The sequence below is a fragment of the Netta rufina genome, assembly GCF_964035555.1.
Source record: "Netta rufina genome assembly, chromosome: 1".
In the NCBI taxonomy this organism is placed as follows: domain Eukaryota; kingdom Metazoa; phylum Chordata; class Aves; order Anseriformes; family Anatidae; genus Netta; species Netta rufina.
The window spans coordinates 31,196,759-31,472,173 of record NC_140123.1 but is presented as its reverse complement, the minus strand read 5'-3'; the positions used below and the strand labels follow the sequence as shown (position 1 = coordinate 31,472,173).

Here is a 275,415-nt window from a genome sequence, read left to right as displayed (position 1 = left end):
TGCAATCTTTGAATAGACTGATAAGCAAGCGGAGGTCTGGCTGAAAGCCATATTTCTGACAATTTTTTACCCCAGCACTTCAAATTTCCCAATGAGGGAGGGGAACGATGCTGTTCATTATCATTATCAATCATTATTATTATTTATTATTGGTTTAAATTTTTGCAGGAGTGTACATAGAAAGATAAAAGTGAAACTAATAGCTAACTAATAATAGTCAGCTAATCCTAATAATAGCTAATCCTAAAGTGATGGTCATACAAAATTCCAGCTCTACCTTTCAGTTCTGCTCAGTCAGATTATTATTTTTTTTTAATCTTCCTAATTCTAGCTTGTGAAAAGAGAACAAATACATGATCCTTTTAAGCAAAAACACAGATCCTCTCAGTGAACACACCTGACCAGCAGTACTGTATCAATCAGATGAGGCACCGTGAAATCTGGAGGGCTGGTGAAAACTAGGAACCAACTTAATATCCATAGTACAATAAAGATGTTGGGCAGCTCCTAACCCAAGGAAAGCATACTAATAATGCAACTTTATGGAACAGAGCTAAGGAAATCCAGCTCCACTCTGGGAAAGAGTGTCTGCTCTGCCGCATGTCTTCAGGAACTGCTAAAAGAGCAAGGGGCCCCACAAAGGGTCTTGGAGTAGTTGTGTGGGCTTACTCTTTTCTGGTCTCTCCAGAGAACACAGATATTTTGGCCTGGATAGTGATCAGTCTCGCATCAGAAACTTGATGTCAGGCAGTTGAAAATCTGAGTCATCCCCTAGTAGTCTAGTAAGGGGTTCAGGTAGGTCAGGAGGCTTGAGCCTTGCTGTCCTGATTCATATGGGCTGCCAGTTACAGCTGGGAAAATCTCAGTTTCCCCTTCATCTTCGCAATTTCTTTATGTACAAGGTGCTAGCAAATGAAAGCAAGCATCAGGTTTAGACCCTTATGTAGGACTGTGGAGTCCTACGTGAAGTGCAGAGCAAGTGTTTGGAAAGTCGTGTCTGAGGACAGCAAAGATTTGTGGCCCAGCTGCGCCTACAGACATTCAACTTGGTAAAAACCCAGCTACAACATCTGTATTCTTCTTAACCCATGCAGATTTATGTCTTAACAACCCAAATTTAATTACAGAAATTGATTATAATGAATGCGCCTACTGCTGCTGTATCTTCTATCCCACATTGTTATGTAAAATTCAGATCTAATAACTGCTTCCTGCTGAAACTTGTAAAGTTCTGGCTCCAAACAGTAACTGTAGAACCTATAGAGGTTACATCTATTTGAGCATCTATATTGCTCAAAAAGAGAGGGATGTAAAATGAAACCAAGCACTATAAACTCAATCACTCATGTTGCTTCAATGGTAGTTTATTTCTTAGTCCTGTTTTGGAAAAAGATACATTAAGATGAAATATCCCCTCAAATAATAATGTTTTGGGGTCACAGCAGTATCACCTGGGGCTTTCAGGACACTTGTATCTAAGTAGTGTATAGTATGGATGTGTACTGGTGCCACTAGGCTCCTTTTAATTCCTTCTCACCTAGTGGAGGTTAGTCTTAGGTAGCCTAGATATGATCAAGTCTGTGATATTTGGATTTAAGATGAGGTATCAGTTTCTGGCCCTATTTTATTCAGCATTATAGATGCTAAATAAATGCTAATAGAGTCTGTGCTTCCTAAATTTCAGAATAGCAATGCGTGCAGCCTCCTAAAACATAATCTCCTGCCAAATCTCAACCCTTCTCAAATACTCCAAAAGAATTTTAGCACAGTACTTAAATTTTTCCAGACTCATCAAATATTGGCTACTGTTTGTATTTATAGTTGTCTTACATCCCTAATTGGGTCAGATGCTGTGGTGTATTGTCCCTTTCTAGCAGACAAGCACCCACACAGCTGGCTCCACTTCCTCCCTGACAGTCGAACAGGGGAGAAAACAGGAAAAAGGGTGAGAAAACTCGTCTGTCAAAATAAAGACAGGGAAACCACTTGCCAGCTATTGTTGCAGGCAAAACAGACTTGACTTGGGGAATTTAACCTAATTTGTTGCCAATTAGCATCAATATTCCATTACTGATTTGAGTACTGGGAAATCAAAAAAAGACAAACATTTAAGGACTTTGGGAAAACAGTTTTCCTCCAACTTGTCCAGGCTCAATCTCACTTCATAGTCCTCTCATTCCCCACCACTTTAGCCAGTCTCATAATGCTTGACAGCATATGGCTTATACCACAGCCAAGCACAATTGGCCTGATTACACTTAATTAACAAAGAAGGGCAAAAAGCGCATTTTTTTTTTCTTGTTTTTCCTTTTAGCTTTAACATGAACTGCTAAACATATAACATAGATGTGTCTTGCTGGTAAATAGGAGTAAACCATGCTATTAGACTTCCCAGAGATTTGACTCTTTGCTTCCAAAAAAATAAGAAAAAAGTAAAAAAATAAAATTAAATTTAAAAAGGATTACCAAAATGAGAAACTGGTAGGGAGAAGGAGAGAAGAGAATAACTCTAAGTTTCCTAACAGTTACCATGCTTAAAAAACATCTTCTGTGATTTTGTTGCTGTTGTTGCTGTTCTTTTTATGTCTGTAAATGTAAAGCTCTGTTTCCTCCAGCTATTAACATTTTTTTCCTCTATTTTGCAGGAGAAAAGTTCTCAATGATCTTTCATTTTAAATTGAGAAATTCCTTCAGTGGAGATGTAAAACATTAAGAATCACCACATTCCTTCCCTCAGCTGTTTTTACCATGAAATTGCAATAATATAACTAAATAATTTCTGGATAGGAACATTTTATATTGAACTTTTATTTCCATCTCAGAAGCACCATGAACTCTTCTAAAAGTGAAAGATATCAGAGATCCTTTCTCTCTATAAAGGGTACTTTCAATCCTCATCAGCCACTTCATCCTTTTCTGGGGAATGTCAGATGGGATAGAACTCTTTCCTATAAAGAAATAGTACTAAAAAGGAAAAACAAAATAAGTATTTAAAACAATGTCAGAGCCCCTACCTCTCCTTCCCTGAAAACACTTACTCATTCTTCATTATTTCATTGTTGGTTTCTGGATTTAAAGTTTTCACACTTTTAATTTTTTTCTACAACCATAGACACTTTTCATTAAAAGCTAGGATCTACATTTAATCCGAAGAGACTACAAGCCTGAAGCCTGAAGAAAAGCATAAAATTGCAGATGACTTTTGAGAAAGACAGACAGGACAGGCTAGATTTCCTACAGCCCCACTCTCATTTTTTTCTCAGGAGTCAGCATATCAGGAGGCCTCAACTGCTGGAGAGCTGCTTTTCTGTTGCTGTCAGCTAAAATATTTAGCCCTACATCTGAGTGCAATACTCAAAGGTTCACATACATAGTTTTTTCCTTGGATGTTTTGTCTAATTAGGTAAGACACACACTGCACTACACTACTACTACATGTAATTGATCATTGGGAACATCTCTCTATATTTTAGGGGAATGCCAAATATACACAGAAATATACCTATAATTAGCATTGCATATAGAGTCTTTATATACTGTGATGGCAAATTGGAAATTGAATTTTTAAAGATGCATTTGTTTTACTTTACCAAGGTTTCTTCTGGCTGATTACTCTAGCTTGTTGTCCAATTAGTCATGAATGGAAAACCTTAAAACCAGAAAACATGGTAACATTCAGCTCTGCTTTTAAAATACTTGATCTGAAACATGCTTACGGCAAGCAAAATATCTGAGCTCACTCATAGACCAAAACCACAAAACATTAATATGAATGAATGCTGTAGTAAGACTTTGGTTTTGGGATGCAGTCAGCTTTGTGCACTCCACTTAACACGTTCTGTTAGGAGCAAGATTGCTCTGTGGTGCCGACAGTGTGTTCCGCAAGGTTTATAGCACTAATTGCTACAGCTCAGGATGCTGAACAAGAGAAATTTCACTGATCCCTGGAGAGGTAGCCCCAGAAGGTGGGCAAAATGTTACATTTGGCCAAGATTTATTCTTGTTTGGATTTAGGACTGGAATTTGTCAGGCTCAGCAGAAAGAATGTCATTAGCTTTGACAAGTGTGTGTGTGTGTGTGTGTCCGTGCTGGGTAATCTATTTAGGAGATGTAAAATGCTGCACACACTTCCCATTTTATTGCAAAAAGCTGAAATTGACAGTACCTGTCAAAAACTATCATCTTCCACTCTCTGAAAGAAAATTGACCCCTGCTTTCTCTGCACTATCCTCCAGCACTAGAGCAGGTCCACCTCTCCTTTATCTAATACCACTTTAGTTAAAGGAAGAGGAGATTGAAAATATAATTGAGCTGATGTCCAGAACTTGCTATATTGAGGTCCTGAAGTAGTGCCTGAAAATTATTGGTACACATTAGATATAGGGTATTCTTATGCCCAGAGAGTGCTATACATATCTATATGACTATATAAACAATAGCAAATAATAAAGCAAGGTTATTTAAAAGGTCTGATGTTATAAAAGGCATCAGGACTACAAATGAGTGCTTTATGCCATTAAAAATACACGTCTGTAACAAATCTGTTGGGAAAGACAATTACAAAATCAACTGGTAAACTACACAAATGTTATTAGAAACAAAGGTCTCTTACAGCCAGTGCTCCACCATTTTGTCCAGAAGGAAAAGTCCTTGGGAGGTCTGGCAACATTAACATAACATTTTTAAAATTAATGAATATATTTTTTCCTTAACAGTTTTTTAAAGTGGAGACTGACTTCTGCATAAATTATTTTAACACGCTTACTCGCAAAAGGTACCTGAGCCTCTTGCTGTATATACATACCATCCTCTCCACCATGTCTTCAAGGAATAATTGTACTCTTGTAATTCCTGAAGGCCATGATTAGTTCCAGCTTAGGATTTCATATAATATATTTCCCTGCGGTACCTAGTCAACCAAAGGCATCATGCAATTATTATGGTACCTAGAAAGAACATTACATTCTTTATTGTTTAATGTTTCAGAATATGTTACTTAAAGAAATTAGGAGAAGCCCACAGCCCATGCCTCATTTTGCTTTTATCGTGTATTGAGGTAATTAAAGAAACATACAAATGCTTTTAGGAGCAAGGAACCCTTCCAACCTCTAATCCTGGTGCAGTGCCTGGAAAGATTCTTTCCTTATTCATTTGTATGCACATGACAACTCAGCAAGGCTCAAGTACTGATTCTACCAATTTTATATGATACGCCTTATGATTTTCTTGATAACTCGTAATTATACTCCCTTCTCTGCATGACCTCAGAAACTTTAATCTTCAGCGTGAAGCTTCAGTCCCTGCCATTCTCATGTCACTGGTCAGCTGCTACATTTGCAGGCACTTCGGCAACGCTCAGTAGTAAAGAGTAAATCCAAAGTCCTTGTTATCAATTTCACAAGCTTTAATCTGGTTTCTGTTTCTCCTTCCTTCCCGACAGAGATTCTTGCCAGCATTGATCCTGACTGCAGCGCGGAATGCTGTAACACAGACTGTTTAGGCAAGTCATTTACAAGAAAAATATGCAGACAATTAACTTAAATGGCATAACAAATATGGACAACGCTGCTACACATTAATAGTGAAAAAATGCTGGAGCGTATCAGTGTTTAGGATTACATTAAAATAGTAATGGACAGATTGTTTCTACCAGTACCATCCTGTGCACAGCGCAGCACGCAGCTGTGCCATGCTGTGAGGAGCGCAGGGAGACAACCATAACCAAAGAGCCAGCAGCGTTCATTCCTCCCCTCTTTGCTTCCAAGGGAAATGACCTAGTGTCTTTCACTCCCAGGAAAGGATTGATTTTCCTTGTGTTGATTGACTGGCTGGCTCTGCTTAATCTACATTCTTCTGCAGTCTCACTGTTCAGAATGTGATCATCGTAGCATAGCTGGTGATATGAGGAAGACATTCAGAGCAATGTTTTCCATCTCAGAGCTTGACCAGACATATTTGGATGGACTATAATGTGTCACCGTGTCCTTAAAGGCCAAGTTCTGCTACCCTTTCAATGCTGTAAAATGCTACTGGAGTTCACTGATAATAATGTCCTTGCAGAGGTGATCAAGGAGCTGACAAGGGGAGATGCTCTGCTGGACCCAACACTGAAAAAAAAGGGAAGAACTTGCCAGGGGTATGGAGGTTGAGGGCAGCCTTGGCCATATGATACTGAGATGTTAGGGCAAACAGCAGGATCTGGACTTGAAGAAAGCAGACTTTAGCCTGTTCAGGGATCTTAGAGATCTGTTTGGAAAGATCCCATGGGAGATAGTACTGAAGAGGAGTCCAAGAGAGCTGTTTGATTCTTAAGGATCACCTGCTATGAGCTTAAGAGCAGTCCATGCCAACATGCAGAAGTTAGGCCAGAGCAGCAGGAGGCATGCATGGATGAACAACCTGCTCCTAACTAAACTCAAATATAAAAAAGTGTGCAAGAGGTGGAAGCAGTGGCAGGCAACCCATGAGAAATACAGAACCCATGCCCAAACAGACATGAGGTCCTTTGCAGTTCTAAATTGCAATTCTGTGACAAGGCCTTGGGTCACCACATCTGTAGGGCTGTTCCAAGAATTTTCCACTTGCCATTTACACTAAATATTTGATGTAGCGTGTTTTACATGGTAAATATCTTAATTGCTCTGCTATCTTCAGCTAAAGATTTACACCACTGTAACTAGCAGTAGTAGACTCTTCCCTAAGTTATTATAGATACGCTGAAATACTAAGAGAAAAACAAAATAAAACAACCCAGCAGAAATACATATGCTGTGCCACTGAGGTATATCGCTTCAAGTATAATGTTAAATTTTCACAAGTAGTTGCCAATTTTCAATAGGCAACTCAGATTAGTACATATTAAGTACAACATCCTTGCATTGTGGTCAGCTGTTGACCAAATGTCCTTGTGGACAGCTATTTCCCAGAGCTGCTTGTCCTTGATGTGCTACCAGCAATCAGAAAACTAGTCGCATATTTTTGAAGTTACAGGTAAGGTATTTTGTTGTTTGGCTTCCCTTTCCAAACCTACTCGCTTGCTTTTGATTTTTGATGTTATTAACTTTTGCTGGTAATACATTCATCATTTTTCTCTACAAAAAGTTGGAGAGGACAAAAAGTAAAGTAGGTAGTTTCATTACTTTCTTAGGTGCTATTACCAAAAAAGAAAACTATACATAGCAGAATGAGGAAAAAATATTTTCTGCAGTCTTTCACTTCACAGATTTGCCTCTTACTTTCCCCTGCTCTTATTTGTTTGGCTTGTTTTTATTTCCTACCATTTCAGATTTCTCTCCCAAACAAATACAATGTTTCTTCTCGTATAGCAGATTATCTTTTGTCAAAGAGTACTTTCTCATCAGGAGAGACACAGATTTTCTAAACACATTGCAATAAAACGCAGGAGAGGAGAATTAAGGGGAGAAAAAGCCTACTCAGTTCCACTATTTTAAATTTATTACTTTTAAACGGAGTTTGCTAATCAAAAAGGTAGCAAGTGACATGCTACTCTGCATTACTTCTATGCAAATCAATGAACAAAAAATGATCAGTTGGGGACATCTTTATTGATTTTGAAATAGGTTTCAAGATTACAAGAAATTCAATTCCACTGAAAATTTAAATATTAATCATATATGATCATATGTTATGTATTGAATGAAGAAGTAAAAAGGTATATATTTCTTCCCAAATGAATCATCAGACAACTTCCAACGACTTCTGTGCTGCAGCAAGTTAAATTTATATATCCGTCCGAGATTAATGAAATGCTATTCTCACCTTTACAGCTAATAGCAGCTGTACTTTATGAAGATACTTAAAGATGAATTAAAGTAGTTGCCTGTCAGTGTTAGAGAAGATTGATAAGTATCAATCAGATATACAAAATCACAACACAGGCTCAGAATGATGTGTCTGAAGAAAAATTACTTCGAAACAGGAGATAATTTTTTATTATTATTTTTTATTGTTGAGTTCCAGGGTGTCCAGACAATTCAATTCCAGTACCAGTACTACAAAGGTTAAGGCAAGGTTAAGGTAAGACCAAGGATGAAGTAAGGGCAAAAGAGGTTGAGTTATGCTGCATTTTTGAGAAGAGATGGCATATTTTAGTGGGTGATACAGGACTAATGGTGACCAGCAACCGCTGCATTTGAAGTATCTCTTGAAGGTTTTCAGCAGGGTGAACTATGACCCCCAGCTGCCAGGATTTTCAGGACATCAAAATATATTGATAGATACAGACATCAGCCAAGGTGCAAAAATATAAATATTAAAGAAGAATTTATTTATTCATTCATTTATTTATTTTTCCTCCAGATCTAACTTCCTTTATCCTTTCCTTTGTAGGCATCTTCCCCCTTCTAATATCCTCTACTCTCTGAAGGCCGACACAAATAATTTCTGCCTGGACTTCCTTCCTTTCAAGTGTTTTCCTTCTCGCGCTTCTTACCCTAATTTTTAACGCATAAATTGTCCCTCATCCCTTTCTCATCTCCACCCTTTCCCCGTTCTTTCTCTGGGTTTAGAGCAAAGAGCCACCCGTCTGGTAGCCCCCCAGCTCCTCAGGACGGCTGGAGGACAACAGAAAGGGACAGGGACAGGGACAGGGACAGGGACAGGGACAGGGACAGGGACAGGGACAGGGAAGCCCCCTCCCTCAGGGCCCCCTCAGGGGGCAAAGCACAGCGCCGCGCCCAACCGCCCCTCCTCAGCGCGGCGCGTACCACCAGCGGTGAGGCGGGGGGAGCTCCACTTCCACTTCAGGTATGAGCATCCTCACGGTAATCTCAGCTATAAAGCCGAGCCCTCAGCCTCTTTTAGCAGGATCTGCAGTCTACGCGAGGCCGGCCACGAAGCGGGACGAGGAGGTGAAGGGCGAGACTCCATCTCACCGCCCCCCCCCCCCAAGCCGCTGTGGTACCGCCCGCCCCGCTCCCCGCCAAGGGGGCCCCTCCCCCTGTCAGGGCAGAGTGACGCGCGGCGGAGCTTCGCCTTCCAACTAGTTTGTCCCTCCGGGCGGCCCGTAGCGTGCCGCCACGGCCGCCATTATGGAGGGAGCCGGGGCCTCCTCCGAGGCCCTGCGCTATGCCGAGTACACCGGGGCCGCTACGGGTGCCGGCAAGGGCCAAGCCGAGCCAGAGCGGGGGCTGGTGAGCGCGCTGCAGGGCAGGCAAGGGGGGGGGCACGACAAGGACAAGGCTCTGCCCGCACCGGGGGGCTTGGGCTTCACTTTTATTAAATGCCTGTAAATACACGCTGGTGTCCGTGCGTCTGCTTCTGCGAGTTTACTTTTTAATGCCAGTTTTACACCATATTTCTCTCTATATGATGTATAGGTTCTGTAACCTGTCTATCCCTTGTCACAGCAGTATAGGGTCCAGTCACAGGGTCTGCAGCGGGGCTTGCTTTGTCGTGGTCTCAGTGTTGTGTGGAAGGGTTTTACATTACCAGGCTCTGGGCTGTCACAACTTTCTCCTTGGAGTTTGTTCTTCAGACAGGCCTTTTGGTGGAGAAAGCGGTATTTTCGTTATTTTCAGTTTTGAAGTGTTTCTTCTGGGGCTGCAGTCTTTGTGCTGCTGTCACGGGGATTTGTGGGATTAACGCTTGGGTTTTAGTGGGAGCTGGAGAGGGATCCTCTAACTGCTTGGAAGGTAAGGATCTTAAGCTGACGTTACAGGAGATGAAGTGGGAAGTATTTCCGAGTGGGCTTTGGTGTAGCCTAAAACATGTCCCAGCATTCAGCCAGCTTGGTAGGAACCAAAGGGACCAGCTGTGGTGTTCGCACATTCAGGTTCAGAGGCTACAAACAATAGTAACTGTAAATGAAAATCCATGCAGTGCTGTGGTCAGAGCCTTGAAGAAAAAAAAAGGAAGAAAGCTTGCCCTTGAGTTTGCAGGAGCTAAGATATGTTTTTACATTTAACTATAATTAATAACCCATACTTTTTGAGGAATAGCATAGGTAAAGACACGTCATTTCTGTGATAGTTAGAGGCTACTGTTCATTAAAAGATGGGAATATCACAGAATCACAGAATTGCGTAGGTTGGAAGAGACCTCAAGATCGAGTCCAACCTCTGACCAATATAAATTAATTAAAATGGCTTCATCTCTAACTAATGTTCGCTCAGTCACGACTAGATTCACCCTAAAACGCTTCTTCATGAAGCTCATTTTTAACTTGTCAATGTCTTATAAAACACATTTCCAACCATATTTGTTGTGAACTGTTAACAAATGGTTGGCAATGGAGGCTAATTTGTAGTTTGACCAGAACCTATGTCATGGCCTCATGCAAGCAGTGGAAGAGACAGGGTACGTGCTTGTTGGATTCCTAACTAAGGAATTCAGGAGGTCAAGTTGTATATAATTAAATGCAAAGGTGTTGAAAGACAAAAAAATTATATATATATTTTCTTTACTCAATTCAAAGTTGTATCAAGATCAACTATAGCATTGTACGTCTATTCCTTACAACATCCAGGGTTAACAATGTCTTGTGGCAGTTTCACACTGATGGCTACATAAACTCCATCACACTGCGCTGTTACTTCCCCCTCCTCAAATGAACAGGGGGAGAAAATATGATGAAAAAGAGCTTAAGGCTTGAGATAAGGGCAAGCAGATCGCTCGCCAATTCCCATCACAGGCAAAACAGATTCAACATAGGGAGATTAATATAATTTATTCCCTATTACTGACAGATTAGAACAGTGAGAAACTAAAAGCAAACTAAAAACACCTTCCCCTTCCCTCCTTCCTGTGCACCCTCTCCGACCTCGTTGTTAATTAAAATACTAAACAGGACCATTCCCAGGACAGACCCCTGAGGGACACTGCTTGTCACTGGTCTCCACCTGGACATGGAGCCGTTGGCCACCACTCTCTGGGTGCAACCTTCAAGGCAATTCCTTCTGCACTGAATAGTCCACCCATCAAATCCATCTCTCTCCAATTTAGAGATCAGGATGTCACGTGGGACAGTGTCAAAAGGCCTTACAGAAGTCCAGGTAGATGACATTGATGAACACTCCATCACAGAAGCCACCAGGTTGGTCAGGCACAATTTGCTCTTGGTGAGGCCGTGCTGGCTGTCTCGGATCCCCTCTTTGTCCTCTTATGGGTGCCTTGACATTGCTTCCAGGAGTATCTGTTCTGTGATCTTTCCAGGCATGGAGATGAGGTTCACAGGTCTGTAGTTCCCCAGGTCTTCCTTTCTACCCTTTTTAAAAATGGGAGTGACGTTTCCCTTTTTCCAGTCACCAGGGACTTCACCTGACTGCGAGGATTTTTCAAATATGATGGAGAAAGGCTTGGCAACTCCATCAGCCCATTCCCTCAGGCCCCTGGGATGCACGGCATTGAGCCCCAGAGACTTGTACCGGTTCAGTTCCACCAGGTGGTCTTCAACCTGCTCTTTGCTTGTAGTGGCAGGCACTTTGCACTTTGCTCCCCCAGCCACACCTTGCCCAGAGGTTCAGGGACTTGAGAGATGTGGGAAGCCTGACTGGCAGCAAAGACTGAGGCCAACAAGTTGCTGAGTACCTCAGCCTTCTCCATGTCTGTCATTACCAGTTCTCATTTATCAGAGGGGGCACACTCTCTTTGGCCTTTCTTTTCTGGTCAATGTACTGAGAGAATCTCTCATTATTTTTTTGCATTCCTCATCAAGCTCAGTTCCATCCGTGCCTTGGCTTTCCTGCCCCCATTCCTGCACACCCAGACAGCATCCCTGTGCTCTTCCCAGGCCACATGTCCCTGCTTCCCCTGCCTGTGCATTTCTTTCCTGTGCCTCAGTCTGACCAGCAGGTCCTGCCTCACCCATCCTGGTGTCTGCCCTCCCTGCCCACTTTCTTACACAGGAGACGGAAAGTTCTTGTCCTGTAAGGAAAACATCCTTGAAGAGCTGCCAGCTCTGCTCAGCTCCTTTGTCCCTTAGGACAGTATTTATCCACTAGGTCTTTAAACAGCTGGAAGTTTGCTCTTTGGAAGTTCAGTCCTGCTTTTGCTCTTCACCAGGCTTGTATTCCCCAAGACCACAAAAAGACCATGCAGGACATGGTCACTGCAGCCCAGACTGCCTCCAGTCTAAACCTCTTTAATAAGCTCACCCCCACTGGTGAGCACCAGGCCCAGTGACTCTTCTCCTCGGCTTGGGTTGTCTCATACCTGGGCCACGAAGTTATCCTCAACACAATCTGGGAGTCTCCTGGGTTGTTCACAGCCTGCTGTGGGGCTTCCCCGGCTCACAGCCAGGTGGTTGAAGTCCCCCATTCAAGCATCTTCTTTTTAAACAGAAAAGAGAAAAAATGTAGTAAAATAGATGATAAAAAAATGACATGAAAATTGGGTGAGTATGGAGAGGAGTATCCAGCTGAAATTACTTTTAATTTACTATAGGAAAAGAAATTAAATTTCATAGGAAGGTAAGAGTGGATGCAAGGCATTAGGTTATGAAATCAAGTCTGTTGCAGATAGTTTATGATACAATCCCAACGTATCCGGCTCCATATAGAGCTGATTAGGTGCTTTGCGCTGAAACAGGCTTCTAATAAGCTGTAGCTACTCTTCTGAGGCGTAGAAGAAACCTTCTACCTTCCATGCCAAATACAATCATTTATTTCAGGCATTTTTATTTATTCTGAATATTAAACAATATTCAGAAATATTTTTGTATGCTTGGTTAGTATACTTGTGAATCCTATTTCTTAGCAGCATGCAGCTGTTTAAAGAGAAAAAAGGACTAATAAACTGCTGCCCAGCCCATCAGAAAAAATTATTATTTTTCTCTGTGCTTTTTATTCCATTAGACTGTAGCTTTCTGTGGCCCAAAAAAGAATACAGCTCTTGCTGTGTATTTGAAAGCTGATTGTGGGAAAAGCAAAATATTTTTCATTTAACCAAGAAAGGTGTTTTCACTGATGGCAGTAGAAGAACCAGAGAATAAAATCCAAACCCTGTTTAAGCAGGTATGTTTTGACATTTGTGAAGTCGGTTCTGGTAGCCTGTAGTCAGATGTAATAGTATAATCCTGAAATTTTAAAAGCATACATTTGCAATTCTCTTTATGTTTGTTAGTTTAACTTTTTTTTCTACTATTTTTCTTTCTATGGAAGGAAAAGCTGTAATGGTAGGAGTCACAGAAGTTACCCTTTTTGAGCACAGTTAAGTTAGCAGGGCACTGTGGATTAGGAATTTGCAGAATGGTAACTTACTCTTCCCAGTTTCTTCTAAAAATTAAGGTTTCTGGAAAATTACAAATTAAAAAATTAGGCCATATCTCTATGCTAACAGCATATAATGTATACCTCCACATATATACTGTATGTTAGTTAATATGCCTTATCCTTTTTTGTTTGCCAAATGCTCTGGTAAGTCAGGCATTGCAGTTGCCTTTCTAATGTGTGTATTTCCTAATACATAATTCTCAAAAAATAATAAACAGGTTTTGCAGATTTAGCAAAACTTTGTTTTATTGTCTGTATCGAAGAGGGTTTGTTACAGAAAACTGAACTACATAGTAAAATTAAAATACTGAGATCAGCAGAATAGCACAGAGTTGATGACTAACCTTTGGGAGCTGATTCATTGAATCAAGAAAGGGACAGATTTTACTTTTTAATCTTTTAGTTCTTTATTTTTCCCTCTTGGATCTTAAAAGAATGCTTTCGTATAAAACCCCACATATTCTAAATTTCTTAAACTTGTTTATTTTTTTGGGAAAAAAAAACGCCAATTCTGTCATAGTTAAAAGTCCTGTTTTGTTTTGTTTTTCAGCCTTTGCATCTGAAATAGCAGGCATTTTCAAGCGGTGTGATCTGAAGTGGTCATGGTGCTAGTTGTCTTAGCATGCCATAAATAAGCTGATCCCTTCCGCAGTGAGAATGAATTGTTTCCTTTAATATTGACAAGAAAAGAATGCATTTAATTAAAGCTTTGCACTCATTATAAGAATAAAATTTTGTGCTCTGTGTTTCAAAGCACCAGAGTAGCCTTGATTTATTCTTCTAAATAATCATCTGAGTTAAGTGGGCGTGGAAAAGGAATCTGAAGCAGACTGGACTTAAAGGATTTACTGGTTAGTACTTGAAGTTACCTCTGATTTTATGAGAGAGGCTGTGACAGTAAAAGATGAACCGTGCAATCTTTCTTCCATTGATTTAAATTCAGTTTTTAAACCAATGTTTCTCAACTTTTTGGGTAGCTGTACCTCACCTGTAAAAGTGGGCAATCTTTCATGCCTCTCTGGCTTGATCTTCCCATACCTTTTAGCTACTTTTCTGGCTGGTCTTCAGATTCCTGCCGATCTTCCTTACAGTTTTTAACCTAGAGCTGCTGGCACACTTATTTATTTTTTTCACTTTTTTATTTTAAATCTGCTTTCCACTAGCTTTCCAGTAACTGCGATTGCTTTCTACTGAGATTGCAATAATATACACCAGTGGATGTGACTGACTCTATCAAAGGCCCTCAGGGATCTCTGCCCTGTGTTCCCAAACCACTCTGCAAAAACACTTAAGCAACGTCTGTGCTGAGCTGACATGGTCCAGGGTTTATTTATTAGCCTGGTTTCTGCTCTGCCTTAACCTGCGAGGAGGTGTCCTTACCAGTGTACCTTGCTGTAAATTGCTGACATAAGCCACCTTGTTGGTGGCAAAGCAAGTATAACTTAATTTTGACAAGCACAGGCTAATAAATATATATATTTTTTTCCAATATGATCTATTTCACACATTGTTGGGCTCTTAATTGGCTGTAACCACTTAGTGAAAGATTCTCGCTGTCACTCTGAATGAGTTCAGGAAAGTATGTACTGCATATAAATCCATGATCACAGAGCACAGAATAATATAGGATTTCTATAGGGTTTTGATATTTCCAGAAACGTGGCAGCTGCTGTTTGGTCTCTAAACAGAGATCACAAGAATTTAGTGGAAGTTTTTTGTGTATTGAGAGCCTGGGAAAACCGATTTGTGAGAAGAAATGAAACGAATTTGAGTTTAGCGAGGAGATGAACTGTGTGCTTCACCGTTTTATTTCATCTACCATTTAAGGCAGCATACTTAGATTTTTTTCATGGTCTGAAGATGAAGGGAAATTTTGTGCAACTGAAAGGAACAACAGACATTAAACTACTACGTTATTTTTACATGCTTATCGTTCAGAAATGATTGGTAATATGAAGACTTGAGGCTACACTGAAATGGAGAGTTAGACAAATAAAATGGGATAGACAGGTGGATTTTAAGCACTTCTGTTCAAAACTCCCCCAGCCTTAACTTTGGAGCTCCAGCTGGGTTCTAGCCGCTGATAATCCAATTCTAGAAGGCTTTAAAAGCTGTATTTCCTAACTCTTCTCCTTCTCTGTCTAGAAATAAGATTTACTACAAAGAATTTTAGCCCCGGGGGTCTTAGCAGTGAAGGCTACATGGTTCCAGATCCTGTTACTGGGACACTAATGTTGAAAATTGGGCTTCCAGTCCTGCTCTCAGCTTTGTTGGTAGAAATCTTATAAACCAGTTTTTGGATAAATGCAGAAGTAATAGGAGCAGAAAGGCATACACAGAAGAGTCAATCTGGTGATAAAAGCATTTTCATTGTACTTATGTTTTGAATTCCAACTAAACAGGCTTAATCTGATTTCTCATGATTTCTGGCATAAACTTCGAGGCATTATTAAACTATCATAAAACAGGTAATGCCACAGATAACATCATTTCATTTTTTTCAAAGGTTAAACATAGGCTTTTCAGATGTGGATAGATACCCTGACACACCAGACGTGTGCTTGTGATGCTCATTACCCTTCCTGGGTTCTGGAAAAGGTTGAGGAGTCAGTCCCTTCTTCAAGGTTTACCAAGTATTGTGTAGCAGCTTCTTGTTCAATATCCTTTATAGGATGCTTGACTTTCTTCAAACACTGTGTAGAAAAGCATACACACCTTATTTGAGGTCTTTGAGTTAGGAAAATGTAGGAGTTGCTAGTGAATCAGATGGTCAAGTCTTGTGGTGAGTTTGGTTCCAAGAGTCCAGTTGGACTTGAAGCAAAGTTAAGCTGAAAATGAAAACTGTCGTAAGTCTCTTTACAAATATTTTTACTTTAAGTTCAGACAGTGGTCGACAGTAAATAATGAGATGTCCAGGCTCTATGTGTTGACTGTGGGGCTTCCATGAGTCACAGAGTGAGAGATGTTAGACATTAATATTTGTGGCTACAGCTGTGGGATGCAACTTTTTTTTTTTTTTTGGTAATAAACTAATACCTTCTGTTATGGCAAACATGATTTCAGACTGTGTAGAACTAGTCTGCACAAGAAAAAATCAGGTAATCCTGTGCAGCATCTGCCTTATGTTTTTATTATTGCATATAGAAGCTGTTAGTGTTTATTCACTGATATGCTAATGGATAGTTGCAAGTTAAACCTGAAGCATTGGGTTTGTGGGGCTGAAGTATAAAACCTGATGTAGCCTGTGGAATACAGAACCTTATTTTATATTTCATATAAATTATATATAGCAGGCATAAGAAATACTTGCTGTTAAAGATGCCTGTATTTCAAATTGAATTTGCAGTTTATTTTGTTTCCTGTTTTTTCTGCTTTAGGCTAGATCTATGATAGCAGTCGGACTTGGCATTGCAACCGTTGCATTTGCAGGTAAGCTGAATTTCTAGCAGGCTGTGGAACTGCTACCTGTCTGCTACTGTTTCCAAACAGGTTAATGGAGTTTTTATGAATATTTATTTTGGGAAGTGGAGGTTGCCTGAGAGTGATATGGAGAATCGTGTCCAGTTGTAGCTCCTGTCCCTTCAAAATTCCCTGATACTTTTTCCAAAATTCTCTTTGAAAAAGTCGCTGCTAGAAAAACATATTTTATGGGCAGCAGTGAAAAGGTTCTGCATATTCTCTGTCTGCAAATGTAATGTAAAATGATGACATTATACATGCGCACACACAGGAGGATATTGCAAGGAAGAGGTTCTTTAGTACAAAAGTGCGCAGCAGGACCTTGTGGTGTGAAGGTGATGCTACACAAATTCAAATAGAGGAAAATAAAAGGCTTTAGTGGCTACAATGGTTTATCAGATTAAACTGTTTCTATAATAGCGTGTTTGTTACCTGAACTATTTGTATTTAGACTATGTATTTCTGAAAAATATATTCTAGTGTGAATATGGGCCGTGGGCTTAGCGTGATTTGCATGCTGGTTTATTCATGTAGGATGACTGGTCTGTTCTGGTGTTGAAATACACAGGTTAATATCCATTACTTCCAGGATGTAAAATCAGCCATGCTCAGACATGTGCAAATGCGTACACCAAGAATAGATGCACATAGATGAACAAGTTACACTAAAATTCAGCTGGTGTTTTGTGGGTACAGCTGTTTTATTTTAATTAGGGGAAGGAAAGTCAGGATCTTTGGTGATGTACAGCTGTTAAGTTGGTTGTTATATGTGCTTCTGTAGAAGCAGAAGAGGGGTACTTTTAGAATTTCTTTTGCTGGTTGAACAGAAGTAGTAGTGACAGCTAGCAATGAAGTGGTAACAGTAAGCTTTAAGAAGAAGGTGAGGTAGTATGTTATTTGTACATGACAGCATTTCAGCAATGATACTCCAACAGTGGTTTTAACTTCGATGTTAGTGCAGCTACAGACTTTAAATTGTTAAAATAACCTATGGAGACTTCCTGTATTTTAAGAATGAAAGCAAGATGTTATGAGAGTAAAGCAGAGACACGTCTGATACAATGCTTTTCCATTGTGTATAATAGTATGTTATGTTGCTAATGAATAATTAATCAAAACACAAATTGAGGGAAGGGGACCTACAGGGAAAACCTGCCAGTAATGCAATACAAATTTTGATTCTTTAGTTGGTAGACCCTCTTCGTGCTTCAGAGAATACAGCCTGATTTAGTGCCTTTCTTCGCTCTAGATGCTCACTGCCATTTGGGAGTTGAACGGCTATGAATCCTAAAAGGCCTTCTCTTTTTAACAAAATAAAAAATGCAGTGCTTACAATATGTGATTAAGCATACAACATCAGATCAAGAAACACGTAGTATATAGATCTGTTTGGAAAACATAACCTTTGAGCAGTATTTAATAAATAATGTTTATTGAAAGCTAATGTTTCATATTTTGCTTTTTCTTACAGTTCACAAGGTAGATAACTTCATTTGTTATATTGAAATGCATTTAAATCTATTTATTTTGTGTGCAAGCACAAAGGATCTTTGCCACCTGCAACTGGGTTTCTATATTCAGTGTATTAAAATTCTCCTGCCCCCACTCCCAGTATAAAGACCGAAAAATGTAAACCACTGCATGGGACATCATGGGACTTCTGCTGGGCAGGATCTAGAACCAGCTGGTGAGGAAATATCTTGAAAAACAGCAAAATGCAACAGTGCTGTACAGCAAGTAAAAGAAATGAAAAGACTAACAATGAAGAATGACTTTGATTTATTTATTTTTTCCAATTAAAATTCTTCTGTAAGCTGTGGAGCAGATGTCAGAGGCTATTTATTTGTGTACATGTGGATGTTGATTATAAGTTCATCTAACTTCAATCTTTTCCAGGCCGTTATGCATTTCACCTTTGGAAGCCATTGGAGCAAACAATTACAGAGACAGCAAGGAAGATTTCAACTTCTGTAAGTTTAGAGGTTACTTCATACTAGCTAAATCATTTTTTAAATTCTAAGTATTTAGAAAGGAGCCATTTTATGTTTGAAAATGGTAAGTGCCAGCTAGATTATTTTTTTCTCCCCCGGGTAAGGGTGCTCCTTACTCTGTATGTTCTAGCATTTTATTTAGTATATTTTAAGTCTCTGTAAATAGAACTGTATCAAAAAATGTTTGTGAGATTTCATAAGCATTTCTAATTTTCCTGGTGACATTCTGTTTTTCAGAAGTTTTTACTTATAAGTCTTAAAAGAAATTGTTGAATTGGGCTGTAGGAAGATAGCTAAATCCTAGCAATTACAAAGCAATGACCTGCAGTTTCATTTTAAGAAGCTAAAAAGGAACAAATTCAGTCATTTTTCTTACAGATAAACTTCCAGGAAAGGTTGCCAAAAAGATGGAGGAGCTTGTTTTCTTTCTTTGCAACTCACGTGTGAACAAGAAAACAAGGTCCTCTATCTCTTTGCACATGAATTGTCTTTTTTGTTGTTGTTGTTCCCCAGCTATAACATTTGAGCTCTTAACTAAGATCCTGTTTTCTTTATTCCTCCACTTGTTTTAAAATAAAATAATCAAGAAGACAAATCAAAAGGTAGGCTGTTGTGAGAGCAGCAAATACAAGAAATATTCCAGAGCACTTTCTTTTTGGCTTTGATGACTACACTGTCCTCTGGTAAATAAATAAATATGTTCCATTCCAGTTTGTTTAAAGTAATTCCTACCGAGGTAGGTGACTGCTTATAGCAAATGATTCTTTCAAAGTTCAGTCTGTGAACACTTGTTCACAGATGGAAGTGGATAATTCCACCATTCGCCTTTTGGTGTGTGAGTGAATATTTATTGCAGATGGTTATTTTCTGAAAACAAAAACAAAAACAAAAAACAGGCAGGATTTTTGAAAAGTGTTCCTTAACGTTGCATGTATTTGTGAGGCCAGTTGCAACATGGAGCTTATCTTCTGTATACTGCATGCCAAGAATGGGCAGAAGCTAGGGGCCAGATCTGTTTGCCTTCTCTACTTTGTGTTGATGTGCTGAAGGTGCAGGGATGATCAGTGCAAGCTTCCAGGGGAAGGAAAGACTCAAAACATGGGCTGTCCTCTTAGGGCAGTTCCACACTTGTTCCTAATTGTGATGTGTATCGGCCAGAAATGGTGTGCCAGGATCAATTTTTGCTCTCTGTCCCTCTATTGCATTGCTGTTGTGAGACCAACACCAATTTCATTTTTCCTTTCTAAAGTCATTTTTGGAGAGATTCCCATGTTGCCTGCCAAAATGGCAGAGGGGACTCTGAATTAAATTGCTTTCATGTGAAGCAGATAGAGTGTGACTAGAACTAGCAAGCAGTAAGGACGTGGATTCAGAGTAAGGAGTGTTTCTGTCTTCATCCTCCTTCTCCAGAAGTTTTAGTCCAGCACTTCATCTATCCACTTGTAGCTACGGACTAGGGAATCTAAATTCAGACATTTGCATGCAAGAATGCAGGTGGTGACTTTTTAATACATTGAAATATGACATGCTACTGCACAGAGAGGTGTCTGTTCCTAGGAAACTGTACCCCTCAGAACCAGTAAGTTGGCTGAGCCTGGCTCACCAGAGGTCTATTTCATTTTTACCTTAATGACTTCCACAGTCCTGCAGAATTCACCAAAAACCCAGAGTGCCTTCTGAATTCCCAGTGTTCCTGGAGTTGAGTCCTGTTTCTGCCTTCATATCCTGCCTTAAAGCCCAGAGTTATACGTTGGTCTCTAGTAGGGTGCTTCTCTTCTATTGCTAATAATAAAAATAGAGGTTTTCAGTATAACATGAGATCTGCTGGATACACTAAAACTCTTCTGGTTTGCCATTAACTGCATGTGTTTTTTAACTGTATACTTGTGAGGGTAATGGCATTTTTTTTCTACAATCATAGTCCAAATTTAAGTCCCTTGTCTAATTCCAAAGCAAAGGTTATCTGTTCTCCATTACTCTGCAGGTACAACTTTATTGGATTGTTTATTTTCTGAGTTTTTTTTTTTTTTTCCTTAACAATCATTTCCTATTTGTAATTTGTCTGTAAAACAATAGAAAGAGAAAATACTACATACAAAGATTCTAGGTAAGTGTTTGTTGCCCAAACTTCTTATTTTAGTTGCTTCAGAAGATGTCATTTGGGGGAATTTGAAGCTGCTGAATATAATCTATGGGTTAGGACTTTCATCATGTCTCTTTACAGCGTATTGCTCTCTAAACTGTGCTGACAATGGAAATCAAGCAGTTAGTACTTCTGCCTGTGTTTGCTGGAAAAAGCACCTGGAATTCATTTTGTGTCTAGGCTTAGTGCTACTTGCTGGTTTCCTGTGGTGTTTAGAGGCACCTAACTTGGTCACTGTATTTTTCAGTGGTTACTCTAGCTTTCTAGAATCAGACCCTGTCCCTCATAGCCTTTGTTTTTGGGGGAAGAGTGTGAAGCAGCCGCCTGTTGAAATGCTAGCTGGTTCTTTCTGTAAGCACCTACTCTTCTCCCCACGTTTGCAGTTACTTTTTTTTCTCCTGTTCACAACAGAAATTGCAGCTCTTGTTAGCTGTAGTTGCAGTGTTATCCTTTCTTCCTGCTCGCTAATAAATTACTTACGTGAGGTCAAGTTGAGCAGTTACGAAGTGATCATTTAAAATGCCTGCTTGTTGGATCTTGAGTGTCTGACACTATTTACTTACCTAAATAACTAACGTGTGGAATCAACAATTCCACTCATCTTCTAGCCAGAAGGAGCAAGTAAAAGCAAGTAAAAAGTGTTACATTTTATTCTGAATTCCTACCTCTTGTTTAGCTTTAACTTATCACAATTAAGCATATAGACTTTTTAAGTATAAAGAGTAAATGCTGTTATAATTTATCACTGAAATTTTCTACTGTCTTTTTTCAGGGGAAGACGACGTAAGAGGGAACATTTTTATTTCTTCTCTGTAACAAGTCCCTCACAATGGTTTCCAGAGAAATACTTTTTTTATAAATTTATTTATTTTTAGCTTGAACCTTACTTTGCTACTGTTATCACCAGTGCCAGTGACACTGTTTTGTTTCTCTGGATAGTGTCTTGGATCTATTGCAAATACAAGGTTCTTGGTGCTATGTAGTCATTTCTTTTTTCTTCCTCAGAAAGACCTTAGTGCTATTAATCATAATATTAATATTTTCTTATTAAATAAAAAATATTTCAAGAGCACTACTTTTCCTTTTTTAATCAATGATATTTAATATTCAACTATAGGAACGGTAATTCTAGGCAAATCTGTTAAAATCCTCAAATTCCTGAATCCTGAAAATTGTGTTCCAGAAAACACTGGTCCCTTCTACAACACCTCATAGGCAATTTTGCACTCAGTTTCCCTTATTTGATCAATTTCTGCTCAGATGTATTGAGTTCTGAATTCAGAATTAAGAGCAGCAACCATTCATCTTGTCTTTCACTGAAAATAAAGCTTCCAGAGACTAATAAAATTTGCAGCCCATTTTATATTAATCTCTATGATGATCTCAGCAAATTTTAGGTTACTTTATAAACACAGCTTCTAAATAGCACATGCACACAGTGTTTATTACCTTTTTCTGTGGGGGACTGTGTTGGTGGTGGACCAACACAAAGTTATCAGAAAAAAACACTGCCTCATATAATTCGATGTGATGTCTGGTTTCAGTTATGGAGTTTTGAATATCATTTATCTTACATGGAAATAGTCATTATGCTTTCTCTGTGCTATTCCAGGAAAAGTGTCTTGAAGATGTCACAGTCCAAATGAATTGGATTTTGTGAAAAATTACAAGAGTGAATGCATGTTTGCAGAACAAGTCCAGCCATCTTCTATTTCACCCTCAACCATTAATAGCATTTGTTTAGTAAGCGGAATTTGCTTATATAAGTTGCTAAACAGTAATAATATGCAAGGAAGTAAAGTAAATTAAATGGAAGTTCGCCAGCCCCTCTCCAATAGGATGAAGAAACTGAGAGCTCATTTTAGTGATTCTTCCAGTACAAAATTTTTCTGCAATAGCCAGAGTTAATAAATAATAAAGTGTCTGGAGCTGTCTACACATCAGAAAGTTCTCATAACAGAAAAATATCTGAGAATTTTTTCATTCGCTGCAGTCATTACTTAGAAAAGAAAGATTTTTTTCTTAGTTTTAATTTGAATAGCATGGAAAAGTTGTTTAATTTGGGAACGAGAAGTTTGCCAAGATATTTCCAAAAATGAATACTTCATGTTTTTTCCCCATATTCTAACCAAGAGGAACAGTGGCTTCAATGCCTAATTTCCTTTTGCTTTACATTCTGTTTAGGTTCAATATTTTAATTTAAGAAAATGATTATTCTTGCCCTGTGCTTCATTTCTGAGAAGAAAATGCTTTTTCTTGATGCCCACTTGCACGCGCTGTTTTTGAAGGTTCCTATTTGTTTATGTGCCAAAGGACATAGACAACAGAATTTCTTTTTTGATTTTTCTTGGAAGTGAACCAAATCAAGGCTTCCTGAGGTTAGAACAGTGTCAAGGAAAAGTGCTTTAAAAACATGAAAAAGTATTTCTGAATTTGAGCCTATAGCCATCTTTCTCCTTATTCCCTGATTTCAAATGAGCTATTTTAGATGAAATCTACCAAGAACAGAGAGGAGCTTTATTAGAGAGAATTCAAATATTGCTTTTCTGTACATGAATCAGTGTCCAATTGTATTTGAGCTGTATGCTAGGGTTGAAGAATTAACCTTTTCAGAAATCCATCTGTATTTAAGTTTCTTTGGAAGAAGTTCTGGAAAATATTTCACAGGGCATTAAAGCGTGCTTTTTTCTTTTCTCTTGGCTGTAGTAATTCCTCGATGTCTTTGCAATTTTCTGGGCAGTTTTACCTCTTCAAGGATGTTACCTGGTGGCCATTAAATCATTAGAATAATTTCCTCTTGGACTGGAGAAGCCATTTGTGTTCTCTGTGTATTATGTAGTGTAACCTCTAATGTTGCTGTGCACCATGACAGACCTGCTTTGTGTTACCCTATAGCTGTAGCAGTGGTTCCTCAACAGATTTTTGTTGTAGGCATGACATGTCTGCAATTGCTTTGGTTTTGGTAACTGTTACGGTGGTGCTAATTTCATGTATGTTTTGAGTGGGGTGGGAAGAAGAAAACTAAGATTTGCTACAGATCATAGCAGCACAAAAAAAGTTGACCAAAAAAAACCAAACAAAACCACATATATCTTTTCTGTGGCTGTGTGAAACTTCCTGGCTACACGAGGGAATTGCTGCCTTCAGAGACATTCTGTACCGGTAGCAATAGGTGATTATTTCTGAACCATGCTTTTGGGTGAATGTTGTTCCTAACCTTAATTAAAGGCTTTATTTAGATATCATAGACAGAGCCTTACAAATGCTTTAATGCATTTGAAATTACTTGAGAGAGAGTATGTATAAATGTAAGGCATAATTCTCGACGGATATGAATGGATATATTTAGTGTAGCTAGTGAGGAAAGTGTTTTATTAAGGGCCAGGCACACGTTTACTTGGGGGTAAAAGGAACATTTAAAAATAATCTCAGCTCTCAGGCCAGTCTTCCCTTTGATAGCAGCAAAAGAAGCTTATTTTTCCCTAGTTGATAGGTTTTTGCACTGAGGAAAAAAAAACTTCAGTCTTGTTGAGTACAGATTCAATTGGCACTGTGTGCCAATTCCCAAAGGCAGGCTGTCTTGGAGCTATGTCTGTTGCCTCTGGGACTGTTATTTGTATAGCAGTGGGCTATCCCTAATTCTTCTGTAAGAACCATTTGCATTGAGGAAATCATTGCTAACCATCCTTGCGGTTCAGTTACTGTTTAAAAATTTATTTTAAAATGTATTTACAGTTGACAAGTATACTTTCAACCTATTCCCTATGACAATTAATTGTTGCAATGATTTACTCACATCTCTCTCTCTTATTGTTTTTTTCTTTATTTTTTTCTTATTTTTGTCTTAAAACAGTGGCTAAAGTTGCACATACCAGTGAGTTTTTAATGAAAAACTAACCCCAAATCCTGTTTCTAATCTTCATCAGTCATCAATGTCTAGGGAAGGATATAAAGACAAAACCTGTCTAGGGTTTCCCCATGTACTCTGCCTTTCCAGTGTTCTCCAGCACAGTGATTTCCTGAAATAGAACTTGAAGTTTTATGCTAAACCTGTTCTCTTTTTTTGTTGTTGTTGTTATCATTTTTGTTTCCAGGGTTCCTTCAAAGAATTCTTTGGTATTTTTTTTTAAGTAACATTGGTTCATATAGAAAAAAAAATGACACTTCATCAGTTTATTATATTTATCATTCCCATCATTTTATTATAGCTTATACCTACTTTCTTTGTAGAAATATGTGGAATTCAGAGTGATCGTCCATAATTCTTTGGATACCAGAATGTCATCACTCTTGCCATTTTCCATTTCAGTGCAACCAGTGCTATTCTAAACAACTTTCCTCCTTTCCCTTCCCTGCTTCCCCAAACGCAGGCAGTGTACCACTTTATACTAGCATGTACTTTGATTCTGGGCTGTTTTGCCTGAAGGCAGGATTTTAATGGTTGTAGCTATTAATATCTTCTATTAGTAGTAGAAGATTGTAAAAACACAGATAGCTATTTTTAAGTTGGCTTTTGTATGTGTTAACACCCAGGAGAAGTCCTTTCATATTATCTGGTTTCTACTCGTTCCATGCCTTCAAAATAAATTATAGATGAATGTTAAGCTGTGACTGGGGTCAAATAAATAGGATTTAGGTCCTGGCACCTTGTATATGAAACTAATTATTGCTTGTTTTGCCTTTTTTCTTCTTAGAGTCTTTCATCCTACTATAAAGGAGGATTTGAACAGAAAATGAGTAGGCGAGAAGCAAGTCTTATTTTAGGTGTAAGGTAGGTGTGTTGCATTAATGTGTTTTTGTTTGGTGAGTATTGAATAAAGAAAATGCATATTGCAAGAATGTGGAATACTCTGGCCAAGTTCCTTTTTTTTTTTTTTTAAAGACATCTAATAGCTTAAACCATTCTAATATTCTGCTTAAGCTGGAAAGCAAGCAACAAAATAGTAATGGAACATGCCACTTATGTTTGGCTTGAAGGTATGGCAACATACTGCATTGGAGAATTACTGCTCTTAAAATATCAGAATAGCACATACTGCGCTAATTAGTGTGATCACATGGCTTGGTTTCCAATAAAAACCCTGATATGAGCAATATTGTAGATTATATTGATAAACAAGGAAAACAAATCAATTTTGCTCATTTTTTTGTCATTATTTTTTTTTCTTCTCCCTACTCTTCAATTTGTATGGATTAAGACTTACAGCATACTCCAAACAAAAAATACATTGAGAGACTTGTCATTTAAAGTGGGTATAGCAAGTCATTTCCAGGCTGAGGAATCAATGGATTTTCAAGTGGATTTTTTTTTTTTTTCAGAAACATGGATGGCCAATGATAGCACGTGCTTTAGCATTTTCTATAAAGCAAATGGTGGGTTTAAAGGCCCTCCAGATGAGAGGCACAGATCTGACCTTTAGGTAGTAGATATCCTATTTCTGGTTTAGATAGTTCTGAATTTTAAGATCAGGAAAAATAAAGAAGATGGTATTAATTATCTCCAGAAGAAATTATTTCAGGTGGTGAAAATTGAGACTTAAAATCTTGTTGGTGTGCTATTTGTGTTTACTTGTGACATAATGGAAATTATGGAGATGTAGCATTCATTTCAAGAATTTGTAAAATAAAAAATTACATTTGAAATATTTTGTGCTTGAACACTGAACAGGAGATTTATATGAATGCTATTCAGAAATAGTTCCTTTGACCTTTATGTTTGATAATGTATTTACATTTTCACTTATTTTATAAGGGCAGATTCGGTCATGTTGCAGAGTAGCACACTGCAGCTCATTAAAGTCTGTTTACAGTGGTAATGCTTAGTCTGAACACTGCTCATGTACATGCCTGAAGTTTCTTCACGTCTGAAGTCAGTCCCTTGTTAATTTTTTATTTTAATAGCGTGAGTCTGCACAGGGAACAGTGACACTGCTTGATGTGTTTGGGCTCAGGTTTGCAAATACCATTCTTAATCAGATATAAGGAATGTTCTTAATGTTTAAAGAACTGACCCTTTAATTGTGTAGCTGCATGGCTAATGCCATTATAGGAAGCTTTCACATTGTTTGAAAACACCTTCATAGACCAGTTTTAACTCAGTTTACTATATTACATGTATAAAGGTGCCATTTAAAAAAAAAAAAAAAAAAGTGTGTTTTAATGTATTATGGAAACTGCCAACCTATGCATAAACTAGATTTTGTCTGGGCATTGATCTTATTTTTGTAGTTTTTGTTTTCTGTGTCTTCACTTCCAACTCACGTTAAATTTGGAAGCAGAGACTTAGTTCATTATTTTAAGTGCTCAGCATGTATGTGGGCACACTGTAAATAAAGAGGCATGATAAAGGTGAACATACAATGGCAGCTTTTACATTTCAAATACATACTCTTTACACATTCCAGATATTATACTTCAATAGCCATTTTCTAAGATTGCAAGGTTTTTGACAGAAACATGTATGTGCATTGTATATATTTAAACTATGTAAAACGTATCCAAAGCTACAGAGTACTGTACTAAAAATACCAACTATTTTCAAGTTTTATTGTTATGAAGCAGCACCGATTACTGAAATTCAGTACAACATGGCAATAATTTTTAACAGCTATATACTCTCTAGGAGGAACTGCTGGTGGGAGAGATGGGGAAATGTCTGAGATGAGATAGAAAGTGAAAATGTTAGGAGTGTTATCCAAACATTAGATTTGCCAGTATAAAATAATTTTGCCTATGGATGTCTTAAGTATAATGGCTTACTGCTATCACATCCCTGCTGCTGATTTTCTGAAGTCAGAAAATGTCTTATGAAAACTGTAAGTTAAAATTCTAGATAAAAATGAACAAAATTATCTATATTATACCATTTCTTCCACAGAATGAGATGCAAAATATTTCTTTCCAAAGAAAGTGTTTGTTAATGTACAAATTGAATTATAATAATTATGCATTAGTTGAAGATATTTGTTGTGATTTTTAAAACATGAATGGTTTAACCTTTAAAAAAAAAAAAAGCTGTTACATAAATGAGCATACTCTACACAAACAATTTAGTGTATTTAAGGTTTGGTTGTTACGATTCCTGTTTTTTTTCTCTTGTGTTTTATTTTCCATTAAAAACACAGGTATATTGTATGACTGTAAGGTCATTCAAGTTGGGAGAGACCTCAGGAGGTCTCTAGTCCTCTCTGTTGCTCAAAACAAGGTTGCTCAGCTCTTTACCCAGAGGATCTTCAAAGATGCTCTGGACAACCTGTGTCACTGTTGGGCTTCCCTGGTTGAGCAGAAAGTATTGTGTCCAGTCCAAACCTCTCATCTCGCTTTTTGCCCATTTTCTCTCACCCTCCCACCATGAGTCCCTGTGGGGGGCCTGGACCCGTACTCTTCCCTATCTCTGTGTAGACACTGAGGGGCTGCTTCTTCCAGGCTGAACAAGCCCTGTTCCCTCAGCCCCTTCTCACAAGGCAAATGCTCCAGCCCCTGAGCAAGGTGGGGCCTTTCCTGAACCTGCTGTGGTTGCTCCACGTCTGCTCTGTGCAGGGGTGCAGCATCTGGATGTGACGGAATCATAGAAACACGTGTTGGAAACGACCTACAAGATCATCTAGTCCAACTGTCCTCCTCTGACCAATGCTACCCACTAAGCTACTAAAATGTATCTCGTAGCACCTCATCCAAACGCTTCTTGAATGCCACAGGGGATGGTGACTCCACCACCTCCCTGGGCAACCCGTCCCAGTGCCTGACTGCTCTTTCTGAGCAGAAATGTCTCCTCATATCCAACCTAAACCTCCTCTGGCACAACTTGAGGCCATTCCCTCTAGTCCTGTCACTGGTTATCTGTGGGAAGAGGCTGACCGCCAGCTCCCCACCCCTTCCTTTCAGGTAGCTGCGGAGAGCAATGAGGTCTCCCCTGAGCCTCCTCTTCTCCAGACTAAACAACCCCAGCTCCCTCAGCCACTCCTCATACAACTTGTGCTCCAGGCTCTTCACCAGCTTTGTAGCCCTTCTCTGGACATGGTCCAGGGCCTTGATGACCTTCTTGTACTGAGGGGCCCAAAACCAGAGCTGAGTACAGGGTGACGATCACCTCCCTACTCCTGCTGGCTACACTATTTCCGAAGCCTTCTTGAATGCTTCATGTGCTTGGCTGAGTAGGTGGGAACAGCTGCTTCTGGCAACCAAGTGACCACGCTACTGTCCACACAGCCAGGAGGCTGCTGTCCTCCTTTGCTTCTGGCTCATGACCTTGTTGTCCTCCAGGTGTTGTCCTTTCAGCATAGCTTCTTCCCAGCCCGGCTGTGTGCTGCCCGTAGTGCTGTGAGGAGCTCATCCTCCCCAGGTGCCAGGCTCTGCATCTGTGTCCTTGCTGAATTGCATGAGGGGTTCCTGGTAGCCCCTTCCTGCAGCCTATCTATGGCCCCTGAAGGTCAGCCCTGCCCTTAAAAGTGTTCCCAGTGTTCCTGGGGTTAGACTTTCCAGCCGGAGAAAGTCAGTGAGGTTAGGAGGTGGTGTTTGGTCGACTCAGGTGGTGAGGTTGTACCAGTTCAACGAAAATGAGATTTGTGACATTTTTTTTTCTCTCTGATGGCAATTAGTCCTTTACGTATAAGTCTTCATAGCCAGATAAGGCGATGTCAAATTTCATTAGTTTATGAGATACAAACACCATATTTCCAGTTGCTTGTTAGAACAAAACTGTATGATTTTCCATAATATGCAGCAGCAACTTTTCCAGTTAGCCATGTGAATTTCTAAATGTGCTATATCAACTTCCCTTTATATTATTATGATATAAAACTATTATTACAATATTAAGCAACAGATGCACAAATAAAAATATGGGCATCTTATTTTTAGCTATCTGATAATAAATCATTTTTGTAGTTCCAAGCGCTTCACCCTCTGGTTAATTCTTACTTTCTGGATTACTTTGTTCCACTGAAATGTTCTTTTCTTACACAGTTCTGTGAACTATTTTTGTAATGTATACTAATTTCCCTGTGACAGAGTAATAATTTGAGGTTGTTTACCTCAGGAGCGTAGTTAGGCTGATACCTTGCGTTCAGACTGTATCTACAAAAAGATTAATTGAATCATCACTGATTAAGAAGCTACCTGAAGTGGAAAATATTGCTTCGTTTCTGCATGCTAACAAATTACGAAAAACTAAACCATTTAAACTGTCCTTTTGCATACCAGAGTCTACGGTGCCGGCATACTGCATCCGTAAGTGGTTATTTGTCTGGCAAGGTACATATTTAATTTAGTTGAAGTACATATTTTATGTATCTGTCATTGAAGGAAACAACATTATGTAGCTCTTGTAAATCAACATGTCCCTAAATGCAACGAATTGAACAGCTTTGCAAAAATAACAAATACTTTTTTTTACCAGGCTCCAACAGAGAGTATTTATAGCAACTATAAAAATATTTACAGTAGAAAAAATATGATAATATTTAATATTTGTTGTTTTGTCATTGGTCATATAAATGCCTCTTTTCTAGGAGGAAAAAATATTTTTTTTCTGCAACTGATGATAAGAATACCAACTAGATACACCTGAAGCTGCTTTTTTTTCCCCCCTGAATTATGTATTTTAAATCACTGTGGGTATATTGGATTAAAAAGAAAAAAAAAAAAAAAAAAAAGGATGAAGGATGTTTGTATGTGTCAAATACACAGGCTTTTTTTTTAAAATGTCCTTCTCTTGCATGTCCTAACTTGCATGTCTTTTGTTAATATTGCTTCCTCAAAGATGCAATTTTATGTTTCGTCCACAAGATGGTGAAAATCTCAAGTTTTAATTATTTTTGAAGCCAGTATAAACTGTTAATTTATAGCCTGGATGCAGTGGCATTTATAGTAAGCACTTCAATTTATTTTTGCAGTCCATCTGCTGGCAAGGCCAAAATCAGAACAGCCCATAGGAGAATCATGATTTTGAATCATCCTGATAAAGGTAAGTAATTCTTCTTTCTTTTTCTTTTTCCTTTTTTAATCAAAGCTGGAAAGGAAGAGGCTTAAATGAGATCTCTTCAGTTTACTGATTGTATTAACAACCACACTGTATGAAGTTTATTTATAGACTTAAGCTTCTGTGCATTTTATCTCAGATAAACTAGACTGATTTCCAGACTTTATGAACTACATCTTTAGTAAGTTGCTCAGCTTTCTTTAAGGTTTTCTAGTCTTGTGCTGTTTCAGATAAAATTATGAGCTTGTGTACCAGTGCTCCACACTGGTTTACAAGAAGAAAAAAAAAAAAAAAAAAACGACCCTTCTGCAAAATAAGAAAAAATGAGCTACAACATTTTTATATTAAACTCCTGTTCCTGTTTTGAAATGGAATGGACCAGTCACGTGTACAAAAGTAACTTGCTGTGGGGAAATGTTCTGCAGGCACTAAGTATATCATTTTTGAATTTCAGACTTCCTTGAATTCACTTGGAAAATACGTAAAGCTGGGCACTGTTGCTTTACTGGCCAGGTTTTTAATGTAAATTTATCTTACAGAAAGGCTATTATTATAACTTTAACTACACTACAGCTGGTTGAGAAAGAAAGCCCATATGTTCATTGCTGTTTCGACTTTAAAATAACAGATGGTGAAGAGTTGCACTGTATTTCAGAAGTCAAAAGGGGAAATCAGAGTTGTTTTTTTTTTATGTATCTTTTTGACAGAATTACAGGGATCCCTGCCTGTACCCCATTTTAAGAAAATGGGAAAAATAACTGACCACTGACGATGTGAAGCATTTAGTCAATGCTTTTCTTTAATGTCTTCATCCCTCAATTTAATTCTGAAGTTGTCCTGCTTATTCGATGTCACGCTTTCATTTTTTACACTTTTTTTTTGTAATGTACAAGCTGCATAAATATAATTTCTTTTCTAGTTAATCTTTTGCGTTTTTAATACATCATGATGGTCAAAGGCCTCTTAACCGCTAGAGTACCCAGGAGGTCAAAAAAATTTAATAATAAGTTTCAAAGTTTTATTGTAGCAGTATTCAGAGACTTGAGCCAGAACCATGAATCTCCATGCGGGTGATGAGTAGCCCTAAGGAGGCAGTTCCCGTTACGAAGATCATACATTTTAACCGATGGCTCTTAGAGCTGTAATGCACCTGCAGCTGGGCACAATGCAGGTTTCGATGGATGTAGTGAGGCCTCCTGTGCGCTATTAGGATGGAGCATTTTCACAGTAGGAGCACCAGTTGAAGGGATTTGTGCCTCCTTGCTGCCCCTGCAGCTCTTCTGGCATGGCCAAAAAGAAAAACGTTGTCTAATGTCTTCAGCTGCAGAGCTAAGGCCTGGAGTGATTTTGAACGTATGGCATCACAAAGAGATTTGTTTGTGCATGTATGTATCTTGATTTCTTCTGGCTCTGGTAGCACAGATGTGCTTTTAAAAATAATATCCAGCATTAGAGTGTTATTCCAAAATAATGTTTTACCAGCTGGAGTTGTTTGAAGAAAGGGCAGTAAATACAGATTTTAAAAGTTGCATGTTATCTGAGACTCAAAACGTTGAAGAGAACATGATTAGAAATAAGTAAGAAATATATAGAAGTTTGCATAATAACATCCCCAGTGAGCAGTACTGAAATGGTTGCTTATTAACCTTTACTTAGTTCAGTTTAAAAGTGTTTTTATGTTTATATATTGTATGTTATTTTTTATAAGTTAATAATTTTATGAAAGAATACTTGCTGAAAGAAACAGAGGAAGAGATAAGTCTTTTGGACTTGCCTTAATTATAAACAAACACTTAGGCAATCATGAGATTGAATTTTCTCTCATTGGAGGGCTACAAAATTAATATGGCACTCAAGGATGTAAATGTAGTGAAAACACTTCTAGCAGATTGGAATTTAAGATCCTGCACTGTAGATATGTAGTAAACCAAAGACAAAGATAAAAGGCAAAGTTAAAAATTATTTTGGATACCTTGTTTATTGCAGTTTATAGCCTTTACTATTTTATCTTCTTGTCTACTCTTTGAAAGAAGCAATACTCAACCAATGTAGCAAATCCTGGGTAGAAAGACAATTCTTTTATTATTATTATTTTTAGTTTTAGTTTTTATATTTCAATTCTCTACCCTTCCCTGCCTCACTTTGCTCAAATGTGTTTTAGCTATTTGGACTACATTCAAACAAAACCAAAATGTGAACAAGAGACTTGAACTCCATTATTTTTTCCACTTGTTTTATTAGGCCATGAACTGACTTTATAATGATCTGGATTGCTGCAGGAATGGCTTTTTTTGTTGTTTTGTTTACACATGTTTACTGCTACTTCTTCTCTGTTTCTTCTGTCGCTGTCTTTTATGATGAATGAAAAATTATGATTGAACAGATGCCTGGGAAAAGGCTGTTCAATGTGCTGAATAGTACTGCTGGAATCATATTTTTACATTAAAAAAAAATAATATAGGTGTATTCTAGTAAATCGTAAGTTACTGATACAGACCTTGTAATGCTGTTTTCAGTGACTGTAGGCAGATGGTTGGCACTCAGGGGGAGAGTAAAAAAACAAACACAAAAAGACTGCTGAACTGTAATCAAATTGTTAGATGGAGCGTAAAGCAATGACAGTGTTCAGGACTAGAAGTTAGAAGGCGTACCATGTTTAAATAGCTTTAATGTGACAGTTTCTGCCTGGTAATTCTGGGCATCTAGAATAGCAGAGGCTTGGTGTGTGTGTGTATGTGCACATGCTTAATGATTTTGTCAAAATTATTTATAAAATTTTGCCTCTTAGTTTTTGGGGTGGGTTGGCATAATAGCTATTAGCTTTAGATGAATGTTTGAGACAGCTGACCTTGCATACATTTGCAGCAAAACTGTACTGCAAGTCTAAATCACACCAGTGTGAAATGATTTTAGATTTCAGACTTCTTTCCGAGACAAATTGTTTAGCTTTATTCTTCAGTGACTTCAGTTTTGATTACATTCTTCATGTTCCCTTATCAATTAGTTTTCTTCATATCAGTGTCATTTTTTTAATCAGTTTTATGAGAAGGATCTACTTAGGAAGGGGAGCTAATAGAAGCAAGTAATAAGGGGATTCTGTAAGTGAAGCAGCTGATACTGATGTGTAAATGGTAACCCTTTACCTTTTTTCTTCTCAGGTGGATCACCTTACTTAGCAACAAAAATAAATGAAGCAAAAGACTTGCTGGAATCCAGTGCCAAAAATTGAAATCCTAAGCCTTGCATCAAAGGAGATCCAAAAAAAAAAAAAAAAAAAGAAAAAGAAAAAGAAAATCAACTTTTACATGTCTTTCTGTGGAAGATTCAATAGATTCATTGTGCGCAGCTACAAGTACATTTACTTGTTCTGCATGGTTTCTTAACACTGTACTGAATGTTTATATTTATTGTCAGAATTAAAGGTATAAGACTATTTAAAAGCAAACAATTCTATTGCAGTTATGTTTAAGATTTAGTGTATTTTTTACTGAATTATGATACATTACAAGCTTTGAAAATTCTCTTAATGTGTTTTTCTTCTGAAGCAGTTACTTATACGAAACTCTTGGACCTTCGTAAAATTGAAAAAGGTCTTAAATATAGACTTTTCCTTCATTGTTGAAGACAACTGTTGTGAGAAAATCCATGACAGTGTGTTTGGTCAGTGGAAGCGTGGCAGACTCCATATGGCAAGTTTTCATAATTACCTGACAACTGAATCCATTCCTCTGTGAAATGGTAGGGTATATTGATGAGGGCAGTTTCAGAGGTGCAACTCAGAGGGAGGGGATGAGTAATGGAGCTGGGGTGGTTTAGTCTGGGGAAGAGGAGGCTCAGGGGAGATCTTATTGCTCTCTACAGCTACCTGAAAGGAAGGTGTAGGGATCTGGGGGTCGGCCTTTTCTTGCAGGTAACTAGTGACAGGACTAGAGGGAATGGCATCCAGTTGTGGCAGGGGAGGCTCAGGTTGGAAATGAGGAGACATTTCTGCTCAGAAAGCGCAGTCAGGCATTGGAATGGGTTGCCCAGGGAGGTGGTGGAGTTACCATCCCTGGGGGTGTTCAAGGAAAGGTTGGACATGGTGCTTATGGACATGGTTTAGTGGGTGACGTGATTCAATGGGAGTACAGACTGTACTTTCCATTAGCTTTATATATGGGGCTTAGATAAGAAGGAAGACTATGTTTTGGTTAGTTCTTTTGCATATTAAGAAAAAAATCCTTGAAAATGTCAAATAATTATTGGAACATAGTTTTATTTGAATTTGCAGGGGGCATTCAGTCTGTAGGGGCTGGCGTACTATGGGTGTTTACATGGCAGTGGAAATGAAGGAGGTAGGTCTGCATGGTGTGGAGTTGGATGGATTTTTACTCTTTGTTGTGTAGGTCAGTCCAGTCATATCAGCCTGGAGCAGGATTGATACAGCAGGGAACAAACAGGGCTGGATGCCTGATGGCAGTTGCTTTGCTTATTGCTTTGTGTAGACTTTCTGGGTTAGGTCTCCAGTAATTTTCACATCTCTCCACTATGCTCCATTTCTCGAAGTATCATTATCATCATCCTTCCTTATCATCATCCTTCCTTATGCAGCAACTTAGTGCTGGTTTCTGGGAATACTGAATCCAAAGAATCTCTGACTAAAGAGAACAATTTTTAATTGACAGCTGTGAGAAGATGCTATTTGAGACACTATCGGCTGCTGCAAATTCCTACCAGTAAGTTGGCTGCAGATGAATTAGCTCTCTTAAGAGGACAAAAATGAGATGAGACAGCAGTCTAGTGGATTCAGTGTAAAACTGAGAAACTTCCTAGTATCCATTCATACTTGTTATTTTAAGTACAACAAACAACTCATTGAAGTGCTACAGATATAAAATTTAGATACTCCCATTCCCTCTGATATTTAGCCAGAGGAAAGTGGATAAGAGCAGTTAAATAATTAAAGCATACAGCTACATATAATACACCAGAACATAAAAATGCCTGCCCACCCAGTGGTGGATGGCCATATTATTTGGATGTTTCCTTGAAAGGATGAAAGAAAGATTATTTTCTTTTGTTGTTTTGTTTTGTTTTTAGTATATCAGGTTCCTCCCATTTTATCACAATTCCCTTTCCTTTTATTAAGGGGAGATGAAAAAGTTTAAGTTGACTCAGACAGCGAATGCTAAATAGAGGTGATTTAGAGACTTTTTGACGATTGGAGTGGACATGCATATTGTGTCTTGAATGGATAAAGCAAAAAAAGGCTGCAGGGAGAATCCAGCCTGTTAATGGACATAAGCTGTGTACTACATTTGTGTCATTTAACTAATGCTCTAATACAAGAAACTGTTTTACTCCCATGCAGTATCCCTAACTGATTTTTTCTTGAAGGAGTAGCCACTCATTGCTTATTTAAGATTAATTGCTCCTTTCATTGGTATATTGGGGGGGTGGGTGAGAGGCAGAGGGTTCTTGCAGGTTTTGGGAAAGAAAGAGGTGGGATTATCCGTAATTTTCTGAATGAGTTTAGGCGATCTTAGTCATTGCCCCAAACCAAAGTTGCTGAGTATGGTAGGTAGCAAAAATGTTCCTTCTAATGATTTTGAACTGACTAGCTGCTGTTTTCATATGATTGCCTTTTCTTGTTGCTGAGTAAAATGAGGTATAAATAGCTAAAGTATCAATTTAAACAAACGCACTGAAGATGGATAATCTAGTTCTGTTCTTAAAAATTAACATCCCATATCTTTGTAGGAAGTACAGTGTTTATTTTTGTCAGATGGTGGTGTTGATTCTTTTCTTCCTGATCTCATTATTCATATCTGATTATTTTGGAAGCAGCAGCTTTTTTTTTTTTTTTTTTTTTTTTTTTTCTGGTATTCGGTTATGAGAGAGATTGTCTTCCTTGATTTAAAAAGAAAAGATCCAAGTTCTAGTTCTGCTTTCTCCCTCTTTTCAGGGCAGACTAATGACAAATTAACAAATTTGACATATTAACTTTGGCCAGTAGTGTCTCTGGAAGATGCCATAAAATGAGTGAAGCTAATGAACAGTAGTGGTAAAAGCATAATAGTTGTATGTCCAGTACTGTAACATCACACATGCAATAGCATAAATATCCATGAACTAATGGATACTAATGGCAACTAATTTTTTCCTTGTCGGGTCACTGCCAAAGCTTATGTTTTACCTACCAAATGGTGTTTGGGAGGATGAAGATAGGACAGTGAAAGGAAAGATGTAGTCAAGCAAATCATGTAAATACTGTTCAATTTCTTGTCACTGACTGTAAATTGTGCAGGCTAAGGAATGTCCTCGGAGGATGCTAACACAGACTGCCATGCAGAACAGCACCTGCGCTTGGTATTTTCATCCTCAGCTGGACTAGGCAGAACACTACCTCTTTAGTAGCATAGCCTTACATGAATTTAACCTTAAAAATATTCAGCCTCTTGAGACTACTTTATTTGTCAGAACCAGAAGTTATCTGTGTAACAAAACTGCATAGAATTTGACTTATTCTGATGCAATGTGTCTCCATCTGTAACTCCAGCAATAAGTAAAATAATTTTAGCGTGTGTTTTAATGCTCAGAAGGTATGTATCAATTCTTAGCTTGGGAATTCCCAGCAAGTTTTCTTCTCACGTGATAATCACTTCAGAAGCCAGACAGGGCCGAGTGAGTTCATTTGTCATTGTTGCAGGTTATTCCCATTTTACTTAATGAACAGATTGCTCATCTGCCTGGTTTTTGCTCTTAATCCATGTGAGTTTAATCTGAAATATCATTCTTTCCTTTGCCCTTGCCACAGCAGATGTAAGTTTACAGAAAGACTTGGTGAAATCTGGTCATTTGACTGCAAGAGTGCAAATTGCAAACCTTTACTGGCCTAAAATGGGGCTTGGGTAGAATCGAGGCATACAAACACAAGGGAACAATTCACAAAACCTTTGCATGATCTCTTTGGAATTTTAGAAGTAAAAACTTGTGTTCTTGTATGCTTAAATTTTTGCTTCTGCACAAATGTAAGACTGCTTCCATCTAGCCAGGTCTTTGCTCATCTTAATGCTCTTCTCACACTTTAATCCACAGATGTGTCCGTTGTCTAAATTCCCTGAAAATCCTGGTCATAGCTGTGGTTAGGGCATTACAGAGGATAATGTGCCTTCAGCCTTGGTGTGAAAATCGTCGCGTCTGTCCTGGTACTCAGATGAGGCTGGTGATTAGGCTGGACAGAGGAGGTAACGGTGCTTGTCCCACTTACTGATGAAGTTGTGTCTCCCTGCAGAACCAAAAAAAAGCATAAAGCCTGCAAGATCCAAGGAACAGAGTAGTGAATTCCAGTCCTCACTTCTTACCAAAGATGTTCATGACCAAAAGTATTGTTAATTTCTTCAGGAGCATCACTTTCTACATAATGGGCTTTAGGATCTTTCCTTTAATTCACACTCACATGAGATTGTCTGTCTTTCCATCCTTGAAAAGTGGTAGAGTAGACTGGCAGTAAATTTCCATCTGTAGCTTCCAGAACTTTTTAGTTGAATGGTGATAAAATTAACATTTTCCTTGGGTCATCAACACAGCTTTTGGCATGTAGGTTGCCAAGACATACTTATTCGTGAATCAGTGATGCCAGCACAATCTTGGGACTTTGAACTTTGTCATTTCAACAACTGCTGTCAAGCAACTCAATGTATATAAACATGTGTGTATATGCACATACTGCTTCTCAAGATCCTCTAAGGAATTGTGCACCAATAGTGCAGTTCACTTTAAAATATATATATATATATATATTTATTTTTTTTTTACTATAGAATCATAGAATCATAGAATATCCTGAGTTGGAAGGGACCCTTAAGGATCATCAAGTCCAACTCTTGACACCGCACAGGTCTACCCAAAAGTTCAGACCATGTGACTAAGTGCACAGTCCAATCTCTTTTTAAATTCAGACAGGCTCGGTGCAGTGACCACTTCCCTGGGGAGCCTGTTCCAGTGTGCAACCACCCTCTCTGTGAAGAACCCCCTCCTGATGTCAAGCCTAAATTTCCCCTGCCTCAGCTTAACCCCGTTCCCGCGGGTCCTGTCACTGATACTCATTTTCCAAATCAGGTTAATGTTATTTGAGAGTGAGAACTTTCATCTTCCTGGGTACATGCAATTCCTCGCACATGTCTCACAGAAAATAATGCCATAGTAAGTTGCAAATCAATTTATTTCAAAAATTTAATTGTTACATAAAGAGGAAAATTTAATTATTGTTACATAAAGAGGAAGCGAATCTAAAAAAAAATACTGATGCTACCCAAAACATATCCAATTTATATTCTTTCATTCAGTTTCTTTCTACCTGATTTTGTTCTGATATTAGCACATACTTAAAGCGATTAAGTGAAATTGTGGCACTGTTTCTGCCTCCCTCCCCCTCCAATATTTTACTTCTGTAAGCTTTTTTTTTTTTTTTCTCCTTTTCAGATGCATGTTCCCAACCCCTTTTAAATAAAGAGAATAACAAAGTTTCCAGACCCCCCCCCCCCAAAAAACAAAACAAAACAAAACAAAAAGGAAAAAAACTCTAGAGCTTTGTTGCCCAAATAAAAATTTCAATTTGCAAATAATTAAAACTTCATGTAAATATATTATTTGTACTTCTCATTTTATAGGTTTGTTCACTTGCTCAGGGCACTGAATACTACTATGGAGGGAATTTTAGATCAGTTTTACTGACTGTTGGTGATCCAGGGACCATGAGGTGAAAAACTCCTCTCTAATTAGCAACTTGAATTATTAGCCAAGATAGCAATAAGCATACTTCATTTAATACTAAGAAGTAACCAAACTTTATTTAGAATAAGGAATATCACTTTGACAATAGTAACCCCATCACATTAATATTCTTAAGATTCTTCAGGAGGTAGTCATAGTACACAGAATAATTGCTGTACAGCTTGATATGACATTAAAAACCACCTACTGTGCCATTACGGTTTCCTTATTTGTATACTAACTTATACAAGGAGAGGTTAATTAGTTTTTTAAATATAGCAGATATTACATGTAATAAACTCCAGTTTTAAATAGTTGAGAAGTTCCTCTCCAGAATGATTCCTCTCTGAAATGGATGTATTCCAACCTAGAAATTCTGTGACCTTCAAGTATGATTTAAACGTCACATAAAGCCTGGTTCTGGATGTAGTGGTTTCTCCTGCCCTTTGGAATTGATGTGGGCACCTTGAGTGTTCATTACATGCTGGTAGGTGAGTGAGAAGTTTGTTTGGCAAAGAATGGTGGAGTTCCTAAACACTGTGGTGAATAATACATGATGCAAGAAACCTCAACAAAAATCCACTGAGCAATTCCATGGGTAAAAAGCTGGTAAGCATCGAGTTTGCAGATGACACCAAACTGCAGGAACCAGTCAGTACTCAAGGACGGGGCTGACCTTCAAGGGCCATGGATAGGCTGCAGGAAGGGGCTACCAGGAACACCTCATGCAGTTTAGCAAGGACGCAGATGCAGGGCCCGGCACCTGGTGAGGATGAGCCCCTCACAGCGCTATGGGCAGTGCATGGCCAGGCTGGGGAGAAGCTCTGCTGAAAGGACAACACCTGGAGGACAACAAGGTCATGAGCCAGAAGCAAAGGAGGACAGCAGCCTCCTGGCTGCATGGACAGTAGCGTGGTCACTTGGTTGCCAGAAGCAGCTGTTGCCACCTACTCAGCCAAGCACATCCAGATGCTGCACCCCTGTTTTGGACCCTGTTTTGAGCAACAGACAGACTAGAGATCTTCTTAGGTCCCTCTCAACCTCTGTTGCCTTATTCTATGGCAGAGGTATAATTGCACAACTATCTTATCTGGGAAATACCCTGCAACAATGTCTGCGGATAGGTTTTGTCCGCTTGCTTTTTGTGAAGTCCAAAATACAGCATTTGTGACCTAGTGTGAGCTTAGAACAGTAGTTAAAAGCCTTGAATGTTTGGAGAGCTGCAGAGGAGCTGAAGCTTGGTACTGTGATTCAGGTCCTTGGTGGTGCTGGTGAAGGCAGACTCCAGTGTTGGTGTGGCTGGTCAGGTCAGTCCTTTGTTCTTAATACCAGGAGGGGAAAACCTTCCAGTCTCCACTGGGCTGAGAGCAACACATTCGGCCTTGTAAAACTGCCAGTAGCCTAAACAGACAGAAATCTCTCCTCAAATCATGAGTACCTTGTTAGTGGGTTCAGCAACCGGCCAGCCCGTAATTGTTCAGTGCTTCTCTGGCTGGTGTCAGTGGGAATTACTGCGGTATGCATTGCTGTAGGGGACAAATTGATCAGCTAAGAGAGGCTTAAAGATCTGAGTGCTGAGGTTACTGACAGCAGCACAGGTTGCCTGAATTAAGTAGAGGGATACAAGATTCCCAGTTAGGCTTCCTTTAGCCGCAACCAGGGAAGAAGCAGCAGGATTCCCATTTGAGAATTTATGTTTCTGCTGATCTGAGTACGTGATTTAACCACCAGCCAACATCGCTCTGAACAGAACAAAGATACCATGGGGCCTGAAATACCTGAGAGAGAGCCAGGTGCTGTGCTACAGAGCAACATCTGCAACGTGCTTACGTGTGTAGTTGGCATCTCCATATGCTGATGCTGCACAACAAAGGATTTCAACCTTTGGTGAGTCAGCTTAGGTTTTTTTCCACCACCCCCTTCATTAAGCATACAATCCTGCGGATGTTTCCGGGACTCCTGTGGTCCCTTCAAGCGATTGTAGTAATGGTGCAAATGCACTTGCTATCAGTCTTTTTCTTGGTGCAGCCACTTTACCCTCTGTCTTCAAAAATTCATAAGCTTGCAGGAGGTGCACCAAAGTGATTTTAGCTACCTCCAACTTTTTTGGACAGAAGGATAATAAAAATGATTTCACGGTAACTAAAGTAAGTCAGTTCGTTGGTGAAAGCACTTAAATATAACTTATTAGCTATTCAAGAGGAAGGTTTCACTAAAGTTACAATGCATTTATGTATTAAAGTGCAGCTCAACTCCCGAAAAAATGCCTACATAAATAAGCACTTGTCACATCCTATTTTTGTTGATCTTTTTTTCTCCTTCTAAATTTGTTTTTTGCTGTTAGCTGTATTGCTGTCATGGTTTTAACCCTGAATTGGGCAGGTCCTGGTCCTTGTGGGATTAATTGCCAGTGAGTTACAGTTGTGTGAGTTGCCACTGATGAGGCAGACGGTGCTACAGGCATTTGCTCAAGACAGAAAGTGCAAGTCAGTGTTACCCATGGCGCAGTCTGACTGCAGAAGCATTATTCAGTGAGGGTGATGGAAGGAGCAGGTCCAGATTTGTAAGTCTGGGGAAAAAACTGTTAACAGAGAATCCAGAGATAAATCCACTAAATGTTTTCTATTCTTAATTTCCACAGGACTTAACTGTAGAGATGCCAGTATGTCCAGTTGTGGGTCCAGAATCACTTTAGCTCCAACAAAACTCATAGCTCATCTAATTTTCTAGTTTTATTTGCATCTGTTGGGCATCGGGGTGTTTAGCACTAATGTGCTTGTTTCTTTTAACGTGCAAAGGCAAAACACTTTTGGGAAAACAGAGGTTAAAACAAGCAAATAAATGGCTGCAGTGCATTTCAAAGCTGAGGTGAGGAAGCAGCTGTGGAAGGGTTTCTAGAGTACAAATTTGACCACAGACATTGGAATTCAAGTTACTCAAAAGTTTGGCTCTTTTTACCTGTTTTGGATCTGGCTGTTAGCACCTTGGTATTTGTATAGAAAGAATACTTGATAGCACAATCACAAAAGCAATAAACAGCCTTACAGAGGCATAGATCTTAAGGTGACTTCAGGTAGAATCTTACTTTAAGCACAATTTCAATGTCACGTATCATAATTGCATCTAATATTAGAGACTGACTTAATGCAACACAATGTCAATGACAATATAAAGGCAATCAGGAACAGAGAAGATTGCTTAAAAATGTTTTGGGGGATGGAAGGATTACACTATAATGAAGTCTTCTGTAGACTTTATAAGACTTTTTTTTTTAGCAGCACTTAGAGGGATTTTTTTTTCTCCTAAGTTTCTGGACACTTTATCCATGCTTCCATTTTGGTATAGGAATCTGCCTGGAATTTATAAATGTGATCTATTTTTGGTATTTTTTTTCCTTTCCTTACACGTGTGAATCTGTCTACTGCTAAGCACTGAAGTTGCATATGTAAAGCTGGTTAGCAAGTTGATTAGAGTACCAACTGCTGAGAATTAAATGGGAAAGGGCTCTCTTTCCCACTCCACTTTCTCTGCCTAGTGATAAGGCTTAGAAGATGTGATTCTTCTAAGATAAGAATCTTAGAAGATTCTTATGTCTCTATCAGAAGCTGAAGTCGAAATGAAAATGGCATACCTCTTCCTGAGTGTCTAGGAATCTCTATCAGATTTTCTGTGGACAGAGGGTGCAGCAGCATGACCTGCTTATACCAAGTTGAAATATCATTGCAGCTCCTGAAAGCACCCTTGGTTTACTCATGGTTCCCCCTTGCATTAGAGCTTGTGATGGGGCTGTAATTTCAACAAATCTTATGACTGCATGGTCTCTGGCTTGCACTGACATTAATGAATAGAGGCACACATGCACAGGTGCTGGAGAGGAGTAGCCTTTGACTGTGGCATGTCTTAGATCCATTTATCACAGAATCATAGAACAGCTTAGGTTGGAAGGGACCTTAAAGATCACCTAATTTTGGGGGATGACCTGCTGGAGAGGAGCTCTGAGGAGAAGGACCTGGGGGTCCTGGTGGATGACAGGTTGACCATGAGCCAGCAGTGTGCCCAGTGTCCAGTGGAGGGCCACAAAGATGATATGGGGCCTGGAGTATCTTCCTTGTGAGGAAAGGCTGAGAGACCTGGGTCTGTTCAGCCTGGAGAAGAGAAGACTGAGAGGCGATCTCATCAATGCGTATAAATACCTGAGGTGTGGGAGATGGAGGAATTTGGCCAACCTTTTTTCAGTGGTTTGCAGGGACAGGACAAGGGGCAATGGCCACAAGATGGAGCCCAGGAAGTTCCGCACCAACATGCAAAAAAACTTTTTCACGGTGAAGGTGACTGAGCACTGGGACAGGCTGCCCAGGGAGGTTGTGGAGTCTCCTTCTCTGGAGCTATTCAAGGCCCATCTGGATGCTTCCCTGGGCAGCCTGCTCTAAGGAACCTGCTTTGGCAGGAGGGTTGGACCCGATGATCTTTCGAGGTCCCTTCCACCCCATTCAATTCTGTGGTTCTGTGATTAATTCCACCCCCCTGCCATGGGCAGGGAGGTTGCCCACTAGATCAAGTTGCCCCATTGAACACCACAGCATCTACAGCTTCTCTGGGCAATCTGTTCCAGTGCCTGACCTGGCAGTGAGTACTGAAAGGCCAAAATGAGGTCTCCCTGGAGCTGTCTCTTCCCCAGGCTGCACACCCCCAGCCCCCTCAGCCCTCCCAGGAGAGGTGCTCCAGCCCCTGCCCACCCTCACAGCCCTCCTCTGGCCCCGCTCTCCCAGCCCCACACCCTCCCTGGACGCAGCACTCCAGGTGGGGCCTCAGGAGGGCAGAGCAGAGGGGCACAATCCCCTCCCTGCCCTGCTGCCCACCCCTCTGGGGGTGCAGCCCAGGACGCAGTTGGCCTGCTGGGCTGCAGGCACACAGTGCTGGCTGCTGTCCAGCTTTTTGGCCACCACAACCCCAAGTTCTTCTCTTCAGGGCTGCTCTCAGTGAGCTCTTCTCCCAGTCTGTGCTTGTGTCTGAGATTGCCCCAACCCAGGTGCAGCACTTGGCCTTGTTGAGCCTCACAAGGTTCATGTGGGCCCACTTCTCAAGCTTGCTTCTTCAAGTCAGTGATTTACCACTATTTGGCTGTACAATCTCTCCTCGGCTTTCGTTCCCCCCACCAAAGCAATGGATGCTTGCCTCTTTATGCTCAGCTGAAATTTGGAAGTGGCAAAACCCAGAGACAGCACCTTACAAAAGTTATTTAGCCAAAGCTAATGAATAGCCTCTGCAGAGGTCAATGTGATAGCAAAAATGAGCACAAGAAGGAGGTGTCAGACTTCAAAACAGAGGAGTTTGTCTGGGCTCCTTTTACTCTTTTGAACAGCTTCCTCCGAAATCTGGACAAAGAAAGGCCAAGCCAGAGGTTCAGGCAGCAGCTGCTGTACTCTTGTCTTCTTGGTTTGTAATAAAAGCCAGGTTGCTGGAGCTGAAGCTGAGGAAAGCTTTAAAGTGACCCTCCTGCAGTCTAACAATGACTGCATTTTCAGGAGTTCATAGAAAAGACACAAATTCCCTGCTTGTTTCAGTGGGCTTCAGTTCTATTAACACTTTAAACATCACAGTAATAACTATTCCTAATTACTCCTTCCAGTAAAGGAAGGAAGGAAAGATGCAAAATTAATTTGGATGAGGGATGAAACTGCCCTCCTAATAAGTGCTCTAAGAGCTGCAGAGACTTGCTCCACTGGGACCTGGCTGACACTTTAGCTTAACACTTGAGAGTTTAAATGACCCTACAGAATTTAAATTAGCTTATGCTACTTCAATACTAGCTGCCAAGCAGACGGTGCTTTGGAAGTGTAACCTGTTTATTCAGGTTGACTTGAAGCTTAGCTGCAAACACACATTTTTTGTTGGACTGGGAGTAGAGGCAGGGATTTTGTTCTATATCACTGAAGTCTTATTTCAAAAGCCTGTCCATGGATAACAAGGAAACAGAAGAAGCAAAGTTTATTGAGGTGTTCTTGCTCCCTGATGGACTTCAGGTTTCAGGATGCCCCCAAGGTGAGGATGCCGAACTCATAAGCAAATGACTTTACAGCCCTGAAAATGAATCTTCTGATACAAGCTGGTGTTAGCAGTAGCCCCTAATAACCATGCGAGCCTAGTCTTTTAAAGCCCAATTTATAAGCTGAAACACAATGACTCAAAAGTAATGATGCAACTGCTGGCCCACATGATTCCAGACCAAAGAAGAAAAGAAACAGTAAGTGAACACTTCAAGTGCACTGGAACAAGCTCTCCAAGGCAGTGGTCATGGCACCAAGTCTGATGGAGTTCAAGAAGCATTTGGAGAATGCTTTCAGATATGTTGGTCTGATGTTTGGGTTGTACAATGTAGAACCGGGAATTGAACTTACGGATCCTTGTGGGTCCTTTCCAACTTGGAATATTCTGTGATTCACATACAGAAAGGGGAAAAATGCAATATCATTAATTTACAATGTTATCTGAAATTCAGCAAAAAGTGTAAAGATAAATACTTTCAATTTTTTTTATTTTTTTTTTTTGAATGACTCAATGTTTCATAAAAATACGGAGGTGAAATGACTTCACAAAGGACAAAAAGTACCTTTTCAACTAAATAACTCATCCATGCCTGGAAAAGCTACCCTTCGATTCACATGTTCCTCTACTGCATCAAACTAGCAAAGGATGATAGTGATTCTGATTGCAAATATCTAGTTTCACTTCAGTAAATACAAGTAAATGGAAGAATGCAGCTGTTCTGTCAACCTCTGAGTCTTCCTTTTGTATCCCTGCTTGCATTTGTGAAAAAGCATCAAACAGCTCTAAATGCTCTTCATCTCCAATGCCTGGTAGCCTACAGCTATACTGATAGAGCCCACTAGAAAGCAAGATGCCTTACTTTTGTTGCTTTATGAAATACTTGGCTTTTATTTTTATTTTTTATTTTTTCTGCAACCAGCAAAAAGCTAATGCCTCTGACTGACAGGAAAGATTGCCTGATCCTCATTGCCGTGCTTCTGCCACCAATGCCCAGGGCTGAAGAGAATTTTTAAGAGCATGAAAGGCAAACTGAACATGACTAGGCACAGGGTTTGTGTTTGGATTTCTTTTTCCTGAGGACTTTGTTTCACTTCCTTTCATCTCACATATTATTTCTGGGCTTGAGAGAGAGGGAAAAATAAGTGTTTGTTGTTCTTTTGATTTTTTTTTTTTTTTTGAGAAATTCTCTCCTCCCTTCAAAAGGGATTGACATGGTGGACCATGCTTCTGAGGGGGATGTCTCTTCATTTTTCTTTTCTTCACCACAGTGCTAGGCACCTTTGTCAAGATGCAGAAAATCTGTTTCTAGTTAAGTACTGTGGCAACAGCTGCATATACCTGGAAATCCAAAGAACCCATTTCAAGTTACAGAAGGTGAAACTCACAAAAATTAGGTGAGATTTAAAGCCAGGGCATCTCTCATATTTTATGTCATTTGAATGTGAATAATGAAACCCAGCAACCATCATTCTTGACTGTATAAAAAGTGTGCATGAGCAGGTAAGCACTTTAAATAGGAAATATAATGCCAAAGTCATCTCTGTTATATAATATCCTCAAATTCACCAGAGTTATAGTAGGGATTAATTTGCTTCATAATGTTTGAAGACTGGAGGAAAAATGAGTTAAAGCTTCCTGCCAGAAATTCCAATCAGCTCTGAAGAGAAGAGGCGAATGGATACTATTAAACATAAATTAACAACAACGACAACAACAACACAAAACTTCCTTTTAAGTGCTCAAAGGCTTAATATTTTTTATCCGTTTTTCCTCTGTGTACAGTTGTTCCGTGTGAAAGTTTTACTAGCACAAACAGTCTGTATAAATGAACTTTATAGCCAGGCACAAGTGTTAAAAGAAACATTTTTTTTTATTATTATTCAAAACAGCATTTGCAAGAATTGTGCGAATATATATCCACAGAGATACTGGCAACAGAAGAACTATTGTGATTAAACTCAGCTCAAATATTCTGCTATAACTACTTGTACAACTACAGAGTAAAAAGAAACAGTAGTGAAATAAATAGAAGAAAGGAAATTGCAGTCTGCTTGTAGATATATTTTGAGAGCAGAAATAGGAACTAATTTGAACACTTGAATTATTCACCATGAATTATTCTTTTATTTCTGCTGGGGATTTGGCCCACAGTAATGGTCTAAGATGAAGAACTGATGCACTGTTAGAAAACGTGCTGTCATTTGAAACCTATTCCAATCAACATGCAAGTATTTTAAATTTTTCTAAACATGTCAATTATGAATTCTGTGGCCAGTTGCCCGCTGCCAAGAGAGAAACAGAAAACCTTGATGATTAAGCTATTTCTGAGTACAGTACAATAAATTATTCAGCAAAACAGTTGCAGCGTCTATAAAGGCACCAAGCCTTAGTCTCTGGCCTGATGCTGTAATGAAGAAAATGCAATCTTCTGCATTGTCCATCTCTGACAGATTCCTTTTTCATGACCATAATTAAAAAAATTACTGAAATTGCTTCAGTATTATCTTTCAGGGATTGGGCTTTACCAATCTGCTGAATAATTTACACTGAAGTGAGTGGTTTCACTAACTACTTTTGACCTTTAAGGTGAAATAGCCTCACACATAGTCTTCAATGCAAATGTTTTATGGCTGCTAAACAATTTTCTAATGCAGCTGGCCATTTTTATATCTTGAAAAACTAGTAATGATACAAACAGTTGATTATGGTTTACAATGGCAATAAACCTCTCAGTATTGGTTGTTACCAAAATAAACTGCCATTCTGTTAAATGTTAAATAACAAGTCATAAACTGCTGAAAACAACCAATTTCTTGTGGATTATTGCCTGAATAAATTTCAGCAGGAAGTGCAGATCATGAAGTTTTGAGCAGCAGATCAGGCCTAGTGAAATGTTATATATTTCAGAAAGCTGAAGGATCTCCACGAGATGATGCAAACAGCAATGTACTTTAGACAAAGAAAAATTAAATTCTCTACTACTTTATTTGTTGTGAGAATGTTATCTTCAGAGGCAAGCTCTTGCTGTTATCCATTGTTTCTTCAGGTGTCAAAAACTGCTATCACTACCGGTATGTGGAGCCCACCGAGAAGGCAGAGAGAAGCCTATTTTGATACACAGCATCTGTATGGGAATCTGCAATGAAATAATTACTATTGCTAATCTTGAAAGCAAAAATATTGTCAAGTGTTCACAACACAGGCGCCATCTTCCCAACAGTGAATGACAGAAGATGTCTTCACCATGGCAACGAGCCTTATCTCCCAAGAATAACATTAACCTCCCCTGTTACCAGTTTTAAATCCTCAAGTACAAACAGCAGTGGCAAGGCGTGTGTGCCTTGATTGTGCGTTTTCATCACTTAATACGCACAGAGCACTTATTAGCTGAAGAAAGACTAAAAAAGACATTACTAGAAGGGGAAGCAATTAAGGGGATGAAACTACAACCATTAATAATCCTGGCCTGGAAGCATGATCAGGGAGAGGCCTCCCATTTGCACTCATGAAAGTCAGACCTCTCTGCAGTGAAGCCTGCTAGCCAGTGCTCTTGAATAGGAGCATCCTCTATTTCCATCCCTGGGATGATTTTGAATGTAAGAGAGTAGTTGGGATTTTTTTTTTTCCCCAAAAATGAGCCAAAAGAGAAGAAAGAAGGTTATTTCTAATTTCTTCCTTTCTCTTTTGCATCCTGCCACCAGTTTTTCTCAGACAGAGCTGAAATCCAGGAAATCTGAACCAAATATTTAAGCTATTTTAAATTGCTGCATTAGACATTTTTTTTCAGAATGTCACCAAAGCTCTTTTTTTGAGTAAAGCTGATGAAATTCCCATTGTAATAGCCCTGTAGGATATGGAGATATCCTGGGAGTGCCATAAAGATGCCATTAAGAGACATTTCATTTTGGCTTCCAGAGACTCTACACTTATCTATTTTGACTTAAACTCTTTCTTACATCTCTGCAAGAGAAGAACATGACACGGGAGTTGCACAAAATGAACTCAGATCAGGGAAGACAGACTGTAAATTGAGATGTGCTAAAGCTAAATCACGTTCTCTCTCTTGATCTCTTATCTGATAACTTTTATCCAAAAGGGTATTGAGGAAGCTAATTGCAACTGCTAAAATGAATCCTTAGGAAATATCACCCTTCAGAGCCTTCCCTCTCCCACTCCCCAAATCCTATCCTGTAGTTCTTTCAAGGCTTCAGATATGAAATGGTCAATTTATGTATTTTAATCTCATTATCCTTTTGTACAGAGCTGTTTGCATGCAGGATAAATCTGTAGCTTTTCATTTGCAGGATTTAGAGAAGCAGAACACTAGGGGGAAAGGAAGAGGCTTTCCAAATTCAAAAACACAATGTAGCTGGAAAGCTAAAGACAAAGGGAAAAAAAAAAAAGCTTCATGGTTAGTGACTGAAGTACTACAGACTGTCTCTAATTAGAAACAGGCTGAAATATGAGTGGTAAGCTTCTAATTACCTTGTGTGGCGTGACTTCTAGATATGTTATCTTGCAAAGATAATTGTATGTTTTGGGAAAAAAAAAAAACAACAAAACAAAACAAAACAAAAAAAAAACAAAAACAAAAACAAAACAAAAAAAAAACATGATATACACCTTCTTTGACTTTGAGACAGTCCCTCATGTTCTGCATCATCATCATCTCCTAAGAGGGGAGTTGTGAGTATGTGTTAGCACAGCTTTAGGTGTGTAAAGAACAGGTATGATTGTATTGATAAAGACTGTGGGAGACCTAGTTACTCTCTGGAAATATATATCATAAAACTCTTGGTGGCAAAATATTGCAACCTACCCTTTGCCAGTATGTATTTTAAAATTCTCAGGTCACCAGTCATTACAACAGAGCCTGTTGTTACTTAATTAAAAGACCACAGGCATCAGCTGACCTGTGAATGTTTGATGGAAGACAAAAATGTAATCAATACCTGTTGGGAAAGATCAGGTTATATCACATTCAAAGGGAGAGCTCTTCCTTCCCAGATAAGGTAGATGGTTCATAGAATCATAGAATGATTTAGAAGGACATTATAGTCCATGTAACTGTTGAGGATCCCAGAAGGTTACTGCTGCTGGTTTAAATGTGAATGAAGGTCTGTCCCTACAATAGATGTGTTGAATGGTGTGGAGACAATCCAAAGTAGAGATCCTAGAAACTTCTGGTCTGCTACTACCCTGCTCTACAACAGGCACAAGAAGGCTGCACACGGTGGGTTTCCATCACTGAAGGTCTCCAGTCCTGGGATGCTGCACCCAGGTGCAACCAGAATCATCTGCAACCTCACGGGCCAGCATCAACTTGACATCAAAAAGAACAAGGGATCCTTGAGCAAAGCCTCCAACCTTGCACCTGCTGTCAGCCTGCCCCCTCTACAAGTGATCTGAGACCTCCTCAGTGCTCTGTCACCTGTGAGGAAAGGGGGAATCCTCTAAAAAATCCAGACATGGTGCTGAAAGTTCCTGGCCAAACCCTAAATACACATTAGGCATTCAGTAATACCAAGGGTCTCCACTGCTAGCTGTTCTCTGAGGAAGTCTAGTGCCTAATGGACTGGATGCTACACAAAACATTTTGGCATGTGTAGGTGTCTTTCAAAACAAAATGGGAAGCGTGCCCTTGATCTTGTAGTGTGTAGCTCCTGTATGGCTTTGAAGAACCCAAAGAACATGTCCCATGAGAGGGAAAGAGATGGAAGATCCTGGGATTTGATGTTTGCTTAAAACACAACAACCCTTGAAACAAGAACATGGAACTCAGATTCCACCACTCTAGGAAAGATTGGCCTCTCTTTTTTGTGTTTGTTATCTGCACAACATACTGGTGTCTCTGTACTGTTTGACCCACCATGTGTGATGGATGTTCTCCACGTAGGTTGTGGTTCTGCTATACATACTGCACATCTGTGAGGTGCTTGATTGTGGCAGTGCACAAATAATTTTGTGGAATTGGCTTTGGTTAACTAGCAATAGCAAACCCTAGCAATTTGCAGTGCAGAACTTGGTGTGCATGCAACGAGGTTGGCTACATACAGTTCACAAGAAACAAGAGACCCCATCTGCTTTGACACCAATGCAAGCACAAACAGCTTCTAACATGCTGCACACTCAAAATTAAGTAAATTACCATCTTGCTGACATCTGCAACAGAGGCATCAAAGCTCACTGGAAATAGCATCTGACTTTGTGAGTTATTTGCTTCAAGACCCAAGTGATTTTGTATTTCAATCTGCTGAAGAAAAGGATAAGAGTCTGGATACTGAGCCAGAAGGTGTGTAAGGATCTTGATTGCTCAGGAACAGCTTGCTGTTATGGACGTGTTTGGAGGAAAAGGCATTCCTGAATCTTTTCTATTATGTGCCACCCAGAGGAGGTGAAAAAGGATTAAAAAGTACCATGGGATTCAGCGACCTGCCTTTTCCCACTCCTCATCTTCACTCCGTGCAGTTGTAGGGGCAGCAGTTGTGCAGGCAAGCACCAGAACTGGTGGAAGGCACAAGAGCTATGTAAGTGTCTGTACGAATTTGTCACACCCACAAAAGAAGTGGTAATTGTGTACGGGGGGAAGCACACCCATTGCATCCAAAGATCCCAAGCTCATCTCTCCCAAAGTCATAATTTTTTCCTTTGTGACACTGTGGTTTGTGTATTCATTTCCACTAACCATTTAATTTTGAACTCAATTTGTATCTGGCACAGTTACTGATGAGGCTTTAAGCTGACTATTATTTTCACAGCCCTACTGGCATCTGCAGTGTTTTTGGACAAGAACAAGTAATTGTTTGTATTCTAAGTAAGACGGGTAGTCCACAAAACCAGCAACAGGTAGGGAGAGTGTGTGGGAAGCAGAGGAGAATGTGTAAAAAGTAAGCAGTACCAAGTGATATATATATATATATCTATGTGTGTGTGTATCTATATAAATATAATTTTTATTTATTTATTTATTTATTTTTATGCAGAGATTTCTTCCAAAGGCAGAAGATTATCCAACCTCCATTAAACAGAGTTTTCCTTTTGGTTGTTTTCCTTCTCACTGAGCATGCCAGAATAGAGATTCTTGGTGAAAATGAGAAGAAATGAGCTTTGATGAGAGACACATGCAATGTTTTGTTTGCTCAGTGTCTCAAGAGATGTTCTAAGACTAAGGGGAGAGGTCAGTAAAAAAAAATTCATGCTTTCATTTTGAAAGCACTTAGTGGCACATTTATTTATTTATTTACTGCCAGTTTCTTCTATATTTCACACTGACAGTTTATACATACAAAACAATCAGTATCTTGGGTGTGTTTTTTTGTTGTTGTAGTTTTTTTTTTTTTTAATGTAAGTTCAATCAAGATTAAAAAAAAATATCTTACAGTTACATTGTTCTGCAACACTGGCAGTAGCAAGCAGGAGGAAAGCACCGGGATAGGTGTTAACACCATACCATTTTGTGACTCCTATTTTCTTCATACTCCTTGAAGCAGACAAATACAGGGAGTCCTTGAGCCAGCTACATTTTCCTCTGTATCTGCAAGTCGACAATAAAAAGCATCGGCTGGGGCATGTGTGTTTCCCACCACATGTTAGCATTTTTACTGTCCAGTTTGCTTTCCTCCTTTAGAGCTCTCTGCCCTCAATATATGCAAGGATGCTCCGTGCTGTGGCAGTGCCATTCCACACAGCTCATCCAGATGTTATTTCATCTTTCTATGCCCATCTGAGGTAGGTGGGTACCCTGGGAAACTCGTGCATCCATGCAGGGCTCCTGAATGTAGAAACACAGTATGATCAGAAGGTGGGTGTCCCACCAAACTGAGCCAGTGATCTGCCTACCTGGCCTGCAGGATACTGCTGTGGGACACATATGTACTGATAAAAACACAACTACATGCTGGGCAAGGAGGCACCAGGCAATGGGCTTCCAGTGGGAGAGCAGTCGGCAAAGGGTTTTGCTTTGGAAGCCAAACCTTACTTCCCTTTCCCTTTTTCATTTGTTTGCTCTAACTATGGCTGTTCTCATTATCTTTATGAATGCCCCATTCCTGCGCTCTGCTGGATTTCAGAGCGTGGCTGTGGAAAAGGTCTGATGTGTGCCACAGGACAGGAGCAGAGATGTATCCTTACGACCGTTCCCAAATTATCCTCATTTTGTAAAGCTGTCAGAAAGCACAGTAATGGCCTTGCTGTGGAAGGGGAGCTTTGAATGGCAGTTTGTTTTATGACTCTTAATTTATTTCTCCTTCAGTTGTTGGTCTCATGACTGACTCCTCCTTCCCTCTCCCACACACACTGTGCAGTGCTGCTCTGCAACAGCTTTCCTTACATTTCACTGTATGCAGCCTCATAATTTTTACTGCTGTGCAATGCTTTGGCGTATAGGCAGTGAGGAAAAATCTGTGTAACAAGCTCAATGCCTTAGAAATATTGTGTGTGTTGCTCTGCAAAGGAAAGAAAGTGTTTTTAAGGGGAAAATATTCAGCAGAAAAAAAAATATGTATTGTTGTATGTCACATTAATGCTGTTGCAGAGTTACAGATTCCTGTGCAAAACATAGTAGAATATAAAAAACAACTTTGCTGCTAGCAGCCTAATGGGAAGCCACAGTTCAGCTGCCATGAGGGTTGGTAGGAAAGGGACAGGGATGAGAGAAGCCCTCAGACTCTTCCAAGCAGAGGGCGTCCTGCCTCCTTTCTTCATGTGCTTGGACACTGGGTGACTTGGATATCCTTGCAGACCCTGAACCCACGCTGAATGAAGCAGCAAGCTGTGACGGAGATTCCCCAGTCTCCCCAGGCTTTGCTTGGAAGTGCTGTCCTGCAGGCACAGATGATGCTGAGCTAAGGTGGGATGCTCTTTTTCCTCCGTTCCCTCCTCCCATCGCATAGATTCCATGATGGAGGTGGGGAAGGAGGCCTATCTCCTACATCCTATCTTGCTGTGAGAAAATAGCCACCCAACTCTGCCCTGTAGTTGCCCCAAAAGCACTTTTCTTGGGAGAAAAAGGCAGTGTGGGCAATGCAAGTAGCTGTGGGCTGCCCTTGAAGCTTCCCAGAGCTCTTAGCTGGTGTGTGTGAAGATCTTGCTCTCCCATCAAATGGGGAAGGGAGGTCAAAAGAGCTCAGTTGGAAACAATTACCAAGGATAGCAGTCGTACAGATCGATGTGCCTTTTGGGAGGGAGGAAGGGAGTGCAATTTTGATGAGAAAGGTTACTCTCACTTTGGGTTTAATCATGCAAGGTGCTGAGTGCCTTCAGTCCTCATTCATGTGGATGGGAACAGACAATCCTCTGGCTATCTGGCAGGCATGGATGCTAGGTCAGTTCTCATTCCCTTCTCCCCTGCAGGCTGTCGCTTCTCTTCCTAAAGCACGTCTTTTTTGATGTCATCTATAGCACAGGAAATTCATGAGGTTTTCTTTCAGAGTCTTTTTGTTTGTCCCCAGAAAATCAGAGTGATAAATATTTCCCTCTGTTAGAAAATAAACATCTAGGAAGAAGAAGAAAGCGAGCTGGTTTTATGCTTGCACCACCCCCTTCCCAGAATGCTGGGAAGAGCCATACAGAAAAGAACAGGCAACTTCTTAGTGCCTGGCTGCCTTCACAGGCTGAGGTTCCTCTTTCCCATTTCAAAGCACTGCTAACCCTCAGGGAGCATCTCCGAGCAGCAACCAGGCCATTTCTCAAAAAAACGGATGCAAAGCACGCTTAAAGTCAATGACATCTTAGTCACATGTTCTTTGAAGAGCAGAGGCCAAGACAAGTGCTTCTGTTAGCATGAGAATGATAGTGTTTGATAAACAGGGACTGCATGCACCTAGTTAAGATGCTCATATGCTGAGCTGTGCAATTCACAAAATGTAAATGGAGCGCATATCAGATGGATTATTTTCCAAAAGCACAGGCAAAATTACGGTAATTACTTTTCCTCCTGCTACATTATCTGTATTCCCAAGAAACTTTATAACTTCATACAGAAAATAAATAAATATTTACTTAAAAGATCAGAACAGCTGAATGAAGGTTTCCTTCACTTCACACAAAATCAGCATTTCTCATGAACAGAAAGCTGTTCTTGGAACCTGACCTTTTCACTTGGGCTATGGAGAAATAGGTATTGTCAGTGGAAACATTTCAAGGATATCTCTAGATACTAATCTAGATATTCAAGGGCTACAGTTTACCTAAACTCCTGCTTCTTTGACATGCCTTTAGGTGAAAAATGAATTATCACTGCTCTTTGTCCTTCAGCCACTGAATGCTTAGGCTCAGCTTCTTAGACATAATCACCAGTGGTATTGACAGGGAATTATCAATATGAAAGAGCCACCATTTTGATGTGAAATAAAGATTAATCTATTTCCTCAATCCACAGCACTTTTTCTCCTTTAAATACACCTGTATAGAATTATCAAATGGTTTTGGTTACCATTTGATGGTAACCCATGGCAGGGACCAACACCTGCCATGGGCAGGGACACCTCCTACCTGACCAGGTTTCCCAAAGCCCCATCCAGCTTGGCCTTGAACACCTCCAGGGATGGGGCATCCACAGCTTCTGTGGGCACGTTGTGCCCTGCCTCACCACCCTCTGAATGAAGAAATTCTTCCTTATATTTAAACCAAACCTACCCTCTTTTAGTTTAAAGCCATTCCCCTTGTCCTATCAATATACCCATTGACAAAGAGTCCCTCCCCAGCTTTCCTGTAGGCCCCCTTCAGGCACTTGAAAGTCTCCCTGGAGCCTTCTCTTCTCCAGGCTGAACAACCCCAACTCCCTCAGCCTGTCTTCATAAGAGAGGTTCTGCAGCCTTCAAATGTAAATATACATTTTTAGTGATTCACAAAGAATAAATGTAAAGCAATGGCTTTAAAGTAATAAATAAATAAATAAATAAATAAAAATCATATTCCAGGGCTGGTTCAGCTTATCAGACTCTGTAGATCACAGTGTAGTTCTTACATCAACTGGTTCTATAGTGTCTCAGAGCTTCAGAGATAAGTAATAAGTAAAACTTACAGCACTCTTGCCTCCATCCCAAATGTAAGCATTTTAACTTGTTTTACTCTCACATATGAAAAACAAATGAACAAAATTCTTGGGCACTTATATGTCCTTTGATTCTCTAGTGTGATAGCGCCCACAGTCTTTAATGTGTTTTCCTCAACATTTCTCCATGTTGTAAAATGCTGTCGTTATAACTGAGAAACTGAAGTGCAGAAAAGTTAGAAGACTCTTCTAGTGGCCTGAGAAAGTCAATAAGTGGTAAAGTATTTGAGCCATGCCTTCAGCTGGGACCTCTTCTTTTCAAGCTTACTTTTAAGGAAAATGGGTAACAGCAACTTCCATATCTCTGACCTGGGAATATTGCAGTGTCTTTATGGGATATATCCAGAATTAAGACAGCCCTCAGAGTGTTCACCTCATTTATCACATTGTTCACCATGAACTGTGAGGATGGGAAGAAGCAGCTGGGTGATGTTACAGACTTTAGCAAAAAGCCCAGAAGGACATCTGTTCTCTTTGTGACAGCACCAGGATCTGAGATTACCTCCAGTTCTTAGGACACCGCTTCAGCCTCTGAACGAACCTTCTCCCTATAAAATGCAAGTGTGCACCATGCATGACTTGAGAAGTGCTTGGAAGCTTCCAAGCTTAGTGCTTAAAGGTAGTGGAAAGCTTATAATGGGATCAGTCTAGTTCCCAAAACATCCATTTGTGCCCAATCAACACAAAAGTGCAACCTCATTCACCCAGCCCATGCCCTAAGTACACGGAACTCACGAGAAACAATGCTGTCCTGTAACACATGGGTGCAAATAGTTGGAAAAAATCTTAAAAGATATCAAGTAGATAATTGAATATCATGACTGCATCACTGCATAATCTCCTTGAAAGAGCAGCAAAGGGTGAAAAAAGCTGATGGCAATTTCTACAGTAGAGTAATTTAGCTCAGTGGCAAAGAGAGTGGTGAAGAAGAGCGAGAATATATATGTCAGTGTGGGAGAGGGTGGATTTGTACAAGAGGGAGTGCATTAGAGTATGTGTGAGTGTGGAGGAGGGTTAGAAGTGAGCTTCTCGGAATTAGGGCAAATTTGCATTGATGGTAGACCTTGCAGAGAAGCTGTGTGTGCACAACTGTATGCATTTGCACACGTTTGGGCTAGGTCTCCCAGGGTCTCAGGGTCCTTGGTGTTTTTTGAGACCTTTCAATTAAACAAATTTCCAGTTCTTGTAAGTGCAGGGGAAAAAAAAAAAACAAACTTGAAGATTGAATTGAAGGCTAGCTGAAGAATCAAAACCCAGAAGGTGTAGCAGGGATTTTAAGCAAGATGTAGCAATATTTTTCACTTCTTCTTCTCCTTCTCTTCTCCTTATTTTTTTTTCTTCTTCTTCTTTTGAGAGTGGAAAGATGGAGAGGGAGAGATGGCAAGGTGACTCTGTTCCTATAATTGCCTGCTGGAAGGAGGCTGTCGCATTGCCAATATTTTCAAAAGAGGAAATATTTAGGGTGGGTGGGTGTTCCAGCTCCATCACTGGGCAAAAGACATATAGAGGGTCCTGTATCGCAGCGAATACAGAGTAGGAGTTAAATTGGCACAGAAGCTTCCTTCCTCTCTCCTTCACCATACTAGAGCATTCAGGTAGGCAAAAATAAGATGCTGTTTGCTATAACTCAGGGTCACTGGATTTACACAGGAGCACACTACTTCTAAGAAACCAAAGGTTCAAACAGAGAGAAATGATGTCCTACAGCAATTTAGTAGAAAATATCTCTTTATTGAGATGTGCAGTGAAGTAAATCCGAGCTCTTTATGCACACTGAATCTCTCTCCAAAATATACGCCTGGCAAAAACTGTCAGATGTTTAGGCTCTGGTTCTTGCACATTTCTGGTTTCCCTGGTAATCCACTGTAGCAGTATTCCAGCTTTGAGACTCCTAAACACAAATTTTTGGGCTCATTTCCAGTCACTTATCTTTCCAGTGGGAACAGTCTATTTCTTACCTCTCCCACTTAGGCGCAGCAATTTATACTTCTGATTCATGCTGGGGACAACTGAGGGGAAGCTTTTATAGTGGTAATACCAATTGTCCCCTATCCCACAATAACTTTACAGTGCTTAGCAAAAACCTCGGGAGGTATGGGAACGTATGACAAGAAAATAAAGCGTTCATGTATCAGAATTGCCCTTTACATTTCCTTTTACCCCCAAAATCATCGTTAGAAAATAGAAGGTTTCTTCTAATCAAAAAAACCCTGCACAAGGCAAGGATTTTAAAGATTTATTTATTTATTTATCTATTTATCCCCGTTTCTAAAAGCATCTTAGAGTGAGGCAAATATATTCTGTGGTCATTGATTGTAGCATGTCATCGATCTCTTTGGTCAGTAACTAAAAGACATTATGCTGACCACATTAACCTGTGGATGAATCTAACTGTACATTAAGTTGTCTGTACTTTCTTTTTCCTTGCAGTCCTTTAGTGCAGCATTGGCTGAGGAAGAACAGTTTTTATTTGTGGAGTTTGTGTGGAATAGCTATATTCCCTATTTTTTTCCACAGTTAGAAACTTCTAGCACTAGCAGTTCTAACAGCCATGTTAGGATAACGTAAAGAATTAAGAAAGCCCAATAGTCCCTGATTTTAACCTTTTATATTACTTCTATTAGGGAAATGTAATACACTGCTGATATTTGGGCTGGCTGCATGCTGACTTTACAGGGCACTGCCAAATTATTGGAGATTAATATTTCTTTCAAGATTCTGCTTTCTCTTAGGATCTTCTTTAGGAGTGAAAAACATGGGTTTGATTGTTCAGATGGCACCTGATTTCTGGAAGCTTTACAACTTTACTATGCACATGAGGCAAGACAATAAACTGAAGGGTTCAGCCTTCAATAATTACTTGCAAAATAAAGACTATGTGGTTTGCGTTTCACCACATGATTTTAGTATTTGCGATAGATTTTCAGCTGTTCATGTTTTGACTGCCAATTCACTTTATCCAGAAAATATATAGAACAAGGATCAACATTGTACATCTAAGGTAATCACCTCTTGATCTCCCAAAGACTGCTTAATTGCTTCCCACTGCTGAAATGTCCTCTTGACTGTGGACTATCACAAACTCTACATATGAATTTTTAAATTGGTTCAAAGCATTAGGCCTCAAGCTGCCAACATCTCTTTGGAATAATTTAACGGTAATGAAGTTAAAGATAGAACTCAAAATAACCCCCTTAAAGATGCCAAGTCATTAACACACACTTGCATAAATTCAACTTTCAAATGAAAGCTTTTACAAGATTCCTAAAAGTTTTGCATGTTAGAGCCCAAGTATGTGCACAACTCGTAGTGATACTCTTTAAGACACAGAAGTGATTGAAAAATCAAGGCTCATTGGCCAAAAGCTAGAAGAACCTCAAAGCACTTTTTGGCTATGGATTAAAAGTAGTATTTTTATAGACTGCAGAACTAAATGGGAATTCTGTGTCTTGAACTGGCTGGATACAGGAGTGCACACCTGACCTTAAAGCAGGCACCTACTTCTGGCTAACTGAGGAGCCCCATAGACTATCTCAGCTTGGGCTATTAGCTCACTTTTCCACAGACTGTAAAGACTTCTCTGTTGAGGCCAGTGGGGATGGGTACTGGACTCACTGAAGATCTGGCCCTCTTATTTGGATATATTGAATCCTTACAGAGCTGTTTGTTTCACAGTAGATTGATTACTGGTATTTTGAGAGAGGAAACAAGCGATTGTGTACTTGGGGACTAGTTCAAACAAGTGTATTAGTAATGGTTAGCTTGTAATCAACCTCCTTAGGAGGCAGTAACTTGGCACTGAAGTTAGTGCAATCAGCCCCAAAACAATTTTTTATACTGATCCATGTCTAGCTACATCCAGACTTGTCATTACAATCACAGTCATCGATCTGGCTGTCATTTGCTGGGATGACACCACTGATGTTGGGTGGAAGGCCTCCTTATCCTCACAAGTATGGGACATCTCTGGTGCACATGTGCTGATGGGAAAAGCCTACAGCCTTTCACCATGATGGAACAGAAACTGTTTCTCAAAGTAACTGAAGCCTCTCTGCAGCTGATGAGCTTGTGGCAAAATTCACTTCCAGGACATGTCTCTTAATTTATCTTCAGCCTACCTAATGAAGGTGTGATTACTTCCAGCAGCACATCATCAGCAAGCTTCTCTTCAATGGATGCAACAGGATCCTAGAGACATGTATGTATGTGCAGATCCTAGTCCTATACTCTTCCCTAGGAACACTCAGGAGTAGAAAAATTCAACAACTGGATTAAATAAAGTAAAAATAAATAAATAAATTAATTAATTAAAAAACTTCCCTAGATCTAAGTTTGAGTTCATATTTGTTTAGTAAATGATATTATTCTCTTTGTTTCTTTGTATTTCTTGACCTTCCCGCTGGCAGAACAACCAACTGCTGGCTGGGAATGTATTTTAATTTGTAAGTTTATTTATTTTTTATATGGTCAAGATAATCCTTGTATTTCTGTGACATTTTGTCATGGAGCATAGAAGCTCCCTGTGCCCCTTCCACAGCAGTGCAGGTTTCAGCCTGTTTGTGCCACTTAACAGCTTTCTTTGCTTATGTTATAGAAATCCTCTCTTTATATCAATACTTGGGACAGGTCAATCACTTTGAAAAAAAAAAAAAGTTTTAGATTAAATCTAAGGAATGGGAGGGAGTTTACATGGTTTGAGCTAGCACAGCACTGTATAGGGTCATTAAAGCACTATTTTTAGAAACTATTTTCTTTTAAGATGCATTTACGATGTATATCTATATAGCTTTTCCCCTAAGTGTCTGGGACTGGAAGCAGTATGAAAAGTCATTTCATGTTTAAAATACCATCACATTCTCCTGGCTGGTGATAAATATTGAATTTGACGCTAGGGAAATACTCCTGTATTAATCTGATCAGCTTTTTTGTTTGCTTGCTTTTATAATTTGTCCTTTCAGATTTTTTTTTTTGTAACCTCTTGGACATAATTTTTTCTTTTCCTCCTCAGATATTCTGAGATGATATTGAGTTACTTGGGAAATTAGATTTGTCAGCTTTCTTTCTGGTTGCTGTCTACATTAATTTTATAATTAAAACCCAAAGATGTGTGTCTAATATGTATGAAACTACAAAAAGCACAAAGAGAAAGTATGCTTAAGCCCATACAAAACAAGCAGTTTGACATGTGTCAATGTTATGTTTCAGTGCAATAATGGAATTTCTTTTTGGCACAGAGCTCAGAAAACCTGTAGGTAAATCAAGCAAAAACTCATGTATCTGAAAATTAGTCTGTAATATTTGTAGTCACAGTCAGTTTTTGCTAAAACATTCAAATACAAATTAATGGATTGCTGGATTGGTATGCACTACTACATCCATTACATATGGTGCACTTTGCATTTTAGGCAGGGATAGGGAAAGAGAAAAAAAAAAGTTATTTTTTATTAGCTTGTTCCTTACTTCTTTGGCAAATTGGATGGTTGCCATTTACATGTGAATTTGCCCTATGTATGAGATTGTCACATAAAGTGGATTGATAGACATATTTCCTTTGCGAGAGAGATCTCCTATCCACATCTTTCAACTGCACTTCCCCAGGTTCTGGTTATTCAATAAATTTAAAGCAATGGGAAATGTGCATTTTCTTTTCCTCTCCTTTATTCTATAATTATTATTCACTACATATGTTAGAGCAAGCTATTTGCTTTGTCTGCAGCACCACAACCTTTGTGTGACCTGCCTCCTCTGGAAGTGTCAGGAATAAATCACTGTGTACGTGTGTTGGTTGTGGCAGCGTTCTGTGCTGACAGACACCTTCAGTGAGTGGTGTTGGTTTGGGGGAGAAGCAACAGCAAGGGGGTTCTCTGCAGATTTAGGAGCACCTGGGCAATAGCAATCATGGTCCCTACCACTGAAAACCTTGCTAAAAGTGTCAACACTTACCAGCTGTTCCTTTGTTTCACTAAAATTGGAAGGCCTGGGGAGGCTGAGCAGTGATCTAGCATTTCCACTGAGGCATATCTGAAGAAGGTTCCCCAAACTCAGCATCTGCTGAACAGGGTGCTAGTGCAGGATCTGGGACTGGACTGAGCACTAGATCTATCTGCTCAAGAGCCTAAACTGAGATGAGACAAAGTCACTGTCATAGACACATTCCTGCCCTCTGTGTTTTGAATAAAGTCATCTCTATGGACATTGTAAACCTTAATCTCCTTGCATCTACCTGTGATGAAGACCAAGTGCTCTTTCCCCACACTTGCTTCCCCTCAGCTAACTGCAGTATCACACACCTTGTCATGATGCCTGAAAAACAATGTCCTTAGCGAAAGATGGAAAGAGGGAAAGATGGAAAGATTGCCCCTCTTTGAGCATGGTTGGACTGTGAAGGGAAGGTCCATTCCTTTTTTACAGAAGCTGCTGAGGGGAGGATGGATTCTGCCCTTACCTGCCTGAATGCCAGCTTTGTAGCCACTTCCCATGACCAGCCATAAGGCAGGAGCCTTGAGTCCTACCTTGCTGTCTTGAATTTAGATGTTGTGGTAAGGTCAGTGCCTGAAGTTAGGTATTGGTAATCCATGGTTTTAGTAAGGCACAATAGTTCAGGTTTCCTCTTTCTCATAGCTGAACTAAAATTTAAGTAGCTGGTAGCTTTTTGTCTGTTAGGACAAAATGACTCTGAAAAGGCAGCCTTTCTTCTTTCAAGATTAATTCATATTACAAATTTATTTAAACCTTTATGGGTTGTCAGTTGCAATTTCTCATTCCTTACTTCTTCGTAAATTGTATGGGTTGCTATTTACATGTAAATTTGCCCTGTGTATGAGACTGTCATTATTATATTACATGGATTGATAGATATTTTTTACTTTGCAATTCCCCTCTACCCATATGACTTCTAGTAAAATAAACAGAAATTATGTAATGAACAAACAGAGGTGTGATTTGCTGAGGAGATGAGAAGCTTTAGGTGAATGGTCTTGAGCTCACACAGACACACACCAACCTGTAGAGGAGATAGTTTTAGAAACATGTAACATCCTACTCATCTACATGTATGTGCTATACTTCAAGGTCTGGATTAAAGCTGGACAAAACCTTACACAAAGTGATGGAAATGGAGCACTGTGACATCTTGCTTATCCAAGAGTTCAGGAGATAAAGTAATCATCTGCACAAGTGAAATCAGGCTCTGTTCTCCGGGCTATAGCATGAAGTGATGAGTACCTCCAATCACAGGATATTCTGTGAACTTAGTCTAATGGCTAAAGTCTTTTACATCTTTAGCTCTCTCTGTCCCCATTCCAGTTAAAATCCTGGTATTAGTGGTTTAGACTTTAAAAGTGAATTCTTGTTAGGAACGCGCACCATCTGTCTGGGTTTAGGAGTGTTTCTGAGTAGTGTTAATATCAGGCTCAGTTACAGATTCTCTTGTTCTCCTCTTTTTTTTTTTTTTTTTTTTTTTTTTTTTTTTTTTTGGTGACAGCTCTCATATGCTCAGTGGTTCGGAAAGCTGGAGGGCTATGACCTAGCCCAAGTCTGTATGTTGTCATGTAATACATCAATGATTAACAGGAACTTTTTAGTAGTAAGTTATACTTCTATGACATGGCCCAAAGTGGTAATTTCCTGACATCTGTAAAGGGAAAAAAAAGCCCTGGTACTCATGTATAGCCTTAAATTCTGTGATTCCATGAAACTTGTCAATCTTATGCTGAGATGCAAAACTGAGACTTCACATATCAAGAGTTATTTTCTCTGTTACTCAGATCTTGATGTGTGTTGTTTAGCTGGGCTCTTGTGGGATTTTGTGTAGCTTTTTTTGCCAGCCCAAACATTCTCATTCAGTTTGTTTCACAATGCATCAAATAAAGAGAGTTAATGAAAACCTTATTTTAGATTAGTTACACAGAAGAACAGTAGCATTGATCTTGGGATTGCCCGCAAGGGACCTTTTTGTAACCTTCACAAAGCTTTGAATTACTCACATGACTTAAGCTCTGGAATAGTTTTTGCTTTCCTCTGAGCGTTGGTGTATGCTTGGATTGGGGAACTTGGGACAGGTATGAGTCAAATAGTTCTGGACCATCAGCTGAAACCTTGTTTCTGGAAAACTTTTTGCTGCTCTATCTCCTTTAGAAATCAGCAGTTGAAGCTATCTCAAGGCTTTTAGTGAATTTAGGAAAAAGAATTACAGAATAACAGAATCACAGAATCATCTAGGCTGGAAGAGAGCTCCATGATCACCGAGTCCAACTTCTGACCTAACACTAACCAGTCCTCCACTAAACCATATAAACTAAGCTCTACATCTAAACATCTTTTAAAGACCTCCAGGGATGGTAATTCAACCACTTCCCTGGGCAGCCCATTCCAACGCCTAACAACCCTTTCGGTAAAGAAATTTTTCCTAATATCCAACCTAAAAGGTGAAAAGGTGTCCAGGTTTTCTCCTTCCTTCCTTCCTTCCTTCCTTCCTTCCTTCCTTCCTTCCTTCCTTCCTTCCTTCCTTCCTTCCTTCCTTCCTTCCTTCCTTCCTTCCTTCCTTCCTTCCTTCGAGGAAGGCCACTCGGGGGAGCCGCCGGGACCCGGCTGTGCTCGCGAGGGAGGCTGACGAGGCGAGGGCGGAGCCAGCAGCGCCCCCTCCCCGGCTGTTTAAAAGTTGCCCCTAGGGAGCGCGAGCGACCAGGAGCGCGGCGAACAGGACGGGCAAACAGGGCGTGGCACGTCGAAGGGCGTGGCAGTTTGCGCGGCAGTTCGCGCGGGCAGGGCGAGCGGGGGGCCCATCGTCGCTCTTTTGCAGCTGCCTCTCCCTTCGGTGCTTGCAACCTGCTTGCGTAGAACCTGACCATGGTATCGACCAGGCAGAAAACCGTGGCCTCCGCATCTCGTGCGGCATCTCCAGCCACGGTCACCAGCGTGGCTACTCAGACGGAGGGCTCGGGGAAACACGCAGCCGTCCAGGTCCTGGGCTGCAGAGTGTGCCCCAGCCTTCTGTCGGTCTCCGACAGCAGTGGTGGGTATGCCTGTGGGAGGTGTGCCCAGGTTGAAGAACTGCTCAGCCAGGTAGCGGAGCTCCGGGAGGAGGTGAACAGGCTCAGGAGCATCAGGGAATCAGAGAGGGAAATTGACTGGTGGAGGTGCGCTCTACCCTCTCTGAGGCAGGCTCACGAGCCTGCCACAGCACAGGCGTCTCCTGTTACGCAGAAGACGGAGGTTCCCTCCTCCTGCCAGGCAGCGGGAGGAGACCTAGATCAAGGGGGGGAATGGAGGCAGGTGCCTATTCGGGGTGGTAGGCGAGCCCTCTCTCTGCCCACCTCACCTTCTCATCTACCCTTAAATAATCGATATGAAGGACTAGAGCAAGACAATCTAAATGACAAAGTAGACAAACACCCGTCCCAGTTGGAGGGGGCGCCTAAGACAATGCGACCTACACGTCGCATTGCCACATCATCCTTCAAAAAAGAAAGAAGGGCTATTGTTATGGGGGGCTCCCTCCTGAAAGGGACAGAGGGACCGATATGCCGACCGGACCCAACCCGCAGAGAAGTCTGTTGCCTCCCTGGGGCTCGGGTGAGAGACTTTGCCAAGAAAGTCAAGCGCCTGGTACGGCCCACTGACTACTACCCGCTACTGGTCTTTCAGGCTGGTAGCGATGAAGTTGCAACAAGAAGTCCAAAGGCGATCAAAAGAGACTTTAGGGATTTGGGGCGACTACTTAGAGGATCAGGGGCGCAGGTGGTGTTTGCCTCTGTCCTTCCGATAGGGGGGATCGAAGCTGGAAGACGTACTGTTCACATAAACTCGTGGCTTCGTGACTGGTGTGACCGGCAGAATTTCGGTTTCTTTGATCATGGGAAGGTCTACGCTACACCGGGCCTGATGGCACCAGATGGGATGCGCCTCTCTCGGAGAGGGGTAAGGATCTTTGGTCAGGAGTTGGCAGGGCTGATAGATAGGGCTTTAAACTAGAGTCGAAGGGGGAAGGGGCTAAAACTAGGTGCGCCGGTGAAGACCTAAGGGATGGTACGCTAGAATCAGAGGGGCTGTGTGCCAGTGAGGTCCTTCGGTCAGCTCCACAAGGTGCTGAGTGTAAGGAGACGCACTTGAAATGCTTTTACACGAACGCACGCAGTATGAGGAATAAAATAGATGAGCTAGAAGTCCTGGCCCAGTCCCGCAACTACGACATCATCGGCATAAGCGAAACCTGGTGGGACGAGTCCTGTGACTGGGGTGTTGCGATAGATGGTTACAGGCTCTTCAGGAGGGACAGGCAGGGAAGGCGAGGTGGTGGGGTGGCGATGTATGTGAAGCAGGGGCTGGACTGTGTGGAACTTCAGGTCGGCGATGGCAAAGTTGAGAGCCTCTGGGTAAGGATCAAGGGACGAACGAATAAAGGGGATGTCGTTGTGGGAGTCTATTACAGACCGCCTGGCCAGGACGATAGCGCCGATAAATTATTCTTTACAGAACTAAGAGAGGCCTCGAGATTAACTCCCCTTGTCCTTATGGGGGACTTCAACTTGCCGGACGTTAACTGGGAGTGCCACACAGCTGACACGAGCAAGTCCAGGAGGTTCATGAAGCACCTAGATGATAACTTCTTGGTGCAGGTGCTAACGGAGCCAACTAGGAAAGGTGCCCTCCTAGACCTGTTGCTAGTAAACAGAGAGGGTCTGGTGGGAGATGTGGTGATTGGTGGCCGCCTCGGCCATAGCGACCATGAAGTGGTTGAGTTCAATATTTATGGTGACAGAAGGAAAAGTGCCACCAAAACCTCATCCCTAGATATGGGGAAAGCGGACTTCAGGCTGCTCAGGGAACTAGTCAGCAAGGTCCCCTGGGAAACTGCTCTTGAAGGCCTCGATGTCCACCAGTGCTGGTCACTCTTTAAGCGATGCCTCCTAGAAGCACAAGATCAGGCAATTCCAAAATATCGCAAGTCAGGCAGGCGGGGAAGGAGGCCGGCGTGGCTGACCAGGAATGTTCTAATGGAGATTAGGCGGAAACAGAGAGTGTTTTGCTACTGGAAGGAGGGCCAGGCGTCATGGAAAGAATACAGGGATGCTGTTCGTGTTTGTAGGGAGAAAGTTCGAGTGGCCAAAGCACAGCTAGAGTTGAAGCTGGCTGTGTCTGGTGAGAGAAAATAAAAAGGGTTTTTTTAGATATGTAAATGGAAAAAGGAGAACTAAAGAATACTTAGGGCCGCTCCTTGATAGGGAAGGTCTCCTCACAGACGATGACATAGGCAAAGCAGAGACGCTTAACGCCTTCTTTGCCTCTGTCTTCAATGCCGATGATGGGCTTCGGGACCGAGGGTGCCCTGAGCTGGAGGACCGGGACGGTGTGGATGACAAACTCCCAACTGACCTGAACGTGTGCGGGATTTGCTACTCCACCTGGATCCCTACAAGTCCATGGGTCCGGATGGGATTCATCCCCGGGTGCTGAAAGAGCTGGCGGATGTCATCAGCGGAACCTCTTTCAATTATTTTTCAAACGATCCTGGGGAATTTGGAGAGGGTCCCGGTAGACTGGAAGCTGGCAAATGTTGTGCCAATTTTCAAGAAGGGTCAGAAAGAAGACCCTAGCAATTAACAGGCCTGTCAGTCTCACGTCAGTGCCTGGTAAAATCATGGAGAAGTTGGTTCTCGGACTTATTGAGGCGCACCTGGGGGGACAGAGCAGTCATTGGTCCCCAGCCAGCATGGGTTTGTGAAGGGTAGGTCCTGCCTAACTAACCTGATTTCCTTTTATGATAAGATCACCCCGTATGGTGGACCAAGGGAAACCAGCTGATGTGATTTTTTTGGACTTCAGCAAGGCTTTTGACACGGTTTCCCCATAGGATCCTACTGGACAAAATGTCCACCATACAGCTAAATAAAAACATCATACGATGGGTGAGCAATTGGCTAACGGGCAGGGCCCAAAGGGTTATGGTAAATGGGGCTGCGTCAGGCTGGCGGGCGGTCACCAGTGGGGTCCCTCAAGGCTCCATTTTAGGGCCGGTACTTTTCCAATATTTTTATAAACGATCTGGATGTAGGAATAGAGGGTATTTTGAGCAAGTTTGCTGATGACACCAAACTTGGAGGAGTTGTGGACTCAAATGAGGGCGTAAAGGCCTTACAGAGGGATCTGGACAGGTTGGAGAGCTGGGCGATCACCAACCGCATGAAGTTCAATAAGAGCAAGTGCCGGGTCCTGCACCTGGGACGGGGAAACCCTGGGCTGCACGTACAGACTGGGCGATGAGACGCTGGAGAGCAGCCTGGAAGAGAGGGATCTGGGGGTCGTGGTAGACAGCAAGTTGAATATGAGCCAGCAATGTGCCCTGGCAGCCAGGAGGGCCAACCGTGTCCTGGGGTGCATCAAGCACGGCATCGCTAGTAGGTCAAGGGAGGTGATTGTCCCCGCTCTACTCTGCGCTGGTGCGGCCTCACCTCGAGTACTGTGTGCAGTTCTGGGCACCACAGTATAAAAAGGACATGAAACTGTTGGAAAGTGTCCAGAGGAGGGCTACGAAGATGGTGAAAGGCCTGGAGGGGAAGACGTACGAGGAACGGCTGAGGTCACTGGGCCTGTTCAGCCTGGAGAAGAGGAGACTGAGGGGAGACCTCATCACAGTCTACAACTTCCTTGTAAGGGGGTGTCGAGAGGCAGGAGACCTTTCTCTCCATTAACACTAGTGACAGGACCCCGCGGGAACGGGGTTAAGCTGAGGCAAGGGGAAATTTAGGCTGGACGTCAGGAGGGGGTTCTTCACAGAGAGGGTGGTTGCACACTGGAACAGGCTCCCCAGGGAAGTGGTCACTGCACCGAGCCTGGCTGAATTTAAGAAGAGATTGGACTGTGCACTTAGTCACATGGTCTGAACTTTTGGGTAGACCTGTGCCGGTGTCAAGAGTTGGACTTGATGATCCTTAAGGGTCCTTCCAACTCAGGATATTCTATGATTCTATGATTCTATGATTCCTTCCTTCCTTCCTTCCTTCCTTCCTTCCTTCCTTCCTTCCTTCCTTCCTTCCTTCCTTCCTTCCTTCCTTCCTTCCTTCCTTCCTTCCTTCCTTCCTTCCTTTCTTTCTTTCTTTCTTTCTTTCTTCTTTCTTTCTTTCTTTCTTTCTTTCTTTCTTTCTTTCTTTCTTTCTTTCTTTCTTTCTTTCTTTCTTTCTTTCTTTCTTCCTTCCTTCCTTCCTTCCTTCCTTCCTTCCTTCCTTCCTTCCTTCCTTCCTTCCTTCCTTCCTTCCTTCCTTCCTTCCTTCCTTCCTTCCTTCCTTCCTTTCTTCCTTTCTTCCTTTTATTTTTAGTTAGGATCCACCCACTATTGCTGCAGGTAATTCATAATTCTCTGTTGATACTACACCTTCCTGGCTGACTGGAACAATGCATGAACTATTTCAAATAAACTTCTCAGGAGAAGACACCCAGTGGCACCATATTATGTGACCTGGAAGTAGTAAGAGGAGGGGTACTGAGCTGCAGAGAGGCTCTACAAATACAGCTATCATGTTTTCTGTGTCCAAACTGGCCTGTTCTCTGTTAGCATGGTTATCTCTGCATGATACTGTGTGGCATCGCTAGTTAGCCTATGACAAGAAATCTTTGACCAGATCCACCCAGTTTACCCTCCACCATCTTTATCGTGGCTATGTATAACGGAAAATTTGTTCTTACCACTCTTGAAAGACGAAGGGAAAGTTGAATCCTGAATCCTGAACATGTCTAAACTCCTCGCTGGTTGCATGACTGATATACACCAGTGAACTTTTGACCATCAACCTGTGTCTTATTGCTGTAAGTAAAAGCTCTGCACTGCAGAAAAGCAGCTGTTTTGTGCTGCATGAACCATCGCCCACTTCCATTTCACCCAGATACACACCTCCATGTTTTTCTTTGGAGTTTCAACTGCACAGCCCAGAAAAAAAAAAATCAAAGAAAGGTTCTAAATCCCATGTTATTCCAGCTCTTGACTGTAAATCTTTAAAACAAAAGGGATTTCAGCCTCCACTCTGAAATCCCTTCAGAGAAAGAATAGTGAAGTTCTCATAAATGGTAAGTCTTTTTATTTCATTGCTGTTCCAGTTCTCCATACTAACCTCTGTTTTAAGATTAAGTCACAGCTACCAACTAAAGGGTCTGGTTTAGACTTAAAAATCATCTCAGAGCACTATGCGTGAACTGAACTATGTGAGATCTTTTTCCTTCTCTCTAACAAGATGAACCACTTTGCAAGCTATGCAATTCCAACCCTTTCTGTGCTTATAGTCAGTGTTAAGGGGGAAGAACGGGGTCACCAGGGCATGCTTCTTCACTGTGCCTCAAGGAAGTCTGGCTTCCCCTCCTCAGTCACTGGATAACTTTGTACTTGGACAGTAGGAGATCCATTTTGTAGATCAGAGGTTCCAATCCAGCCTGAAACTAAACTTTTAATGAGCAAAAGTTCTGTGGCCTCAAATCAGGGTCAAATGTGCATTCTGCAGATGTCTCATTCATCTGCAGTTTGCATGTATGAGGCAAGGATTTCATAAGGATGGAAATGAAACAGCAAGCGATTTCTGTACATCTCTGCTGGGACAATATTAGACATTTTTCCTGTCCTGCCCTGTGGACAAACAGAAAGTCTGTTTCCAGAGCTGCCATCAAGAACTTCTCAGGGTAGGAAATTAATTTCAGAAATCTTCTGCTGTTGAGCCACCATCTGGCTTGCTTCTCTGTTGATATGTTTCATTGTGCAAAACAGGCTCCTACTATCCTCCCATAAAGCAGTTCCTGCCTGGTAATTCTGTATCAACTCAGTTAGTTTTGGATCGATGGCATGATGTCACCCATGGTGGTTCATCTTCTGAAGATAAAAGTGTAGGTTCAGCTCTGATGAGATTTTAGCTTTGTCGTCTCCATCTAACCAAGTGACAAATCCCAGCAAGGGTGACAGTCAGTCGGAGGAGGGGTATAGGGCAGAAATGGCATTCTGAAATCAGTTCTGACTGCCTGGTAAATGTTTGCTTTCCACAAGCAAATGTCCTTGCTGGCCTTCAAGGACAAAGAAAGTTTTCTCTTAATGTCACCATGCTTTTTCAACCCGTGAACTGCAGAGCTGGAGCTGCAGGTTTTTTTTGCATGAGGGCTCCTCTGCTATTGGAAATTTGTATGATTTGAGTAGCTCATTTATGGGATAGAGCTGGCTGCAGGGAGATTTTGGATGGTTCCTCTTTAGAGAGAGACTCAGACATAACACTCACCTGACCTGACCCCATGGACAGAACCAACTAAGAAAACTCAAGAAACCACAATTCATTCAATGCCATCATACTTATAAATCATAAATCATAAAATGATTTGTACTATCAAATCGTTTTTTTTTTTTTTTTTCCCTGCTCCTCCTTCTGGTTTATAAGAGGATTCTGAGATGTCCTGGGATTTTTTATTTTATTTTTATTTTTTGATGGAATGCCATGTTCAAATAAAATTCCTCCAGTCTCCTCTACTTTTAATCCAATTTTATGGTGTTCTGTTCCTCCACTCCCGTTCCTCTCACAAGCATACCATGTCTCCCCCCCCCTGTGAAATGCAAGTCAGCTTTTAACGTCAGCACACAGATCTGCAGAGTGTAGTAAAGTTTTCCACCCTTCTCCCCTGATAAAGTACAGACTAATCAGCTGTATTCAGTGAGGAGCAGTGATGAAAGCAAAAATGCATTGGAGGGTTAATTTATAAATACCGCACCTCTCATATGGGAATTGTTTTTTGGGGGGGAAGGTTTTAAAGAAGAGAAAACTTACCTAGATAAGTGTATAATGCTACTATACAGAGCTATTTCACAGTAACTACTTGAGAATGAATCCCTTTCTGGTCTTAGAGACCTGGAGTATTAGAAGTCCTTTAAATTCATAGCCTACCTTCTTCCAAATTAACTGGTCTTTGCAGACAAGCCCTTGGCTAACTTATTCTAAAACTCTGAAATAGACAAACCCCATGTAGATGCCAATGCCCAAGGGCCTAACTCAGCCAGTTTTTCACATTAAAGGCATTATGCCTTGTCTGCCTCAGACTTTTTAAAATGTATCAGCTAATATGTGCTAATGACACGCATTTAAACCCTAGTCTAGACAAAGCCTGTGCGATTGCCCTCTGAATGCTTGATGCGATCAGCTAACATCCTGACAGCAGATCTGATTACCCCATTTTAATCACATAAGGTTATAAACATCATGGAATTATCCAGCCTTTCCTCCTGGTAAAGAACAAATCCCGAAGGCCGTGCATGGGAGCTAAAACCCCAAAATGCCCTCCAGGGGCGGGACCTTTGCCCTTACACAAACAAGCCTATCAGTAGGGTTTGAAAAACCAAGCTTGGCTTACAGAAATACACCAACGCAGGGGAATCTGTTACACCAGGAGGATGAATAAGATGACCTAACAGTGATTTACTTGTACTGCCGCTCTTGACATTTGTGATTAGCTAACAGCCTGATCGGAACAGGAGGTGGAGAGGTGAGCAGGAGCAGAGACATGACTTCACGTCCTGTGTACAGCATTGATCAGGCTAACACTCCTAACTGCTTTGCTGGGCACATTTTAAAACAGGTGCTGAAAAATTGGAAAGGATATTAAAAAAAAAAAAAAAAAAAACTTTGCAGAAGGGAAGAAAAAATACTTTATAGCAAAACACTTAAAAGCTCAATCTGTTTAGTTTATGAGAAAGAATACTGAGAAGTAAGTAGACTACAATATATAAATATCTTCACAGGGGAGAAAATATGCAAGTACTAAAGGATTATTAAATCTTGCAGAGAAAAGCAAAAACTGTCTAGATGAAGCCAGAAAAAAATCAAGTTAGGAAGCAGGGACAGAATTTGGACAATATTGACCTCTTCTAACAATCTACCAGTCAAAAAAGTATCTTTCATATCACTCGATAACTTTGATTACAGCTAGGTGTTTATATGGGAGATGTATTTTAATTCACTGTATGCTTTTGGAATCACTACAGAATTAACTGTAACATGGTTATGATACAAACAGTCCAAGCGGATGATTTCTTTTGGCCTTCAATAGAACGTCTTTAGCTGCACATGAATTGGTGAGAAGTACTCACCAGCCATAAGTCTGAGAATTGATTATAATACTGCATTGCTAGAGTTGCATGAATGCTATCTAACTAGGTTTAAAGGAATACATACTATTTTTCCTCTTTCTGCCCCCTCAAAATATCCCTGTTGAGAGGGAGTATGACATTGGGCCAGCCCATTAAGTCTGAACAGACACAATATTTATTACCCAGTGTGAGTCACAACTCTTAAATCTGTTGTTCCTAAGCACACGTTTTGATTTTGTTTACAAATGAGGATTTCCATGTATTCAATGAGTTTCTGTGTTCAGAATATCTGTACCTTCTAAACATAATTTCTTGATTTGGCTGCTTTTTCAGTAGACTTGTTTTAGAGAAACACTCAATTTTAATTTATTAAGTAAGACCAAGCAGCCACATTGACTGTGCTCTCAGAGAGTCTGGGAGAAGCAGCAGATTCCTGCAGATCTTGTCCTGCTTTATTGGCACTTAATGCCAATAAATGTAGGAAGATGGCAGATTCAGCAAAATGGGTAGTCTATGGTGCAAAAGTGAACATCAGTCCTATTACCAGATCTGGGTACTCCTGGAGGCACAGAGACAATGTATCTCCCAAACCAACCAATTCCTTTCCCCCTTCCTCTACTCAAACCTTTCCCTTCTCAAGTCAACTCATATTAGATCAAATCATTCGTGTTATACTGATGTTGACTTGTCAAAACCATTCTGATTTTAAATTAAACCATACTTGCAAGGACAAGAATTTTAACTTGAACAAACCACCCAGAAATGCTTTCAATAAGTTTTTTTTTTTGGGTTTTTTTTTTTTTTTTTTTTTTTTTTGGTCTCCAGAAACCCACAGTCTTTTCTGTACATGTTGTGTAACAAAATGTAGTTACATACTTCTTGATACAGGATTTTCTGTTAACCTCAATATTGCTATTCCATAACTGCATGTGATGGTCTGGCAGTTGTGAACATGCAAACTTTGCCTGAAACATGCACACTTCAAAATAAATAAATAAATAAAAATTAATCTTCACTATCTGCAGTAGCACAAGCTAGTATTAGAAGTTTCTTTTTTTACTAATTTGGATAATGCAGTCTTCATCAAACAGTGTGAATAAAGTGCTGTTTATGAGAGAGGGTGCACTCATGTCCCTTGAATGCGCAGAGTGAAATGCACATTAGCCCAGGAGGTTTTGAACGTTGTTTCTTAATCCTTCAGGTGGGAAACAAACACAGTCCAGCACAAGGCTGTCCCTCTAAACTGATAAAAAATCAACTCTGCTACTACTCTAAGACAATTTAAGCCAAGGGTGTTCTAAAAAGCTCTCACAGAATAACTGGAGTTCAGGACAATCTGGCTCACAGCTCTCAGCAAAATACCCTAAGCATGTTTGCTCAACAGGAAAACCAAATCTTCTCCTGCATCATTAGTCCCTACTTGAGAAGAGGGGACACTGCTACAACCTTCTGCCATAACTTGCAGTTTCATGCCAGGCCATTGCACAGTCTTACCTAATGAGCTCGTGTTTAGCCTGATGGTGTGGTGTCTTTGGCCTCTCCTTCCCTTGTTTTCCTTCCAACTACTGTTGTGAGGCTCCCGGTTAACTGTAAATTACATTGAGTCTTTGTCAAATAAGTGGCCCCCCCTTCAACCTTACTCAACTGGGGAAACCCGCTATGGTCTTGCACTGCCTCATCTCACTGGGTACAATTTAGCCACTCTCTGGGCTATTTAGAGCAATTCTCTGGGCTGTGATGGCATCAGATTGACTGACACTACTGCTCAGATTAGCCAGCTAAAGAGTGCATCACTAGAATTTAACACTGGCTTCCAGAACATCACTGTCTTCTCCATATATCAATAACATATCTGCAAGAGATGTTGTTCAAAGGTGGCTTGCTTGACATTCATCCCATGGTACTGTTTTCAGGACTCTCAGGTAGAACCCCCTAAGAATCAGCACCAGAATATTTCAGCAGCTAAGCAATGGAGCTGAGCATTTTCATCCATTTTCTCCCAAAGTCATTAAGCACATGACTTTAAAGCCAATTTGGGGGCCCCAACCTGATGACAACAAGTGATCCATTGGTTTCCGAGGTCTCAGCTGATACATTACAATATGGCAAGACGTCGCATTCTATCTCGACCTAAAGTTTAGGTCTTTCATGATGATATCTAAAGGCCAGTCAATGAGGTTCTATTTTAGCTGGTACAAAATAATGACTAAAAATCTACTCTTAAAGCACTTACAGTCTAGGAAAAACAGAACAAAAAGAAAGAAGGAAAGAAAGGAAAGAAAGGAAAGAAAGAAAGGAAAGAAAGGAAAGAAAGAAAGAAAGAAAGGAAAGAAAGAAAGAAGAAAGAAAGAAAGAAAGAAAGAAAGAAAGAAAGAAAGAAAGAAAGAAAGAAAGAAAGAAAGAAAGAAAGAAAGAAAGAAAGAAAGAAAGAAAGAAAGAAGAAAGAAAGAAGAAAGAAAGAAAGAAAGAAAGGAAAGAAAAGGAAAGGAAAGGAAAGGAAAGGAAAGGAAAGGAAAGGAAAGGAAAGGAAAGGAAGGAAGGAAGGAAGGAAGGAAGGAAGGAAGGAAGGAAGGAAGGAAGGAAGGAAGGAAGGAAGGAAGGAAGGAAGGAAGAAAAAGAAAGAAAGAAAGAAAGAAAGAAAGAAAGAAAGAAAGAAAGAAAGAAAGAAAGAGAGAGAGAAAGAAAGAGAGAGAGAAAGAGAGAAAAAGAAAGAAAGAAAGAAAGAAAGAAAGAAAGAAAGAAGAAAGAAAGAAAGAAAGAAAGAAAGAAAGAAAGAAAGAAAGAAAAAGAAAGAAAGAAAGAAAGAAAGAAAGAAAGAAAGGAAGAAAGAAAGAAAGAAAGAAAGAAAAAGAAAGAAAGAAAGAAAGAAAAGAAAGAAAGAAAGAAAGAAAGAAAGAAAGAAAGAAAGAAAGAAAGAAAGAAAGAAAGAAAGAAAGAAAGAAAGAAAGAAAGAAAGAAAGAACGAAAGAAAGAAAGAAAGAAAGAAAGAAGAAGGAAAGAAAGGAAAGGAAAGGAAAGGAAAGGAAAGGAAAGGAAAGGAAAGGAAAGGAAAGGAAGGAAGGAAGGAAGAAGGAAGGAAGGAAGGAAGGAAGGAAGGAAGGAAGGAAGGAGAAGGAAGGAAGGAAGGAAGGCAGGAAGGAAGAAAAAGAAAGAAAGAAAGAAAGAAAGAAAGAAGAAGAAAGAAAGAAAGAAAGAAAGAGAGAGAGAAAGAAAGAGAGAGAGAAAGAGAGAAAGAGAAGAGAGAAAGAGAGAAAGAGAAAGAAAGAAAGAAAGAAAGAAGAAGAAAGAAAGAAAGAAAGAAAGAAAGAAAGAAAGAAGAAAGAAAGAAAAAGAAAGAAAGAAAGAAAGAAAGAAAGAAAGAAAGGCAAGAAAGAAAGAAAGAAAGAAAGAAAAAGAAAGAAAGAAAAGAAAGAAAGAAAGAAAGAAAGAAAGAAAGAAAGAAAGAAAGAAAGAAAGAAAGAAAGAAAGAAAGAAAGAAAGAAAGAAAGGAAGGAAGGAAGAAAGAAAGGAGAGAGAAAGCATGAGGGTTACAAGGATTACAAGGGTTACAACAGTCCTATCAGCTTTAATATTTTGGGTCATCTGGGATCAAGAATTTTGTGGGAGGGGAGATGAGCTAAAAGGACAAAAAGGAGAGCACGAGACCAGGGAAGACGACATGATATAATGAATAAATATGGCATGAAAAAAAGGTGAGGTGAACGTTTTCTCACATCTCTTTTCCCCAGTCTAAGTGCCATCCATACACATTTATGTTACAGTACTTAAATAAGAGCTGTCAGACCTAACACATTTTTTCTTGAATTATTCATAGGTCTGTATGATCACAAGAGAAGAAAGAGTAGCTATTTGGATTAAACTAGTTAATTTTCATTAACATAACTGGCATATAATTAGTAGTTTCACCTAAGTAACTTACCTTAATACAGCTCCTGCAGCAGCCATAATAGAGGTGTATGTTCTTTAAAACATTTTTGGTGTGTAAAGGCTGAAAGCATAATTTTCTTCCATAATAGACCCGCTAAGCCTCTTTCTTTTTCCCTTTTGTACACAACTAACATTTCATATAATATTTCCATATTTCAGGTAGATGCCAGAAGAGAAATAGGACCTAAAGCAGTAATCACTAACAGCCATGTAAGAGAGTTCCTTCATGACTAATTACATTTGACACTAATTGCTGTTTATTGAAGAACCTGAGTGAAACATCACTCTGACATGTGTTTGGATACTCTCTGCATCTGTTGCAATTTGCCACATTTCCTGCTGTTGGTGCCCCAGTTTATAGGGTTGACTCTCTTGTGGCCAGCTCCTCTGCCTACACAGAGGTGTGATTTGGAGAGGGTTGCTGTTTCTTATTTAGCACCGTGCTAAATGCTGTACTGATGCAGTTCTTCAAAGTAGGGCTCTGGGAGGAGCCACTCCTTCCATACTCACCTGGCTTGTTTTATGCACACACTTCAGCTTTTACTGGCTGTTATAGGAGTGCTGGAGTACTGTGTGTTTGACAGTAAATAGTAAATAATGATTCAGGTCAATGTCCCTACTTAGGAACACCACCAGAAGTTATTCCATTCCTTGCCTGGCCAAAGGCCAGAAGCTTTAGCTGGGAGTTAGAAGGAGCAACTAATTGGATGCATTGCCACTACCCAACACCACACTGAAAATGAGGTTTGTTTTTAACCTGGCTGCCCTTCTGAAAAACAAATGAAATCTGTTCAGATAAACAAAACTCCATGCTGGGTGTTTCTTCTAGCAATAACTTTAGCTATTTTAATTATAGCTAATCTTGCAAGCTCTTTTTTTTATTCCAAGTTAATTTATCCAAGTTATCTATGGCTAATAGTTTAGAACAAGGACAAATGCCAGCAGACTCTTACTGGGTTGATAATTATTCAAAAAACATCAAAAGAAAAACTTGTACAAACAGTAAGGTAGAAGTCATATTTATTGATAAAAATTAATATATCTGCTATAAAATTTGTAACAGTAATGCAACTGAATATTTATTTTGATGCATAAACCTGAATGTTACATACCAAATACAATACAGTAACACTGGTTTCCTCCTTATTTACATGTTTATGAAAATTGATATGCAATCCATGTTAAAAGAACTTGTAATGGAGAATAGTTACATTAGAAAAATAATATTCTTGATAAAGCATTCTCGAGGACTCCAATCACATTTTCAGGCCTCTTTCAATAAGGCAAAAATCCCTGGTACAGCATATAACTTAATTTACAAAATACAATAACTTCAGACACATCTTCAAGTTTTCTTTTGGTATGCTTTCCCTCACTGTAAAATTACTCAGTTTTCTTACTAAACAGAAATAACTTTCAATAACAAAACTTAATGAGTTCTACTACATATTACATACACATCGCTGAGGCTTAGCGACCACAACCGGGCAATCTTTCTCTTTAACTGTTTGCTCAATGAGCTTTTCTTAGATGTAGGACATGTAGTATTTTGAAATCATTATGACTGTGGTATCTTTCTTCAGTTTTCATAGGAAACAGATCTGTCACATTTTGAAAGTCTTTTTTTTTTTTTTAATTTTTTAATTTTATTTTAGGAACTGGTGCACAACTACAATTTCCACTCACAAGAGAACGTCACAAATGTAACTAAAATTAGGCTTGGATAACTTTGAAAACATACTACTATGTGCCAAAAACCAAATTTCTTACTTTAATACTTTATAACCCTGCCATGCTCTAGGAATTCTTCTTCTGCATAGCTTCATTACTAGTCACAGTCAGATAGTTTTAATTCCTTCAAAGGCACAAAACTTCCACCTCTTTTCCAGTGTTGCTCCTACACCAGTGAATTCTTGTTTAAACATGCGTGGCAGTCTCATTAAAAGCATTTCTATCTCATTTGCAGAGATCTGGGAAAGACAGAAAGGTAAAATTAAAGTGAGAAAACTGCCCTTTGGACTGGAAAGAGGAAATAAGCAAAAAATAAAATAAAATAAAATAAAATAAAATAAAATAAAATAAAATAAAATAAAATAAAATAAAATAAAATAAAATAAAATAAAATAAAATAAAATAAAATAAAATAAAATAAAAATCCAAGGCATGTGAAAACTCTTCCTTCTTCACTCAGCTCCATCAGTTTTCTCTTGCAACAAAAAACTAACACAGAGACATTATTTTTAATCTGCTCACTTTTGTTTGTTTGTTTGTTTTGTTTTGTTTTTACTTAGAGTTGACCATCTCTGGATCTCTGGAGCCATTCTCTCCCAGTCTGGCCCAGTTCAGCAGTCCCAGATAAATGAGTAGTGAAGTTCCTGACTCAGCATGGCTCAGGATATTTCTACGGTCTTGAAACCCTAATAACTGATCACAATCCTAATGGGAAAAATGTTCCCACTGCAGAAAATACTTCCACAAAAGCAACCTTTCTCATACATTCAGTAGAGAAGTCAAGAAATGAGTGGCCATGGAAAATGAAACTTTCTATTTTGTAGCTACTTTTTTTTTTGGAAAGTGATGGTCATGCAAGGAAAAGTGAAGAAATGTATTGGTTCTGCCTGTTGTCTACAGGTATCTCCATGGTTTAATAGACTTCTCTAGCAATGATGATATTTCTGCTTATTCACATTTGTAGGACATTCCCATGATGGAAAGTTTCATTTTCAAAGCAGTGTATAAACACAGAACACACTAATTACACCTTATTACACCCAAAGGAAGTGAGAAAATATCTATCACCTTTTATTTTTCCTGAAGAGCTTAGCGAGACAGAAAGATTAAATGATTTGTTAAGGTGGTGCTGAAAAATCTGTGTTGGAGGCAGTCAGTCTACGGCCCCAAAGTAATCAGGTCCATCTTTTACGTACTCTTATGGCAGTAATGGATAGCTGGTTACCTTTGGGTAATGTGTCTGAGCTCTATACTGAGCCCTCAGCCCGCATGGGTATGCTGACCTTATCATTCCTGTTCAGGTGAGGAATGACAGGCTAACCATGGAAAGTAATTGAAATTAATCTCTGAGATTACATCTCAGGATTGTGCTATTAAAAAGTAATTTGTTGCTACAAGCAGTTACTTCCAAAATAAACCAGTGAGGTCAAATTCTGAAGCTTGTGTTCATTATGCAGCAGGGAGGTCGAGTGGTAGCTGCAGGGGCTGGCACTTTGGTGCCTTGGAGGGACCAAGACAATGCCTCATCCATTGCAAGTTAAAGGCTACCTGATCCTGGCAGCCTTGCAGAAGCCAACAGGCTACTCACATGACTAGAAATTCACAAAAAAAAAGAGCCCACAAACACACAGAAGGAGGGGCTGCAGCAGCAAAGGGGGAGGCAGCTGGAGGGCTCTGCAGGCAGAAGCAATGAGCAGTGGTGCTGGAGCCCAGGGAACTGGTGTTCCAGTTCATTGTTGTTAGTTGAGACAGAGGGAGCTGGAGTGGTCAGCGAGGGGGAAAAGCTATTAAAACTTAGCCAAATACAATGTGCTAAGGAGTGATTTGAATGACTGAAGAACTTGGGCAGACTGGGTGCTGCAGGAACTGTGGCAGAAGAGGAAGGGCTGCAAATACAGCTGTGAAGCTCTGGTTATATCAGGGCTTGGTAAAATCAGATTTTTTTAAATTTGAAATGCAGTAAGTCCTCACCTTTTACTACCATCCTTTTCCACTACTCCTTTGTTTTTATGGCTAACAATGGATTTCAAAGCACTACCAGATCTGAGCTGTCATGGCCTGAAGGTAATGCAGACAAACTTCATCATCCTTCCTCACTTCTCTAGGCAAACTCACTTATTTCCAGTGGGCTTCTAGCTCAGAATCTCTTCTGCTTATAGAGGATCTCCTCTGCTTCATAGAAACAGAAGGATCCTCCAGAGGCGTGAAGCAGCCCATCAGAGCAGTTGGAAGGTGATACTGGTTGTGGGTCACATTGCTGGAGGAAGTGGTCAGGAACAAAACATTACCAGGATCAATGGGGTCATCTCTAACAAGCACCACACAAGGAGTGCTGCTCATATTCTGAGCCCAGGTGCACCTCATGGCAGCCTCCTGACTCCATGTTGCAAGAAGGTCTGGGCAAGCAGCATAACCCCCATGTTCAGAAGAGATATTGGCAGATCTGGATCAGAGCTGCGGCTAATCTGGGGATGACCCCTGCATCTACCAAGTATCTCATGCAGTCTAGTGTCTTGCAGAGCCCTTGTTTGGATCTGAGAGTAGCATTAACCTGATCAAAGCTGGCTATTTTAAAGCTGAGCTTCTCACCCTTGACTTGCTTACCATTCAGCAGAAAGAAATAAACACGTACAGGGCTTGATTCATCTCATCCTACAGTATTTGCTTAAAAGTCAGTGTCTTATTTTATGGGTGTGTATTGGCTATGGACTGTAGAAACTGATGCGTTAAGAAACACTTTTTCATGCTATAGTATGGTGCCATCACATTTGTGTTGGCCACAGCTTTCTGAATTTAGCAACAGGGCCAGAAAATTCCTTTTTGAGGCTCTTTTGCTTCTATGTTGAGTCAAAGGATATGTATGTTTCACAGTCCACTTACGTGTTCATAAAAGTTTATGTTCAATGTGACCCTAGACTAACAACTTTTAGAAGAATAGGGAATTATCTCCTAAAATTCTGTACGGTTTAATGGCCACAGCTACATCTGCCTCTTGTTCTGTTTTCTTTCTCTTCAGCTGTATTTCAGGATCAGTATCATGAAATCAGCTGCTAGTCTTTGTCATTTAAAGCTCTGCTCTTCTTTTCCACAAAGAATAGCTAACCAGAGCAAGGCATAGGACCTCAACAGAAGTAGGTGTATTGTAATTTGCAAATGAATAAAGACCGCAAACCCCCAAGCCCCATATCCCATTATCTTTCTAATGGAAATACACGAAGAGTTTAACCTGCAGTAAAGAATAATACAGTATTTCAATAGAGAAAACAGATTTTGATTAAATTTTTTTACCCTAGAGTCCAACTGCTGCATATAAGACCAAAGATATTCTATATTGGCTCCAAAAGGGTGGACGTGAAGAAATGTGGATATGATACCTGTATTAAAAACAAACGCACACAATATTGAAATTACTTTAGACAGTATATCATTAAAATAAGCAAAATAATTCTGAATAGTCTGTTCTTGCAGGTTTTTCAGTATGAATTATGATTCCTATTTTTCTTGCACAACCCAATAAACGTAAGAAAATGGCACATTTTTAATACAGTCATAATAACATGGTAAACACAATAGCTCATCTTCAGGAATGACAGCAGTTAGCAAGTAAGTGACCAAGATAATATACTGATGAATAAAGGAATTTCTAAACAAAGACTTGCTGGAAGCATTTCAACTACCAATTTTATGCTTGATTTACCAATATAAAATTGTGGATATTGTAATGGTAAAATTATTGCTTTTTTCCCCTTCACTGGGTGCTCTGTTGTGAAAACGTTTCATATAATTGTGTCACAAACCACACTCCCTCAAATTTTTTCTAGTAATTACACTGATGCTGGTTATGAAAAGTGTTTAATCCATATTACCCCTAACTACTGCTGAAGAAAACACAAATCCTTTTTGACATATTTACTCATTTATTTTCTCTTAAAAGAAAGCCAGTTCTGTCTGTCTTTATTGTTGTTTACAGGATCACTGTAAAAGGTATAGGAATAAAAGTGGTTTAGGAGGAGTCAGGATCTAAGTCTAGTGATTTTTTTCTGCACTGAAAATCAAGTGACAGCACAATTATGACCGGAGAAAACAAGATTTGGGGCATCAGAATTGCTATTAAAAGCACTATCCAACTTCTCCTCTTCTAAACAAACAGTGAAAATACAGAATGTCATGTGTGTTACTTACTGTTTGGGGAGAGTTGAACTGTAAGAATCAGAGCAAATATTTTCAGCTCTGTTTGGATGGGTTTCTTAGCTGAACCACCCTAGGGGAAGTTCCTTATATTTAAAGCATAAACACCAGGATTAAAAATGCTTACAATTGACAAAAATGGGTCACTGTATCTTGTGTACTGCAGGCCATACTGCTTTCTTGATGCTGAATGAATTAGGATAATCTTGGATTTCAGTTTTCCCCAAATACTGGCCATGGTTGAAAATGGTAAGTACAATTTAACTCATTTTAGACTGAATTTGCAAAGAGCACCTTTTCCCCTCCCTCGTTTTTCCAATAGCATTTACAGAGTTCTGATCCTGCAAAAGGAAGGACATGTATTTAAGTTGTATGCAATGTCCTCATAGCAGTTGTCTTCCTTGTATTATGTGTGACCATAAGCACACACACAAGAGTTCTTGAAGCAAAAATCAAGACCCACACATTTGGTTGGGTTGACTGGAAATTCTGTTGTATTAAAATAATGTTTTACCAGTGGTATTGCATTGGTAAGATGTGTGCCCAAGACTTTATAATTGCAGGAAGCTAGCTCTTCCATGCAAAGCAAAGAAAACATCACCAGAAAACCTTTTGTAGTTACTGAGTGGAGTTCCATCACAACTTTTTTAGTAATTTTGTTTTTCTTTTATAGTCTTTTCCTCCATATACTCTCCAAGGGCAGCATGGGCACCACTAACATTTTTATGCCCCTAAATGCTAGGTACTAGTTACCTGGACCACTGCCTCTGAGTTTTAGTTTTTAGGTATTTTTAAATAGTTTATTTCTATGATTCTATTCTAGGTGAAGGATACAACAGTCCTTGTGGTATTCTTTATAAATATTCATATGGCTAATTCCCTCACCTAATGTCAAAAGCATAAATCTGGCTTGCTTAATACATCAAATACACATATTTTTGCCTGGTGGTTTGCTAATATTTTTTTCCATCCCCTTCTCCTTCAGCATTTTGTCTAATAAACTGTTAATGAGTTATACAGTTCTAACCTGCTAAATTTAGATGTAAAGGAAATCTTCATACACTCATGTTACAATTCTAAATGCAGAGCACTCTTTTATTAAACTGCAGATTTTTTCAGAAAGCAAAAGTTCACTTGTATTCTAGGATTTCTCTTACTAAAAGCCAATCTGAATCCAGATGAAAGACAAGAATCTTTTTTTTTTTTTTTTAATTATTTTTTAATGCAAAGGTGCATGCAAATGCATATGCAATCAAAAAAAAATATTAAAAGGCAGTTTGTTCTCAAAAAAACTTATTTTGGGTTATCTTACCTATTAATAGTGCCTCTTTCTCTGATTTTAGACCTGGACTTCGTTTCTCCGAATTTTTTTCTCTGTCTTGGTTGACCAATGCTACTGTCAATACATTGATTTCCTATAAAGTTTAAAAAACAAAACAGGTGGTCATGTAGATTTCATTTACTTCAATTAAATCTGTCTGCTTTCTTTTCAACTCTATAAGAAAGATCATTACTTTAATTCACATCTAAAGACAACACAATTATAAATAATTGATTTGTTTGCAGAATATTAAGACACTTTTTGAAGTACCTTTACACCAAGAGCTGCCCAGAAGACGAATTTTGCTTATGGAGTAAGTAATAACTTTGTTGCTAGTGCTTCTTCATTAGAACAGCTTGAAAGATGTGCCATAAAGTGTGGAGATGGTCAGAAAATTCACATTTTCTAGCTATTAAAGCTGTAAACAATGACCGCCTCTAGGGAACATGGCTGGAAACATTCAACTATAGCTATAAGAGTAAATTCAGCAGTCACTAGCAATGTTTCTAGCTACTAGAGCACAAGCATCTACCCTGCTATACTCTCCAGCCAATGCCTGGCATGGTGTTGGCTGCTGTCCCAGACAATTCCCAGGCACATTTTGGGGGTCAGCACATTTCAGGAACCGTTCCTATGCAACCACCTTGTTTTGAGGACTGAAAGAGAGCCAGCCTTAAGGACAAACTGGTTAAGGCTCCTGTTTTGAGCTCCATTTTCTGCAGTCAGGTGGCCTGAACCAGTCAAATCTCAGCCAAGCTATCACATGTGAGATGCTCCATCAGAAGTACACAGGCAGTTGTGTGACACAGATTGCTCTTCTCCTGGGCATATGTGAAGTAAACAAATTATCTCTACTTCAGAGGCATGTAAGTGGCCTCAAAGTGCCTTGTGCAGTATTCGAGCATATACATGGGTTGTTTCCATGGAGTGACTGATATGCATTAGCTTGTTCCTTGTTGAGGTGGTGACTCACACTCCTGCATCTGCTCTGTGAAATGCTCAGCAGTTCTTTGCAAAACCACAGAAGCCGAGAACTTGGGCTGCAGACACGGTGGTCTGAGGTGGGACTGTTCAGGAATAGTGCTCTTGTTCTGGTTAAGGGAGTCAAGGGGTGCTGCTAGCAGCTGGAGGTGCCACAGGACTGGGCAGCCTTAAATGTAATCAAATTTCAGCTATTTGGTGTAGTGATGTGGCCCATCTAAAACAGACATTTTAGTGGTGCCTTGCTCCAAAATTCTTGGATAGCATTTTTGCCAATAAAAGGGTGGCATCAGGGCATTTCTGGAGGTGTGCATAATCCACAGTTAAAATAAATAAATAAACAAACAAATAAATAAATAAATAAATAGTGTCAAGTATGCCTTTCTCTAGATGAGTAAAGGCTCTGCAATCTGTGAAATGGGTAAAAAGAGTCAGGCACTTCCTCATTCTCAAAAAATCCCCAAACACGTATGCATACAAAAGAAGCCATGATGTATTCTGTGCTCTTCATGGCTGGCACCAAGGAGCAGCTGCCCGATACGCAGTGCCTGATGGCTCAGATGCATCATGGGTTCAAATGTTCCTCAAGCTGTGAAGTGGAATATGCTGCCATGTGCCAGCTAAGGAACTGTGTGAACATCTCAGTGACTGAGTGTATATCCTTAGCCCCCAGTGACAAGCAACTCTGGTCCACCTCAGCCCACAGTGACAGACGTGTGGGATGCATTGAGGGACCTTTGGTTTTCTGCAGTTGTAGCAGCCAACTCAGGCAAGTCTCCTGGCCAGGTATCTATGTATAGTTGTGTGCATGTGAGGTAGTGCACTTGCGCTGACTTTCTAGTCAATAGAAATGAAACTCTTTAGTCATATATTTTGGTTATATACTTTATGTTGAGCTAAATTGGACCTTAGAGATGTCTATTTTATTTTCCTCATTGACTGCAAAGGGAATCTTGTGGTACAGATTTAGACACCTACAGGTTGGAGAGTCAGCAGTTCAAGAGTTGCAGTGATACTTTGTTAAAATAATGGTGCGCTTGAGTGCTCTGACAGCTACATCACCTTGACACCAATGCTCCTGTAGTGCTGCAATGCACAGGGCACATTATAACAGCAGGAATATGCCCTATGTTGTCCAGCGCTGTTGATTCCCCTCCAGCCACAGGCAAAGGCTAATGCAAATACTCATCTGCTGCCAGCCATGACATCTGAGAACAGTGAAAGAAAACCCAGGCAAGAAGCAGAAATAAGGGAAGTGTTCATATGCATTTCTCCATAAGGGCAGCAATGACAAGGGGGTTACGGATCAGAAGAGCTGAGCTGGATGGCAGATTTCCTGATACTGCAGCAAAAGAGCAGAACAACATATGCCACCAGAGCTTGTATAGGTTAAGATGTAACTTCTGACTCCATCAGAGACAGAAAAGCAGTCTAAAAATAACAATTCCTGAGAGGAGAATGAGAGAGCAGAGAGATGTGTATTTGATACAACAGGCCCCAAACACAACACACTAGTAGTTTCAGATGGGATTAGAAGTTTTGTCAAGCAGCGAGGCAGAGAAAGAAACTATATTCCCATTGGGAGCAATGAACAGATGGATTCTCATTTAATCTCTAGATTTGAGCCTGTGCAGAACATTTTGTATGATTTATAGGACAGGGTAACTGGATGCAAAAGGAAGTCACATCAAGTGTTTCTTAACTGTATGTTGGTATGGAGGATAAAAGAGTAAAAAATTGGCTATGTGGGAGCCTGAGGAAACTGAGAATGGCAAAGATAGCTACTCAGCAAAAGACTGACATTAGAAAAAGGTTGCAGGTTCCTGAAGGTTTGGAAAGGGTAGGCTTCTACCATCCAAAACTGCCTGCCTCAGAGAAATATGATAAATTAAGCAACTCTGAGGTATTCAGCTGCCAAGATAAGCTTTCACAGGCCATGAGAAAATCCAGGGTGCGCATGGCCGGACAAAAGATGCAATAGTAATACTGCTAGGAATTAATTGCAACTTAAGAGAAATTGGCATAGTTGTGTCTAAAAAAAATGGTGTGTAGTTTACCCAGAAACGAGGCTAATTATAGTACAAATGAAAACCTTTAAGTATCAGACAACACACTGGAGGTACAAATCTGGTACCCAAGAAGCCTCTACAACTTATCCTCACACAGTTAATTTGTACATTTTTAGAGGCTCTACTTATGCCAACACAAGAAACAAGAGTTTAAAGAGTACAAAGGTGAATGAGGCAATAACTAACTGGGAACAAACAGCTAGGTCACCTCTCTGACATGAGAAAAAGCTACTGATCAGCAGATGCCTGAGGAAAATTATTCTACATATACTACATTATAGTATTTCCTTTCTTTCCTGCAGACCATCCTTTATTTGGCAAATGATATTTTCTGAGGCCCTAAGCAGTCTCCTTCAGCAGGTTTCATTATAAAGGGAATATTTTGCTACCATCTGTCAGTTACTGCATTAAAGGAGAACACAGCTGAGCATGTGCAAAAACAATACTTATTAGAAGTGAAATGACCTTGCAGGAACTAAATACAGTATGTGAAAGGCTTAATCCAGGTTAAATCACACCTGGAGACCATTAGAGACCTGGTCCTATTCATTATTCACAAATTATGTCAGGTATTGTAGAACATGGAGGCATGACTTGATGATGACAGCTCCGTAGCTGCTCAGCATGAATGCAATCATTCTGTGTGATGCTCTTGCTACTGCCAGCTCGGAGCTTTTCCCTACAAATGACACTTTCATCCTTCAGCAGATGATGAAAGGCCATGAATTCCCCTTGGGAGCCCCACACATCCTTTGATCTTGCAGACACCCCTCAGGGTCAGCGTTTTGATTCGGGGTTCCCTGCCTTTGAACCAGGGAGGGAAAGACAGAGAGGGAGTCTTTCTGGCAAACTTTCAGAAGAACTTGCTGAGGATGGCATAATTGTACTTTTCTCACATGGACTACTCATTTCCACAGGCAGACCTCTGGCACAACCACTGACAAGGAGCTGATGTCTGTGCTTGCACCATGGAGAAGTTGTGCAGGGCAGTCATGGAACATGGATGTCTACCTTAGATGTGTCCTGGCCATAAGGTGGGACAGATGTTGAGTTTGCATCATCCTCTCGTGTACCCTGGCTTCTTTTGGAAGTAATTACAGAGGAATGGCCAAGTGGAGTACTCCAGGAGGTGTCTGATCTCACTGTCCACCAAAGGCCACCACAGAGCAGCTAGGTCACATGAAGTTGATACAGCAAACGAGAGAGAGATTCCTGATGTAGCTGCATTGCCAGACAGAGACACAGAAGTCCTGAGGAGTAGAAGAGATGGGTCTCTGCAGAGGACAGCGGCAGGTACTGTGAGAATGAGAGGCTAGCTCTGCAGTCCAGGGGACTAGCAGGTTAGGAAGCCCCAGATATTTCATTTGGATGAAACAAGTCTTTCAGTCCTTCATCGGTTTCTTTTTCCCCACTAGGGGAATGTATGGTATCACAAACAATATTCTCATACCAGACTTCACACATCTTCTATAACCCAGTCTTGTACCAGTGCAAAAGGGCAAACAGAATACAGAATGTCCACTCTTGCCTAGGGTTTCCTTCTTTACCAAAAATCGTTCTCTTTAGCTTAAAAGTGTGTGATTCTGAAAACATCTGCTAAACATCCTAAAAATGGAGGGAGCATGGACTTGCCATTCCCCATAAAAACTGACCAAGGGCTGAGCAGAGTTTGAATAGCAGCCATCGAACCTGAAAGCTACTTCTATTTCACCTGTTGTTCAGGACTCTGTGTGAACAGAACTGAATGAATGTGACATTGAAGACAACTGCCATGTGATCAGGTTGCAAATGACAAATATCCAGAGAGCTGAGATACTGCCTCAACTATCTGGGTAATTCAAAAGTTTTATAATTACCGTTAAACCTAGGGGGAATGATGACTGCAGTTTTCTTAACAGACCTCATTCCCTTTGCTGTGGTATATGAGATTTTACAGAATTTTGTGGTGAGGGGGTAAAAATAACATTATGCTTTCTGAAGGACATGTTGAAAAAGTCTGGAAGAGTTTGCAGGTCGTGTTGATGTTCATACAAAGCAACTTGTATTTAGAACAGAGGCGGGAGAAGGAAATAATAGATGTCGGACAGAACAGGCACACAGTGAATGTTGTCAGATGTATGGGATACACCACACTTTCTTATCAGCCAGGGGATTTCTGAGAGAAAATGAGTAGGAGGAGAAAAAGCTATTTATCAGCTATATAAGCAAAAATTTTGCAGACTATTAACAGCAGGCCAGAGAGATGTTGTAAACTTGAAAATGAAATGCAATTTTATGGGTTTTGATGGAAGAAAAACCCATACACACATGATACCAAATCTACAATCCTTAAGCTCTTGAAAGGTATATGTGTACTTGTTCTGAGTACACAGAACTCAAGCTTAGATTTCAGAACTATTTGCCCAAATCCTGCTTATTGATAGACATGAGGTTTGATGATCCCACTGCAAAGAGGAGTAGAAACTGGCTTACGACACAAAGAGCATGTGATTTTCATTTACTTTCATTTACCTGGGGATCTCTTAAAGGGTGGAACAGTTGTGATTGCTTTGCTGTTTCTTTTTCAAATTTTGTTAAATGTATTTCAGATCCATGTCTGAAAATTTTATCTTGCTGCTTTAACCTGAGTGGAGCCTAACTTGATTCCCAATCAAGTGAATGGAAGATTGCAGTAGTTTTAATGCACATCAAGCCATGCACCTTAAATTTATGGGTAACCACAAGGTTGGGGTGCAGGACAACTTCTGGCAGCTTAACATGCTTGTCAGTTGAGAATGGGCTACTGTGTTGTGAATGTTCCTATCCATGGTGAATACGAAATTATCCAGCTCACCTTGAGCTAAACCACACTGAAAGAACCTATTTAAATTTAATTTTCTTGCAAATGCAGAAATGTAGGAGTACAATCACAGTCAGCAATCATGACTCAGATGATCACAGACTCACAAAATCACTCAGGTGACTTTGGCAGGTCTCTAGCCCAACCTGCTGCTCAAGGCAAGGTCAGCCATAGGCTTAGAGCATGTTGCTCAGGAATTTAACCATACTAGCCTTGAAAACCTCCCAAGATGGATGGAGATTGTATAACCTTCCTAGGCAGCCTATTTCACTGCTGAACTGTCCTAGGTATGAAGGTTTCTCTGTATACCTACAGAGAAGGTATAGGTATATTTTTTCAGTTTCTGAACTCTTTTCCAGCCAGTTTTTCATTCATCTAGAAGTCCACCCAGACAGTGTGTAATATTCCATACTGGGTAGAAAGTTGCTGTTGGATACCTTCTTAAAACCCCTGCAATCCATTGCTTTCCCCTCAGGCAAGGAGTTAGTAATTTCATCAGAGGCAATCATGTTGGTCAAGCATGATTACTCTTGGTAAATCTGTATTGTCAACTCTTAATTACCTTTTCCCTCATTTGCCCAGAAAAAAAAAAAAAAAAAAAAAAAAAAAAAAGGCTCCCAAGATTTTTTGATCCATCCTTTTCCCAGGGAATGTGGTAATGGTAGCTTCCTCTGAGCTGGACCTGCCAGCTTTCACTGCCTGTTCCACTGATGAGCTCCATACATTCAAACTTCATGTAAGGAGCAGGTAAAAGTTTGCCTCATTTAGAAATTCTGTGATTCTGTGATTTCACCTCCCAAAAGAGCCTGTGCACCCACCCACTGTCCCAAAAGGCTCAGTTATCCCTGCAATGTCACAGCCCTATACCAGCACACGTTGCTCCATATCCTGTTTGTTTCCCGGGTACATTTGTCTATGGGCACCTGAGATGGGTCTCCATCTGCTCTGCTTTATCCTTACCAAGGGCTCTCTTTCTCTCGCTATCCCGATCCATTTTCTCACCAGCCTGTTTCCTCACTGATCTGCAAGCTGTCTCCACCCTCCCTAGTCACCTCCAGTTCAAAGACCACCACTCCAAGCTGGCAAGTTCTTGTTTTTCTTTTCTTTTTCCACCCCCCTGAGACTCTCAAAGGATCCTCATCATACTACTATCTAACCAGTGATGCAGAAGTATGTATTTGCCATATGCTATGCTGCTGGTAAATATTGTAACAGTTTATGCTTGTGACTGGTTTATCATTAGAAATGATAGAGACCAGATGTCACCTTTTCACTCAGATCAAGCCTCAACTTTATAACTTATCTTGTGCTATGCAGGAAACCAGTGCCGAGTTTGTCAGCCACAGCAAATTGTAATTACTCTTAAAGTACACTAATGTAGAAATGTACTTTTAAAGTACACTAATATAGAAAATCATACCATGACAGAAAATTTAAGAGTATACTGGTAGTAATAAATAAATCATTGATGACTGGTTTGAAAAATTATCTGGAATTAAAATTATAAAGAACAACAATGAAGAAAAAGTAGAACAGCAAACATAAGGCCTTGCAAACGAAGCACTTCAGACACAGCCCTATGCATCTAAGATTAGTTTGTCTGATTTATCCTACATGATAGAAATGTTTTCAGGAGTGAAGATTAATTGTATTATGGTGCTCTTGACATCCTATTTTTCCGACCCATTTGCCAGAGAGATGCTTTTAACTTTTTCATTACAAAGCTTTTACTATTATAACTTTCACCTGCTGAGTTTAGGCAACTAGCGATAATGTGAAAATGCTTTTCTCACTGAAACTATCTCTTTATATTGTTCTCCTTGTATTTGAGCACATCTATTTTATGAGAATGTACATATGCAAAATGCGGATGGATGACTAATATGAAAGTTACTTCATGCTTATTTCTAAAAGTATGATCAGGTTGCTTCATTTTCTAAAGCTGGATTTATGTGTAGGTTCCTGATGACTTAACACAGATGTTTTATGTGATTTGAAGGTGGTTGTTTTGCAAGGGAAAGGTAATTGTCATTTTGCACATTTTATGATAGGGAATTGCAGCAGACCAATGGCTGCCTGAATGAAAACATTGCCTACCCACCAGCAATACTGAAATCATTGTAGGAGGGGAGACTTCATGTTTACTTGAGCCTGAGAACTTGTCAAAGCCCTTGCAATAGTTCTTTAACACAAATGTAATTCCAGCAATCACCTCTAGATTGATGAACTTATTAAAAATAATCTAGAAAGGAAAATAAAAAGGCAATTCACTTCTGGGATGTGTAGAATTGTTTTGAAAATGTCTTTGCTAAAATAAAAATAAATAATTTGGGGAAAACAAAAAAAAAATTATATACATATTTTATGAGAGTGCGTGTGTTTTCAGCAAGTTTCTGGACTTTAAAGACTTTAATTTTAGTTATGTGAAAACTCAGGGCAGCCCCCATATTCACAGAAATGTCCATATGTAAATCTATGTGAAGTACTTGAAACAAATATTTTAAAGCTCTTGTTTCCCTGGATTGAGTCCTGATTGGGAAGATGTGTCTCCAGGAAGAGTGTCTCCTTAGGATATTGAACTTCCTTTCTCAGCTCAGTAGCTTTTTACTGTCCATTCTCTGAAGGACTTCATCAGGCTGGAAGGAGTGTGAATGGGGTGTGCAACCTCAGGACCACAGCAGGAGGATTGTGGTTGAAGCAGGTGTCTTGCTGTCCTTAGGGTGGCTGTTGGGGTCTTGGGTGCTGTGATAATAAGCCAACCTGCCTTGAGTGCAGTGTGGGTTAAGTACACAGCTGCATATGTATAAGGCTGAATGTTATTCCTCACTAGAAATGATGGGGTGACTCCTCTATAAATACTTGGGGAAAATACTTTGGATGAAAGGCAGTACTTAATGATCAGATATTATTAAAATGTCAGGTGGCTCCAGGGATTGAATAACTGTCTCCTTGTGGAGCTCATATGAAATATGAAGTCAAAAAACTTTTGTGGTTTGCTGAGTGGGTGGCCAAATGTTTTTTATCAATGTGTCTCTTTGACATTGTCTCACTGAGTCCTCTTTTCTCCTCCCTCTGATGATGGGTATTCACTCTAATAAAAAGCCAAATTACAATGCCACTCTGACACTTTCAATCAGGGACAAAGGAGATGGTGTGATTTCTTGCTGCACATTAACAGAGGGGATATTTGTGAAAGCCCTGATCTGCTTCAGGTAGCACAGTCTGTGTCAGAATACACTGGTCTGCTGTAGCAGTTTTCTCCCCGTAGGGTTAGATCATGTCTGAAGCTGTAGAGACTGTAATTCTGCCAGCAGAGAGATCACCACTGTGCTAATGAAACTGAATTGCCATCCTCTAACATATCAAATCAGGGCTGGGGCAGTGAAGGGGGAACTCAGAGGGCATTTATTTATAAATATGTGAGAACTTCTGATGGCTGAGCAGGGTCTTGGGTAACATGGTCCTAACAGACAGTTAAACTCCTGTTATTTTTCAGACCTCATGGTATTGAATTCACAAGGTGATCATTCCTCATTCATGCCATAGTAAGTAGGAAAGCTGCTGATCTGCAAATGGTCATAGCTGCTTGAATTTATCATACTCTACGTGCCTTAAATTGAAGGAAATGAGAGGAAATGAGTGATGGAAAGGCTACAAATAAGTGCCTGGAATGGAAAAAAATGAGCAAGGGCAAAAGAGAGACATAGCCACTCCTCACCCCCTGGTCCTGGCCCCATCATGACAGAAGAACCTGAATACAGGGAGCAATTAGGGTCTCTAATGCCTGGGAAGAGTTTACACCTCCTTTACACCTCCCTCCAGTCAGGATACCTGAGTCCTTGCACCATCCAAGAACGTAGCACACCCACAATCAGAAACTAAATCTCCCTCCCCTCAGGGGGCTATCCTCATTCCTGTGCTGCACAGTTACTCTTGGTTGCTCTCTTCAGACAATTAACTGCATTTGCTAAATGAATCAGTTGACTGAACGCAATCTTGCAAAGGGGAGCAGTTGTGACAGTGTGGCTGGAGAGTACAGGTAGCACATGCTCTCTTCAGAAGAGGAAATGCAGCTTTTAACCTTCTTAGGTGGAGGACAGAAAAACAAAACACAACTTTTGGCATCCTCTGCAGGGGATGTAGCCTCCGTAGCATAGAAAGGCTGCTGACACCTTTCCTACCCTCCTTTAATTCACCCAGCTGTCATTGCTTCATATTTTGCAGTGCTCCAGAAATGCCTACTGCAAGGACAGAGGGTCCCAGCAGAGCTGAGGCAGCTACTCACTGACCCACCTCAGCTTGCTGAAGCTGAGGTCCACAGCGTACAAACCCCAGGCTTCTGGGAAGCTCAGAGAGAAAATAAATGCACACAATTTCCTGCCATATGTAACCACTTCACTAAGGTTTTCTGGCCTGTAACTGTAGGACCAGAGAGCTCTTAGCCATATAGAGTACATTTTTCGTCTCAAATCTGTGCTGTGTGAATAGCAAGCCTTTTGAAAAGTGGGTTAACTGGGAGATGATCATTGTACTCACAAAGAAGTGAAGCAAAAGCATTGGCAACCACTTTCCTGGGATCTTCATCAATAAAGGTGACCAACTTTTGTCCCATATTCTTGAACTGCTGAGACAATCCAAGCAGGCCTTGCTCTCTTCTAGCTCCTGCTCCTTTACCTGTGTTCAAGAACCCTTTTCTTCTCACCTGGCTCAATGTGAGGCAGTCACATGGGACGTGCCCCATCCCATGGCCAAACACATATACTGACATGAGATATTCACAGCACATGCCCTTGAGTGCTTACATTAAAAATCCGCACAGTGAAGCACAAGGATTGAACTCTAATGAGTTTGATGGAATTACAGACTTCTCCAAAAATTGAAGGGGGTTTGATTTCTAAATCCTTGCCCAGTTGACTGCAAATCTGAGCCTTACTTAAGAGCTGTCTTGTCTTGGAGAAAGATCATCAGTGATTAACCCATTATATGTGAAAAGAGAAGACTAGGGTGTACTTAGAAATAACATCACTTCCAGCATAGCACAAAGTGAGCAATTTAGTAAAATGGTTGAAACATTTCACCCTGGATATACTCCTCCACAGAGTCAAGGATTGTCTGGTAATTGCTTGAAAAGCAGATATAGGGGGGAAAATTAAAGGAAGAATCAACAACAAAAGTAAGATGCCTGGTTGAACTTGAGAAATGCTCTGATAGTAGTTGCAAGCATTCAAATGGAAAAATGCATCCCTACTTAATATTATTGATTCCATGTCTGGAGACAAAACCACAGAATATTGTGTCCAAGTTGCTGGAGATGCTAACTGGAGGGAGATAGATGAACGAGGTCAAAGTCATTACTTTTTTCAAGCAGTGAAACTCAAGCTGGAAAAAATGCTAGTAAAAAAAAGCTTGTGGTGAGATCAGTTTTGCCCTCTGACATATATCTGTTGTGTCATGACCTGGTGATAACAAGGTAACTCTGAAAACCTTTTGGTGAAATGCTGGCTTATTAAATCTGATGGGTATTTAATTACTGACTTCAATGGAATCAGGATTTTACCATGCACGTGAGATCTGGGGATTCAAAATTCTTCTACAACCAAGAACCACCTCGTCTTGGTCTAAACATGAAGGGCTGGTACTCTTAACCACCATTTTGTGATGCTTTTACAAAAGGTAAGAATTATTAACAGGAGCTATTCTCCTGTTAACAGGAGGAAAAAGAAGCCATGTGGCTGTCAAGGGAGAAAGACAAATTCCTGGAAAAATCATGGGGTACTTCTAAAATTAGGCTCATGTTCAAAAACCTCCCCTTCACCACTAAGAACAGAGGGATACCATGGAGGTTAATCTTCCCACACCCAAAATAGGGATATATTCACCAAAGCTATGCATTATGTATGCTGGACTCAGCAGTGAGCAAAGGAGGTCTTCAGTCAAAATATATCACTACCATTTACAGAAGAGGCTCCATAGAAAGCCAGTGAACTCACAGAAAAAGTGGAGGAATAAATTATGTTTACAGAGTGAACCGCAAAACATGAGATGAGTATTTTGAATTTCCAAAATGTTCTCTACTTGAGCACATCTCCAAAACAAGATTTTTTTTATTTTTTTTTTCACACTGTGACTAATCAGGTCTCAGGAGTATGGGCACATCCTGGAAGAGGATTATATCTGAAATTGTAATTGTACATTGGCCATTATTTTCTCTTCACTTAAGACAGATATGTGAATTAAACAGAATTATATTCAGCAACAAAGAGAAAATTAAAGGGGGTAGAAATTAGAAGAAAGAAGCAATATTTTAGCAATCTTTTCCTAACTGCAAGGCTGAAGGGAATGAACACTTCGTGACAGCACCTCTGGCAGTGCTGGGTGCTGAAGTCTCTGTTAGCACTCGGGTTCCATGTACCATCCAAGACTGGCATCTGGCCTTCCCTATAGGGTCTCGCTAGGAAATGTAAACAGCCATAACAAATATTACCACATGTTCCTGGCAAGTCACTTGTGAAACACCCTTCTGACTGTTTATAGAGCCTTGTAAGATGGTTTTGCTTTCTAGAAGTAACTGCTGTATCTGTGTGTACAAGACACTAAAATTCCTTGTTTTCATCCCCCAGCTTTGTGTATGAACTGCCATGGCAGGGAGGGTAGCATTGCCATTGCTCCAGCCTCTTAATTAACTGTGCTCAATTCTCCTGACAAAAGCAAGAGAAAAAGACAAGAGTTATATGTTTTACAAATGGGGTGCATTTCAGGAAGGATATTTTAATGTTTCCAATGTTATCCAGCTCCTTGCTTCTCTTTCAGGATGCTCTGACATAATTGACACCTAGAAAAAATGCCAAGATAGTTCTAAGTATATATTTTCATCTATATCTACTTTTGCTTGGAAAAAAAAAATATTTTAAATCTTTGTTTTAAGAACCAACATATTTTTAATGTAAAATGCAACACAGACCAGTGCAATCAGCAGAAAGCTTCAGGACTGCAGGAGATAATCTTTTAAGACTACAATAGGAACTTTCTTGATGTGCACACAACATGCCTCAAGATTCCTACTGTCATTTTTAGGACCCTGATTTTCTGCAGAGTAAATAATCTAAATATTCCACAGTGTGGAGATTAGATTGTATTCCATGTATAGGCATATGTTGCTATTTTTCCTCACCAACACCTCCCACTATTGCTCTTCATGTAAAGGTATTTCATTTGCTGAATTCAACCTGTCAACTGTAACAAATATGCCCTAATCCCATTATATGCATCACAGTTCACTAACAGCCACATAGGAGCCACCGAGCCTTTTTCTCTTTGATCATCCCAGATTTACACACTGGCCAAGGGCAAGAGCTATGAAGTCTGCTGAGAATAGATGTTGAGAGACAACCTGCAAGGCACAACACCTGAGCTCTACACATTCAGTATAAAGGACACTTGTTTAAAAGGTGCCTCAACTTCCACATTACAAAGTTCACTGTTGTAGCAAATGCTTTAACATCTATTCTTTTCCTTTAGTTCTCCATTTCCATTTGTGCTGCTGTGCCTTCTCAGACCTCTTAGTGGCATAACTGTTGAACACATACATGGCTGTAACTATCACTCAGTGGTTACAGCTATCTAGTTTCCCTCTTTGCCATTAATTTATATATTGACTTATTTTCCTATTAGTCTAATATTGCAGTGAGGTCATCATGAGAAGAGCTCAAAGAAAAGAGGGGCATAAAATAGAGTTTTGTCCAGTGGAAAGCTCAGGCGTTTGAACAACTCCTACAATTAAAAACCAGAATAAAATATTACATTTTGAAAAATTTACCATTAACCAAAGATTCTGAAATATTTTCTTTCAGATTCTGGAAATGTACTGAAACACTTTCTTTAGGCAATTGAAATATTTTATTTTAATGTTATTTAAACCTGTATATTATATAAAAATGAAACTTCCGGACTCTTCTGCTTTATCCTGTTTCATATGAGTCAGAATGATAAAAGTTGAAGCATTTTGGAAATTTTCCTTTAAAACATTTTGATCCTGCAAAACATTGTTTCATCCACATTTTTTGGAGAGAAAGCAAGTTTCTTTTGGAAAGTTTCTAAATCTTAAGTTCCTATATTCCCTTAGGAAACTTGGAACCAGCTGTTGTGCAGGCAAAAAGTTTTTAAGTAGCAAATGTGAGCATTTCAAGATCATCGGTGGATTAATGTTTTTATTTGGGTTTGCAAACAGAATCTTTCAAAGGGGCAATGAGATGCCGTGCAGACAGACTGCAATTGCAGATTTGTTGGAGCTATCAGACAATATTGAATGTCTCCTGTCCAAATGCTGAGAGCTATGAGGCCCTATCGACTTCTCTGCGGAAGCAGACCACAATGAATGAGATTCAGGGACGGATTAAAAAGAAAGGACATTTTCTTATCACAAAGCTGTTCACAAAATTTGAGAGTTCCATTCAGGTTGAAAATAAAACTGCTTTCCTGGCTGTATCATTAGATAACATATTGACAAAAACAGATTTAAAATATATTAGTGTTCAGACTGTTGCTGGCTCTTTAAGCTGGGTTGAAGATATCATGTATAATCAGTTTTAATTTTCTTATGTTTATGACAAATCAGAAAGCTGCATGGTTTGCATTACAAACATAGCAGGAAAATTTTTCTTTATTTCCTTTCCCCTTATCCAAATTGCTGTTTTGACTGCAATCATTAAGGGAATAATAGAAGCATTTTTTTTTGGCAGTAGGTTATAAAAAACACGACCTTAACAAGTCCTTTAACAATTTTGGGCAAAATAATGACTCAATTAATTAATTTAGTCCTTTCTGTGCAAATTAGCTGTTTCCAAATTATACACGTACATGAATCACCTCACTCAGAACTGAATTATGGCCAGACTTGCTCAGCTGCAAGGTGGCAGCCACAGAGACAACAATATAACTTTGTAGGTTGAGTAATCCTGGACAGGACACTAAGGCAAAGCATTTCTCTTGCAGTCGTTTCCATGGTATCTTTAACACCCACATACAGCAACTAGGACATTGGTTGTGAAAGTCTCATCCAAATAAATCCAACAAAGTAAATTGCACGGAACTCAATTTATCTACCTTGAAATGAAGTTTGCTGGGATTTGAACCTGTGGCTTCAGGAAAAAAACAGCCACTTCAAACCTGATGTGCAAATCATTCAGCCATTCTATCAGGTTTAAGACATAAACAGAAAAAAATTGAGACCATAAGCATGCATATATATCTCTAAATCTGTGCGTATATAGCTGTACCTACATTTGCCTGAGATTCATCATGCCCATTGATTTCTGCTAATTCCTTGGCGCTTTTTAACTGCAAAGAGTAAACAAAACAAACAAAAACAAACAAACAAACAAAAAAACAGAACAAAACAATCACATTACTTGAGTATTTCACACAGTTATCTTTGATTTATTTGAAGGAGCATTTTATAAAGCTTCCAATGAGAAAAACAGATGGAGCATATAATTCTAATGAGTTTTTGCTCAAACTATTTTGAAACCAACATACTTAAGGCTTGATAGGTTGGTTAAAAAAAAAAAAAAAAAAAAAAAAAAAGGAAAATAATAAGACTGGGTCATTATTTTTTAAATAATAAGAAAGTAGTTTCAAGGCATAAAAAGTGTGCAGAATTGGCTCTCAAGAATAATAAATGATTTAATTTCCCCTTCTTCTTGCTATTAATGTAAACTTTACAATATTTGCAAGTTGCCACTAGCTAAACAGTGTTTTGCTAATGATTACTTTTGAATGATATATTTTGAGCTTTCTAAAACACCAAAGTGCTACTGTGTGTTTCCTTCCTGAGGAACCATCTAAATAACTGACATGGCTCTTGGGTATGATGGAAAAGGAGGTGAAGAGAAGAACAGCTCTTTTACTTAACCACTGGCAGGAAGGACTGATGAGATGCTGCCAATTTCAAATATATGATCTAAAACAAAATATTTTTTCCTCCTGATTTAGTTTTTTTGGGGAAATCCAGGATTACACAGGGGATTCTAAAAGTCTTTCCAGAGAGATTTAAGGAGTGCCCTAGCTCATGTCTTGAGCCACAGTGAAATATGCTGTTTTTCATCCTATGATTGAACAAACAAGGAAAGGAGGACACACCACAGCTCTCTGGAGCCTGCAAACCATGGAGGTTTGTACATTTAGCGGAAGCACTCAAAAGCATTTAATCTTTATGTACATTTCTGAAAAGTTATGTGTTTATTCTAACTTAATTCAAAGTTAATATTTGGGGAGGGTGGAGATGGGAAACAATCAACAGAACTTTCCTCTATATTCCTTGGTCTCTATCTGTTTTTGCCAAAGAAGCCGGGGTCTGTTTAACAACTGATGATACAACTGTGACACTGAATGACAACAGTCCTAAAATCCAGGTGAATATGGATGTTATTGTGTTTTGATTGGATGTCTGGCACAGAAGCCTTGTCTGACTACCACTGTTGGATGACTGGTCAGATTACCTCTATCATCTTTTTGCTGAGCAGCAGCAACAGCTAAACTGCCTGTGAATCAGTTCTTGGCTTCTCACAGTTGCCAATCTGACAATTAAGGTAAGTGGGCCATGATCTCTCTATACCTCATGATGCAGGCCTGTGTGAACCACTAAAGAGGTCCTGAAAGAGGGAAGAGGGCAACAATCCCTGATAAAGCAGTACAAAGAAGAGCTGGGGACTGCAAACTCATCAGGTGTCCTGTCACTTCACTGACACTCATCTTTCGATGCCCTTGAAAAGCCTGCAACTCATACTAAAAGCAGTGTGATGCATTTCCAATGAATGCTGCGTGTTTTCCTTCCACTGAAATACAACCATCCTGTGAAAACATCTTGCTGTGAGGATGCTGGTAAGAACGAGACAAGAAGGCTACTTCCAGCCAAGAAAAGTTAGGTATTTCTGCATTGCGCTGTGAGCTGTTTCCTGATTCTGCCAATTTTTCATTTTAAATATTCACCTCATGTGGGCTGTCCCGTTGAGTTCAGCTGAATTACTCATCTGAATATGAAGTTAGGAGTGTGCTCAGGTATATAAAACTGTTCTGAGTGCTACGTCCATGTCCTGAGCACTCTGGGAGTGCTGTTCGTTACTTACCTTTCTCCTTTCCTTTTTCAGGTGCATCATGTGCCATCACCCTTTGGTGGCTGCTGGCTTCTTGGGCAATGCTCCGCGTGCCTTTTGCTGGTGACATGCAGCTCTCCCATCCACCTCTTGTATGTTTGAAGGGAGAATGGGCTCAGCCTCCAGCCTGCATTGGTCTGCCAGGCTTTCACCCCACCACTGATTCGCACCATCAGCTCCCCAGTACTGCTGCACTTGTCTTAATCCAGAAGCACAGTGTTAATCCAACTAGTGCAGGCAGGATGCTTGAGCCTTTTTCTTTCTTTTATGTCCTGCAGTGCCCTGAAGAAGATGTCAGAGCTCAGGCAAGAAGCTGCTAGCATCCACATGTACACTAGAACCACTGCAGCAGGAGGTGGAGGTGAACCAGTGGAGATAATGGGAGAAAACTTGTGGGTAGAAAATATGCTGCTGGATTCCCACAGGCTAAAGGGGTGAAGTCCCTTTTTTCCAATATTGTTTGTTTGTTTTAATTCAAATAGACTTTATACTCTTCTCTCACATCATAAATCATGAAACGTTGGAATAGAAACCTTGGAAAAACATACAATATTGGAAAAACAGGCCTCGCCTTACCCCCAAGGCAGGCTCTGTTGCAGGTTGGTGGTGAGACTGATGTTACCAGCAGGGAGCATACTGAGGCTAAACACTGAACTAGTGCCAGTAACAACCAAGGGACTACCTGAAAGGAAGGGAGAAGAGGTAAGGAGCTGGAAGGCTCTCATACATCTCATGACGTGGTGGGGCAGGTCAGGTATAAACCAGTGGGCTCAAAGTCCTCTGACAACTGGAGCTGGTGGCTGTGGACCAGATATGGTCCAGAAGCCTTTTTGCTACCATTGTGTAATGTTGTAAACAAGCAAACAGCATCTCTCCCAGCAGGATATACAGGATGAATAGGCAGATTTTAGCAAAAGTATCACCAAAAAAAAAAAAAAAAAAAAAAAAAATGCAATAAAGATGGGAGCCCAGCACTGTTTATTTTTTAAAGAAATGTTCATATTTACTTGACTCTCCCATATGATTTTCAATATCCATGGTTGGAAAAACACACAGATGAGCTGTGGTGCTTGTAAAGGAAAGCTGTGAGCCTTGGCAAGTTGGGGGTCATTACTGCTAGGGGTTTTGCTATTCTGGAATATTTTGGAAATGGTTCAGGGTTATTGGAGAAGCACACTGGTTGTGTAGCTCTCTTTAGGAATTCTGGCCACTTAGAGCCTTAGCTCTAGGCATGTTTCAGTTAATGCTCAAGACAAATGCAGATCCATTGTGCCCTTCTTCCAGCTACTGTTTCGTCTGTCTGCCTAGCATGAGTGCACATTTGATTTGCAATTAGTAGGAGTCTGCAGAGATTCGGAAGTCACCCCTGTGGTCTCTATTGAGGCCTCATATCATAAGATATTCCTATATGTTTTTGCAGAATTTAATTGCTACCACGATATAAAATAACACCATGCAATTTCTTTTTTTTTTTTTTTTTTGACTATTCTATGATGATATACTTTGAATGCCATGTGAAAATGTAAATGAGATGCAGTTAACTCAAGAGATCTAGTAGTTTCTGTCTTTATAAATATGCTGTTACCTAATCCACTCTTTCTTACGGTATTTTTGTGTAATGCAGTCCTGCATCAGTTCTCATTTAGAAGGTTTTCTTTGTAGCCATAAATGCTAAGAACATATAGCATTTACTTTTCCCATTGCGCATATTAAATGTTTAAATCTGTTTGCAGACATATTCAGACATACATGCTGAAAACTCTTGAACATAAGAACTATCATCATTTTGAATCTCTGCCATCAAAGCAGTTCAGAACCTGCAGTCTTTAATCTACAGATACTAAACAACTTGCTAAATATTTTATCTCAAAGTTTATATATAAAGGACAAAAAATACGTCTCACAACAGAGACTGTGCCTATGCAGCACAGGTGGGGATTTGAGATTTCAGTGTGTCCAAGCCATGTGGCTTATACACAACGCATGTATTTGCGCACACAGTGCTTGCACACAGTGTGTACTGCTTCATTTCCAGATTTACAGATCTAGCTCCAGATTTTCTTTTTCTGCTAACTATCCATCTTACCTTGCTTATAAAACAGTACTATCAAATACACTTCTCAGTGTCACAGAACGCCTGAGTATCAAAGGCTAACATTAAAGAGTCAGATTTACAGTTGTTTGCTTTTCACTGCTTAAATAAGTGCATTGGTGAACTACTACTTTTAATGCCATCATGATAAGCTTTTTTGTATACTCATATCTTCACATATTACACAGGAGATGGCAAGCTCTTTTTCTTCAATACTAGTCTTAAAAGAAAGTGTATTTGTTGTTGTTGCTTCCAATATGTTTGCTTTTCAGGCATATTTAACTTCCCCCCATTTTTTTTTTATTATTTTTTAATTATTCAGAGTGACAACACATTTCCCTGGTATCTATGTGAATAACATAAGTGGAAATGTTACTCAAGATGTGAAATTCACTACTGGATAGTGTAAAATAAGGGTCCACTTTCACTGTTTTCTTAAACTGTTAGCCCCAGCTGCATGCACAAATGCTAATCAGAGCAGACACATAGACTATATAATGTTATGTCTTGCTCACAACACAGTCAGTGGTCAGAATCCTATGCATTTTGTAGGCAAAGCCATGTGTCCTCCATCCCCTTAGCATGCCTAAGACAGCACTTTTCTCCCATGAGAAGCACTCACCTGTTCCTGAAGGACTTTAAGCATTGCTTGTGTATGTGTTTGTTCTTCCTTGGCTTGCTCCAGCTCAGATTTTTTGTTATTTAATTCTTCCTGTATGCTCAGCAATTGCTGTACAAACAAAAGAGGGTTCTGGTTAGCACCGTCTGGATCAAAATCGGTTTTAAACCCTCAGTTTGATAAATCTTTGTTTCAAACAATGCTTTGCAGCCTGCTCCTACATTTATTATTGTTGCATAATCTGCTGTGTCTAAATGGACCAGAGGTAAATTATTTTCATCTGCATCTCCTTCTGCAGCAGTGCTCCACGAGTAATGCATCTGTTAATGTGTGTTAAGCTATTTGTTACATTAAAGTAGAAACTCCTGGTACAGTATATCACCCACGGAGGGACTGTAGCATTCATCTGAACCAAAATCTTATTTGTAGAAGTGTATGCGGTGGTTTCAATAATACTAGGGTAAACACTATGGTACATAAATAATTTAAAAGCACAGCCTTTTAATACAATTAGTCATTGGCCCAAAGCCATTTTCATTCTATGCAAAGCAATATTCTGGAGAGCTTTCACATTGAGTTGCCAAGAAGACAAAGCTTTTATTTATTTATTTATTTATTTTCAACCATGCTGTGATATTTTATTAGACCAGGAAGATTGATGCCCTACAATCAATATATCAGCCAGGAAGATGGCTGATCTGAACTGTCAAAACAAAAAAAACTATGTCCAAAACCATTTTTTATGAAGACAATTCTGGGATGCAGGAACATCTTGAAAAGCCCACATCCCCTGGTCTTGGCTAGCTTCAGGTTCCACATAGATTTATTGTAACTGTTAAGAGCAGGTCAATAGATTTAATTAATCTGTAATAATGATATATTTTTATTTTTATGTGTAATATACATTGTTGAAGAGCACGAGAGGACAACTAAGAGATTAAGAAGGAGTTTACAGTGCTTTCCCTTGGTGATCAAGAAAGGAAGCTCCGTTTTTCTTGCACAACTTATTGCTCTGCATACACTCCTTTCCAAGGACTACTTGAGCAAGCAAGTGCTTTAATAACTTGGATTACTGATCTAACTATGTGTCTAAGCATCTAAGACTTAGTTTGTGCTTGTGCTTAGGACTGATAACTCTGACTCAAACCGATGTTGTAGGTGTTCACTGTCTTGATTAGTTGGACACAACAAAAGTAGAAATAGCCCCTGGCCTTGTTCCACAACACTGGAAGTCCCAGGCACGAAGGGACTCAGTGCCAGTATTGTTTTCAGAGCTCCTATGAAACACTTGATATTTTGGGGCCTGACAGAGTTATTGGCAGTGCACTTCTCATGTAAGTGAACACCAGTTTGATGAATTCTGTCTGCCACGGATGTAAAAATCCATGTGGGCATATGTATGATTATATCTTGCACCCTCTTGCACTCTGCTATTCAGCTAGGTGTGCTCTTTGATGAATCTTGCCACTTGGACTGCTCCCTGAGGGCCTACAAGACACTGAGGGCCTTCAGGTATGTGCATCCACTCTACCACAGCACAAAAGCATTTCAAATCTCATGATTTTACATGAATAGCAAGTTCTGTTCCAGTGAGGCCCCACCAACTTCTGCATGGAAATCTCTACTTCTGGCAATTCCTGATGGGGACCGGATTGTCACCTCAGACTTGTCTTCATTTTGCCTGTTGGGTATCACTCTCTACATTCTCAGAAGATAAAATGAATTTATGTGTACTGTCATGTGTCACACACTGTTACCCATGCAGCTCCTTAGCACAGTTACAGATTTCCAGACATTTCATAACCTTCTAACCACAAAGGGACAATTTAGTCACCTCATGTAACCTCATGTTTATAACAGACCATTAATCTTCACTCAGGATAGTTTTAGCTGATGCCTGTACTTTAGAAAGAAGGGACTCAAATCCCCAGGAGGGAAACAAATCATACAAGACACAAGAAGGATACCAGAAGCTCTTTCAAGGATCCCTAGCAGAGACACCAGATTTTTGGCAAGGAGATGTGTCACCTGAATGGGGCTAGTGAAATTCCTCTCCTTCACAACTGCAACCTGCTTGACCTTACACACCTGGACAGGGCAAGGGCTTTTTAAGAAAAAGGGGTCTTTGCTCTCCACCTCAATGTCTTCTCTGAGTAGTTATGTCTCAACCAGTTTCTGACAATTCAAAGTGAGGATCCAAAATGAATTAAATGATCCTCACATAAAGCCAGGAATGCATTTAGCCAATAATGTACTGGGGAAGGGAACTTATTTGCCTCTCTAGGCAACAAGCTGAAATCCTGAATTATGAGGTTTTATTGCCATCATTGTCAGTGCAGTGCTACAAGTACTGTGGAGTCCAGAGAAAACTACACAAGATATCCTGTCTTCTCCACAGCCCCTGAAGGAAGTGGGTAGACATTTAAGTCCAAGGAGAACATCACTACCTTCCAGACCAAACCTTCATCCTGTTTCAGAGATTTTACTCCAGATTCTGGGAGAAACCCTGGAGCTCATCCATCTGAACAATGGAAATTCCTATTTAGAAGACTCCTGGTGAGTCTTAAGTTAATCTCTGCCACTGGAAAGCCCTTTCACTTAGAGGTTGAACTTGTTATACTTTCACCAGAAGAATTAAAATCACCTTCCTCATCCTAACCCCTCATGGTTCTTCCATATTCAAGTCTTACACACCATGGACCAGCTCACAAACCACTACACCTTTATCTTCATATCTCCCACTTATATCTCCTGCTGTGTTTTAGTCTAATTATATCCCTCTTCCTTTGATCTTGACTTTAGGTTTTGTGTTCGAGGCAATTTTTTCAGAGCTGGCTGAGCATGGGAGGAAGTGGCGTGGCAGATGCAATGTGAGAGCACAAGCAGAGATGCTCCCTGTTCTGCATCATTGTATTTGGCTCCAGACCAGCCAGGAACAAGAATCCCAGGAAAACATCCAATTTTCTCAGTTTGCATGGATTTGCAGCTCATACTGGTTGCAACATGATCTGCAAAGCATTTGACATGAGATAAAACTTTCTGGGAGTCTTAATAGTTAAACTGTAAACTACTGCAGGCTCTCTGTTTGTCCCTAGGCTCATATTTTCAAGACAGCCAATGGGCCCCATTTTCACGGGGATGGAAAACAGAGCATCTGTAACTAGTGTACCGCATTCCCAGTCACACATAAGGTTTTTCATTCACAGAACTGGGACCTTCCCATCCAGCCCCCAGAGATGCCAGAATTGTTTAAAATTTGCAGTCATTCCCTGGGGCTTTAACCTTCTTTTTCTCTCCCTGACGTTTACCTCTAAAAGCTGCAGAATCCGCTCATTTTGCATGGGTCAGGTTCAGAGCTTTCTTTTTCCTGTGTGGTTGATGCCATCAACAAGAACTAGTAACAAGGACTTATACCTGCCAAACAACATATTTTTTCCTTCTAGTCTTAATTTGGGAAATGACAAAATAGCTTTGACTGAAAAAAGTATCAGACTGAGACAGACAATCAGCTTGAAAAATTTCGGCATAAACACGTGATGTTTGGCAAAATTAGAAGCAAATGGAAAGATTTTACACTGGCAGGAATGAGGCAAGTTTCATAACAGTAACTGCTGTCATGCCTACTTATAAACAGACAGCCACTCCATAATGATTCTAATGAATGATGCCAAGATGATGGTATTTAATTATTCAGAATTATTTTGTTTCTCACATAAATGTGCTTATTAAAAATTGATCCTATAGATATTTCTTCTGCCCTTCAGATTGCATGCAAGTGCATACTACAATCAATTAAAATAAAAAATTGTTCTCCTTGGTTTTACTCGTTGTGCTGTCTGATCCTGTTCCACCTACTTCACCATCTCATCGAGCTTTTCTGCCAGAGCTTCCCCCCTCTGTGCCCACCCACCCACACAACATTTGCTACCCCGCTTCCCACCTGTTGTGTCCTGCTGGTTTGTCTCAGAGATTCTGCCAGCACAGCTATCAAAATGTCCCTTCCTCCAGTCTTGTCTCACCTCTCTGGCCATTTCCTTTAAGCCCTGATGCCCCTAGTTTTGTGGCACAGCCATGGCATTCAGTCAATAAGTCCCCATTTTTATCAGGCAAAGGAGTGACTTGTTGGCTATATAGCCAGGAAATTCCTGGTTCATTTGTTTATTCTCTTCTAAAGCAACACTTCTCAACATACAACTCTTCGGGTGTCTGGGTGTCCCCTGCCACTTGTGCAAGGATCTCTTTCCTGAGCCAAAATCATTGTGTTAGGAGGTAGAAAAGCATCTCATGGTGGAGAGATATATTATCCTTCCTCTAGTGAATGCCCTCTGCTGTTACTGGGGAGGGGAGAGGCTGGCTGCAGCCTTCTGCAAAAGGCAAGGGACAAGCTACCAAAGGCAAGAGTACACAACCCACACCCAACCTGACACAGAGAAAGCTTGATTTAGTGAGTGTTGATGCAAGGAGAAGATCTTTGAGGAAGGTTGGGGAATGTCCAACATCATGCTGTAGTAAGAAGGTAAAGGTAAGGAGAAGGGAAGAAGTCTGCTTCTGAAATCAGCAGGAAAAAATTTCCAGGACTGACTGTTAAATTGAAAGAGTCTGGAACTCTGAGGTTCCTGGAGAGAGGCACATGCACAGCCCAGCGTTCCATCAGCACTGCTCTGGAAATTCAGCTGGTGTCCATGCAAACAAAGGTATTTGCCACTATGGCTGCTGGGTTGTCCACAAGAGATGAAGCCCTGGACTAGGTCAACATCAGATGGGTAAACATCACTAATATCCCTTCATTGGCATTTCCAGAGAGGAGACAAGAAAGCAAAAAGAATTAACTTACTAGTTGTCTCTCCAGATGCCAAGAAATGCATTTTACGCAAGACCATGCAAGACAGCTTTCCTGTTTCCATTGGCAGTTCTGGAGCTGCTCTGTTTATAAACGGAAAAGATCCCTCTCCAGTGTTAGGCTTGCTTCATTCATGAGGACAAAATTCCTCCCCATTCATAAGTGGGTAGCTAATTTCTTTATATGGAGGGACATGTGTGTGTTTTATTTTATTTATTTTTTTCCACACATTCCAACTTCCAATGCTGAATCTCTGTCAGCAACAGTTCAGTGCCGCCCATGTTGCATAGATCTTGAAAGTGCAGACAGAAAATTACTATCTTAAACCAATCCTCACAGCTTCTGAAACATTAAATATAGATGGCATTATTGAAGCCAGATGAATTACTCAGACTGTGTACAATGCGGTGCCAGCGTGGCCAAGAATGCTAACGACTGAACAACAAACAGTGCCTTGAAATATATGAGAAGTCCTAAAGGGAAAGTAATAGCTGGTTGTTGTGTATCATGAAACATTCCTTCTCTTTCCTCTTCACCTCCCTGCCCACATTTCTTCTTTTGTCCCCAAAAGGCAGTGTTACATCTGTACATTTAAATATAAATTATGGACATATCCAGAAGGGAAGGCACACGCACAGCCTAGCAAAACAGAGAAGGATCTCAAAAGGAAAGCATGGTTGCCAGCGTGAAACCATCAACTTAGTACACTAAGAAAAGGGAGGCAGCTCAGAAGAGTCCAAAAGACCTGAGGCAGTACTTAGGATAATATAAGACTGACAGAACAATGAAAAAAGAAAACCAACATTTGCCACAAGTTTAACAGTTACATTGCTGAATGGTCCCATTCCTGCTTTTTGTTGTTGTTATTATTATTATTTTTATTTTCTGCAGCTGCTTGAAAAGAAATAGGAGAAGGAAGAAATGGAAGTGAAGAAGATAAGAAAAAAGGATGTGTCTGAGGTAGGAGCACTGACTTTGATCACAGATAACAGGCAGTTTCAGCAAACCAAGTCAATTTGGCCACAGGTGGACTCTCTCCAGCTTCTGGAGTAGCTGCAGAGTGTCTGGAAAATATTTGTGGCAAACTGTTTTGAAATGAGAATATCAGTCAAAGTGGGATGGTGTTACACAGCCTAACCGAGCCAACTTGTTTTAATAGACATCTTAGACAACCAGTGAACTTAGGTAAACTGAATTCTCCTACCTATATGATATTAGGGAGTAGCATATTATTTTTCACATACCATTTATGGGGAGTATATTTACTCCCTTATACAGGAAAAATGGGAAGATCTAGTTCACTAGGTGTCTAAAATGAAGGCAAAGCCCACGCGCCTCAAATAGGTAGGCTGATTCCCCCTCATGCTTTACTTTCTTCAATTCTGAATAAACTAAGGCTTCACAATATAAAGAAACCTGGGGAAGCAGTTCTCACTTGTGCAAAAGGGCAACAATTTCCCCTAAAAGTACACTAGAACTCGAGATCTAAAATTTTTGCAATCATAGACATTGGAAGGACTGCAGAGATCATCTAAAATTAAAGCACCAATTTACACTGACCATTTCTGAAGTTTTATTCTTTCTCCTTTTTCTTCCTAAAGCAAGTTTTGTGGTGTCAGTTTGAATTTTATCTCATAAAATATATATATATATAAAAAGAGTTGACTAGATGGAAAAAGGATAAAAATCAGCATGGAAAAAAAGTGTTTCAAAAGTCTTAAAGGCTGATCACAAATAACGAGGGAAATAATGGTAAGTATTTCTTGGTAGAGTCCTCCTTAAGTAGAAGGAAAAGAAATAATAAATCAAAATGAAATCTCAGGCACACAATCAATTGCAAAACAAAAACACAGATTGTTCTCTCAGTACTTCTGTGGACAGGCTGGAAGGGTGTTTGTGTCTATTTCTAAGACAGACAAGATTTCATATCACAAATGGCCAGCACATGGCAGGCTTGAATAATGAGAAAGTGACTTCCCAGCTGCGCAAATATGCATTAGTAACAAGACGCTGATGAGGCCAGACAAATCACCAAGGAAACAGAAGAATGTGAAAGACAAGTCAAAGAAGCTTTAGAAATAAGCCCTCGAGGAAGTTAGCCATCTTGCAGCAGTAAGGGCAACATATGTGCCATCCTAATGTATGACAAGGCATTATTAAAATAAAGAGCATGATTGTGGATTTTTTAAGGGAGTAAACGGAAGTGCACTGTAATAGATCAGCACTTCTCCCCCCTTCCATCTCTCAGGGACCACTTGTGTTATAGAAATTATAGGGATGACATTGTTTGGATTGCTCATGGGGTTTGCAATGATAAAGGAGTCCCAACCCTGACCCCCTGTGCCACGGGCCAGAGCTGGTGAAAAGCTGCATGTTGATCAACAGCCCAGCTCCTGATTGCTTTGGGAAGCTACCTGTAAAATAAGCTACTCTGGTTCTGAGCAGAGAAAAAGAACATGGTGAACATGTTAGCTCCACAGGTTAGCCACCTCCAAAGGGGCTGGGGAGCTGGACATGCACTTGTTGTGTGAGTGTGTATCGAGGCAATACTGTACAACATTGTCCTGCCACCTCCTTAGAAAGATGTTTGTCATGCTCCCTTCCCCCTGCTATGAGTTTGACTACAGAGGTCCAACAGCTCTGCAGCACTCAAAACAGGAGTGGGCAGGAGTGACCCACAGAAATAAGAAAAATAAAAAACAGATGGATGAACACACAGAAACTACTTAAAGGGATGATACAGAGAAGATGTGGTCATGCTTTTCTCAGGTAAGGGTTGAGGGCTAATAGACACAAGAAGGAACATCTCGATTACATATAAAGAAAACATTACATGGTTAGTATGGCCAGCCATGGGAGCAACAGCTCAAAGAAGCTGTGGACTCTCCATCCTCGGAGGAATTGCAAATGCAGCTGGATGGGGCCCTAAGAAAGACAGCTCCAGAGCTGACCCTGCTTTAAGCTGGGGAATGCTGTACATGATCTCCAGAGGTCCTTTTTGACTTACATAATTCTATGATGCTAAAGAATACCTAATAGATATAAGATAAATAGGTCTCAGTTTCTTTTGTTTCCATAAGGCATAGTAATTCAGACACACAAGAGGCAGCATTTGGGATTGGAGAGCAGATGAAAGGAGAACTTGGATGGTGCAATGAATATCTGAAGTCTGCAGTTTTCTTTGTCAAGTAATTTTTAAGCATTACTCTTACTCTAATAAAGAAAGAAAAACAGTCTTAGTCTAATGTAACAATATATATTGTTACACTAAAAGAAGAAAAGGCTGAAGTCATTAGGGTCCTTACAGGATCAGCCCCTCCTCCTAGAACTGAAATCCTCACAATTTACAAATAGATTTTTACTGCTAGTGGAAGGGATTCTCTCTGGGATCTGATTTTCACAGCAGATTACTGAAGGGCTTTGATTTTGATGGAGTCTTACAGAGGGGAGAAGTTTGGACAAAGCAATTACACCTCATCAGGAAAGCTCCCTCCTACCTTTGCTAAATGAGGTCACTGGCATGTTATATAGCCCTTGCCTTTTACTGGCAATGGGTGAGTGAGCAGATGGGCTTACAGTTTGCTCTGATTCAGATCAAATGAAGAGGGCTGATCCCAGATGAGTGTCAGATTCCCTCTGCTCTCATAACCTACAAGGCAACCACCTGGCACCTGGCATGATGGACAGTCAAGAGAAGACATGGTCATTCATTCTTAGCAACCTCCTCTTCTCCAGCCTGTACCTGTACCCGTCCATTGCAGGTACCTCCTCACCAGACAACAGCACTTGAACTTTATGACCACAGCTATCCTTTCATGGGACTGCAAACAAACATGTTACAGCACGCTCTTTCTTAGCAAATCAAATTATTATTAGTATTATTTTTAATTTTGATTTTTCCTATTCAAGAATAAATATTTTCTTCACTTTAAAGGAGAATAAAAAGACCTGACACATTTAACTAGGAGAACAATTTACATGAGTCAATTTACCTTCTGTTATTCCCATTGAAACTTAGTTTCTTGCTGAGGAAGCAGGGCTCCTTGTAATGAAAGCATCAAATGCTTTTGGAACCTATGTAATCAGCAAGCCAATACTAGTATTTAATATTTAGAATATTTTAAAGAATTCACGTAAGATTGCTAGATCACAGAATCACACAGAATCACAGAATTTCTAGTTTGGAAGGGATCTCAAGATCATCGAGTCCAACACTAACACTAACTAGTCCTAACACTAACAGTCCCTACTAAACCATATCCCTAAGCTCTACATCTAAACGTCTTTTAAAGATTTCCAGTGATGGTGACTCCACCACTTCCCTGGGCAGCCTGTTCCAGTGTCTAACAACCCTTTCGGTAAAGTAGTTCTTCCTAAGATCCAACCTAAAACTCCCCTGGCACAACTTAAGCCCATTCCCCCTTGTCCTGTCACCAGGCACGTGGGAGAATAGAGCAACCCCCACCTCGCTACAGCCTCCCCTGAGGTACCTGTAGAGAGCGATAAGGTCGCCCCTGAGCCTCCTCTTCTCCAGGCTGAACAAGCCCAGCTCCCTCAGCCGCTCCTCGTAGGACTTGTTCTCCAGGCCCCTCACCAGCTTTGTTGCCCTTCTCTGGACCCGCTCAAGCACCTCGATGTCCTTCTTGTAGCGAGGGGCCCAAAACTGAACACAGTACTCGAGGTGTGGCCTCACCAGAGCTGAGTACAGGGGGACGATCACCTCCCTAGCCCTGCTGGTCACACTGTTTCTTATACAAGCCAGGATGCTGTTGGCCTTCTTGGCCACCTGAGCACACTGCTGGCTCATATTCAGCCGACTATCCACCATCACTCCCAGGTCCTTCTCTGCCAGGCAGCTTTCCAACCACTCCTCTCCCAGCCTGTAGCTCTGCGTGGGGTTATTGTGCCTCAGGTGCAGGACCCGGCACTTGGCCTTGTTAAACTTCATGAAGTTGACCTCAGCCCATTGGTCCAGCCTATCCAGATCCTCCTGCAGAGCTTTCCTACCCTCAAGCAGATCGACACACGCACCTAGCTTGGTGTCATCTGCAAACTTACTGAGGGTGCACTCAATGCCCTCGTCCAGATCATCGATGAAGATATTAAAGAGGACCGATGGTACAACTGACATGACTTGTTTTTCACTAGACTATGCTAGTGTGCTAATGAAGATACTAGTTGATTTATTTCATATTTTAAATTGAATGTATGCACCAGATTATTTCTCTCTGAAGTGTTTATTCTTCCTGTCAATCTCACTTTAGTTTTACCATGGTAGCAAGCAAAAAGATGCTACCTTCCACCATTTCACCACTACGAGATCTATCAAGAATACATGTATGATGTTTAAAGTATCTATAGGCCCTTATTTACACTTCCCCACTTCCCCTAGCAGTGTTGAAGTGGTGCTTTTTTTTTTTTTTTTTAAGTATAATCAGAAAGAGTAAGTATTTCCTGGAAGTTGGGATGTGCACAGTACTGTACAGAGCCTTGAAAAGCAGAAGAGAACAAAAAGAATACTTATGGGAACGTTTGTCTCTGTCCTGGAAGCAGACATATTTCTTACCGGCTTCTAAATATCAACCATAGGGTAAAAGAAGAAGAGTTGGACCTGGAAGCAAACATCTGGACATTGGGTCCAGTTTCTTGCTTTTATCTTGTATCACATTAAATTATTAGTAATGATCTAATGAACAGTATTGTCATTATTACCCCAGTGCTGCTTTTCTAGGAAAACAGAAAGATCTAATTAGAATTCATACTGGAAGAGTAATAAAAACATTTCCAACTTAATTATTCTGGTCTATTTATTCAGCAGGTAAAAAGCAAATACAAGGGGTAATGTTTTTATCTCTATTATTTACTCTTCTCTTTAATACTGCATTTGCAGAAGAATCAGTTTATAGTTGTGCATAAGTACATTGTCTGGGTTGTGTGCTGAATAGATGTTTGGTGTGCAAGAGGTAGTTAGATAAAAAAGACTGCAAAGCTCCTTTGCATTTAGGGTATATTAATAAATATAGCCATAACATGCTCCATCTATTCAACAATGATGCTATTTTCAGCTCTAAACTAATATAGAACCGACCTATATTTAAGGGTAAATGGTTGTTACAATGATCACAGCACTCACAAGGCACTGTATTCAGCAATTTTCAGCCAACAAAAAATATCTCTGTGACTTCTGACATTTCACGAAGTTTCCAGGTGAGAGAAAGGAATGACAGTGACAGTTAACCAAACACCTGTGAAGAACCTGAGAGATGAGGACCTAAATGTCACCTGAGGCATACTGAAGGAGGATAAGTGATGGAAAGACGGTGGAAAAGTGATGTGGAAAGAAGGTCTCATGATGCCCCATCCTACTTACTATTGAACTTTCTTGGACAGAAACGTGCTTTTCTACTCCTAGTGAATGAGAGTGGACCATGGGAAGAATAAATTCTTCCATTACTTGGATGAGAAGAATCTTCTTATGATATAGTATAGGCTAGGAAGGTCCTAAGTAACGTCACCTTTTGTAGGGAAAAAAGAAAAAAAAAAAAAAAACAAAAAACTAGTCTGCTGCTAGGTCAGTGAGGAGATCTGAAAGTGGCTGGTAATGGTAGAAATCTAATTAATTTCATAGCAGCACAGTGAAGCCAACAGTAGAACAATAGCTAATTTGGGCCTTTTTACTTGAAATTGTTACTACTTGAAATTGTTACTATATGTTTGATATATTGTCTTGCTTAAAAAGCTGACAGAGACATGACCCTTATGCCAACTCACTTAGATAAAAGGGACCCAATCCAGTTCACAGTGACTGTCCATACAGTGGAAGCTGTGTGTACCCCACAGTCCTTGTCACTGAAGGTATACTCTGGCCATACTCCAGGATGAGCAAGCAGTGAATAAAAGGAAGGAGTTGCAATGTGCTTCAGCAGCTCTCCTCCTGACCACAACCATGAGGCATATTACAGAGCAAACTCTTTTCCTCTGGATGAACACAGAAAGCCTGAAATGACTTCTAGTCATCTAGCATTTGTCAGAGCCCTTTGAGATCAGACATGTAATTTTCAGATGCATGTACTATTTATTTTACATGCTAACTGATTAGTAAACTGCAAAAGCTAGTTCTCAATGGGAAATGTCATGAGTAATGTGGCCTTCGCAGAAAGACCTCGTGTTGAATATTGAACAACAAGACCAGGGATGTATTGAATAGGTGATGATTAACTGTGCACTCCCTGTCTGCAGCACTGAACAGGGAAGGGTCCCTGAGGTATACAGAGCAAAATACGCAGTCAGTAGTTCTGGCAGTTCCTGCCTTCTGAGCACTCAGGTTTGCAATCTGCATTGCTATTGGAGGAAAACTGATACTGTTTTGGGAAAAAAAAAAAAAAAAAAAAAAAAAAAGAGACAAAAGAGTGCTTTCATTGTGCTGCATCAGAGTGACACCCACATGGATCATTAACAGGGTCAAAATGTGTTCAGATTCCTGTGGAGACACCCAGAGCTACCAGAATCAATGACAATGGCACCAGCATATCAGCCTGTATGTCAGCCCTATGCCTACCACCCACGACTTTTCTTATTGTTTTTGCTTTTCACTCCAAGCACTGATTTTAAGTGAGGCACCTCCGCATATCCCCTGCTCATGCAATAACCCCGTGGCTAGGCTTTAATGCTTCACCACCAACGAAGAGGAGCGTATGCTGTCATGGTATGTTAGGAATATGGATCTAAGCCCAGATAATGAATCAGGCCCCTTGGGGGACCTGGGCAATGAGGTGCCTCTTAAATGTCCCAGATAAACCCAGCATGTGCAACAGAAGGACTGTAGGCACTTGGGTGCATTCCTGGAGAAAAAATAAGTGGAAGCACGGTTTAAATGGGGGTTTCTGGATCATGCCATTGCTTGCAGAAGCTTACATTCAGCCTATATTGGATCATGCTTAGGGAGTTGTGAGAGGAGAGAACATCAGCAAGGCATATTTACATGATGCAGCGAAGAACCCCACTGAATTACCAGCCTATTGGAAAATCAGCCAGTTTAGTACTGCCATGCAAGTGTGGTAACACACGCTGGCCAATTAAGCCTGACAGAATGGTGGAACTAACTAGTTCAAGTAGAGACCCAGTAGAGAGCTAGACTATTTCCAGGAACTGAACCATACTTTGCATATTTAGGACTAACTTGAGGCTTAAAACTTTGCATTGGTGGCTGTGCTCTGGAGATGGTTCATAAACAACCCTGGCTGCCCAGGAAAGATGTGAAATTGGTTTGGATATGTGCTAATGACTGACATTGCCTATGTGGCACACTGAGATTTTTCAAAGGCTTGCAATGTTATCAGTTTCAGGCAGATTTTATAAAGGATGTGGAAACCATATCACTGAATCCATAGTGACTCACTGTCAAATTCCGAATCAGTTTTTCAAAGCATGAAGGTGACAAGTGCATTTCCTCAAGAATTGTATTTGGCGGACAACAAACAAAAGAAAATATTTTTTTTTCTTTTCACTTTGTTCTTAGAAGGGCTGACAGATTTTGATGAGAATTTTTCAAAAGACTCTACTTGCTAATTCACAAGGAACACGTAAACCCAAATGGTTAAAATTTGGACAAGTTATTTACCCACTGAAATCTGAGTCTTCATAATGGCAAGCATTAAGCAACACTACTAGCTGCTATTTTTTGCATTACCTATAGTCATGTATCTGGTAAAACATTTCAGAAAAAGAGAAAAGATTTTAAAAAAAAATCTTACAGCTGTGTTGTGAAGTATTGTAAAAATAGTTATAACTAAAACATCCCTCCTTATGATCACAGACTTTATTACAGAATACCAAACACTGCTGAAAAACGGAGCCATTTGAAAAGTGATCTGCTTGGTATGTGTGTTCTCATATAGAAATAAATTGAAGGCAATACCACCTATGCGGCAGTGACAAGTTAATTCAATTTCCATCTCAAAATCAGGTAAAGTGTATCTCATTTGTTACCATGGATACAAGACATTATTTCCATTTGTTTGAGATCTCACAGTGGGTATGAAATTAAACTGTGACACGGTTTTATGGAGGAAGTTGACTCAAAACCCCATAAGTTCAACGTCATTAGTCCAAAGGATTTTCTTTTTCAGACACAATAAATAGGCAGGTTGCTACTACTGCCCATAAGGTACACCTTATAAACAAACATCTATGTGATTTTGCTGATGCTACTTTGGAGCAGTAGGATTGATGGAAGAGAAAATAAACATTCATTTCATCAGTCCTTCAAATGTGGGAAATAATCCTGAAAAATGTCCAGATGGTAGAAGTACATTAAAAATACATTGATGTTGTGTTATTTGCTATTGTTTGGCACCAAATATGTTTACAAAAAAAATCTTGATTCTGAAAATGCATCCACTTTTTCTCAGATAAATCTGCTTTTCAGACTGCAGCTCAAATCAATTGTTCTCTAGGTCTAGAAACCAGAAGAAAAAAGAGTTTTATGAAAGAGTGGGGGAGAATGGAGAGGAAAGAGAGAGGTGAAATACATTTTTTTTTAATGCTGACATATATGTAGGCTCTGGGAATTCAGTGGCATTCAGTTTACCTTGTCTGAAATTAATTTTAATATATACAAAAGGATAAAAGAGAATACAGGTCTTCTTGTTAAATTATTACCACTCAAGTCCTGGGTATATGTTTAATATTTCATAGACAGACTGATTTCCATAGATGCAGAGTACCTGCTATACTGATGGATTTCAGCGAAGGTTGTCATCTCTCAACATTTACAAAACCAAGCTGAGATAAAACAAAGCCTACCTAAATCAAAGGTTTAGTTCTAAATATTCATGGATGAACTGCATGAAAAGCACAAAGGTCTTGAGATATCATGACTACGGCTAATCATTGAAATCCAAAGCCATCATCCAGCTGCTTAATTGACTGATAATTCCCCACCAGATATTCTGAACTCCACCTCTTGTGCCTCCGTGTTGCTGCCCTCCTCAGCATATTGTCAGACTGGATTATCTGTAGTGTCTTCTCCAGCTCCTTGGGCCATCTCTAATTATATCCCATTGGGAGTTGGTAGGTTTGATCCCCCAGATAGCAAAATAGAAAAATTCAGAACCTCACAGCAAAATTGTCACAAACATAAAAACTCTCAGAGGAACGGGGACTACAGTAGCCATTGCTCAGCTGAACAAAGAGATAAGTAAGTCACTCTGTGTTATTGGCTTGCATTATTAACATTTGCTTGAAGATACAATAGCAATCTATTTATATTCTCCAGACTTGATTATCCTTCATCCAGACCCCAGGTAGGAAATTATAATAATGCAAAATGAGCATTAGGGCTCTAGTATTTTGATTTAGTAGTATTTTGCGTCTACTTTTCACTAATTTTAATGGAGAATTAGCACCAGGCTGAAATTTAGCACAATATTTATATATGCAGTTAAATTTAATGAAGCCAGTGATATTTAAGTATTCATTTATATAAGGATAACATCATGAACAGACCTCAAGCATATTTAAAGTACACTGAAACCTTGAGTATTTCTGATTAGACTCATTCCCAAATGATCAATGACTTTTTTTTTCTATTTTTCAATATATATATATATTTTTCAGAATTACTCCACTAGATATTAATTCTCCCTGATTTTGTAAAACCATAAGGGCTTAGATAGGGCTTATGTTCATACAAACACATGTGTAGTACTTAAACTTGTCTTGTACCCTGTTATTTGGTGTTAAGAAGGATTTGTAGACTGGTTGGATTTGATAGGTACTGTGATAGCAATGCAATTCCTAATCCAGCCAGGCAGGCAGCTCATACGTAAATTAATATCTTCTGGCTGAGGAGTTTTGTCATAAAAAGCAGCTTAGTACAATCTGGAAGTGGGTACGACTTGTCCTCTTCTGGAATCTAATTACCAGGAATGATTGAGGAGGACATGTGTTGCTTCAGGGCACTCATGAACAAGGCAAAATTAACCCCTTCAGTAACATAGCTCTGCAGCTTTGTTCTAAATCATAGAGTCATAGAATGCTTTGGGTTGGAAGGTACCTCAAAGATCACCTAGTTCCAACCCCACTGCCATGGGCAGGGATGCAACTCAGTAGATCATGTTGCCCCAAACCCCATCCAACCTGGCCTTGAACACCTCCAGGGATGGGACAACCACAGCTTCTCTGGGCAACCTCTTCCAGTGACTCATCACCCTTTGAGTAAATAATTTCTTCCTCATTTCTAATCTAAATCTCCCCTCTTTTAGTTAACAGCCATTCTCCTTTTTCCTATCACTACAGGACCTCATAAAAAGTCTCTCTCCGTATTTCTTACAAGGCCCCTTGAAGTATTGAAAGGCCAGAGTCAGGTCTCCTCAGAGTTTTCTCTTGTCCAGACTGAACAACTCTGATTCCTCAGCTTTTCTTTGCAGGAGAGGTGTTCATCATAGATGGAAGACCAGAACAGTGTCATGGTGAGTCACTGCCCTTGCCTTTTGTTATTATTATTTTTTTTTTTTTTGCCCTTGCTGAATGTAGGTGCTTGGGCAGGAAAGAACTATTACACATTCAAGTTGAAAGAGAAGTGCTTATGTGTAAATGAACATGTGAGGTGAAGCAATGGGAACAGTCTGGATGTGCTTGCCAAGTCTTTCCCTGCACCATGTCAAGAGCTCACTGACAGATAAGGGATAAACTGATAAACTGAGCCCCCCCCAGCAGGGACACATTGCAGTTTATGGCTGACTGGCATTAGAAGAAAACTTTGTTGCTGCACTGAACCACTTAAATATTGCCTGAATGGAAACATTACATGCATGGTTCAGCATACATAAAAAAGATATTGGGAGATAACACCAATGTTACTATCCATTTGTAAGATAGCAGAAGGACTGTCTGGACAAGCTGGAGATGTCTGAAATCCTCAAACAAGAGGCAGAAGAGGAAAAGAAAGCCGAGAAGTGAAGATGCATCTAAAGATGCAGATGAATGCAAATGAAGGTGCCACAGAGCACTGGAAAAACTTTTTTTTGAACTTCTATGCAGAATTAAGGCTAATTGGATTAAATGAGAAGAGAAATAGGGGATGTAGAAAAGCAATTTGCTCATAACTACAAAAAGCATGAGGATTTTCCTTGAGTGATCAATGCATTTAGTGATTACTAAAATGACTGTCCCTACAAATGTCCCATTTCTCCTTCTCTTTCCCCCCCTCAGTCCCCCCCAGCTAAAATCTACATCATTTTGACTTTGAAAAGAAATCAGACTAATAATTCATGGCTAATAGCCTTGAATATAGCACAGCTCCTTGGCACCACTTTCCTAAAAAAGAAAACCCATGTTTTTCTTCTATAGCAATACCTGCTGCATGCCTTGCATTGTCTGCTGTAGAAACTGCAATTGCTGGTCTTTTGTAAGGCTTTCTTCTGTTCGAAAAAGCTGCCCTTTTTCTTGTTTCAGAAGCTCCACTTCATTCCTGTAAGCATCCAGTTGCCATCGAAGACTATCATTCTCTTCTTTAAGTGCATATGCTTGGGCAGCTAGTGCTAAGAGAAAATGAAAATGCAAAGAAATCAGTAAAACGGATTGTTTCCTTACAAATAATGCAGAAGACATTGTCAGGGGAGACGACAATAGAGCTGAAAGCCAGTGAGACATTTCAGAGTTGAGACAAGACCTAGTAGAGCCGAAAACGATTAGGTTCTGGCAAAGACTGTCACTGGGAAGTTATTTCATGGGATGGAAGGAGCTATAAAGTGACCCTGGATAATTCAAATCCTACATGCAATCTGGCTGCTAAATTTAGACTTATAGTTTAGGAAGAAACTGGCACGTAATCCAGGAGCAAATCACCCCCCAGCTTTGCAATATTTTCCCAGTGATGTTATAGAATCTGATACAATCATTTAATATTTATACTAGGATAGTGCAGATCCAATCAGATCTCTGCTAAGGAATTTAGACTATGTAAAGTTGTCTGGATTTAATCCCATGAGAGAAGAAACACAGATATTCCTCTCCGATCTCCCCATGAATTACTTCATAGCAATGGTTATAAGGATCCATTTAGACAGAAAAATGATGTAATAGAGTAAAATTATATAAAATGCAAATGATCAGAAAAAGTGTTGGCACTACAAGAACATTACTACATTAAAGGCATTGAAAGACACTTAAGTCATTTCCTTAGGAAGCTCCATTTGGCCCCTTTTCAATTTAGAATGGCATTTTTATTATCATAACTGATAGCAGGTGTTTGTGAAGAAATCGATTAGTATGCAGGGATGGAAATTACATTTGCCAAATGACTTGCACAGTCTGCAATATAAGCTAAAATTTGTGTAGCAAAAGGCAGAGGGCTATAAAGCATGTAGTAGGAACATTATTTAAATAAATTATCTGAACATAAATACATATAGGGAAGTGTGGCATTCACTGCTTTAGGAGCATGGTTATCATCCTATAGAAGAACCCACCCTGGTAGTATTTATACTTGGCAGTATCAGTGGTCATTTGGCATAGCAAAGTGCCATACTATACTATTTTCTTTCCTGGAACCAGATAACACAACAACATTACAGAGCAGCTGTAATTAAAAAACAACAATCTACCATAGCCAATTCTATCAACATTTGGTAACTGAAGCACATAACTGATTTACATTCCTGATTAAATGATTTCAGGCTTGATATTACAGAATTCTTTCTTGCCCACCTACAATAGCAGTATGGTTAAACTCCAAATTATCAGAAATTGTGTATTAACTCCACCTAATGTTAGGCTTCTCTTGACTAGACCTTTCACAGATAAAGAGTCCCCTGTTCCCTATGATAACACAATTCAGCATTTTTGTGAAATTATAACAGCTTTAGATGTCACAGTATTTCATTACCAATAAAAATGTTTCATCTTTGATGGGACAAATTTATTTTTATCTGAGATATTTTTATTAATTTTAAAATAATACAAGAGCATTATCCAAAATATAGTTATCTGGTATTAAAATATAGATGTGGATTAGTTATTGTGCTTAATTTGGATATTCTACAGAATCTCTCTGGAAGATTTAATAAGAGTTACAGTATTGTTACATCAAATTAAATTGTTCCGAAAAGCATGTAATCATCTTCCCATGACAAAATTTACCCTCAAGAAATTGCAATGATGAGTCCAATGAGCAAACAAATAAGAGGATGATATAATTTTTTTTTTTTTTAATTTTGTAAAAGCCAACAAATTACGCTAAAGTAAATAAATAAATAAATAAATAAATAAATAAATAAATAGGCTGAGCAAATAAAAACCTTAAGACTAACAAAAACTCAAATCAAAATTTTGCTCTGCAATTTCTGAAATGGATTTGAACCGAAATTTTTAACATGAAAATTTGGGTCCTCTTTGCACTAGGTAGAGTTAAATAATTAGATAAAATGGCACATTTGTTTGTATTCTCTTCCTCTTACCAATTAGACTCTTCCCAGTCAAAAAAATTACATTTTTTACACAATACTCAATTCCAGCCAGAAATTGCCTATCCTTGTCTTCTCTGAGCACAAGGTGTCATAGGCGTACTCAATTTTTTACAGTGGTTTGGGAGCAGTAATTCATCTGCTGTCCATCGTTTAATCCAGCTCTTGAAAAATTTCTGAAAGTTGTCGCATAAGTAGAGGGAGTGAGGTGTACGTACTTGTTAATTACCATCACTGCTGAAATGAGGTTTAGGACTCAGATTCAGCCAAGGTTCAGGCTGCCCTACCTGTAAAGCCACTGTGCACTTTCTTGGCCACTTCATGGCCCAATTGGAAAACTCGTTCTCCTTCTTTCTGCCTACAAAAATTCAGGCTATTGAGTGGAACTAGGGACAGCACAAGAAATCTGCTACACAGGCAGCAAATTAGGGGAAATAGAAAGGGATCCTACATATTGTGTAAATAATCAACCTATAGGTGGTGAACCTGTTAGGGATTAAAAACAAAACAAACAAACAAACAAAAAAACATCCAAATGCAGCAAATCACATTCTAAGGCAACAATCCATTTTTCCTTTAGAAATAAAATACATCTTTTTTACTGCTTAAAAAAAATAATCAGAGTTGAATCTATGAATGTCATTATTTTATTATTTTAAATTATTTTTAGCATACCATATTAAGATCCATGTGATAATAATTACATTGCAGTACTACCATGAAGTCCCATCTGAGGATGGGTGCACCATCAATCTAGATTCCAGATACTCAAAGACAAAGGCTGTGTTTGGAAGAGGTTACAAACTATGTTAAGGCAAAAGGAAAATATCTCAAACAACCTGTATTGTGGGAATAAGAGTACAACAGAGATAAGTTTGTGATATTAGGCAGGATTCCCAAAGGTGTGCAAGATCTTATCAACATCATTATACACTCTGGTGATCTTCCTAGCCATTCACAGTAAGCAATTAAAGACAGAGTCCAAGGTAGAAATATGTCCTTAAATAGGGAGGATGCACCACATACAGAAATACAATAGAATACTAAACTGTCACAAGCTTTCAGATGAATTAATTAAAGATGAGTCCACAAATGATATGGTGTTCATATACATAGTTCTTTTGTTATTTAATTTTAAACTACAAATACTCTGTTCCTAACGTGTGGACAAAGCGGTTAGTAAAGAAGTCATTAAATGGAGAATAAGTCAAAGAAAGGCATCTGGTGGGCCCCAGGGGCTCCATTTCATTTACTGGGTAAATGTGAAACAAAATCAAAAAGACTCTTTGTGTTGACCTAACATGACTGTAATTTTAAGTTATTTATATTTTAGTGAATTAAAATCATTCTGGGTTCAATGTTGCTTTTGATACTTAATAAAAGAGTTTGTTTAAGTTTTGTGCATATAGAAAAGCACTTCATTTAATACTAAATTAAAATTGATGGAGTTTTTGCAGAGAGGGTAATCTGCATTTTTAACAGTAAATATTTTTTAAATTTGTTCAGATTTTTTTTTATGACTTCATTGATAAAACTGTTGATTTTTTTTTTTTTTCCTGAAAAAGTTTACTCAGCTTATCTCTTTACAAATTCTGATTGCATTTTAAGTTTGATAGTTTAGATACACATCTACAGAATCCCTCTCTGAGACATGCTAAAAATCTTCTTAGGATAAAAAGACAATGAAAGCTGAAAGCCTTTACAGAAGAACTATATACAAGGAATCTAGATCAAAATAAAACTCAAACAAGAATCCCAAATAGCTGCTGTGCTGCAAGCAGAAGAGGATATTTGTACCTGAACAAACACAGCTGGCAACCAGCCCAATATATGCTTTATAACATTTTCACTGAGGGATGCCAAATGATACCTGCCAGTCTCAGAGAAGCAGCTAGAGAAAGATCAGACATATGTATGCAGGGGAAGCCTTCTCATTAATATTTCGAAGACATGCAAGAGGTTAGTGTGATCTGCTTGTGTAGAGGCAGGGGTGCTATGCAGAGTTCAGCAACTGCCTCAGTGGCCAACACTGGCTCCATGTAGTGGATCTGGATTAGACCCAAAGCAAAAAGGCAATCTGTTTAAAACAAGAAGTGACTGGCTGATCAGAAATTGACTGAAGGATCCACTGAGTCTAAGGATGTACTCTTGATGTCTCAGAAAAAAAAAAAAAAAAAAAAAAAAAACAACCAAAAAGACTTTTCTAGGGCATATATTTCGGATACTGTTAGGTGAGTGCTTTCTTTATGAACATTTACTTTTAGCGGTACTCTGTGATTGCGTTTAACTTAATGCATAATAGTTACCGACTGGAGCCAATATAGCCAAGTCTACACAGGTGATAGAATGTAATTGTAATATTTTATAACATATCACGTCACAGTGGCCAGGAAATACCCTGAATTTATATTTATATATTTTTTTTTGGAATTAAAAAACTCTAAAAGTTTTATTAAAGCACACCTGGGCATTAATAACATTAATAACATCACATTTAATATAAATGACAGAGTACTAATTCATGTATGGGTGACACTCCTGGGTGAAATACATAGGCAGAAGCTTATTTTAAGAATCTGCCTCAATCTGGAAATAACATATGAAAAACAAATGAGCAAACAATGGCAATAATAGAAAACCCTCTTGTAAATTCAAGAGCATAGACTTCCCTCGCATCCTGCTAGTGAAAGTTTTTCTACATATTGTTGTTTTCTTTTTCCCTATAGATTTTTCTGTACTTCTAAAGAAATGGATCATAAAACTGACAACTTCTTTGCTTATTTGTTTATCTTCATAATTTCGTTCTGACCTCCTTAGTAGAATTTCTCAGGGTTTTGGAACTTTAGCCAATGCATTGATATAGTGACATGGATAAAAACAAATGAAGAACATATTACCAAGCCTTCCTTACACCTGAGTTCTACCAATGCCATTATCCTAATTTTCTGACTTGAAAATAAGGTTTAAAATTATATAATGCTCTTTCTTTTTTTTTTTTTTTTGATAACATCAACAAGAAAAGCATCAAAAACTGTCAAAAATGATGGCTGTTATTACTGTAATTTTTTCACAGAATTTCACAGAATTTCTAGGTTGGAAGAGACCTCAAGGTCATCGAGTCCAACCTCCAACCTAACGCTAACAGCCCTCCACTAAACCATATCCCTAAGCTCTACATCTAAACGTCTTTTGAAGACTTCCAGGGATGGTGACTCCACCACTTCCCTGGGCAGCCTGTTCCAATGTCTAACAACCCTTTCAGTGAAGAAGTTCTTCCTAACATCTAACCTAAAACTCCCCTGGCTCAACTTAAGCCCATTCCCCCTCGTCCTGTCACCAGGCACGTGGGAGAACAGGCCAACCCCCACCTCGCTACAGCCTCCTTTGAGGTACCTAAAAAGAGCGATAAGGTCACCCCTGAGCCTCCTCTTCTCCAGGCTGAACAAGCCCAGCTCCCTCAGCCGCTCCTCGTAGGACTTGTTCTCCAGGCCCCTCACCAGCTTCGTCGCCCTTCTCTGCACCCGCTCAAGCACCTCGATGTCCTTCTTGTAGCGAGGGGCCCAAAACTGAACACAGTACTCGAGGTGTGGCCTCACCAGAGCTGAGTACAGGGGGACGATCACCTCCCTCGCCCTGCTGGTCACGCTGTTCCTGATACAAGCCAGGGTGCCGTTGGCCTTCTTGGCCACCTGAGCACACTGCTGGCTCATATTCAGCCGACTATCCACCATCACTCCCAGGTCCTTCTCTGCCAGGCAGCTCTCCAACCATTCCTCTCCCAGTCTCTAGCTCTGCTTGGGGTTATTGCGCCCCAGGTGCAGGACCCGGCACTTGGCCTTGTTGAACTTCATGCAGTTGACCTCAGCCCATCGGTGCAGCCTATCCAGATCCTCCTGCAGAGCTTTCCTACCCTCGAGCAGATCGACACATGCACCTAACTTGGTGTCATCTGCGAACTTACTGAGGGTGCACTCGATGCCCTCGTCCAGATCATCAATGAAGATATTAAAGAGGACCGGCCCCAGCACCGAGCCCTGGGGGACGCCACTAGTGACTGGCCTCCAACTGGATTTGACTCCATTCACCACGACTCTTTGGGCCCGGCTATCCAGCCAGTTTCTAACCCAGCGAAGCGTGCGCCAGTCCAAGCCAAGAGCAGCCAGTTTCTTGAGGAGAATGCTGTGGGAGACGGTGTCAAAAGCCTTGCTGAAGTCAAGGTAGACCACATCCACAGCCTTTCCCTCATCCACCCAGCGCGTCACTCTGTCATAGAAGGAGATCAGGTTCGTCAGGCATGACCTGCCTTTCATAAAGCCATGCTGACTGGGCCTGATCGCCTGCTTCCCCTGCAATTGCTGCATGATGACTCTCAGGAGGATCTGCTCCATGAGCTTTCCTGGCACTGAGGTCAAACTGACAGGCCTGTAGTTTCCCGGGTCTGCCCTCCGGCCCTTCTTGTAGATGGGCGTCACGTTTGCTAGCCGCCAGTCGATTGGAACCTCCCCTGATAGCCAGGACTGTTGATAAATGATGGAAAGTGGCTTGGCCAGCTCCTCTGCCAGTTCCCTCAGCACCCTTGGGTGGATCCCATCCGGCCCCATCGACTTGTGCACATCTAAGTGCCGTAGCAGGTCACCAACCAGTTCTTCATGGATAATGAGGGCCACATCCTGCTCCCCATCGCCTTCCACCAGCTCAGGGTACTGAGTATCCAGAGAACATCCGGTATTGCCGCTAAAGACTGAGGCAAAGAAGGCATTGAGCACCTCCGCCTTTTCCTCATCTCTTGTAACTAAGTTTCCCCCCGCATCCAGTAAAGGATGGAGATTCTCCTTAGTCCTCCTTTTTGTGTTGATGTATTTATAGAAACGTTTTTTGTTATCTTTAACGGCAGTAGCCAGATTGAGCTCCAGATGAGCTTTGGCCTTCCTAATTTTGTCCCTGCACAGCCTCGCTACTTCTTTAAAGTCCTCCTTAGTGGCCTGCCCACTTTTCCAAAGCTTATAAACCCTCTTTTTCCTCCTAAGATCAAGCCACAATTCTCTGTTGAGCCAGGCCTCTGTTGAGCCAGGCCGGTCTTCTTCCCCGCCAGCTCGTCTTTGGGCACGTGGGGACAGACCGTTCCTGCGCCATTAAGACTTCCCTCTTGAAGTCTTTTTGTCTTCCCTCTTTTTGTCTGCATCAATTGCATTGCAAAGCATTTACAATGTCTAAAAAATAAATAAATAAAAATCACCACCAAAAAAAAAAAAAGCTTGCAACAAACAGCTACTTCAAAGTGTTTCCAGTTTGAGGTACTGAAAAAAAAAAATGCAAGAAAAGAGAAATAAGGACATAAAGTTCACAACTATAAATATAAACAATAAAAGTTATCCTTGGCCTCCATCTAACTTGCTTGTTTTTCAAATAAGTGAACTGTGAAGCAATACAGCCAGGGGAATGTCAGCAAGGAATGTTTGTGGAAGATCTGGGAGGGCATAAGATATGTCTTTATGCTGTAGAAAACAGGATAAATTATACAATAATGACAGTTGTCATTAGTAAGAAAGATAGTCTTAGCTGATGTAGAGCTTTGAAGGTCTTAGCTGATATTCCATGATTCTGTGATAAAACAGCATTTCAAGATTTGAAGATTATAGTCAATTCTTATATCAAACTTACTTTACAGATACCTAAAATATATATATAAAAAAATCTTATTATTTCCAGTAGTATACTAGAGGAAACCTTGAAATAGAATGAACGTCAATGTAGATCATCATACCCTCTCAAAGGAAGACACCACTGAATCTAGACATCTTCTAAGAGATCTGGAGAAGAGGAGGCTTTGGGAAGACCTCATTGTGACCTTTCAGTAAAGGGAGCTTATTAAAAAGATGGAGAGAGACCTTTTCAATAGGCAGACATTGATAGGACAAGGGTGAATAAACTAAAAGTGGGGAAATTTAGATTAAATATTAGGAGAAAATTCTACACTCAGTGAGTGGTGAGGCACTGGCACAGGCTGCCTAGAGAGGCTGTGGATGCCCCATCCCTGGAGGTGTTCAGCACCAGGTTGGATAAAGCCTCGGGCAACCCGGTTGCCCAAGGATGTTGGTGGGCGACATCCTTGTCCATGGTAGTGGGATTGGAACTAGCTCTTTAAGGTCCCTTCCAACCCAAACAATTATGTGATTCTATGATTCTATGATCTATGCACCAGTTCCATTTCACTAATGGGATGTGTCTGTATCCCCTGCTGAAGTTAGCCATAATTTCATCCTTTTTTTTTTTATTAAATAATAAATTATTACATGTGAAGCAGATGTTATGCTCAAACAAAAACAAGAACAAAAAAAAAACAAATAAACAACAAAAAACAACCCTTAAAAAAATTAAATAATCATCTTAGCAAGACAACTTTTAGTGCCTCTTTATCTGTCTTCAGGATTTCAGGCTCTTTCAGAAAGCACCAACTACTCTTGTGTAGCCCAGACATTAAGAAACTGAAATGTTAATGAGTCCTGTCTGTTCAAGCAGTATTTGAGGCCAAATCTTTCTACCTAGGAAACAAATTTGTAGTTGGACTTGGTGATCTTAGAGGTCTTTTCCAACCTAAACAATTTTATGACACATTGCATGTTAACTTGAGAAAGTGCTCAAGAAAAGGCCAAAGAAAAATTACTCCTGGAATTCAAACACAAGGTCACGTGATTTGGGTATGAATTTTGGCAGGATAAAGGTGGGGGTCAGAATCCAGAAAAAGTTAGATGAAAGAAGAAAATTTGGACTGGAGCTCAATATGTGAAGAGAAAAGGAAGCATGGTAGGGCTCATAGTGGTGGCACAAGAAAGAAGGTGGGGTTTTTGACAGTGACTGAGAGTATGAAGAAATAGCTCAAAAGTGAGTAATGGGCACGGGTGTGTGCCAGGAAAGGGTGAAGCTGTCCCACAACTTGAGATGGGTGGAAACATTGGGTTTGCAAGAGATTTGTGAGGTGGTGGAAAGGAAGGTGTGGCCCCACTGCAGATGGAAAACGATAGTTTCTGAGGTGAGGGGAGCACAATGAGCAATGAAGAAGCTTTAATCTACATCTGCTCTGCAAACTCCTTCTCTATAATCTCCAATAATTCTCAGCTCCTGGAAGAAAGGAATTTGAAACCCTTATTGCCTATAACTGCCCAGATATAGATGCCCCTGTCTCATAGCTGACTTTCTTAAAACCTACCACAAACAGAGCCCAGAGAACAAGTATTAGTTACACTTTGTGTGTAGCTCAAAGGCATTTGGGAAAGCAACACTTTGGTGGTATTTCCAAGAAGCTTTCTGGAAGAATAAGACTAAGCTACACCCCAGTTGCTTTGAGGCATCTTCTCAGCCCAGCTTTTTAACAATAACAAGCTCCAGATTTCTACAGTATTTCAGGTAGCTTTGACCTATTGCTTTGAGTTCCTAGAGGACACTTTTGTTTATGGATGGTTACCAAGTACCTGATAAACAGCATAAATAACATTCAAATACCAATGATGGGTGCATAGAAATGTGTTTAATATTACCTGATAAAAGCAACATTACTACTATACCACATTCTTTAATAAATGCCTCTTTCTTTGTTCTCCCATGTTTCTACACCAATAGACCATGTCACTTGGCTTTTATTTATTTTTTGTTTTTTATTAAAAAAACAAAACAAAACAAAACACAAATTTGGTTAAAACTTGAAAGCAGCTAGTAAATTAGCTTGAATAAACTCTGAAAACAGAATTAGAATTGTATAAAAATAAATAATTTGGGACAATTATAAGCTAACCTTGCCATGAACAGTTTTTTTCTTTCCCCTTCAGACATAATGTAACCAAACAATGAAGCAATTTCCACATTTTTTCTAATGTTAGGCACACTTCATTTGAATGTCTCAGTACCTGCAAATTTAAACTCCAAGGGCACTAATTATCCTATGTGTGGAGGGGTTATTGTCGTTAATGTTAGTGGGAGTTAAGGCCTGCACACTGGGAGGGAGATTTCCTTTTTTACAAAACCTGTTTTATTCAGGTGCAGTTGCTTCAAAGTCCTTTCCTCACCATGCTGCTTATGTTCAATGCAGAGAAACTCATTATACCAGTTACATTCATGATGATGCCAGATGTTCAAATTGAATACTCATGAGAATTATTTTCAGACTCCCTATTCACATAAAACTTGCTGGTGAACAATTAGTAGATGGTAGGATGCTGCCAAAAAAAAAAAAAAAAAAAAAAAAAAAAAAGGAAAAAGAGAGAGAGAGAAGGAGAAAGAAAGAAAAATTCCACCACCATTTAACGGCAATTTTATCCATCCCATCCAAGACACACAGATGTAAGATTTGAGAAACCGAAGCATTTCTCTGAAGAGAGATTTTCTCAGTTTACAAAACTTCATCGTGCTTAGCAGACTTCAGCAATAGCACTGTTCTCTTCCAGGTTTACAATACGTGTGGCTCACCAAGTAATTTATGAAGGCTTATTATTTCTTGTGTAATGAAGCATATCACTTTGCAAATAGCAAAGAAGGTGTGGGGAGGAGGGCAGATTACAGTCCAGCTGGGCCTAATAACACAACTAGCAAAGCAGCACACAAAAAGTAGCATGCAAATGCTGGTTCTGCAGTGGACTAAGAATGCCCCAGAGAGAGGTGCTGCCAGCTCCTGTGATGTTATGATGAGTCTCATGATATCTGACATTTTATTGAAAGCCCTAGAGAGATCATTAACTGGAAATCTCAGCTTTAAGCTTCTGGATTAGTGGCTTCCAGACTTTCTAGACCGTGGATTACTACTGGCTCTCTGTATTTCACCATGCAAATGTTTCATTTGAACTTTTAGTTAAAAACACAAGAGAAGTCGATCTCACCATTTTATCCAGTCCTAGGAATAAGATGCAGATTACTTATTGCAGTATTACAGATGATCAGTGGCTCAGTATATCAGCTCAGGATCACTGGGCTAGACCTCATGGCTTCAGAATAAACACTTGAAGCGTGAACCAACTGTCTCTAAAGGGCTCCAACACAGAAGGCTAATATCCTACCTAAGCCAATCTTTCTTCCCCACTCTTCATACCTTCCTCTTTTTTTTTTTTTTTTTTTTTTTTTTCCTTTACTGGTTCTGTACAGTTCATTTCCTCCTCCAGCTCCAAACATCCATCTCTTTGTCCACTTGCAATTCCCACTTGTCTGTCATTTCCAGGTGTTTGTCTCTGCTCTCACTTGTTTTGCAGTACATGCTCCAGCTCCCTCTTACCCAGTTCAGTCCCAGGTAAATTGCAGCATTAAGTGCTTTGTTCTTTTCCTACAAAGATGTCACATCACATTACTGAAATGCATATTTAGAATTGGAAGAGACCCCCTTGTTACAAAAAATATCAAAGCCTGTCACATTTTAGGTCTGTTTTACTTGACAGCATCTCTTTGGAGAACTGGCATCTACGTAACTTACAAATGATATTTTGACAGTCACTACTTAGCCTGTCCTGTTGAGACCAGTTTCTCCAGGTCACCTCTTCAAACCAAAGGGATCTTGTTTCCTCTCCTTTTTTGGTCACATTTCTTCTATTACTGCCCATAATATGTATGAAGCTCAATGGACTTGGCATGTGCGTAGGAGGAGACAGGAGAGGGAAGAATTTGCCTCTGCACAGACTACTGCCGTGGCTGGCTGTTTCACTTTTCTGCTCGGCTCTCCTCTTGAACTAGACGCATAGCAAGCCAACCATCATAAGAAAATTTAGAGGTGTAATTTTGATCAAAAAGAGTAGCATTTCTCAGAAATTTTCAAAAATCAGTAATTCACTCCTCTTTCTTAGACTATTTGGTCTATGATGAGATGAATTTTTCAGATACTTATTCTTTATGTGTTTACCAATAACTGCTTGAAAAACTGCTGCCTCAGTTAAACATAATTAATCAAGCACTGAATCTCTTTTAGAGGTTCTGCTTTTTTTTTTTTTTTTTTTTTTTAATAATAATTGAGAAATTAAACCATTGAGACAATTCTACAGAGACTGTGCTTTAAAGATGCCAGCAAAGAAGCGACTTTTTCCTCTAATCAATGATTCTCAAGAAATGACTGTTTTCCTGTAACACTAAAAATGAACAGAGAAGATTTTACTCTCAAGAGAGAAGGGGGTATGTCACTCAAATAAGAGAAGTGCTGGTTACTGGGAAGGTGCCAAGTGGCATTGATGACCTTCTCCTACGTTAGTAATAATAATATAAAAAAATGCTGTTTGTGTTAATGGTGCTTTTCAATTGGAGGTGCAGACTTTTGAACTCTGCACCACAGAAGGTATGCTGATGGATGCTCATTGCTTCCTAGATGTTACATTAATCTTATATGTATTGTATAAATAGATTCTATGTATGTGTGTACATGTGATACACAAATAACCTAGGATATTCAAGCATTATTATATATAGGTAAATCTCTGTATAGGTGGACTACTGATGGTTATTTCTTAGGAGTGAAAGTAATTGTCATTGTTTCATTCTGATGTAAACAATGAACAATGGCCTTTACAACATGCATGGCTGCACTGCTACTCCTGACATTTAAACTAGGAATTGCACTGAGGCCCAGCACCACTACAGCTTCAAAAAGAAATCTGTAGGATGCATAAATATGAAGAGACTGTCATTGCTGGAAACAAACCTGTTTGGAAACAAACCTGACAGTGTGCATGTGAATCCCTCAATTTGTCACATTCATTAGGGGAAGAAAGGGCTGATCTTACTGCTCGAGGTGCCTGCGTTGTTTTGAATTGTTCTGATTTATAGTAGACAAATTCTGATTGTAAATGCAAAGTCCTTTCTATAAATACGAGGATAAACAACCTTTGTACAAAATTCTATTGCACCTTAAATTGCAGGACAGCATTTATCCAGCTACCTCTCTGACCTTGTAATGGATTGGAGTGCTGAGCTAATTTTTCTTTAAAATTGTGCATAGTACTGAAATACTTTCTCAGTTGCTTTTGTCTTAGGTAAAAATGTATCTTAAATATAGGAATACTGTTTTTCACCTTTTTGGAAGGCATCAGCAAATGATCACAAGAAGCTTTGAATTTCTTGATTGTCACATTCAAAGGTAAGTTTTCTTAAGCCATTTAATCCCTTATGGTAATAGAAAAGTACACAGAAGAGTTGAATCTGCAAGCCAAAACCTCTTTTCTCTCCTACTTCCTACCTTTAGCATTCACATTATCTGCAAACTAAGGTCACTGTGCTTCTCTGCAATTTAACATGTTTAGTAGGTAATTTCTCAGGTACTGAGAAAAAATAAGTGTTGTGAACTTGCAGATGGCAGGTTTCTAGCGAAATTGGTTGTACTTCCAGTCCTTCCAGAAACAGACGATTTATTGAAACTTGCAAAAAGTATGTAACTTTGAAGAAAGAACAGTAAAATACTCCTTGTGCCAGACTTTCTGGATAAGCCATTACTTAGGACTTTGCATCTGTGGGTGTTGAGCAGAAGGTGGGTGCAAACTCTCTGAGCAACAGGCAATGGCTTCTGAGATTAAGGTCTAATAGCACAGGCATCTCAAAACCTATCGACAAAACATGATGAGACAGATGAATATCTGATAATAGAGCAATATGGGGAGAGGTATTACTTTCTCTCGTGTTCTTCCTCGACTGTTAAAAGTACACACTTGTCTCAGACATATTTAAGAGGGAAGACTGTCTATAGCTGACACATGAAAAAGAAGCAATGTAGAAAACAGTGTTCTGGACTAGTATCCACATAAGTCTTTCCAGATAGATCCCTAGCTGACATGTGAGGTGGACACTTGGTAATTGTAGAAACAGTTGAACAATAACTGGGTACAGAAGTGCTATAACTGCATGCTTGGCACTTTTCCTGTGCCTGAGTTACAACTTACTATGAATTGAATACATGGAGGGTTGAATAAATAAGCAAAAAGACAGCAACCTTTTGCCTATGGAAAGGTAAAAAAAATATAGCAATTAGAACTCCTAATTTAAAAAAAAAAAAAAAAAGACACAACAACAAACAAACAAGGCAGAGCAGGGCAAGGCAGGGACAGAATGGCAGGGCAGGGCAGGGCAAAAAAACAAAACAAAACAAAACAAAACACTTTCTTTGTAACAAAGAAGAAACAATTTTTCCTCCTTTGGAGTTCTATATGCTGGTGTTCAAGGAATCACATGTTTGAATTAGTAGAGAAGTGGAATAAAATGGTATGTTATCTAGTTCTTGACTCAGTCATTTTATGTACAAGATGGCTTTTATTTGATTTCTCTTTCCTTTGCCATGAATGTAAAACCAAATAAGACTAAAAGAAAATCACTCACCCCTAAGCATAATTGAATCTTTAACATATTGCTCACAAAAATATTACACTGTGGATATGTGACATTAGTAAGAAGCTTATTTTCTTGAGATAGTCTTTAAGTTAAAATGAAAGAGAAGGACATAATGAAACTCCTCTGAATCTAAGATTTATTCATTCATCAAAGTAAAACATCAACACTAACCTGTAGTAGTTTGGGGAATTTCTGTGGCCATCTAGCTTGAAGCATGAGCCCTTCTGGCTGGGTTCTGAACTCCTGGCATGCGACCACATCACAAGCTGCCAGTCTGCTGGGTCCATAGGGACTGAGGAACTGCACACTTTGAAAAGGAAGCTTTTAATGCTTTGGAAACTTCAGCCAGCCTTTCATGTCTCATGACATAAGGATGCTCCCCAAACCTGTAATTCTGAGCTTAGAAGTTTATATTAATGCTGTAAAAGACTGATTTCTGACGATTATCTCCTTTGCTACCTTAGCAATGGCTGATGTTTCATGGATTAAGAAGGTAAGTGGATAAGAAGGTACCAACATCTTCACTTCAAGCAGTATCTGTAAGCTTCTATAATATGTTGGAGCAAAAAGGGTTCCTTAAAACAACAGGACACGAAAGGCAGCATAATTAAGAAAATCCTAACCAAAAGCTTAGTTCAAATAATAATAGAAATGATCTTCCATAAGAGGTCAGAAATAGGTCTTAGGCTGTGAGCACCATGAAGCCACTCTTGAAGAAATTTATTTGTGCTCTGTTCAGAATCAACCACCTTCACTATTATAAAAAGGGCTCGTTCTGTTGAAGGCTAAATGCAGGAGGAAGAGCACAAATGCTGTATATTGGAGAGGGCACTATAAGGAAGGTCACTTTATAGAAAGCATGAAGTGTAATTTGGAGAAGGATGCTAATACCAGCTATATCAAATTGTGAGGAAGCTGAAAACAGCATATGTTCTAATATTGTCTTTTATTGATTTTGCTGCCAACATCCCACTTCAACAATGTTACAGCCGCACTTCAAGATTCTTAATGGAGGGGGATGGAGAAAATCAATACATAGAGCTCGCTTCTGCTCCCATTGAAGTCAATGTGAGTTTCATTATTAACTGCAATGAGCACAGGACAGAGTTCAGGCTGTTTTGGTGCTTTGTGTTTGTTTTTTTCCTTCCCTTTTTATTTAACCTCCTACGGGGCAACATATATTGTTACTCTGTGTTTTTGAAAAGTCCCATTTAAGCAGGGCAATTCCCTACCAAACTGCAAGTCTATGCATTCAGAAATGATGCTCAGCTTTATGAAACCTAATGAAAAATTATAGCCTGTATCCTGAACAGGGAAAGTTATAATAAAAGATATAGGATTTGAAATAAATTCTGATAACAAAATCATTTTTTCCTTACAAATATTTTCATTCAGATATCAAGCAAATAAATAAAAATGGTTTAGCTTTCACTGACTCATAAAATGTTACTTTCAATGCACATTGTTTGCTGTATTAAAAACAGAGGGGATGTACCTAAACTTCTTTTCACTACTGTTTTAATGCTTTTTACACAAAATGAAATATGCTAAAATTATCTCAAAAATTATAAGCATCATCTTCATTCCAACAACATGCTGTTAATTTTGTTCTAGCATGAATGCAAAACATATTTTAACATGCTGTCAAAATGAGATACTAAGAATGTCAATAAAATGACACTAAAATAAATGTAAATTTAGATTGCTGTCACAAGTGGCTGCTTGGTTTTGTGAAGATGTTAGGTTGCTATAGCATTTTCCATAGCAACTTTGCATCTTATTACATAAATAATCCCTCAGTGTCCTTAAAGCTTACTAAAAACAGGATTAAATCTATTCTCATATGTAATGATCCTGCATAAAACCTTATCAGTATGAAATACCCAGAAAACATAATAAAATGTAATCTAGATAATAGTATTTCTGGCAGTTGCAAAGCATCAAAGCACAACAGACTTGTTTTGTAGTTAACGGGACATCCTCCTAAAACCCATATCAGGGGAGTGTCTTTGAAGCGTCTATTTCCTCTAAAAATTGAAAGTTAGGTTTTTAACCCCTTCACTGCTATGTCCACAGGACCTGTATAGACCTTCATCCCAAAGCCAGTGTGCTGGCCCAGAGAAAAGACCCAGTACTTGGGACAGGATGAGGCTGCCTTTTTTTCCCCAGGGCAGACAGACAGCGCCTATCTCCAGCCCTGATTCATCAAGGCATTTCTGCTAAATTCAGCTACACAAGTAGCATTATTAAAGCCAAATGGACTTAAAACTGGGGGCATAAAATTAGGCCCTTGCCTACATGCTTCCTGGATTTCAGCCTATATTTGTAAAAGTGGTGGGAAAAACGGAATGCATTTTAAGGCAGAAAATTGGAGTCTGCCTGATGATAACAGCTCTGAACTGGCATGCTGTGAAAGACACTACAGCAGACTTTTCCCTGCGTAGAGGGAGTAATCATCTTGTGCTGCTTTCTAGTGATCATCTCTGATGGTCCCTGGGAGCAAAGCTGATTGTCTCTGCTGTGTCCAGAGCATCTCCATTTGAAGGCAAGTTACGCCACTCACAGAGCTCAAAAAGGGTTATTCAGCTGTCTTCTCCAGCTAGAGAGGGGACTGTGTCAGTACAGTGACAATTCAGTTCTTCAGATTTAAAATACTTTCTTTTTGAGACAGTTTATAAAACCTGATTAGCAGATTTTGCTAACAAGTTTTATTTTCCTCCGCATACGTGTTTATATGTTTATTGCCACAGGGCTGATTAAGGCACCAGCTGCTAATGGCTTTGAAAGAGTATTGATTTATCTGAGGAATAAACCAATGCCAGCCCATTAATTCTTGAAGTAAATACATCTTGCTATTTTACATTATCTTTACCAACAAGTGTTTAAGAGGAAGATGGGCAAATTATGGGCTTGTTAAATATCGGTATTACATTTACAAAGTCCAATGTTAAAAAGCTATGAAATGGAGAAGTAATAACAGAAAAATAAGACTGGGTATACAAGAAAGGAAGTGAGAAATACCTGGTCCAAGGAATCTGTAGGAAAAGGAAGACCTGACATGATACGTGCCTTGACACCAGGCCAGCCAGAGGAAAAAGAAGAGCAAAGCTCAGCTCCACACAGCTGGGGCTGAGTGATTTCCATTCAAAGTTGTAACAAGCTATAGAAAGATTTCCTACTAGTTTAATCCAGCTATAAAGCACAGTTTCCATTACATGTGTGCATCTCTGCATTCACACGAGCTTTAAAGAAGGCAAAAGAAGATTGAGTTGCAGAGAAAAGATGAATAAGCATCACGCAGATCACTTTGGTGTTGTTTCAGGCTTTCCTTGAAGACTTGCCAGGCTTGCAAGTTTCAGGATAGACTTATGGACAATACCACAAAGCCTGTTTTATGCTGTGTGCACAGGGGTGTGATTGTCAAATCCTGACTTTCACAAGGACTTATGCTCTTCTGTCAGATGGACTGCCCACTGTTCGGACTGTCTCCTATGGCAACTAACTCTGCTGATGCTGCAAAGAGGACACATCGATTCAGAAGAGTGCTTAAAGATACAGGCTGCTGTTCAAGACACGAGCTGCAGTATTTAAATTTGGGTATGTTATGGTATCCTGCCAAGGAGGTCTTGTGTGTTCAGACTGGGCATGTACTGCTTAACGTGCAATTTATTAGTTGCATACAGTCCCCAGGATGTTATTAAGACATGTCATCACAGGTAAAATGATGGTGGTGAAATACTCCAGGGCCCAAAGAGTGGGCTGTTCCAAATATATTTAGCTGAGACTACCCTGTTCCAAGGTGTTTATCATCCACATGGACAGGACAGGCCGTGGATGGATGAACAGAAGTATCGTTGCCTCACTTTGATACTGAAATACCCCAGGTTCGTTGATTTGTCCTGTGGTGAGGTACGTAGATTTGGCCCAGGGCTCTGCGATCCCAGCCCTATCCTTCCTGTGTCCCTCTGCAAGCACTGTGCATTTTCTCTTTCCCGCAGTGCCAACCGCTGTCTCTCACTGAAGTTAGAGCTGGAATTAATGGCATGTCGCGGAGAACTGCAAAAGCGAGAGATTAACCCACCTCCCCTTAAAAGTAAAATTACAGGTGCCTTCTAGGCATAAACCAAACTTCAGCTCTTTTCTACAACACACAGCTTCACTTCACTAATTCTTAAAATTACTTTGGAGGCTTTTACATGTGGATCCTTACTCCCAGTGCCAGCAGGTGGGAGATGAAGCATCCATAAATCCTGATCATTCTGAAGATTTTCCTATATCCTCTAGACTCCAGCACAGAATCTCATTTTTTCCCCTGTGCTAACGCTTCAGTAACTGCACCCTGACTTTCAAATGTATTAACTGAGTTGCCAATCATCATTATTATTTTTTTCTTAGCAATCTCCCAGCTTTACTTTAACAATCCTCTTGTCCCTTTCAAACTCCAAAATCCACAACACAGAAAAATCACTGTTTAAAGACTGAATTTTGAAGAAAACATAATTCTGGAGGAATAGCTCTGCCCACAGGCCAGATTCACTCAGTCTCAGGTCAGCCTTTTGCCAGCTTTCCCCATAAAGCAAACAATCTGCGAAACCAGGAAGAATTCCTATAAATTAGGCATATATGCTGGTTCAGCTAACTTAATTTTTCCCCTAGGGTGCTGTTTAGGAGGTCCTGGCAGCAGTTTGAGATGCTCTCCAACAAAACAAGCAGGCAGTGATGCCTCCCCTTTCATTGAACATTGCTTGCACATTCTAAAAAAGGGGGAGTACTAAGTTACACATAGGAGAATAACTCGTAAAACAACCGGAGGATCAGAAGTTCTTTGTACAGGAGACAGTACCCAGCCCTACAACATGAGCTACAAAATGGAAGACAGGTCCAGGAGACCAAAGGTCTCAATACTCATCCCAGCTCTTCCACTGAGTCAATGATATCAGTAAATCAGATTAATCAACAAGCAGAAGAGCAATTGGCAGGTGAAAGAAGAGGATTTGAGTCTAGAATAGAGCAATGCACTTTGCAATGAGTCCCTCTTGAGCAGTTCTGTATTGCCTCAAGAAACAAGAATGAATTTTCCCAAACAAACAGCCATTAGCAGATTTCTAATACAGAACACAAATTGTTCTCCTGCATGACTTAATATCTTTCATGGCTTGAAGGAAGAATGCAAACCATTCTTGCTAACTGATTTTTCATCATCTACTCCAAATCCACAGAATTTATTGTGTACAAGGGCTTGGCTCACTGTAACATTGCTCTGAAAACTGAAGTCCAGCAAGCCTGGATTAATAGTCAGGCACTGAGGTCCTCACACAGTCTCAGGACTTAGATGTGCTGCTCTGTGTTTTCAAATGTTGGGGCTGGAATCCACCCTCTCCTTTTCACGATGATAGTTTTCAGATATTGTAGAAAAGAGTTTTCATTCTAATTCAGTCTAGCTGTGAGGAGATGTGACACACTCAACACCACGCTATCTAAATGCTTGCAGATGTGGTGTTGTTTCTGAATGAAAAAGGCTTGAGTAACAGAAGAAATTACACTGGAAGACTGCTGAAACTGCACACTTTAGTGAGATGGAATCAAGACTTAGAAACCAATAAAATTTGTTGTATTAATTAGAAATTATGCCTTCTTGCACCAGGGATGATTTAAATAGGTGAATTAATAAAAAAAGACCTCACACACTTGTTAGGGACTGGGGAAATCTGTTACCTGCTGTAAGTTTGGGGATGGTAACCTTCCATCAGTGTTGTTCCCACCTTTGAGTAGATGGTGAAATTCATTTGCCAGGCTGAAAAACAAACTCCTCAAGAAAGTCCTTAGGATGGTAGGAGAGGCAATCCGAAACTCTGGAACTATACAAATCAATTCATCATGTCTGGTTGCTTCTGACATTTTTGGAATCGGACTTTTAAGCCTTTACGTGTGCATGCTGTCTTTGAATTGAAGAGTCTTTGAATTGAAGTGAAACGTCTTACTTGTGTTATTCAAACCTTGTCCTCCTCATGGTTAAGCATTGAGGCAAATATTTTAAGAGAAGGGGTTAAAAATAAGGAAAGTGCCAATGTTTTCTTACTGTGCAGAATTGTTTCTTTGTGATGAAAGACTCTTTAAAAGATATTCTTTGTAAAACAAAGGTGACCATGAATACAAATAACTACTTGAATACAAATAGCCACTCCAGTGAGATAAAGAGGTGGTTCTGGAATGACATACTCAAAAAGAAAGAAAAAAAAAAGAAAAAGGAAAAGAGAAAAAGAGAAGGTGGCTAACAACAATAACAATTTAAAAAAATACTGTACATAAAAATGAAAAATATGTTTTTCTCTTACTTTATTTTTATTTGTCCATATTTTATACACAATACTTTTTATGGTATAACAAGTTCCCCCTATTGTCAATGACAGATGAATAAAATTCACTTGCTTTACTTGACAGTGTAATGTTAGAAGAAGAAACCTATACAAAATAATTTTAGAACTGGATGACTCTGTGCAGCAGGCTGGATCATCTCCACTAAGATCAAGAGGATGATGAATGGTACAATGGACAATGATGGACAAGTACTCAAGTGGATTCATATTGCTAAATTTTGATTTAGTATGCAACAAAGTACAGGGCTTGCTACTCTCATCATTGAGGGGAGTCAAGTGCCCACGTTGTAACAATACAAATAAACTGAAGTACTTTGGAATGCGGTAGAAATCTCAGATATCAAATCATTTGATAGAAATGTCCCTTTTTATGGAAGAAAACCAAATATGCTTTCCTATTTGTGATGTTACTAATCAGAGGCAAAAAGAATGACCTGCACAGCTCAGCCCTACACATGCATATGTTAAATCCAGCTGGACCAATGAATATGGCAGTTTAAAACATCATTACTCCTTTTTTGGAGTGCAGGCTGTGGGTATTTCTGGCTCTACCTTCCCATTGTTAATTCTGCTGACTTTGCTCAATAAGACTGGACACAGTCAAGGTAAAATGATTAGACACTCATAAAAATCTCTGATTGCTAGCAGTACTTTGCCTGCAGAGACCCAATGTCTCAGCCCCAAGCATTCTGCTAATAGTCTCTAGAAAATTCCAACTCATGCAATTAGACATGTAAAAATTAAGGCCACCCTTTACATATTGATGCATTTTTCTTTCAGGAAAAACATTAATCCTCCCCTAATGAGAAATGCCATAGTATTTCTCATTCAAGTTTCCTTGCCAGAATGACACTTCTTCCTTTGGTCTTTACTTCTGGATTAATTTGACCTCATACAGCATTTTGTCACAAGAGGAGTCAAAGAACACTTCTCTATGAGCACTGGAATCCATTGAATGGATATTATTATGGTGCCTACATGGTGCCTAGACCAAAATTATCCTAATCATCAGACTGTTTCTTTCTGTACTACTTTTTCCTTCTTTACCTTCCGTAAAGCTCACTGGTCTCTGGCTGTTTGCAGTCATGCTTTGGCTTCAGCTTCTGTGAATTTTCTTTCCAAAGATGAGTTTCTGAACAGGCAAACTCTTGTTAACTTCTCACAACTTTGTTAGCTAATGTCAAGAAATCAAAGGTTCTATCCAGATTGTTTTACCAGTAAATTAGTAGCTTTCAAGCCATGCCCTTGAATGTCCACTCTGGATCTTGGATGTACTTGGAGGATGCTGAAAAAAGTTGTTTTCCTTTCCAAATGTTACAATCACCCTTGTTCTCTTTTTCATGACAGCCATCTAATGTGTATCAAATTAATGCAGCATGCAGTCCCATATTGTGAAAAATGTACCCTTAAAAGTTCATTCCACAAAACACACAGTTAAAATGGTATAGTGTATTTGTTAAACATTACTGTGGATTTGCTGTTAAGCAAGGTAAGTCTTGGAAAATACTGACTGAAACAGAATTGCGATTGCTCTCATAGTAAGATGTTGTTACTACTGTGGAATGAAATAGTATTATGCAAGACTGCAGATAGTATGTTAAAGAAACATAACGCTTCCAGCCATGGGCAGAATTGGAGAGTTTTCATCATAGCAGGTGACAGAAACCTCCTAGACACAGCTCATATCATTCAGATAACTAGTTTATGAGGATTTAAAATAAGATAGTTTCATATAATCAGCTATTAATATGTCACTTCTCATATGTGAATTTTTGTTTGCTTTTTAAAAAAAACAACAGCTATATATACTTGGGGACATTAGAGAGGATTTGGCTTTACCTGAATCATCTACTCGCAGCTTTTTACTAGGATTGTCACCACTGTCATCATCTGACATTTCCATCTCTTCTTCCCGGCGGATTCCCATGAGCTGTTCACTGTGAGCGTTTCGGAGCTCCTAAAATCCAAAACAACCTTTTGTCAGTATTAACTTACATAAAGTCACTGCTTTATCAATAGTATCTGTTTTTAAAGCTGCTCTTATTTTTAATTATACATAATTTACCATTGTAATTATATTTATTTGGCTATGAATATTTATAATAAAAGTAGTACAGGGAATTCTTCATGTGGAAGAACTGAATTTATCAATGGTAAAAGAGGAAACAAGAGAAAAAGTGGGTCTCCATTTCAAGTGATCTTTAGTTCTACTAAACATAGAAGGTTTTAGCAGCAATGATAATGCTTAAAACTGTATATAAAGCAGACTGATAACTTGCTAGCCTGTTTAAGGTATAAAGAATTATTGTTTCTCACTGTTGCTTGGGGTAGGATTCCTCTGGTATAATGTAGGTTTCTCCAATAAAATTAGTTCCTACAGACACCTTTCATAGAAAAAATAAAAAACCCTAGCACCTTTAAGCAATTCATATCCATAAGGTAACTATCAAAATGAAGTTAGATTAACTGCACCCTAAAAGTGCCTTATTCTGCCCTGAAAATTTCTGTGTCTTGGTGGGAAACTACTGACTGGTCTCTGGGTGACCACTGCAAGGGCAGGGTGTAGGAAACCTGTGCACGTTTCGTTGGGGAAATGATGAGGCATGGGGGCTTTGTGGGAACCTAGACAGTCTTTGTTCTCGGCAGAAAGGCTGGCGCTGGTGTAGCGGCTGGCTTTCTAAAGGCAGTGCTGAGAAGATTGAGAGAACTCTATTTTGTCCTAATAATCCTGTCAGGTGTAACACAGGGATGCTGCACCGTGATTAGTGTAGGCCTTTTCAGCCTGCAGACAGCTAATTTTTCTGACGACAAAGAGTCTAATTCCCAAAGAGGTGGTTTGAAATCTTTGAAACAAGAAAGAGGTGCATGGAAGGATGAACGTTATTGAAGAGCCCAACCACAGCTCCATGCAATTAACAATAAGCTATCAAAGAGGGACTGGATGAAAAAAGGAAAGGCGTTTCCCTTTAGCTGTACCCTTGGTTCATCAGGAGATCTCAAATACTCTGATAGATGTATACATGTCCATTAATCACAGCAAAGGCAAGGAAGCTAATTAGTGGGCTTTTATACAATAATTTCAAATTAAAAAAAAAAAAAAAAAAAAAAAAAGGAAGTGATTAAAATGGTAAATTCTCAACTAGTGTCTCATGCAATAAGTGGCATCTCTGGAAGAAATTAACAAGCTTATTTCCTTATTGGAAAATGCCACCTGCACTTTTTACTGGGAATATTGACTGCATACATGAGCAGACATAAGCTTACATTTATTCCCTCTTTAGGGGATAAATGTCCTTGGTGCATCAATTTCTATGCTATCAGCAAAGCCAATAATCTTCCATGGAGAACGTCAATGTGTATGAGTGTTTGCTCTGGGCTTGGGTTTCTAGGAAAGCTTTCCTAAAGTCAGAACACAAGGGTAGGTGATCAGATAATTAAAGAAATCAGCAGATAATGTCATGGTTAGACAGTATGATTTAAATCAAAGATGCCATTTGGTACATTTCTGTGATATTTTACATCTGAAAAACAGGCATTTCTAATATCTGTTGTTTCAGTGAGAGGCTTCACATGTTTTTGAATCGCTTTTAATATCCTCCTTTTAGAAAAACAAAAGGCAATAATACTTGAAAAAGCAAGTAGTGAATTAACATTTCTGGAAAGTTCAACCCTTAAACATTTCATTTTATTAAAGATTTAGAAGCCAGCAAATCAATGATACACCACATCCCTTTACGGAAAGTTGGTTTAAGACAGGATCGTCTTAAAGTAATTGAAATAAACTACCAACAAATCATACTTTTATACCTTACTGAGTGATAAGACAAATATCAAACCCCAACTTCCCAATTTTGAATTAAACCCAGGCTTTATCCACTACTTTTATGAAATATTTGTGAACAAAATGCAAAATACAGTTTGTAGAAATAAATTATGCTAACATTTTATTTTAAGTGTCCCATTATTTTGAAGTCATTTGGTATTCACCATAATAGCACTGATAATAAAGAATTCATTTGGTATTCATGTGGATGTTACATTTAGTGCCATTGGTATTCAACTGTAATTTAGCATTAGTTAATGGGCACTTAAAATGTTATCCAAATGATTTATATCACAGTGCTTTAGTGTTTCTCAAACTAAGTGTACAACACTTATTTTACAAGTGTACTAGAAAATAATTAAATAAGTGCACCTTACCTTCTAAAGTTTTTATTTTGAGACAGAGAAAAATCATTTAAAGGACCTTCATACTAACAATCAACATACTGTACTACATGAAGGTAAGCCAAGTGTATGTAAGTTGCTCATATTAAAAAAAAATAAAAAATAAAAAATAAATTAAAAAAAGGAAGAGGAGAGAGAGAAAACAAAGACAGTGGTACTTACTTTTTAACATACAGGCTCATAGCGTATATACTGAATTAAAAACCAAAGCTGGATGACCAAAACACAAGATGAGGTCTATCACTTCCTTTGCTGCCACTTGCAGCAAAGAGAGTTAGAATCCTGTTTCCTCTGTTCATGCTTATGACAGTCACACATGTATGCTAATCCTTGTGGTATTATGATTACATTTATACTCTTTTCTTCGCAAGCAATATACTTAGAATCAATGCAAATGATTTATTTATTTTTCTTTTTTTTTTTAAAGACAAACATAAAACAAATGGGAAGAAGTATGCCATAATTCTGGACTGAGTATGCTTAAGTCATTTTTTAGGAAAGAAATTTTCTTATTTTATTTTCAGGCAAAATATCTTACAATGACCATATGATGGTACAACCAGAAAAAAAATTGTGCCATAGAATCCTTCTTTTAGGACAAGATGTTTTTCTTAAATAATTCTTAATTCTATCCTTGGTTGAAGATAGTTTTATTAATTTCACTACTTCAGTTCATTATTTTAGTTAGTAAACATATTCCTCCAACGATTTCCCAAATCTTGCATGAAAAATAAAAACACATTGCTCTCTATCTTAGTGTTATTTAATGACTGTTATCATAATGAGAGCAATGGGAGCAATTCATACTCTAGATGAGCTTGTATAACGGCCAGTTGATTAACAGCTAAAATGGTAGCCATAAATATTGTCGAATACTCTATGTCCAGCTAAAATCACACTCATTCTGTGTCAATCCAGCTGTGAGATGATGGATAGAAAGTAATAATAAAATCACCAACCTCAGAATGCTTTCGCCAAATGTCTATGTTCTTTCGCTGGGCTTTCGAGAAATGGTCCCAAGCTTTTTGTCTGGTAGAAGCGTTGAAAACGGCGACAATCTGCTCAACTTTGGTGAACAAGGAAGTCAAACAAGACAAGCAATTTATGTTGTGATCACTATAGAGAAGCAAAGCAAAGACACTAGGAGTCTATGGATGATGTCATTACTGAAACAACATCATCAATATCCATCCAATTATGTGTCTTTTATACTTACATTTTATCAATGTTGGAGATGTCTGCCTTCAAGTCTGTCTCCATAACTTTAGTCTACATATCTTATAACTATGTACCAAAGAACATGCATGCAGCTGCTTCCCAGTGATGCCTGCTATAACCTTCTGTGCAGCCATGTGCCTTTGTGTTTGTGGTATAGGCATGACACTCAAGGCATAAACCTGACGTGTGTTCCCCTGCAGCAGCTGTGTACAGATGAGCTGACTGAACAAATGAAAGCATGAAAGAAAAGCAGGTTCTGCTTGCAAGGGTAGGTAACTAACAGGGGGAATTTGCCAGCAGATAGGAAGCACTAAACCATATTTAAATGCTGCACACTGTAACTGCAGCTGCTTCTTCTCCTTTATTTAATATATAGAAGCTCACCTGTTGCAGATCATTTTGTCCTGTGTCCATGGCCTATGTATTTTTATGTATATGAACAGTTACATTTTTGTGCAAGTGAGGAAGAGATGTGAAATGGGCTTCCGTCATTCAACTCTAATGAATTCATTCTGAAGCCAGACATCATTGTTTAGGACAATTATCTGGGGAAATTAAGATCCTTAAGTTTTTAACTATTTGTACATCCTAAACCAGAACCTTTTCTCCCAACCCTATTTTCTGTCTCTTCATTCTAGTTACGAGCAATATTGTCCTTCCACAGCAGTGACCTCCCTACAAATGATTGGGCCAAGATGTAAGTTGCTTTCATCCTGGCACTGTTGACTACAAGACCATTATGAAATCCAGATTTTTACAAATGACCTGGGCTGCGTTCCTGAGTGAACAGCTGTGCTGACCTATGAAGTGAAACTCTAAAAAGCTTCAAGTCTATGACAAGTTTATTGGATATTGACCTCTTTAGATTCTTGGGCCAAAATAATGTTCAATGTTTGTAAAGCTGTGCTTGCAACACCTTCTCCTTTCCTCTTTCATTGAAGGAGAAGGCAGTAGCAGTGCTGTAATGGCCTCTGATCTGGTCTGTCATTGAGCTGCTTGACAGCTTCTCTCTTTCTCTTCTCTACTCACAGATGTGAAGGATCTTGCTATATATGTTTGCTTAAAATGGTGAGGTCACCTAGTAAGTCAGTTGTAGATTTTTCACCTTTAAATCTGAAAAATAACCTCACTCAAATTGAACAGGAACGCTTTTATTCTCTTTTTGCAAATTACTTACAGACTCAGCTGCATTGAGATGGGTGTTCACTCCTTTTCTCAGGTGACAAGTGATAGAACATGATGAAATGGTCTCAGTTTGCACCAGGAGAAGTATAGATTGGGTATTAGGAAGATTCTCTTCATGGAAAGTGTGGTAAGGCATTGGAACAAGCTGCCCAGCAAAGTGGTGAAGTCACCATCCCTGGAGATACTTAAGAGATGTGTGGATGAGGCACGTAGGGACATGGTTTAATGGTGGACTTGGTAGAGTTAGGATGACGGTTGGACTTGATGATCTTAAGGGTCTTTTCCAACCTAAATGATTCTATGATTCTGTATATGGAATATTTTATTTGCAACCATCATGGCTACTTAATTAATTCCTAAAGAAATAAAAATTTTAAAATTAAATCTTATATGTTGTTTATACTAAAGAAATTGACTTAAAACTACTGTGTGATGATCTGATCCATTTGTGATTCATTCAGGTTTTAATAGGAGATACTATAATTTCAGCGTATTAGAACTTGCTTGGAACGAAGGGGGATGTATCAAGGAAGTTATGAGGTGCATATTTATTCAATTAATTTGAGAAGAATGAAAATGCTAAAGCACTCTATTATTATGTGTATAGAAACTGAGGCTAGATTTTAATTACTATCATTGTGTTGATGACCTAGGTGCTCAGAAAATTGTGCTTAATTAACAACCTGTTTTTAGTTTGCAAGTGGAAATTCAAGTAGAAAAGATTCACAAAGAATCACAAAGATATGAGAAAGAGCTGGTTTTCCATTTTGTACTAATGGACATTAATAAGATCATCTGAATTTTGAAACACATTTGAACTTTGAAGTGTTTAATTTCCATTCTGTGAACAGGTGTTAATATTTATCAAAAGTCATTATCCGATCATTTCAGAAACTATCCTCAGTGAAAATACAAGATAGGAAGATGTCAAAGAGTTTTTTTGGCATAACTGCAGTAGACAGAATGAAAAGCAGAAAAAGGATCTCCCTCCCTTACATAACTGTTAGTATTTAAAAAATAAAATAAAATAAAATAAAATAAAATAAAATAAAATAAAATAAAATAAAATAAAATAAAATAAAATAAAATAAAATAAAATAAAATAAAATAAAATAAAATAAAATAAAATAAAATAAAATAAAATGATGTAGAATAGTAGAATAGTGTGAATACTGGAAATACTAAAAATCAAGTAGTGTAAAGAAATATTGTCCAACAGGAAGCAAAAGATAATAAGGCAAACATAGGGGAGAATATTAAATGCCCACTGTGACTCATGTTAGTTAACAGTAACTAAGATTTAGAAAGTTCTTTATCCCTACAGTTAGGTTGAGTTGCCCTTCTCATTTTCTCACACATTAGTGCATATTGTGCTCTATAATGATGTGTGTGAAAGCAAAGTCATACTCTGAGCTCAGCCAAGAGTCCTCAGGCTGACCAAAGTCTTGACTTAGAGCCTTAAGGGAAAAGATCTCTTAGGCCTTAAGGAAAAAAAAAATAAATTATATATGTCAAAAAACAGTGTCCACTGCTATGCATTCAAATAAATTATCAACATGTATACAGCAATTTAAATATAAACGTCTTAGGCTATGAAGTGTTACAAACAACAGTTAGGAATGCCCAACCTAAAAGATCTCCAAGCATGACATTAAAGCTAAAGAGCAGTCAAGACCATTGTTAGACCATGGTTTGACAGTACAGGAAAGCAGCTTCATGTCTCCTTGTACTGTATCGAAATCCCACATTACTGTTTTATGAGCTGCCAACCTAGTATACACGCATTCTGCAAGTTCACAGGTTAGGTTAATTAGGTTGTTTTTAGGTTAATTTACATTGTATCAGAATTCATTTGTTCTCTCACAGACAACCTGAAAGCCCAGATATGGAATAACTCCTGTGCTCTGGCTAATTGGTAGACAAGATGACGTACTCACCCCCGACCAGGAACAACTTTTTATGGGTAAGTACACTGGCAGCATGAGCCCACAAGGGGAGGCCAGGAGAGCTTACATAGTCTGAGAAGCTCTCCAGTTAACTTATTTTTCTTTCTTGCCTTGGTAAGATTTGGCCAAAGAAAGTCCCCACATTTGGGGCTGGTATCTGCAGAATCTAAGTGAAACAGTTGTTCCCAGCCTGGCTGCTGAGCATGATTTTCAGACTGTTGCCTGACCTCCAGAAGGAAATTTCCAAAATGAAATAATAGATCGTGCATATCTCTCTAAGGCACCTTGAGATCTAGGATGCACTGCACTATCAACTGTGACTAGTAAGTAGAATTATTAAGTAGCATGAAATATTCATTGTCAAACATCTGCTGGTAAGTTCCATGCTATATCAAATTTTCATTGACCATATGCAAAGCTGTTTCCTTACTAAATTAGGTTTTAAAAAAAACACATTGTTCTGGAAGGGTCCATGCCATGTCATTGTTTTTTTCCTATGAATAAAACTTACAGTGTATAAATAATTGCATCTTTCCTGATGACTTATTCTGTGGCTGGTAATTTATGTGGCATGTTTCAAGACAAGGGATTTTATGTAATTGTTTTTCTGATGATTTATAAATAATGGAAAAAAAAAAAATCTAAACCTAGAAAGATATGGAGGTGTCAATGCTTAACAACTGCAGTGTAACTAGAAACACTTTATTAGAGGTGTAAGCATATTAAATGTAAGTTTAAATATCATTTTTTATTGCCATAAAACATGCCACTGGAATAGAATATGCCACTGTAAATAGAATATTGTTATCAAGTGTAAATGTAAAAACCAGAAAAACTAGAAGCAATGCCAACAAGAATCCCTAAGTTATGCCAGTAGGATATTCATAGAAGATTGGATTAAAAAGAAAACTAGAATATCTCCATGGGAAGAGACAATTTGATACAGGTTATGTGAAAATGATACTACTAGAAATAAATGAGAACCAACATATAGCCATAATAATAATAATATAGCCATAAGAATAAGGGGCAGAGAGAACAGTTTTACTCCCCCTTACATTTATCAAGCAGGCTATTTTAAATACAATTGAGTGAAGGATGGAATTCTTCCTTGTGTTCAGGAGACAAGAGGTAACCAATTTTTCCTTTGCCAATTGTGTTATCAGTTGCCATGCATGCACGATAATTTCTAATTTCTTTTATGGAATAATAAGCAACATCAGCAACCAAGTGCTTTATGACACCACAATAAAAATGAAACAAAATAGAAACTGAAATACAATGTGTTAAAATAAAAACAAAACGTCTTCACTGACAGATAAAATAATCAGATTTCATATAGAATTTCACTCAAAATTCCACCAATTTAGGATACAGGATGAAAATGGCTTTGCACTAAATTACTGTAAGTGCAAGAGTAGAATATATGGCAATTTAGCTCAGAAAAAATCTGTATGAGCACAACAGTTGACATGCAGGATAAAAGAAAAATCCCACCCATAAAATTACAGTGTAAAGGAAACTGTTATAGTAAATGTATAACATGCTTTTCAAATACAGATTCGCAGCACAGGGAGGATATAGAGTTGGCATGGTTTGGGTCAGAAGCCTCGTTGCTGAATTCTGAATTAGTAGGAGTCTGCCAATCGATTTGGCTCCAAGCCCAGCAAACCAAGGAATTACAGTAGTCAAGGCTAGATGCTATAAGTGAATGAATTAGAGTCTCCAGGTCAATTTTGGATAGAAAAAAAAAAACAACATATTTCTGGCAACAGTCCTGAAAGGCATTTGGTAAAATGCTGAACAGACCTTAGCACAAAGTCCAAAGCTAAAAATGCATGTAGGCAAATGATATATGACATCAACAAGAGAAATTGTAGATAGATTGCAGATTAATGAAGGAAATATTTTTAATTATTCTGGGCCAAATCCTCAGCCTCTTGGTTATGATATTGCTTACTTTTACAAAAGATATTTTTTTTCCACATATTTACAGCTGAAAGCCTGCAGCCCCTCCCTTCTAACCAATTTGCATGCCACAGAGGAAGGAACAGATATGACTGCCTCTGACTGGCAGAGGAGGGAACCATCAAAGCTGGAAATGTCACCCTGTTAAAGACTGCAGATAGTACAAGGGATGGAGCCTAAATTAAAATGAACCAATGGTCATCAGCTGGATAGTTAAGCAAATGCCATTATAGGTTTTTATAATGAAGGCAGAGATTTTAAAAGCAATGCAAAATCACTTATCTTCCACAATTAAACGGCAGCCCATTTTTTTTCTGTTGTTGTTTGTGTTTTTTTATTGTTTGTTTGTTTGTTTGTTTTGAACAAAACAAAACAAAAAGTAAAAAAAGCAGAAAAAGTTGAAAGCACATCAAAAAGAAGGTGAATTGTGGCTGCAATTCCATAAGAAAATAGCAGGCTATTGTTTGGTCTCCTTGATGTCTGTGTGGGTGTAGGTTCCTTAAAACATGCCTTAAGACAGGGCACGGTAAAGGAGAAAACCACAGGGCTTCTCTATTTTATCTCCAATTTCTACCTTTCTGGACAGGCCAAGGTACTGGTGCCTCCAGTAATTTACCTCCCAGATTGTTCTGCTGTGCGGGGAGTGAGTTTGCAAAGCTGCCATCCCTTTACTTGCACTACTGCCAACATCTGTACGAAAGATAAAAACCACTCAGGGACTGTTCTCATTCACTGAGGCTAACTGGCACAATGTGCTGAGTGTCCTCAGAGCAGAAAACCCTCTTTTCCACAAAGAGATACTTTTAGGGAAACTACTTTGCCAGCACAAAACCCAAAACTGTACGGAAATTGTGCGAGAAAATGCTTACCAGAAGCAGAAAAAGGATGTTTTTGTATTCTGTCTACCAAATGTCACCTGTCTGAACACTAGAAAGAATAAGAAACAGTCTAAGTTTTCTCCTTCTGAATTACTATATTGTTTCTAGACTTCTCTTTCATTAGGTCTAGAGTGTTGAAGACCAGGAGGAGGTTACCTGGGTTGATGACAGCGTCCCATGTCCTGTTCTTTTTTTTTAGCTTCATGGATGTGGCTCTCCTATTTGCTACCTGAACATTGCTGTGCTTCTCACACAAAAAGCTGTCAAAGCTCCTCTCTGCTGATATACCTCATTGTTTAAAAGGCTCTAAGAATATGTGAGTACTACGAGTTGTAAGTACATAACATTATGTATATCTACCTATTTAGCTTTAGCCTACACATGATCACACCTAACAATAATTAGATCAAATAAAATGCACTGTGTATTTTGCTGTCTCCATTCCCTTTGCTCATCCATCTGACTCAGACTAGTACTAGTCAATATGCTGTTGGGGGTTATTAAGAGGCTGAGTGGGCATCAGTGGTCTACACTGGAGTGATGCAGGAAGAAATCACTTTTCATAATATAATAAGCAGATTTTCTCACTTAGATGAAGGACAATCCCCCAAATGCTTGTTCCACAGCACAAGTGATAATTCTTTGCCTTGTAATAAGATCCAACCTCACTGTTAGCAGCTGTTCTTTTCCTTTCTTTTTTTTTTCAGTTAAGAAACAGTGAAGAAAAGTGAAAGAAGGGGCATTATAGGGATACTGAAAACTCCCCATTTGCAGGATTTATAATAGAAATTGCACTGCTACTTGCCTGAGGTATGAATATCAACAATTAATGGTTACAGAAATGGGAGAATATACCTTGTTATACTTGGAAATAAAAATACACACTGATTAAATATAGCACATTTTGCCCTGCAAGGTATTGCTAGAAAATCTGTCTACAAAATAAGCTTTGAAAATCTTTTAGGTTGTGAAACGTGGTTTAATTTACAACAAAGAAACTGACAGCTTGGTGTAACAGCAAGTGCTGGCACTGTGCCATGTGATAAATCACTTGGACTCAACAAGACCACTTCACCTCCATGTCATTTCTCAAAAACAAGAACCTGACATCAGGGCAGCGCAACCCAGTAGGGCAGGTACAAATGTACTGTACCTGCTCTTTTAATGCCACCTTCTTATATTACATAACATCTTATGGACCTTGTCTTGACATCCAGAAAATAAAAGCAAAAAAAAAAAAAAACCACAAAAGCAAACCAAAACACCACCACCACTGACAAGACCAAAAACAACAACAAAAAAGCTCACTAACTCAGAGGATGATTAAATGAATGTAATTTTCTCTTTCTTTGCCAATTTGATGAGATTCTAAGCCATCTCCAGTGCACTGTATTTAATTTGCTGTTCTTATTATTATTTACTGTTTGGTGAACCATTATTTTGGTTCTCAGTTTTAAAAATAGCAAGAGTAGGAACGACTATTTTGGTACACCCATGAAAAAAAAAAGAGGAAAAGAAAAAAAAAGAAAGAAACCCAAAACAAAACAAAACAAAACAAAACAAACAAATCAAAAAAGCAAAACAATGACAAAAAACAAACAAACAACAACAACAACAAAACACAAAACAACAACAAAAAAACACAAAGCAAACAAACAAACAAGGGAACCCTGAGATGAAGAACTGAAACTGGTGAAGAACTGAGATGACTGAGCTCTGGCAGGTCCCACTAAGTGAGGTGACTCTCTCTAAGTGATAATTGGTCAGGGATCTTGCAGCTTAGGACGTTCTGTGGAGATCAGGAGGGCTATAACTGTTTTAGACGTATATGTTTTCTTTTGCTGAAGAAAGCAAGCAAAACAGAAAAAGAAAAAAAATTGTCTCACACATGTTTGTGTGGGAACATTTACTTCTTCATTTGTTGCCATACCTTATGTTTCCCGGCCCACCATGAATTGTCCCCTTATCTTTTTGTTTGTTGCCTCCTTTCTTCTTAAGGATTTTTGATGCCTCTTGTTGCATGACTTCATCTTCCCCTCCCACTTATTCTATACCTTTCCCAGACTCCCATCTTTTTCTGCCCCCATAACATCTCCGTCATCACCATGAACTACACCATTTGGGATAAATCCAATGATTTGACATGAAGCAAGAGTCGTGCTTACTGAATGGAGTAAACATTACAACCAACCATAGTTGCATAAGGTTATTCATATTCATATTTACAAGGTTTATTCATTCACTTAGAAACAGCCTGAACAGTTTTACATGTGTCTGTGGCAATTCAGAAAACCTCTTGGGTGAAACCTCCATCTTTCCATCCTTTCTCCAATGCCTCATTCTTATCTCTTAACATTCATTTCCACATGACTTTTACAGTTCACCTCTCATCAAACCCTTCATTCTATCCCTGCTCAGCAAGGCTGCTTAAGCACAAGCACAGATTTCCATGTGATTCAAGCACATGCCTCTTTTCTTTGAACCTTGCTACATAACCTAGGAGATCCTGCAGGATTCATGTGAGTGGGATGAATTGTGAAAATGGGGTCTTAGACAGAAATCTCTTGGGAGAGAGTTCTTTTATTCTGCTGTAAAGCACTATGTATATTTAATGGCCTACATAAAGAAAAAGAAAAGTCTTAAAAATAACAGGACAAGAGCTTCTGCTGAAATTCTGGCCACACTTAAATCAATACCAAGATTCCTATTGACTTCAGGTGGAGTGAAAGCTACAGACAATGGGAGGAACAAAGCAATCCAAAGAATATGAAGTACAAAGGAAGAAGCTATCTGAAACACTACAGGTTGCAACCACAAAGGCTTATACTGCCAGAAAACAGGGAGGAATTATAAGAATGCGAAACAAAATAGAAATGGAGTCTTTCATCTCTATTCTCTGCCACAGCAGATGCATCCGGGATAGATATGCTTTTCAGAACATGTGTACATGAGATGGGAAATGGGAGGACAAGTAAAGAAGAATAGAGATACCCAGCTGAGCTTTACTGGACAAATTATCAGTATAGAAGCAAGCAAACAGCATGCCTATTAAATGAGCTAATCAAAAGGGACTGGATGGATTGTGGATGTTATTTTTTTGTTGTTTTTGTTTTTTAGAAATACATCAAGGTAGAAAGCAATAGTGGCAACTAATGACATGAATGATTAATGTTTTTGTTTGTATTATAGTGGTGCTCTATGACACCAACTGAGATCTGGGCTGCACTGTAAAAACACATTATATGACTCAATCTCTATCACAAAGAGCTTAATGATGACCTAAAAATTGCACATAAAGTAAGCTCCTATTTTTGAATTAGTCTCTGGCAAAAGAAAGAAAGACTGTAAGACCGGACAACTAAAGAGCAGGAAAATCCTTTTAAAAGTTGTTATTAATGCAAAGCAATTGAAAGAATACTCAGAAAGCATGAATGCATATAAAAAGTCTGACCGCTAAGAGAACTTTAACTAGCACCCTAGTAATGAAGCCAGCTGCATTTACAGGGCTATGAGGATATGCTAAAAAGTTGAAGGATTATTGGGAAAAAAGACATCAGTATGGTATTTAAGGAAAATCTAGTAAGATGGTGATTTTAACAATCACCAACATATCAATGAAAACCCTACCTCTTTTAAAGTAATAGAGGAACTTTTGAAGTAAACCTATAACAAGAAAAACAAAACTTATTCCAGTCCATTTTTGAAGACAGCTCAAAAAGGATAAAAAGATTTTTTTAACATTTTTATTCCTTTTTTTTTTTTTTTTGGTGTGTTTTAAAATCAGATTCTGTCTGTGAAAGCACTGATAATGTTAAAGCAGATTAAATCATATCTGGGAGAGATCAGAGAATGAAAATGAACAATCCAGAAGAAAGGATAATTTTATTCAGTCTGTTTAGAATGTATTTCCCTTCAGAATTATTTCTCTTCAGTTATGGGGGGACCAAGAAGAGAGGGAAATGTGTTGGATACATCTCTGCCATTTGACAAAAGGTCAGAAAACAGCAATTTGCCACTAAGGTCCTTCATCAGGGAGAGAGGGGAAACTTGAGGAGACAATCCTGACTTTTCCAAGGGGGGAAAAACAGTTTTCTCCCCAGAGCTTTGATTCTTCTTTATGAATAGCCATACTGAGTAAACTCAAAAGTGTATTTAGCCTCAGATCCTGTATCATGAATAAAACTACTAAGGATGCTTAGCAACGAGTTAAGTTGATGAATTGCATAATTTCCCAGTTTGAAGTTCTTTGGTTCCAGGACTTCTTGAAAGATGTATATCTCTCTTCCAGGTACATTTTAGATAAAATCCAAGAACACAAGAAAGCAAACAAGCTTGCTAGCATCAGAAAGAAGTGACAGGCACCCTATATATTGAACTGTGGAGCGAAAATTATTCTTTCTCAGTAGCAAGATGGAAAGAAGATCTACAAGAAGAATGAATTTGGACTACACAGTTCAGATCTTAAGATCATTTTCAAAAAAATAAAAGTAGACAATGGCACATATTGTTGTCATGAACTTGTTGATGATGCTGTGTACTTGCTTACTTACTTGTTGCCTATACTCCAGTTACCTTGGATGCCTTCCTACATCCTTCTTCACCCTACCAGTGCAGGAGTACACCTACACAGGAGCAGATTCAGAGAACCACAGAATATCACTCTGATCAAAACTCCTTGAAAAGCTGGGATACCATTCACACACGTGTTTTTTTGTTTTGTTTTGGTTTGTTTTTTTGTTTGTTTGTTTTCTTTTGCCATCACCATGGCTTTTGTGACAAAGGTGCACCGGTGACATAATGAAAATTGCTGTGTTTTTTCTTCTCAGAAGCCAGATTGCTGTCCAGGAAAAGGTAGGGAATCATTTAGATGCTGTGTCTTTTATTTTTTAAAAAAGAATTAATAATGTCATTTTTAACCACAGATATGAATTCTCACATTTTAAGACTACATAAGCTTCCCCAAACTACAAGGTTTTAATCCCTGATCAGAATTAGAGCTGTACCAAGAAAAAGATACTGACATTTTGGTTTCAGCTAGTGGCAAAATCTATTTTCAGTACAAATACCCTGTAAGTTCTAGTGAAGATTGCATCCTGTCACTTAGAAAATGTACTAAACTTTTTAACAGCTCTGCTTTTACTGCTTATTGTGATGGCATGATATTTAGTAGCTGAAAAAAAAAAAAAAAAAAAGTGTAGCTTGTCCATGAGGTCCCCTGGAAATATCAGGATGGACTGCTGGCCCAGTTTGAGTACTGGGAATTGCTACCTTGGATTGCCACTGGCTTGCCTAATGCCAGCAGTAAGGTTAGCCATTGTGAATAAAATTTAGGATGACCATTTTTAGATAGGTGTAAGTGATTTAGAGGTCTACATCCTAGTTTTAAGAATTGCTTACTGAGAGCCAATGAACTAACTACTGCTTGTCAAGTAGGGTGAGAACCTGCAGCATATCTCTTCTCCTTAATGCCAATCAATGCACAGAGTGCATTCCCAGCTCAAGGTTGCTGGGAAGTGGCTTCCCTGTTGAGTAACCTCATGTCCACCATTAGGTAAGGACACTTCTGCTATTAGTTACAGTAGAATAAATGACTGCAGGTTTCTACTACAGCTTGCCCTATAGGATGAACCTGTGTCTATCCACACTTTCAGGATTTTTATACAGGTTATAAGTCCCTAGTGATTATCTGTAATTAACTGTGGTGGGTTAAAGCTCAGGCTTTCTACAATGTACAGGGGAAGGGCTTCACACTTGGGAGGGCATATAAGGTCACTGTTGTGACTAGCTGATAGACTATGCACATCCCTTGGATGGAGATGTGCCATAGACGTTCTCATTTTGCCATATAACAGGAAACAGGGAGACACCTTCCTCCAGCTAGGATTGTTCTGGATGAGGTGCCTGAACACCTTCACCCTATGGTGATAAACACTTCCTTTCAGAGCATCTGACCACACCATTTAGCACACTCTTGGAAAGAGAGAGGTTTAGCTTCAGTTCCTTCCCTAGCACTCAGGGTGTTTAAACATATTTGCCCAAATGATCGTTCCAAGCATTAGGCACTGAAATTTGCTGAAGGCCATGGACAGAATTATAGTGAAAACTACCATGTGACAAGGAAGTAATCTGTCCACAATGTTCTTAGACAAAAAACACACTCCCACTGTTCCCCATAGCATGTGAGAGACTGTTTCATAGCCCCTGATATGAACTTGATGTCTAAGCCCCTTCAATATTCATCCATTAGTAAGGTTGACAAAAAAGACCGAGTGTAATAAATGCTTAGTACCCAATTATGGGGCACTTCTGTTAATCATACTGTGTGTCTGTGTTTGGTGGTACTTCCATCCCACTGTAACTCTGGCCCTTGAGATAAAAAGTTTACGTTTGAATATGGGATTTTAGCTCTTCATTCACCTATAGGTACTTTTGAAAACATCTAGGGACACTGCACAAAATAGTTTGAAACTTCAATAAGAAGCAGATGAAATTTACGGTGTATGGATGAGAAAGTCAAAGGAAAGAATTGCAGCTTTGCTGTAGTCTAAAAAACAACCCAACACAGATGTCTCTAGGGCGTTCATTTTTTTTTAAACATGAGGATCAACATGTATAAGCCTAAGGCTGAAAAGGTGGTTTGGGAGGAAATTAAAAGGAGATGCATGGAAAGGCAAGGAGCAGTGTCACATGTAACGGTGCAATGCAAGTAAAGTGGAAAAATTTAGAAATCAAACCACAAAGACGGAACAATCCATATTTTAACCATAGATTCAAATCTAGGAAAACTAACTAACTTAATACAAAGAAGAAAATGGTTATTTTTCTCTTGTTATCCTTTAAATAACTGAAGAAACACCATAATGAGACTAAGAATCCCTGTAGAACTTAAATCAGGGGCTGTAAGTTGGTGGTATGACAGCAGTATTAAACTTTATTTTGCTGATTATCCTGGCACAAGTATCTTGGTTAGGTAATTAATTCACGTCCTGAACACTTGACCCGATTTTTTAGGGGTAATCCGCTTGGTAATCTTCTAAATACCTGAAGGCAGAAATAGGTAGCAGGAATTTCAATACCTGTACTTCTTTAGTGTCTGGGCCAATAAGCTGAAATGTTCTGGCCACACTAATCCTCATTAATAAAAAAGCATTTTATACTGAGACCCACATAGACGGCATATGTGTTCCAGGTGAGTGCACTTCAAGCCCATTTGCTTAACTTATTTCTTCTTCACTCCCCATACTACTCACTGCTACAACACTGGCATTTTTACCTAACTCCAAGTTCTTCCCTTATGCAATGTTCTTCTATGTTAAGATTGCACACAGTAAGTGGGATTAATTGACCCCAGACTATGCATGTGAAAGTTGGACATCTGGTTCTGAGCTAGGTCTTCTAAGAGTCCTCTATGGGCAGCAGAGTAAAAACAAAGCAGCATCTCCAAGGGAAGATTCATCTTGCTGGAAGAGCACTACAAGGTGGGTCTGATGACTTTTCCTCTGGAAATGCTTATTTTTCTCTGCTCACTGCAAAGAAGGCAGAGTGGTCAGCTCAGACTTGGACATCTGACACAGGTCACAACAGAGGAGCAATATATAGTATTTTAAAAATATTTTAATATATATGTCAAATGGCCACAGAGCTGCAGCATTACACTGGACTTTTGGATCCTTACTGCAGAACAGCAGAAGTGCTTTTTGTCACTTTGCAGTATTTAATAGACCACATTCCTATTTTGGACACCTAGTATTTTCAGATTCTTTTTCATAAATTGACATATTGTAGTTCATTAAATAGGGTTGTGAGAAAACAATGGAAGAGGAGGCATAAAACATTCTTTGGATCAACTCAAATAGAAGAAAATTCTTGAAAAGAGGAAGCTTATTTCACATTCTCCACGTTTAGTAATCTTAGGCATATACACGTGTAAAGCAAAACATCATCCATCTGTTCATAGCAAGTTTGCAGAGAATTTTAATAAGACATTAATGCTAATAATGGCCAATGTTTATGATGTTTATAAAATAACCAATGTGGAGCAGCTGCAAAGCTCATAAAATTTGTTCTTATAAAATCCACAGCGTGTAACACCTTTCCCTGAGCCTGTGTTTTTGCTGACCTTGTCCTCAATGGCCAGACGTGCCAGAAACTCTCTTCTTCCAGGCCATTGCTGTGACTTTATCACTCTGAGACTCATGTTTTGAAGCCAGACCTATTGTCGTTTCTGTAAGTTCAACATTCAGCACATTACAGGAACAAACCAGATAGCCAAACTGCAAGTTTCCACCTGAAACTACAGGGATCTCTATTTCCAAGTGACAGATGTTCCACAACAGTTGGTGACAAACGGGCTAATTTAGACAGATTTAACTAAAGTTCAGCCTGCTGACAATGGGGGATTTTTTTTTTTTTTTTTTTTTTTTTTAATGCAGCTGAAGAAGGTATTTCTGAATACTGGGGATGGCTGTTGCATACAAAAATTGAACAGCATGTGTGGTGCCCATGTCTCTGCTCCTCACACTGTTTTCTAGTTGCTGAGACAGGAGATGACATTGCCTAGCAAATTACCAGGGGAATTAGCTGACTTTTAAAATTTACTCACTGAACATATGTCCTCAGAAACCAAATGCTCATGGCCCAGATTCTTTCTTACTAATTAATAGTAAGAAATGTACTTACTATTCTTTCTTACTAGGTTCAGGTGTCTAAACTCTTAAATTAGAAGGACAGTTTTCCTAGGGCTGAACTGGTATTCTGAGGTGCTGAGCTCTCCATCAACTATGCAGGAAGCTTTCAGGCACTTCTGGGCCAGAAAAATAGTGCAGAAGAGCCTTTAGGGTTCAAGATTTTATGTAAAGATTAGGGGTGTGATTCAGAAATTGCAATGCAACAACTGCATTGCCCACCATCTGTTAAATTGTCCGTTTTTGTTTTTAACTTGCATATTAAAGCTAGTTCCATGCTCCATGTTTCTGAATATCATAAAGCTTCTTGCTTGAGCATGACATTATTTCACAATTTGGGGGTTAGATGAAGTAAATGGGCCCAAAGATATTACATAGACATGATAAAACTAGCAACAATGAAATCCTCTTCTCTTCTCTTCTCTTCTCTTCTCTTCTCCTTCTCTTCTCTTCTCTTCTCTTCTCTTCTCTTCTCTTCTCTTCTCTTCTCTTCTCTTCTCTTCTCTTCTCTTCTCTTCTCTTCTCTTCTCTTCTCTTCTCTTCTCTTCTCTTCTCTTCTCTTCTCTTCTCTTCTCTTCTCTTCTCTTCTCTTCTCTTCTCTTCTCTTCTCTTCTCTTCTCTTCTCTTCCTCTTCTCTCTCTTCTCTTCTCTTCTCTTCTCTTCTCTTCTCTTCTCTTCTCTTCTATTCTCTTCTCTTCTCTTCTCTTCTCTTCTCTTCTCTTCTCTTCTCTTCTCTTCTCTTCTCTTCTCTTCTCTTCTCTTCTCTTCTCTCTCTTCTCTTCCTCTTCCTCTTCCTCTTCCTCTTCCTCTTCCTCTTCCTCTTCCTCTTTCTCTCTTTCCTCCTCTTTCCTCCTCTTTTTTCCTTTGAAAAACACTTCTAGGGAAATTTCATGATTGCTGTTTTATGAGGGAAACCCATTAAGGTAACTTCATTGATTATATTTCTGTACTAAGGAAATAGCTGCCAGCACTAAATATTTAAGGCAGTTTATCTGCCAAATTAATATTGGCAATGCATCAGCTGAGCAGTCCTGATGCCAGCAGTGGTACAGCATATTCTCCGACTGTGGGGGTGGCCTGGTATGCTGTGAATATATCCCTAAGTTTTTGAATCCTACTGCCTTTGCCTAAACCCAGGTTAAAAATATAACCTAATTGTCCTCTATTCTGTAATTGGCCTGAGCTGTAACTCAAAGGTTAAAAATCACTTCTCTCCACAAAAGCATGATCTTTTTTCAGAGCAGGGAGGCTTCTGTCTGGTTCGTTCCTGAAGTGTTTCGCCTATGTAATTGTAGACATTATGCATAGAGCATGTCTTCATCTAATAATAATAATAATAATAAATAAAAACTACTGAAACTTTGCTCACCTTGAGAAATAAGCTCTTAGGAATGGTCCTTGTTCCTCCAATTGCCATAGAGTATGAAATAGGACATGAAGTAGAATATGACTGCATTGCAACTACTTACCCCCAAATAAACAAATAAAATGATAAAAAAAAACCACTACCACCACCACCACCATCACTACAACACCACTGGACAAAAAGGAGTTACTTACATTGTGTCAAGATCCCTGTTAAGGCATTTTTAAAACTCTCCTTGGCTTGCTCCATCTCTTGCTCATGAGCTGCCTTTTCATTCATGAGCCGGCGAACGTGGCTGTTTGCGGACTGTACCATCGAATAAAACTGGTTTGCAGAACGACGATTCACCTCGCCTCGCTCAATCCAGGTAAGCAGCACTGTGATGGCCTCCGAAAACTTGCTATCATCTAGAACAATCAAAACATTGGGTTTTAAATTGCAGACATAAATATCCTGTCAAGAACAGATTTTCTGCTCTGTGTCACATTAAAATCACTGTAAATCATGCTCACAGTATATCACTTGGGGCAATTTTGGGGTCCTTTGTTCTATCAGATGTAGGAAGCCAATGCTACCATGTGAAGCTTCATAAATCTTCCTTCAAGACTTGCCTTCTGCTTATTCTAATAGCTTTCTCACAATAAAAAGCAGCCCACATACATCCATGGGCTGACTCCTCTCTTTTGCAACAGCTCCCTTAAGCTGTTCAGCAATATGAAATGACCTTAGAGAGGAGTGAGGAGAACTTTATGTTACAAGAATCACCAAAGAAATGAAATTTATCCTTGTTAATCTTTTTGGCCAAAAGCTCAGTCTTGGAGCTTGGACTCAGCCCTACTTTTGTCAACAGATTTCACTACCATCACATTCTTAATTAATGAACAATGACTAGGCTGAACAACTTCTGCTTGAAGCACTGATTAATTACAAGGAACTGCTTTGAACAGATGATGTGTCTGTATTTATTTTGTGTTTTCAATTTGTCTGTGCTTTATTTTCAACATTTTTCTTAAAGGAGTCCAAATGAATTCAGGCAAATACCTGGATTACCGCTTTTTGATTAGCATTCACGTAACTGAAGTTATATTTCTCTGCAGAAAGATTAACAAAACCTGGTGGCTAAATTTTGTATACTTCTTCCCCAGGTAATCTTATTTCCTCTTACAGTGCTCTCTGCTTCCTCAGAAGACTCTTAACACAGCATCCATTGCACTTCTGGCTTCATCAGGATTAAGAGGACACATTCCTTTTTAAGTCCCATTTAGAGCAAACTGCAAGAAAACGTTAGTACAACAGTGTCTTCCAGTGGAACCATTTTTTTATGCAATTCTATCTCTCTTTTTTTTTTTTTTCAGGTTTTTATTCTATAAAACTTCAATTTCCCAACAAATCATTTTAAACAGTTTATCTGGTCCTTGCTGCTTAGATTTCATCATATATTTTAGATGATAGGTACAACTTTCTGTAGAAGGTATGTCATTAAGGTATAGAGAGGTAGTATAGTTGTAGCCAAAAGACATTTAAAACAAAAATTGGAAAATATTAAAACTAACCAACTGTGCTGGAGAATACAAAAATGTGGACATCGTTTCTAAGACTCTGCACTCCATGTGCAAAGAATAAAGAAATACTAATACTCAAGTGATGATTTGGGCTCTTATTCCCAATCAGTAATCACTTCCCTAAGAGGTGAAGAGCTTAAAGTGCAGAGAGGAAAAGTGCCATGCTTTGTGCCCACAGCCTGTGAGGAGTAGATCTTACTTTGCCTTATCTTTAGCATCTTAGTAACTGAAACATGCTTTCAGCTATAGCAATGGGATTTGCTCTCTGTGCTCTGTGAACGCATATTCACTCAATATCTCTGGAAAAAAATGCAAAATAAGAGCATCATAACATCCTTTCTCTGTATGATGATGTATCTGTTGTGACTTTACATTACATGTGATTTATCATCATCATCACTCATTAAGTAATTGTCTCTGAATAGGAAGAGGTAGTTGGGGATCTTCATTTTCTGTATTGTCCCCTTGGATTTGTCTCCACATTTTAGCTTCCCCGGATGTATACAAAGCAGGTATGCATTAAGTGGCTCCGATGAGTGAAGTTGTCTGAATATGGGCCTTAGAAAAAATACATGTAAACAAAACTTGTGCAAAACCTCTTCACTGATAAACAAAACCACTCTCCAAGCTTCAGCCTCCTGAAATACATGGGAGCTGGATGTCACAAATCCAATACAGCCAAGAACTCACTCCTGGAACATAATGTTTATTATAATTACAGTAGTCAATAAGAATAACCTGTAATGGCTTTAGGGAATGTTAGCATGCAATTTCCAACAATCTGTAGAGTCAGGTCACCCTGAGGATGACATCAACCTGTTAACTCCAATGATGTAACAGACTGTGAGTAGAGAGTAACTGCAGCTGAATGTTCTTCTTTTTCTTTGTAGACATCATCATCTGTATCATCCCACATAATTTATCATCCCACCAATTTATCAAGCACCATTTTGAGAAAATTATCCCATTCAATGTGGGCCAAGACATGAACCTCAAAGTTGGGAGAAATGGTGCACAGAAACACCTCTGAAGAGATACACCATGACCTGTGAAGAAAAAGTGTGCAGAACTGGGCAATAACATTTCACGGAAATGTATCAGGAAAATTCTTTGTACAGAGCCATTTTCCCTTTTTCCCACTTCAGTCTCTCCACAATACATAGCTATGTGTTGTTTTGCTTCAGAATCTACATGAAATGAAAACACCCCTTCTTTTGTTTTGCTTTTATCAGGCACAGTTGGTGTGTATAAGGGATGTACATAAACATGTCATCCATCTGCCAGACGGATTCAACCCATTTAAAAGGACATGCTGAAAACTTGTTTTCGACTTACTATAATGCCAAGGAGCTGCAGAGGACTGTGGGCTTGCTATAGTTAATTCATAGCTCTGTACTAGCAGGAAAAAAAGTTTCATTGGTAAACATCAGAATCATCATTGATTACATAATTAGAAGATACATTAAAAAATGCTAGAGGGTAATATATTCACAACAGGAGCACATTAGTTAATAAAATCTTTTATCTACAGTTCTAAAATTTCCTTATTTCACCTTCTAGAAATAGAAAAAATAGAAATATTTTTCTATTCCTAAATCAACTGCTCAGTGACTGGCACAAGGTAACTCACTGTGAATTAATTTTCTTCATCCAGAATGCAGGGACTCTTTCTGAGCAATCAGAGGTTCACTTGGAAAATCAGATTTTTATACCAGATTGTTCATTTATTTTTTATTTAGTAGATAAATAGCAGAAGAAATGCAGCGATGGAATCTAATTTAAGCAGAGCATGAACTATCTTATGATTGCAACCATTCATTAAAAAAATAAAACAAAACTCCTAATTCTGTTCAAAATAATTCCCTTGCGGTAGGATGCACATAAATATACACTGTTTAAAAACATACTCTTAAAATAAATTCCTTTATATAAGAAATGCTCTCATATGTAATTGTTCCTTAAAAATAAGCACACAGCAATTTATTTCTTGCACTGAAATCATCTCTCCTCCAAGTTGCAGCACTTTTTAAGTAAGTAGGATAGGATTCACCCCCTTCATGTCAACCTGACTTTGTACACCCAGACTCTTGGTACAGTCAATGGAAAGAGTTGGACACTACCTTGATATGCTTTGTTGGTCCTGTTTTAGCTGTCTACTTGAAGGTGAGGCAAAACATGCCTCAGAAGTGCCTGCTTCCCTCAACCGGTTGTAAAGGAAGCCTGAGGTACCCTGCTCATATTGACATCTCTGCAAGAGACATCAGCATTTGGTCTGAGGAATCCCAGCTATTACACAAGTACACCAGTTGCAGAACACCCACTCAGCTTTTGTGTACATGTGTTGGGTTTTCAAGTTACACAGCAAGCTGTGATGCACACTGTGACTTTTTCATATACCCACCTATTGTTGGGTGTCTGTTGCTGGAGATTTCCAGGTGCTGCCAGACTCAGTGCCTCTAGAGGTACGATACTTCTTATATGAACAGAAGATATTTGGAACTCAAATCCTAGCTCACAACTTAGATGAAATGAAATATAAAGAAAAGAAAATGCATCCTTACAGCTGTCTGGGAAACTGTCATTAGGGATATTTCTATGAAAAAAGGGAACAATTGTTGACAAATGTTTTGCATTTTTCTGCGTATAATTTGACGACCTCCAAGCAACCCCAACAGGCACTAACTTCTTAATAGAAAAAGCTATGACAAGAATGACTAGCAAATGTCAAACTGGGAAAAAGCATTGGAAACAAAGATTTTATTCTCAGTTTATGAAGTTTCCCTGGTGTAACACCTAGCAGAATTCAGCTCAGAGGAATCTAAAATTTTGTGACTATTTGTTTCTCAATGTTAAACACCTTCATAAGGTGCTTTCACAACTGGGGTGATGGTTTCTAAGGCCCCAGCTATTACAAAGAAGATAGATTAATCCATCACTCTAAAGCCAGGTATTCAAACACTCTTATTATTATCATTTTTATATTTGTATATATATTCCAAATATAGCCAACTTTATATTTCTGTATTTCAAGAATGACATTGTATGCTGGACTTTCAGCCAGGGCAAGATCATACATTGCAACTACAGCTGCTTTTAGCTTTGTCAGTATCTTCCCAAAGCTAGGCTTTTTCAAACACTTGAAAAATATCTGAGATAATTCACACAACCCTGGGAGCCTGTCTAAATTATAGCTATTCTGTGTTGTCCTATTGGACATGCTGTTGTCCAAAGTCAGCACATGCTATCTCTTGATCCTAATCTTGCTCCCCTAATGCAGTCTCTTAGGCTTGCAAGGAGATGTTTAAGGACAGAGCTGTTGTTCGTTATCTTAATGCCTGCACCTAGAGAGCATATGCTCATTGCATATGCTTTAGTTTGCATTAATGATCTCATTTTTCTCTGGCCCTTCTGTGAAATAGGAAGAGCTAGGTATGCCTTTAAGCTCTGCCTGGACCAGAAGAAATCCAGTTAACAAACAACTCTTGAAGGTATCACTGCATCTGAGAATGTCTGTGCCACAGGGTACATTGAGAGGGGACAAGAGCCATGGGCTGCATCCCATCCATCTGCCTCTGACTGACAGCTTGTCCTCTGCCAGCTGTAGCTGTACCACAGGAAGATGTGTCCCCTGCCTCATGCCCACCAGCTCAGCACCGTCCACTTGCTGGCGGTTACACACCCTCAGGTCTGCCTGCAGCTGCCCATCTGATCACATCCCACAGCCAGTTTGTCAAACTGAGCCCAATTATCACAGGAAAGGGGCAGAAGCCAACTCAGGTTGCAGAATGCTTCACTCCATATAACTGCAGCAGTGAGGATGTTTGAGCAAGGTTACTGTTAATCTGACTTCTGATCTGATAATTTGTTAGACTGTAACTAAGATTTCTAAGCTGCAAGCACTGAATTCAAAACAAAAAATGACAAACCCCAGTGCGTGACTGATGTGGGTGAATCGGGTCAGAGAAAAGGTGCAGTAACATCACTCATCAGCAAGTTCAACCCAGTTCCCCTGAGCATCAGGAACAATTTGCTTTCCAGCACACGCTACTCTTGGTGCCACAATGATGACCTATTTTTCTCTTGGCTTAAGAGCTTCTCCTGCACAGAGTGTCTGGCACTGACCTAGAAACACAACTCTTCAGTCTGCTACCCTCACCTTCTTTTTTCCCTGCTCAAATACTTTATATAACTGTGCCACACACCACACACATCAGTCTGGTGCTTTGGGGATTAATAGCAATTTTAACCCAATGGTACTGCATAATAAGTGAGAATCTGGGAATAAATATTCTTACTGCCAAAGAGTTACTTTAAAGAAAGATTAATCATCCACCTTACTCTTTCTTAACTATATGCTACTCTAGAGAAACTTTTGCAGTTATGTAATAAATGAGTAAGTGAAACTAGATTATACATATATATATGTATGTTTATTAAAAGATATCTTAAAAGGAAATCTCTCCTCCCTGTATCACCAAACTCCTTCCAAATTCAGTCATGCAAGATTCTTCTAGGGGTAGGTGTTTTGTGTGAGACAGAGAAATCCATTATCTTATCCTGCTGATGCCATTATTGCCAATAAAAAGTAATTATGAAGGTACTGAGTTTCCTCCCTATTTCTCAAAAATCACACCACAAACTTTCAGATCAGTGAGCTGCAATTTCCCAGTTCATAGTAATTAACTCGAGTCGTTTTGCAGTGCTGCACATTTAATCAAGTGGGTTTATAATAAAACCTTAAAATTTGCATTGATATAATACAGATTAGGTGAGGGAGGGCACTTTTGGTAACACACTTAACAGCAAATGTATTTCTTGCAGGTTTACAGAATGAGGTATCAAGTGAAGTGGGTTATCAGGCCACTGATAGCAGAACCCACCTTCCGCTCTTTTGCCAGGAGACAAAACCACCCTTGCAATGTGCCTGCTCGTAGCCCCTGACTGATGCACTCTGAGCCAGATGTATAGTGCCACAGCAGATGTCAGCAGCATATGGAAGAAGGAAGGAGAAGATGATAATCTTAAGGAACAGGGAGGGTGAGCGAACAGATTTGATGCTAAAGCCTCAAAGCATGTCTATTGTAGGTCTGTGCCTTGATATACTACTAATAAAAAAAGACTGTGCTAAAAAAAGGTCTGGAGTCTTTCAGCGACAATTAAACCTGGAACACATTAGAGTTGTTAGGAGGATCTCAGCTTTGCCTCCCCCTTCGACACAGACTGGTGCTGAGCTCTATCCCATCAGTGTGAGACCTGCCTCTCTGGATAACTGTGCTGTGTCTGCAGCACTCCCCAAATCTGGCTCTCAAGTGCAGAGCAAGACCGACAACAGCGCAGTTTTCTTCTCAGTGAAATATCCTATTTCCCAAGCAATTAAATGTTGTTTATATTTCAAACGATGTTCAAGGGTTGAGATTGTCAGGCCTGATGTTACCTGAATCTTGCACAAGATGCATCCCCAGTTAGTTCACTCTACTGTAACTGCCATCCATTTATTTAAATTTCCAATCTGTTCTCTCTTCAGGGGATAATACAGTGCCTGGCAAAGCAGCAGCTTCTCAATTTTTCAAATTATTATATATTTTTTTTAAATGGAATACCACAAGAATAACTTTCCTGTGCTCATAAAGAGACACTGTATTTAAAACGGAGGTAAATATCAGGGTATTGCATATGACTTGCAGATGTTTATGTCTCTTTTTCGCAAAATATTTAAAAAACAGATAGTCAGATAAGAAGAGATGTCTTTGTTAAATGGTGGAACTATGTAACTACTTGCAGCAAATAAGACAGACGTAACATTTTAAGGGAGCTTATTTGCAAGAAGTGATTTCTGAAGATGATACCATTAGGTACAGATATGCTTGAATTAAGAATACCATAACGTTTGAAACTCTGCTTTGAAACACAAATGTCATAAGCACACAGATTAAAATGATTTGTTCCAATACACCTGACAGAGCAGCATTACACTTAAAGATGAAAGGTTCAGTTCATCTCTAGTTGTGTGATGTTCTGGGCACCACGTTACTCAACCATTTATACAGCACCCAGGAAAACAGATGTAAGAATATGCAAATTTGATCCCAAATATCTATCGACACATCTCACTGCGCAGTAATAACACATCTGATTTAATACCGAGGAATCAAAATCTGAAATACATGCATGAAACAAGAAAGCTGCAATGAACCAGAAGAAAAGAAGGTCACATTTTTATAATATAATAGCAAAAGGCATAATATTTTGATGTGTTTGTTTGCGTAAGAACTCAAGGACTATTCTCAAAGCTCTTTAAGGAAAACAGTTCACGTTGACGGTAACATTTCACTGTAAGAGATCCTGATTTTTCAGAAATCATATCTACAAAATTATTGAGACTTTTTTGAGGAAACACAGACTTTTAACTAAGGCAAGAGGATCTCAGAAAGCAAGCTAGAAGTTTAATTAACCCAAGTTGGGCTTAGCTTTTATCTTACTCCTTGGTGATCAGACAATGGCTTTTGAAACTATTTGCACATTTACATCCAACTTTGGAATAATTGAGTCAAAAATTAGGTTTGAAAAGCACCTTTTGAAAAAGTGAAATTTTGCTTTACTATTAAAAAAAAAAAAAAAAAACACTTATTTTTTAATTAATTAATTAATTATTCTCCCTTCAAGTCGACTTTAGTGGTTTGAAAGGTCAAAAAAGGGAAAAAATAACTCCCTATACAAAATTCAAAATTATTTGCCAGTTACTGCCACATCAGGTGTCTTTAGCACATGAGATAAATAGGAATAAGCTGGCAATACTGGGATGAGATTTTGCAGCCAAGTCTGGTACACAAAAACAATGATTTCTTTAAGTCTTATGCTGCAGTTTGTGGGAGGTGAAAAAAGATATTGTCACCTCTATTATAGACACAATAAATATCTAAAGACCATAACAGAGAACTATCTGATGAGCCTAGTTCATCTCTGCTCACCAACAGATTTCCTTGCTGTCAGGAATTTCCAAGGTTATTTTGACAACAAAAGTTCCTTGGACTCAGACCAAGTTGTCTACATCTGTGATTGCAGAGCAGTATCTTGGGATGACAGATGTTTAGCTATCTTGGCTTGCTTTTCAGCTAGTGTTGCTCAGTGAAGTTCTGGAGGCACTGCAGGTGCTGCAACCTGCATGTTGGGCACCTGCAACTCTACCTCATGAGTTAGCAACAGAGCTCAGAACACTTTTGAAGTGGGTACCATGGGAAGGTCATGACTTTCCTTAAGAAAATAACTGCAAGGCATCTGCTCAACAACCAGTCTTTCAAGGTAAATCCTTCCAGGAACAGATATATTTTGATGGATGGATTGTCCAGGATTTTGAAGCAATGCAAATCTGGTGCTACCCAGAGAAATGATATTTTGACCCCAAGTTTATAAATATACGTATGTATAAATATATGCATATATATATCTTCTGTTAGCTTCACTGAAGCCCACATTTAAATTCTGAGTGTGTGATGACATGAACTGACCCTTGTCAGAGTAAGAGACTGTAGATTTACCTCTAGTTTTAGGATGTCACACAGGGGCTCATGGTGAATCTGTGTTGCCCAAGGGAGGTTTTAATATTCTACGCTCTCCCTCATAGGTGCCAAGATGCTATTGGAAATGCAGCAGCATGCACCAGTGAAATTACTGGATTGCATTTCTCCTTTCTAGAGTACCTAGTACAGGAGACAACCCAGTGAGAATGGAGGGGGCTTCTTTGCATTCTCCATCTCCAACAGTCTATACAGACACAGAACTGGTGCTGTTAATCTCACTAAAAGTCAATGGTTTATTAAAACCATTCTTAAAACTGCAATATGTTTTGCTGCTGGATTATAGTGATTTTTAACCCTTTAAAAATAATCTTAACATTTTGGTTTCTTAATTTCTTATATTTAGTTCTGTATGTTTCCAAAAGTTTATTTTAATTTCCAGAGAAGTAGTTGGCCTCTATCATGATCAAAACATTGCTATATTAAACTTGTGAATATATGACAAGCTCTGGTCAAATGTCCTTCAAGAGAACCAAAGCTCTAAAAACTTGGAATAAGCTTTAATTAAGCATGGAAACTTCCCAGATTGAAAAGAAAAACTATTCTAAATATAAGTGTCTGAAACATCTTGCAAAAACCCACATTCATTTGCCCTAAGCAATGGCCAGCCATATGGAAGAAATTGCCCAGACTTCTTGCATTTTCTGGCTTAGTTCAGGAAACCTCTAGGCCTTGCTACATAAAGAAAAACTTCCCTATAAAAGATTAACTTCTAAAATATTCAATTGAAAACAGATTCTGGGAACAGATGGATCTAAAGCTGTATTGTATTGCATAACCTCTAGAGAAGCTGGACTGGAAGCTAGGTAAGAAATAAAAATTCTTATACATGGACTTAATTCTTCCTTTCCTCCTGGTCTATCAATCCCTCTGGGTTATTTTACCAATCTCTCAGTTATTTAAAGTGTTATTTAATAGTGAAGCATATGTGGTCAGAATATCAGTAAGCCAAACTAGCAAGCAGCTGATGTAACAGTAACCAATGCAGTACTCAACGAGACAGTAGGGTGCATCTCTGCTCCATGCTCCAAGGATGCAACACTTTGCAATGTCCTCCTGCAGCTTCCCAAACACGTTTCATAGTTAGAACAGAGGCCAGCGTGTTGACAGCTAGATACCCTATGTCTAATCTGTGTAATTCCGAAACAGTGGCAAGAATCAGTTTCTTGTGACCTGGCACACAGTAAAGTAATGTGCTTGGCTACCACATGGGGAAAGAATGCCAAACACAGTTGCTAAATGCTTAATGAAAACAAACACAACTCTAAGAGGTATGAGGCATTGTTTATGTGACTTTTTATTATTTCTTTACTATGAATATTTTTATTTCTTTGCTTCTTGCTTTGTTTGTTAACTTTAAAAGACAGAAATCATTAAGCTTCAACTTTATAAAATACTAACTTGGCGAGTGTTCCCAGACAAAAACAAATAAACAAGCAAACCATGAAGAAAACAATACGTTATCTTGCGCATGTACTTCTACCCCTAAAGAGGGAATGAAAGAATGGATGGTGTGTGCCAGAGATAAATTGTGCCACTGCAACTGAGGCAATGTTAAAATGTGGTTCATGAAGGCAATTTAAATAACAGGAGTTAGGACACTCACATGCATGTAATATAATAAAATATCTCCCAGTGAAATAGAAGCATTTTAAGAATCAGGGTTTTAATATGAAGGATGTGTGTAACAACCTGTCTTATTATGAGATAATTTCCAAAGCAGATGATGACATCAACTGAGTAGAAAAAAACCCCACTCTATAGTTTTCTAAAAGTTGTGTTTTGGCTGTTAAAGCACAGCTAGATGGACAGATGCTATACATTCCTAGCAGGTGGGTGAGTATCATTACCACTGACATAAAAATGGCAGAGGAATAGGGAAAGGCTAACAGGTCAGGTAATGAAATACATTGGAGAGAAATCACCTCCCCTGTTCTGACTTCTGGATGGCTCCTGCTTTTAAGGCATAATGCACTGCAAAGTATCAAATGCTGCTTACCTTTCAATTTTTCAGCCAGCAAAGCAGCTTCGTGTTCGGAATAATGCATTATTGCCGGAGGAGAAGGAGGGCGCAGTCTGTCTTCTTCCATTTTGCGTCTGTGGCGTTCTTCTCGGGCCAGCATTCTTTGTTTGCATTCCCATTCATAAAAGTCATCTCTTGCCTGAGCAAAATCAACATGAAGGCGACCTGAATCCTTTTTGTCTGTGCTAGATCCTAATCTCATGCGGTAACCTGAAACCAACAAGCAGAACTAACTGTTGCAGGACTTCTTTGCTCATTTTTTCTTTATTTTTTTCCCCTCAAGTGCAGTTAAAATGTACATTCACATATTCCCCCTTATCTATGCAAGGTCTATTGATCATTATGCTTTTACAGGAAGATAAACATTCATCCACTTTTTTTTTTTTTTTTTTTTTTTTCCTCCTTGTAATTTTCTGCATCACCTATCAACGTAATAGATGAGATGAAAAAGTAACCCCAAAGGTACAGAATCTACATTCCTGCTTAGAAGTCACTCCAAGTATATCATTTTTCTAGCTGATACTCCTAAAATTTCTAAAAGCAAAGGCCAGTTAAACAAAAACAAATACTAAACAAACTATGTTTGTTTGAATGTAAAGTCCTTCTCCTGATCCTGTTTAGGTCATGTACAGTTTAGCATTACTTTCCAGCCTGCCAATGGAATAAGAAGTGTGGGAAAAGTCTGAAATTTATAACACTATGACCATAAATGAATGAGAAAAGTGTGCTATGTAAATTTCTGGGTCACAAAGAGGGTGATGTCATATCTGTGTTGATGCTAGATCTCAAATTTTGAAGCCTCCCAATTGAAAATACCACATCTCAATAATCTGGCATCAAACATAAACCACCTACAAGTTAATCTGATATAAAGTCAATAATAATTCAAAAAAACATTAAGTTGAGCATTCTTTAAACTAATTTTAAGAGCATGGAGGGATTTATTAGACATTTGCAAGACCTTTTTCAAAACTAATAATGAAATCTGTCACATCTCATCTTTAGCAATCTTCTACATATTCATAATTTGGTCGATGTGTCATATGCTAAAGCTACCAGACTACAAAGGCTTTGTTTAAGTCAGAGCCTATACAACAGCACAACAGGGCCCTGCCCTGTACTGAAGCCCTTGACTGCATTCAAAGGATGAACAAATCACATCAAAGCTATAGAAGGAGACTTTCATGCCCATAGTGTGGAAGAGCATATGCTGGGCATCAACCTTTTTTCTAGTTTTATTTTGAAGACTGAAAGTTACTCACAGAGCAGTTTCTCTAACTTTTAAAATGCTGATGCAGGGAAGATGAGAGAACCCCAGATAGAAAGCTGTAAACAGAGCCTTCAGATACAGGTAAAACTAATTAGTCTGCACAGGACTAGCTCAAATTTCCCCATGTCAACATGCTGTAGTGGCCTCAGGAGGAGAACATCCCGGCAGCATTCTCAAATCATGGGATGCTATGAAAATGAACTCTGTGCTGAGCTGGTACATCAGAGGCTCTTCAGAAACGTGCACTACTATGACCATTGTGAAATAGCCCCAGGGACAGGAAGCCGCTGTTAAAAATGGCAGAAAAAGTGGTGTTTCTTCCATTTGAACATCAATCCAAAAGAACCTACCTTTCAGTCTTATGATTTGCCTGTGGTTTGAAGAGCTTCAGCACCTCACCACTACAGTTAAAACTCCCTTTCAAACTCTCTCCAGGGACAGCAAAGTTAAGGCTTGTGTAATAGAGTAGGAGCATCTTCGCAAAAATGCGTATCTAGGCATGCTCTGTTTGTTTTACTGCTGTAAAAACATCTTGATGTATGGATACAAGGGACTGGCTGTACTACAGCACACATGAAACCACAGCTTCAAAGATATCCACATATGTAATGACCCTTTCAAAACAAAACAAAAAGAGAAAAACAAACAAACAAATAACAATCTGTGTGTCTTTTGCTTGACATTTTCCTTTCAGGCATCTTGTGGAGTTCAGCTAAGTAGTTGTTCAGTGAGGAAGAGGTATGTCTTTCATGTTCCATCAAGAACTCTAGATGGAAAGCTCAAGTTAAGCATCTCAGAGGTCCCTCAAAGCCTGAAGGTGACAAAAACTTCTATAGACCAGACCAAGACTGGTCTCCAAGGTGCACAAGCTTATGGTGCAGAGAGGTTAACAAGGGGTTTGTCTGTCACTTTAACATGTGACAGACATGTCCTCTACTTCGCACAGCTTTCTCTTGCTCAGCGGAATACACACTACTTTCTCTACAATAAGGATACTTGTGGTCTTAAACATAGCTGTACACTTTATCCATTGAAACATAACAGAAGAAGGGTGTGGGTGACCTGTCAGACCTGGAGATCTGAACTAATAAGAAGGTAATTTGGGGGTTTTATTCACAGGGGTGTAGGCATGAAGGGGTCATTGGTGCAGTTACTCTGATAACCATGACAAATGTTTCTCCCCAAGATGCATTCCTCAAATAGTGACTGTTCTGTGCCAAAACAGCATTATCAGCAATGTGAAAGGACACTGCCAGGGTGTCAGGTCTCGTGAACCTAAAATTAGATCTCCCATCTGGGCTGCACTTTCCAGGAAGACACAGTCTCTCTTCCTCTCCCTTGTCTTTTGCCTCCCTTGGCTGGAGCACACTGGGTATGGACACACTGAGAAATGCAGTCCTGTAGGAAGCACGGCCCTTATGGTCCTCAAAGCCCCACTTATTCTGCACAAAGAACTACTGGAAAGGACACTCTATCTACACCTTGTGCGTGCACCTGCAAAGTTGAGTCTTACTGAAGTCTTACCTTATTTTTGAAGTAAATGGGGATAGTGGGAAAAAACACAAATGGTGTAAATTGAAGTCCAAAACACAGTATCCTCTGTAGCACTGGACAAATGGCTCCCTCAGGTAACCAGTTTAAGTGCCTCCAAATTAATAGAGTTTTGAAATTGGCAGTGAACCACATTGAGAAAATTGCATTGCTTGTTTAACTGCTAAGACTGAAGATGGCCAGTCAGACAGTGGTTTCCCCAGGCACAGAAACCTAGACTGACCTTAGTCAGAAGGGACCTTGGGCATCATCTAGTCCAATCCCCTCCTCAGAGCAGGGTTGGTTTCAAAATTATATCAGGCTGCTCAGGGCTTGGCATCTTTCCCTTCACAAAAAAAAAAAAAAAAAGTAAATGCCTTTTTGGCATGGCTTCTTGCATCCTCCTAAATCAGGAATGGGGGACACTACAGGACCAAACGCATCCCTGGTGAAGATCAGAGTCCTTGACAGGCCAATAGCCAGAAAGGCACTGTGTAGGGTAGGGTGCATGACTTGCAGGACCAATTTTATATATGGGATCCTCAGGCACCCATCTGTAACGGCACATCTGAGCTGCATGGCAGCTGAAAGGCTTGTTCTTTTTCAATGCCATGTATCCTTATTGATGTTCAAAGGTATTTAAATGCATGTGAAAATCATCTGCCTTTTCCCCCTTCAAGCATGGGCAAGGAATTGCCCTCACAAAACCTTTTTCCCAGTTCTTCGCTCGGGACTGCAGCTAGCACTAACTGTGTGCCTGGCCTGTCATTTTTAATTTCAGTTTTGCGCACACAATGGCAGGGGAAAAAAAGTCTGGGAACATGCCAAGATCCTCACTTTAAAGGAGCAGCAGCAGGAAAAATTAATGAGGGTGCTAAATAAAAATCAAACACGGTATTTCCATATCACAGATCTAGTAAAAACTCTGTGGCTTGACTTACCTTTGAGTGTTGCTATATTGGGGACCAGGCAATAGCTGTTAACTGGGGATGTAGATCAGAGTGCTGGTGATCAGTGAGAACATGAAATAAAAGCCAGTACACAGTACTAAATGGAAATCCACATGGGAAAATATCAGCATAGGAAAAATGTATCCTTGGGCTTTTTGGGGTACGAGCAGGTCTGTTTGTTCCTTACTTCCAATTCAGGGCCATCAATGTTTGCAGGAGTTACTGAATTGTCATGAATTGTCAGCCACAAGACTAAAGTACACAGTTTGAAGAAAGAGCTTTCTCATGGGGTGGCATATTGATTTTAGCCTTTTCCTTGGGAGATCAAAATGAAACTTTCAGGGCTAAATGAGAACATATCAGCTCAACTTTCTTTAACATTAGTTTCTACCCATCCCCCAGTCTCCTTTTATACACTTTTAGTTGGGAATAGAAACGAAAAAACTCAGTGAATAATCTACTTAATGAATTTTCTAATCACTTGCAATACTCTGATGATAAGCACAGGATAAATATTAAGTTTGATGAGATTAGATGAGGTAGACAGATAAACCTGATTAGGTAGACAAAACTGTCATTATATTACAGATATCAAAGGCATGATTCCTCCCTAATATAACACGCATACTGTATTTACCACAAATTCTGTTTATTTTTTGTCTCTTATGGGGAAATGAAAAAGCCTTAACAATATGCTTTTCCCCCATCATTTCAGAATACATTATGTTCGAAAGATTGATTAGAAAAACTCAAAATTTCAGATCAAATAAAACGTGCCATTGTCTAACGCCTGACCTCCCTGCTTTGCAGTGCTGGGGGAGATTCAGTGCTCCTTGTTTCATCTGCAGAGGTCTGCAGAAATCACTGCTGGTGGCAAAAAGATAGCTGGCTGCTATGTGCCCCTGCTTTTCTCCTTCCTTCTTCTCAGCTCCACTGTTGTTTTTGTTTTCTTTGTTTTTCTTGTTTTGTTTTTAACTTTTTATTTATTTATTTATTTATTTATTTTCTCTGATCTGGTCAGAAACACTAAAAGTTTTAGAAGCAAGGAAAGGACAGGAAGAAATGAAAATGGGAGAGAGAGTGGAACAGGCAGTGAAGGCAGTAGTGGGACTGATGAAAGGAAAAGGAAGAAGGAAGGATGTGAGAACAACACAGAGAAAAGGATTGGGAACTCGGAAATAAGCTGGCAGAAAAATCAGAGAGGAAGGATAAGGAAGGTAATCTGCCTCCTCCGTCTCTGCTCGATTCTTTTGTTATGGGTGCACACTTAAGTGAGGACACACAGCAGCACAGGGAATTTTCTAGTAATCATCAGACCTGGTGCTCTGGATTTTTCTGTAGAAAGTTAAAATTAAACTTCACTTGGAATGAAACAAAGGGTGCACTCAACTGCAGAGAAGCAGGAAACTGAGCTATCAGGATGCTGACGCTGCCCCAGGATGGCAGTCTGTATGTTTCTGCAGTTTTCTCTGGCCTCTTTCTTGCTACTGTTTCTTTTATTATATACAGCAATCCCAGCTCCTACTGAATTTGTGAGCTTCTTCTCACCTCCTCCACAAGTGCTCTGTTACTGCTGGAGCTGGAGCCTCCACAGGACAGAAGCTGAAAACAGGGAAATGTGCTGCCTCTTCTTACTACTGAGAGGTCTGTAACCCCTCTCTTTAAACTCCAGTGTTATAGAAGTAATAAGTGAATAAGCACATAAGCAGGAAGGATGGAAAATGGGAAGAGAGGATGAGGAGGAAGGAAGAAATGTGGTAAAAATAATAATAATAATAATTAAAAAAAAATCCCCCCCCCCCAAAAAAAAAAAAAACAGGAAGAAAAATACATAATGGAATGGAGATCTGGAAGAAGCATTAAAATTCAGGTACATTCTAAAGAAATCTTTACATAGGTCTCATAAAACTCATGATTTTGTGGAGCTCACTGAACAGATATTTAAAGCATGCAGTCAAGTTATGAAAAAGAAAAAAAAAAAAAAAAAAGAAACAAAAGAGCAAGCTTTTTCCTGACAATACATTTCAACAGCTCATATGTTCTTTTTCTTTTATTTTTTATTTTTATTTCCCTTTCTTTCATTTAAGTTGTAGCCAATGATGATTTGAGAAACCACTGGTTTCTACTGTTTGAGCTTGCTATAGCCACCTAAGGGACATTGAAACTATGTCCTTGCTGCTAAACAAAAGATGGTTAGAATGGGAGCTCAGACAAGATATGCTGAATTGTTATCTCCCTAGTGCCCTTTTGGGTGGTTACAGGAGGAGTCCTCGAGGTTACCCTACACAAGGTTGTAAGCAAATCTGTGTCAATTGGTCTTGGCCAAGGAGTAGTCTCTGGCACTGTTCATTTATGAATACCTTGCATGAGGGGTAAAGGTGTTGTGGGGCAAAACAAAGACAGGGGATCCTCCAGGACCTGAAAGGAGTAATGAACCAGCCTGTGGAGATACACACAAGGGATGGGGTCCAGCTCAGGGTGGTGAAGGAGGGCTCAGGTGGGAAGCCAATCCTCATGTAAAGGAGGCTATAACCTTACAAGGGCTTTAACAGTCACTGAAGACTGATTTGAGAAAGCAGAGAGAGTTTACTTCTTTTTTCTTTTTTTATTTTTTTTTTTATTTTTTTTTTATTTTTCATATGAGTTAGATTTTTTAGTCTGTTCCTTTGCTGGAAAACAAAAGAGAATCTGAAATTTTACACCTGAAGTTCTGTGGTGCTCATTGTCCTGGGAGGTAAAAGGCACAGCCTTTTGGGTCTCAGAATCCAACCCAGGTGACTGCTGAATACACGCACACATAAAGGTAGACTTTATTCAGACTGCACTGCAAATCTATAAAAATATGCCAATGAAATTGCCAGGCTATCACAGAAATTGGCATTGGAAACCAGCAGCGTTCCTGGCATGGTGCCCTCCTCTTTCTACAACCTGTGAGCAAAACTACATAAACCTGTGTAAATCGAAAATAAGATTGCTCTGTAGTGAATTTCAGGGTCTGTTGCATTGTCGTGGGATGGCAGGAAATTGCTCTTGGGTATGCAACGTACAAAACAGAGCACAAGTCTTGGCAAACACAGGGATATACAGAATTGCCCCTTGCCAGTCCATGCTAGAGCCACTGAGTTTAAAAAAGGACTTGCTGGGATAAAAGCTAAGAAAATAAGCAAACATTAGCATCACAAAATACAAATGAGAAGCAAGGAAAATCCATTAAAGAATGTGAAGTACCAGAAAGGTAAATGGCTTTATCAACCATGAACTCCTCTGCAAAACGAATGTGACAAAAATTCTTCTTGCTTTTCCGAATTGCTGTTATATCTCCACACTGCTCAAAGACTTCCTGAATAATTTCCTCCGTTGCGTTTTCTGGTAATCCTCCAACAAACACTGTTTTACACCCAGGAGGTCTCTCTCTTGTTGAAGGTGGTGGAAGATCTAAGTCAAAACAGAAATCACATTGGAATACAAAATTCGACTTTTGATCCACTGGTTCTATTCATTCCCCTAATCAGTTCTGGGCAGCAACAGTTATTTGACATAGCACTGAGGCAGGAGAGAGGGAGAAGCAAAATAATTGAATAGTGCAGAGATTGTCCAAAACTGGCTACTTGAATCTAAACCTTTTCAAGCTTTAGGTGGTTTTTCAGAGTCTAATTCCTGCCACTGCGGGTCATTCTCCAGGCGGGAAGGTCTAAAAGGATCTTTCTTTTCCCTGCACAGTCTCCTGTTAGAAAATACACAAAAATAGAAAATACTCTGTTTCAAAGCAGGCAAACTTCCGTACCTTCATCATCTCTGGCTCATAACCAGCACTCGCCACACTCACTAGTGTGCCAGTTTAAGCCCCCTGAAAACAAACCCATGCTGCATATAGTTTAGGAAGCCAGGACTGGATAACCTTCCCTGGTCTTAGCATAATTTAATTTCTTTCTCAGAGCACAGAAGCACAGCAAACAGAAAAACAAAGCGGGAAACACGATGAAGTGACAACATGATGAAAGCGCTCTGCCGGTTATCTGTTCTGTCTTTGTGCCAAATAATGGAGGGAGTAGACGCCAGCATGCAGGAAGGATAAACTCACTGTTAACAAGTGCTCGTGAGATGGAGTGGCTAGAAATTTTATTTTTATGTATATATATATATGTATACACACAAATCAGAGAACTATTAAATTTTTGAGGGCTGTATGAAAAATATGCTCTGTCATAACATTTTACCTTGTTTATATGCAGATTGCTAGAGCACTCCTCTAACAGTAATTCTCTGAGCAGGAATCTCTGATTGATATGAATTAGTTTTTTGGCCCTTTAGCACACTAAAGCGGGTTACAACCTTAAAATATCCATATATATATTTGCACACACAGCCAGTTTGATTAAACCATGATCTGGGTACACTGCAAATCCACAGCACCAGACTATTTGCTTAAATTTCTCTTTTGTCTTCATAGTGATGCTGCAAGCAGCTGGTCTGATGGCTATGAAACCAGATTCCTGGGGCTAACACACTCAAAATTAGGCTCTGTACTTTGTCCTGACAGTAGTGGCTCAGTGGGAAGTTTTCCATTTGCATGAAGTCCCCAGAAGGAGCAGAAGAAAGCCTAGTCCCCAAAGAGGAGAAGCAACTCATCTGCATGCTGCCTCCCCAAAACTGGCATGGCTCGGAGAAATCTACAGCATGCAGGAGCCACTTCTGACTTGAACTTCTCTGAAGGACATCCCCAGAGATGGTTCTCCACAGCAATGCTTTCACCATCAGACACCTCTGCACAGCCTACATGAGGCCAGATCAGTGCGAACAGGTCAATGAGCGACCAACAACACACAGCAGCTTCAGCCACTGCTAGTTTGCATGGGGTTATGTTTTGTGACACTGATGTAAGGGAAAGACACATTTCTACTATGAGTAGTGTAGATTTTCAGTCTCTGTTAGCTTTAAGTAATTCATTTTATTTTTTGTACAAGCTGCATAAGTTTTTATGTGACCTTGCAGAGATGAATAAGCATGCTCTGATACTCCACCATGATTTACACACAGAGCAGAACTTATAAGGAAACATTAGAATTGCCTACAATTTATTTTAAAACCATAGTTTTTTATTAGATAAAAACATCTTAGGCAATAAGTTCAGGAAAATAACATTATTTCATCAGGCCCACTTACTTGGGTTTGGAGGGAAGAGCGTGCAGCTTTTGCAATGAATTATTTCTTTGACTACAGGCACATCTGTTGGTGGTGGTGGCGGCACTAACCCCATGCCTGGTATCATTGGGTTAATCGGAGTGATTCCAGTCATCATGCTAAGGCTTGGATCAAAGCCTGGTACACAGATTGAATCTGTAAATATATAACATAAAATCCCGGCTTTTAAATCTTGAAACTACTTGTTACTATTTTTTTGCACAGACAGTTTTGCTTTAGGCTTTTTTTTTTTTTTTTGCTTTTTTTTTTTTTTTTAAGCATCACTGTTAAAAATGGGAGAAGGAAAAAGAGAAAAGGGAAGAAGGGAAAAGGGAGGGAGAGTGGGAGGAAGAGGGGGAGGTAGAGGGGGAAAAAGAGAGAAGGATAGGGAGGGAGAGGGTGCATTTTTTCCAATGAAAAAAATTAAACTATGCATAAAGAAGAGAATGTTACATAATTCAAAATATTAACATGACTGAGTAAAATACAGCACATTAAAGTGTAAAATCATGCACCATGAATATCTGTTATTATCTGGAATGCAATTTTCTGTTTTGTAATGCTACTGTAGTGTTTTCACTGCCTTCTAACCAGAATGTACAAAGAATATCATTTAACATCGATATGCCCTCTCCGTCTAATTGTCGGACAGATTTATCACATTGTAGCTTTCTGACATAAGTGACCTTGATTTACAAACACCATTTTTGGCTGTTTTATATAAGTGTAGTTAGCCAAGACTTCTAACCTTTTTATCCTGGAACATAAAGTTTCAGTAGCATAGGATGGGGTCTTTCTGAACCTTGGAATTAAGTCCTTCTTGTCCTGTTATTTAATTGAATTAACAGATTCTCTTCAACACACATATCACTAAAATGCACCACCACAGCCCCATCAAGTAAAATGCATATTTGGCAAATATTATTCTTTCTCCTTCCTGATCTCCTTGCCAAGACTTCCATACATACTATTTAAAGCTGAAGGATTTACGGGGGAACACCAGTACATTAACACAAAGATGTGTAATAAGCAGATGTTTTAGATGAGCTAAGAGCCAACTTCTGAAATCTTCTTTTCTTAAAAACAAGGCTTTGGGTTTCTTGAGGCATAATGAATAAAATATTTTAAGAGACCAATCTTTTTGTTGGCATAACACTGCTGCTATTTGGCATCATCAATTATTTAAAAGAAGATAGTTACTTTGGTGTTCTACAGGTTTTCTGCTGAGTTTTCTGGCTAGCAACTGGAAAGTATTTAATGATACATGTAAACACGGGGTTTGGTAGCTTGGGAGCTTGTTTGTTTTGAAGAAGCAAAGATGGAAATGACTCCTTCTCTAGGATATTTTTTTTTTTTTAATGTTTAGGAAATTTGAGATACATTTTGCTACAAGGCAGCACAATCAATCAAATATGACCAGAGAGGTCTGTTTCTTCATCCTAAATCTGCTTCTGAAAAGCTATGTGGCCCTGGGTCAGCCTGCTGACATTTTCATATCTTAATTTCTGTGTCTGCAACACAAATACAATCATACTCAATTACCGGTGAGGATTAACTCAAACATTTATAGCACTTTGCAGGTGTAAAGCACTCTGTAGGGGCTGAAAATCAGCATTGTTATTTCTGTGAAATGTCCATAACTATCTTCTCTGGGAAAGACAGATGCAGACTCAGATCCTCTACTCCAATAGAACTCATATCTGTCTCAGCCTCACGCTCCCTGCTCTCCACGCACTGACTGTGAGCCTTCATCACTTTCAGGTAGTTCTGTACAACAACCATGGCAAGTGCACAGTGAACAAGGATTTGCTTTAGGCTTATTGAAGACTAGTGTTAATGAAAACTCATGATATTACATTACTTTTTTTTTAATAAGTGGGCTTATGAAAAAGGATTTGCTCTGGGTGTTACGCTTTTTTCAATATTGATGTGTATGCATTACTTTTCAGATTAAGCTTTGAAACTCAGAGTCTGTCATTTATTCCACAGGATGCCGTGGTGGCCATATTAAATATTCATGGTTAGTGAATGCTGAGGCAGAATGTCATAGGTGAAAGGGCACTATACAATTCAAAGAAGTCCTTAGGCTATTCTAATTTCTTCTTCGCAGTAAGGATAATGGAGAACTGGAACAGGCTGCCCAGGAAGGTTGTGGAGTTTCCTTCTCTGGAGATATTTAAGACCTGTCTGGATGCCTACCCGTGCAATTTGCCCTAGGGAACCTGTTTTGTCAGGGGGGTTAGACCCAATGAGTTCTTGAGGTCCCTTCCAACCCCTACAATTCTGTGATTCTGTAATTTGCTTGATCTTGTTTTTTACAAGCCAGACTTCTGACAATCCCAGCAGGCCACCCTGTGTAGCACTCTCCTGGTGCAGGTGGAAGTCCATCATTACCACTCCCAGCTAAGGTGGCCTGCAGAGCTCCATGGCATGCCAGGGGGAACACCATAATAGCTCTCCATGCACTGTGTCATACCGATCCTCTCCTAGCATCGGGGAGAACTGGGACTGGAAAGAAGCCAAGGAAGGCATCTTGACCCTCTCTCTGGACAGATGTAGGATCAGCTACAGTCGTAATCAGATTTGAAATTTCACATGAAATGGAATATTCATAGTAGACCCACAGCATTCTGAGACAATGATGGACCATGTGGAGTGGATCATAAAAGAAGACACAGAGAAGGTCAAGTTCTCCCTGTTCTTAAGCATCTTTCACGTCCCATGCGAAAGCCAAGAAGAAACATCCTTAGCCAGTGAATGTTACCAGCTGTATTTAATCATTGCTGTTCTCTCTATAGGACAGTTACTAGATGTACTGATGTTTCAACTTCTCTACAAGAATAGAGAACAAAAACAACAGCAAACTCCTTGCTATTACCCAAAGCAAAGATGGTTCGTTTTGAAAGGTACATTTTTTTTGAATAGTCCATTGACAGTGGTACATATACAAAGAAAAACACATCTAAGGGAGATGGCACCTTGGAAACTCGTGTCCACAAATGCAGATACCATGGCCTCAAAAGGGATCTGAGAAAGGGTGCTTTTGGATTGCATGATGATTTGGGATTGCAGCAGAAAATATATACATATATTTCCCACTAATTCCTGCCATTTTCAAGGAAATATGACTTCATAAGTAATTGTGCTTGTGTTAAATAAGTACATGGCTTTGTCATCAATTTCTTCCATGGGGATCAATCGACAAGGGCACATACAGAGTGCAAGGAGCCAACACTCCTGATACGTCCTTCTAGGTGCACTGGGACTCTGCCTCCAGAATACGACTGTTCTTAGTTATATTGAAAAGGACTGAGTTAACAGTTCTTGAAATCTAATTCCATATTTACGGGCACTAATCCAAAAATGCCTAAGGTCAATAGGATGACTACTGATGACATGGACAGCTTTTAACCAGCACCACATTTACCTTCTTTGTGGTCTTAGTTGTTTCATTTCCTTAATGTGCTAACCTGAGAATGAAATGCTTTCATACAACACATGAGCACTGACAGAATGTATGAGTACCACATGTAGAGCTATCCTGTAAAAGATATTACTGTGCATTGCAGTGATGGAAAATTCAGCTGGATTTCTGAACATGGAAGACGTTGTTCAGGCCCCTTGAAAAGACTGTTGGTGCTTTCAGAGAAGTTGATGCATGCGCCACCTGTATATTGCTGACACACCACAGTCTATGGATGATACATCCAAGGAAAGTACTGGTCTGGACTCTGAGGTGCAGAGAAAAAGGAACTGATAAAGTCACTGGAAAGGAAAGACAATAAATTTGCCACATCTCTGAGAGGATCCAGAAAAATCCCAAGTTTAACTATATTAATGCTGCAGAGTGGTGCATTAATAGAAGTTGGATATATAGCTCTTGTCTAGGGACAGGAGACGATCATCAATCAGTGCTACCACAGCAGTCTGCTTCATGTCCTGGCATAGTGCCCATTTGGATCAGGACCAGGATACCAGAGTTAGAGCTGGAGACATCTCCTGTTGAACTTACTGGTAAGTTTGTTGTTCTTCAGAAACAAGGATACTGATAGAGTTATGCAGGATTACAAAACAAAACAAAATAAAACAAAACAACAACAACAATGAAATCCAATACAAAACCATATAAGTTTTGTTGTCAGATACATTTAGATATATGATTATTAAAATATTGTGGACATCATTGTGCTACAATAAACACAGATATATATGCACAAAATGTATATACCACATATCTGAATACTCAAAATACTCGCTTTCGGTGATCACAGTATTCTCTTTTAAAAGTCTATATGCAGAAGTTTATGCAGACAGTTAAAGGTTTCTGATCTCTTGGAATTATAAAAACTAACTTGGCAGAAGATAGAAAGTTTATATTTGAAAAAATGTTAATAAATAATTACTAAATGAAATAATTAAAATTGAAAGCAATCAGAGATGATGAAGCACTTTAAGAATGGAAAAGCTCAAGTTAGAGCTCCTGTGAATATTGTGCGTTAAGGACTGAAGTCACACATTCACATATTACAAGAATGTAAAAGCATTGAACATTAATATTTTCAAGTCCATGTTCTGCCTAAATTTAGCAAACCAACAGTTAATTCTTGGTAAGAAATTGGTATAGTGGAGAGTAACGAAAACTTTTGAAGAACTAATATATAGAATTGGCAGAGAGGCAAAAAGAAAAATCTGCTTGAATACTCAGTGTGGTTTTTAAAATTTCTTTTCCTTCAAGCAGAATATAGAAAGGAAAAAGCCTTTCACATGAAATTTTTGGGTCTGGAAAAAGAAGAAGAACAATAAAATCCCTTTAAGGATAACTATTTTATAATGCAGTACATAGCGTAAAACAACTCCTTTAATTAGTCTGCATTTTGGAAGGGTAAAGCAACTCTGTCATCCATAAAAATAGCCACAAGATCTTGGAAAACCATCCTCCTTTCCTTCTTTGGCAACAGTTGCTGTCTGAATCACCTTCTGTTTTTACCACATTATTGCTTTGCACAAATAACAGGGATGCATACGCCTGCCCACTGTGCTTTCGGGGATTGCACTCCATCACCAATGTTAAGTTCCAATCCCACTTCTGCCAGCCCCTACCACAAGTTATTTATCTGCTCAATATTACTTTTGAGGGGTATAATCCCCTATATGATTCTCAGTGTTTGCACTAGGATGTGTCATTTGTTTTGCCTGACACTGCCAATTGTTTCTGTGGTGTTTTATGATAGCTGCCAAGCTGTGTTTCTGTTGGATGCATAAGAACACCCACGTGTGCAAACACGGATTTGGTTGTGTGCCTGTACACACATGCACAGGAGGTTTCCACCTGGGACACCAGCAGCTCAGCAGTGGATGCAGTGCTCAGACGTGCTAGTCTAACACACTGGTGAAGACAGTGATGCAAATGCACAACAGTAAACCAAAATAACAAACAATGAAAGGGTCTCCATAGCTTGGGAATGATAATTTTATACCTTAGAAAAAGCAGTCTATTTTTTTGCTGGTATCAAAAGATTAAAAAAAAAATAAAAAAAGCTCTGATTCCAGGAACAGAGTTGCCTGCCAACACACAGTGCAAGGATTAGGACAGTCCAGGCAGCAGCTGGTAATAAATGTAGTGAGATGCTTGTTACACTTTGGTTTCTGTGGGGAAAAAAAGAAAAGCTTCTGGAGCCTAGAGATTTGATCACGTACTTCAGGAACACAAGTGCTGAGTATTTTGAGACTGAACATAGAGTTGATTTCTAAAAGCTTTAAGTTTTCCTGAAAAAGTGCAAATCTAATACTGTCTTTCCCTGTCATAAAACAAAACAAAACAATATATCAGTGAGATTATATACTACTTGGCAGTGAAAAAGAAGGAGTAGCTTTTTTTCCTAAAAAGAGTCTTATCAGAATAAGAAAAACGTTGTTATTCTAAAAAGTTCTTGTGTTTTTATCTAAAATTATTCAAAACTTTACAGTTCGCTAGTGTCTTTATCCTTATGTGACTCTTCTTTTTTCTTTATTAACAGTTAAGAATTGCTATTCATCTTCAAGCTAGATATGCAGATAGCATTACTGTCTTTCCTGATCATTCAAACCTTTCCATCTTCAGGGCTTCAGAAAGCTTTTGATGGATGTAACTATTCAGTCAGTATTATAGGGCTTTTCTCAATTTAACTAGATTCCCTCATCATAAAATAAAATGAAATGAAATGAAATGAAATGAAATGAAATGAAATGAAATAAAATAAAATAAAATAAAATAAAATAAAATAAAATAAAATAAAATAAAATAAAATAAAATAAAATAAAATAAAATAAAATAAAATAAAAAATGTGGGGGGTGACAAGGTTTCTGATGTCCCAAGGAGGTATCCCAATTTAGTCAGGTGTTGATCCTGTTGATCCTGTTGATATCCCAGCTTTGGAGTGCCACCATCAGCTCCAGAGAGTGAGACCCTGGAACGCAGCACCGGCATAGAATCATCTAGGCTGGAAAAGACCTTCAAGACCACCCAGTCCAAGATCTTCCAGTACATTTTCTTGCTCACTTTAGACATTATTAAACTTCTAGACTTCCGTATTTCTAATATAGATGCTGGATTGTCCAAAGATATTCCAATAAAAATGGGTGAAAGAAGTCTGACAACTCTTGCATTTGACCAGCATGACCATTATTGTTCTGCCTCAGAAAAAGGACTGTGACCAGTTGCGCACACTCCCAGGAATCAATAAGAAATAGGCAGGAAAAAAGCAAGCTATTTTTCAGCTCCCATACATTGAGCGTTTTTGTATTTCCAATGCTACAGATGACAACCAAACAGTCTTTTCCAACAGGCACCTATCCTGCATGATCTGATTTATCCCTTTTCACAAAATCCTACTATACGCCAATTTATATTTTGAATCCATTGGAACCTGTTTATATTGGAACCGGCTTTTAGTGTCCTGGTAACTGAGTGGGGAAACATGCACCTTCTGCTTTGCTTAAACAAAACATCTGACAGTTCTGTGCTCCTTCCACTTCTTTCATCCTGAGAAATCACGATCTGGATAGGCTGCACCGATGGGCTGAGGTCAACTGCATGAAGTTCAACAAGGCCAAGTGCCGGGTCCTGCACCTGGGGCGCAATAACCCCAAGCAGAGCTACAGGCTGGGAGAGGAATGGTTGGAGAGCTGCCAGGCAGAGAAGGACCTGGGAGTGATGGTGGATAGTCGGCTGAATATGAGCCAGCAGTGTGCTCAGGTGGCCAAGAAGGCCAACGGCATCCTGGCTTGTATCAGGAACAGTGTGACCAGCAGGGCTAGGGAGGTGATCGTCCCCCTGTACTCAGCTCTGGTGAGGCCGCACCTCGAGTACTGTGTTCAGTTTTGGGCCCCTCGCTACAAGAAGGACATGGAGATGCTTGAGCGGGTTCAGAGAAGGGTGACGAAGCTGGTGAGGGGCCTGGAGAACAAGTCCTACGAGGAGCGGCTGAGGGAGCTGGGCTTGTTCAGCCTGGAGAAGAGGAGGCTCAGGGGCGACCTTATCGCTCTCTATAGGTACCTCTAAGGAGGCTGTAGCGAGGTGGGGGTTGGCCTGTTCTCCCACGTGCCTGGTGACAGGACGAGGGGGAATGGGCTTAAGTTGAGCCAGGGGAGTTTTAGGTTAGATGTTAGGAAGAACTTCTTCACTGAAAGGGTTGTGAGGCACTGGAACAGGCTGCCCAGGGAAGTGGTGGAGTCACCATCCCTGGAAGTCTTCAAAAGACGTTTAGATGTAGAGCTTAGGGAAATGGTTTAGTGGGGACTGTTAGCGTTAGGTCAGAGGTTGGACTTGATGATCTTGAGGTCTCTTCCAACCTAGAAAATTCTGTGATTCTGTGATTCTGCGAATAGCTGTTCCTTATTCACCTTACCCACAAGATTACAGATTTTATTTCTGCTTTTATATTTTGCCATCTATTTGGCATGCGACCTTTGTCTCTGTAAAGCTGCTACAAAGGAATATGGATATGGTACCTCTGCTTGAGGACCCCTTTAAAAAAATTGAGAAGGTTAACTGCAAGGGCAGAGATGCCTTTGTAGGTGCTCACCTAGTCCTGAATTTTTGAAGAACTAAATATAAAAGAAATGAGCAGGTGCCCTTAAATAAGTTCTGCATGAACCCAATCGATAAAGCAACATGTAGGTAAAGGAATCCTGTAAGAACAGAAGTAAGGCACATATAGGTAATGTCTGTGTGTGTGCGTGTTGTGCACGCATGTGTATGTGTATTTGGAGGATGGGATGGGAGGGGCAGAAAATCACCTCCTTGACTTTCATCTGTCTCAGGTCACCACAGAATCCATGCTAACATCATTCAGCAAGAGCTATATTCTGTGAAACAGAGCCTGGATTATAGCAAAGGCAAGTCTCTAAGGGCATTTTGGCAAAAATTTGGGGGGTGTAGGGGAATTGAGATGAATGTTTCTCATTAATAATCAACCAAGCAATAATTTACATGAACTCTACAGTTTCTGCCAGACCCACTCCATAAACAAAGCCCTCATAGCATCATCAAAACACTTGCCACTTGAAAATTACTTCTACGAGACATATATCACTGACAAAGCTTTAGGGCTGCAATATTGCACTTTTGCTTTTTTTTTTTTTTTTTTTGCAGGAAGCTCTGTGTCTGTAGAGAGGATTAGTTTACAGCAGACAATCCAGAAACTTTAGATGCTGCTCCTCAGAGCTGGCTATGCTGTAGCTGAAAATACTAAAAAAAAAATAAAAATAAAAATAAAAAAAGGAAATCTGGCCTCCTCTTGATCCCTGCCCACAAAATCACACAACAAACACTATATTTAGAGCAATATACATGACAAAGAGTAAATTAAAGAAAACCACCTTCTCTTTTTACAAGCAAATAATGGGGTGAATCACTCCTGGTTCATCCTTTATTGCTGCAGTGCTTGGCACAACAGGACCCCAATCTTGTTTAGAGCATCTAATGCAATGCAAATAATAGGTGAGAATAGCAAATAATAATAATACAACAAAATATTGCCACAACAGATGCCACTCACCTCCTAAGATACAATTTCATCATTGCTGTGTAAAGAAATCTTTCGCGTCACTGTAATGCTATTTCTATTGCTCTTTTTGCTTATATGTTGCCATCAGTGCCATTCTGACCTCAAAGAGGCCATGGACACTATCTGCCAATCGTAAAACTATTTAGTTTCCCCTTAGAGCGGCTCTGCAAAGATGTACCTGACAGACAAGCCTAAGAATAAGATGGAAAACTCAGGACTTCATGTTGAAGGAGTCTGATGACAGTTTGTCAGTTTTTCACAGCTGACAGCTGTGTACGTAAGAAGCTAGAGCCAGAAAAAAATTGACTAATCTTAGCCTCCATCCACAGTCAGCTGCTCTTCCATGTATAAAACCCCATTGTCATTGTAGTGGAAACTTGTGGGGGTGAAAACAAAAAGGGGAAAAGGAGAAGGAGAAAAATAAGAAAGACAGGAAAAGATAGAGAATAATCAAAAAATAAAACAAAACAAAACAAAAACACGGGGAAGGAGGTGAAGGATAGGGAAAGATGAACAGACTTCAGTGTCACCTGGAACATGTGTGGTTTGGGTGTATGCTCTGTCTACATGCTGATTTGACCAGTGTCAGAGTTTTGAAGGATTTATGACTTTATAGCAATTCGCAATGTCCAGAATGATGACCTTCGCAAAGTCACCGTTACTTAAGAATCACTCCGTGCAGTAGGAACAATGGGCTTCTTCCATCTCCTCAATAATAAATCACTTTCTATTATGAAGTCAGTCACAAGTTCATTGTGGAGAGAATAGCAAAACTGCAAATTCTGTACACTGCCACCTGATCTCCAGTTAATAGCTCCAAAGACGGATTGTTAAAATAAGTGGCTGGCTAATATGCAAGATGCAATAGAGTATAGTGCTTTTATGATGTAATGTACGTGCAGCTGTATTTCTTGACTTCCAAATGTCTTTGTGTGCTCACTATATGCTGCTTGGGTTTATCACCTGTAGGTCTGCATCTTTTCATTCCATTTTTCCAGTTTTGGCCTCATCAAGGTGGCAGGTAAGGCTAGCTTTAGGCAAAAGAAGTAGGCTCTCTAAACTCCCTCCACTCAAAGTTGTTTGATCTGATTGCTCAATGAACCTCTTTTTGTAAGGTCAAACTTTGTCATGTTCCTTCAAAATGACATTACTTTTCCCCTCAAAGCTCTTGAAGATGAGAGGAGAAATAAATAAAACATGATTATATGGCCCAGGTATGGTTAATGGGTTTTTCTTTATTTGTTATTTAGGAAAGCACTGTATTACAGAAGTCTGGGAAGCATTTGGATAGCACAAGAAGGAAAAGGGTTATTAGAAGATATAAGCAACTAATGTAAATGAATATTGAAAAGAAATTGGACAAATAGAAAAAATAACGAATTCCTGAGCTAGGCTAATACTAAAATATAGCCCTTGTAACAGATGAAACATAAAAAGCCTGTAACGTTTAAAAAAAGAGTAAAATACCATCTCCTAGATATCATGTGACCTCAAAGAAAACGGGGAAGAAATGAAATTCAGACATATCATTGGACATACCCCAACTGAAAACAGAAGGACTAATTTTTCTCATGAATCATGAAACAAGGTCTAGCTATTAAACTGGAGTTACCATGTGGATTCTTGGCTCTGTGGAATGCATATAAATGCTCTCCTTACATCCCCAGGGTCACAGGAGTAACAGAAGCTTTGCTGAAACTGGAAAGAAGCTGTACAGTCCAGAAACACCTATCACCTGCACAAGCAACTTCTCACAAGTTCTCATAGAAATGCAAGAAAAACTGTGCTCTGCCAGAATGAAGGATCCTCCTAGTCCACAAATCTGTCTCTAACAGCAAATCCCTAATTTTATTTGATACCAGAACAGGACAGTCCTGAAGTTAAAACGTCTGTATCTCCAAGCTCTCAATATTCTGTAGCTCAGGGACTTCTTAAACCACAGGAAATACTGTATGTCCTTCAGTGTTATCAAGACATGGATAAAAATACCAATGAGCTTTATTGCTTGGGATGTATTTCTCTTGGTGTCATTACTGGAAATGACAGGAAGTTGTTCTGAGAAATCAGCTGGAAAATCTTTAGTGACGATATTTCAAACTTTTAAGCAGGTTATCCTACGTGCATGCTTCTCCTTTAAAAGCCTGAGCAAAGAGGCATAAAAGAGACTTAAACTGTAATGTTAAATGATTGTTCCTGGTACTATTTTCTTAGTTTCTTTCATGTTAAATTCTTCAAATAATAGGGTCCAAATTCCTAATACTGTTGTATCTTTAACCCTAAGCATACTGGAAGGAGGATTACTAGACAAAATAAAGATTTGCTGACTATAAATTAATGCAGTAATAAATCCTGATATTTTGAATTTTCATCTACTAGAACTGTTTGATCTCCATACAGTTTATGGCAGCAACTTGTAGGACAAAATTTAAATGCTCTATGCAGGGGCAGAATACCTGTTGGATTTGAATTTGATTAACTAACTGTTAAGTAAGTAATGAAGTGGTACTTCTGGTGAATTAATAAACTGTTTATTGGTTAAGAATTAACTAAGAATCCTATCTTGAGAAATACTATGCAACATAAAACATGATTTAAAAAGAAGTCAGAGTTGATAGCAGCAAGTAATGCTCCTGAGTATCTATAAAACTAGCTGCCTTAATTAAACTGCAATGCACTATGACAAAGCTATTTTGTTAGATTTTGGCTTTAGAAGCTATCTTGCACCTCAGCAAATTAAAACCATTCCTACGTGCTTAACTCTCATTACAAATGTTGTGTTACTACAGATCTTCGGGACCATGGGAAAACATTAAGTTGCATTACAGAAGCAGGAATCTTATCTAATGGCAGGCTCAGTCCATGGGACTATCTCCATCCAAAACAGAAGGACTTGTCAGTTCACAGGGGTCTCAGCCAGATGTTGTTCGAGGACTGGGTAGCCATGTGGAGAGGAAGAGAGTGAGCTCTGGTGATGAGAGGGCTTGCACATAGACACAGATGACAAAGGAGGTAAAGTCAGTGCAGTAAATGACTTAAAGAAGAGGTCTTTTGCATTGAGTAGTATAGGATGAAAGTTGTATGAACAGAGAATGGAAACTAACACCCAATGTTTGATTCGTCCTACATTGAAAAGAAGAAGAATGGAAAAACAAAACAAAACAAAACAAACAAACAAACAAAACAAAACAAAACAGAACAAAAAACCAACTATGTTATTGAAGATTCCCAGCACTTTGGCTCAGACAAATATCTCTTCAGCTTTGGACAAACTGCAACACCTTTGGCTTTGGACTACTTGCAACACCCTCATTTATTTTTTTGTTGTTAGAAAAGTGCCAGAGGGCAATGAAATGATCCAGAGAAAAATGGAGTAAGTTGTTTACTAAAAAGAAGATTGTTTTTGTTTTAAACTTTCCACTGGTACATCTGTGATTTGACCTGTGTTCTCAATCTCAAAAATAAATAGATGGAAAACATTAAAGAAACATAAGCTTCCACATCAGTGTTTTCTTGATCTGAAGCTTCAGATCATGACTGTAATACTCTGCTTGAGCTACAGGTATTTAGAATGATGTTTTTGGAACACCTCTTTGTTGGCTAAGGCTTCTTTTAAATACCTTTCCCTTTCTCAAACTTCTCACAAATTGAAAAATTTGTGATGCAGTTGTTGCCGTTCACAATGATATGCTTTAATTCTTCCACATCTACAAATCCGATTGTTTTTAGATCTTGACAACACAAGCACAAGGACCCTCTCAGCTCTCTGAAGTGCCTATTTTAGGCAGCCAGACTAAATAGTCAAACAGGCAGAAATGATGGTAACTGGAGTACTCTTCATGGTGAGCAGAGAAGTCCCAAATGGGATACCTCTAACTTCACAATAAAACAATTCCCTTTCTTCAATATGCTGTCTGAGTACCATAATTATTCCATTGATCAATTTAGAAGAGGGGTTTGACATTAAAACAGTGTCAGGAGAGTGTGTGTTAGGCTAAGGTAAATAAGTATAGCCCATATGTCTGGAAGCTGTTATTTCCATTTTCAGCAGACTTAGACAGACATTTCTGCATCCTTTGACATCTGGGTCACCACCATAAAGTTTTCCAGCACAAGTGCAATAATTATAACATTATGACTAGCTTTCTCAGTTCATCTCCCCTCCCTTTGCATCTCCCACAGAGCAGAAAACCCTTCTCCCTACCATCTGGGCATCTCTCTGGTACAAGGAAGGTCATCAGCAGCTAGAGATGCCAGAGTAGCCAGCTGCTCTGCAGGCCTCCTTCCCCAGGGCCTCAGCACGGGAGCCATTATCAATGGAACGGTGCAAACTAATAATCCTTGATTTTGGCCAATAGCCCAGGGGCAGCCAGCTGAGATGGGTTAAAACATCCTGAGGTCCTTTCAAGCTACTCTGGAAGCTGTGCAGGGCAGTGCACAGAACTAGGTTAATGCGTTCAGCCCCCAGCGACTCCTTCCAACTCTCCTGTCTCTCACAGCAAGGGGAAACACAATCCTCAACTAATAATAAACCAGAGCTGAGCATGTGGAGAACACCGTGCCAAATATCAAACAGCTGGGGCTCTCTGGTCAGCCATTAGCTAGCCCAAACACAGCATCGCCTCAAGTATTCAGCTGAGAAAGTGAGATAAAGGTGGATAAAAAACAACAACTTCCATATCAACTGTAATAATAATAACAAAAAATAAAAATAAAAATAAAAATAAAAATAAAAATAAAAATAAAAATAAAAATAAAAATAAAAATAAAAATAAAAATAAAAATAAAAATAAAAATAAAAAACACCCCAACAACAACTCCCCCAGAACATTTGTATAACACTCTCGTGTTTTGTCAATGAGTTTATTATGACATAGCTTTTATTTTCTAACAAAAAAAAAAATCCCTCTCATCATTTTTTCACCAAAAAAAAAAAAGGGGGGACTAAAGAGATGAGAAATGCTTACAGGAGGCAAGGGGAATCTCTCCAAAAACACTTGCATCTCTCTAACTCCAAATACAGGAATTGCTCTTGGCTGACTTTCAGCATGGGAAAAAAAGGAGCATATTTTTCCTTCGAAAGCAGCAATCTTGACAACATTCTTACAATGTCATATTTCATTATCCAGTTTAACAGAGGAGAGATCTTGTTTGAAAAGAAATTGGAAGTCTTTATAAATGAACAGCATACTTTAGGAAGCAGAGTGAGACACTATGTGCACAAAATTAGTTCAACTTGTATTCCGATTAAGGAAGAATCCAGGCTTTGTAACACTTGTGCATAATACATTTTAATTTAGATTATATTAGTGATTGTGTGCAAAACTTGTAACTTAAAATTCCTGCTGCTAGAGAATTTAATCTGTAATTTCTGGCAGCCTGCACCAAGGACTCTTCTGCTAATATTTCAGAGCAGTGAACTAAAGGCAAGGCAATTTCACACACACTCACACACAGAACCAACCCCACCATTCAGAAATGAAATTAGCCTTTTTGCTATTTGCAATTTATTATCAGAACTCTTTAAATGAGACTGTCTTTGACAATGCTTTCAAGAAAGATGCAGGTTTATGAAGACCAAGAACAGAACAGACATTCATTATTTTAAGAAGTATCCATTTTTTGTAAATCAAAGATAAAGCCAAATGATATCAGACATACTTTGTATGAAATTATAATAATTCTTTCTCCCACTTTTAAGAAAAATGCATTGCTTTGTAACATTTATGGGCTAGAAGATGCTATACACATTAAGATGCTTCTTTTGCCTCACCATGCACATTACAAATCTAGGGTTATGTCAGCAGTTTTAAAATAAATAATTTACTTTTTTTCTGAGGTTTGTAACTCAGTCACAAAAAATATGCTCTAGGCTGAATATTGGAAGAGTGTTGGTTCTCAGTTCAAGAGTACATAGCAGTATTATTTTAAACATATTTTTAACAACTGTTTCCAACCTGAGAGATAAACCCTAACACAAATGCCCTGATTATTAAATGTTAGCTTGAATAAGACAATGGAGAAAAAGTATGGGAAAAGATACTGCAGGCCTCTTAGAGAAACCACTCTCTCACCTGACATACCATGTTCAAAATTAATCATCCCATCCTCCCCAAGCAAAATAAAAGCCCAGTAAAAATAGGACAATGGGTATCATTAGGAACATTATGAAGCAAACTCATAGGAACACCACTGAAAAACCCACGGATTGCTCACTCAGGAGAAGAGGCAGTTAGGTAGGAGCATTACAAAGCTCATGAATTTTACAGAGGGGGTAGATAGACAGGTTCTGTGGGCTCTGCTCCATAACACAAAACAGGGAGACATTTAGTGAATTTAATAATGAGGCTGTAAATGAAGAACAGGTAGGAGGAAGCACTTCTTAATTGCATCAAGCAATTACTCCCATGGAACTCTATGTTACCTAGAACTTAACTGAAGCAAGACCTTCCCAGAATTAAAATATAAATAACTAAATAACTAAATAAGTAAATATACACTTAAGCATACACACAAACACATAACAGACCTTGCACAACAAAAGCATTCGAAATCATAAAACAGGAGGCAGTGTTGCTAAGGTCATCTATTATTAAAATTGTCTGACACTTCCTATTACAACACCCTGCTTGTCAGACGCCTTTAGTTTTTGCCAATCATTAACAGTTTGTACTGTAATTTTACACACCAAATATCTGCCTGAGGCTGAAATACTCTGGTAAATTTTATTCCAAAGAATTCAACTGCAGCACAAATGGAGCCAGCAAAAATTATTATTATTATTTTGTTTTTTTTAATTTCATGCTTAAAAATTTGGTGCTCTGTCTCAGCAGTTGTAGCCCCTCAGTTTTTGGAAGGAGGATGCCATTTTTCAGTCTTTGCATTGGAGCAGTAAGATTTGCCATTCTCTTTAAGCTCTACCCCAAAATTGAGGCAAATTATGCCTTTGAATAACATGATATTCACTCACTCTGAAAAATAGATCTATTTTTGTCTTTAACAGCTGAAATCACAAAGGATTATATCTTCTGTGCATATGTTGGATTATATTTGAGTCTCCTCTCTGCAACCAAGGGAAGAGTTAAAGCAGAAAGATCTCAGCTATTGTTAACGTTTGAAATGATTTGTTCCAGCTTTTTTTAAAACTTGAAACCTCAAGTTGCCTTCCACTTCGGTGCTCTTTTTGCCTTCTGTCTGCAAAGTTTCCAGCTTAGCCAGAGAGGACAAATCTAACCTTGTGACACTTGCTGAGATCAGAGTGGTTAAATCAGAACATTGTCTGAGCAGCTTGATTCTCCTAAAAGCCTCTCAGGTCTGGAGCAGCTAATTGGGTCTTGCCCCACATGTTCTGCCTGTGATTTTCCAGCAACTGAACATGAAGAGCATCAGAGCCAGCTAGCAGATTTTTCTAAAGTTTTTCTGCTCTTTTCTCTCTCCTCATTTATGAGCAAAATATCTTTTATGCCAGTCCTAGGAGAGGTTTGCAAAGTTCTGAAATGTTGGCTTTTATCACTTGTTTTCATTTGAAACATCTCCTCTCTGCACGAATTTTGAAAGGAAACAAACTTTTAAGACTATGATCTACAGGAGGACACTTCACAACCAGGATGCTGCCAGCTCACTGCCCACCACCAGTTCCTCCAGGGAGATATAAAAAAGAGCTTTTCAAGCAGTATGGACCAAGGAGATGATGGCAGTTCCTTGCATGCACACTGGTGCCAACGAAAGTGCAGGTCAGGGATAACACTGTCCTCCTCTCTGGGAAGAGCAGCTCACCTCTTTGTTTTGCTCCATGATGGGCACAGGAGAAGGCATCTGAGAGGTTGCTGGTGGGAAAGGAGACAAGGAATGATGACTACTGCTGTTGCCATCAGTATGGGTGGGACGGGGCAGATAAATCTGGATTTGCCAATGCAGCTGGGATGACTGAATTCCCTAGGGTTAGTAGATTTGTGTGCTTTTTTGGGTGCTGTATTCAGGGAAACACAGAGAAGTGCCACTGACGGCTTTGTCCTTTGCTTTATTCTGAAGTGGACAATTTTGAGTTTGAAGGGGCCAGAGGTTTAACAAGGGCTGCTCAGAGGCCACAAGCCTGCTCTTAATCCCCTTTGCAAGATGGGTGAATTTTCAGCCTTTCACATTTAGGCAGCGTTATAGCTTTTTTGCACTGCTGAAACAGGACAGTTAGGGACACTGCTGAAATGGGACAAAAGGACCATTTTAGGAAAGGTCCATTCAAATTCTAGAATGCATACCCTAAAACCAAATGATAAATTTTTGGCTGAAACAGGTTTCCAGCTAGCTCCTTCGGTCTCTGGGTGCCAGCACGAACAGGATTTATGTTTCTTACCATGTACTGTAGTTCCAGATATTTAAATCAAGAACGTACTCGTCCGAGCTTCACGGGGAAGTATACTACTTCAGATAGAATTATGGCCAGCATCTTTATGTTTTGTTGTCATTTAAGCATTAAACAGCTCCATGCTGCCTTGCATAATTCTCAGAAGAGTCAGGTTGCTCAGATTAAATGCCAGTCTCACATTATGAAACAGGTTGTGTTCTTGAGAATTAAATCATAAAATAACTATGGTCTTAGACCAGGAATTCATGTGCATTATTTTTGCTGGTATCTTTTCCAGCGTTTCCAGTTTATCAGTTTTCTGTTATCATGAACAGCCAAAGTCACGGTACCCCTCAAAACATGAACCAACGTCATTCTGAATCACAGATGAGAGACAGCCCATCCATCAAAAAAAACACCCAAAGTGGCTGAAGTAATGTAAAACCTTTCCCACTTTATCTGCCACTTTATAAATCTGACTGCACTTGTCTGAATCTTTTTCCCTAGGGCTTGTTAAATTTCAACAGAATTCTCATTCATGTTGTGAACTGAATGTGAAAAAGCAAAGCAACCTAACTGATACTCAGAAAAGCTAAAATGCATAGTAACAGTGATTCGAAAGGTGAACAAAACAGAGCTTGTTAGCATGATTTTCTAAGAAAAAGAGACGGAAAAAAAAAAAATGCTGCTTCAGGAGAGAAAGAAAGAATCTCATATATCTTGAAAAGGAAAAAGAAAGATAAAAGAGAGATGACTGATACAAGCACAGATTAAAATGTAAAACACTCAGAAACTCATTCTTTGACATTCTTCTTTGAACAGTATCTACTACAGAACAGAATATTCTAAAATAAATATTTTGGACTGAGAGCTCTGCATCCAGTTCCACCAGCACTACTAGCAGGACTGTGTCAGGGTCCCAGATGGCAAGGATGAAAACAGAAACTCATTATGGAATGAGAAATGTAAGAATGCTTTGGTGAGAGCACATTCCCCATAGAGTGCCATGCAAGTAAAAAGAACATTTAAATAATACTGGCCCTTGATCCTCTCAAAAGCTAAGAGCACATTTGTTCAGCTTGAATTCCAAAAACCCAGTTACACTTTAGAAAACGCACTTGATCCTTGTGTAAAACCCTTTGGCATTTTCTTTCAGCGAAAAGATCTCCAGATGTTATTTTTACAGTTCATCTTAAGTAAATGTATGTGTTTAGTTAAACATGTTTAAACGAAAGAGCCACCTAAGAGAACAATGATGAAATGCTTGACTTGATTTATGGACCAACTGTCAAACCCTTGTTTATGAACATCTGGCTGGGAAGGTGATTTAAAAAGTTTTTGTATCAGTAAATATCAGCATAGTAAGCTCTTCTAGTTATCGTCTCAGGCAGCTCTAAATTCTAAATGTAATTAGTGGAGAAATGGCATAGGAGTGTATGTCTAAAATCACGTTCAGCTTATCCATGCACACAAAACATTCATTCTACAGCATCGCTAATGCATAACGTGTAATCTCCTGCAACTTCTTAATTAACAGAATACACAGGACAAACAGGTTCAAAACCTGAAAGCTGTTTTCCCTACAAACTACACAAGCAAACACGAGGCTGTCTCTGTTGCTGCTCTTCAAAAAACTCCATGCGCCCCCCTGACAACTTCTCAGCAACCACCACAGCCCAGATTTGGCCACCCAGCTTTCACCCACACCCCCATACCTGTTTTCTACAGCTTTGTCACAAAGGTCCAGCAGGAGATTCTGGGAGTAAGGAACCTCACCCATCCACTACCCACTTCCATCTGCTTCTTAGCAGAGTTTCTACAGTTTCCCATGAACACAACAGCTTGCAAGGGCCTAAATGCCACAGCAACATTCCTAATTCAAGGGCTGATATCGTTTAAAATCTACAAAGCAAGGCTGAGCCCAGGCAAATCAAATTTTTCTCTCCTTCTTCCCCTGTTTTCCAATAAAACGACAACTCTGAGATGACACAATCCAGGAACACTTTCTGTAATTCAATTCTAGTTCTGAAGCAAAAGTCTACTTTCATCCCAGGTCTAATCTAATATTGAGAATGATGGTAGATTTATTTTATATATATATATATATTTAGGAATTTCTTTGTTCACTGAGAAAGTACAGCTTTCTTGTAGAAATTCATTTTCAACCTCAGCTAAAATGCAGATAATGACAATCCAGGACCTCACTTTAGACAGAGAGAGACTCATTACCCACACCAGGATATTTAACCATGACACCTCAGACAAGAATATTTTCATCCTTTGATACAAGGTCTGTGAAAAAGGTGGATGATTCAGCAGAGTGATTCAGCCCACCAACAGTAATTTCTGCACCTCCCAAGTAGATTACTGTCTCTTTCCAGAAATTAACAAGGAACCCTCTGTCCTCGAATTTCTTTCTTTGGCACTCCTGTTACACATCCAAAAGCAAGGAGGCAGAACCTTGTATGTAGTTCTTTGTTATAGACAAAAAACTGGGAAATTTTTGTAGAACCTCATTAAATCAACAGCAACAACAAATAGGAATTAAACTTTCCTTGGTGGAAAGCTTACTGGGAAGTGACTTAGAAAGATCAGTCTTGTTTTGGTTAAGTCACGTTAGAGAAAAACTGTTGTCTTACTGAGTGGCTGTGCATACAAGCAGCTGCCAAGACATTTACTGACAAGGATGGGATGTTCAGACATGCTTAAAACATTGAAGAGTTCCATCACACAAAAACTTCACAAAAGCCATTGACCATAAATCCTTTGCAAGGGATATGATGAAAAATATGTCAGACTTAAATGGAACAGTAGTCCATTTTGAATGAGGCAAGGGATGTGCACAAGTCCATGGGACCTGATGAGATGCATCTGAGGGTCCTGAGGGAACTGGCAGATTAAGCTGCTAAGCCACTATAAAACATGTTTGAAAAAACGTGGCTCTCCAGTGAAGTTTCCACTGACTGGAAGAGGACAAACATAACCCCCATTTTTAAAAAGGGAAAAAAGGAAGACCCCAGGAACTACAGGCCAGTCAGTCTCCCCTTTGTGCCTTGCAAGGTCATGGAGCTGATCCTCCTGGAAACATATGGAAAATAAGGAGGTGATTGGTGACAGCAAGCATGGCTACACTAAGGGCAAATAGTGCCTGAAAAGTTTGGTGGTCTTCTATGATGGGGTTGCAGCATTGGTAGATAAGGAAAGAGCAACTGATGGCATTTTTTAAGAATTGGTTTACAGTGGCCTTCCAGAACCTAAAGGGAACCTACAAGAAAACTGGAGAGGGACTCTTTATCGGGGAGTGTGGTAACAGGGGGGAATGGCTTCAAACTAAAAGAGGGGAGATTTAGATCAGATGTTAAGAGAAAATTCTTAACTCAGAGGATGCTGAGGTACTGGCACAGGTTGCCCAGAGAAGCTGTGGATGCCCCATCTCTGGAGGTGTTCAGGACCAAGTTGGATGGGGCTTGGAGCAACCTGATCTAGTTGTAGGGTTGCATCCCTGCCCATGGCAGGGAGGTTGGAATTAGAAGATCTTGAAGGTCCCTTCCAAACCAAACCAAACCAAACCAAACCAAACCAAACCAAACCAAACCAAACCAAACCAAACCAAACCAAACCATTTTACAATTCTGTGATTCAATGGTTTAGGAGATAGGGAGCACAGGTAGAGAAACTAGAGCTTTTAAAAGACATTGTGCTTAAAAATGATATGAAAAATAAGACTGGAAGCAGCAGATTTGTTTCAATTTCAAAAATTATTTGACAAGTTCCCATAGGAGAGATCAATGGCTAAGATGCACAAAACAAGAATAGAGAAATAAAAGAGTCTTCTGCATATAAAAACTAGCTCAAATTGTTTTGCTCTTAGAACACTACACCTCCTACACAAGAGATCTTTTCCTTACTGACCATTATCCTGTGGGTCTGGATTTTAAAAGCTACTTTAAGAATAGGGTCACACAGCTGTAGTTGTATTGCTGGAGCTGTGATGGTCTAAGGTCTAGGGCAAGACAACGTTTATGGGCCAAACAGTAGAGTCAGAAAAAAAAGACAACCTCATGCCCAGGTCTGAAGTAGTAGCAGTGAACTTCCAACCTAAATAGAAGTAGAGGACACTTTCTTTGACTTTAATTAGATACGTTAAGTCAAGTAGACCAAAAAGCAGGTTGTCACCTGTAAAAGAGAAGAGAATATTAAAAGGGAAGTGGTGACAAAGGGGTTATTCTGAGGACTAAAGGAATATATAGTTAAGACTTTGGAAGATGAAAAGATTAATAAAGGGAGGAAAATTATAATGTGTTGCAAAACTACTCCCTCCTCTGAAATTCACCTTTTTTACCATCTGCTATAATTAAAATTTTAGTCTCCTGGATGCCTCAGACCACTGAAGGGCTGATGTAATTTTTTCCAGCTACATGAGTTGAAGCAATATAACTTTTACCCACAAATCTTGCCCTACGTAGAAGGCACACAGGCATACAGACTGCTCCGAGAAATAGAAAAATTTGCTTTCTCGCACAATGAGCACAAGCATATCAGAGGACCCTGCTGTGACCCTGCCTCTTGTCCTCCTCTTTACACTCCCTGAAGCTTGATTTGTTATCAGCAAACTATTCCTTAGGTCAAGACAGCATGGGCTGCATGTAAGCCTGGGCATTAACTGAGAGGGTTAATTATATGTGATGGAAAAGACTTTGATTGTTTTGTTGTTGTTGTTGCTGTTGTTTTTCTAATCTAAGAAACATTTTTTTTTTCTAATCTAAGAAGCAGAAGAAGCCTAGCCTTTTACAGCCAAATTATTTTTTCTTTATTTTACTTGCACAAGGTAAAAAAAAAATCACAACCTCTAATTCCTGCAGGCTCTGCATGAGTGCACGAGTGGAAAAGAGTGAAGCTGGGTCCTATTCTGGTCTGCATTATTGGTAGGAGGGCTCTTTCTACATAACCCTGAGATCACTCTCTCCTCCTATGTTCATCTCTGGAACTCCAGGGGGGACAATCACAGCTCAAACCATGATATTTGGCCAGTGACATTTTACTACTGGATTTTACTGATGCCTGAGCAAAAACAGGTTTGTTACCCTTTAAATCCCCAAATGAGTTTTCAGAACAGGCAGTACTGGCAAACTTGTAAACTCTATTTATATGCAGCCATTAAGCAACATGGAGTTTCCTGATATTTTCAATCTATAACACAACTGTAAAAGAAAACTATGACAGGTTGTCATCTTTTGAACATAAAAGCATGGTAAGCAATAAAAAAGTCCTCTGGAGGACTTCTGTAGTTCAAGCTTACTATATACATATGTGGATGAGGCATTAAATACAGTATCTCAAAGCTACAGATGAAAAAAAAAAAAACCAACAAAAAACACTTGGAAGCACAACAAATAACAGGTCATGTAATCAAGTCTAGTGAGATGTGGCTCTTATGCAACATGGCCCACAGCGGTCAGATGCCATTATGCATCAGAGAAAGTGAAATAATTGAGCTAGGATACAGCAAACAATCTAGGGAAAAAAAAAAAAAAAAAAAAAAGTCTTGGATTTTGAACAAGAAAACACTTATAAAATACCACTGGATCAACAACATGATACCTAAGCATTAAGGTGGGAGAATTACAATAAACAAAGTGCCTAGAGTATGCAGATGTGTGATAATGTTTCTGTCATACAGTCCTTAGAATAATGTAATCCCTCTGTTACTACTTGAGGTAGCCAAGAGATGTCAATGCCCCTCAGGAAATATTTGTTGCATTACAGAGACTTTATTCAGTACAGTACAGTACAGTATTGTATTCAATGCAATATGCAAAAGTTTTGTTGATGAAAGACAAAAGATCAGGGGGAAGAGGAAGAAGGGAGGTAGGAATACAACTGTCTGTTAAGGGGGATGTTGTAAGAAAGCCCTCCAGTGAGAATTTGAGGCCTCAAATCCCTGGGTGAAGCGTTTGAAGGGTGGTTAGCTCTCATGTCCCCGATGGGATCAACTGCTGAGGCAAAACACTGGAAGAAAGGCAGTCCCTAAGGGACACCAAATGGTCTACATGAGTCATTAGCTATCATCGTTTTGTTTCCTTAGTGCTGCACCTTTCCATTTCTAAGACATGCACATATGTAGAGACACACACCACCCCATCAGGCAGTGCTGAATCAGTTTGTTACAGGGAAATATATGCTGGAATACTTTATGGAGAAATAGCTTCTCTTTTGAGGTCCAGTGTTAATAACTTCCATTCACTTAAGGAGCCCTGTTGCCTTCAAGGGGACAAGCTATGCCATGATGATTACATACAAGACTTTTCTTGTAGAATTGGATGGTTTGGGTTTGTTTTATCTTAATTCCAGATTATAAATTCCACTCAGACAACAACAACAACAACAAAAAACAGAAATGTGGGCTGTTTGCTCTTTTTGAACAGAAAACATAGGACACATGTTCCAAACCACATTTAGATATAAAGCTCAGAATTAACACCTTGAATCGCAGCCAGAAAAGATCTTAGTCTTGAGGCTGAAAAGTCCTAAGTCTTTGGAGCTGATAAATCAGCCATGACAAGCCTGAACTGGATATAGTTTATTATAAAATCAGGCTTGATTATCTGCTTGAGGTAATTAGACAGACCAGAACAAAGGGACACAAAGTTAAAAAGCAACATATGTAGGAAGAACTGGAAGAGATATTTTACTTTACACAGGCTAGTGAATAACAAGAATGTACTTAAGCTTTCTTTTTTTCATATGATGAATTCTGGCTACTAACATGAAGGGGGACACCCCCCCCCCCCCCCCCCCCCGATACTTATAATAAGCAATTTATTAAATCAACTACTCTTGGAGCTGCTCCAGTCCCATTCCCAGTCCCTGCTGCCTGTGTGCAACCCTGGTATCCAGCAACAGCATCCAAGCTCTCTTTTCTCACAACCCATGATCCTTCTCTGACTCTTGAAGTGGTAATGAAATTATTAAAAGCACAGTAAAGAAAAAAAAAAAAAAAAAGGATAATGCTATGGTATTTACTACATTAAATGACAATGGCATTGCATTTAGGTATAAAGACAGTAAAGGTCAGAATATTTAAAATAAAATAAAATCTGTTCACTTTTCTCTGTCCTCTTAGTTTTGGTGAGCTTATTACTATTTTTAAGGAATATTTATCTTATTTTTGGTACTGGCTATTCTGGTAGATAAAGCTTTAGGACATTATGAAATGTCTTAAAAATACTTGTACAAAAGAATGCTTGAAGTGCCAAAATTGCTTTCAAAATGCCCCAGAAAAGAAGGTTTCAATGATTGTTCTTGGAAAGGGCTCAGTCCTGTAAGTCCAAGTACAGTTCAGGTCCCAAAACAGGAGGTTCCCAATGGAAAGGTTACATAGATTTGATAGATGCAGATCAGAACAAGGAAAAACCTCAACAACGGAGTTGGTTCTAATATTCTGCATTTAATTCTAGTAAAATAAACTGTTTGAAATACAGTTGTATCGGAGAGAAGAAAATGAGCCAGAGAAGCCTATAACTTGCCCTCTCTATCCAATGCAGCCTGGGCATTTCTCTTCCAAAACACAGCTCATGCTGCCGGATCTGTATAAAAAGGTTACATTTGCTCCTTCTCCTGCTGTGCTGTCTTTCTCCTGTAAATGCTAGCAAAGCTCTTTCCTATCTTCTCACTTCCCTTTTTGCAATCTTGCTCTACAGAATTACAGCAACACAGTCAAAGAGGAAGAGTAGGTAGGAATTGTCTGCCTGTTCCTATTTTGCTCAATAGTTTGCCTGTTTCTCACCGCCTGACTCAGAATATCAGATAAGAGTTAACCTGCTTTTTCAGTTACCTCCATATCACTGTGGTGCCAAGGCACCTAGAAGAAAAGCCACACAATAGGCTGCCAACTTTGTAATCGCTGCTGCTTTTCATGCCAATCAGTATTATCCCATTGTTTCCATGCAATCCCTTACCTACCTGGTTTATCTAAGTGAAAGAAAACAGACCGTGCACAATTTGGGTTGAGATTGACTCATAAGTGCTCAGACAGTGTTTAACTTACTCAAGCTCCCCATCTGAAAGCCTTTCCTGAATACAAATAACAAATAATTACTAAATAATGAAAGCACTATGGTCAGGAGGAGGAGATTATTTATAAAGGAAAATCATGTAGGGTCATGCAATTTTATTTTTTTTTTTTAATAAAATCCGATTGAGAAATGTGCACATATAGGAACAGCAGATAAAGTTGTCCCTGTTACATGAACAGATGTATTAAATTCCTGAAGCCACAGTAAGAGAATATCTCTAATACGGAGACAGAACACAACCTAAATACACGCTGTAGAGTCTTACAGCATATTTTAAGTATTAAGTTTAATTATGCTTCACCTCCATGTCCACTAACAGAACCACTCTGGTGACCAGCTGCTTCCCATTACAGAGACATTACTCAGTGCTGGTGATGTCACGCACTTCATTTGTCACCACTGGAGCATGGGAAGGTGCAGTAAATCCACTGTTTATCTGAACCAAGTCAACATTAGCAAAGTATTATGTTACAAGCTCCCTCGCGTGTTCCGAGGTTAGGCTTCCTGAAGCCTAAGTGGCTTCTTCAGCATGGACTATCAAAAGACATTTTTCCCTGCTGATCACCTCTGCTGATATTTCACAGACAGACACCTGCAACGAGGTGGTTTGTGAAAGCTAATTCTTTTGCTCATCCCAAAGCAAAGAGCGTTTGAAGGACAGATGGCAGAAAGGAAAGAAAACCATGTTTCTGTCCTTTATCCCCAGATAAAAAGTAGAAAGCAATCCTTTCCTGCTTGCTACCCAGGGGCCAAGCCCTAAGCACCCACCTAGCCCATGCAGGCAAAGAGAGATCCTGACTAGGGAAGCACAAGAGATTTTATGGCCCTTGACTTGGTGTGAGTTCATTCACAGTCAAGTCTCATTCTCCCAAGGAAGTCTTGCTCTGCAACTTCCCCAAGCAGTGACATCTGTGTCATCCTGATCACCACACTCTCCTGAGAGCACTCTGCAGGTACTAACAGTCCTCTTGGGATGGCTGTGCCCATCTCCTGCAGACCATCCCCATGACCCGTTGGTGAAAAGTTCACAGATTTGGGTCCAGGACTTCAGGTAACATCACCTTCACCTAGCCATCTCAACATACGAATGTGCTCAGCAAGCCACCTTTGAACAGTCTGCAAGTCTTGGTTTTGATGTAAATACATGAGTTGCTATTCATACGTCTTTGATTAGTTTAAAAGGTCAATTTCCTTTTTTTCTGTTGATTTTTATCTACAATGTCTCATTTTTCTCATTAGCAAATTTTATATTACGCAGGAGTTACACTGAATGCCTGACATTGGCTGCAGACACTTAGATCCTTGGATGGGACGTGATGTGTGAAAGGGAAGTGCTGTAAATAAACTGTGCTCTAGCAGAAGTGAACAGTCAACAGCAAATGGTTCCCAACAGTCTCCTGGCTTACTTTATGCTTTGGGATGCTCATAATTACTCATGGGTTTTCTTGCCTAGAATAAATAAACACATGGAAAATAGTGGGAATGGAGGCTTTCCAAAGTGGAAAAAAAAAAAAAAAAAGATGGTGAAAACTTTTACAGAAATTGAGTATGTCTGTGTTATTCCACTGGAGCTCCAAATAAAAACAGACAGAACATATTTTCTGGTGGTTACAAAAAATAACAATTAACAGCAGCAAGGGATTAAAAAAACAAATTATCCAAACAATATAGCATGCATCATTAATGTATTCTGGGATTTTGAGAGAGTTAAGAGGAGTTATGCCAAATAGTAATCAGTCTGTTTTCCTGAACTGCTAACTGGCCCTGGACAAAAATATAGAAACAGAGGCCATAATAAATAAATAAATACCCAATCCCACATACAGCACAAACTTTGCCCTTAGCATGTACCTGTATAGGCCCCTGTTCATTTCCTGAGTCTTTATTTGGGATAGTCACGCTATCCCAAATAGCGTGGGAGCACTTTTTTAACATCACTTCATCTGATGTTAAAAAAGCACTATTTATCTTTAAGCACCAAGTAGATTTTAATCATTATCTTCATCCTTGGCCTCAATTAAGGTCTAATATAGAGTAGGCACTTGAATGACCTAAGAGGCACACTTAACCCTGAATAGTGTGTCAAAGGCACTTAGAGTTTCTGCCACATTTCCTCTGGCCATTGAATCTCTCTCTCCTTTTTCTGTTGTAACCTGACTGTGTTTGTTCCTAGCACTTTAATGTCCCCTGGTGTGAAGTCTCCTTGAGTAACACTCACACAACAGAAAGTGTGATTAACTCCACGGGCGCTTTTCAGGTCAATGATAAAAACCTACTTGTTACGCTAATATATAATATTTCTTTAGAGATGTTCCCAGTGAATCTGCATATTGGGATTCCCACAGTGCCTGTTCTCTCTCACCGTTGCTGTTCGCCTGTGTCTTGTCAATAGAAATACATAGTTTTGTCTGGGTACAGACTCTACTCTAATTCTCTAGAGTAGATTTCACAATTATTTAGTTATTCTGATTGGTTACTCAGATAATTCAAATAGTAAATCTTTTTTCTTCCTCTTGACTGAAATGTAGTGTCTCCATAGTAAAGTCTATAAAAGTAAAGTATAGGAAGGAACTAGAATAAAATTAGAAAAATTATATGATTTTCTTTAGAGGATGCCTCACATTTCTCTCGCTCTATAGGATTGCTTATTAATGAAACACAATGCATAAAACATGCATGGATGTTATAATATCTGAAAAGATGTCTTCTGAAGATCTTGTAACCTCAAAGGTTTTATGAAATCTGTGGAACACTTTGAAAACTTAGATTAAGACTTCTTATATCTTCTTTTGCTACCAATGTCAAACCAATGCAGTGTTCAGAGCAAGGATAAGTACGCTGTACATTATTCTGCCACTGGCCTGATAAATTCTTTCAGCAGCTAGTTGTGGTCTACAGCTTATAAAGGCAGGGGAACAAGAGTGCAGGGAGTGCCTTTACCAGATGCTGTCTGCTTAAAAGCTTAAATCTGCAGTGTGATAAACGTTATTAACAAATAATAGATGCACAAGTATTTTTTCCTAGGAAAGGTACTTTCTTCAGGCCATAGTACAAGTTTAGGATTACTTAAAAAAAGTGTATGAGCTGTAATCAAAAAACAGGAGTTCAATACGGACTAAGAAAAAAAAAAAAAAAAAAAGGGATACTGTGTTTTCTTAAGCATATCTTAGAAGATTCAAGTTACATGCTTGTTAGCACATTGTTTCAGTGTCTTAGCAATGATGTGCAGAAAAAGGAAGCTTTACTAGGTAATAGCACAGCACAGGTAAAATGAAGAGACTGCTCAGATGGATATCAGTGTCTCCAGGCTGCCAGTAATGGAGATGCCACAGAAGATGCACAAGACTGGCAGAATCATCTGGCCAGCTGATTCCTTAAAGTCTTTGGCACTGTTTAATGCACAGCCTGTCTTCAGGGAACTGCTGAATATAATCAAATATACCTTGATTTCCTACAAGATTTGATTGTTCTTCATTAACGTTACAAAAATAGTACTAAACCAGAACAATGAGGGACAATTCAATCAGAATACAACAGTCTGCAGTAGACAATAATTCATTGAGAATGCCTCATCTATTTTGTGGTAGAAATCCAGGGAAGCTCAATGGACTTTTCCATAGCTGAGGCAGACTGGTGAAGGAATTTTGAAGCCTCAGACCACCCTGTATTTTTCTAATATAATCCTTGTTTTTTTCTTCTCCTCTCCTCTCCTCTTCATGGGAGTCAGTGACCTCTTAAGCCAGTGGAGTGAGTAGAAGGAAAAGCCATTATGCTAGTCTTCCACAATACACTCATCACATGGAAAATTGCTTGGAAATCACATGGAAAATTAGTTGTAATCTAGATATAGTGTTTGCCTTTGGTTACAAACTTCATTCTCAAGAAAGATACAGTCTGAATATTATGTCTCCAAAGACTTGGAGGTCTTGAGCTAATAAAATTATGGGAGGGATATTTAACCTCATGTTTTGCGATTTAAGAGTCTCTAGATTGAAATTACCCAATTTTGTCTTTTATCAAAAAGTACTTCTGGGGTTACAGTTTCAGGACTGCAACCACTTAATGTCACAGGCACTGCTTCCATAAGTGAAGTTTTGCTGAGTTATGGCTTGATTTAGAAATACAACTTCTAGTTTGGGGAATCCTGCTCTATGTATTAATGATCAAGAGAAGAGCCCATTGGAGGGAGAAGCACTTCAGTGCTGACTTGCCTTTTACATCTCCCTGTGAAGTATCTGATACTCAACACTGTCAAAAGCACAATCCTGAACGAGGTGATCTGATTGAAGCTGACAGTTTCTATGTTCCACTGAAATCAGGTCAAAAGACAAGTGTGTGGGGAAAGCAAAGACAAATGGAAAAACAGAAAGGCTGATGTAAGTGTCTAATATTTCACAACCTCCAGTGTCTAAAAAACATATGCCTGAGGCCACAAAAATGGTGTATAGCTTTTCTATACTTTTTGGTAACCAAGATGTTAGGTTTCAAAGCTTACTAGCCTGTGTTTTCACTAGGATTTTATAGAAGTGGTCAGTCTAACTTCAGCAAAAACAATACTGGAGGCCACAGAAATTTTAATATCCTGAGGCTGAGGCATGTTGGCTGGGTTCACATAGGTGAACTTGCATTAATAATTATCCCATAAATAAGTAGAAGGCAAGAAGGCATGTTTTTTTGAAGCATACCCTTGACTTGTAAGCAGACATATAAATTTCATCCTGGATGTCTGCACTTACGTGTTGTTTTTGTTTGTTTGTTTGTTTGTTTTGTTTTTTTCCCCTCTGTAAGAGTACAAATAAGAAGCATAGGGCATGGTCTTAAGCAAGTATAGAAGAATTATCACTAATGTACTTCACTAATGTACTTCATACTCATTTGTACTGCTGAATTTTTTGACATACGCCACCTTTGACTAATGAATGTTTAGGTCATCTAAGTCGTTGTGGAGGAAAGCATCTCAAAATTGCTTCATGTTTTCTGGAGTAATGACTCATTAGTGTAATAAGAACTCAACAATTTTTCTGGCAGGATGTTATGCTTTAGAATACAGGTGACCTGCTGCCATTTGCTGAAAAAAAAAGGGATCATGAGGACACTAAATTCAGCAATGCCAAATTTTCCTTGAAAAAAATCCTGATGTAAAAGCAAAAATAAAACATTCTAAGTTAGACACAGGTCTCTAAGATTTTTTGCTATCCCTAAAATGTAACAAAACAGTGAACTTGAACAGAATTGAAAAATGTGCTTGAATCAGAGCTGCTGAGTACACAAGGAGGATTCAGATCTCAGAAATTTGGAGTAAAAATTATCCTTTCCTCTCACCTGGCCATATTTCTCAAAGTATCAAAGCATAGAAAATTGCAGTTTTAAGGTCTAGATAATTGAAAAGCAGTTTAGCAGATTTTCTCCAACCTTTCCAGAAAATTTTTACCTCTGGGCTGAGACCAAGAAATTTCAGTCCAAAAGGCAATTTTTTGGAAAAAATTATAACCTGCTGAAAGAGGAGGTTTAGAACGAAAGTGTTTTTCAGACAAGGCTATTCCACATCAGTTTTTAACACTTCAGCTAATGCATTATTAAACTATATTAAACTACAGTTTATTGTATGAATTATGTATATATAATGTATAAATGCATATATTAGTGTATATGTAATACAATACCTAAATATTATGGAAAAAAATATGAGCTTTCTGAATAACAAGAAACGTAAGCAGAATATATCTGAAGAAACTGAAGAGATATTATACACCTATTAACAAGAATTCATCTTGACAAATGAAGGACTCTGACATTTGCCAAGATCAAAAATCCAATTTTGCAGTACTTGGAGATAAGGAATTAAATAGAGTACAGATATCATCTAACCTGGTATTAAAAGGTTAGCAGTGCTTAAAATTGATTAGTTACCCAGACCAGACAGGCTATATTCCAGACTGTGAGAAGAGAATTGGCCAGATGTTGCAGAAGCTTTAGTAGTGATTTTAACAAACTCTCAGGCTAGGCAAGAAGTTCACAGCTTGCAAAGTGGGTAGCATAACTCTGTTACGAGGCAGGAATCCCCGCATGTTACACAGCAGCAAAGATAACGTCAGTTAAAAAAAAACAGCAAAACACTGTAAAGAGACATAGTAGATCATACAGAGGCCATACCTATGGGAAAAAAAATACCCTGAAATTTGGGAATTCGGAGCCAACAGGTTAGGAGAAGAAAAGGCCATGACAGAATAAGTCCTTTGGAAACCGAAGTATCACAGAAGTAGGAGATATGTCAGGGTATAGATGAGTATCACACACTGAATTTCAGACTATCGCAGGTTGTAAAAGCACACACAGGAAAGATCACACTCTCTCCAAGATAATTTCAAACTAATCATTGCTTTCCTAGCTGTCACCAAGGCAGAAAAATTAAAGAATAAAATAAAAATATTTATTTTTAAAGGGAGACAAAAAACACTGGTGTTTCATTTTCATCTCCAATAAATGTCATAGATGACAGTAAAAAAAAAAAAGCAATATGTGACTGCTGAGGCAGATTATTTCATTGATAGGATTAATACAAAAAAAAAAAAGTCAGAAAGGGCTATAGACTGGTTAGATATTTGGTCTAACGTTGTGATGGAAACTGTTGTTGAATGCAGACACAGTAAAAATACTTATAAATATATCACTGCAAATAAGTCTATAAGTCTTTTCATGGTATATTGTGGTAAAAATTATGGATTTGCCATGATGAAAATGTGTCAAAAACTTATGAATCATAAGGAAATATAATGAAGTGTCAAAGCACCTATTTACCTTGAAAAATACAAGAGAGTCTCAAAGAAAGGAAAGGAAAGGGAAAACAAAGAAGTCATTCTACACCTGTAGAGAAAGCAGGCAGCACTTCAGTAATTAATATTTATTACTTATGGCACCTTTCATACATTGAAAATGCTGAACAAATACCAACTGACCTGTACAACACTCCTACAATACGTGATACACATGATTATGGAAATTACAGCAGGGAGCTGGCAATGAAATAAAATCCATGAGATCCTCCCTGTAAGGAAAAGCATTGCAAAGGAAAGGAGTCTGCCTTGTAGGGATTGCATAGCACACCTCATACAACTTACACCAGAACTGGGGAGTCAGAGGAAGAGGAGAAGAAAGAGTGGGCAAATCTCCACAGGATATACAACTGAGATGCTTGTAAATCAACACAGAGAAACTGATTTTGACATTTGGACTTTTTCAGGTAATTGAATTTGAGTTCAGCACACATTCAGGACATGAGCATAACTCAATAAATCTGTTCACAAGGACAATGGGTTCATGAAGTCCTGCTCCAGTTTGGTTGGATTTCTCCTCTCCTCTCCCTGTGGTGGGACCACAGTCTCCAGCAACAACCTCAGCTTCTAGGGGCAAAACTCCACCAGATAATTGGAAATGCCATTTCCCCACAAGCCCATGGGAGAGGCACACCAGGGCCAGTCAAGTCCTTGGTGCTGCTGGGAGAGGACCTTCTGGTGGTGTACCCTGCCATGTCCCCATCAACACCAGCCAGTCTTCCTGGGGCTCTGCTGTAGGCTATTGGGTTGAGGACCACTAGGGCTCCTCTTCTGGACATAGGACCAGCGCAGCATGGGAGGCAGGCACCGATAGTTCTGCTTGTTTCCTTTAATCAGAAGCATGGGGTTAAAGAACCAGCTGATGGCCTCTACCAGCTAAACTCTCTGCTTGAGGCTGATTCATCATAAATCAACTTTCATGCAGCTTAGTTTACCCGCCTGTAAAATAGGTAATTCAGAGCCAGACCATCATCTGTGAACTGGCACAGCTCCACTCAGTTCCCAGTCCCAGAAAGGGACATATTTGGCCAAAATTAAGTGTCACGCATCCCTGGTGAGGCAGACAAAGTGATTTACATCCTGACCTGGCTTACTGCATCCAAGTGTACAGACAGGCACAGACAAGACAGGAGGCAGCTCTGATCTACATGTAGCACTGCTCTTCTCAAGATAAAGATACATATTCCAGAAGGGACCTGTTCTGTGTCTGGCTCATGGCTTGCATCCGTGGGGCACCCACACACATAAAAATATTCTTTTTCTACCTCACAGGAACAATACAGTTTAATTTATCCCACCTAACTGGAGTTCTGCTGCTGACAGTGAGGTCTCATAACTTCTGAACTAGTCTGTGAAACAATGCTGGTTTCAAAATATTATTTTTATTATTGTTAGAGTGAGTGATTTCCTGACATGTTCTCCCAAACTAAAAGTGAAATAACAAAATCAAACAAGAACAACCTCTAGAAATCAATTTATGGAGTCAGGCAGAGTGTAAATAAGCAAATACCTGATGGGAAAGCTTCACTTGACTAATATTAGCTGAGCGTATGAACTGAACAGACTACATGATTTTCTGCCTAATTAACGTAACTTCAAAATCTTTCTTCAGTCAGAAGGTCCTAGTCCATGGTGTTCTTTGGCAGAACCTCAAGATATCCTGCTTGAACGGAGAAACAAAAACAAACATTCTTCTCAAATGACCTGGCCCCTGGTCTTGACTCAGCATGAAGATCGATGGTTTAGTTGTCCATTTTCCCCAGTTTTGGCTTTCCACAAGGCTAAAATATAATGTAGATTATACACCTAGTACAAGAAGAGACTACTATGCAGTATGTAATATTAATTATAGGTGGTGTTTTCAGAACATAAAAAATAAATATATCCTCAGAAATCATTCCAGATATTTCTAAAAGGTTGCAAAGAATCCATGGACTGGTAAAACAGAACTCTTTTAAAAGAAAAGTCTTACCTGTCACAAGCTGTTGTCCAGCTAGTCCTACTGGAACCATCCCCAAATTATTCATAGCTGTGGCCCAAGCTGTTGGATCAGTGACTGACATGTTCAGTTGCGTGGTATCTATAGCTATACTTCCCAAACCATCAGCTGCTGCAGGAGAAGAAACACATTCTAAGTAGGAAAGTTAACTTCCCAGCTTTATTAACCAGAACTGTCAGTGAAAATGAGGTATCACAACCACTGTTCTGTTTCTTAATTATGTTTCACCTTTCAGACAACTGGTAATAGTGGTTGGTACTGTATAGCAAAGATGAAGATATTGGAAGTATTCAGCAGACATAAAATGAAACATGAACAATTCAAGCTGATTATATGGTGAACTTTTTCACCACGAGGAGGAGTTGAGCAGTGGAACAGGCTGTACAGTCACCAACCGTGGCAGTTTTCAAGACTGAACTTGATAAAGCCCTGAGCAACTGGTCTGACCCTATGTCTGGCCCTGCTTTGAGCAGAAGATTGGACTGAAGACCTCCTGAGATCCCTGCCAACCTGATTGAATCATCTTGTAGTCCTCTGATATAATTTAATTGTATATAATCTATGGCAAACTGTAAGAAAGCTGTAAGAACCAAACACATCCAAAGCAAAAACCCACTTCCTATGACATGCAATTTTTCTAGAGGATTTAAAATGTGTTAGCCCCTAACTAAAAAGAGGTCAAAACCTGTTGTTTTTGCTATGCAAAACACCAAGTTTTGTTCTGAAAACAAAAGAGAGTTATGATTAATATGGTCAAAAATGACTGAGCCCAGGTATGGATTCCTGGATTGGGGAACAAAGAGTGTCTTAGATAGCTAAGGGATGGTACCCTCCTGATGTTGAATCCCAAAACACAAGGTGTGATTGCTTATTTGTGCATCCATCCCATCACAGCCGAAACCATCTCCTAGCTATTTCCTTGCAACCTGTGCAGACCTGAGATATTTACCGGCAGCCATTGCTTTTTCACCAGTTCCTTTTGCTTCTGTTAGACTTCTTCAGCAAGAAATAATTAGCTACTGTATTAGCAGCATCTTGAGATGGGATGTCACTGAACGCAGGGCCCACAAACAGCTCATTAGGCTCTGAAAGAGAAAAAAAATGAAATCATCCATCTAGTACCACAGTCAGAATATAGTTGCAAAACGATGGACCACTCTGGGAAGCCACTTGAATGATACTTGTGTCCACTCACACTGGACCACCTTCCCCATCCTTCTAGCACCCATTTCAGTGAAGATTTTCAATGAACACTCATCCTAGCCCACTAAACAAACATTGCCATGTAGGAACTGTCAGACAGCTTGCCTCCGACTGAAAAGCCTCACAAATTAGGCCTTATCAGTAGCTACACAGCCTCCTCAGTATGAAGGCATTGGCTGAGAAAGCTCATTCTAAGGGCTGAATATTATTTTTTTTTTCAAATTGTTAACAATTAACTGATGTTGCAAGTTTCAGGAAATAGTCTCCTGTGAAAAGAAAAGAAAAGAAAAGAAAAGAAAAGAAAAGAAAAGAAAAGAAAAGAAAAGAAAAGAAAAGAAAAGAAAAGAAAAGAAAAGAAAAGAAAAGAAAAGAAAAGAAAAAGAAAAGAAAAGAAAAGAAAAGAAAAGAAAAGAAAAGAAAAGAAAAGAAAAGAAAAGAAAAGAAAAGAAAAGAAAAGAAAAGAAAAGAAAAGAAAAGAAAAGAAAAGAAAAGAAAAGAAAAGAAAAGAAAAGAAAAGAAAAGAAAAGGAAAGAAAAGAAAAGAAAAGGAAAGAAAAGGAAAGAAAAGGAAAGAAAGGAAAAGGAAAGGAAAGGAAAGGAAAGGAAAGGAAAGGAAAGGAAAGGAAAGGAAAGGAAAGGAAAGGAAAGGAAAGGAAAGGAAAGGAAAGGAAAGGAAAGGAAAGGAAAGGAAAGGAAAGGAAAGGAAAGGAAAGGAAAGGAAAGGAAAGGAAAGGAAAGGAAAGGAAAGGAAAGGAAAGGAAAGGAAAGGAAAGGAAAGGAAAGGAAAGGAAAGGAAAGGAAAGGAAAGGAAAGGAAAGGAAAGGAAAGGAAAGCAATGAATTTTAGAAAGGAATGCGCAGAGGTGTGAAAATGTAAGAAAACCTAACAGAGCTGAGGATGATGCCTGCTCCTTAACTAGCATGCTATCTTTGCCTGAGAAAGGTTAGGTAGCTCGAAGTGAACGTGGAGCATCTGCTTCCAGCTAAAACGCACCGCTTTCATCAGATATCTGTCAGACCATGAATTTTACATAACAGTAACTTTTTGCTGTTGTTGTTAGAGAAGTTCACTGTGTCAGTGCATTGCTTATGGTAAAGGAGGCTGAAGAGAGGATGAGGTGTGACCGAAAGCTGTGAGCTGACAGCACCCACAGCAGAGGGAGAAAACACTGAGAATCATGTGAATCACTGAATGGTTTGGGTTGGAAATGACCCTAAATACCATCTAATTCCACCCCCCCCCCACCATGGGCAGGGACACCTCCACCAAACCAGGTTGCTCCAAGCCCCATCCAGCCTGGTCTTGAACATCTCCAGGGATGGAGCATCCACAGCTTCTGTGGGCAACCTGTGCCAGTGCCTCACCACCCTCTGAGTGAAGAATTTCTTCCTTGTATCTAATCTAAACCTACCCTCTTTTAATTTAAAGCCATCACCCCTCATCCAGTCACTACTTTCCCTGACAAAGAGTCCCTCCCTATCTTTCCTGTAGGCTAGGAGAGGTTGAGATGAACACAAACATATACCCATGTTAGATATGTGCATTAGCTACATGTAACTGTTGGCAAAACTAGGGCTGCATATTCTTTTTTTTTTTTTTTTTTTTTTTTTTGGCTGTCCAGAAGAACCAAAGGGGTCTGATCTACAGTCTTTGATACCAGTAGGGCGATAACCCAAACTCTGACCGTGTGCTTCCAAGCTTTACGGGGGAGTCATGAATGCCAAGCAGGTGCCTGTTGGTGACTTGCTCAGCCCTAAAGACACTTTCACTGTCTTTTTAAAAAGTACTTGAAAGATCTTAATTATCAGGTTTCCAACATGCAAACCCTAAGAATTCTTCTTTAGAAAAGAAACAATTAAAGTGATTATGCTGTATTTTAGCTGTATTTGAGCACCTCCCACACTTTTCTTTTTACATATGATGTGCATAAAGTACAAGCTAGAAAGTTTTATAGTTCTCTGACACTGTACAGATCACTTCATAGGGACATGATCAAATTAATAGCTGTAAAAGCAAAGAAAGAGTTGGGATCAGACAATACTTTACTTTTTTATGTATGTTGTAATTCTCAAATAACCAGCATACTAGGTTAAAAAGTATTTTGTTCAAATCTACAGTGGGTCTATTTAAAAGTCAATATTTATCAACTCTTAATATTCAAATTTGCAATTCCAATTCCTATTTGATCTCCACTATTCATTATACAAAACATAAAATAATTTTATGATAAAATTAGCTGCTAAATAACATCTATAAATACCAAAAAACATTGAACAAAAGTCCTCTGCAGGGAACACGATTAGCTTATGTTAATCTTGGCAAGCCACCCGAGATTTATGTCATGTTTTTAAAACTGGGTGTCTCTTATTCAGCTCCTTAAATTGATACTTAGCTCTTTCTACTCAGGCTATAAACTTTTAACCACAAATGTCTACTTTGAGGTTAAAGCTGACTGAATAATTGCTTGTCAATAAGATATTTCTCACTCTGTACATTCTCTTTCCTCTTTATGAATCATTCGCAAATCAATCTGATTCACATACACATGCTGAACAAACCAGATGAGGGTGGTTCACCTGCCACCCATGGATCTATATCCCCCTCTGGCATGGATCTGGGTGCCTTATTGCCTTTCTCCTGTGACCAGGAGCCTTCTTGCCTTGGTGCAGGAAGGAACATTTCAAAACTGCAACGAAATAGTGATGAAAATCCTCTCCACACCTTGTTGTGGGCTAGTTGCTTATTTCCATTAGGTACCCCCGACTGCTGGGAATAGAGAAGGTGCTTCCCCATGTTGTCAGTAGACCTGTACAGATATCTTGGACCAGCATGGATTATGGGATAAGGGGCAAAAAAATGGGATGCTGGATTGTTTCTCAATATTTTACTGCCTCATGATGTGTGTGTTGGGTGACATTACAAGGTCTGCTGCCAAACTTCATGCTCTCTTCCGCCCAGCCCAAACTGCAGCTGTATTAGCTCTGCCAGAAATGGGAATTGGTCCATAAAGACTCAGACCTTGGGCTAAACAAACACACCTCAGTCTACTGAGAACTAATATGTGACTTCTTTTGCATTTGCTTTTTACCAGGTTGTCCATCTATTTCAAATTTTAGTATATTTCCATAAATTAGCCACAAGCATTTGTTAAAGTCCTTGCAGAGGATGAAAGAAAATACCACCATGAATATAGGATTATTTGTGAATCCCCTATTGGACTATGCCACCATTGCTGCCCAGTGTGCCACGAAAGTTTTTGCTGAAAACACACTCTCATTAGCCCACACTGGCTCTTGGCAGTTTTGCTTTCTCTCTAGCCATCAAGGCTGCTGCTTGATCAGCAGGACCTGGATGCAGTGCAGGCTGAACCAGGGGAAAAAGCACAAAGAGCACGCAAGGAGCCTAAAGTGGAACTAGTCCTATCTAACCAAGAACTGCTGCAGGCTATTTTGTCAGTGGAAGAGAGTTGAATAACAAGCATAAAGGCACCTATGAACACTGAATAATTTGCAGCAAGCTGCAGGCAGAACTAATGCTACCTCCTGAAGGACACAGACTGTAGAAACTAGCTCTCTTAAAAAGAAAAATACTAATTGTGAAGATCCCTTCTGCTGACAACTCAAAGATTACATTGATAGAGAGCAGCATAATCTGGATAAAATAATCTTACAGGAACTTTACACATAATTGAGACTCAACCTTTAGTTTTCATCAAGAAACTTCTGAAAATTCAAACGGGGAGGTTTCATTAATTCTTAAAATAAAATCAGCTTTGGGCAAATTTCAGCATTTCTTTGTATAGCTCAGATACTGCACTATTATATTCTGCATGACACTGGAAACAAAACAAGCTAGAAAAACAAATAAACCCTCACTCTAGGTCATATAAAAGACAAGTGATGTGTGATGAGAAATATGTCTGATAGTAAAGATTCTTGCTTTCTTAAAAATAAAAGGAATCACTGTGATACTTGTTAAATGTCCAAAAGAGTGAAAGCATATGCAGGCACCCTGTGTATAATGAGCAGGTATTAATCAACACCGTCTCACTGACATCACACCTTTAGATAGCTCTCCCGATCTATAAATCATTAGTACTCCTCTGGGCATTAATGACCTGAAGATATATGTAAAAGAAATCTGCGTACATAAACACTTGTGCGTGGGAGTAGCTTTACTCTGGAGGGGAGGGGGGAGTAATTTGAGAAGCAAATAAAGCCATAATCCTGATCTATGGGAGAAAACGTGTAAAGTCTTCTGGGTGCTGATGGTTCTGGAGGATTTTGGGGAACAGGGGTATTAATAAAAAATTAATTTCTTTAGATCTTCTGATTAACAAATTTCTAACACGAAGCACTGTAAAGCAATTCCCCGGGACACTTTTTGTGGCCTCACTTTCTGCAGACACAATGCAAGTACCAATCCTTGCATGGTAGATTGTGCGAGACATTTAGACTTCTCTCAGACAGGTTGTCAGAAAGATAAAGCACCCTCAAGTCCATACCAATGAGCACTTCTCAGTCAAAGCAGTCATAGCAGATTGCACTTAGCACGCATATTTTATACCAGGCAATTAAATGCAGTTACCCAAATGAATACAGAAGTTGGTTATATATTGTGCATCAATTATCACAGGCAATGAATGCTGTGAGACAAAGAAATTAACACAACATAAAACTAATTCAATAACACAGCAGATTGCTAAGTTAAAATCCTACCCTTTAGATATCTATAACACCACAGACAGTGAATTACGACATGGAATGAAGCTGATTAAATGCACCATGGTAATGAGGCTCTGTGGAGTGCTGGGTCAGCGGCCAGCCCCAGGATAAGTGGAGGAGGTTCTCTGCCTGGCTCTGACACTGACCTGCTCCGTGACCTCAAGTCATTTCACCTCTCTGTCTCATTTTAGTGACCACTAAATCCTTCAAGGAAAAGACTGATGCCATCAATCTTTTGAAACCTGGGTCTAAAAGTTGCAAAGCCATTAGACAGTACTGGTGTCAATTCTCATGACAATGCAGGTGGCTGGAGCGATGTGGCATCGTGTTACACCTAGGAGAGTTTTTCAGTTCTTACTCGAACAGCATGTGTGAAGCATTTGTTATTGCTCACTGTGATTCATAGGATGGCGGTCATTAGGTTGGTCACACTCCACCTGACCTGCCAAAGCACAGGTCATTTACCAGGCTACCTCCTGCTGTCTTCTAAAATGCATCAAGTGTTTTGTACTGGGTCTTCCCAGTGTTTCTATTTTTAGAGATGTTGACAGGACTCTCAATAAAGAAAGGAGAAAAAGAAAGGAGAGAGAGAAGCAAAGATTTTATGAGAATCACTACCCATGTCTTCCTGACCATCTCTGGATAAAGAAGAAAGCTGTGGGTAGTAACAATGAACATGATGTGTTTTTACCATGGCCATCCTGCCTGGAGCATGTAAAATGAAAGAACACCTCCAATGTAACACTGAAGATGGCTTTTACCTACTAATGTTGCATATGCAGTGTATGAAAAAGAGGCATTGTCATATTTTTGCATGGTTAACGGAATGTTAACAGCTAAAAAAAAATCACCTAAATTATGAAATTCAAAATAAATTGAAGAAATTGAAGAAATTGAACTTTTCAAAAAACAATTTGTAAAAAAAAAATGTTTACAAATTCAATAAATAAAATACAGGATGTACCAGAGCATTTTAGAAAACATCTTATTTTCTGGGATGGGACCCTAGGTTAGGTATCTATCATATGCTTTGGTCTTTTGCAGCTCTACTGGAGAGAGGTTAGATGCTTTCCAGGGTCTTCAGAGAGTCACCCTATTTGTCTGGCTCTGTCTGTTAGACTCCCGCTTACCAGATGCCTTTGAAAGAAAAGATTGATTTTGAAGGAATTGGCACTTTCCTTAACAAAACAGCCTTATTAGGCAAATAAACAGTGAAAATAAGAAGGGTCTTACCCTTAGTGCTCTGGTTATGTGTTCACTTTCATAATTATTCTGATTTTTTGTATTTTGAATTAATTATAACACCTATGCTCATTATAGACTGTGCCTAGAATGTGTGTAGAAAAACAACATTGTCATCTTATAAACTCATAAAACATAGGCTGTAGCATTAAGAGATTTCATTTTTCACTACGTACACAGAATAAGTATGTTTCTACATATTTACAAAGGATCCTCTCCACCAATTTTTGCTGAAAAACAGTTAACGAGTAAATCACGGCCGTACTGATAGGACTAAGACAACTTAGAGAAAACCACAATATATTTACAGTTTCCTTTTAAATTTAACAAAGCCAATTTGCACAAAATACATTTTCTGGAAGAACAGTTCATTTGAGATGCTGCATTACTAAAATCCTCTGCCCCAGCAATTTTTGAAGATAATACGGAGAACACACAAAGACCAGATTTCCCTCCAAAAGCAGAACATTGGGAGATTTCAGTGTGAAAAAAAAAAAAAAAAAAAAAAAAAGTCTTCAAGATAAACAGGTGTGCTTGCAATGCTCTTCGTAAGGTCACCCCATAATATTTCATGCTAAATCCCGATCTTCTCTGGCGTTGAAGAGTAAAGACTTAACAGGTTACAAATGTGCTTTTTCTTTTGTGTGTATTTTAGCAGTTGCAGTCTGACTATGCTGAAGTCTATAAATAACAGAATCTGGAGGCACATTAAGCAAAGCATTACAGAAGTCCAGCTTAGTGATAAAAAAAGCATATGCAGTACCAAAATCATCTGGAAGACAAAAAAAAAAAAAAAGCAACTTTGCCAGTTTGCGATGCAGTGTAGTCATGATAAAAACAAGCCTGATTATTACTTGAACAAAAAACACCATTGTGCATGGTGATTGTGTCTCCATTTTTCCCTCTTTCAAGATGACTTGAAATTTTGAATCACTTGCTTCCCATTTAAGGAGCCTGTAGTCTCTTAAACCAACCCTTTCTTTACATTTCTGCTTATTAAGAATTTATATGGGGCAAATAAAGAACGATTCTAAAACCTTTTAATTACTAATAGCAGTATTTTAAGACTAGTCCTTGTGTCATGATCTTTTCTACTGAAAGCCACCGACTACTTTAGAAATGTGACATTCCCACATCACTGCATTTCAGACAGAAGAGAAGGCACCCAAAGCACGTCTTGAGCAAACAGACTTCAGCAACTTCACTGGAAGGCTGAATACTGAAATGCTCCCATGAGAGGTGCTGGAAAGCCTCCTTGATGCCATACGTCACCTGGGGCAGTCATTATATGCGAGCTATACATGCTATTTCTTATCTCTGCTGGCTTGAGGGAACACCTACATAAATGCATCACACATCACACCCTCTCCTACTCTGCTGCGCAACACCCCATACCTTGTGTTTACTAGAGCTACTTCAGGCAACTGAAATACAAAGGGGGTTGTTTTTCTAAAAAAGAAATACAGACAAAAGAGAAAAAAAAAAAAAAAAAAAAAAAAAAAGACCAAAGCAAGCTGGGACACACTCCCAGAAAAAGCATTTTAGCTTCCTGGCTAACCTGAAGCAAAATCACTCCCATGACACCACCTGAAAAAATGCAGTTTGATGGGTAAGCCCTGCCTGTGGCAGACCCCTAGGGACAGTATCATGCAGTCCATCAGAACGAGAGGGGGGAGCCTCATCACTGAATTTCCAAACGAACACACACTGCATTCTTCAAGGCTCAGAAGACCAGGAGACAGTTGAGTTTCACATTGCAACATTATGTATGGAAAATCTATTTTAAGTAACTTTTTAGAAGTTTCTAAAATGCATTCATTATCATTTTTCTTTTCCTTCACAGCCTGTATAATTGAACTCCTGGAGTTAAAGCAGCCTGTCTTTTCAGGCAGTTTCATGGGGAAAAAAAACACTTGTCAATCAAACTATTTTCATATTTTTAAAATACACTTTTATCATTGGACAAAATTGGGACAATAGATGACATCTAAGTGTCCTTGCTTAAGTTCCCAGGTGACCTGCAGAACACTATTCATGGGGTAATGAAGTGATGTAAATCATATAGAACAAAATTTTATGCAAGACCACCATGTATTTTCTCAGTGAGAGTTCAGGTGAAACACCTGAAGAGAGATTTACATTTGTTTTGTTTTAATTCAAGGTTTCTGGTGAAAAATTCTGCTTATGAGAAAAAATCAATATCTCTTCTATCAACCTGCATCTCTTCTCTCTCCAAAAGCTGCCATCACCTCTTAGCTCATTACACTCAGGATCTTTTTTTCCCAACTATAAGCTCTGAATTGGTAGTGTACTCTCTGGTCTCATTTATCTTGTATTCCTTCCATTCCTCTTAGTGTATTGCCTCTTCTTCTCCATTTACCTCAGAATTTTGCTCTGTGCTTTTCAATTTTTTGTTTGTTTGTTTGTTTGTTTTTCATCCATTGACTACATGCTTCCCCTTACAGCAAAGGCACATCTCTTGCCTGACTCTGCCACAGGCCATTCCCTCATCCAAATATCTCTTCACTACCAAGAATCAGTACTCTGTTACACTGTGCTGTTTCATTAAGAGAAGAAGGGATTCATCTCATCCAGTGTGAGACCTATGCCTCAGGCTTAGGCCTGAGCTTTCCCACTGCCAAAACTGCCAATGGGGAGAATGAGATACTTCAGATGGCCTGTTTCAGACACCTGCCTGATAAGGCAATGAAACAAGACTCAGAGATGGGCTGGGTCAAGCAAATTGTGCCTCTTGAGCCCAGCCACCACTCAGCTACCTGCTGTATGAATCCCAATACACCACTCAATCCCAAGGGACTCGGCTCCCAGTCCTGTCCTTTGCCTGGCTGGAAACTCCAGCACAGCAAAGCTCAGAACAGAAATGAACAGCTTTCCGTAACGCAAGAGACTGTCCCCAGATATAGACACAAATGTGTATTTAGAGAGATGGCTTGCTTTCTGATTTTTTTTCCTGCCTATCCCCAGTGAATATGCCAACATATGACTATTAGTGTTTGACAACGGGAGCTGTCCACTCACACACATTTCCTACAACTGTATTGCCCTACATCTGCCTGTTCTTTGGAGAGGAAACTCGTTCTGGCCCTTTTCTTCCCACTTCCAAATGAATTGTTTCTCCTCAGCCCTGTTTCTTTCCCAGATGCTTAACTCCTTTGCTCCTTGCAGCTCCCTTCTTAAAGATTAGTGAACCACTCAGCTACAAACCCCACTCAGCCACCATGGTTTCCCTCTTTCTTCCCATCAGCTTTGACCAGGTAGTAAATGGCTCTCTTTATCCTTTGTGCCATGCTTGAGGGCAGTACCTCCTTTGATTAAAGGTGAGGAGAGCTACATGGAGTTTCCCTCTGTCCTTTTGCTTCTCCTGGTCTGGTTGTTGTGGGTAAATGAGGGGAACTGAGGAGGTTTTATATTTTTTAGAAGATGGAGCAGAGCTTCTAGGCTCTTGGTTCTCCCTCATACCCAGTGGCTTTCATCAGAAGCTGAATTACATTGTGAAATGGAGCCAAGAATTTTCTACCTGTTTTCTAAATAGTTGCATATGGGATCACGAAGCAATTACTGTAGAACTGAAAACAGGAATATTGCATACTCTGCATGTGTGCTCTTCTCCACAGGACACTTGTACACCTTCTTTGTCTTTCGTTGGAGTTGGACTCAATGATCCTGGTGTGTCCTTCGAACTCTGAATAGTCTATGATTCTATGATTTGCCTCCACAGAGGGAGAGGCAATCCCATATTTAATATGAGGCCTTATCAGGAGACCATCAGAGACTGTGCATCAGCTGTTATCAGGCAACAAAAAACGCTTTGGGGCTACTGCCTTATAACTGGCTGCCCCGGGGCTGGAACAGATGGGGTTCCAGCTGCAGTTCATGGTGGTTATGATGGTGCTAAAAGCCTTCACTCTCTCCATCTTGTCCTGCTGTACGATTACTGGCTAACACCTCATCCACCCCAGGAGGGCTAAAACCAACTGGAGATCCAGTGCTCCTTGTGCTGTAATTGGGCTGGTGCTTGCTTCATTCAGGAGCTCCCCAGGCAGGGATGTCAGCGAGCCAGTGATGCTCCAAGAATCATGGGCAGGTCCACCCTCCTGCCAGGCTTTTGCACTCATACAGCTGGATCTTCTGTCCTTTGAGACTTTTAAGATGCTACTGTGACGTAATATTAGGAACACTGGTAAAGATAGCATCCCCCTCTCTCCTCATGCAAGTCCTTCACCCCTTTCACATAGCTAACAATGCTTTCAACCATCCTTTCCTGGAGTATTGTGCATTTGTTTGTCTTGTCTTATTTGAATTATGAGCTCTTCAGGGCAGAGAATTTGCCTTTATCTACGTTGGCAGAGTACAATGTAAATTTACTGCACTACATAAATATTTTCTAATAACAGGGGCAATAACAAGAATAATGTATTTACTTTACTGTAATAAAGTATTTTCAGGCTTCAAGATACAAACAGGAACAACCCAAAGTCAACAACAGGACCAAAAGGTTTCCAGAACCTTTAACTGTGAAGCAGAAGCCGTGAAGTCACTGTGTGAAACTTTGGTAAATTAGTTACTTATATTCATAAATAGCATTTGTTACTGCTGTAAAAATCATTGCACACTGACCCTCTGGAAAACATAAAGCAGAATGCAACCAGTGTAAACCAGCAGAGCACTGCTTAACATGTATTATGAGGGTCACAAACGGCCTACTAGTTACTTTTTAAACAAATGTAATGTTAATACTTCCACTGCAACATTATGAATAAAGCATTTGGCCTGTAGCTAGGAATATAGTTACTGATAGCTTTGGACTTGTTTGCTTATATTGTCATCCAGCAAACTTCTGTACTATGTTCTCCCGGGACCAAGTCTTGACTTCACCCCTTGAACATTCAGAGGACAAGAGGTACTAGCCCAGAAGACCCAGGGGTGCAGCAGTTTTCCCCAGCTCCCCCAGCACAGCTGGATAGCCACCACTTGGTATCATCCCTACAGCAGCAATTATAGAACCACAGAATCACTTACATTGGGAAAGACCTCTAAGATTGTCACATACAACTGTCTACCACTAAACCATGTCCCTAAGCATCACATCTACATGTCTTCTGAATATCTCCAGGGATGGTGACTCAACCGCTTCCCTGGGTAGCCTGTTCCAATGCCTCACAACCCGTTCAGTAAAGAATTTTTTCCTAATATCCAATCTAAACCTTCCCTGGTGCAATTTGAGGCCATTTCTTCTTGCTCCATCACTTGCTGCTTGGGAAATGAGCTTTTCTGGCACACAGGAGGTACCAGGGTCACTGTCCACACCTTTTTGACACCATCTCTGCTCACTTGGTTTGGTTTGGTTTAAGCTAGAAGGCATCAAATTATTCAAAATAATTGTGATGATGTAGGGGATTAAACCAATAGAAGTATGAACTGTCCTTGTTTGTCCAGGTGACACTGCAGGAATGCAAAACAGAAGCATGCAGAGACAAGACCCAGTCCTTTGAATTTACAGTCTTGATAGACAATGTTTGGTGAGACGAGTGAATTTCTGTCTGAAATATATAGTTTAATTTAGTAGTGCCTGGGTGACACTAGTGGCCTCTGATATATAAGCAGTCAGGTGAAATGACCTTTGTGTACCTTCTTACTTGAAGCTCAGAGGAACAGCAAGTAGAGCAGTTTAAACGGGTCCCATTTATTATTCTTTTAATTGCCTGCTAATATTTCTTTCAGTGGGAAAGACTAATAGACCCTTCTATCTCTAAATGTCTTCTAAACTACCTGAAATTGCAGTTCAACCAAAACAAATAAGGGGTCTTCTGTCCATTAGAAATAGAAAAGCAACTGGATTGGGATCCAGGAGATTCCTGTTCCTCAAATAGCTCTGCAATAGACCTTGGGCAAGTCATTTAAACTGCCTGTACCTTGATCCCCACCCATGAAATGGGGTGATAATATTTTTTTTTATCCTGCACTTCATTAATCTTGCCTAGTCAGGCTGTTCTCTGCTTATAGGGTATGTTCAGCATGACAGGACCATGACCTGTGCCTGCAGATAAAGCAAGATTGCATTAGGTCAAGGAATATATATATATATATATTATATATAATATATATATATATATATATATTATATATATATTATATATATATAATAATATATAATAATATATATTATTATTATATATATATAAAATTTTACCAAAGCAGAGTAGAACAAACAAACAAACAAAAAAGACAATGATCATATTTTTTTTATGGAATCACTGTCTATCTTAATGTGGAGAAAATGGCAAGTTTCCTTTAAAAGGACTTGCAATGAAATTCACACTCTGTCAGGTGTAAATTACAGCCTGTATCTCATCTTGTTCTATCTACAGCTCTTTTCTTAGTCATGCATAGCGGCAGTGTACAAAAATATTTCCTGAGTGTGATCAAGCGAGTATGGGCACATAAGATGCAAACAAAATATGAGAGTTTTTAAAAAGTTGTTTACTGGTATCTTAAAAGAAAACTGAAAGTTTGCAATCATGTCATTTCTCAATCAGGGAACTGATTTACAGTAAAGATGCTTGGGAACACAATTCAAATAAATTATACAAATATTTTCTTTAGGAAGTTACAGGGAACAGAGGTAACTAAAAGGAGATGAAGAAAAAATATATATCCTAGGAACATGATTATATTCTGTAATCACAGATATAGTAGATCACTTAAATTAAGTCCTTATCATAATAGAGCTGCTCAGTGGAGTAGCATGAGAGATATGCTTTTCATATTTTTTCCCCACTGTTTTTACACGAAACCTTCTGATTGCATACACTTGATGACACCTAATAGATAATTGCAGGCAAATACCTATACACCATAATAAACTATGCAGAAACCCAGTTTCATTTGTGCTCCTCTTTGAAATGGTGATTTCCTCCCCAGGTCCCATAAGCTAATGACATTGTGAAACACATCAATGACACGCAGTGAAGCATCATCACCAGGTTTGCGAAGAGTCACCAGATGGAGCTGTAGCACATTGATGTGTTAATGTATATTTCAGGGTACAAGCAAGATTTCAGTCTTCGTAGAAATGCAAAGCTGTCAACTAGTAGAAATACAATGTTGTTACTCTTCTTTAGGACAGCTGTGGCTAGTGGCAAGGGGCCAGCAAATTCAGTTTAATTATGCACCCAGGAACACCTGAGCTAGGAAATTCTCTTTAAGTTGGAAATTCCCCCTTTTTTTTCAGGAATAGTTTAAAAAATCTTCATTGTTAAGCTATCTAGACCCATACTATATGTATCAGCTTTACTTCTGATTAGTCCTCCAAATACTTACTAGTTTGTGAAGACTACAGCCCAGAGGAGAAGCAATAATTTTCTAGATATTTATTGAAGCACTTCCTTGGGCCACTCAAATTAAAAATTTACTTGATAAGTGCATGAATAAAACAGATTCACATGGCTTCTCAGTGAGTGAAGAGATGCCATATCTGCTACAAGTGGCTATGAATTCTCTGAAGAGTCTGCAGACAAGATGCCATATTTTTCTCTCATCTTGGGCTCTCACCTTACACTTTCCAGGATAAGGTGATGAAGCTTTTACCCTTGTCTTCTTAGTAATCAACATCTGGGCCAGTAAATTAGGCTTAATTGGGGACCATGTATTTTTCTAAGGGGGCTTTAATGGTGAAAAGATTCATGCTCCATCTCATCTCAGTTATACTAAGAATCACGTATGCAGATCCATCACTGAGAATGGCCTGGCCTCTGCTATCATTAATTGAAGCATATTAAGAGACTTGGCAGAAAAAAAAATTATCCAAATTTGAAATGTCAAGAGACAGATCCATCTAGTTTCACATCCTGTTGTTATAATATACCTTAATTACAGTTAATTAGGAGATATTGTTCCTGGTGGAAGAGCATCTGAGGCAGCTTTTGTGGGTGATTAAACACTGAACAGAATCGGATGCATTTGTTGAATGCAGGATCTGTTTATTATGACTGTACAACTCTATCTAGAGTATCATTCCTGTTGCATAGCAAAACAAAAGAAAGTCACAGGCCAAAAATATTTCCCTTGCCTCATGATGCTTTAAAATTCCCCACTGGCTTCTTAAATTTTCTGCTGCTGGCCTCTTAGGACTCTAGTGCGTGATCCAACTCCCCCTGAAGTTAATCAGAGACTTCTCAGTTGCCTTCAGCTGAGCCACATTGGATCCTAAATGAACAGCAGGTAGAGGAGAGGGCTGTGGGAAAATTGCTATAGGAATGGACCTCTGAGGAAAAACAATGTGGTTAGATGCAATGTTAATTGCATCTTTTTTGATGCCATTTGTGAAAGAGCAATCTTTGATTTGTTGGAGGAATGTGATTAGCCAGAATCCTCTCCTTGTATAAAACACAAAAGGTGGAAGCCCACTCTGAAGCCACAAGTTCAACTTCTGCTAGTGTCAATAAGGTTTATGCACACTCATCGATCTCTGACTGTATGTGACCCTGAAATATGTTTTGCTGGGCTGCCTATGATCATTGCTCATGCTTGGAACTGTCAGGATTGTATTTATAACTGAAAACTAAGCAGTGCATGTCTTCTTCCTGAAAAGTATCCAAATTAACATTTATGAAGCAATTTATTTATTTATTTATTTATTTATTTATTTATTTATTTATTGTCAAAGAAAAAAGAAAAAGAAAAAGAAAAAAGAGTTACTTTATTGGCTAGATTACATTTAGGAGAAAAAGTCTTTTCTGCCATAAACTACATGCATGCTGGATTCCTAAACACTCTTTTACTCTGAACTGCAACAATTTGATAAATCATTTGCTATTTACTCTTTAGTGCAACTAAATGCTTTGGGCAAAGAATATTATTTAAAAAAAAAAAAAAAGCAAAACCACTCTTTTAATGCATTTTTCCATTCCCAGTGATGGATTTTATCTTTGATACATGATCCAGCTATTTAACTACCTCTCACCACTTCTCCCATGAATTGTTTATACAGCAACTTGGCAGCATAATTTGCATATCACAGGAAAGATCCCATTACATGTTCCCAGAGGTGCGGTTTCACCAGCTTTATCACTTTCTGCCACCTATGCATATCCCCGAAGCAGAGTGTCTGGTTAATCCAGAAAGGCATTTCTTGGCTGCCAATAGTAATTAAACATTAATGGTGCAGTTACAAAATTTTCAGTCGCTCAAAACTTCTCCCCTCCATTGTCTTCCATAAATATAATACCTAAAGAAGATATTTATCTTTCTGTGCAAATTTTCCTGCCACAGGAAGATCACAGAGTGTTACCTTTGCTGTAATCTACACAGCTGTTGTAGGCTTGACTTAAAATAATTAGACAAGGAACAAATACACACAGAAAGAAGAGTTTAAAAGAAGGAAAACCCATAAGCAGTGTAACTCAATGCACCAGAGAAAAGTCAGAGAAGACTTGGGGCTGGACACTGCATTTTGCTCTGCAGACTCCTCTTTAGGGACTGAAGGGGACAACAGCTGCTATATTCTTGGTCATGAAAAGACCGTGTTTGGATATGCTCCAGATTATCCTTCATCCATGGGATCAAACATGAAAAAAACGATAGTGACATAACTTCCATCAAGAGGAACTCTACTCCAAGAGCATTCCTAGCAATATCAAAGCATTAAAGAAATTAAAGGGAAACAATATCCCCAGATGCAACACAGTAAAACACCAACATATTGCCCTGCAAAAGGCATTGTTATTTTCTTGGAAAGACTCACAGTGTCTTCCCTATAAACAAACTATCAGTCCTATGGCTTCAGATAGAGACATCCAACATACGTTTGGGGGAACAAACACTGCAGGTACCAAATCTTGCTACCTCTGATCATCCCTTTGCAAATCCATCTTACAGTGAGAGACTACACACATGAAATTTCAGAAATGAAAACTCAGTTTGGGTGAAATTTGGAGTCTGAGGTGTAGTGTAGACTTACTATCAAAACCCACTTCCTTAGAAAGTACCACATGAAATAGTAGTAACACCCATCAGTTGCAGACAGTGCAATAAGAACTACCCCAGTGCCTTTCTGTCTAGCAGTATAACAAAACCACAATGTTCCTAATGTTGCAGAAGGTTGGAAGATGGGAAATGGCTTGATTCACCGACAGAACTAAGGGGGTACTGAGTCAGCAGCCTTCAAGTCACGAAGCCAACCTCAGTGAACAGTGATTGAAACTTGTTATCCTCCCACAGCCTGAGACCGCGTTATTTAGCGCAATAGCTGGCAGTCACAGCGACGGAGCAAAAGGCAGATTAAGCACAGCTGTCCCATAAGGTCCAGGGATAGCCTGGTTGGCAGTAAGGAAAATCGGAGCTGCTCCTGCCTGTTGAGAACAGAGTGTTTAGTTTTCAAGCCTGTCAGCATGATCTCTTCTGAACGCATTGTGTTTACTGACATGCCACCCTGACGTTCTGGTTTAGTAGTACAAAAAAAAAAAAAAACAACACACCAACCAACCAAAAACAAAAACAAAAAGCAAAAAGTAAGGTTATAAAATCAAACATGATGTTTTCTGCATGTTAAAAGGAGAATTGCTCCCACGGAGACCTGGAAGCTCAAAACACTGCAGCGCTGCACCAGTACACGAAAACCAAAAAATGGAACTGACCTGGGCTTCATGGTTCAAGCGTGCAGTGGCAGGGATCCCGGTACTATTTCCAAATTCAACACTCGAATAAACACAGTTGTAGTTTCCCGAAGTGGATGCTTTTAATGCAATATGAAAAGGGTGAGAGAAAGGGCATACTCCCGAAGCCTATATTTCTTAGGTAGAAATAATTCTGCCTGGAGAAAGCCAGCTCGTGACTGTTCACTATTAAGACTGTACGGTAGAGAGGGAACGTCTTTGAGTTCACATACTTAACACTCAGTGGTGTGTCTGCAGAGTGGCAGGAAATAAACAGCAATGAGGAGGGGTTAACCAGAGACCTGCTGGCTAAAATCTATATGCCTGGAAGCAGGAGGAAGAGGGCTGCAAGGTCAGGCATAGTTTAATTGTTTCTAATGCGGGGATCAGCCATGGAGCTACCAGGCACAAAGATGGCTATCACAACCTGTAGCCACTTTGTATCTCCCCCGTAAACCCAAACCAGCAGTTGTGCATTTTGTGTCAGCCTTTCTGAACTGATCTAGAACATCCTCCTATACCCTGAATACAACGCCAGAACCTATACAGTAAGTAGATGGACAGAGCAGAGAGAAAAAATAAGCCCCCTATGCACGGTTTTTCACCAGAATAGCTAAAACCCCTCAATCTCACCACAAGATGCTGTACTTTCCAAATGATTTCCTGAGCCTCCTGGAGAAATACCACTGCTCTGCCATAATTACATTAAGAGAACATAAACGCAGGAGGTCAGGTACATTCAAGTACAAATATCTCAGGCTAAGCCTGACCTGAGATGGTGGAAAAATTCCTTTACCAATGGTCTGCCTACCAAAATTTCCCCTTTCTTCATAGTCACCCAGACACACAGGAAGAGAAGTGCCACTTGTAGCGAGCAGCAGAAGGTGGAGCAGAGGGGACATGGAGAAGGGCACAAACCACCAAGTCCTGATGTGGGGAGAGCCTGAGGGGAGGAGGGAGGGCAGCTTACCATTATGCCTGGAGATGTGCAGAGGAAGAAGGAGCAAAGTTATTCTTTAAAAGAGCTTGTTCAGCTGCAAGATGTAAAAGAAGGCAGCAGATAGTTTCCAGAAGATGTGTCCTAAGTTCTGACACTGGCAGAAATCAGATGTGGTTGGAGACAGTTTGCTAGCAATTTTCTCAGTTTCCTCAGAGAAGAGAGCTGGTGTATTGCCCCCCAAAAGCTCCACCCTGTAACAGAATTACTGGAGAACTGTACTGGGGAAACACACATCATAATGGGGAATCATAATGTAAAGCATAACATCGTGTTACAGTTGCATACATTTGCATGCAGAGTATTTATAGATGCTAACACAGGCAATTCCATATCTCTAGATATTTATTCTATTCTTGCAAAATAAAATAGCATTTTTCATCCCATTTTGACTGGAAGAGAGAATACATTTGGGTTATAAATTGTTTAGAATTACTTGTTAATGCTATTGGCTTTTCTGTATCTGCTTGTAGGAGGGACAGGAGGGAGACGGATAATGCTTTACACATAAAATCGTAGAGGAGAAAACCAGAAAGAAAGCTTTGTTTTCAACATGTTTAAACTGTTCAAATGACAGGAATTGGTTGCCTTGGAAGCAGATCTGCAGCTGAATGAAACCTTTCACCTGTCCAACATATGAAATATTTATTATCCGAGGGTGACTAGAGATTCAGTAAAGCCAGACGTACAATGCAGAAAGCAGACCCTGGCTCATCACCTCCATGAATTTCTCCAGTCCTGCGGCAGCCAGATTAGATTTATCCACAGAGAGAGGGAAGTGGCCTCAATCACAGTGAGTGAGCGTAAGGAGAAATAAAACAAGAGGAAGTAACATCTTAACTTTATATTCAATACAATCATGTTTGTGAAGCAAAATGCTGATGCTCCTCCTATACTGTGTTTAGTAAGTCTGCAAACTGTTATAGCTTCCAATTAGAGAAAAGAGTTCACTCTCTCTTTGGATAATTACTTTTCCAATTAATTATTCTTCGCCACTTGTTTCCCCATAAAAATTGCCCAATGTTTTTGTCTTGCAGGAGTCTTTTTTTTTTTCCTCTTCTCTTTTGTGTGGGTTGGAATTAATTTATTATAGGGCTGAAACTTGGCAGAGATCCAGACACAACAATCTGAAAAATGTTCGTACTAAAATTCAATGATGGGTTTCCTGGTTTATTTTATCTCAGAGCCTCCCTGAGAATTTGGTCCTACGAAACGGAGCACAGTTGATGCACAAGTGGGCATGTAATCCAGTTTATTTTTTTTAGGGAAAAAAAAAAAAAAAAAAAAGATTTCTGACATTTCAGTTGCTACAGACACAGCCCTGACTATGAACAAAAGCCAGAACCATCATTTAAGAAAGCAATGTTTTTGCATAGCTGCTTTCAGCAGAGAATCACACTTTACAAGAACCTTGACATTTTTGCCCTTTATTACACTCTTTTTTTTTTTTTTTTTTTCTCCCCTCAGAAAACCTGGATTTCCAAGGTCTTTGGTATCCTTACGATGGCTAGATAGGTTTTATGCCTGCATTCAAGAGGTGTTTAGATTGTCTAATTAAGCTAAGAAGATAAAATAAAGATTGAAGTCCAAGGTCATCATCTCCTAAACTGTACCACAATAAAGTACAATATTTGTGCTAACTCGGTATATGTGTGTGTACATGGGTAAAGTGACTGGAAAGTTGTAGAGAGTTAGCACACAACACCAAAGTATGATAGCTCTTTTCGGTTCATGCAGCTTCCTTATCACAGTCCACTTGGCAATTTCACGAAGATTTTAGCAGTAAATATCAGAGCAGATAACATCACTTCCAGTCAGGGTTGCAGGCTCCTGGGTGCTGCACGGAAATGATCCTGCACTCACAATTAAGATGGAGGCAAAGTATGAACGAGATGGGGAGGTGGAGAGGGGAGAAAAAAAAGACAAGAAATAGCAATACAGTCCCTGAATGATGCCACTGTGCAAACCGTCCCATCACAGCTAGAAACTGATGCAAGCACTGCTGGAAAATGGGGATGCCTGCCTTTACAGTGGCAAGTAACATCTATTTCTGGACTCTTTTCTCAGCACAATAGATTTTAAAAAATTAGCTGGTCCTATGCTGCTCTGGCACTAATCCTGTGCCTCAACAGAGTGTGCTTCTGCTCCCAGGCAGCAGCACTGCCCGATCCCTCACTGTCATACTTAGCTGCGTGCTCAGGAGAGCTGGCTTTTCTAGACTCTGCCTGCATTTCCATTGCTTCTGCGCAAATTGCTTCCTCCACGTCTGTTACAGTAACTTCACCCTCTCGCAGAGCGCTGTGCTCACACATTCTCAGCAAGTTTGCCAGAGAGAGGTTGCTAGGCTCCAAGTGCACCAAAAAGTGCAGAACGTGCCTTCTTCCCTGCCTTCCCATATGCCTGGAAGACCCCCCCCTCCTTTCCCACCGTGGTACATCAAGTACCTTCCCTTTCTTTCCGAAAGCTGAGAATCCATCTGTTCGGCAAAGCGCTCCATCTGTAACGTCGACGAGTCCAGTGATGTGCTGCCAATATTTCAACAAAGGGCTCCTCTAAACCCGGCCCCCTGAGTCTGCAGCACAGCCCACGTCCCCGGGGTGGGGATGCTCGCAGACGGGAGGCGTGCGGGGCTGGCGGGCTCTATTCATTTGGTTTTCCCATTTAAACAAAATGCTTTCCCATATCCAAGGAAAGAGGCAGCAGCACTTGGCAAACGTGCTTCTGTTACGTGCCTCCTACCAGAAATAGTCATGCTTGGGTTCTGGAAAGAAAAAATATCCACTTTGTTGGGGGAGTTGTGGAGTGTCCACCTGGAAAAAATGCAAGGGATGAAGATGGCAAGGATGGATTATGATCCCTTTCAGGGACCACTGGGGACTGTATCTATGTCAAGCAAATTAGGGAAAGGGCCCCAGTTACAAAGAAGGAAATGATGTTAGGTTTTCTGGCCAGTACAATGACAGCGAAGGGCCAAGCTTTGCAAACAGGACTGGTAAATCTGGGGACAAATTTCCAGAAGAGAAATGTACAAGTGTGTTTGCCATTCACACTTCTGTATCAGGTCTGAACGCATATCATACACTGTTTGAGTGCATATATGTGTCTATGTATATACACACGTGCATGCATATATGGGTATTAAACATGAGTTGCTTTTACAGACTTTGGCTGCTGCTTCTGCTTCACACTCTATTCAGTCTCAGGCATTTTAAACACGCAGGCTTGATAGTTTTCCATATGTGATTTAAACAGAAGTCGATGCACACAGGCCTGGGTGCTTTGGATGTGCTTTGGATCGCCTACTTCTTCTGTCACTGTTTATCAGCTGCACAGCGTTAGCTTTACAGCAAGTTGCAATCCCATCAGAAAGGCTGGCTCTTAAATTACGTTAAGCTCCCAAAGTTTTCAAAGGTGATACTCTAACACATTATTTGTGATCACACTCAGCAATTTTTAAAATCTAGATAAAAACAGGAGAATTCTTGGCATTCGAACACATAACCTGTACTATTTCAACTCTTTCATCTTTATTATGTGCTTTTTAAATTGTACGTAGGAAAAGAAAAGCTTGGACTCAACAATTCAGCATATCCTTCATGAAAGCAGCTTGCATTAAGCAGTAGGTACTTCAAAGAACAAAAAGCACATTTAAACCAAATTAATTTTGTTCTTTTTGAACAATAAAGAACACACAATTCACGTCAGTGGTTGCTATCACATAGTTCAGCTTGATAGCACTAATTTATAATACATGTGCAAATTGCCATACTGGATAATCTCTATTTACATGTCAGGAAGCAATTAAAAAAAATATTTTCTGTTTTTGTCTACTTTAGCTGCCATGTAGACAGCAAAGTGTCCAGTCTCTCACCTAGAAATGCAGGCAGTGCTAATATGTCTGTCTTACGAGTTCTTTCGGAGAGAAATACCGATCCTTATCTAGCAAAGCACAGCAGCACATTTTGGAGCTCACCCATGTATAGCACAACACTTTGGAGCATGTTTATGTTTAAAGCATTTGTTGAATAGGCAGAGATTAAGCATGTGTCTGGTCAGTCTGTTGAGCTGGATCCTGTCTTAGGCTCCCACAAGGCAATCCAAAATGCTCTGTGTCGTCACGGAGCTGTCCTGCACAGTCACCAAGCTGGCTCAAGTGCCCTGGCTGCTCTACAAGGGAGGTCTAAAAAAGGTGCTGTGTGAAAGATAACAAATGGCAACTAGCGACACATCCAAACATCACTAGGAACTTTCCCTCCAAGCCAGGCAAGACAAAGGCCTTTGATACAGACAGGGCTGATGTGGCCCAGGAAGGCTGGAACACTGCTGACCCAAGACACAGGCACACACAGCTTCAAAAATCCTATCAGCTAAATTGATAAGGCAGGACACCCTGGATGGAACATAAGCATCACTATTTCCTTTTTGCAGACAATAAAATGAGGCACAGACAGGGGAAGTTACCTGCTGAAGCCCTGCTAAAGCAAAGCTGTGACAGAAATTAGAAATAAATTCAGATCTCTGAATTCTAGTCTGAAACCTTAACCACCTGACCTCCTGGTTTAAAAATAAGCATACAAAGCAAGATTAAAGTAATTTATATGTCCATCATGTTATCTGGGAAAGGAATTTAAAGCATTTTGCAAAGAATTGTCCAAGTTTCTTGTCACCATGGAGGTGAGATGAAACAGCCAAGGTGCTGCAGGATGGTTGTCAACCATGGGAGTATTTTCCTCTTCCAAATAGGTGTTAGTTAATTTCCTTCTCATTTCTTTCTATTTTCTTCAAAATCTTTTAAAACCCCAGTAATGGATCCAGCCTGGTTTCATTTAATTTTCTTGACCTTTAAGACTTGCAAGTCTTCTCCCTACCCTTTACTCCATGCAAAGTGATTGCATGGCACAGAAAACCATCTGTTTTTTCCAAGCTAAATCCTTTGTAATCTGAGCAGTGCTCATCTCTTGAAAGCAGGCAAGCAAGAATGCAACCTGGTATACAAAAAGTCAGCCCACCTTTCTTTTTGGAAAGAAAAGCTTCTGCCCTCACTGGTACATGAGTGAGCAGGAACACAAAGGCAGAGGGTTTCCCCTTTCAAGGCAGAGGATTTGTCTTGGGCTGTAACTGTTGCAATAAGTTTGTGGGTGGAATGGTTTACATCATGCCATGCCTTTGAAACATTCTGCATTTTTCGCTCTTGTGAGGAGACATCCATCATCTATGCAAAGCTGGAAGTTGTACGACTAGATAACAGCTGAGTTGTGGTTCCTCTAGCACTCAAGCCTCAAATCTCCTCTTCTAGTTGCATCTCTGGTTGTGTCACTTTTCAGCCTTAGTGTGCCACGTCCCAAGCAATCTCCTTGTAGTTCTCTCCATGGATGCTGCAACCCTCCACAGGAATGAAACTTGGTGACCTAGGCATGAGTTTCTGCTGGGGTCCTACTGAGATATCTCCCTTTGAAACACCAAGGAGGGAAACAAACTCCAAACGAGTGAGTAGAAGTATCTTGTACTAAAGCCCTGTGGGGATCGTACTGCTATGATCCTTTAAGCTGACCACAAGCCTGCAAACTGAGAACCTAATTGCTGCTGATAGGCGCAAGTTGGTAACGTTTGAAATATTCTCCGTGTGAGTTCTGCCAACGAGAGAGTGTCAAACTTTTTCTCTCCTCCTTTCCTCTCTCTGTGAAAAGACCTGTTTCCCAAAGGATGGATCTGTTTCCAAAAGCACACATTAGTGCTGAAGCTGGATGCCAACACTGAATGCAATTAAAAGTGCTGGCTGCAGCACAATTTCATCTTTGGCACACACCTGAAGGACCCATCCATGTCTCTCTCTCTTTTTTATTATTTAAAAACCGTCCTTGAATTCCTGTCACTCCAATGCAGTAGTTTTCAGTCAAGCCTATACAAACTGTCTCCTCATAAGTACATGTGTGTGTTTGCTCTTGCAGGTAAATATCACAGCAATCAACCTACTGGCCAGTAAACACTGTATGTTTACACTCAACATTCAGCTTGCTGGACACATTATTTTAAATAACCTTTCTTTAAATATTTTCTTCAGATTCCCTCAAACTTTCTTACCACTTTAACTTTGTTCATAGCTGTTTCTTCACAAGGCAATTTTGTTGCTCAGTTAACTTTCACATTAATCAGGTGAATGTCTTTCCCCAGTATGTCTAACAATTGCTCATCAGGTCTCCAACACTGCTGAAAAATAATTATAAACCTGTTTTCAATAAACAAACTATAAAGGCATTAAGGACAAAACACTGGGTAAGAAATGTATTGGAAACCCAGGGATAGAAAATTCTGATCTGGCATAGGCTGGGCAGAATCAGCTGAATACCAAATTAATTGCTAGTAGCATCAGGCAAATAGCAAAAAAGAAAGATATAAATATTCACTTCAAATTAACAATGAATATATTGTGGCTGAACACAAGCTCCTTTTATGTTTGTTTCCTACAAATAGTCATGAAAAGCAAATGTGAAGCTTGTATACTCCATGATTTGCTTCCAGAATAGGAGGTATAATTGATATGGGATTTACACAGCTTGACAAAGCAAGGGAAGCTGGGCTCCCAAAATCCTTTGGAGCCAGCACACAAAGGTAATTAAACAAACCGGTGAAGGAACTGGCTCTCTGCACCTTCCTTAGCTAGCACCATGCACACGGATACCTAATTACAGTTTGTCAGCAACTGAGGTGATGAGAGCAATCTGCCATCAGGCAATTCAAAGAAAAAATAAACTAGAGATAATACTTCCATAGAAAGAACAAGAGACTGAATTTGTCAAGTAAATGATTCACTTTGCTTTAATTGTGATGCGTAGAGTGAAATGGCACAGTGATATCTTAGTGACCGGATAAAATATGTCACCTTCTCCTCTCCTGGTGAACCATGCAGCACTGAGCAGATATGTTGACATCCCCCGTCTGCATTAAAGGAGAACAACTGGAGAAGGTGTAAAACCCAGTCTGTGAATGAAATAGTTTTATATCAGCCCCAAGTCAATCACCCTACCTCCAAGTCAGTCACTGACAGCAGAAGCAACATAGAAATAATGAGCATTTACATTTTACAGTTCTTCTCTATGTGTTTAGTTAAGGTAGTGTTGATTAATCTATGGTTACACTTAATAAAATACTGCTAAAATTATACTTAAGTATCATCTCATATCTTGCTAGCACAATTTTAATCTCTAACTCTCCATCTAACATCAATCACTAATTTGCTGTCTGGCAATGGAATTTCTTGCTACAAAGTATTCATCTCTAACAAGCCAAGGCGTGTCAAGTATTACCAGCCCTGCAGAGATGAGCTGTCAGGGTGAAGCTGTGGCCCCAGAATGAACCATCCACCTCCTGAAAGCCCTGGTGTTGTAACCGAGATGAAATCCCATGACATCCAAGAGAAGGCATAGAAATATATGATATACATATAGTCTCAGAAGGGTATTACTAAAGACTAGTAGTGGAACTACTAGTGGTAGTAGTGAACAAGCTGTGGAAATGATTTAACTCTATAGAAAAGCAATGACTGGACAGTGCACAGATGATTATCAAATCCACAGGGTTAGCAAATAGAAAAAGGGGGGGGGAAAAGACTCCTACCGCAGCTGGAAAAAACAAAACAAACTAACCAAAGAAACCACCACCAACAAAAACAAAACTCTCTACCTTTTAAAAGGACATTTCTTGTAAAATGTTGGAAAGAAAAGGGAAAGTGGGACCTTCCCGTCAAGGAAGCCATGGATAGAAGTGATATTTTTAACTCAATTCTGTATGTTACTGTTCTTCCTACATGACTATAAGGCTTAGCTCTGTGTTGCTCTCTGCTTACTCAACACACCAGGTGGCAGGAATTTCATTGCTGCACAGCAAGACTAAGAATACTACTGCTGCTGGAGCTTCTCCTATGCTCTCTGTCCTGTGCATCAAATTTGACCTTTTCTTTTCTCTCAGCATTGTTTTGTATCTGCTCTTCACGTGTAAAGATTCTCCCTGTGGACTTTTGGATAATCCTAGCCTCTGAGGAAGGCACACATATATACATGTTTTATTAAACAGCCATTGTATATGTTTATATGCAAACAAAAGCAGGTGTGCCTGCATCTCATCTGAAGTTTGCTATTCAATAATATGGGGAGGTAGGATGGGGACAAAATATTTCAAAGGGGACCTAAATCCACTGCTTTTGCAAATTCCTCATGTCATAATTCTGAATAAGTACCAGCCTTCATCAGTCATAACCTGCAAGTTGTTATGGACATTACAATTCTATGCAATAATTACAGAGACATAAAGGCATATAGGTACCAAGTATAATGGACATTTCTAAACAAAATAATTAGTTGCCAACTTTTGCTCAACAAGCAGGTAGATGAAAAGCTATTGAAAATTAAAAATGATTTAAAGCAGTCCTTGGTAAACTGCATGTGTCAAACATCAACACTTTTTGTCATGAAAATGCTTCAGAAATGCTTCATGGAAGACAAATTGTTCCAGTCTCAAAAATTACAGTTAAAGCTTTATTCCTCAAAAGCTTTATTCCATAGCCAAGAAAGCCAATGCTCAGAAAGAAAGTAAGAGTGAAACTTAGCCAGTCTGGTCACAATTATTTCATTGTCCTTTATAAGCTTAGAATGATCTGTATATGGTTCTGATAAACAGCTCTGCTGGCTAAGTAAATAATACTGATGAATCCCATTTGGCCTTTATTGTGCATGTATCTTGCAAGAAACATGAGTTTTCACATGATTTATTTTTTTTTTGTCTCCCCAGGAAGGCAGAACTGTGCAAGACCTGTCCCAAATAAATAAATAAAATTACTAGTTATAAAAAATTACTAGTTATAAAAACAGATGTCCCAATAGTAACTGAAGGATGATGCGTCAGGAAGAAATAAGCATGTGAAGTATTCATGGTAAACTATTCTGATTCTGTGCTAGTTTCTACTCTGTTTTTCAGAGAAGGGCACAAACATTTATTCAGATGGCTGTAGCCTTAGAAAAAAAAACATAGGGTTTCTTTCAGCTTTCTTTTCCTTTCCTTGGTCAGGCATGTCTGTCCTATTTCCAGACTTTTACCACAGAGCATACCTACTACAGTCCATATAAAAAACACAGTGTTCATAATGCATTTGTACATGGTCCATATTCCACCTTTTGTTGTAATATGCTATAAAACACATTACGTGTTGGATAAAAAGTTCTTCTACAGCGTATGAAATTCTGAAGTTTGTTTCACCAGCCTAAATTGGTCCAAAGATTGTGATCAAAATCTTAAACATTTTGTTGAACTGCAAAGAAAATTTCCATTCATTAGGTATTTCATGTCAACATTGTTTTAAAAGTTTGTAAATTGTCTAAAGTTTAAAGATTTCAAAAGGAAATGTATACCTTTTTAATTAGAAAAAGTAAAACTGGGATATTTTACTAAAAACGGTTAAAACATTGTTATATTTCAAACAGTATCAGTTTTGATTGTCAGCTTTTTACAAAATAATTGTAAAAAGTCTTAACTTTAAGAGATTTTCAAAGACAATTTTCTGTGGCTAAGGTATTGAAACAGTATGCTGTGCAAAATACACATCTGCATGAAGATACAGATTAATGGAAGAAGCAAGAAGATATGCTTATATTTATATGGGAAGGCAGATCCATCTGTGGCCATAATAACATTTATTAGACTTGGGCTTATTTTCAGTGTGAGTGCAGGCATGTTTTAATGTTCCAAACAACCACATAATGCTTCTTCTTGCTTTGCTCGTAAATATATATATATATATATATATATATATATATATATAAATAAATAAAAGACAGAGAGAGAGAAAGAAGAAGAAAACTCCACATATATATATTATTCACGGATACAGATATCTCAGGTTATAAAAACAGGAAGCTCTCAATACATATTTTCTACCTGGTATTATAAACTAAATGCGTAAAATGCATAGATGCAGAGAAAAGTACATGATATTGCAGTTTACCGAACACTTTCTTTAACAACCTTTCCATTTCTCATTTGTGTAAGCAAATGAGAGCAAACCCAGCAGTTTCTGAATACACACAGAACACTTCAACTTTGTTTGAGACTTAGAAAACTGCAAAGTATATAAAATGAACAGCATTTATAGAAGCATAGAAGCACAGAACAAAGGCACCTGTGGCAGTCATCTGATACAATCCCTTGCTCAAAGCTTGGTCAACTTAGACTTGGTTGCTCAAATCTATGGGGTTTTGAATACTTCCAAGAACAAAGTTCACAGTATCTTTGTGCAACCTGCTCCTGCACTTGATTCACTGTAATTTGTTTTTCCATAATATTGAGATGGGATTTCCCATGTTGCAAGATGTGTCCATTCCCTTTCCCTCTCTCATCATTTCTCCTTCCAAGAAATGTCTAGTTTCATCTTCCTATACCCCCATTAGACAGCTGAAGATATCATTTAGATCCTCCCTTAGACATGTTTTCCTAAGGCAAAAAGGATGCTCAGTTGTCTCAGTTTCTTCTTGTATGTCATGTGCTCCATCAACACTCAAGAAATTTGAAAACTGCCTATTATAAAGGCACAACACAAACATACAGTCGCTGTCCAAACCCCAGCCAAGCTGGCTGGCAGATTATCATCTATTTCAAAGGACTTTTGATCAAGTCCTTATTTTACATGTGCACTTGAATGAATAATGAGGATGGCAGGAGGAGGGGAAAGACTAATTATGTCACAGAGCTATTTAGTTTGGATGTCTTTTTTCTGTTTAAAGATTTTTCATCAAAATTCATAATTGGACCTTAAACATCTCAGTTCTTGTTATATCAGACATTGCAAACTGCTGGCTTCAGAGAGAAGTATCTGAATGTCCTGACACATAATTTGGTTTAAAATGAACTGGTACATTATACCTATCTGTTCTACACCAGGAGTGGAAATCTTTAGATTTAATTTGCTAAGTCTTTTGTTCTTTCCTGGTTGTGGCATCCAGTGACCAAAGTACACTGTGTACAAATAGCACTGTGAGAAAGTACATTGCCACATTGCTGGCAAAACACTGATTATCGAATTCTTATTAAAGTTCTAACATTTAGATATGTCTTAACTTCCAGCTTTCAGCACTGGAATTCATCTATCTCTCCATGTACCTTTATACTTTGGGCATGTCATGATTCCCCTTGAGAATATAGGGAAAAGGAAGCTGTCCGTACATATATCAGATCCAGAAATTGATTCACTTTCCCAACAGAAGCATGGACTAATAGGATGGTGAAATTGTGAATCACATATTCTGTGGCTTTAAGGCAAGCTGATAAAGTCATAAAATGAAGCTCCCTAGAGAGACCAAAACCCAGCAGAGTATATTAGAGCACATTTTCTGTATAGTTTCTTACTTTTCTTGTCCAACACAATATATGTTTTGAGAAAAACTTAGAATAATATGATTACTTCTGTCATCACCACTTAGTGATTTGACCATGTGTTTGTTTGTTTGTTTGTTATTTGTTGTTTTTTTTTTTGTTTTTTTTTTTTTTTTTTAAAGTCAACTACCAAATAGGGAATTTACAAGTATCTCTTCAGACATAGCACAAAGCTTTTCACAAACTCCACATTTCATTGTTCTCATTCCCTTGAAGCAGGAAGTGCACTAGCTATTAGATATGAAGTGGATCGAAGTCATTAGTATTTCCCTTTTTCAAGAACCCTTTTTTTCCCCAGCATTTTAAGGGCAGTCAGCCAGCAACATTTGCTGCATGACAGACATCTGCAAGAAATGCGAGCGCATACAAAATTCCAGCTTTCTGACAACTCCAGCTAAATTACTACCTTTAGGTTTCAATATAAGCTTGCTGCTGTATGCAGCAAAGAAAGCACAAAGACAATCCTCTCTCCTAGACATCCTAGAAGACAGAACTAAAACAAGCTACTGCTGAAGAAGGAAGTTCTCCTCTGCTGACTTCTGTATTTCTTTTACTTATTATACCTTGAGTTTGCTGCACCTTCTGCAATACTGTGATGGAGAGCAAATTTGACTATTAAAAGGATCTGAAGGTCTCCTGTAAAAATAAAGGGGTTCTTCCATAGATAATTTTCATACACATAGGTAGAATGAGGGATAAAAGTGCATTTATTTGACTTTTAGGACATAAAAGGTCTGGCACTTGAGACATGGAATATTACAATGTATGAATGTTTTTTGAGCTCTCTAGCACTCTTTCTGGATGATGTGAATGAGATCATCAGAATCAAAAGGAGTATATGACCTTGAAAGTACAGAAGAAAAATCTTACTATGTTTTCTCAGGAAAAGGGCTTCCAGTCACATCAAAAGGTCTCAGAAGGCTGAGAAATGCAGTTATAATATCATCTTTGGTAGGCTTGCAAAGACAGGCATATCCTTATCCCTTTAAAAGCTCTTAAGACCTTCCTTGGCTATTGCTCCGTAAACTTGAAGTTTCTTTGAAACAACTGGCTTTATGGGAAAGACCCTGTGTGTATACAGAAAGTACAAGCTGGCACAAAGAGAGTGTGCCATGGTAAGTCACAGCAGGGAGTGCACCAGGAAAGATTGCTTATCAGAGAGAGAACACAAACCAGAACCTTGGCACTAGATGACAAGACAAAACAAGCACGCAGAAATAAATTTGTAAATTAACAGTGCAGAGATTAGAGCTGAAGGTTTCCAAACAAATGAGGTCACCCACATCGGAGGTGTGGAGGGAAGATCCCATGATCTGTGGGAGTTCAGCTGAAAGATGGAGTGGGAGGAGGAGAAACCCCAAATGAGATGTAAGAATGATGAGAAAGGGAGGACACAGCCATAAAAGCAAAGGGAGGAGAAAGGGTCCATGAGACTGCAGTAAAATGAAAGTGAGGTGCTTCTGAATGTTGTTATGGTTATTATATAAATTACATACATTATTTGCCACTCATTTCAAGAACAACTGCACTTTTGGAATCAATATAAAACTGCCAAGGTGCTCCACAAACACCAGCTTGGCTAATGTACCCACCCTCCAGTGCTTACCATCAAACCCAGGTTGGTGAATCTCATCCATTTGGCCATAAATAATAACTGCCCAAGCCACTGCCAGATCGGCACTATTTCCAAACTTCAGCTATATTTACACACCCACAGTTAGCAACTGACAAGTCATATATGAGGAAAATTGCCTCCCTCTAAAAAAGAGCTCCTGTCAGAGCTGCTGTGTTCCACATGGAAATAATTCAAAGGAGTTGTCACGAAAGAGCAGCTATACTCAGAATAGTTACAATGACAGACATTTTTACTCAACAGACCTATTTGAGTACTTTTGCAGTACTTTGGTTCTGCTGCTGAGTTAAGTACCAGAGATGTTTGCTTTCTTTCTTTAAAACTCATCATAGCACCATAAGGCAAGCAGAAAAAAAGGCTGACAGAACCAGAATGGAGTCGATAGGTCTACCAGGAACCAAATTTTCCTGAGATCCATGCAACATCATTAAGGTAGACCTCCAAATATATGCAGGTGGGCATTGTGCAGGGATGGCCCCTGCCTACTTTATTGATAAGCACTATCAATGCCTAAAAAGATGGAGATGGGCTGCTCTGACCTGGCTAGTCTCATCTGCATGTTGGTGCTGCAAAGCAGGTGGAGGAGGGTAGACATCTCCTTACATTTGAATAGCTGCCACCTTCACACCCAATTTTGGCAACAACTGTAGCTTCTCCTCTAGGAGGTCTCTCTACATTTCCTCTTTCTAAATCTTTTTTCTTCCTCTTGGAGGACCAAGAATGTTGAGGAGGCATCATTGGAAATTAATTGGGAGAAGATGCCTGTTACAAGCTAGAATGAATATAAGATACTGAATGGTCTTTAAGTTCCAGGAGATGTGAGCTCAGAGATGCATATCCCACAGACAGAGGGTGTGGAAGGAAAGGGGTTCTCTAGGGTGGAGAGAGGAAAAGCCTCAAGCCCCCACTAATAGCCCGCTACTGCCTCCTGCATTTTTTCCCTAGTCCTGCAGCCTCTCCAAAGCTCCTCTCCCCCTTTCCCCAACCACTCTTAGACACCGTACTCATTCCTTCCTCAACCCAGAGCTCATCTCTCAGCAGGATAGGACATCTCCTGGACCCAGCAGTTGCTTCCAACTTGTCTTTTCCGCCTCTGCGTCTGGAGGCCACCCTGCTACTGTCCCTCACATGGGTGGCACATCTCTTCAGGTGGGCCAAGAGGCACAAGGAGGAGAAGACAGGATGTGTCCTCTGCTATCAGTTTGCAGGCCTTTACAGTGATGCAGCATTGGGTGTGAGAGGTATTAAAATACAATCACACTGCCCCGAATGGCACTTGGTATTTTCATCTTTTTCGATGTTAATCCTGAATGGAAATCTTTATAGTTTTGCTTTGAAGGTAATTTAGGTAACAGCTTTATTCCCTAATCTAAGAGAAGGGAATACAATAAATGTCACAGTAATTTTAGTTACTTACAAAAACATTTGTAAAGATTTTAATATCATCCACTATATAGTTGAGCACTATCGCCCTAAGTAAGTGAATCCATAAAGAACAGGTTTTATTATAAGGTAATATTAACCTCAGTGAAATCATCAGTATTCCTGAATCACCTTTGGTTTGGTTAATGGAGATACTTCTTCCAGATAAACCTAAGATAAAAAGATGATATGTAGCACTGGAGACACTGTATGAATTTGGAATACTTCAAGATTTTTGGATGCATTGAAAGCATTACAATGAAATGACAATATAAAACTTCCTTATGTGCCAAATATGCTGTCTGGTTTTGTTAGGTTCACATAACAACCCCAAAAACTCAAGTAGCCATTTTTCTCACAGCAGCACCTAACAATTGCAGATAGTCAGCACAAATAAGTGATATTATACCCATACATAACTTGTGTTATCACAGTTCATTTGGGAACATGTTGTGAGGCAACAACAACTTTCTACTGTGTCTTGCAAGTTCTTTGTCTGTGAGGAAGCACCACATGAAAACTTCCCATTACCAGACCTGAAAGAGACTGTAATGTCTGCACTGTAAACAAGAGTGACATACAAAGCCTGCCACACCATCTTTTGGACCAAACTGTGCCACAAGTTATCATGGCTGCAAAACAGGCTGGATGTAGTCGAAAAGAAAACATGAACAGAAATACTGCTTTGCTGAACAGCATGCCCAGTAATGCTCTCAGCTCTAACATATGCTGCCAAAATCCATAGGGTATGCAAAATTCCCACACCACCATGACCACCACTACCACTAGCCAGAGGAGTTCTTGTCAAGGCGTTGCACCTGGCTCTGCCAGCAGGATCTATCTACCACACATTTATTAAGCTGTCTGCAAACTTAACTTCTCCTTAGCCCCATCTTACTATAGCAACAAAGTAGGTTTCTTTTTCCCTCACATTTTTTTTTTTAATTTTTTTTAGACTCAGAGCCAGGGGTTTTTAGACTGAAGGGGCTGGAGGACTCCCAGCTCATCTGCTTGTTATATAGGCAGTCAGGGTGGCAGGAGAGAGTGGAGACTGATTAACTTATTTATTCTAGGCTGGCACCCCTTCTTCTGCAAACCATCCTGTGCCTGCCTTGGCTCATGCTCACAGCTTTCCTAAACAGTGATAGAATGATATGGGCATAATCTTTGTCATGTTTTCATCACTGTCCAAAATGTTCTCAAGAGCACCAGTGAATATTGTCCAACATAATCAGACATTGAGTAATGTGAAGCTAAAATAAGACAGAGGGACAAAACAATGATAGCCAAGGCTCCCCTCCACAAACAGAGCCAGCCACTGAACTGAACCAGCTGTACAAAATGCTCCCACAACCATCACTTTAACTAAGTCCACCCCCTCCTACCCTAGAGCTCTGGTAGGGTGTCTTTTTAGTAATGCTCTCCTCAAATGTTTAGCTCCCTTGCTCATTTTCTTCATCACCTTCAAATGACAGCTAATAATGAGAAAGAAGCATGCCCACAGGTTGTGGACAGGAATGGCTTTTATCTATCAGGAGGAGGAGCACCACTTTGTTTTAACCTATTCAGTGCTCTAAAATCCACACTTCCCTGGCTACCGTGTTCTGACCACTCTACTCTCAGCCAAAAAATAAGCCAAGAAAAACTCCTTTCAGGCTGCAATTAAAACAAACAAACAAACAAACAAACAAAAAACCAACAGCATTGATAGTACTTAGTCTTTGTTAAGCTTTGAACACAGGCATATCTGTGCTATAGCAGAAAAGCTTGGTCTGGGGATTTTGGAGGGCAATAAAAATGTCGTGCCTTGCCTTATTGGACAGCCAGCTGATTCAGTCCTTCTTAAGCACCTCCTGTTCATCCACTGAAAAGATCCATTACATAGTACAGTCTTAATCAAGATCTCCTCATTCCAATGCAAGCATGTTGACAAAACCTGAATATGACAGGATAGAGATTGATGAAAGACAAGACCCAGTCGCACATGTGGGTGAGGAATGAGCCATATACCCAAGCTCATACCCATCACCAGATGAGCAGTGATGAGAAAGGAGATGTCAATGTCCCTCAGGCCAGTGCTTCAATCTCTGCACACATGTGCTTGCCTTTATTTCAGAGGCCAGGCACAGACATGGAACCACTGGCTCTGTCCTGTTGTTGACCATTCTTCACAGAGCAATATCGAGAAAAAAAAAAAATATATATATATATGTGTATATATATATATATACAATTAGCCGACAAATTTCTGCTTCTGAAACCTTTATAACACTTTTGTTGTTGTTGTTGTTGATGCTTCTTCCTCTTCCCTCCATGCCACTGCTTTTGTAACAGGGATTACTGCAGCACTTAATGTATTTGTACGGCTGCCCTATAAGTGAGTGACCTACATTTTCTGTAAATTAGAAAACAGCAAGCAAGCAAATAGCTGCATGCGGTTATTATTTCATATCTCTAGACAAGTTTTTGCCTTTATTATCTGCACAACAGCTCTGTTGGAACTTTTTGATATTCATTTTAAGTCTAGCAAGTATTATATAGAAGCTGAGACAAGTTCCCTGTCATTTAGACATTACATCAGCTTGCCCTCTCCAGGAAGGATAAAATATTTATTATGATTAATACAGAAGGCATTACAGATAGAGCATTTCATGAACATCAGAATAGATTAAAATTTAAAATAATAACATACCTAATAGCTTTTTCTACTTTGGGATCTTGAGGGCTGTACTGAGGGTCTTTTGCCATGTTAGAAATGACACTAAAATATATTCTTACAGAATTTGCATATAGGCCTAGTCTGAAATGCAAGTGAAAGGCTCACTAAATTCAGATTATGGTCTTTTTAAACTCACCACAGGCAGGAAATTTTTATGCTGCATTTCATATCAGCACACACTGCCCGGGTAACCTGGAGCCTTGCTTTCATTTTATTGATATAATGAGAAGCAATAACCCCTTGGCAATGATCAGCAGTCATTTTAGTCCTCCTCAATCAATGCCAACTGAACTTTTTGTGGAAAAGCTAGTGTGAACTGGTGCCGTGAGCAGCCTCACTGGGACCTTCTTCCCCCATGTCTTGTCAGCTGTATTTGTGCTCAGCCGTTCTCTCACTCCTTGCATGCATTACACTGCCCAGACCCACCAGCTTGACTTCTGACCTGGGTCCTGTTCTGCTGGCCTGGCTGGGGCACCATGGAACTTGCAGAGGTCACCATCCCTGCATGCTCTGCTTCCCCATGGAGCAGTCCTGGCACAGGGACATGTGGAGATGTCCAAATTTCTGTAACGTCTTAGAAAGGCTCTGCTACTCGCCTCTTTTTTCACACCTTGGTGAAGGCCTGCACTTAATTAGGCTAACATTTTATGTATGCTAGAACTAAAAAAATATGAAATCATAGAATCACAGAATGGCTTGGGTTGGAAGGCATCTTCAAGATCATCTAATTCCAACCCCCTGCCATGGTCAGGGACACCTCCCACTAGACCAGGTTGCCTGAAGCCCCATACAGTCTGGCCTTGAACACCTCCAGGGATGGGGCAGCCACAGCTTCTATGGGAAGCCTGTGCCAGTGCCTCATCACCCTCTGAATAAACCTCTGAATAAATAATTTATTTCTTCCTTATATCCAATCTAAATCTACCCTTTTTCAGTATAAAACTACTACCCCTTGTCCTATTCTTTCGTATAAGCTCCCCTTTATATATTGAAAGACTGCAATAGGTCCCCCTGGAGCCTTCTCCAGGCTGAACAACCCCAGCTCTCAGCCTTTCTTCATAGGAGAGTATCTCTGGAATTAAGCAGTTTTGCATTCTGATCAAAATCCTGTGAAATCTTTGATCTTCTATGGAAGATTTAGCCTTTGCACCAGGATGTGTTCATGGCCCTCAGGCTGGAGAGGTGTTTCATGGAAAGAAATGGTAAAGTCCTTCCAACCTGTTCTGGTGTGACAAAAGGAGGAAGCCGGAATCTGTGTAATTTTGGAAAAGACTATCTGGCTGAGTAAAGTTGTGCAGGATAAATAGGACGATATCTGTTCCAGACCACAAATGCACCGAGGAAAATGCTGATGAGGGATTCCTTAAGTGTCTGTTTATACTGTGCTGGGGAGAAATCTGAATTACCATGGAAAACTTCAATTTCAATAGCATGTGCTGGAGGCTTTGTGCTGCCTTGAAATAACAACAAAATTCTACATAAGGACACATTTTGAACTCAGTAAGAATTGCATTTAGCTTGCAGGAATTTTATATTACACCTTATCTTGGAAGATAACATAAAATTTACCACAGAATTAAAAATTAGCAGTTGCTTCTTTATGAATGACACCATTTGCTCATTATGTTTCTTATTCTCAAACAGGATAAAATGAAAACAAATATACCTGGTGCCTTAAAAGGACTCATTTTGCGATCCTGAAAACAATAAGGAACAAATTCAGCTGGTAGAAACAGTTTATTTGGGAAAAAGATGAAAGCTGGGACTCGTTCAAGAACATTTTTCTAGGACTAAAAAACATTAACAATGAGAAAAAGGAAAACTTGTCTTAATTGTCACATAGGCTTACTGAAGTTAAAACTATAAAAATAAACTACAGCAGGAGACAAAGGGAAATGGATTGCAATTAATACACATTAGATGATTATGAAGAAAACGGTAGAAGAAAGGGGGGAGGAATCAATATTCTGCAGAGTAAAAGATAACAGTAACTTTCTCAGTATGGCTGGCAGAAGAGGAATCTCTGCAATGACTTTGGTATTTTGCTGGAAAGAAATGATACAACTGCCAATAAAGATGCAAGAACACTATTAACGTTCAATAAATAGATCTGTTCTGTCTTTGAGGGTAAGAAGAAGCTCTCTTGAAGTTTACTCTTCTACATCAATACCTTGCCACATGCACTTCCTTATTCTACTTTTGTGCTGGTCTATTTGGATTTTCAAGTATTGCTTTGATTGACAGCATTTACTTCTTTATTGTTCTGTGCGGTGTGTGCAGTGTTTCTGTAGACTGAGTTTTTCTTCTCTGCGTTACCATTATGTTCACTGAGTGAAGCTGAAGTCACTCCACAGAGAAGTCAAGTTAGTCAGTGGCATTCTTAGGAGACGCCTTAAATCCCCCCATTGTTGTCCATGACCTACTCCTGCCATGCTACGTAGGTGCAGTTTACTTAGCGTCTTTGATGTTTTAATTCATGCTCAGCTATGACAAATACTTTCTTTGCTGTCAGTAGCTTGGAAACATATTAAACAGCAGCTTTATCAGCAGTTTTATACAAAAAGCTGGCTTAGGACGTTTTGAACCACCAGCATTGATTTTCAATTAATCTCAGAATATCAGAGAAATTCTAGAGCACTTGAAGAAAGTTGAAACTAAGTCAATTCTTATAAAAGGCAAAGAGGATGACCAAGGTCTACACAGGTCTATCAGCCCATCATCAATCCCAAACAAAAAAGCATAGTGCTAGCTATCAGATTTAATGCCATAAAACTATTGGTAATCTTGGCCAGATAATTTTCACTGATGACAGGAATTTCCTGAACAGAACTACAGAATTACTAATGGATTTGGTCTAAGAAAAATCATCCTGAAACTCGATTCATTTTGAAAAAACAGAGAACACAACCATCAGATATGCCAAAATATATATATTTTTAAATACAGTCTTATCCTTAGTAATTGCTTTGTAGGATTTTTTTTTCATCATTACAGTGCCTTCAACTTATATTTTAGTAGACTAAAACAATGAAGTAAATAATAATAAAGAATAGACAACAAAGTTATAGATAGGAAATAGACTTGATGATCCCTGTGGGTTCCTTCCAGCTCTGGATACTCTATTCTATTCTACGAATTAAGAACAATCACGTAGTAAAAAAAAAAATACATATATAACCTATTTGAGGTATTAAGATGTCTTCTAGAACACTATATTTTCACTTTTTAAAAATGGATCCTTAGTACATCTTTGGTTTGTCTTTTTTTTTTTTTCCAGATTAACAAGTACTATTGAAAAAATGCATGAAAAAAAAAAAACTTTATTTTACACTCAACCTTACTTCTTCACAAAGCCCAAAGGTTCTAGGTGTAAGGAACAAAAAGAACATTTTTGTGGACTTTATTTTATTTTTTTTTTTATGTTTTTGTTGTACACATTTGTTGTGGATTCATCTATTGAGCTATGAAAATATCAAAGTCATGAAGGCAAACAAAAATGTCAAACTTTCAAAGAGCATGTTTTGGGGAAAATTTGGGTATATAGTGTCATTATTTGTTTGGGGTTTTTAAGCAAAAGGCAAAACTTAATCAGTTGCAAGAATGCAAGCTTCATAACATCAAATACTTCATGGATCATTACTCATTATAATAAATTTTTGCAACATATATCTATATTAAGACAGACCATAACACAGAATAATGCACATGATGAGTTATGTTTCTGCTTTCCATGTTTCAGAATGTTGAAAATTATTCACTTTCTTAGCTGAAATCATCAGACTTATTTATCAGTCATTCAAAAAGGTGACTCTCACAGTGTTCAAAGGCAGTGTTTTGGAAGCATTATTTGTCTGTAAGAGTCACAGAATGCTAAGCAGATTTACGGCCTTGTACATAAGTTATCCTTGCTAATCTTTGCTTAAGAGTAAGATGAGTCCAATACGACAACTAAGCAACTCTCAGTATTGTACTGAGTTACGCTTCATTGCTCATAGTGTGTGTGTTGTTTTTTTTTCTGGTAAATGATCAATCTCAATTTAGGTATTGGGGGAAAAAGAAAGATGAAAGAGGATGGAGAGAAGAAGGCCCTAATCTTCTCTCAATCCTCTGTAAAGCACAGCAATCTCCTGACGTACCGATGTGCTCTGTGTTTAACTTGGCTGCAGAGATGTTCAATATATTTACAGTTCATATACTTCAGAGAACTGCCCCATAACTGTGGAAGTCATTTAAAATTCAGGTTACTTATGATCAAATATTTTACATTCTTTAATTATTCTTCAAAAGTCCACTCCTTCAAAAAAAGAAATATGAAGCATCAAATTCTACCTGCCTGTCACTGAATGTGTATAATTTGTAGGAACAGAAAAAATCAGTATTGACTGATTTATACACTAATAAACTTTATCTAATCAACTTCTCTATCAGGTGAATAAGCTCAGATCTCTATTCTTAGCATTTCATTCATTCGTAAAAATAAAAATAAATAAATAAATGGTGTACCATTTTTAAAAGAATCCTGCTCTGTGTAGAAGGAAATAAAATAAGCTGAATAACCTCCCTACTCATAGCTGCTCTGGCAGAAGTTAGGGGCCACAAAAGAAGCTTTCACACCCAGAGTGTACCTGAGCTCTCTCTGGACAGTAAAGATGCAATTCTCAAAGCCAAAAGCCCTCCCCAGTAACAATTTGCAGGAGTGAGTTGTCCAGATCTTGGACCTGCTAGCAAGAGCCTGCTCATCTTTTTCACTGTACTACCATGTAAGGGAAGAGAGGCAACCTCTAAAATAGCTACAGTACCATATTTTCAGATCTTTGTGGATTGTGTTCAGCCCTGGATTATACCCAGATACAAGCTGGAGAGCTGTGCAGAGCATGGGAATACAACAGTGAGCTTTGTCAACTGGTGGTTTATAAGACTATCACTCCCATCTCTGATGGGAAGAAGTGACCCTTACATGCCATTCCCTCCTACATTCATGTATTGCCTGCTCTGGGCAAACACCAGGAGGAAATGTCTTACTGACACCAGTACTACAGGACAAATCTTGAAGCTTCTGTATTTGAAACTGGTATAAAAATACCATTTTTGTCAATTATATACCACTTGAAACTTAGTCTTCGCAGTACAACCATCACATATTCAGCTGAAACCCAATAGCCAGTGCTTGGACCTGTCAAACTCCTGTCGCATCAGCTAGCAGGTGACACTCTTTGAAGAGAGACCTTGAAATCAGAGCCGCTGTACAACTCAGCTCGCTGATAACTGATCTATATGAGATAGCATGACAAAATGTGAACAATAGTGCTTGACATCCCACATGTTATCACATGCCGGCTATGTTTGGATGGTGGAGCAGAATGACATGAAAAGAAATTATGCAGAGCATACTTTTCTTTCTGTGTGAGGCAAGTGACATTGTTTTGGCAGCTCAGTCTGACACAGTAAGTACAGTATCATATGTATTTTCTAATTTGAAGAGATATGCCAAACTGACAGAGAAAACTATTGGCTTCTTTTATTTCTGTTGGAGTCGCATGTATTTAAATTCAAAGTACACATAATTTGTGTGTGTTCACTTATAAATGATCTCATACACTAAACTCCAGACTATCACACTTGTTTCTTCAAAGGTGTAAGACTTCATTCCCTTCACCTAAATTGTCTCATCAGATTTAAAATAAACAAGAAGTAGAGCAAGAATGTGTATGATTATGGTTTCTTGTAAGAGTAACAATTGATAAACACAGAGCTATTTCCAGATCACCAACTGATAGCACTTTGCAGCCTCTCAATCAAGAGAAACAAGTGGCTAAATCACAGACATTGCAAAGTCCCATTTGCCAGTGATCAATAGCCCTGGGATATGGCTTATGCACAGAAAAAGCTTTGCTTCCCTCTCCATTATGTGCTTGCTTACTCTAGCAATTAGACAACAGAAAACAGTGGAGGGGGAAGAGGAAAGAGTCTTATTTTTCCCTATGGAAAATAATAATAATAATAACAATAATTTAGTTTTCCTTGGCAGAGTTTAATTTTTTGATTCTTCTTTTTTTCCCCTCCATTTTAATTTTTATTTGCTTAACTACTTGTTTTTGTTGTTGTTTGTTGTTGTTTTCCCATCTTTTTCCACTTCTTTTGCAGCTCTAACCTCAGGCTAAGAAAAATCTAGAAGATTTTCACCCAAATGGCTATTTTCCTATTGAAACATATTCAGATCCTGGATTGCTTTTATTCACAACTTTTTGTTTCACATTCTTCTCTCTCTGTGTTGTCCTGAGGAGTTCTCATTGCCCTTTGCACCTCATAGGGAATGAATGCTTCAAGTGAAAGCCCATCACCAGGGCCTCTTCTCAGCTGTTGCTGTCAACATGTAGACTGTGTGCCACCACCAAGTGTGCAGTGATCATGGGTCCATGCTCTTTGTCCGCAGAAACCACTGCCACTTTATCCCATTGCCACAACCTGCCTTTTTACGTACACAATCTTATGTCCCAACAACATACTAACTACATTGCAATAGATGAGCTGTGTATGCGTTAACTCAGGAAGTCATTTGGTAAAATTAGCATTTAGAAGCAGGCACCAGTAGTTATTTCACACATTATTAACTTATATTACAATTCAAATAAGCTTACAGCTGGCAAAAAAAAAGTCTCTTCTGTAAAGTGATCTCAAACATAATAGGCTTAATCAGAGATAAATTAAATTAGTCAGTCATGCATACTACAGCATATTAGCACTGAGTAGTTATTAAATACATTTTCTGTTATCAGTTGTGCAGGCAATATTGTAGGCAAACAAAATGTATGAGAAACCAGTAAATAAACTTTATGTTTGGGAGGCTGCATGTTTGACATTTCAAAGTTTTTATCAAAATGTTACATGATCTTTACTACTATAACCGGCACCAGGTTAAGTCCCCATAAACGATTCGACTTCACTCCCAGGCAATTAGCCAAAAGCAGAGCAGACAGAACTAATGAATACCTAGACAGCAGATGTTCAGCGTGGTTTTGTGTTTTGGAGGGAATTTCTTCCATGGCAATTTTCAGAAAGAAAAGAGCATGCACGAATGAGTCATAGCTGGTACACAATTGATAAAGAGCAGACAGGCAACATTTCTATTTGTTATAAAATTAATCTTTGTGTTTAGGGCTTTTCAAAGCTTATTTTCTCCTTCGCTTCCACTACTAGAGTTTGAAACGGTCTTGCAATTGTGTGCAAATATTGAAAAGCATTGCTCTTGGCTTGCTGTTATCATAACTTCCTTTTGTATTGCTGTTATGGCAGCTTTCAGTTATCACCTTTATCTTCAGCTAAAAATTTGTGTGAAAAAGAAAGCAAACCCACTCACACTTGCTTTACAAGAGGAATCATTACTTTTGTGATAGGATCCTAAAACCATACCTTGTTCTTTCATCAGTCTTTCAGAAACCTATCAGTACAGTTCCCGGAAACATCATAACTTACTGAGCCTGACCCAAAAGACTTGGGAGCACATCTGACATTCTCTTACACTCTGCACATTTAAAACTCAATGTAAGGTGACAAGAACATTAAGCTGCCCACAGAGCAAAATGTGAAACTAATCAGTATCTGTTCTGAGCCACAGGTACAATAATAGGAAAATTAAAGCGCCCGTGAATTGCTAGGGCTGGCTGCATCAAAAAGCAACACCTTGAAATGATTAATGAAGACAAATGTATGCAACTATTTCTATTGACAACAGCTTCAGACAATTGCAGACTAAAAGAATAACACTATAGTTCTCATTTATTTTCCTCTGAAGCTTGCCCCCTTCCACGGATCTCCCATTAGGAAACCTGTAGGCAATCACTAGTTACAAAGAGTTCTAATTGGAAGCTCCTTTAACTCAGAGATGTGGAAAAAATAGATCCTCTCTTGCACCTACTATAAGCACAACCTGTGTCAACTGTGTTACAGAAGACATCAGTCACCACAGTGGTATTTGACATCAGGCCCTTCACCCAAAAACGCTAAGGTGACCTGTAAAAGTCAAGTGACTCAACTAATATATGACGGCAGTGCTCAACAGACCTCTTAAGAAAGCCATTCACAGCAGTATGGTTTCAAAATGTGCCTTTCTTCTCTAGTGTTCCCACTACATCCATCAGTGACACGGGCAGTTCACTTGCTCGAGCAGGCTGTCCTAACATGCACCATCACGGTTGGGGCTGCAGCTGTGGCCCTGAACCACACGAGGGGGAAGCTCAGGAGATGGACTGGTATTAAACAAGCTCTCTTAAAGAGTAAATGGTACATGTATATAATCAACATCAATTAAGTCCCAAGCAGAAAAGATGAGACAATATCTATTTTTAAAGGGAACTTACTGTACTATGAGAGGATCCTGACTCCCAAGGCACGCAAGGCTTTCACAGTATCTGTTATGTCAAAGCATGTCAGATACTTGGGTGTCACATTGGAAAGAAAATTAGCACTACAGGCAAGGAGTATCAGTGGGGGTTGGAGAAAAAGAAAGGCTTCACCATTCTGAAGGCAATCTAAAACTAATGAAAAGTCCTGTATTCAGAACTTGCCATGACTATGCAATTACACATATATTCAGAGGGTAGGGAATGCAACTAACCGCCATGCCTTTATTGTCCACAAATACATGCAGTCATGCTATCCATGAAGCTGTGTCCATTTCTATACCCTCTCTGTACATGCTTTCCACTGCCTTTTCTTAGGAAGGTTGTGCTCAATCTGTTTGAAGTCAGGCAAGACTTTTAGCAAAAGTAATAAGAATGATTTGCAGCAGACAAGCAGAATTTCTTCACGTTTGTTTATTTCTATTTCCATTAGAAGTACTGTTTTGGATAAAAATGGACTTGTGATGATGCAGCTGTCTGAAAGCAGGATGTTCTCACACATTGCATTTTCTATCCTTTTCAGTTACACACAATGGAAAAAATACAAAGGATTATTAAAAGAAATCACACATATTTAAAGTACAGTTGTGAAAGAGAGACTATAACAAAGAAATGTCTCTGTGCTCATAGAGGTCTACTTTATAATTCTGGGTAATAAAAGTGGCAGAGATGGGAACTGTAGTTTAACATCTAAAGCATAGGAAATCTGCCTTTATTCTGTAGTTCTACAAGAAATTTCTTGCATGACATTGGAAAATTCCTGACAAAAACCAGACAAACCTCCTTCTGGATTTGGATGCCATCATATATGGGAGAGGGGAGGAAGGGGGAAGCTTGAGCAACTGTAAGAAACTTTGCACAGGACTTTCAGAGATGCTGAGATCAGAATTTAGGAGTCTTTGGTGCATTGAGAACTGGCTGAATGGCCAGGCCCAGAGGGTTATGAACAGTGCCACAAAGCCCAGCTGAAGGGACAGAGGGCACCTTCAGCAAACTTGTAGAGAATGCAAATCTGGGAGGAGTGGATGATACACCAAATGCTTGTAATGCCATTCAGAGGAACCGCAGAAGAATGGCCAACAAATGGGCCAACAGGAACCTCATGGAGTTCAACAAAGAAAAATGTCAACAGATGAATACATCAAGTCCTGTCCCTGGAGAGGAATAACTTCAGACACCAGTGCATATTGCAGAATGACTGCCTGGAAAGCAGCCCTGCAGCAAAAGACCTGGGGCACCTGGGGGACAGGCTCACCATGAGCCAACCATGTCGCTTTGAAACAAAGGCCAACAGCCTCCTGGGCTGCATAAGGCAGAGGATCATGAGCAGACTGAGGGAGGTGATCCCCCTCCTCTGCTCAGCACTAGTGAGACACGCCTGGAATGCTGGATCTGGCATTTGGTGTCCCAAAATGAGACAGACATGGACAAGTAGAGACCAGAAAAACGCCATAAAGATGATGAAGGGACTGAAACATCTTTGATAAGAGGAGAGGCTGAGTGAGCTGGGACTATTCTGCCCGAAGCAAAGAAGGCTCAAGGGGATCTTATCCAGGTGGATAAATACCTGATAGGGAAGAATAAAAAAGACTGAACAAAACTCTTGCCAGTGGTTCTCAGTGACAGGACAAGACACAGAAGGCACAAAATGAAATACAGAAGATTCCACTTAAACATGAGAAAGACTTTTTTTTTTTTTTTCTTTTTTACTTATTTATTTATTTATTTTTAATTTGAGTGTGGTCAAGCACTGGGCAAAAGTTACCCAGACAGGCTGTGGCATTTCCATCCTTGAAGATACATGTATTTAACATTCAACAGGACATGGACAACCTGCTGTAACTGAATTTACTCTCAACATCTCAACAAGGGGTTGGACCAGATGCTATCCAAGATGCCTGCCAGCCTCACAATTTCTGTGATTCTGTGAGGTTCTGCCACAAGCCAAAATTTCTGGAAATGAGGTCCAAAGGTCTTCAGATTGTATACTCACACTTAGTAAACTTGAGTGTACCTGTTATACTACAAGAGATTACACAGTTCCAACATATATACATCCTCTCCCCACACTTCGTGCCTGTCATTACTTTGACTACACCTTTTCTTTCAAGGCAACTAAAAACGGCAGAGGGTGTCCCATCCTTTTGAAGATATTAGTCCTGTGGTCTGTAAGAAGTCTGATAGAAGCCCCATCCCCTCTTCTTTTCCTTGCATGGTTGAGGTAGTTGGAGAGGGACCATAGTGTGGTTTTTTTTTCTTTACACAGTAGGAAAAGAGTCTAGCTTCCTCCTTTGCCTGGATTGTTTGGGAGCAGGGAAATCAGTGAATTTTACTGCTTACCTGGACCTCTTCGGACTGGGAACAGGAAGGAGAAGCCTCAAGGCTTTCACCTTTGCTCAGTCTGAAAAAAGTAGTGATCAGGGAGCAGCTGAATTTCTCATGGATTTTATGCAATTATACAGCACAGTATATATGTGAAAAACAGAAAAGAAGACTGAGTTGGGGAAAAAAGGATAAAAAGTGACAGAAGAGGGGTAAAAAAGAGGACATAGTTATGACAGGCATGAAGGGTACAACACAGAAAAAGCACACTCAAAGGTACAACATGCACTTGACATCTGTTCCTCTTAAAGAAAACTATAAAGAAAGGAAAAATTGGTTGGCTTTCATAACACTCTTTTTAGAGCATCCTCATCCCAAAGAGGTAGGTATCCCGAGGTACAATTTTGTAAGGCATGTCAAAAGTGCCAGAGCCACAAAACCATGATAAGCAAAGTTTGAATATATATATATATACATTTTATAAATATTTACATTTTAAAGCTCTGCAAAAATGGATACATTCACGAGTCCAGAGTCATAACCTACCAGCCATCATTGCCACTTGGCTTTTATTAAGTAGTACATGAATAAAAATCTCATCAGAGAAAAGGAAAAAGTTGTCCCTGAAAACTGATCTTGAAGCTTACATCATTGGTGCTCTGACATCCTACTCAAAGTGCAAAAACAAGCAATAAATTATAAAGCTCTGAATACTCGCTTGATAGTCTCTTCTTCCATTATTCTGCGGTACTCCCTTTGCCCTCTTTGCTTCCGTAGTCATAGGATAAGACTTACAGAAAGAGATTCTTCTCCCACACAGATACTGCAATCTAGATAGTCTGATTTCCATTATCCAATTCAAATCCTGTCACCTCTCTCCATCCATAGTTACTGAAACTTAAATTTCTTAACATTCATTTCCCGAATGTAACTTTCTCATTATTCAGAAGCATATTACTGACTTCATTTTGCACATGTTCTGTTTCTCCTATCCTAGCTAAAGCCTCTTTTAAAGAATATCTTCCCTTCTTAAATTTTTCCTTTACCCTAGAGGAGCACTTCATGTTATTAACTATGATATATTTTTCAAAATCACCTGAAACACTCCTCAAAACCTCACGTTCCACATTTTCTATTTTATGTCTGACATGCCTCTACTTTTAGATTCAGGAATTATAGAGTACCCCAGGGCTCTGATAAGAAGCATTCAGTGAAATGTATGAATGCTGCAGGATAAAAAATCCACTGTATAAACAGTGCCGGGACAGTTCATCAAAACTATAATACTCATAGAGTCTCTTAGCATAAACAGCAAGTAAATTACCCTATGCACATAGGTTTTATTGTCTGCTTGCAATGACTCTATCTTATTTTCACTATTAATAAAAAATATGGATTTGGAGAGGCATAAAGTGGGTTTAATGAAGAATTTTTTAAACTAATAAAATGATGGATCTACTAAGCAAATGCATTGATTTTTAATGCAGTGAAATAGTGAACACATTACAAAGCCCATGAACGTGTAGGCAGGCAAAGGTAATGTCAGTATTTCCCTACAGAGGCTCTGTTTTTCACTGGTTTCAGAATTTGGCCTGCAAACTCTCACTGTAAACTACATTTGGCACAGAACACTTCAGCCCAGGAGTATGTTGTTGCCACAAATAAATTTTGAAAACAAATACAAGCCATTTTTATGTGGTTAACTGTGCAAAAGACATTTTGCATCTTTGATAGTGGCCTTCAAAACAATGGCTTTGACTTTTAAAAAACATGAAACTTGGCAAGTGATACAGAACTGCAAAATCTAATCATTTGGGGCATTCTGAAGGAAAATGTGGCTAAAAATAAATAAAGAGTTTGACTTAGCCACTTTATATATTTTTTCACAATAGTTACTGTTCTTTTTATATGTGAATATATTTAAAGTTATCCCAGTTCTCCAAAGGAGATTTAAAGCATGTTTTAGCACTCCTCTTAGCATACAGTCGTTTAGACTTACAGTGGTTGTAAATGTGCTTTGAAGTGATGACACCGGAGAAAAATGACCCTCACAATCTCAGACCATCACTTGGCTAATCTGCATTGCCAAACTCAGTTTCAGTGTGTTTTTAGTATTGTTGTAAGAAATGGACACTTTAACGTCTATGTTCAGACACGCCCTTGCTGTCCAACTGTGACTTCACATGAGTTGTCTCACGTAAAATGAAGAAAAAAAAAAAAAAGAAAAAAAAAAAAAAGAAAAAAAAAAGTGTTTTTGCAAAAAAATCCCAGCTCTGAGTAATCAAATGGGATCTGAAAAGCAGGTGGACATTTCTCTACCTGCATCCTAACAAGTGTCAAAGGCCTGGCAAACAAAATAAGCCATTATTTATACTCCAGCTACCCTGCTGATTTCTAAGCCTGTAGTCTCTCTGACAGCTGTGCAGACTTTTTGGCTTCAGCATATTTGCATAGGTGAAAATGATTAAAATGTAATAAACAACTCTGTTGCTGCTGCAGAAAAGGCAAAAGAAAACAGTTTCCTCCCTTTGTTGCATTCCTTCTATGCACTCAATAATAACAGAAAGCCTGAACTTACTGTAGACACTGAAGTGAGTGGATTTGAGTCTACAGAAAGAGGGAAAGGACATCCTGTAAGACATGCCAGTTTACCTGTCAGAGTGTAAAACACAAATAGGTATCCAAACCTCTAGCTCCTGCTGTTTGTTTTTTTTTTTTTTTGTGCCTGCCTCTGTGGCAGAGGCAGCAGAAGGGGACATTTGTGTATATGCCATTTACTCAATCCTTGTCCTACCAATAATAACATATAACCACCTCCTCTGCCAGTGCAAGCTAAAATGCCAGGTTCTGTGTTGGGGCTAATCAGGTATAAGTGCACAATCCCTCTTCTGCCACTCTTTACTTCAAGGGCAATGACCTCAGAGAATTATTGTTGAACTACCAAGAAATAATTCAATATTGCAAGGAATTAAACCTCTACAAATTAAACCTACCAGAGCTCACCTGTCTGTGAGGCCTGAACTCTGGAGCATTTTGTAAAGACACCTTTTAAGAAAGTATAGTCATTCTCCTGTCATGGAGAGAGCCTGCAGCTATGGGAAGAGTATCCAGATGCAGATGTGCTTGCATTTAAGTGGATGGGAGTGTGCCAAACAGCTTGTCATCAGTGGGAAAATGTGATATCAGAGAGTTCTGGCAGCTTGGCGGCCCCACATCCACCACCAGACACCTGCAAAATATCTGTGTATCCTTCTGACTCTATAGCACGGATGGATGAGTGGATGGATTGGTGGATGGATGGATGGATGGATGGATTGGTGGATGGATGGATGGATGGATGGATGGATGGATGGATGGATGGATGGATGGATGGATGGATGGATGGGTGTGTGGGTGGATGGATGGAGGGAGGAGAGCTTTGTAAGACGATGTCTCTGGTGGCTAGGGCAGATACACATGGTGCATCTGGAAGATGGACAAAAGGTGTTAGCAGCGCCAAGCAGATTTTCTGGTGACTAGTCATGGTGTATTTACTCAATGCCTTTAAGAATTTAAATTGTTAAGACTACTGGAAAAGGGTTTTCTCAGTACAGAAAGGGGATACCTGAGAAGTATTTCTGAAGAGCTAGTGGGCATGCCCTTTGGAAAATGCAGGCTTCTGAGAGGGTGGCTGTGGCTGACTGCTTTTCAGTGTCACATGAAGGATTATTCTTTCTGGTGAGGTTGGGCTGGATTAGGTGGTTTGTTCAGGGTTGGCAGGAGTGTTTTAGCAACCAGTGCCAAGACTGGAATAAATTGGAGCACAGCTATACTGAAATGAATTAAAATGCCCAGATATTCAGGAGCTCCAACAGCCTTCTGGGGTTTGTGTTATCACAAAAACAAAACAAAAAACAAAAAACAAACAAACAAACAAACAAAACAAACAAACAAAAACCTTCAGTGACATTTTTTCCTCAGCATTAGGAAAAATATATTTTTTTAATGTATGTAAAATAACAGCATTTAAATGTACATTCTATCTCTAGGCTGTATTGGGCTTTATTTAATACTTGTATTTAAACAGAAATGGCTCATTAAGGAATATTTTATTTTGCTGTGACAAGTGGTAGAAACATGCAAAGAATCACATGGAATGCATGGAATAACAGACATCTTCACTTAAATAGTCATATCAAGACTTTACAAAGTTTTGAGACTACAGCTATTTCTTTGGTTACTGTGTCTCTGTGTCTCTGTGTCCTTTTTTTTTTTTTTAATTTAGTTTATATTTACGTACTGCTGATACCATTAATGTGTGTTTTGGTTCACAGATGCACTCATTAGTGGGAATAATTGATTTACATGTATATTTATGAACTAGTGAGTTACTAGCCTGATCTTTAAAGGGGTGCCCATTACTTGCAACTCTCATAAACTTCAGTGTTGAGCTGTGGAAATTAAAGACCTGCAGAAGGCAGGGAGGAGTGCTTGGAGCAGTTGGTTTTGGTGTTCACATATCCATATGAACTGCAGAATGAGAATAGACAATTAAAAATTCTTAATACAGCATAGTGCCAAAAACAATGACACAGAGATATTTTTCTGGTGAGTTTACTTCGCAGTCATTTAAAAGGAACAGTAAAAAAAGTAGAAAGAAATTAATGATTGAAGGCAAGTTATGTTGCGAATGTGCTTTTCCTTAGAAAGCTGTCATTGTATATAGAGGTGAAATAAATGCCTGCAAGTAAAGAAAACACATTCTGGTATTTTAAATATTATGCTTATGTTTTATTATGTCCTATTTTTTAAATTATCTACCATAAAATTATTATTTATTCTTCTATTATGACTACCAAGCTACACTGCAAAAACAGGACTTATTGCTATACAAAGACATCTTATTTCATGTACACAGGAAGAAATATGTCTTCTCAATACTTCCTGGGGATGCAGTTCAAGTGTGTGGTCATCATGCTTTAAATCACAGGTTAACATGAGAATGTATGTAAAACATTTCATTTTATATTATTATTTCTTAAAATATTTGTCAGTAGCATTTTTTCCTTTTTTTTTTTTTTTTTTCCCACTTTTGATTTTCTGCCACTTGTGGCAGTGCACTGCTTTGATTTCAGGTATTTTTTAAAGGAAATAAATAAGGAAATAAATAAAAGAAAACTCACCCTAGAAGCTGTGATTTGCTAGGGAGAGACAGAATATACCCAAGAGAATCAAACTGCAGAACATACGCCTTCTCCATAATGAATTTCCAGATCCTAGGCAATTGCAATTACAGTACCCTTCCACAGCAGGAACCCCTGTTGTTATTGATAACTTTTATACTTATTGTCATGTCGAGGGGCTCCCAGAAGGCCTGATATTGTAAAACTGAGCCAGGCTGGATTGAAAATGGAAGCAAGTAAAAGCCTGATATTTCTGCCTTCCCTTAGAAACAACTTCCAACATCAAGATGTGAAGAACACCAGAAAGCAAGTTATGGCAGAGGGCTGGGTAAACTGCTAAAAAACCTCCCATCTGAAAGTACGGATTCTATTCTTGCATCTTGAACTTCAGTGAAAGGAAACATACATAAAATATTCTATTCAAAACATTCTAGTGGTACGTATAAAATAAAACTGTATTTGTGGCTTAGAACTTTACTAACCATGAAGGTTGAAGTTTTCCATGTTACGTGTCTGCCTCAGGCTATTCTCCATGGTCTGTTCTCTGTCAATCCTCCCTGTTCTCAGCAGATCAAAAATTAAAAACAACTTGTGCTAGTTCATCTAAACAATTGTGTTATTTCTCAGAACAAGGTTGATGGAGACTTTTTTCTTTTAAATGTATATTTTCTTTTGTTAAAATGTTCCACTGTCTCCAGAAAGACAAGCATACTGAGCAGGATCAAACAAGGCTGCATTTGCTAAGTTTCTGAAAATCTATTCAAATTTGTCTGCATAGAGCTGAGGTCTATGAACACAACTGTTCTTTGTGTGTCCTCAGCAGAGAATTCATACATGTGAGACTTCTGGTTACACCACATTCTTCTCCCTGATGTCTGCACCTGAGTGTGTTGCAGCCAATGAAGCTGCAGTCCTCCAACTGCATCTTCATGTACCAAATGAAACTTGCTTCTAGACCTCTCCTATTCATCATGGATTCTTCTTTGACCATGATTTTTTTTTTCCTTTGTGCCAACTCTTCTCTGTATTAATGTCCAGTCAACACAGGAGAAAAGGAAACCCTAGATAGTATTCATGTGTCCTAGCTTTTGCTGCCTAAAACAGGAGACATTCAGATTTGGAATAAACCCTTTTCAGTCAACGGAGAGAAGAGGTTCTTCCTGTGGAATACCTGATCTCAGGTGATTGTTTTAGATTTATTTGATCTCAGCTGTTTATTTTAAGGTGGTACGAGTTGTCCCTAAAAATGCTAAATTCTCTTCAAAGAATATAGAGGAAGCTCTGAAAGGCTAGCTCAAATATGAGTGTCAATGTTTTAGGTGACTGCAGTAGAGCAGAGTAAGCCCACATATCCTGACTGAGTGCAAAGAAATAAATAGCAGACGGAAGAGAAACTAAGGTGAATCTAAGATGTAAGGACAGTCCAGACTCAGAAAGGAAGAAAAAGAAAAAAAAAAAAAAAAGTAAGGAAATGTTGAGTGGCAGAACCAACATTTTGAAAGATATAAAAATCACCCAACTCTGTAAGTAGTAGTTATGTATCTCTCTCCAGAGCCTTGAACTGATCTTAGACAGCTTGAGTTCTCACATTCCTCTGTTTTTACAAAATACCTCTGAAACTCACAAGGAAAATGACTGTCTTAGTCTTTCTTTAACGTCTGGTGTCCATGAAGGGCAGACAGCTTATTATTACCATCAGCTTCTTGACTAACTCAAATAGAAGAGATATGAACTGTGAATCAGGACATTTCAGTCTATGGTTAGCCTGTGAGGGCAGTTTGTAAAACACCTTTTCTTAGTTTGTATGTGAAAAGAAGACACCTTTAAAGAATCTTAAGTCAAGCTCCCCCCAGGATGTAAGCCATATCCCAGTATAGGCATTTTTTACTAGATCTTCTATGATTATGACATAGATTATCCATGGGATTGTATGTTAATATCTGCTGCATTCAGCAGTTCAATACAGGTTGCTTTTATTGACTAGGTTTACTCTGCAAAGTGAAGATGACTTATTTCCAGCAGGACCCAAAGCTACTTACTTGAAGAAGACCAAAAGTATTTCAGGAATAAGGTGTTGAACCACAACAAAAAGAATTTATATAAAGGCAGTGAGGGAGAGACATTTTTTTCTACATTTGGCAATTAGAAATTCTCTCTTGGGTGTTGCATGAAGTCATTTTGAGTTTGGGGTGATGTGGCAGGAGCATAGCTGTAGACTGAAATAATCACATATTGTGTTTTGAACATACAAAATGCTATGAGAATGTGCTGTACTCTGAAGTACCAAAAATATCTTGAAAAATCAATATCCCAGCCTGGACACCAAAAGTAGGTCAATGTATTCGGTAAAGCTCAACTGGGACAGATGTGTGCTGGGAATTTCAGTGTTTCAGCCCTCCTGTTAACCTCAGAGGTGGTTGATTTCCAGATGACTGAAACTGGTTTAACCTCTGTTAAGCAAGCTTCTATTTCCCATCTGCATAAGACAGATAAAATCTTGTCTCTGTTCCACTCTTTTTCTGCCTTGTCTGATCTGACAGATTTTATTTATTTATTTATTTATTTATTTTTAACCAGGAACTTTGTATCTGAGCAGCACTTAACACCTCTCTTATTGCTTTGCTAATCGATATCTGTAAGGCAGTATAAGTGTGGTTCATCTTGCTGAATGATGGACATTTGCAAAGCAGATATTTACATTTGAGGCACTTGTCTGAGGCTCTTTTTACAGAGACAAGAGAGAAATAAGTGGGTTTTGGCAGTCAATTCATCTGACCTATTTTAGATAGCTCTTGTGATATGAGACAAACGGCATCTGCGACGTGCCTATTTCTCTCCTCTAGCTATGCAGAGGACTTTGGGCAAGTACATCCATCACAGACATCTGCATTGGAGAGGTCCAAATGTGGGCAAAATGAAACCCACCCGTTGCTTGCCCTTATAAATAAAGAGACCAGATTCACTGCAATGAAATAGTTTTACACAGCGGTAAATTTATCTCAGGATTTTTAACATTTTCATACACCTTAAAATGTTCTACTCCTTTTCCCCTGTTGTCCTTATCTTAGACAGATTTAGGATATTGAACATGCACAGATAAGCCTCCATGACTACCTGCTTTGACAGATACATAGATAAGAATGTACTGTTAAAGAGATTTAGCAAGGTTGAGGTATTTAGGAATGGCTTTAAAGGTGCTTCAGAAGTGGTTTACTACCACAAAGTCATCATTAAAGTATTTATTATTTTTTCTACTTCTTATGAGGTAAGGGGTAAGAAGAAAGAAAGGAAGAAAGGGAGAAAGAAAGGGGATATAAATACAAAAGCTCAACATTAATTTAATGCCAAAAGTAAGAAATAAAGCATGGGAGTATGGCCACAAAATTCCCAGTGTAATTATTATTAATACACACCTATAATTTCTATAATTGTATTTTCTTTTTCTACTCTAATTTCTTTTTTTTTTTTTTCTCTCATTTTTCTTCTTAAACACAATCCCTTGAACTTTTCATTATTATTATTATTTTTTTTTGTATATCATGAAAAGGATTATGTAACCTAGAGAATGAAATGTTAAGAAATATTTAATTTTTTCTCTCCAGTTTTCTAATTGAGTAATTGAACTGTCACTGAAATTATTAGAATCATATAATCATAGAATCATTTACATTAGAAAAGACCTTCAAGATCTTCAAGTCCAACTTTCAACCTGACCTACTGAGTCCCATCACTAAACCGTGTCCTTCAGTGCCACAAACTGGGGACCTTTCACGTATTCAGAGAGATTATCTTGAGGAGATTTTAAGAAATATCTTTAAAGAAACAATGTATTTTCAGTACTCAGAAAAGGCAATTAAGCCTTTATTTTTTATCACTTGAGTTTTTAACAAAGAAAACAAAACAAATTCATGACTGTATTTTATAAAAGCCTACTCATGAGATAGAGTTTGAAATGAAAAATATCGTTTTTCTTTAGTAAGAACCAGGAAGTTCTGATTTTGCAGTAATGCAATTTAATAAAATTTAATAAAACATCCAAGGACACAAAAACACTCAATACTCCCAGAATTTCACTTTACCTTCTGTATGAGAAAGGTCTCTCACTTCTTTGTTCAGTCACCAGTTATCTGTTGAGAGAGCAAGCAAGTAAGCTTCTTCAGGCCAAACTTACAAAGCATTTCCTCATACACCATTTCATGCATTTTACTTTTTACTGAGTGTTATAATTTCAAACAGAAAATACCATACAATGAAAAACAAAGAAGAGATGTTCCTTTGTTTCTGCTGAACAACATCCTGATAGCTTCTCCTGCAGTAGAACTGCTCTAAACTTTCTGATACTGTATCTTCCATTTTAGTCCACAGCAGATCTGCTACTCAGCAGATGAATCAGGTACTAAAGACAATTTCATGCTCATCAATCACTAGTGAACACTGAGGGTCTTAATTTTCTAAAGGAAACACCAACAGCCCAACAGGCTGCAGAAAACAGCTTTCTCCAGTTTGCTTTTTTTTTTTTTTTTAATTCTGAGACAAGTATTTAACTTACATTCACTCTTACTTCTGTGCAAAACATGCATATTTGAAGCAGTAACTTCAAGTAACTGATATGCTATTACATGTATATAAATTGTTACAAATTTGCAGATGTTGGTTTTCTAATCTAACCACTGTCAATGTCTTAACTACAAAAGACTGAGTGAGAATCTGTAAAATATTTTGTAATGAAAGCTGAAATCCTTCAAAAATGTAAAAACGTTAGTCCCCTGGGTGAAAAAAATAAATCTTACTCAGTACCATAAGGCTTCATTGTGCTAATTTATGACTATGCAAACATGATGCACATACATAAAAGATGCTCAACGGGAGAATCTCCTGTTATCCCTGAATGCAATTTCAGGGACAAGGAAAGGAAACCGTATGTGGGATGCGACTGTGTGGTTAAGGTTTTC

At 39.2% G+C, this 275,415-nt stretch overlaps 2 protein-coding genes across 2 annotated transcripts; one reads left to right on the top strand and one right to left on the bottom strand.

Moving 5' to 3' along the window:
- The first annotated feature begins 9,022 nt into the window (after positions 1–9,022).
- On the top strand, positions 9,023–34,234 carry DNAJC15 (DnaJ heat shock protein family (Hsp40) member C15). Its single transcript, XM_084288040.1, has 6 exons — positions 9,023–9,152; positions 16,607–16,658; positions 18,585–18,658; positions 25,517–25,593; positions 30,716–30,786; positions 33,960–34,234. The coding sequence occupies exons 1-6, from the start codon at positions 9,051–9,053 to the stop codon at positions 34,028–34,030; spliced, it is 447 nt and encodes a 148-aa protein (XP_084144166.1). The 5' UTR covers positions 9,023–9,050; the 3' UTR covers positions 34,031–34,234.
- A 45,288-nt stretch (positions 34,235–79,522) lies between these two features.
- ENOX1 (ecto-NOX disulfide-thiol exchanger 1) lies at positions 79,523–218,629 on the bottom strand (the record flags this gene model as incomplete). The annotated part of the gene is made up of 13 exons (XM_084281244.1): positions 218,524–218,629; positions 184,240–184,413; positions 182,305–182,511; positions 175,303–175,536; positions 164,362–164,574; positions 147,882–147,988; positions 144,535–144,652; positions 121,872–122,056; positions 104,678–104,785; positions 100,093–100,149; positions 84,916–85,018; positions 82,704–82,789; positions 79,523–79,654 (listed from the first exon to the last, which is right to left on the bottom strand). The coding sequence occupies exons 1-13, from the start codon at positions 218,612–218,614 to the stop codon at positions 79,523–79,525; spliced, it is 1,815 nt and encodes a 604-aa protein (XP_084137370.1). The 5' UTR covers positions 218,615–218,629.
- Between the last annotated feature and the right edge of the window lie 56,786 nt (positions 218,630–275,415).

Excerpts from the sequence above, each read along its gene's own strand:
- DNAJC15 (XM_084288040.1), top strand. The coding sequence starts at position 9,051 with ATGGAGGGAGCCGGGGCCTCCTCCGAGGCCCTGCGCTATGCCGAGTAC. Across the intron at positions 16,659-18,584 it reads TGCAACCGTTGCATTTGCAG|GCCGTTATGCATTTCACCTT; the intron begins GTAAGCTGAATT and ends AATCTTTTCCAG. Across the intron at positions 18,659-25,516 it reads CAAGGAAGATTTCAACTTCT|AGTCTTTCATCCTACTATAA; the intron begins GTAAGTTTAGAG and ends TTTTCTTCTTAG.